Here is a 288,358-nt window from a genome sequence, read left to right as displayed (position 1 = left end):
TCCATCACTCTCCTTCTTGGTCAAATAGCCCTGGCACAGCTTGGAAGTGTGTTGGGTCGTTGTCCTGTTGAAAAACAAATGATAGTGGGATTAAGCGCAAACCAGATGTGATGGCGTATCGCTACAGAATTCTGTGGTAGCCATGCTGGTGTCACGTCCAGACCATAGAAAGCTTTTTTTTCTATGGTAGAGTAGGTCAGGGCATGACAGAGGGTTTTGTCTGTCCATGTTGGTTCTAGTTTCTTTTTTCTATGTTGGGGTTTTGTCTAGTTTAAGTATTTCTATATGTGGGTTTCTAGTTTTTGTATTTCTATGTTGTTTTTTGGGGATGATCTCCAATTAGAGGCAGCTGGTCATTGTTGTCTCTAATTGGGGATCATATTTAAGTTGTTTTTCCCACTAGGTTTTGTGGAAGATTATTTTGAGTAAGTGTATGTTGCACCTCTTCGTCACAGTTTGTTGTTTTGTTCATTAGTATGTCTTGCATAGTTTCACAGTTATAATAAAATGTGGAACGATACACACGCTGCGCTTTGGTCCCATTCTTCAGACAGCCTTGACAGAATCTCCCACCACCAAAGGATCAAGCAGCGTGGTCAGGACAAATGGACATGGGAGGAAATCCTGGACGGGAAATGACCCTGGAGGCAGGCCGGGGAGTATCACCGTCCGAAGGAGGAGATTAAAGCAGCGACGATACGAGGAACTAGCATGGCAACGACGGAAGCACGAGAGGCAGCCCCAAGAACATTTTTTGGAGGGGGCACACGGGTTGGTCGGCGAAGCCGAGGGGTGAGTCAGAGCGAAGAGGAATATTGGGAGAGACTGAGCGAGGAGTACTGTGAGATAGTGGAGGGGGGTGATGAGAGAGCTGTTGGTTTGGCGTAGTATGTACGGCATTTTTCCCGAGGAGCATGTTAGCCGTCAGATGCCACCTGAGTCAGCTCCCCGTACTCATCCCAAGAAGTGTGTTAAAGTTCCGGTACAAATGAGGCCGGCTATACGCACCAGGTCTCCAGTGCGCATTCACAGCCCAGTACATCCTGTGCCAACTCTCCGTACTCACTGTGGGGAGCGTGTGACCTGTCAGGCACCATGTTTTGCGGTGATACGCACGGTGTCTCCAATGCCAGCGCCTCGCACTTGCCGGGCTAAAGTGAGCATCCAGCCAGGACGGATTGTGCCAGCCCTACGCTCCAGACCTCCAGTGCGCCTCCACAGCCCAGTACGCCCTGTTCCTGCTCCTCGCACTGAAGTGTGTCACCAGTCTGGGGCCACTTGTCCCGGCTCCATGCATTAGGCCTTCAGTGAGTCTCTCCAGTCCGGTGTGTCCTGCTCCTGCTCCCCGTACTCGCCCTGAGGTGCGTGTTACCAATCTGGCACCACCTGTGCCAGCCCCACGCATCAGGTCTCCAGTGAGCATTCCCAGTCCGGAGCTTCCGGCGACAGTTCCCAGTCCGAAGCCTCCTGAGACGGCCTGCAGTCCGGAGCCTCCGGCGATGATCCATGGTTCGGTGACACGAAAGCGGAGGGATCAGCTAGCGGAGCGGGGGCTACGCCCCGAACCAGAGCCACCTCCTATGCTGGTGGATAAGCAAGATGAGAGGGTTCTTCATCCCGCACCAGAACCGCCACTGACATTAGACACCCATTAGTCACGTCCTGACCATAGAAAGCTTTTATTTTTCTATGGTAGAGTAGGTCAGGGCGTGAGAGAGGGTTTTGTCTATGTTGGTTCTAGTTTATTTTTTTCCCTATGTTGGGGGTTGTCGTCTAGTTTATGTATTTCTGTGGGGTTCTAGTTTTTGTATTTATGTTTTTTGGGGAGGGTGATTTCCAATTAGAGGCAGCTGGTCATCCTTGTCTCTAATTGGGGATCATGTTTAAGTTGTTGTTTTTCCCACTAGGTTTTGTGGGAGATTATTTTGAGTAAGTGTATGTTGCACCTCTTCGTCACGGTTTATTGTTTTATATGTCTTGCATAGTTTCACAGTTATAATAAAATGCGGAACAATACACACGCTGCGCTTTGGTCCCATTCTTCAGACATCCGTGACAGCTGGTTAAATGTGCCTTGAATTCTAAATAAATCACAGACAGTGTCACCAGCAAAGCACCCCCACAACATCACACCTCCATACTTCACGGTAGGAACTACACATGCAGAGATCATCCGTTCACCTACTCTGCGTCTCACAAAGACACGGCGGTTGGAACCAAAAATCTCAAATTTGAACTCATCAGACCAAAAGGACAGATTTCCAGTGGTCTAATGTCCATTGCTCATGTTTCTTGGCACAAGCAAGTCTTCTTATTGGTGTCCTTTTGTGGTTTCTTTGCAGCAATTCGTACATGAAGGCCTGATTCACGCAGTCTCCTATGAACAGTTGATGTTGAGATGTTACTGTCGCTTTTACTCTGAAGCATTTATTTGGGCTGCAATTTCTGAGGCTGGTAACTCTAATGAACTTATCCTCTGCAGCAGAGGTAACTCTGGGTCTTCCTTTCCTGCGACGGTCCTCATGAGAGACAGTTTCATCATAGCGCTTGATGATTTTTGCGACTGCACTTGAAGAAACTTTCAAAGTTCTTGAAATGTTCCCGGATTGACTGACCTTCATGTCTTAAAGTAATCATGGACTGTCATTTCACTTTGCTTATTTGAGCTGTTCTTGCCATAATATGGACTAGGTCTTTTACCAAATAGGGCTATCTTCTGTATACCACCCCTACCTTAACACAACTGACTGGCTCAAACACATTAAGTACATTAACTTTAAACAAGGCACACCTGTTAATTGAAATGCATTCCAGGTGACTACCTCATGAAGCTGGTTGAAAGAATGCCAAGAGTGTGCAAAGCTGTCATCAAGGCAAAGAGTGGCAACTTGAAGAATCTCAAATATGAAATATATTTTGATCTGTTTAACACTTACATTTACATTACATTTACATTTAAGTCATTTAGCAGACGCTCTTATCCAGAGCGACTTACAAATTGGTGCATTCACCTTATGATATCCAGTGGAACAACCACTTTACAATAGTGCATCTAAATCTTTTAAGGGGCGGGGGGGTTAGAAGGATTACTTTATCCTATCCTAGGTATTCCTTAAAGAGGTGGGGTTTCAGGTGTCTCCGGAAGGTGGTGATTGACTCCGCTGTCCTGGCGTCGTGAGGGAGCTTGTTCCACCATTGGGGTGCCAGAGCAGCGAACAGTTTTGACTGGGCTGAGCGGGAACTGTGCTTCCTCAGAGGTAGGGGGGCCAGCAGGCCAGAGGTGGATGAACGCAGTGCCCTTGTTTGGGTGTAGGGCCTGAAGGTATGGAGGTGCCGTTCCCTTCACAGCTCCGTAGGCAATCACCATGGTCTTGTAGCGGATGCGAGCTTCAACTGGAAGCCAGTGGAGAGAGCGGAGGAGCGGGGTGACGTGAGAGAACTTGGGAAGGTTGAACACCAGACGGGCTGCGGCGTTCTGGATGAGTTGTAGGGGTTTAATGGCACAGGCAGGGAGCCCAGCCACTTGTTTGGTTACTATATAATTCCATGTGTTATTTCATAGTTTTGATGTCTTCACTATTATCCTACAAAATGTAGAAAATAGTAAAAATAAAGAAAAACCCTGGAATGAGTAGGTGTGTCCAAACTTTTGACTGGTACTGTACGTAAACCATAGATTTTCATGACCGTCTTTAAATGGGTAATTTTACATGTAGGTGTACAGGGCAATCACATAGTCTGTATTTACAGAAGTGTCACTGAAATGGTATATCTCATTTTCCATTTCATAATATAATTGCTAGGAATGATTCTATAAGACATTTGAGATACTGGCATTTTATTCACTATTTAGGGTTCTATCGCGTAGGACATTGCTTGAACACATGGCCTCTTGCATGTATAGACATGAGCTCTGAAGTACATTTGTAATGTATTCATAACCAAGTATGAATTACTATAATGGTGACTATATAACTGACAGCCTTGGCCATTTCAAAAATGGATTGGGTTTATTATGAAGTGTACCATAACTGTACATGAATTCAAAAATCATGTGTTCATGTATGCATGACCAACTATACATTGACATTGAGGTCATCAATGGTGTTTAAGAAACATTATCTAACATGCAGGAAGTAGGCTTACATATTCCAGTATTCAAAAGAAAATATTACATGACATGAGACAGGGAATGTAAACACTGAACCACATTCAAAATTGTTTCTTGGTGACAGTGAGTGCACAGATGCTGTACTGCTAATACTGTAAAGGCCTACCATAATGTATGTTTCAAATAAGAAAACAATATGGCAGCTCGATTGAAAACTCTCAGGGCAATAAGCAACACTCAGACATCCCCATAGACTACGAACATAATACACCTCCTCCAAATCGATGCAGCTGCCTGACTCAGAGTCAGCTCAACAAAAGGCAGCAGAGCGTTCTGAGGGCCCCTGTGGCACCGTGCGGCGCAGCGAGCCGACAGACTAAATGGGAAAGCATCACCTCTCCGATCTGGATTCTGAGCTCTTTAACCACATTCAACATGGTTGAGTGCACAGATGCTGTATTGCTTATACTGTGAAGGTCTATCATACTGTATGTTTCAAATAGGAAAACAATGGCATTAACAGCTCATTTGAAAACCCTCAGTTGAACAGCTGTGTTGAGACAATAATGATCAAACAACAGATGGAGTTTACTCACCTACAGCTACCAGGTTGTTGATGAATGTGCAGACTATAAGAAGGTGGAGTTTCTGCCTCTGCTGTCCTGGCCTCCTCCTGAACATGGCTTGGAAGGACCTCTTGACATCAGACAGGCACAACAGGTTGGATGATGGTTCAGTGTCGGTATCATCAGCTTCACATGGCAGTCTGTCTCCATCTCCATCTTCCCCTGAGGGTGGAGGTGGGACTGAGCGTTCAGGATCCCGTAACCAAAGCAGAATATAGAGCACTGAGAGAACATGGCAGGAGCAGTATGCCACAAATGCAGAGGTCAGCCCAAACTCCTGTATCAAGAAACCAACTAACAAGAACCCCACCGTCCCTCCTACGAAGATCATCGACTCTGCCGCCGCCATACGCAGAGTACGGTTACTCCCCATCCCGGCTGTGACATCTGCTAAGTAACTAAACGAGCTAAGGAACACTGAGACGTATCCTCCAGAGAGGCCCGTTACCCCTGCGGCGGCTAGCGACCAGTACACACTAATGTCCTTCAGTAGAGACATTGCTATGAGCACACCACCACTGACCAGAGACATAAGGCAAGGCAGCAGCATGACAGCCTTGCGGCTGGAGCGGTCGGACCAGGAGCCTAGCAGCATGGCTGGAAGGATGGACAATAGGCTGGTCACACATGTGTAGATCAAGAGGATGTAGGAGGAACGACCCTCAATCAGCTCCTCCTCATCCTTGAGGTGCGCCGGGCTGCTGCAGATGTAAGAGTCTTGAAACAGCTCATAGCACACCTGGACAGAGGAACAGACACTTTAAGGTTTCCAGATCAAGATTAAGCCTAGTCCTGGAAGAGAAAGCATGCACAATAGAGAATCTATTTAAAACTTTTTTTTGTCCAGGAAAAGGCGTAATCTGGACACAGGAATTGTTCCCTAATTTATTAGGTACTCATGTTAGGAACTATTGATATAATACACTTTTTCATAATATAATTTCATAATGACTCCCAGAGCTAATGCCTAGGCTTCAGCTCAAAAGACTTACGCAGCGTTGAGGCATGTAAAATGACCTTAGTCGATCCCACAGTTCCCATTGCACAGACTCAAGAACACGTTTCATTAAAATCATACTTCTGCTTCCCTGTCTACATTCATCATTCACATTTTACTGGATAAAATCGAACCTGCAGAGCTGAACTTACTCTTGGGGAACCATTTCATCTGCTATGCATGCTATTGCAACATGGAAAGTGCTGCAGTATTAATGAGCCCAAACAGACGGATAAGATGTCAGTCTGAAATGATTAACTAAATCTGGATAATATAAACCATAAAAACAGAGAAAAGTGAAATTATGGCCCTCGCTACAAGAGGCACATTGTCTACAGAGTTTTATGTACAGTACATACAGACGTTGTTTGACTTGAACTCTGTACTGTATTATATGCATGTGCATGTTCTGCCTCACCTTTACATGGATATTGAATTGAGTTCAGCAGAGGTAGGAGAGAGAGGAGAGAGTAGACTGTACATTAATAAAAAGGCAGGGAGCTGTGATAATCAGATATTTGCATCTGTATACTATGTAAACCACAAGCATTCAGTAGCCTATATCGGTTCAGTCCTATGTCTGAGCTTTACATTTGCTTTGAGTTCCATTGTGATAAAATAAATAAACTGTACCCAAATTGTATACACTCTACTCTGAATTTCAGGATATCATATCTAATGGTAGGCCTACTATTTGAATCTGAACGCCAGGTTGATTGATTTACAGTTTTACTGTTCATGTGTCACTGGAACGGACAGGACTGTTTCACCTAATTTTGGTCGAAACATTGGTCTAGTTGAACATGTATAAGCAACAAAAATCGAGTCTAGCCTATGATACTGAAAATAGCAACCATGGTTCTGATAGTTTAATGACTAGCCTAATAAGCAAACATGTGTAAGTAAACAGGTGTGTTTGATAATGCCGCGAGCAGATCGTTGGCCCACTGTACCTTTGCGATGACCAGCTGTTGATAAGCAGGCGTCACGATAAACGTGCTGGTCATGTAGAAAAAAATAACCGGCTCCACGGTAACGAATGTTCGGACCCGTTGTCCCCATGTTGACATATCGTTGTTGAGCCGCTCTTGCATAGCAGACGAGTGCAAACACGACTGGTGTAACAGAAATACAAAAGACAAGGTAACTCTTGCTACAATTAGCCTATAGGAGGTATAACAAGTTATCGAAGTCTTACAGAGGAGTCACATGTTTGTCAGTATAACGCATCATTACCTCGTCCCTACAGTAAAACTGACTTCAGTTCCATGTTATAAAAATTAGTCACAGCAGCTCCTACTTCCGTAATAAAGTAAAAGGTTACACTCCCAAATGACACTCAATTCCCAGTATGCACTAGCTAATTTTGTCCAGGGTAGGGCTCAATTCAAAAGTAGTGCACTATGTAGGGTCTAGCCTATAGGTTGCCATTTGGGATGTATAATGTGCAAAAGGTCAAACCTTGGCCACCATGGTTTTGCAGACTAGGCAAAACAATAAGACCATGATACACCTTCCTGTTTTGCTTCAGTGGAGTTGGAAAGAACACTACAGAGAGATGACAGCGACCACCTGACGTAAAAAAAAAACATGTAGCCAATGTAACCGGTGTGAAATGACTAACTAGTTAGTGGTGCGCACTAGTAGCGATTCAATTGGTGACGTCACTCCGTCTGAGCCCTTGAAGTACTTACTTTCCTTCTGTACATATATAATAAAGAAAATGGTGCTGTCTGGTTTGCTTAATATATTACAAGGAATTTGAAATAATTTCTACTTTTACTTTTGATACTTAAGTATATTTAAAACCAAATACTTTCAGACTTTTAGTCAAGTTGTATTTTACTGGGTGACTTTCACTTTTACTTTAGTCATTTTCTTATTAAGGTAATACTTTTATTGAGGTAAGACAATTGGGTACTTTGGCGACTAACATGCTGACCAGACCGGACACGTCGCGTGCGAGCGTTGCAAAATACATTTACACATACATGTTATTCAGTCATTGCACCCACACTGCTCGCTGGTCTGCGTGGCCAGGCGCTAAAATAGAAATCGGTTCTATTTGTGACGCTCAACGTGCTGCAAGTCCAGCCTCTCTCATCTCTTCATTGGTTTTCAGAAGCATATACCCATGTGCCATCTCCTCATAGGTTTTTAGGAGCATATACCTATGTGGGTGATGCATAATCTATGAGCAGAAATCCCTAGTTTGAAAGAGACTGTTTTCTTGAAGCTGTGCCACGCCATTTTCCCTACATTTTCCCCCCACATGGGATAGCCCCCAAGCAATTTGAGTTCTAGCCAATGAGCTTCAGCCCCTCGCATTTGAGTGACAGCTAGCAAGAGGGCTGCCCAGCGTTATCCAATGAGGTTGTAGGGTGGGCCCAATGGCTCACTGGACACAGCAAAGAGAGAGAGAATTAGGCAGATACCTATGGGATCAATATAATTTATTTATTTATTTAACCTTTATTCAACTAGGAAAGTCAGTTAAGAACAAATTCTTATTTACAATGACGGCCTACGCCGGCCAAACCCAGTTGACGCTGGGCCAATTGTGCGCCGCCCTATGGGACTCCCCATCACGGCCGGATGTGATTCAGCCTGAATTATACCAAATGTATTGTGAACACACCGCATGCATTTTGTATTTGTGTATCATGATCTGTACAAATAAGTACCAATCCACAAATGTGAATCACTTTCCACAAATGTAAATCACTTTCCACAAATGTAAATCACTATCCACAAACAAACACCTTTTGATTTGTATTTGTAAATTGATATATTGCATTCGATTTTTTTTTTTGAACTGCAGATAAGCAGTTCACTTCCACGGGCCTTAAGTAAAATGACTGCCATAAAGATTTTCACATAAGAGAGATATGCGCAAACATGACAGATATGGCAAACCTGCCACTCCATATTTGGAAGCGCTTAGGTCACCTGACTTTTGGCAGGGATTTGACGACAAGAAAAATACAAAAGGTTCTCATGCGTAGAAAGCGATTTGTAATCGTAGAAAAAAGTTAGCACGCATAGAAACTATTCGTAGTCGTAGGTTTGACATATTTCTCATTTCTGACACATTGGAAACAATTAACAAAAAACAGAGCAAACTAGAATGCTATTTGGCCCTAAAGAGAGAGTAAACAGTGGCAGAATACCTGATCCAAACTTAAGGAAAGCTTTGACAATGTACAGACTCAGTGAGCATAGCCTTGCTATTGAGAAAGGCTGCCGTAGGCAGACCTGGCTCTCGAGAAGACAGGCTATGTGCACACTGCCCACAAAATGAGGTGGAAACTGAGCTGCACTTCCTAACCTCCTGCCAAATGTATGACCATATTAGCGCCACATATTTCCCTCAGATTACACAGATCCACAAAGAATGCGAAAACAAACCCAATTTTGATCAACCAAATATCTACTGGGTGAAATACCACAGTGTGCCATCACAGCAGCAAGATGTGTGACCTGTTGCCACAAGAAAAGGGCAACCAGTGAAGACCAACACCATTGTAAATATAACCCATATTTATGTTTATTTATTTTCCCTTTTGTACTTGAACTATTTACACATCATTACAACATTATAGACATATGACATTTAAAATGTCTTTTCTTTTGGAACTTTTGTGAGCATAATGTTTACTGTTCATTTTTTATTGTTTATTATCTATTTCAGTTGCTTTGGCAATGTAAACATATATTTCCCATGCCAATAAAGCCCCCTTAAATTAAAATTGAATTGAGAGAGAGAGAGAGAGAGAGAGAGAGAGAGAGCAATGACGTGCAGTGGTGTAAAAATACTTTAAAGTACTACTTAAGTCGTTTTTTGGGGTATCTGTACTTTACTTTACTATTTAGATTTTTTGCCAACTATTACTTTTACTTCACTACATTCCTAAAGAAAATAATGTACTTTTTACTCCATACATTTTCCCTGACACCCAAAAGTACTCGTTACATTTTGACAGGAAAATGGTCCTATTCACAAACTTATCAAGAGAACATCCCTGGTCATGCCTACTGCCTCTGATCTGGCGGACTCACTAAACACAAATGCTTTGTTTGTAAATTATTTCTGAACAAGAAAATGGTGCCGTCTGGTTTGCTAAATATAAGGAATTTGAAATGGTTTATACGTTTACTTTTACTTTTGATACTTAAGTATATTTTTGCAATTCCATTTACTTTTGATACTTAAGTATATTTAAAACCAAATACTTTTAGACTTTTGCTCAAGTAGTATTTTACTCAAGTAGTATTTACTTTTTCCATCACTGATGACGTGGCGCATATATCTGCACATATGTGACTTATACAGAAGTACCTGAGAAACTCTTTTAAAGCATTAAAATTTTTTGTTGAAACTATGCTAAATATATTCACGTCACCCAATACCTGATTAAAACCAAAGAGGAAGAAGCGAAGTGAACCCCAAATCTGTCCATGAAAATAAGACCATGAAGTGAGGAATTTTTGTATGGAGGCCAATGAGGATTATGTCAACAAAAAATGGAATTGCTCATTTGCTGCATGAGACCTATTTGACCGAATAGAAGTTGTGATGTTTAGGTTGTTTCGAATGCACTGATATACAGTACCAGTCAAAAGTTTGGACTTATTCAAGGATTTTTCTTTATTTATACTATTTTCGACATTGTAGAATAATAGGGAATACATCAAAACTATGAAATAACACATATGGAATTATGTAGTAACCAAAAAAAGTGTTAAACAAATCAAAAAATATTTGAGATTCTTCAAAGTAGCCACCCTTTGCCTTGATGACAGCTTTGCACATTCTCTCAACCAGCTTCATGAAGTGATCACCTGGAATGCATTTAAATTAATTTGTGGAATTTCTTTCCTTCTTAATGCGTTTGAGCCAATCAGTTGTGTTGTGACAAGGTAGGGGTGGTATACAGAAGATAGCCCTATTTAGTAAAATTCCAAGTCCATATTATGGCAAGAACTGCTCAAATAAGTAAAGAGAAACGACAGTCTGTTATTGCTTTAAGACATGAAGGTCAGTCAATCCAGAAAATTTCAAGACTTTTAAAGTTTCTTCAAGTGCAGTCGCAAAAACCATCAAGCGCAATGATGAAACAAACTGGCTCTCATGAGGACCGCCACTGTAACGACTGCCATGAGAGAGAGTGGACCAAAACGCAGCGGAGTTAGTGTTCAACATATTTAATTCTTAAACGGAACACTATACAATTACAAAACAAGGAACTGACAGCCAAACAGTCCTGTCAGGTGAAACACAATGACAGAAACAATTACCCACAAAACCCCAACGGAAAAACATGCACTTATGTGTGACTCCCAATCAACAACAACGAACTTCAGCTGTGCCTGATTGGGAGCCACACACGGCCCAAAACAAAGAAATACAAAAACATAGAAAAAGAACATAGAACGCCCACCCAATGTAACACCCTGGCCTAACCAAAATAAAGAACAAAAACCCCTCTCTCTGGCCAGGGCGTTACAGCCACAGGAAAGGAAGTCCCAGAGTTAGCTCTGCTGCAGAAGATAAGTTCATTAGAGTTAACTGCACCTCAGAAATTGTAGCCCAAATAAATTCTTCACAGAGTTCAAGGCACAGTAACATCTCAACATCAACTGTTCAGAGGAGACTGCGTGAATCAGGCCTTCATGGTCGAATTGCTGCAAAAAAACACTACTAAAGGACACCAATAAGAAGAAGAGACTTACTTGTGCCAAGAAACATGAGCAATGGACATTAGACTGGTGGAAATCTGTCCTTTGGTCTGATGAGTCCAAATTTGAGATTTTTGGTTCCAACCACTGTGTCTTTGTGAGACGCAGAGTAGGTGAACGGATGATCTCCACATATGTAGTTCCCACCATGAAGCATGGAAGAGGTGTGATGGTGTTTTGGGTGTTTTGCTGGTGACACTGTCTGTGATTTATTTAGAATTCAAGGCACACTTAGCCAGCATAGCTACCACAGCATTCTGCAGCGATATGCCATCCCATCTGGTTTGCGTTTATTCATGTATTCATTTGTTTTTCAACAGGACAATGACCCAATTCACATCCAAGCTGTGTAAGGTCTATTTGACCAAGAAGGAGAGTGATGGAGACCTGGCCTCGACAATCACCCGACCTCAACCCAATTGAGATGGTTTGGGATGAGTTGGACTGCAGAGTGAAGGAAAAGCAGCCAACAAGTGCTTAGCATATGTGGGAACCCCTTGAAGACTGTTGGCATTCCAGGTGAAGCTTGTTGAGAGAATGCCAAGAGTGTACAAAGCTGTCATCAAGGCAAAGGGTGGCTACTTTGAAGAATCTCAAATTTAAAATATATTTTGATTTGTTTAACACTTTCTTGGTTACTACATGATTCCATATGTCTTATTTCATAGTTTTGATGTCTTCACTATTATTTTGCCAATTGGCCTGGACCCTTTACTGCCTACACGGAGCCCCGCCGATCCATCATGACTGGTCTGCCGACATAACCGTCCGAGGGGGTTTCAACAGGCTCTTCCGTTGCAACGTCCCCCGGAGGCCCATCTGCTAGCCTGCTAGCCCCGGCACACTAGCTGTCTGAATCACCGTGTCTCCAGCTCGCCTAGCAACTCACTGGACCCTATGATCACTCGGCTACACATGCCTCTCCCTAATGTCAATATGCCTTGTCTATTGCTGTTTTGGTTTGTGATTATTGTCTTATTTCACTGTAGGGCCTCCAGCCCTGCTCAAAATCCCTTAGCTAGCCCTTTTGTTCCACCCCCCACACATGCAGTCACCTCACCTGGCTTAAATGGTGCCTCTAGAGACAAAACCTCTCATCGTCACTCAATGCCTAGGTTTACCTCCACTGTACTCACATCCTACCATACCCTTGTCTGTACATTATGCCTTGAATATATTCTTCCGCGCCCAGAAATCTACTCCTTTTACTCTCTGTTCCGAACACACTAGACGACCAGTTCTTATAGTCTTGCAGCCGTACCCTTATCCTACTCCTCCTCTGTTCCTCTGGTGATGTAGAGGTTAACCCAGGCCCTGCAGACCCAAGCATCACTCCCATTCCCCAGGTGCTCTCATTTGTTGACTTCTGTAACCGTAAAAGCCTTGGTTTCATGCATGTTAACATTAGAAGCCTCCTTCCTAAGTTTGTTTTATTCACTGCGCCAACCCGGATGTCCTAGCTGTTTCTGAATCCTGGCTTAGGAAGGCCACCAAAAATCCTGACATTTCCATCCCTAACTATAACATTTTCCGACAAGATAGAACTGCCAAAGGGGGCGGAGTTGCAATCTACTGCAGAGAGAGCTTGCAGAGTTCTGTCATGCTATCCAGGTCTGTGCCCAAACAATTCGAGCTTCTACTTTTAAAAATCCATCTTTCCAGAAACAAGTCTATCACCGTTGCCGCTTGTTATAGACCCCCTTCAGCCCCCATCTGTGCCCTGGACACCATATGTGAATTGTTCGCCCCCCATCTATCTTCAGAGTTCGTACTGTTAGGTGACCTAAACTGGGACATGCTTAATACCCCAGCCGTCCTACAATCTAAGCTAGATGCCCTCAATCTCACACAAATTATGAAGGAACCAACCAGGTACAACACTAAATCCGTAACCATGAGCACCCTCGTCCTGACCAACTTGCCCTCTAAATACACCTCTGCTGTCTTCAACCAGGATCTCAGCGATCACTGTCTCATTGCCTGCGTGCGTAATGGGTCCGTGATCAAACGACCACCCCTCATCACTGTCAAACGCTTCCTAAAACACTTCAGCGAGCAGGCCTTTCTAATCGACCTGGCCCGGGTATCTTGGAAGGATATTGACCTCATCCCGTCAGTAGAGGATGCCTGGTTGCTCTTCAAAAGTGCTTTCCTCACCATCCTAAATAAGCATGCCCCATTCAAAAAATGTAGAACTAAGAACAGATATAGTCCTTGGTTCACCCCAGACTTGACTGCCCTTGACCAGCACAAAAACATCCTGTCGCGTTCTGCATTAGCATCGAATAGCCCCCACGATATGCAAATTTCAGGGAAGTCAGGAACCAATATACTCAGTCAGTTAGGAAAGCTAAGGCTAGCTTTTTCAAACAGAAATTTGCATCCTGTAGCACTAATTCCAAAAGGTTTTGGGACACTGGAGAATAAGAGCACCTCCTCCCAGCTGCCCACTGCACTGAGGATAGGAAACATTGTCACCACCGATAAATCTACAATAATCGATCATTTCAAAAAGCATTTTTCGACGGCTGGCCATGCTTTCCACCTGGCTACCCCTAACCCGGCCAACATCTCAGCACCCCCCAAGCCCCCCCCCCCCCCCCCCCACTTCTCCTTCACCCAAATCCAGACAGCTGATTTTCTGAAAGAGCTGCAAAACCTGGATCCCTACAAATCAGCTGGGCTAGACAATTCGGACCCTCTCTTTCTAAAATTATCTGCTGTTGAAATTGTTGCAACCCCTATTACTAGCCTATTCAACCTCTCTTCCGTATCGTCTGAGATCCCCAAAGATTGGAAAGCTACCGCGGTCATCCCCCTCTTCAATGGGGGAGACACTCTAGACCCAAACTGTTATAGACCTATATCCATCCTGCCCTGCCTTTCTAAAATCTTCGAAAGCCAAGTTAACAAACAGATCACCGACCATTTCGAATCCCACCGTGCCTTCTCCACTATGCAATCTGTTTCCAAGCTGGTCATGGGTGCACCGCCATCGATAAAACACAGTACTGTGCAGCCGTCTTCATCGACCTGGCCAAGGCTTTCGACTCTGTCAATCACCACATTCTTATCGGCAGACTCAAAAGCCTTGGCTTCTCAAATGACTGCCTTGCCTGGTTCACCAATTACTTCTTAGACAGAGTTCAGTGTGTCAAATCAGAGGGCCTGTTGTCTGGACCTCTGGCAGTCTCTATGGGGGTGCCACAGGGTACAATTCTCAGGCCGACTCTTTTCTGTGTATATATCAATGATGTCGCTCTTGCTGCTGGTGATTCTCTAATCCACCTCTACGCAGACGACACCATTCTGTATACATCTGGCCCTTCTTTGGACACTGTGCTAACAAACCTCCAAACGAGCTTCAACGCCATACAACACTCCTTCCGTGGCCTCCAACTGCTTTTAAATGCGAGTAAAACTAAGTGCATGTTCTTCAACCGATTGCTGCACGCCCCCTCCCGCCCGACTAGCGTCACTACTCTGGACGGTGCTGACTTAGAATATGTGGACAACTACAAATACCTAGGTGTCTGGTTAGACTGTAAACTCTCCTTCCAGACTAGGGGCTAGGGGGCAGTATTTTCACGGCCAGATGAAAAACGTACCCAATTTAAACAGGTTACTACTCTGGCCCAGAAAATTGAATATGCATATTATTAGTATATGAATAGATTTGAATAGAAAACACTCTGACGTTTCTAAAACTGTTTGAATGGTGTCTGTGAGTATAACAGAACTCATATGGCAGGCAGAAAACCTGAGAAAAATTTAATCAGGAAGTGGGAGAATTTAGAAACGTAGTTTTTGTTTAGAATCCCTTGGAAAACTACAGTGACATAGGATTTACGTTAGACCTCCTAACTCTTCCATTGGCTGTCAACAATCTTTATGAACAGGTTTCAACCGTCATCTGTTACCGGGCAGATCATTTTGGCTCAGTCAATCATTGGCCAGTCTGAGGAGAGGTGTCTTATGATGCGCATACATGTGACGTCATCGTTTAAAAAAAAATTTCCTCTGGGATGAATAGCTATTGCCCGGTTGTAAAATTATCGCATTGTAAAGTGTTCTGGATGGGTCAACAAAACGGACGTATTTGGACATAAATGATGGACTTTGCAGAACAAATGAACATTTATTGTGGATGTGGGTGCCCATCCGAGTGCATTCCGCCGAAGATCAGCAAAGGTAAGTAAATATTTCGAACATATTGTTAGAGATTTGTCGACGCCGTGGTTGTAGGCTAACTGTATAGCTTAGCATTGAAGGCTAAGTTCTGTACTCAGAATATTGAACAATGTGCTTTTTCCGTAACGTTATTTTGAAATCTGACAAAGTGGTTGCATAAAGGAGTAGATTATCTCTAATTCTTTAAATAATTGTTATAACATTTTTCAACATTTATGAGTTCTTCCGTAAATTAAATGTGCCTATTCACCGTTAGTTATGGGGAGAAAACATTTTCTGAACGTCACGCGCCAATGTAAAAATTGGGTTTTGGATATAAATATAAACTTGATCGAACAAAAAATGCATGTATTGTCTAACATGATGTCCTAGGAGTGTCATCTGATGAAGATTGTCAAAGGTTAGTGCTTAATTTTAGCTGTATATCTGGTTTTGTGATGGCTATCGTGCTTGGAAAATTGCTTTTTTTTTCTTTTGCTGAGGTGCTATGCTAAAATAATCTAATGTTTTTCTTTCACCGTAAAGTCTTTTTGAAATAAGACAATGTGATTGGATTAACGAGTTGAGTATCTTTAAAATGCCGTATAATACTTGAATTTTAATTTTGAGATTATTTTTGTTTTGAATATCGCGCCGTGCTATCTCACTGGTTGTTGTACAACCAATCCCGTTAGCGGGATTGTATCCTCAAGAGGTTTTAAGCATCTCCAATCCAGAATAAAATCTAGAATCGGCTTCCTATTTCACAACAAAACCTTCTTCACTCATGCTGCCAAACATACCCTCGTAAAACGGACTATACTACCCACAACTGCGAACTGTATGCTCTCGTTGGCTGGCCCTCACTACATATTCGTCGCCAAATCCACTGAACCCAGGTCATCTATAATGCTTCGCTTGGTAAAGCCCCGCCTTATCTCAGCTCACTGGACACCATAGCAACACCCACCCGTAGCGCTCCAGCAGGTATATTTCACTGGTCATCCCCGAAGCCAACACTTCCTTGGGCCGCCTTTCCTTCCAGTTCTCTGCTGCCAATGGCTGGAACGAATTGCAAAAATCACTGAAGCTGGAGTCTTATATCGCCCTCACTAAATTTAAGCATCAGCTGTCAGAGCAGCTTACCGATCACTGTACCTGTACACAGCCAATCGGTAAATAGCACACCCAACTACCTCATCCCCATATTGTTACTTATCCTCTTGCTCATTTGCAACCCAGTATCTCTACTTCCACATAATCATCTGCACATCTATCACTCCAGTGTAAATGCTAAATTGTAATTTTTTCGCCTCTATGGCCTATACATTTGTTTATGTGTAACTCTGTGTTGTTTTTGTCGCACTGCTTTGCTTTATCTTGGCCAGGTCGCAGTTGAAAATGAGAACTTGTTCTCAACTGGCCTACCTGGTTAACCTGTTATGGCTAGGGGGCAGTATTTTCACGGATGGATAAAAAACGTACCCGATTTAATCTGATTAGTACTCCTGCCCAGAAACTAGAATATGCATATAATTATTAGCTTTGGATAGAAAACACTCCAAAGTTTCTAAAACTGTTTGAATGGTGTCTGTGAGTATAACAGAACTCATTTGGCAGGCCAAAACCTGAGAAGATTCTGTACAGGAAGTACCCTGTCTGACCATTTCTTGGCCTTGTTGATTATCTCTATCTATTACAGGGGATCTCTGCTCTTACGTGACACTTTCTACGGCTCACATGGACTCTCAGAAGGCGGCAAAATGCTGAATCGTGGCTTTGCAGGCTCTGGCTGAAACAAAGTAGCGCGTTTGGATAGTGGCTGGTTACAGTACTGTGAGACTCAGGCTCGTGCCCGCGTCGACCGAAAGCTTTGTTTTCTTTCCTCTGTTTAGCTAAACGGAGATTCCCAGTCGGAATATTATCGCTTTTTTACGAGAAAAATGGCATAAAAATGGATTTTAAACAGCGGTTGACATGCTTCGAAGTACGTTAATGGAATATTTAGAAATCTTTTGTCACGAATTGCACCATGCTCGCGACCCTGATTTACCATTTCGGATAGTGTCTTGGAACGCACGAACAAAACGCCGCAATTTGGATATAACGATGGATTATTTTGGACCAAACCAACATTTGTTATTGAAGTAGCAGTCCTGGGAGTGCATTCTGACGAAGACAACAAAGGTAATGAAACTTTTGTAATAGTAAATCGGAGTTTGATCAGGGCTAAACTTGGTCGGTGTCTAAATGGCTAGCCGTGATGGCTGGGCTATCTACTGAGAATATTGCAAAATGTGCTTTCACCGAAAAGCTATTTTAAAATCGGAAAAAACGAGTGCATAGAGGAGTTCTGTATCTATAATTCTTAAAATAATTGTTATGTTTTTTGTGAACGTTTATCGTGAGTAATTTAGTAAATTCACCGGATGATTGCGGGGGGTATGCTAGTTCTGAACGTCACATGCTAATGTAAAAAAGCTGGTTTTTGATATAAATATGAACTTGATTGAACAAAACATGCATGCATTGTATAACATAATGTCCTAGGGTTGTCATCTGATGAAGATCATCAAAGGTTAGTGCTGCATTTAGCTGTGGTTTTGTTTTTTGTGACATTATATGCTAGCTTGAAAAATGGGTGTCTGATTATTTCTGGCTGGGTACTCTGCTGACATAATCTAATGTTTTGCTTTCGTTGTAAAGCCTTTTTGAAATCGGACAGTGTGGTTAGATTAACGAGAGTCTTTAAAATGCTGTAAAATAGTCATATGTTTGAAAAATTGAAGTTTTCGGATTTTAGAGGAATTTGTATTTCGCGCCACGCCCATCATTGGATATTGGAGCAGGTGTTCCGCTAGCGGAACGTCTAGATGTAAGAGGTTAAATAAAGTTTAAATTAAAAAATGAATAAAAATTATTCTACTATTTTTTTTATTTTATATATATTTTTAAATATATATATGTGTGTGTGTGTATATATATGTTTGTAATTTTATTTATTTTTTGCAGGATGGCGCCGACAGAGATGGTCGCCTCTCTTCAAGTCCTTCGGAAACTATTGCAGTATTTAAATGCTGTAATTACATTTTTTAAATGTATTATCTTTTATATTGTTAGCCCAAAAAAATCTTAAGTGTTATTTCATACAGCTGGGAAGAACTATTGGATATAAGAGCGATGCCAACTTACCAACATTACGACCAGGAATATGACTTTCCCGAAGCGGATGCTTTGTTCGGACCACCACCCAGGACAGGGGATCTAATCCCAGAAGCCGACCCAAAACAACGTCACCGCAGAAGAGGCAGACAGAGCGGCCTCCTGGTCAGGCTCCGTAGGTGTGCACACCGCCCACCGCTTCTGAGTATACTACTCGCCAATGTCCAGTCTCTTGACAACAAGGTAGACGAAATTAGAGCAAGGGTTGCCTTCCAGAGAGACATCAGAGATTGTAACATTCTCTGTTTCACGGAAACATGGCTCTCTCGGGATACGTTGTCAGAGTTGGTTCAGCTTCTTCATGCATCGCGCCGACAGAGATGAATCCCTCTCCGGGAAGAAGGGCAGGGGCTTCATGATTAACGACTCATGGTGTAATCATAACAACATACATGAACTCAAGTCCTTCTGCTCACCCAACCTAGAATTCCTCACAATCAAATGCCGGCCATATTATCTCCCAAGAGAATTCTTGTCAGTTATCGTCACAGCTGTGTATATACCCCTCAAGCAGACACCACGACGGCCCACAAGGAACATCACTGGACTCTATGTAAACTGGAAACCATATATCCTGAGGCTGCATTTTTTGTAGCTGGGGATTTTAACAAAGCAAATTTGAGAACAAGGCTACCTAAATTCTATCAGCATATCTATTGCAGCACTCGCGCAAGCAATACACTCGATCACTGCTACTCTAACTTCCGCGATGCATACCGCCTCCATTCAGAAAATTCAACCACGACTCCATCTTGCTCCGACCATCTTATAGGCAGAAACTCAAACAGGATGTACCCGTGACTAGAACCATTCAACGCTGGTCAGACCAATCGGAATCCACGCTTCAAGATTGTTTTGATCACGCGGACTGGGAAATGTTCCGGGCAGCCACAGAGAATAACATTGATCTATCCGCTGACTCAGTGAGTGAGTTTTATAGGGAAGTGCATTGGAGATATTGTACCCACTGTGACTATTAAAACCTCCCCTAACCAGAAACCATGGATGGATGACTGCATTTGCGCAAAACTGAAACCATGGAAAGAGGCCTGGGAATATGGCCGAATATAAAGTGTAGTTATTCCCTCCGCAAGGCAATAAAACAGGCAACATGTTGGTATAGGGACAAAGTGGAGTCGGAATTCAACAGCTCAGACATGAGACGTATGTGTCACACCTGTCGAAAGGATTGGACCAAGGCGCAGCGTGTTGAGTGCTCATCTTCTTTTATTATGAGAGAACACTTAAACAAAATAAACAAATGCCAAACAACAGTTCCGTAAGGACAACAACTATACGAAAAACAACCATACACAAAACCCAAAGGAAAACAGGCTGCCTAAGTATGGCTTCCAATCAGAGACAACGAAAGACACCTGCCTCTGATTGGAAACCATACTCGGCCAAACCTGGAAAACGAAACATAGAAAATGAAAACTAGAACACATTCCCCTGGAAACAAACCCCAAAACACACAAAACAACCCCCCTGCCACGCCCTGACCATTCTACTATGGCAAATGACCCTTTTCACTGGTCAGGACGTGACAGTACCCCCCCCCCCCCCGAAGGTGCAGACCCTGACTGCACCTCAAACAAACCCCCTCCCACAAAAACAACCCCAAACCTAAAGGGAGGGAAGGGAGGGTGGCCACCGTCTACAACGGTTCCTGTGCTACACCCACCCTTCGCCAATCCTCCAGCCACGGAGGTGGCTCTGGCTCCAGGCGTAGCCCCCGTTCTGCGCTGCCGACCCCCACTGGAGGCTCTGGACTGCAGACCGTTGCTGGAGGCCCCGGGCTGAGCGGCGTCGATGGAGGCCCCGGGCTGAGAGGCGTCGCTGGAAGCTCCGGGCTGAGAAGCGTCGCTGGAGGCTCCTGACTGGGGAGCGTCGCTGGAGGCTCCGGGCTGACAAGCGTCGCTGGAGGCTCCTGACTGGGGAGCGTCGCTGGAGGCTCCGGGCTGAGGAGCGTCGCTGGAGGCTCCGGGCTGAGGAGCGTTTCTGGCGGCTCCAGGCTGAGGAGCGTCACTGGAGGCCTCCTGCGTGGAGCTGGGACCGGTCTCCCCGGACTGGGGAGACTTACAGGAGACTGGGTGCGCAGAGCAGGCACGGGGCACACTGGGCCGTGGAGGCGCACCGGAGGTCTGGAGCTCAGGCCTGGCACACCCCGTCCTGGCTGAATGGCTACTGTAGCCCGGCAAATGCGAAGCACTGGCACAGGGCGAACTGGGCTGTGCTGGAGAATGAGGGCTGCCATGCGTAGAGCAGGCACAGGGTAAGCTGGGCCGAGGAGACGCACTGGAGACCAGATACGTTGTGCCGGCGCACTTCTCCCTGGCTGCCAGCCAACTCTCGCTCGGCAACGCTGAGGAGCCCGTACTGACCGCACCGGACTGTGCGTGCGTGTGGGCGATACAGTGCGCATTTCCGCATAGCTCGGTGCTTTCCTCGTCACCCGCTCCCCACTGTAAGCACGGGGAGTTGGCTCAGGACTCCACCCTGACTCTGCCCAACTCCCCGTGTGCCCCCCAAAAATGTTTGGGGGAATGCCTCTCGCACTTGCCTCTTGGTTTATACAGCACCTCAGAGTAACGCCGCTCTGCTTTCGCTGCCTCAAGTTCCTCCTTCGGTCCGCGATACTCCCCAGCCTGCCTCCAGGGTCCTTTCCCGTCTAATATCTCCTCCCACGTCCACGACTCCAAGTACTTCTCCTGTTGCTCCCTTCCACGCTGCTTGGTCCTTCGGTGGTGGGTGGTTCTGTCACACCTGTCGAAAGGATTGGACCAAGGCGCAGCGTGTTGAGTGCTCATCTTCTTTTATTATGAGAGAACACTTAAACAAAATAAACAAACGCCAAACAACAGTTCCGTAAGGACAACAACTATACGAAAAACAACCACCCACAAAACCCAAAGGAAAACAGGCTGCCTAAGTATGGCTTCCAATCAGAGACAACGAAAGACACCTGCCTCTGATTGGAAACCATACTCGGCCAAACCTGGAAAACGAAACATAGAAAATGAAAACTAGAACACATTCCCCTGGAAACAAACAAACCCCAAAACACACAAAACAACCCCCCTGCTACGCCCTGACCATTCTACTATGGCAAATGACCCTTTTCACTGGTCAGGATGCGACAGTATGTGGCAGGGTCTACAGGAAATCACGGACTACAAAAAAAAAACTGCCAAGTCATGGACACCGACGTCTTGCTTCCAGACAAACTAAAAACCTTCTTTGCCCGCTTTGAGGATAATACAGTGCCACAGTCGCAGCCCGCTAATAAGAATGTAAGAATGCTGTTCATTGACTACAGTTCAGCATTTTACACCATAGTACCCTCCAAGCTCATCATTAAGCAGGAGGCCCTAAGTCTCAACCCCACCCTGTGCAATTGGGTCCTAGACTTTCTGACGGGCCGCCCCCAGGTGGTGAAGGCAGAAAACAACATCTCCACTTGGCTGATCCTTAACACTAGGGCCCCACAAGGGTGCGTGCTCAGCCCCCTCCTGTACTCCCTGTTCATGACTGCGTGGCCATGTACACCTCCAACTCAATCATCAAGTTTTCAGACGACACAACAGTAGTGGGCTTGATTACCAACAACGACGAGACAGCCTACAGGGAGGAGGTGAGGGCACTTGGAGTGTGGTGTCAGGAAAACAACCTCTCACTCAACGTCAACAAAACAAAGGAGATGATCGTGGACTTCAGGAAACAGCAGAGGGAGAACCCCCCCTATCCACATCGAAGGGACAGTAGTGGAGGTGGAAAGTTTTAAGTTCCTGGGCGTACACATCACAGACAAACTGAAATGATCCACCCACACAGACAGTGTGGTGAAGAAGGCGTGCCTCTTCAACCTCAGGAGGCTGAAGAAATTTGTCTTGTCACCTAAGACCCTGACAAACTTTTATAGATGCACAATCGAGAGCATCCTGTCGGGCTGTAGGACCACCTGGTACGGCAACTGTGCCACCCTCAACCGCAAGGCTCTCCAGAGGGTGGTGCGGTCTGCACAACGCATCACCGGGGGCAAACTACCTGCCCTCCAGGACACCTACAACACCCGATGTCACAGGAAGGCCAAAAAGATCATCAAGGGCAACAACCACCTGAGCCACTGCCTGTTTACCCCGCTAGCATCCAGAAGGCGAGGTCAATACAGGTGCATCAAAGCTGGGACCGAGACACTGAAAAACAGCTTCTATCTCAAGGCCATCAGACTGCTAAACAGCAATCACTAACTCAGAGGCTGCTGCCTACAGAGGCTGCTGCCTCATAGACTCATATCACTGGCAACGTTAATAAATGGATCACTAGTCACTTTAAACAATGTCACTTGAGTAATGTAAGATATGTTAACATTATTAATCTCATTACTCATTACCATCTATTGCACCTTACCTATGCTGCTCGGCCACCGCTCATCCATATATTTATATGTACTTATTCTTATTCCATCCCTTTAGATTTGTGTGTATTAGGTAGTTGTTGGGGAATTGTTAGTTTACTAGTTAGATATTACTGCACTATCAGAACTAGAAGCACAAGCATTTCTCTACACTCGCAATAACATCTGCTAACCATGTGTGTGACCAATAAAATTTTATTTCATTTAGAAAATAGTAAAAATAAAGAAAAACCCTTGAATGAGTAGGTGTGTCCAAACTTTTGACTGGTACTGTAATTGGACACAAGTGGCAAGTTTTCAACTATGAAGTTTTTATCAGAGTTGTGCCTGTTTTTCACACGCGTATCTTCCCTTTCATTGGCTAGAATGGTACCACCTGATCTCGCCTTTAGGGTAGCACCATGGTGTAGCCAGAGGACAGCTATTTCCCATCCTCCTTTGGCTACATTGACTATAATAGAAAACCTAGGAGGCTCGTGCTCCTCACCCCCTTCCATAGACCAACATGGTAATTATGACTTCCTCCAACCAATAAAATATTTTGCAGTATTAACTGACATGTCAATCCAATCAAATGATCAGAGAATAAACCCACACTCTATGAAAAAAGGTTTCCAAGGGTACCCATAGGAGAACCCTTTTTGGTTCCAGGCAGAACCATTTTGGGGTCCATGTAGAACTCTCTGTGGAAAGGGTTCTACAAGAACCCAAAATGGTTTTACTTGAACCAAAATGGTTCTACCTGGAACTAACAAGGCTTCTTCAAATGGTAAACCTATGGAGACAGCCGAATAACACTTTTAGGTTCTAGATCGCACCTTTTTTTCTAAGAGTGTGGTAGCATGTGTGATTTTGAAGCGTTGCGAGTTGGTGACATTGGATAGATTTGAGATGGTGAATAGTGATACTGCTATAAGTTTAGCATTTTTAGGATATTATTTATTTAAATTTGTTTCTTCAAACTACAGAAGATAGAGAAGGCAGATTACATATTGTTTCCTTGCTTTTAGAACTTTATTTTTCTCTCACGTTAGTGCCATTTATTTAAACTTGCCCTGTTAACAAGAACAGTGCCTTCGGGCAAGGATTCAGACCCCTTGACTATTTCCTTTTTTTTTTATTTTTATGTTGTAGCCTTATTCTAAAATTGATTCAATAAAAAAAAATCCTCAGAAATCTACACACAATACCCCATAATGACAAAGCAAAAACAGGTTTTTAGAAATAAAAAACAGAAATATGACATTTACATAAGTATTCAGACCTTTTGCTATGAGTCTCGAAATTGAGCTCAAGTGCGTCCTGTTTCCATTGATCATCCTTGAGATGTTTCTACAACATGATTGGAGTCCATTTGTGGTAAATTCAATTGATTGGACATGATTTTGAAAGGCACACACCTGTCTATGTAAGGTCCCACTATTGCCAGTGCATGTCAGAGTAAAAACCAATCCATGAGGTCGAAGGAGCCCCGAGACTATGGAACTCAGTTTGGGTCTTTGCGTGTCAAAAAAGATACACGTCAAATAAGCTTGTTTACCAGTCAGGACCCGAATATGACTGCACGTCACATAATAATTGAACACGTTCATACATTTTTGACGTAGTTATTACACATTGATTATATTATCACTCGTATTTCATATGTCACAACGATTCGCCGTATGCTATGATACTGGTAAAGTTTTGTCTGGGCTAGACACACTTCCCCAAGTTCTGGACAGTGCTGGTCGTAAATAAACTAGCTAACGTTAGCTGATGGATGCCAACAATGTACTTTCCCAAAAACATAGCAAAACGACATAATCTGTTTCTGTAGTTATAGTTAGCTAACTATCTAGATAAGTGTCATCAACTAAAATATCCCTAATTTATAAGACAGTTCTTACTTGATTAATGGTGGTCGGACCCACCTATGTGAAGCTAGCCACAATAAGGACTAGCCACATTAGTGGAATTTGCGGGTTGCCTTCACAATAAAAGTCTCTCAATGAAAGTAATTCAAATAATCCACAAAAAAAGCGGAATCATGCCATAAGGGAATAGTTCATGCTAAACGAGGTTGGAATGTTCTTATATAAATTGAACAAAAGACAATTGTTAATTTGACAAAAATCTGTTGAAATCCCACTGGATGTATTAGACTGTAGAATTGCATTGGGGGCATACTTATTTCACTGTACAGCCTTATGGATTGTGGATCAATGACATGGTGTATCAGTCTACTCAGTGACACCCAGAGAACATTAGCATCGTAGCTCTTATTGCGGGACTCTGAAACCACTGTGAATTGAGCCACATGTATTGTACCAGTCAACCTGTTATGTGTATTGAACACTATTCCAGAAGAAAAACAATACAACATGGATGTTTTGGAGCCTGATAACTCTTGAGGAGGACTTCGGGAAAAAAGCAATTGGGTACTGAGTAGGCTGATACCCCATTGCATTGATCCCCAATCGTTAGGTAAGGCTGTACAGTGCAATATGAATGTCAATATGCACAATATGCTGACTGGGGAGGTGATTTCCCACCGTCATAGTCCAGCAATAAGAGCTAATATTTCTGTAAACTCTTCACTGTTCTGTTCTCTGGGTGTCACCGAGTAGATTGATACACCATTTCATAGCTCCACATTCCAACACTCCAACCATGTTTAACATGATCAAGTCTAAATATGGCATGATTTCACCAATTGTAACCTTCTGCATCACTTAAAAAAAAAAGACTTTTATTTTAAAGACAAACCGCAAATTCCACTATTGTGGCTCATCCTTATTGTGGCTGGCTTCACAGCCCATAACCCATTCCGCTCAAGCCATAGATAGTACTTACTCACATGAATTCCTAAATCATTGCTAAGAAAATTGAAAATGACTGCAGTTTGTACTGCTCATTGTTTTCAGGCTGGTTGCATTGGTCCTAGCTAGGTACCAAGCTAAAGCTAGTTAGTTACCCCAGAAGTTGCAGATAACATCTGTATCAAATATATTTACAAACATTTTTGATCCTGATCTAATCTCAAATGCTCACACGGACGTTTTCACATTCGGTCGAAGAAATAATGCCTTATTACCAACGCGGTATTGTACAGCTGTGACAGTGATCGTAATGGCGCTTGGCTTGCACGTGCAAATTCAGCACACACAACCTTCTATAATATAATTGTGTTATTTGACGTGTCAAATTAAAAGCTTATTTGACGTGTATCTTTTTGACACACAAAGACCCAAACGGCGTTCCATATGAGACAGAATTGTGTCGAGGCACAGTTCTGGGGAAGGGTACCAAAACATTTCTGCAGCATTGAAGGTCCACAAGAACAAAGTGGCCTCCATCATTTAAATTGAAGAAGTTTAGAACCACCAAGACTCTTGGTAGAACTGGCTACCTGGGCAAATTTTTTCAGCGGCAGAGACTGGGAGACTAGTCAGGATCGAGGCAAATGTGAATGGAGCAAAGTACAGAGAGATCTTTGATCAAAACCTGCTCCAGAGTGCTCAGGACCTCAGACTGTGGCGAAGGTTCAACTTCCAACAGGACAACGACCCTAAGCACACAGCCAAGACAAATTCAGGAGTGGCTTCGGGACAAGTCTCTGAATGTCCTTGAGTGGCCCGGACAGATTCCAGACTTGAACCCGATCGAACATCTCTGGAGAGACCTGAAAATCAAATCAAATTTGATTTGTCACATGTGCCGAATACAACAAGTGTAGACCTTACCGTGAAATTCTTAGTTACAAGCCCTTAACCAACAGTGCAGTTCAAGAAGAGTTAAGAAAATATTTACCAAATAAACTCAAGTAAAAAATAATAAAATGTAACACAATAACATAACAATAACGAGGCTATATACAGGGAGTACCGTCACCGAGTCAGTATGCGGGGGTACAGGTTAGAGGTAATTTGTACATGTAGGTAGGGGTGAAGTGACTATGCATAGATAATAAACAGCGAGTAGCAGCAGTGTACAAAACAAATGGGGGGGGGGGGGCAATGTTATAGTCAGATGACCATTTGATTAATTGTTCAGCAGTCTTATGGCTTGGGGGTAGAAGCTGTTAAGGAGCATTTTGGTCCTAGACTTGGCGCTCCGGTACCGCTTGCCGTGCGGTAACAGAGAAAACAGTCTATGACTTGGGTGACTGGAGTCTCTTGACAATTCTATGGGCTTTCCTCTGACACCGCCTATTTTATAGGTCCTGTATTGCAGGAAGCTTGGCCCCAGTGATGTACTGGGCAGTACGCACTACCCTCTGTAGCGCCTTACGGTCAGATGCCGAGCAGTTTCCATACCAGGCGGTGATGCAACCGGTCAGGATGCTCTCGATGGTGCAGCTGTAGAACTTTTTGAGGATGTGGGGACCCATGCCAAATCTTTTTGGAGTCGTATTTGGCCACGCAGTCATGGGTGAACAGGGAGCACAGGAGGGGACTAAGTACACACCCCTGAGGGGCCCCAGTGTTGAGGATCAGCATGGCAGACATGTTGTTGCCTATCCTTACCACCTGGGGGTGGCCCGTCAGGAAGTCCAGGATCCAGTTGCAGAGGGAGGGGTTTAGTCCCAGGGTCCTTAGCTTAGTGATGAGCTTTGTGGGCACTATGGTGTTGAACACTGAGCTGTAGTCAATGAACAGCACTCTCACATAGGTGTTCCTTTTGTCCAGGTGGGAAATGGCAGTGTGCGATTGAGATTGCATCATCTGTGGATCTGTTGGGGCGGTATGCAAACTGGAGTGAGTCTAGGGTATCCGGGAGGATGCTGTTGATGTGAGCCATGACCAGCCTTTTAAAGCACTTCATGGCTACCAACGTGAGTGCAAGGGACGGTAATCATTTAGGCAGGTTACCTTCACTTCCTTGGGCACAGGGACTATGGTGGTCTGCTTGAAACATGTAGGTATTACAGACTCAGTCAGGGAGAGGTTGAAAATGTCAGTGAAGACACTTGCCAGTTGGTCCGCACGTGCTTTGAGTACATGTCTTGGTAATCTGTCTGGCCCCGCGGCTTTGTGAATGTTGACCTGTTTAAAGGTCTGGCTCACATCGGCTACCGAGAGAGTTATCACAGAGTCATCCAGAACAGCTGGTGCTCTCGTGCATGCTTCAGTGTTACTTGCTTCGAAGCGAGCATAAAAAGCATTTAGCTCGTCTGGAAGGCTCACTTCACTGGGCAGCATGTGTCTGTGCAGCAACGTTCCCCATCCAACCTGACAGCGCTTGAGAGAATATGCAGGGAAGAATGAGATTTTTTTTTAAATGTTTTTTTTATTTTTATTCAGATGTGCCAAGCTTTTAACGCCATAGCCAAGAAGACTCAATGCTGTAATCGCTGCAAAAGGTCCTTCAACAAAGTATTGACTAAAGAATTAGCACACATTTCTGAAAATCTGTTTCAGCTTTGTCATTAATTTTAGAATAAGGCTGTAACGTAACAACATTTGGAAAAACTCAAGGGGTCTGAATATTTTCTGAATGCACTGTATGAATGGTCTATGTATGAATTCTATGCAGTCAATATACTGTCATTTCTATTTTATCATTCATAACACATTTATGGCTAAGCGCTTCATGGTCATAACTGTGCAGTTTGCCACTCTGATCTATGACACCAACATTAAGAATCTAACGTTAGCTATGTATGAATTCTATGCAGTCAATTTACTGTCATTTGTATTTTCCCATTTCATAAAGCATTTATAAATTTTCTTCACTTAAAATAAAATACAGACACAGCACACAGCACAGTATGAACATTTTATTTGACATTTTCTAGAAAACAAGAAAACAAGTGCAAAGGATGGCCTAAGAATCCTATTGATATTTTTCAGTTTGACTTCAGCAAAGATTCATAATAAAGCCTTCTAATTCAACTCCCCATTTCAGACTCATAGCAATAACTATTTTAGTGAGTAAAACGTAATGTTACTAACACAGGGTGGTTAAGCTAGCTAGCATTATTCCCTAGCTAGCTAGCAGCAAGCTAAGCCCAGGCCCTAGCACATTGTTAACACGTTTTCCAACTTGGTCATAAAATCATGAAACAATTGGTTAACAATCGTATTTTATTATTCTAAGTCTTACATTGTACTTATTCACATTACAAACCTTTTAAAACAGGACAAAATGTTGCTTTTGTATTTTGTGTTGCTTTCATTTTGGCTGCAAACAGGGAGAGAGGTGAGAGGTCAGTGTGACATCACTTCCTAGTGGTGAGAGCCCAGCGTTTTTCATTAAATACTGAACCAAAATATTAACTTGCTAAATGTTTCATTAGTTGTTTTTTTGTATGACAAATTTATAGAAGCAAGATGTCAATGGGAAGTGACAGTTCACTGACCTCTTCTCACATTCTCCTGCGCAGCCTAAATGGAAACAACATGATGTTTCTGTCCTGTTTTTATAAGGGTTGTAATATGCAAAATTTGATTAAATCACATCAGGGAATGACTTTTGAGGTCTGGGAAAAATCGAAGAAATGTAGATTTTTGAGTGTAGTTGTCATTTAATTCAGTGAGCATGCCCTTCGCTGTTGTTTGGTTAGCTGGTTTTCTGTAGTGCAGTAAGTGCACATGTGATGTGATTCGGCCATCAATGGAATGGGTGGAGTAGAAGGCCAGCAACACTCCGTATTATTTAGAGTCCCATGAAATGACACCATACAGTATATACATTCTACAGACCCTACTGAGTATTCCCTGCTGCTGCACCCAAAATAGTTCTTGCTCTAAGCCAATCTGTATTCCATATACAGTGATTTGCATTGGGGGCATTTATTTGACCTTGGAACATGTTTTAAAACCTACATTTCATGCAAATGTAACTTAAATATGAATCATTGTCCATGTTCAGACAATTATTTTTCATATTTCAGGAATGGTTATGAGCGCTTTTCTACTGTTAATGTGGGGGACTTTTATTTAAAACATTTCAAAAAGTTTGTCACCACGATGTACTTTTTTTTGTGTTGCTGACGAGACGCTAATCATGTGATGAGGTCGCAAATCAAATGCCCCACTTGTGCTGCCACTGGACAGTGAAAAACAAGTAAATTAACCTTTGTTTATTGTAATTTAAATTAGTAGTAGTTGAGCATTGAGTTAGATTACATACTGTAGCTACCTCAATCATTATTTCAAATTATTTTGGTGACTTCACAGCAATTGCTATTTAGCCGAAATGTAACTAGCTAGCAGGCTCAGCTAAATACAAGTCCCCCTAGATACAGCCACATCTCATATGTAAATGAAAGAGGAATATAATAATATGAACTGAATGGAGTTTCACATCTTCCCATTTGGAGTTTCTGGCGTAGCACAGAAATGCCCTTATCCAGATGGTGTGACAAAGGCATTTCCTAACAGACCTGCAAACTTTTTTACTTTTAAGGTTGGAACCAACATGCAGTACCTCCAGCAGGAAGAGAGACAAGCACCATTCGTCCGCCAGCTTAGGGACAAGCTACACTATTCACAGCCCTGTGTAATGTTCAATGTAATTGCATTGCTCAACTTTTTAAAACGTCATGTATTTATATTGTTAAAATTGTTAGTTATAATTGTCTAAGTGTTAATACATTTGTGTTTACATCATTAAGCCTTTATGTATGTGTTATGACTTTATAATAAGTACAGCGCCATATGATATCAGGCATTTATGTATGTGTTAGGAATTACCAAAGGTGTCTGACCTTATAGTGTATATACAGTGTCATATGATATAAGGCATTTATGTATGTGATATGAATGACCTAATGTGTCTGACTTTATAGTAAGTACAGCATCATATGATAGAAGGCATTTATGTATGTGTTATAAATGATCAAAGGGGTTTGACTTTGAATTAAGTACAGCGTCATGCGATATAGAGTCTTTATGGATGTATTATGAATGACCGAAGGTGTCTCACTTCAAACTAAGTATTACAGGACACTACATAAAGTGTCAATAAATAGGTTATTAACATTATGCTGATTTATGAAGGTTCCCTCATGATCCACAGGTTACTGTGGATAAAATGGCGCCGGAGAAGAAGGAAGACGTTTGTGTTTTTTTGTTCGTTTATTTGCGTCGTTTGTAACTTATTTTTTTACTTATTTTGTACATAATGTTGCCGCTACCGTCTCTTATGACCGAAAATAACTTCTGGACTTCAGGACTGCGATTACTCACCACAGACTGGCAGAATCCTTTTTGTCCTTTAACGAGTCTGATGAGCCCGACGCAAATGATATACTGCTTTCTCGGGAACAGGCCCAGATCCCCGTGATATGCGTGAAGGGGAGGCGGAGAAAAAGGGGCCAGAGTGCAGGCTGCCTTCTGAGAATTTGTAGGCGATCGAATAAACCCCCACTTCCTTCCATTCTGCTAGCAAACGTGCAATCTTTGGAGAATAAAATCAATGACCTACGCGGAAGATTAAACTACCAACGGGACATTCAAAACTGTAATATCTTATGCTTCATGGAGTCGTGGCTGAACGACGACACTATCAACATACAGCTGGCTGGTTATACGCTGTACAGGCAGGATAGAACAGTGGCGTCTGGTAAGACAAGGGGTGGCGGACTATGTAATTATTATTTTATTATTTTTTAACCCTTTTTCTCCCCAATTTTGTGGTATCCAATTGGTAGTTAAAGTCTTGTCTCATCGCTGCAACTCCTGTACCAACTCGGGAAAGGCAAAGGTCGAAAGCCGTGCGTCCTCCGAAACACAACACAACCAAGGCGCACAGCTTCTTGACACAATGCCCACTTAACCCGGAAACACCGTACACCTGGTGACTATGTCAGATGCACTGCACCCGGAGGAGGAGTCGCTAGTGCGCGATGGGACAAGGACATCCCTGCTGGCCAAACCCTCCCCGAACCCGGATGACGCTGGGCCAATTGTGCGCCACCCCATGGGTCTCCCGGGCGCAGCCGGCTGCGATAGAGCCTGGACTCGAACCCAGAATCTCTAGTGGCACAGCTAGCACTGCGATGCAGTGCCTTTGCGCCACTCATGAGGCCCAGACTTTGTATTTTTGTAAATAACACTGGTGCACGATGTCTAAGGAAGTCTCGAGCTATTGCTCGCCTGAGGTAAATTATCTCATGATAAGCTGTAGACCACACTATCTACCTAGAGAGTTTTCATCTGTATTTTTCATAGCTGTTTACATACCACCACAGTCAGAGGCTGGCACTAAGACAGCATTGAATGAGCTGTATTCCGCCATAAGCAAACAAGAAAAAGCTCACCCAGAGGTGGCGCTCCTAGTAGCCGGGGACTTTAATGCAGGGAAACTTAAATCCATTTTACCAAATTTCTATTATCATGTTAAATGTGCAACCAAGGGAAATAACTCTGGACCACCTTAACCCCCACACACAGAGATGCATACAAAGCTCTCCCTTGCCCTCCATTTGGCAAATCTGACCATAATTCTATCCTCATGATTCCTGCTTACAAGCACAAATTATAGCAGAAAGCATCAGTGACTAGATCAATAAAAAAAAGTGGTCAGATGAAGCAGATGCTAAGCTACAGGACTGTTTTGCTAGCACAGACTAGAATATGTTCTGGGATTCCTCCGATGGCATTGAGTACACCACATCAGTTATTGGCTTCATCAATAAGTGCATCAATGACGTTGTCCCCACAGTGACTGTACGTACATACCCCAACCAGAAGCCATGGATTACAGGCAACATCCGCACTGAACTAAAGGCTAGAGCTGCTGCTTTCAGGGAGCGGGACTCTAACTCGGAAGCTTGCAAGAAGTCCCGCTATGCCCTCCGATGAACCATCAAACAGGCAAAGCATCAATACAGAACTAAGATTGAATCGTACTACACAGGCTCTGATGCTCGTCGGATGTGGCAGGGCTTGCAAACCATTACAGACTACAAACGGAAGAACAGCCGAGAGCTGCCCAGTGACACATGCCTACCAGACGAGCTAAACTACCTATATGCTCGCTTCGAGGCAAATAACACTGAAACATGCATGAGAGCACCAGCTGTTCCGGATGACTGTGTGATCACGCTCTCTGCAGCCAATGTGAGTAAGACCTTTAAACAGGTCAACATTCGCAGGGCCAGACGGATTACCAAGACGTGTACTGCGATCATGCGCTGACCAACTGGAAAGCGTCTTCACTGACATTTTCAAACTCTTCCTGTCCGAGTCTGTAATACCAACATGTTTTAAGCAGACCACCATAGTGCCTGTGACCAAGAACACTAAGGTAACCTATGTGAGAATGCTATTGATTGACTACAGCTCAGCGTTCAAAACCATTGTGCCCTCAAAGCTCATCAATAAGCTAAGGACCCTGGGACTAAACACCTCCCTCTATAACTGGATCCTGGACTTCCTGACGGGCCGCCCCCAGGTGGTAAGGGTAGGCAACAACACATCCTCCACACTGATCCTCAACACAGGGGCCCCTCAGGGGTGCATGCTCAGTCCCCTTCTGTACTCCCTGTACACTCATGACTGCACGGCCAGGCATGACTCTAACACCATCATTAAGTTTGCCGGTGACACAACAGCGGTAAGCATGATCACCGACAACGACAAGACATCCTATAGGGAGAAGGTCAGAGACCTGGCCATGTGGTGCCAGGACAACAACCTCTCCCTCAATGTGATCAAGACAAAGGAGATGATTGTGGACTACGGGAAAAACAGGACCAAGCACACCCCCATTCTCATCGACGGGGCTGCAGTGGAGCAGGTTGAGAGCTTCAAGTTCCTTGGCGTCCACATCACCAACAAACTAACATGGTCCAAACACACCAAGACAGTCGCGAAGAGTGCACGACAAAACCTATTCCTCCTCAGGAGACTGAAAAGATTTGTTATGGGTTCTCAGATCCTCAAAAGGTTCTACAGCTAGCTGCACCATATAGAGGATCCTGACTGGTTGCATCACTGCCTGGTATAGCAACTGCTCGGCCTCCGCAAGGCACTACAGAGGGCAGTGTGTACGGCCCAGTACATCACCGGGGCCAAGCTTCCTGCCATCCAGGACCTTTATACCAGGAGGTGTCAGAGAAAGGCCCTAAAAATTGTCAAAGACTCTGGCCACCCTAGTCATAGACTGTTCTCTCTGCTATCGCACGGCAGTCTATGCAACAGCTTCTACCCGCAAGCCATAAGACTCCTGAACACCTTATCAAATGGCTACCCAGACTATTTGCATTGCCCCCCCTCTCCCTTTTACACCACTGCTACTCTCTGTTGTTATCATCTATGCGTAGTCACTATAATAACTCTACCTACATGTACATATTACCTCAAATAACCTGTGCCCCCGCACATTGACTCTGTACCGGTACCCCCTGTATAGTCTCGCTATTGTTATTTTACTGCTGCTCTTTAATTACTTGTTACTTTTATTTCTTATTCTTATCCAAAAAATGTTAAACTGCATTGTTGGTTAGTGGCTCATAAGTAAGCATTTCACTGTAAGGTCTAGACCTGTTGTATTCGGCACATGTGACTAAAGAAATTTGATTTGATTTACTGTAGAGTGTGAGAGGTATTTAAATAGGTTGATGGACCTGAAAAGTTTGCATGTGTGTGTGTCAGAACCAAGATGATTTGGAGTAGTCCAACCTGAGACTACTGCACCAGGTATTCGTCTTCCATTCCCATGCTGGAGATCAAGGCTGGATTACAACATGTTACAATGGTGCCAACATTTTGTGGCTGATCTTTCAGCGGGGGAGTGGGTGAATGTGTCAAAGACCTGACTGGGCCCAGCACTGCGCGGTATGGCTAGTTTTTATTGTGTTCGTGTTTGTGAACTGAGGAACATGTAACTTGGTTCCAGAAGAAAGACACTTTCAATTTCTTTAGGTTTCATCAAGGTAATTTTTTCTTCGTGTAATGTCGTCCCCATGCTATTGGACACACAGCACATATAAGCCTGGGATATCAATAAAAGTTGGCCTTAGTCGGAGTGACCATATAATTCTATACATGTGACATTACTGAGTAAATAATTTGTCATCATCAGTACTTAACACAGATAAAAAGTCATAATTATTGCTAAACCCTGCCCATTTCCACAATTTACCTTCTTAAAACTTGATTTTAAACCTAACCCTAACTAATGAAGACCAAGTTTGATGTGTTGGTCCACCAGACCTGATGTGCATTTGTGTATGGGAATGAGATTAGGTGTAATGTGACTAACATGAAATCACTTCAGAGCGTTTGCCATCCTTTAGCACAACATGTCACCCTTTATAAAGAACATGTTTATATCATATTCGACATAGGGGGTTATGTCACATTTGACATTGGTGATTATGTCACACAGTTGTGCCACATTTATGAACCCTTTATAAAGCATGACATCAGCGGATAAATGCTTTGTAACACATTGATGTAGTGCTTATGAAGGCATTACGAAGACTTTATGAAGCCTTTATAAGCTGATGTAATTTAAAGCGGGACCTATAAGGGTAATATTTTCATTATGTGTTGTGTGTGTGTATTATTTTACGTTTAAGTGATTTCTTTTCAAATAAATGCTTTATGAATGGGAAAATAGAAATGACAGTACATTGACTGCATAGAATTCATACATAGACCCTTCATGTGTGTGTTATAGACCAGTATGACCAACTTTATTGTGATGTGGAGGAGGGCTGTTAATAATTTACGAACGAATTATGAAATTTTTAACCTTTATTTAACTAGGCAAGTCAGTTAAGAACAAATTCTTATTTACAATGACGGCCTACCCTGGCCAAACTCGGACGATGCTGGGCCAATTGTGCGCCGCCCTATGGGACTCCCAATCACGGCCGGAGGTGATACAGCCTGTATTCGTGCCAGGGTGTCTGTAGTGAAGCCTCTTGCACTGAGATGCAGTGCCTTAGACCGCTGCGCCACTCAGGAGCCCTATACGACCCACAACTACATGATTTGATCTGTAAACTTTACCCTGAGGAATCATCCCTGTGGGGATCTTCATACACCATTAACCTCAGTGAGAAGAGCATAAGTACCGGGCTATACCTGGGATCGGGAATAAGCTAGACAGTCGAGAGTACCTGTGTTCTCTGTTCTTTTCCCATTTCTGAAGTGGACTGCGCCACTGACGAGCTGTCCTAATCAGCTCACTGCCTGGTGGGGGGAAATGGGTCTGGATACAGGCTATATATTAGCATACATTTCAAAACGTGGTTTGGCCTATTATCATATTCACTAAAACTAGTATGGCAGAAGCAAACTTTTGAGAACAGCCATAATGATGACACTACGCTGTCATTGTAATGATGCATATGTTAAGATATTTATATGAGTGCTTGCATAGCATGTCATGAATGCACTGTAGATATGCTATGGATATATTTACTAACTTTTAATAATGCGGTTGGACCTGTTATAACACGCTAATTAAATGCTTATAGATGTGTAATAAATGCATTATGGCGATGTAGTCAAGGGTCCATAATAAAGCATTTATAAGGCATTTACAAACCATTTGATCACCATTTACTAATCATTACTCCCACATTTGTAAATGTTATAGTGCTGAGCGATTACTGCTTTTTGGGGTTGGTTCAGTTTCGGTGAGATTCTTAAAAAATAATCACGTTTTTTTATTTCGGTTTCGATATTTATTTATTTTTACATGTAATGCACTATGTAGGTGAAAGCTGTAACAACACAGAATACAATAATGAATAAAAGTCCCATGATGGTAGTGACAGCCCATTAATGCTTATCCCTTATTAACCATCATTTAGTCTTGTGACTTACTTAAAATATTTCAGTTGTGTATATTACATTTGTTTTATTTGATGACTTTATTATTTCATTCCAAGTCATCATCTCATCTCTATAGAGCTGCTGCCTATGCTGTCTGACAAACTCACTATTTTGTCGTTCTTCAGAGTAAATAAGGCATACTTTTATGGATGCTGAATACCAACTATTGATCACTTAGATTATTACAGGTAGAGATACCTCACAAAGCAACAGCTGCTCTCTATATCACTCTAAATCACGACCACGTATTCTTCTGTCTCTTCTTTAGCAGGCGTATAAGAAACAGACTGGACAAGTAGATCCGCAATGGATTATGATCATTGTAGTTAATTACCACGTTTTATATGCTACACTTTGTAGAATATTGGTCTGTTGGAAACTACAACTCACACAGTTCAGGCTGGATCTGATTTATTGAGCTCACAGAAAAAAAATGAACAAAATGGAATTCAAATAATTTAACCAAAGTCGGTCAATTAGTTGTATAAAAACCTAAAAATATCTGACATTTCGGTTAATTGCTCAGCAGTAAAATGTTAGTAAGCTAGTTATTCACACATCTATATATTTCCTTAAGCATCCTTGTGCTTATTTTATTTCCAGGTACACCCTGTATAGAGCCACTTTATTGTTATTTTATTGTTATTTTTTTTAACTTTCGTTCATTTAGTAAATACTTTCTTAACTCTATTTTCTTAAAACTGCATTGTTTGTTAAGGGCTTGAAAGTAAGCATTTCACGGTATTCGGCGCATTTGATTTGATTTCTAAAGTATTTCTAAAGTATAAATAGCACTCACTCTAGATTAGGGACTGCAAAAATACTTTATTAATGATAAGTAAATGGTTTATTAACATGGGAGTAATGATTAATAAATGGTGAACACAATTTATAAATGCCTTATAATTGTTTTATATGAACCCTTAAATAAACTCTTACCCAAAGTTTCACTTGGTGTTACTCAATTTAAATGAAGGAAAATAACATTACGCAAAATTATTAACCATATCACTTTTGTAAATTATTTTTTAATTGTTAATTACCTTAGATTTGACCATCTCTGGCCTCCATTTAAAAACATCATCAATAACCTAAGATTTCTCATTGGTGTTACCATCATTGGTCTTAGTACTCTTACTTGTGGCACAATGTTTTCCTAATGGTAAAAATGATTTAAAGTCATTATTAAAGGTACAATAAGTAAGAATGTTTAATTAAAATAGCTCTAAACGGCCATAATAAAGTGTCAAGGGTCAAAGAATAAATGCTTTACGGATGGGTGGCCGTTAATCAGCGACAGTTTAGCATTTCAAAGGTTGCTAGTTTGAGTTGCGTTGGGGACAACTGTTGCATTTTAGCTAACCCTTTCCCTAACCCTTTTTCTAAACTTAACCCAATTCACCTAACCTGCTATTACCGAACATTTGTTGTTTTAGTTCTCCTAACCTTTGTTGTTAGTTCCCCTAACTTAAATTCTCGCATTATTTTTGTTGTTGTTGTTACAGCGCAACAAGCAACCGGTCTCAGAAAAATACATGCAATACTATGCGTCCTCGAAGATGTATAAGAAGTTACAACATCTAATTAATATGCTATTGTACGACCGGTTAAGACGTATGATACTATATGTCCTCAAATTCATATGATATTGCATGATTGCTATTCCATTCATATTGTATATCATAGTGGAATATGAACGAAAGGGATAATTATAGAGCAAGCAATGCAATTATCACAACATAGGTTGTAATATGGCTTTATTCCTGTTTTTGCTTCCCCAATGATGTTACCCACGCACCGCTACTGACACAAACAAACACTTTGCTACTTGCATAGCCAACATGGGGATGTGATTCTGGGATAAATGAAAAACAGATTCAAAATGTAATCCCCTCAACATTACTACAGCGATCACCTCTTCACACATCAACACTTGCTATTCATGGTTGTACGTTTCGTCACAATATTGTTTTGAATGTTCTTTTGAAAACTGATGACCTACTTAATGTTCTATTCAATGCAGGCAATTCAAAATAAGCCAAATAATTAGTGGGAAAACCTTTTTGTTTTCATTGTGATGTCGCCAGATTGACTGTAGATGTAGTATAACTTTAGCTAGCTTGCTAAAATTGAGTTGACAGCACATGATTTTAGCTAGCTAATGCTATTTTTGACTAACTTTGCCATCTCTAAAGTACATTTGACTACATCATAATGATGGCAAAGTTGTTTCCTACTAATTATTTTCCTACTTTAGCAATGTTGTAGTATTTCCAGGCCACTAAAGTGTAATTTAGACGAAACAATCAATTTCCCCGTTCAGAATGACTGTGCACCACTCAATGAAGATATGATTTGTAAACATATTTACCACAGACTCTACATAGCATATTTCCACTTAGCAATGTAGGCTAGCTAGCTTGCTACCTCGGTTAGCTTTCTACTACGAGTCAAAAAGATATAGTCTAACGCTTTGCTGGAACATAGTACGATTAACTTTAGCTAACTAGCTAGACAAAAACCTCTGTAGAGTCTAAGTGGTTTGAGCCACAAACTATTAAAAGCTAGCTGAGACACTCATGAACACGTGTAACATGGTTTGCTCAATGATGCTCACGAGCTACACAAGAGTTGTTAGAAGGAAGGCGGTTCGTCTTCATAGAAGATCATAGGAAAACCCGGGACATAGTGTCTATAATGCAATAATAAGCTCACAAAGTTGCTGTCACAAACTCCAAACTCCACACAGTTGTCACTAACTAGTTGGATATTAATTTCCCACTTCTGTATTTACAGCATTCATATCAATTCATTTTTGTCAGGTTTTTGCTTTGGCAGACCTTATTTTTTAATAATTGTTTTTGTCAATAGAACTCATGAATGCAACTGTTTATGTCAAATTCTTTTGTATTCTACCTGTAGCCCTGGTTATCCTGAAAAGTAAAACACTTAATTGTGATTTTGCTGGGGTCTCAGGACTGACAGGATTTTAAACATCAAATACACTACAAGTAAAAAAAGTGTGGCATTGCAGGAAAGTTCTCCTGTAGATGCTCGTCCTGCTGGTCGGTTGCAAACAGTCATTTGTGAAATATACAAGATCAGAGAAGAGATCAGAGAAAGCAGACTGCATGCGAGGTGGCTGCTTGGGGGTGATAGTGTTGTGTTGATGACCGTCCTCCCTCTGGAGTGGTAGATGAAATAGTGGCAAAAGATATCCAGGTCCAAGTGGCTTCTTTAGATGGTGTTGATGAACTAGTGGCAGGGCGTCTTTAGATGGTGTTGATGAACTAGTGGCAGGGTGTCTTTAGATGGTGTTGATGAACTAGTGGCAGGGTGTCTTTAGATGGTGTTGATGAACTAGTGGCAGGGTGTCTTTAGATGGTGTTGATGAACTAGTGGCAGGGTGTCTTTAGATGGTGTTGATGAACTAGTGGCAGGGTGTCTTTAGATGGTGTTGATGAACTAGTGGCAGGGTGTCTTTAGATGGTGTTGATGAACTAGTGGCAGGGCGTCTTTAGATGGTGTTGATGAACTAGTGGCAGGGTGTCTTTAGATGGTGTTGATGAACTAGTGGCAGGGTGTCTTTAGATGGTGTTGATGAACTAGTGGCAGGGTGTCTTTAGATGGTGTTGATGAACTAGTGGCAGGGTGTCTTTAGATGGTGTTGATGAACTAGTGGCAGGGTGTCTTTAGATGGTGTTGATGAACTAGTGGCAGGGTGTCTTTAGATGGTGTTGATGAACTAGTGGCAGGGTGTCTTTAGATGGTGTTGATGAACTAGTGGCAGGGTGTCTTTAGATGGTGTTGATGAACTAGTGGCAGGGTGTCTTTAGATGGTGTTGATGAACTAGTGGCAGGGCGTCTTCAGATGGTGTTGATGAACTATTGGCAGGGGACGTGCCTCCTCCCTATGGTACAAATGTGGAAAGCCTAGATGTGTGCTTATACAGTTGGTGGTAATGTGTTATGTGTGGCTTATGAATATTAAGTCCTTATATTGGCCTAGATGCCCTTCAAATAAAGTGTTCCTATGTGGAAAAGATAGCAGAGTTGCCTAGCGGTTAAGAGTGTTGGGCCAGTAACCAAAAGGTCGCTGGTTCGAATCCCTGTGCCAACTAGGTGAAAGATCTGGCAATGTGCCTTTGTGCACTTAGATCTGCCAATGTGCACTTAACCTTAATTGCTCATGTAAGTTGCTACCTTGTTAAAGTATATCTGTAACGTTCGTCTGTGGAAGAAGGAGTAGACCGCAGTGTGGTACGTGTTCATGATGTTTATTATAACTGAACACTGAAACAAAAAAATAAAGTGGAACAAAACGCAACAGCTCTGTCCGGTGAACACACCAAACAGAAAACAACTACCCACACCAACCCTGTGGGAAAAGGCTACCTAAGTATGGTTCCCAATCAGAGACAACGATAGACAGCTGTCCCTGATTGAGAACCATACCCGGCCAAAACAAAGAAATACCAAAACATAGAAAAAGGTACATAGAATGCCCACCCTAGTCACACCCTGGCCTAACCAAAATAGAGAATAAAAACCTCTCTATGACCAGGGCGTGACAGTACCCCCCCCCCAACGGTGCAAACTACGGCCGCAAAACCTGAACCTATAGGGGAGGGTCTGGGTGGGCTTTTCTCCGTGGTGGCGGCTCCGGTGAGGGACGCAGACCCCGCTCCACCTCTGGCACGGCCCACTTCGGTGGCGCCTCTGGAGCGGGGACCCTCGCTGCCGACCCCGGACTGGGCACCGACTCTGGCAGCTCCGGACTGGAGGGCGACTCTGGCAGCTCCGGACTGGCGGGTGACTCTGGCAGCTCCGGAATGGCGGGCAACTCTGGCAGCTCCGGACTGGCGGGCGACTCTGGCAGCTCCGGACTGGCGGGCGACTCTGGCAGCTCCGGGCAGGCGGGCGACTCTGGCAGCTCCGGGCAGGCGGGCGACTCTGGCAGCTCCGGACAGGCGGGCAACTCTGGCAGCTCCGGACAGGCCGGCGACTCTGGCAGCTCCGGACAGGCCGGCGACTCTGGCAGCTCCGGACAGGCCGGCGACTCTGGCAGCTCCGGACAGGCCGGCGACTCTGGCAGCTCCGGACTGGAGTCAGGCACAGGATTCACCAGGCTGGGGAAACATGCAGGAGGCCTGGCTCTGGGAGCAGGCACAGGACTCACCAGGCTGGGGAGACATGCAGGAGGCCTGGCTCTGGGAGCAGGCACAGGATAGACCGGGCTGTGGGGGAGCACTGGAGATCTGGTGCGTAGGCTTGACACCACACTTCCAGGCTGAATGCCCACTTTCGCCCAGCACGGGCAGAGCGCAAGCACAGGACAAACTGAGCCCTCCCAGCGCCCAGGAGACCCAGTACGTAGAGCCGGTGCAGGATACCCTGGGCCGAAACGGCACACTGGAGACCATACGCGCTGAGCTGGCACAATCCACCCTGGCTGGATGCCCACTCTCGCATGGCACTTGCGGGGGGCTGGCCTATAGCGCACCGGGCTATGAGCGCACACTGGAGACACCATGCGCTTCATCGCATAACACGGTGCCTGACCAGTACCACGCTGCTTCCGGTAAGCACGGGGAGTTGGCTCAGGTTTATCGCCTGACTCCGCCAATCTCCCCGTGTGCCCCCCCCAAAATTTTTTTGGGGGGGGCTGCCTCTTGGGCTTTCTTGCCAGCCGTGTGCCAGCATAACGTTCTCTCCCCTCTCCTGCTGCCCCCGCTCTCCTGGCTGCCTCCACCTGTTCCCATGGGAGGCGATCCCTTCCAGCCAGGATTTCCTCCCATGTGTAGGATCCCTTGCCATCCAGGATATCATCCCATGTCCAGGAGTCCTTCTTACCACGCTGCTTGGTCCATTTGTGGTGGGTAGTTCTGTAACGTTCGTCTGTGGAAGAAGGAGTAGACCAAAGCGCAGTGTGGTACGTGTTCATGATGTTTATTATAACTGAACACTGAAACAAAAAAATAAAGTGTAACAAAACGCAACAGCTCTGTCAGGTGAACACACCAAACAGAAAACAACTACCCACACCAACCCTGTGGGAAAAGGCTACCTAAGTATGGTTCCCAATCAGAGACAATGATAGACAGCTGTCCCTGATTGAGAACCATACCCGGCCAAAACAAAAAAATACCAAAACATAAAAAAAGGAACATAGAATGCCCACCCTAGTCACACCCTGGCCTAACCAAAATAGAGAATAAAAACCTCTCTATGACCAGGGCGTGACAATATCTCAATATATGAGATTATAAACAGAGGCCCTGACTCCCTGTTATCACAACTTCTCAGTAACACAAAGGAGGTTATGGATTAACCTGATACGACAGGGCCAAATCACCATACAACACAGCAATCTCCTCACTACACTAGCTAATGTGGGGTGTTTTAGTGTCAAATGGCCACTCAATGTCAGCTACATGAGTTCTATATGGTGCTGGTGCTGGAGGAGAGGACAACTATTCATACACTTTATGTAAAGCTCTTTCAGATCAGTGCTGGATATAAGCCTACTCTAAATGCTTGAGTGCAACTACATCCATTTTTTGAGGGAACGTTGGTCTAAGGGAGGCATGTTCTGATGGGAGGCATCATTTAATGGAATTTGTTCAGCGTGACAGCATAAATTGCTATTTAATTTATATGAATGGAAATCTGCTAAAATATCACGAGAGTCTGAGATTCAAAATAACAGAGTAATGTGATTTAGTTTAAACGTTAAAGAGAGCAAGACTTGTATTTGGGTATTTACTTGCTAATAACACACCAGAGAGTATCATTCACAACAAGAATACAATGTTACACATCTACCATGACTGGAATGTTTTCCCTCTTCAGCATCCTCAATAATCTCCTTTAACGTTACTGACGATGAGCACTTCTGAAATGAATTTAATTGTCTCTCAGGTTTCAGCAGAATAATATGCATAACCTTAACTTTTGATGTTGGCAGAGAAAAGACAAGGGAGCAGAGCGGGGGGTGGATGGATGCGGCTGACTGCTACATCTTTGAATACATTCACCTCACTGACAGGCTATATCAAGAGGTTCCCATGGGGGCCTTACCTGCTGTTTGTTTTTTCAATATTTACACAGCAGGGCTTCAAGCTGTGAATCAGGAGTGTGTCTGCGTTTATTGCATTGGACTGCCTTTCATATTAATAGTGAGTTGACAGCACTCTGATAGAAAGCCTACACATCAGACAACTCTATGCAGAGTGTAGTGCATGTGGAAAAAAAGGAACTACTATAGCTTAGGGATGAGAGTCTAACTAATGAATCTGACCTTCAGTGAAATGCTGTTTGTATTTAGTGATTTTTACAGGGGTTGATGGTGATAGAGATCTACAGATCTTATAATGAGAATGTGACCAGTGGGCCAGCCACTATTGTTAGTCTACTGCTCCTTTTCTTGGTGGTAGTGACTCATACATCTCTTCAGCCTTCAAGTGGCTCGGGGTAAACAACAAGATACAATAATAAGAAAGGAGTAGGAAGGAGGCACTTAGTTGTGTCGTATGAGGAAACTAGATTTTCATTAGAAAAGGCCTTAGCCTTCTCATGACACATGTTCTAATGTGGCCATTTTTTCTACAGACCATTGGGTCTCATCATCATTATTTGCACATAAATGCACTCTCATTATAAAGTATTTGATACTTTACATCCCTGTTTTTTTACTGTGCCACGAAACAGTATCATTAAGTAATATGCATGTGTTTACATGAAACTCTCCTCAAGCTGTCACGTAAAGAGAGTAGCTTACTGTTGGAGATCTCAAAATACAATTATGATTTGCTTTTACATCTGACTCATGGGTATGACCTAACAACAGTTTTTATTTGATTTGTTGATTTTACCCCTGGTAATGTCTGATGTTGAATAAATAAAGAAAGTGGAGCAACTCGAGAACAAACCCAAAACAGCCATTATCAATGAGAATTATATTCTATATATCAGATAACAGTATCAAGGTCTATATACTCTACTGTATGCATGTATGCTCATCTACATTTCCAAGCATTGAACTTTATATGGTTACATTTTGCTCTGTAAGTGTTTTTTTCCCTTTCCATCATGGGTGGATGAAGAGATGGAGAAGAAAAGAGAGAGATGTCTTTTGATGTCTCTGGAAAGTGATTACCTGGTGTGTGTGTCTCTCTCTAGTGTACCCCTTCTTTTTTCTTTATCTTATCACCATTCCCTGTGATCTTTCCCAGGGGATCAGAGTTAATCCTGTCTGCATAAGGCCCTCTCAATAGTCTTCACTCATCTCTCTCCTATGGCGAATTGGGGGCTGTGTGTGTGTCCGTTGATGTGTGCATGCGTGTGTGCACATGTGAGCTGTGTGCGTTTCCGAGCGTGTGTGCGCGCGTGTATGCATGTGTGGGTGCACATATGTTGGTGGGTGTTTACACTGAGTGTAAAAACATTAAAAAGACCTACTCTTTCCATCATATATAAACTGACCAGGGGAATCCAGGTGAAAGCTATGATCCCTTATTTATGTCACTTGTTAAATCCAATTCAATGAAGGGGAGGACACAGGTTAAAGAAGGATTTTTAAGCCTTGAGACAATTGAGACATGGATTGTGTATGTGTGCCATTCAGTGAGGGAATGGGAAAGACAAAAGATTGAAGTGCCTTTTAACAGGGTATGGTAGTAGGTGCCAGGCGCAGCAGTTTGTGTCAAGAACTGCAGCGCTGCTGGATTTACATGCTCAACAGTTTCCTGTGTGTATCAAGAATGGTCCACCACCCAAATGACATCCGGCCAACTTGACACAACTCAATATTAGGAAGGTATTTTTAATGTTTTGTACATTCAGTGTATATGTGCTTGAAATTACACTGTGCCAGGTACTGTAGGTCTAGTGATTTTTGGTTTACAGTAGGCTATCCTCTAGCAAATGATGTTCACAACTGCCCCACACTCAGTATGTGTGATTGCATTACTTCTAACAATTAGCATATTTGAGCTACACTTTGGCAGTGTCTTACAAGTACTTCTGAGATATAGCTAGCTAGATCACATTTCTCGACGCCTCTTCTTTTTCAGCAATTGACTTTCATAGTACTAGTGTTATAGGTTAACAGCATACCACAACCTTTTCTCTGGCTCACCCTTGAAAATACATGATGTGGAGACAGAGAGAGCGAGGGGGGGAGGGAGGGGGAGGGGGGGTAGTGTGAGAGACTTAACAGAAAGAAGAGTGAGAGACTAAACAAAATGCAATAGCTCTGTCTCTGCTGAAGTGCCCTAACTTGCAGAAGGAGCAGTAGGCTACAGGCTGCAGGCTACGAGAGAGAGATGGAGGAAACTCACACAGGCTTATCCTTTTTCTGACACTTAATGAACAATGGCACCGAAGTACAAAGCCATAATCTGGTAATGTGTTTGGTTTCTCATACAGGCTTTGTCATCTCAATAAAAAATGTTTTTCTAGGGGGGGGGGGGGCTTAAATGGGCAATCTGCTGTTGCTACATCCATTTATGGATTTATTAATGAATGATATGTACTCATTAATACTTGAACAATATAACTTATATATGCTTTATGAACTTAGTTAAACTGTCATAAACCATCAGATCCCAAAATATAACCTTGTTTTACTCCAATGTTTGTAAACAAAGTAAATGTAAACAAACACTATATAGCCTCAAAACATGGTTAAAACTATAATTTTGATATCATGGATGGTCAATCGTCCTTGAATCAATACCTTTGTGAATTTGAGAGTGGTTACATTAATCCAGCCACATCCCTCAACCTTTTACCGAAACTGCTGATTGCCCCTTTAAGTGGTAGAACAAAGTAAAACAAAAAGGTAAATGGGATATCAGAAAGGCTGTACAGTGGCAGTGCACATATACTGTTTTGCTGTTTGACGTTTCAATAGGATTAATATCATGGTCAATTATGCATTACATTATTCAGGGGCCATACAATGGACAGTCAGTAAAGCCTGAAATGGAAACATGAAGTAGTGCACTGAACAATATCATGCTATTGTGTTAATAGTCAACAGAATTTATTGTTGTAAAATGTTCAATCTAATTTCAACATCCCATAATTGTGACAGGTAATCTATCATTATGGTTGCTCTGGCAACCACTTTGTTTCTTCCAGATTATAGCCTATGATTTGTTCATTGTTTGTTCTCTACAAAAACATCTAGCTGTGATTTCAGTTTCCCTGGTGATAGCAGAAGAGAGGGAATCGTTTTGAACATCAGTTTTGCAAATGTTTGGCAAATAATCGTTAGTGAGAAAGCAAATTAAACACATCTGTTATTTTCAATAATTCATTCACCAGGTTGTACTTACCCTATACGTTTCTCCATTCCTCCAGGCCTTTTCAACTTTTTTCCCTGTTCCATTATTCTTCTCATGTACTTTCAGACAATTAAACACATACAGTATGTGTAAAAGGGAGAGATACGTATTACAAATGCCACCTCACTTATTGAATTGGGCACAAAAAAAACTGTATAGGAACTAGACATACTGTATTTGTTGGTAAACAGGGTCTTGGCCATAAGAGGTTTCACCTCATGAATATGGTGGTAATGAAGGTCTGAATGGATTGGAGTCATGATGGAGGGCTCCATCAGGCTGCGTGAATCCATGGTTGTGTCCCAAATGACACCCTGTTCCCTATATAGTCCACTACTTTAGACCAAAGCCCTATGGAGCCCTGGTCAAAGGTAATGTACTATTAAGGGAATAGGGTGCCATTCAGGGGACAACCCATGGTCTGGATGACATCCTCTTTGACAGAGCCACCATGACATGAAAGGAAGAAGTTAAGCAGAAGACTATTTTTGTTTCAATGGTAATGATAATATGCTAGATTATTATTTTTTGTGTTGTTGTTATTTTTCACTCCTTTAAAGATGCACTCTGGGATCTTAAGCAAAACAATATATAACATATAGCAATAATTGGATTCGTAACATATCACAAGAATTTCAAATTTTGCATGATATCGAATAAATTGCAAACAATGACGTGGCACACAAAAACCTGTGACCACTTCGGCTCGTGAGCACCACTTTCAAAACTACAGGCTGAAATTATCCAAACATTTGAGACTGCATCTTTAAGTGTACTTTTGCCATCGCCTTGCAATCTGTTCAATATGTTTGATAATGTGCCTTGGTAGGAAGATGTATTGTAACTTCATGTGAGAGCTAGGACTATACTTAATTAAATGTTTCCATTGACATGAAAGAACTAGTATGATATGTTATGTTTAGTATGGTTACATAAAACAGAAGGTTACTTAAAACCTCTCTAGGCTAGGCGGGACGAATTCGTCCCACCTACGTAACAGCCACTGCTATCCTGTGGCGCGATTTTCAAAACCTTAAAAATCCTATTACTTCAATTTCTCAAACATATGACTATTTTACAGCCATTTAAAGACAAGACTATCGTTAATCTAACCACACTGTCCGATTTCAAAAAGGCTTTACAACGAAAGCAAAACATTAGATTATGTCAGCAGAGTACCAAGACAGAAATAATCAGACACCCATTTTTCAAGCCAGCATATAATGTCACCAAAACCCAGAAGACAGCTAAATGCAGCACTCACCTTTGATGATCTTCATCAGATGACAACCCTAGGACATTATGTTATACAATACATGCATGTTTTGTTCAATCAAGTTCATATTTATATCAAAAACCAGCTTTTTACATTAGCATGTGACGTTCAGAACTAGCATACCCCCGCAAACTTCCGGGGAATTCGCTAACATTTTACTAAATTACTCACGATAAACGTTCACAAAAAGCATAACAATTATTTTAAGAATTATAGATACAGACCTCCTCTATGCACTCGATATGTCCGATTTTAAAATAGCTTTTTGGTGAAAGCACATTTTGCAATATTCTAAGTACATAGCCCAGGCATCACGGGCTCGCTATTTAGACACCCGGCAAGTTTAGCACTCACCATAATCATATTTACTATTATAAAAGTTTCATTACCTTTTGTTGTCTTCGTCAGAATACACACCCAGGACTGCTACTTCAATAACAAATGTTGGTTTGGTCCAAAATAATCCATCGTTATATCCGAATAGCGGCGTTTTGTTCGTGCGTTCCAGACACTATCCGAAATAGTAAAGAAGTGTCACGCGCATGGCGCAATTCGTGACAATAAAATTCTAAGTATTCCATTACCGTACTTCGAAGCATGTCAACCGCTGTTTAAAATCAATTTTTACGACATTTTTCTCGTAGAAAAGCGATAATATTCCGACAGGGAATCTCCTTTTCGGCAAACAGAGGAAAAAATCCCAAAGGCGGGGGCGGTCGGGGTCATGCGCATAAGCCAGTGTCTCTTGATCGGCCACTTGAGAAAGGCGATAATGTGTTTCAGCCTGGGGCTGGAATGACGACATTCTGTTTTTTCCCGGGCTCTGAGCGCCTATGGACGACGTGGGAAGTGTCACGTTAGAGCAGAGATCCTTAGTAAATGATAGAGATGGAAAAGAAGTTCAACAAATGGTCAGACAGGCCACTTCCTGTAAAGGAATCTCTCAGGTTTTGACCTGCCATTTGAGTTCTGTTATACTCACAGACACCATTCAAACAGTTTTAGAAAATTTAGGGTGTTTTCTATCCATATGTAATAAGTATATGCATATTCTAGTTACTGGGTAGGAGTGGTAACCAGATTAAATCGGGTATGTTTTTTATCCAGCCGTGTCAATGCTGCCCCCTAGCCCTAACAGGTTTTAAGGCAAAAATTAAAAGAGGGTTTAGCAACCTAAAGGTTGAGTGTTTGAATTTCAGCTTTTTAGCTAATTAGTAACTCCTAACCCTAAACCTAACCTTAACCCTAACGTTAACCCCTAACCCCTAGCCTAACTAACATTAGCCACCTAGCTAACGTTAGCGTTAGCCACCTAGCTAACGTTAGCCACAACTAATTGGAATTCGTAACATATCATACATATTGCAAATTTGTAACATATCATATGAAATGGATGAGGGACATCCACAAATGTATGCATACCATACCAAACGTAACATATCATACTAAATGTATGTGTCCTAGATTTTAATTTACTATGTTACGTCTAGCCCAGGTTGGATTGTGCTACACTCTACTGTGACCTTTTGATCCAGAGTAAGCAAGCACACTTTCCCCTTTCAAACAGTCACCTCCTCTGGTGCAGGTTGAATCACCAGCAGGACTTTTCCTGGCTGTTTGCTGCACTTCTGGGGCTGAGTGTGTTGGTGCAGAGGGCCCAGGGAGAGAGGAGAGCCGTATCTAGCCTACCAAGCCGTCAATGGCCCCTGGGCAGCAGCTGACAGCTACTCCCTTAGGATGCTGGTGGAACCAGTAACCCCAACTCCACTCCCGTCCATTTCATCATCCACTACACTACACCACAGGATTCCTGATCAATCAATTGAGTACAGTATAGCGCTGCAGCCTTTTCCCTTGGTCATGGCCACTGTCACGCACACATTTTGACATCAAAGGCACAATAATAACACAGTATTGTCTGGTCTTCATGATAGAATGAAAAAAATTCTAACTATATTTTGCTAGAAAAAATACCTTGTGAAATTAAAGTCTCTGTTCTCTTCTTTCTTTTGCAGGCACACGCAGGCACCCACACAGACCAGGAAACAAGGAGGCCATGTACAAATATAGGATCTTAATTTGATCACCCGGTTGCTGGAGAACCTTCCTGCAAGGACATTTTTATCTTGTAGTGTATTTGAGGTTAAAAAAGGCTTCTGAAGTTTGGAATTTACACTTTGAAATTTCATTCTTGATTTTCCCAACCCCTACAAAAATGTCAATTAATTATAATACACATAATAATTCACATTTGCTATTGCTGCAGAGTTATTTTCCAGCTGTAGCAAACTGGCTCAAATTAAGATCCTACATCTGTATGTGAATCTGTGTGTATGATCCAGAGTGACAGGATCCTCATGCCACATGCACAACGTTGGGCAAACTGTGTTCATTTTCCTTGGTCATCAGTATTATTAAGGAACGCCCTTTCTCCTAGTTCCAAAGGGGTACTTGTCAATCACACACTTGTACCCTAAAGGGTGATAATGAGCGGGGTTGTTGGATGGATAATTAGTTTTGGTGATAAACTAGATTTTATGTAATGAGAATCTGGAATGCGCCACTGGGTCTCCGAACCTTGACAGTATGCAGTAGAGCTGGGACGATAAACCTACAATGATCCACACCGACCATGCCGATCACTTATCGCAGGCATTTTGCTGATGTCATTCATTAGATAAGTAGCCTATAGGGGAGATCAGGGTTAGTTTTCTCATGGGTTGGTTGTCACAGTGCTTATTACTCAAAATCCAAGTGTAATAATTTCTAAATGAAAATGTGTGTCTATATTAGAGGTCATCCATGTGATGATCAATTCAGGTCAGGATCACAAAAAAATTGAGGTGAGAGGAGTATTAGATTTTTTCATGGGTGAAAGTAAATATTCGTATGCTTGTTATTTATTTAATAAATAGTTATATGATGGGAGTATCCATACACAATTACTTTTATTGTCACGGCTATCGGTGTAGCAGGAAGGGTCAGAGTCAAGGGCAGGAGACGGAGGTCCAAAAACACAGATGTTTATTAACACCGTATGGGGAAAAAAGGCAGTCGTTATACTGCGTGCGCCTAAACACCCGACAGGAGCACAGCTCCAAAACAATAACGTGAACTGGGCGCAACCCGGCAATGATAAATCGACAGCTCCACGAAAATGCTGAACAAACAAGCAGCATGAATACAAAGAGCCCTTCGTACAGACACAGAACAATCCCGCACGAATACCTGAACAAAAAAGACAAACTAAATACCCCCACACTAATTACAAACAAGGAACAGATGCAGAACTAGACAGACAAAACCAAACAACACAGAAACATCGATCGGTGGCAGCTAGTAGGCCAGCGACGACGACCGCCGAGCGCCGCCTGACCGGGGAGAGGCGCCACCTTCTGTGGATACTGTGACATTTATTGGAATGAGGAAAGAGATTTATTTCAACCCTATTTGTGAGTTCCAAGGTCAAGCCATGTGGTAACTACAGTACAGTACTAGCATCTTTATTAGCATTGGGTGGTGGTTGAATGGTTGTCACATTGATGTTGTGGATGCTTGTCACAATCTGACAACCATACCCGTTGTAACAATGTCCCCAGTAAGCTAAATGACATTGAAAGACACCTAGAATACTTATTTTCCAGAAAATAAGTATTCTAGGTGTCTTTTCAACGTCATTTAGCTTCCTGGAATCAGGAATCAAGGTAAGACCCAGATGCAGACATGTCGAGTTGTCAATGGTTTAATATTCCAACAGGGGCAGGCAATACACAGGTCAAGGCAGGCAGGGGTCAGTAAACCAGAGGTGGAGCAACAGTACCGGATGGCAGGCAGGCTCAGGGTCAGGGTAGGCAGAGGTCAACAATCCAGAGGTAGAGCAATGGTACCGGTTGGAAGGCAGGCTCAGGGTCAGGGACAGGCAGGGTGGTCAGGCAGGCGGGCTCACAGTCAGGACAGGCAAGGTTCAAAACCAGGAGGGCGAGAAAAAGAGAGACTGGGAAAAGCAGGAGCTGATAACAAAATCGCTGGTTGACTTGACAAACAGGACGAACTGGCAACGGACAAACAGGGAACACAGGTATAAATACACAGGGGATAATGGGGAAGATGGGCACCTGGAGGGGGGTGGAGACAATCACAAGGACAGGTAAAACAGATTAGGGTGGGAAACCTGGGTATGTTTCACAAGTTTGGACAACACAGTACAGCACAGCACAGTGCAGTAGAGTTTAATTCAGCAGAGTACAGTATAGAGCAATGCAGTACAGTACAGTTGAGTTTAAATCAGTAGAGTACAGTACATTAGAGTACAGTACAGTTGAGTGCGACAACCAACCCCGGTCGCCCCTACTATAGAAATGTGAAGTTTGAAATGAAATACGTTTGTTAATGTGGCTGATTGTTAATGGGACAATCGATGGTTACAACCATCAGACTAGTTGTAGTAGTTTAAAGGATCATATAAAAAAAAAACTGTGGTGCACATGAATGTTTTAAACGTATTGCTCTATTTATTGTTAACAAATTTAAGCAATTTATCGCAACATGGATTTATGTCCATATTGCCCAGCTCTAGCATGCAGTGTACCTGTGTAATGAATCCTGGCTAAGGCTATGCTATGGGTATGCTATGGGTTATACTATGGCTATGCTATGCTGGGCTGCTGCTGGGCCTGGGAACATGTTTGACCTTGCAGCACATTAGGCTGCTGTGCTGATCTAATGAATGCATGCAAGTTCAGACATCATCATCCACCTTACAGTGTCTTTATATCATTATAGTGGGCATATTAAGATGGATTTCACCTCTGCATGTTAAATAAGTATAATAATACGTCTTAATAATATTCACTTAGCAAAGGTTAATATACTGGAGCTCTAAAAGGTGGATGCGCCACACTGAACTCCAAGGCCCTGTCATAACATAGCCATTGATAATCATTATCAAACTCCATTGTTATTAAGTTCATCTTGATAAAACATCCATCGGGTTCCCTTGAGCCTAGGGGCCACTGTATACCTTCCACTCCATGACACGACAGAGATTATTTGTTAGCCCCTGTGTTTTATGACCTACTCCACGAAATGCTCATCTAAGGGTGTGTCCCAAATGGCACCCTATTCCCTATATAAGTGCATTACATTTGGACAAAAGTAGTGCACTAAATAGGGAATAGGATGCCACAATGGTACGCAGCCCAAATAAAAAAATCTCTCGCTGGTTGTTTCTTTGTTAATCCCTTCATCACATTGTGCTTCCAGCCAGACCAGTGATAATGTCTCCATCTCTGTGGTTCATAATTAATGAAAACCATGGTAATGAATTAATGAAATCTCTATGGCTGCTCATCTGGTGAGCCAAGACCAATATAATACTATGAGTGGGCATTAAGGCCTGAGAAATACAATGACTGCAGTGGGCTCAACTTGTGGCTGGCTAATTGATATGTGAGGACAATCATTTGACGAGAGCTAGCTTTCTAATGGTAGCAATAAAAGTGTTAAAAGCTTCTGCAATCTGAAAGGCTCACTTTGTGGAGCTGATGCTGATTTTATTTTATACCGCAACTCAGCAGGGTTCAGCGTAAATTGTAAAGAAATTAAATGTATAAAATGTTGCGGAATACAAACTCCATTCAAATGACATTAAATACCACAACAAACTGTCATTAGCTAATAAGGAAAAACGTAAGGGCGGATATTTCAGGCATCTTCTCATGCTCTTTTGTTAGATCAGCAGACTCACAGTGATTGAGCTAAATAAAATCCTATTAACATCAAAGTGACAGGAAACAAACAGTACATTACCTCTTTCTCTCCTGCTGGTTCACATGCACACTCGCACACATACACACACACACCTTATGTATGTACACACAAAAACAGCTCAAAGTACAGTACACGTAGGCCGGCCTACAGAACTGTAGCATGTAAAAGCTGTGATAATTTCCTATATAAGGGCATACCAGGTCATCTGATTAGCTAAATCTCACCCTTTTACATTCTTCAGAGCTGAAGCAGGTAGAGACATCTACAAGCTTTAAAACATTTGTGCTTTAAAGGCTAGACAGTGCGATCGCCCAGGCGAAGGTAGAAAATTACCCCCTTTAAAGGAAACACATTTCCAACACAACATGTTAAAAAAAAAGCTGGGATAATGACGAGAAATTGAGATCTGAATCATAGTTTTGTAGGGAGAAGGCTTGAATTGAATTTCCTTACAAAGGGTTTGAGTTTTTAAAAGAAGCCCATGTATGTGTCTATAATGGAGCAGCAGATTGCACCAGAGGTTTCACTAAATGAATTATCTTCCTACACAATGGCTGCCTTTGCTCTTGCTTTTATGAAATGGTCTCTTGTGTATGTGTCCCTCCATTCTGTGTCAGGTTCATCACAAACTGTGCCACAACCTGCCCAGGGCTCAGATACCAGCTATTACCATGTATTTCAACGAATGACTTTGGCTGGGTTTGTGTGTGTGTATGTGTGTGCTGGAGTGCGTGCATGTGTTTTTGTGCCAGACCTGTCTCAAACCAGGGGTGTGCATAACTGATACTAATTATATGGTTCATTCATAACTATCCATACTTACAATCAAGGTATGAATAGCTGTATAAATTACCGCATTGTGTTCTGTGTATGATTAATAAGCTGGCATTTGGAGAAAGAAAACCTCAATGAAGTCCATTAGTAGAACATATCAACTTTTCAAAACTTCAGACGCTGGCATTGGACCAACTGTACGATTATTGATCATAGTGTTCGAAAGTTGTGTCCCTGAGGTTTTCTTTCCTGGATGGAACTGTACGAGGGCCCCAGACAACACCTCACATTCAGGCTGTCACACTGAGCAAGAGGAGCTGAAAGAGACACTGAAACACCCTCCTCCAGTGCACAATGGGTTGTGGCAACTCTCTCTCTCTCTCTCTCTCTCTCTCTCTCTCTCTCTCTCTCTCTCTCTCTCTCTCTCTCGTATGGGGATTAGCGTACTGGCTGGGGCTATGGTGCAGTATGTGCGTTTCTTAATATGGAAAAAAGCTATAATTTCCCCAAACACATTAAAGAGCCCAGACTTCCAGGACTCTCCTCTCCCCTCCCCTGCCTCCCCCCTCCTGCCTCTCAGTTCTCACAGGCGGGTTCTACTGCAAAGGCTGCTGGCGCCGTGCTCACTGGCATTCCCAGCATTCTTTCGTCATGTGCTCATGAAAAAGAGAGAAAGGGGGAGACAGGGAATAGACAGAGAAAAATTGCAACGAGTTAACCCTTGCATACTTACAGTGCTTAGTGAATAGTGGATAATGGATTTGGTAAGAATAAAAACTACAGTTCATCGTAATAAATTAGTGTTCGGGAAAGAGGGGGGAGATATAGAGGGAACGAGACAGAGAGAAAGAGACGGAGAGAGCGGTGGGGAGGGAGGGGGGAAAAGAGGGAACGAGACAGAGAGAGATAGAGGGCTCCACTGCCTGCAAATATGCTTTGTCTTTGTGCACATCATCAGACACAGTTATCCTTCAGTTATTTAATCAATCAATACTAGTTATTAAACTCTTTTTGTGAACAATTAAAGCCCATACAATTGAAGATATTTGTCATACTTGGAATGTTTGGATGATTACTTGGAATGTCCGGTAAATAAAACAATATGTTGCTCTGCATGCTTCATGGTTGGACAATGCTTATCAAACTCTACTTCTCCCTCTGCTCTTTCAAGACAAAACAATTTGTTCATAGCTGAAGTTTAACGGAGGAATTCCTTCCAACACAGTTTGGGTAACTTCATGCAATGAGTCCTCGTGGCTTTGCCTCATGATCCATGTGCTTGTTCTTCAGCCTTGCAAAGGCGAAACCTCAGGAATGGACGTTTTGACGTCAGTCAGGCATCTCTGCATCAGCCACAGGATGGCGTCCATAACCATTAATGCTTGTCTGTCTATTGCAAGAGGTATGTCCCAAATAGCACCCTATTACCATTAGTGCACTACTTTTGACCACTATAGGGGATAGGGTGCCATTTCAGACCCAGACAAGGACGCAGACAAGGATGAATAAAACAAGTGACAAAAAAACATAATTTATGATAATGGCTGCCTTTTTTATAGTCGGAATAATATGATGTAATACCACAGGATTAGGCCGCTAGTGAAAGGGGTTTGACGTTGCATTTAATGTGAAAATGCTAATGATTCTGACAAGTCTATTTGTTGCTTTTAGACAACAAAAGGAGTGCTGTTTTAGTTTGAGTTTGTTTTAATGTTAATGTTTCAATGTTTTATTTATGAGAATGCATTTGTAAAACACATTACAAGAATAACAATGTGCCAAGGATGGCGTTTGAATTTCCACAAACCCCAAAATATTGCAATTTTAATAGAATTAGTCACACAAAGTGTTCAAGCATCCAGCTGTGACATGTTTGAATGTGGCCCCTTCAGTAGCTAGAGCTCTCAAATAAATACATGGTGCTATAGTGGTGGTGGTGTGCTCAGTGGTGCATGCTCTCTCTCTCTCTCTCTCTTTCCCTCTCTCTCTATTTCTCTTTCACCCTCTCACTACTCCCCTCTCTCTCTCCTCTCCCTCTCTCTCTATCCTCTCCATCCCTCCCCCTTTCTCTCTCTCTCCCCCTCTCCCCCTCTCCCTGTTTCCATCTCTCTGCCTCTCCCCCATCTCCCGCTCTCTCTTCCCTGTCCTTCCCTGTCTCGTCTCCGCCCCTCTCTCCCCCTTTCTCTCGTTCCCCCTCTATCTCTCCCTCTCTCTCTCCCCCACTCGCTCTCTCCATCTCTCTCTCTCTCTCTCTGTGGATGATTAATGGGGCAGCTAGCCCGGTCGGTGCCTGCAGAGGTGCTCCACTCCCCATGACTCTATGGCCCCCGTCATCACAGCTCTAGCGTGTCCAACACCAGCCAACGCCAAGCTGACATTTTACAGCTTATGTGTATCAGGAATCAAATTTCCTCATGAATCTCAACCCGCCACTTCTTATTGTGAGAACATGAATTATTCATTTTTTGTTGTTGTCGGGGGGAGGTTCTATTTTGTCTACCCCCCTTTGTTGGAAATAAAATGTATATTCTGAGGCATTTTGTTATTTAATTTAATATGCACCATTAATCTAGAGATTATTGTTTTGGGTGTAACTGGAGAACGAGCAACAGGCAAATAGTGCAGCGAGTGCCAAGGTAAACAGCATAATGTATCATACCCACGTAATGTATGTCTTATCAGAGCTTATTAGAATGTCTCTGGGATTGGAGTGCTAACTGAGCAAACAGTTCCTGGCTCAGTCCCCACAGTATACATTTTATATTGAACAATAGTCAACATTCAATGTCTCTACTACATCCTCCCATAATATATTCTGTATCACAGCTGTATCCCCATGATATTATCTCTACCCTCTCTATGGTAAGCCGTCATGTACAAATGACACAGTGGAAAACAGCTTTTTCCACCATTTAAAATGATTTAATCCGATTACTTTTGCTGTCACATAATAACATGACCTCATAATCCAATCAAATATACTGTATGACTGTACAGTGTATATATACTTTTTTCATTCCATTTTGGACATGGGAAAATTATTTGGTGTGCAAGTGCAGCCAGTGACATTTCTAATTTCTCCCCATTTTTCTGACGTTCTCCGAATATTAACAAATATTATGTTATATAGAAAAGTCAATGTTTTGTTACATTTTCATTTATTTGGCCTGCAATTTCTGAGGCTGGTAACTCTAAGGAACTTATTTTCTGTAGCAGAGGTAACTCTGGGTCTTCCTTTCCTGTGGCGGTCCTCATGAGAGACAGTTTCATCACAGTGCTTGATGGTTTTTGCGACTGCACTTGAAGAAACTTTCAAAGTTCTTGAAATGTTCTGCATTGACTGACCTTCATGTCTTAAAGTAATGATGGACTGTCATTTCTCTTTGCTTATTTGAGCTGTTCTTGCCATACTATGGACCTGGTCTTTTACCAAATAGGACTATCTTCTGTATACCACCCCTACAGTACCTTGTCACAACACAACTGATAGGCTCAAACACCTTTAGAAGGAAAGAAATTCCACAATTTAACTTATAACAAGACACACATGTTAATTGAAATGCATTCCAGGTGACTACCTCAGGGTGGCTACTTTGAAGAATCTCAAATATAAAATATATTTTGATTTGTTTAACACTTCTTTGGTTACTACATGATTCCATATGGGTTATTTCATAGTTTTGATGTCTTCACTATTATTCTACAATGTACAAAATAGTAAAAAAAAAAAAACAACCCTTGAATGAGTAGGTGTGTCCAAACTTTTGACTTGTACTGTATGTAATAAAATAACCCCATTTCAGTAAAAATTACAATTTTGAAATCCTTGAGCGGACCAAACTATTAGAGGATCCAGGGTGTCATGCACCCCAACAATCTCAGGGGGAGGGGGCAAAAAGTATGTGAGGATGGCTGGGGGGTGGTCTAGGGGGGAGCTAGGCCCCTGTCTGTAAGTTTGAGAATTTAGCATTTTATGAACACTTGAAAGAGCTTTTTGCTGCAATCTAGAGCCATAATCATTAAGCTTTATTCTATGTAAAAAAATAAGTCACTTTTTTCTGCATATCTAATACCTCTTAGATATGCTCTCTGTATCCTCCTGACTGGTGTTTATTTTTTTAAAGAAACAAAATATGCTTCTCTGGTAAAATCTGGTTAAAAGATTGAAAGCAATGTGTGTCACACCCTGATCTGTTTCACCTGTCTTTGTGTTGTCTCCACCCCCCTCCAGGTGTCACCCATTTTCCCCATTATCCCCAGTGTATTTATACCTGTGTTCTCTGTTTGTCTGTTGCCAGTTCTTTTTGTCTGTCAAGCCTACCATCATTTTTCCCCTTGCACCTGTCTTTTTCCATAGTTCCTGTTTTCTAGTTTTCCCAGTTTGACCATTTTGCCTGCCCTGACACTGAGCCTGCCTGCTGTTCTGTACCTTGTCACACCGCCATGGATTATTGACCTCTGCCTGCCCTGACCTAGAGACTGCCGTTCTGTACCTTTTGACTCTGATCTGGATTACTGACCTCTGCCTGCCCTTGACCTGTCCTTTTGAATGCCCCTGTTCTAGTAATAAACTTTTGTTACTTTGACACTCACTGTCTGCATTTGGGTCTTCCATAAAATGTAATAATGTGAGTCTTATTCAGTACATTTAGTTAACCTTGCCAGCAGGCATACCAGATAAGATATTTAGACAAGCTACTCACTATAACTTGATTGAAGCCTGAAATGGATTCTTGGTAGCTATTTACAGTGACTTCAGAAAGTATTCACACCCCTTGACTTTTTCCACATTTTAATGTGTTACAAAGTGGGATTAAAATGGATTTAATTGTAATTTTTGTGTCAACGATCGTCACAAAATACTCTGTAATGTCAAAATGGAAGAACAATTCTAACATTTGTAAAACATTTATGAAAAATGCATTCGGAAGTATTCGGAAAGTATTCAGACCCCTTTGGCTTTTGTTACGTTGCAGCCTTATTCTGAAATTGATTAAATTGTTTTTTTCCCTCATCGATCTACACACAATACCCCATAATGACGAAGAAAAAACTGTTTTTTTTTTATTTTAGCAAATGTATTAAAAATAAATAACTGAAATATCACATTTACATAAGTATTCAGACCCTTTACTAAGCACTTTGTTGAAGCACCTTTGGCAGCAATTACAGCCTCGAGTCTTCTTGGGTACGACTCTACAAGCTTGGCACACCTGTATTTGGGAGTTTCTGCCATTTTTCGCTGCAGATCCTCTCAAGCTCTGTTAGGTTGGATGGTCTCTCCAGAGATGTTTGATCAGCTTCAATACTGGGCTCTGGCTGGGCCACTCAAGGACATTCAGAGACTTGTCCTGAAGCCACTCCTGCGTTGTCTTGGCTGTGTGCTTAGGGTTGTTGTCCTGTTGGAAGGTGAACCTTCGCCCCAGTCTGAGGTCCTGAGTGCTTGGAGCATGTTTTCATTAAGGATCTCTCTGTACTTTGCTCCATTCAACTTTTCCTTGATCCTGACTAGTCTCCCATTCCCTGCCGTTGAAAAACATCCCCACAGCATGATGCTGCCACCACCATGCTTCACCCTAGGGATGATGCCAGGTTTCCTCCAGTCATGACGCTTGGCATTCAGGCCAAAGAGTTCAATCTTGGTTTTATCAGACCAGAGAATCTTATTTCTCATAGTCTGAGAGTCCTTTAGGTGCATTTTGGCAAACTCCAAGTGGGCTGTCATGTGCCTTTTACTGAGGAGTGGCTTCCGCCTGGCCACTCTACCATAAAGGCCAGATTGGTGGAGTTCTGCAGAGATGGTTGTCCTTCTGGAAGGTTCATCACCAAGGAGAGCCCATTGGGTTCTTGGTCACCTCCCTGACCAATGCCCTTCTCCCCCGATTGCTCAGTTTGGCCGGGCGGCCAGCTCTAGGAAGAGTCTTGGTGGTCCCAAACTTCTTCCTTTTAAGAATGATGGAGGCCATTGTGTTCTTGGGGACCTTCAATGCAAAGAAATGTTTTGGTACTCTTTCCCAGATCTGTGCCTCAACACAATCCTGTCTCGGAGCCCTACGGACAATTCCTTCAACTTCATAGCTTGTTTTTGCTCTGACATGCACAGTGAACTGTGGGACCTTATACAGACATGTGTGTGTACTCTACCTACAGTACATGTACATATTACCTCAATTACCTCGACTAACCGGTGCCCCCGCACATTGACTATGTACCGGTGCACCCAGTATATAGCCTCAGTTGTTATTTTACTGCTGCTGTTTAATTATTTGTTACTTTATAAAAATAAAAAACTTTTCTATCTTTTACTTAACAATTATTTTTCTTAAAACTGCATTGTTGGTTAAGGGCTTGTAAGTAAGCATTTCACTGTAAGGTGGACACCTGTTGTATTCGGCGCATATGACAAATAAAATTTGATTTGATTTGTGTGCCTTTCCAAATCATGTCCAATCAATTGAATTTACCACAGGTGGACTCCAATCAAGTTGTAGAAACATCTTAAGGATTATCAATGGAAACAGGATGCACCTGAGCTCAATTTCGAGTCACATGGCAAATGGTCTGAATACTTATGTAAATGTCATATTTCTGTTTTATTTTGAATACATTTGCAAAAATTTCAAATAACCTGTTTTCGCTTTGTCATTATGGGGTATTGTGTGTAGATTGATGAGGAAATAACTTTCTGTAAAAAAAAATGAAAAAGGGAAGGGGTCTGAATACCTTCTGAATGCACTGTATCTTAATTATATAAGTATTCAACCTCCTGAGTCAATACATTAGAATCACCTTTGACAGCTAATACAGCTGTGAGTTTTTTCAGGTAAGCTTTGGACACCTGGATTGTACAATATTTTCACATAATTTGTTTAATTCTTCAAGCTCTGTCAAGTTGGTTGTTGATCATTGCTAGACAGCCATTTCCATGTCTTGCCAAAGATTTTCAAGCTGATGTAAGTCAAAACTGTAACTAGGCCACTCAGTAACATCCAATGGCATCTTGGTAAGCAACTCCAGTGTATATTTGGCCTTTTCTTTTTAGGTTATTGTCCTGCTGAAAGGTGAATTTCTCTCCCAGTGTCTGTTGAAAAGCAGACTGAACCAGGTTTTCCTATAGGATTTGGCCTGTGCTTAGCTCTATTCCGTTTCTTTTTATCATAAAAAAACTCCCTAGTCCTTGCAGATGACAAGCATACCCATAACATGATGCAGCCACCACCATGCTTAAAAATATGAATAGTGGTACTCAGTGATGTGTTGAGTTGGTTTTGCCCCTAACATAACTCTTTATATTCAGGATATAAAGTTAATTTATTTGCCACATGTTTTGCAGTTTTACTTCAGTGCGTTATTTCAAACAGGATGCATGTATTGGAATATTTTAATTCTGTACAGGCTTCCTTCTTTTCACTCTGTCAGTTAGGTTAGTTTTTTGGAGTAACTACAATGTTGTTGATTTATCCTCAGTTTTCTCCTATCACAGCCATAGAGCTTGCCATATTTTAGTCCTCAAACCCAGAAATGAGTTAACTCTGGTTCATTGAGCCATCCCTATGTGGAAAGTTAATAATGGGGAAAGAATAGGGTTTTGGGATAAACTCCAAAAATAAGGTCTGAGGTTAAAACAGGCTTAGGAGATCTTATATGTTTTGTTCTATGAGATAATATCAGTCAGTTAACAGACCTTTATGAATTATGGAGCCTTTATGTACTTTTTGTGCTTTTTTTAAATACATACAGTACCAGTCAAAAGTTTGGACACACCTACTCATTTAAGGGTTTTTCTTCATTTCTACTATTTATTTCTACTATTTTCTACATTGTCAAATAATAGTGAAGACATCAAAACTATGAAATAACACATATGGAATCACGTAATAACCAAAAAAGTTCATTTGTGGAATTTCTTTCCTTCTTAATGCGTTTGAGCCAATCAGTTGTGTTGTGACAAGGTAGGGGTGGTATTCAAAATATAGCCCTATTTGGTAAAAGACCAAGTCCATATTATGGCAAGATAAAGCTCAAATAAGTGAAGAGAAATGACAGTGCATCATTAGTTTAAGACATGAAGGTCAGTCAATGTGAAAGTTTCTTCAAGTGCAGTCACAAAAAAACATCAAGCGCTATGATGAAACTGGCTCTCATGAGGACCGCCACAGGAAAGGAAGACCCAGAGTTACCTCTGCTGCAGAGGATAACTTCATTAGAGTTACCAGCCTCAGAAATTGCAGCCCAAATAAATGCTTCACAGAATTCAAGTAACAGACACATCTCAACATCAACTGTTCAGAGCAGACCGCGTGAATCAGGCCTTCATGGTCGAATTGCTGCAAAGAAACCCCTACTAAATGACACCAATAATAAGAAGATACTTGCTTGGGCAAAGAAACACAAGCAATGGACATTAGACCGGTGGAAATCTGTCCTTTGGTCTGATGAGTCAAAATGTGAGATTTTTGGTTCCAACCGCCGTGTCTTTGTGAGACGCAGAGTAGTTGAACGGATGATCTCCGCAAGTGTGGTTCCCACCGTGACGCATGGAGGAGGAGGTGTGATGGTGTGTGGGTGCTTTGCTGGTGACACTGTCAGTGATTTTTTTTTTTATTCAAGGCACACTTAGCCAGCATGGCTATCACAGCATTCTGCAACAATACGCCATGCCATCTGGTTTGCACTTAGTGGGATTATCATTTATTTTTCAACAGGACAATGACCCAACACACCTCCAGGCTGTGTAAAGGCTATTTGACCAAGAAGGAGAGTGATGGAGTCCTGCATCAGATGACATGGCCTCCACAATCACCTGACCTCAACCCAATTGAGATGGTTTGGGATGAGTTGGAACCAGAGTGAAGGAAAAGCAGCCAACAAGTGCTCAGCATATGTGGGAACTCCTTCAAGACTGGTGAAGCTGGTTGAGAGAATGCCAAGAGTGTTCAAAGCTGTCATCAAGGCAAAGGGTGGCTACTTTGAAGAATCTATATTTTTAGTATATTTTGATTTGTTTAACATTCTACATGATTCCATTTGTGTTATTTCATAGTGTTGATTAACTGGTAGTGTATATGCTTGAAACGTTCGCTGATGAAAATGATCTCAAAGAACAAAACATATAAGATATCCTAAGCCTGTGTTTACCACAGAACATTTTTGGGCATTTATCCAAAATCCCTACAGAAACGCCATTCATTTCCCCATAGGATTTGTCCAACGAACCATGGCGGAGTTAGTGCCTACAAAAAGAAGGCATTACTATTTCTCTCTATTGGGCTCATGGTGAAATCCCTGAGCGGTTTCCTTCCTCTCCGACAACTGAGTTAGGAAGGATGGCTGTATCTTTGTAGAGGTTGCATGTTTTGATACAACATCCACATTGTAATTGATATCTTCTCCATGCTTAAAGGGGTATTCAATGTCTGCTTTTTTTACCCATCTACCATTAAGTGTAAATCGCTCAGTGCTGCCTCCAGTACAAGATTCATACTAATACACTCAACGTGCGGAGTGGTTGGCTAACACAAAATGCTTTCTTCTTTACCACACAATGACCAAAGTGAATCTGATGATTTTGTCTTCCAACAAATCATGTTTTAATTACTTAATGTTTTTATATAATGATAATTAGAGAAGACATTCATCATTCCATCATTATCATATAAGGGAAGGAATCCTTAGCCTAATGGTTAAACAATAAACGACCACTTTCACGTGACCTTGCCATGTCAATTTAAAGTGTGGGGGAATCAACCCAATCCATCCCTAGACCTTAACAGAATAATGACTTTGAGCCTTCATAATGTGAATTGTGCCTATCAACCATGTTATTAATGAAAATGACATTGCTATACACTGATCTGGCTCCATAGCTAATTAGTATTTACTTTTTAATTTCCCACATCCCCTAAAGTTTATTACAAATACCCTATCAATTCATCTCAAAAGGCATTTATAATAGAATCAAACACACCTTTGCCTTTTCATTGATTGATGTTGAGAATAAAAAAAAACTATTGGGTAGCCTATATTTGGATAATTTGCCCTGTGCAAGCAAGATTTAGTTCTGTATTTCAAGATTAATATTTGGGTTTGGCATATCAGTTATCATTAACATTGTGTTCTAAACGTATTACTAACCTTTTATAATGTCTTATAACCTAGTTAAGTTACATATTTAGTTATTATGAATAGCTTACATTATGAATAGAGCCTACATATGAAATGACTAGGCACAGCTATTATTACATAGTTGTAATAAACATGTCATTGCCTTGCCAAAACGGACTATAGTTGATAGGCTAGTCCACTATTTAGACTAGATGTCAGTGACGACTTGTTGTGTATAGTTACAGTGCCCTAATACGCAGATATATATTCACCATCTAGTCTCTCCTGGTCCAACATCTTCTCTTCCATGCGGTCTCTCCTGGTCCAACATCTTCTCTTCCCATGCGAAGCAAGACTGATTTACAGTGTAAACTGCAGTGTTTCCGAGGCCATGCGGGGACTACATTCTACACCTGCCCTGCATCTAAACTACATTCCCAGCCCGCGTATCACTGACTCTCTCTGCGAGGGTTGTCACTAGTTACCAAAGCCACAAAGTCAAAATGTACTAGACTATATCGTAGTAATTCATAAAAACAGAAATGTGTGTTTTGGTATACATTTATGGTTAGGGTTAGGCATACAGTTAGCAGTGTGTTTTGGATCAGTGTATAAGGTTAGTGTTAGGTTTAAAGACAGATTTTTAGAAGATAAATTGTAAAAATGGGCGTGGTTTGTGGCTGTGGTAACTAGTGACGACCCTCTGAGCGCTTTGTGTGCCAACATTTGCTCTGCGTTCCATATCTGGAATGAACGATCCAATGGAGCAAAGTAATGCACGATGGGAGTGGTTCCGTTATGAGGTCACGGTGAGGGTCTGATTGAACAGGGGGCGCAGCAGCAGGCGGAGAGTTGCACTGGATGATGATAAACATGAGAGAGAGAGAGCGACACACACACACACACTGAATATGCGATAGCAAGAAACAGTTTATTTCAATTAGGCTAGTAAAGCGAATCTCGGATAGAAAGGCGACCAGAGGATTGCGCTTCTACGAGAGGGAACATATATTATAGAGCCGTTCTGTTGCAGTTACAGAATTCCCTTGCTTTCTGAGAGCGAGACGGAGTGACTCAGGCAATGAGACATAAGAACAGTGAAGAAAGTTTCAATTTCTAAAACAAAATCAAACTCACGACTACAGCGCGGAACACAGAAACCATGCACTCTATGTACAGTGTGGGGTAATTGTCGTTTCAAGCGCATTTTAACGGATCGTTTTCTTTCTGGTTTACAAGAACCAGGACAAAAGTTTATCTATCGGAACATATAACAACATACAGCATAAATCTAGACTGTTTACCGGAACTTTGAGCCTTTTAGAAGAACTGTGTAGTGTTCTTCGCATTGCATAGCTTAGCTGGTATTTTCTACCTCGCCGGACTGGTGATTTGGGGGTCCGCGGGCGGGTTGTGGATATATATTATTATTTTTTCTCCCATGGCCTCTGCCAGGATGTACTTTATAACGAGATGCATTTTAATATCCATGATTTGGAAGAGCAACCGGGCTCTTTTATGTCTGCCGTGTGATGAATCTAAATGCGAGGAGCCAAAGCATTGCTCTGGCGCCGTGGTGCTCGGTATCTGCGGCTGCTGCTCCGTCTGCGCCAAACAGAAAAACGAGAGCTGCGGCGGTGTCTACGGTCTGTACGGGACTTGTGACCGGGGGCTCCGGTGCGTGATCAGACCACCGCTGAACGGTGGATCCATCACGCAGTATGAAGTCGGAGTCTGTGAAGGTTTGTATTCTATTTACACTGTTTCACCATAACGAATAGGGCTTATGCTCTGCATAAAAGTTCAAACAAAACACATGTCCATTGTACAAAGATGTATAGTCTAGTCTACAGTGCATCATATAGAAGGCATTCAAATGAGTTGAAAATAATAGCAATGGGCAATGTTTGCTCTATTAGGCTGCTAGTTAACCTATTATACAATAGGCCTAATAATGTTAGACTGGCTAATAATAATGATGAATAGATTATTATTGTGTAGCTGTAGCCTACATACAGGAAGTTATTCTTATTTGAAAAGTGACTTTGTGGCTTTTCAAGCTGTTTTCATTTCTACAGTCAAAAGTGGAGCTACATAACTTGTAGCTGCATAAACATGTCTGTCCATGCTGCTGGTCTGGTGGGGGTTTGGAATAAGAGCCTGATTGAGCAAGCGAGCTGGTTAATGTGTTTGCAGGATGTCGGTTTTCCATTTCTTTGGGGTAATGCTAACGGGTTTCGTGCTGTTTTTGGACGCAGTGCCAGCCCCTCTTTCCGCTGAGGCTTGTTGGTTTTTCAATGGAATGTCTGCTATGCAACTCAATTTACGCGTCAGCACCGTTTATTTTACATCGCCCCGAACGAATAGGACATGCACTGTCTGCTAATACCTGGAATCACAGGTGTCGCCTATTATCAAATGCAGTACAGTATGAAGATAGGAATAAACTGATTATCCAATAGAAATCCCGATCACACTTGTAGGCAATGCCATGGCGATGTTGGCAAGCTAAACTCATGCGCAGAAAAACGTCATCGCTTATAACGTTTGTCTCGCGCCTAACTGCGCGTGTGCAGGCCGTCAAATCAAAGTAACTCCTTCGATATAAAGTAGTTTTAGACGAAAATTAAAACCTAACAGTTTGTCACTTTTACGAGGTTGGAGTAATACAATGTTCACCTACTTAAGACATTGACGCGAATGTAGGCTGTGCTTTGGATTTCGTGAAAATGTACAACTAAGGAATCATTTTTCACGTCTCTTATTGACATCTCAAACCCCAATCCCCGGCCTGGTCTGTTTGGTCTGTTTCACAAGCTTTCCCGGAAGTCTCGCGATGTTGCGCCTCGGTTTAGAAACTCTGTGCTATTATCCTTTGTGGCCATGTCGGAATTCGTGGTAAAATGCCAACGTCAGTGTTACCCAACTGACGGCCCTCGGGCCGAATTTGGCCCGTCGGTGGTTTTATTTAGACCCCAAGTTTTAAATTAAATATTTTTTGTTTGTTTCATTGTTGGACGTAAAAGACTGTAAAAACAGCAGGAAATTAGCTCCAAGTGATTTTTATTTAAGAAATCTGTGTACAAATGTAAGCAAGGTTTGAAATCATTATGGTTTATGCAAACATTATACTGCATCTGTTTAGGCTTCTTGCGGTCAATTTGCAGTCTAGATCAATAATATTTTTGTATTTTCTTCAAGCTTCAATCCCCAGTCCCTTCCACCTTTATAGGCTGCAGTCCAAACAATTAAAAGACACACCCTATCCCCTCGACCCTCAAATTAAGTGGCCACTTCTGATGACGTATCATGATGTTTGACGAGTATACACTTGCAGGGCAAGGGGCGAGGAAGGAAATAATGATTTTTAAATGGACCGCCCATGCCCGGAAATTTGTCACTCGTTCATCCTGCGATGATTGTGTTTTCAGCCACCGGTAGCTTGTGGGTGCTTTATATGCACTACAGCCAATTATGATTGCATGTCTACTTATATTAACTATATAATTATTAATATACGCCTACTGTATGATAGCTAGCAAATGAATTAGCTAACTAACGTTAGCCTGCCTAGCTGGAACTTCCTAAGGACATTTTTTTATTTCTACAATTTCCACGTCTTTTTACGAGACATGTTTGTGCCGTCATGTGCATTAGTAGCACAATTTGTAACTTATTTGCATTCGTTTTCACTTACACTTGTATGTTGACTTCTCCATTGATGTTGTTTTTAAGTTTTGGCTGACTTTTCTCAGCGGATGAACAATCATCGCGAATTGAATTTTGTGGAGTTTCAGGCCCGAAGTGAACATAATTGTACACTCGCAAATTTGACTGAAATGAGGGCTGAGGGGCTTACCTTGCTTGGCTAATCATTTGAACCGCCCTCCAAGATGGTGATGGGGATTCCCCCAAGGGCATAAGGAGGGTAAGTGGACGAGGGTGTGTCTTTTATGAGTTTAAACCAAAGTTTGAACCGAAGCCATTGAATCCATTGGAGGCTGCTGAGGGAAGGAGGGCTCATAATAATGTCTGGAATGGAGTCAATGGAGTGGTATCAACCACATCAAAGACGTGGTTTACATGTGTTTAATACCATTCCATTGTCTCCATTCCAGCCATTATTATGGGCCGTCCTCCCCTCAGCAGTCTCAACTGATAGAATCCCAGTGGAGAGGAAAACGGATTAATATAATGAATGCTTTTAAAGTCCATGTGATATCTGTTACAGTATGTCTCATTCTAAAGGCGCTGACAGACTGTGCCGTGGACGGGGTTACCCATTCATTTTCAGTGAAGCCTAGGCGGGGGCGAAATTCTATCCAGGCGGACAGGCCGAGCGGTCAGTTGTGCTCCTGCCTGTGGAAGCCGCTCAGCTGAGGCAGAGAAAATAGGATTCTGCAAAGCGAGAGCAATAACTGGGCCCAAAATCTGTCTTCTCCAGCAGGTGGTGTTTTTTTGGCAAGGAGGTTTTGTGTGGAGGTCAATGAGAGAGTGTCAAATTTGGTAAAAATCTAATTGAATGGATAATTTGCTATGTGTGACTTATTTGATCGAATAGAAGTTTCGCAATGATTAGGTTGTTACGAGTGTACTGATATAAGTAGGACACAAAACATCCCGGCAACTTTGAGAAAAAAACACTTTATATTGAAGTTGTATCTGGTCGTCACGAGTTACCATAGCCACAAAGTAATAAACCCCTCCTATTTCTACAATTTATCTCCTTAAAATATGATTTTAAACCTAACCTTAACCACACTACTGACATTATGCTTAACCTTTTTTGAAAACCAAAAAGGTAATTTTAGTTTTTATGAATTATTACGTTGTGCCTGTTGTTCACATGCGTATTTGCCCTCTCATTGGCTAGAATGGTCCCACCTGATCTTGCCTCCTCCCAACTGGCCTCTATTTTTCGAAGACATTTCTTTTCATTGTTTTCAAAGATGGCGCCAACAGACTTCGCAGCTCTGCTTTTAGTTCCTAAGCACAAGCATAAATTAGGCACATTTGTGCAGTCTTGATACAACATTTTGAACAGAAATGCAATGGTTAATTAGATCAGTCTAAAACGTTGCACACACACTGATGCCATCTAGTGGCCAAAATCTAAATTCCACCTGGGCTGGAATAATACATTATGGCCTTTCTCTTGCATTTCAAAGATGATGGTACAAAAAAATACAAAATAATGTTTTTTTGTCTTTGTATTATGTTTTACCAGATCTATTATGTTATATTCTACTACATTCCTTTCACATTTCCATAAACCTCAAAGTGTTTCCTTTCAAATGGTACCAAGAATATGCATATCCTTGCTTCAGGGCCTGAGCTACAGGCAATTAGATTTGGGTATGTCACTTTAGGGGAAAATTGAAAAAAAGGGGCTAATCCTTAAGAGGTTTTTAAGGAACTGAAGCAAGCACACTTGTATTTGTTCGTTTGGAACACAGCCCTACATCCCCACCATCACACAATTACTGTTTTTGTTTACTCAATATAAAAACTATCCATTATTAAAGACATCCTCAGGAACTTTGTCGACTAGTAAGTATTTTCTAAACCTCCCGCTTTTGTGCTGGATGTGTCATTTTGTAGTTCATACATGTGTAATCTTTAGGCAGAATTACTATCTTACCTCAACTAGCCACTAAATCCCTAGTTTGAAAGCGACTGTTTTCTGGAACCTGTGCGGCGCCATTTTCCCCTACATTTTCCCCATGTGGGCCAGCCCCCTAGCAATTCGAGTTTCAGCCCCTTGTCATTTGAGTGACAGCTAGCAAACACGCAGCAGAAATAAAAAGAGCAATGACGTGGTGCACATATCTGTACATATGTGACCTAGTACGCAATTTTCGAGGACCACTTTTGGCACGTGAGCACTACTTTCAGATCTACTGGCTAAAAAGTATGCAATAGTACCGGAGAATCCTCTTTAATCGCAATCTGGGTCAGGTGGGCATAATTTTAAAGCTTTTACTGCCAACATGACTAGCTAAGTTATAAAATATGATCTTACGGTAAGTCACTTCAGAGAAACATATAGTAATTTTGGTAAGCTAAGTATGGATTCATGAGGGCATTCAGGTGCGTGTTCCGTTGCAAATTTTCTTCACAATACGACAAAGAGGCTTTTTTTGTTCAGATCAACCCAGGGTAGGAAGCTATGTCATTCTTGTAACTGTACATCAAACATAGTGATCATAAACGTTGACACTGTAAATTACATGAGTTTTATAATATGGAAATGTAAAGTACACATTTGGACCAGGTTTGTGGTTTGCATGTATGACATCAGCGTCTCATCTTTCAGAACACATCGAGTCGTCTTGATTTATAGCATTCCCCTCTTTCAGACAACAAAGCATTTGCAAAAATAGCCCAATTAGAAGGCGGGATGAGGGCATGTTGCGCTTGGTGCTCACGCGTTGAGCGTCTGTCATTTGAATCCCATACAAAGCTGTAAAGCGGAAACCATGAGGTCTAACGTCATGGATAGCATGTAACTGTACAGCCACTACATTCCAATTTAGGTGCTTATCAGTGACCAAATCTGCCATTTTCAACCCGTATACAGGTTGTTAGTGTAAAGGGCTACTCAGACTGAATTGAACCAAATGAATCAAATGAGATTCATAGCGTACTGCTCAAAGATATGAAAGCTTTTCCAATATATGACAATATCTGCATGGAGATAGACAACCCCTGACATTATTTAGCCCTATATGCAGCCTTACTGTAGACACAAACAGAGCCTTAGAGGACGCCACAGAGAGACACACAAGGAGTCGGGTTTCAACAGGGGTGGCCATTAATGAAAACATGTTGATGAGAGTCTGAAATGTTTGGCCAGTAAGTAGTCTCTCAGGCGGGTAATGTCTAATGCAAGGCCTGTGGAACAAAAAGCAGCAAAGGTCTCCTGGAGAGTTGAACCAGATCAAAGCATGGAACGCCAGTTACACCACCACTACAGAGCATGACCTTCGCCCCACCCGCACGCACACTCCCCACCTCCAACCTTAGATGTTCCCCACAGGGCCTTTCCCCAACATATTAGAGCTATAGTCACCCCCACCTCCAAACCCTAATGTTCCCTTAGCTGTCCCCCATAGACCCTATATTCACCTGGCTCATCAGAGCCCTAGTAGTCACCATGCGCTGACTTGCCTGCTGCTGTTCACAGTGTCACAGAGGCAGAGCACACAATGGGTCATGCCTCATGACAGCTAATGTTGGCTGTAATGACTCATGATGAATGATGATGAGTGTCACAACGACGCAGGCAGAGTGCGGGCCTTTGTTGGTGTAGCAAAAGGAGCTCTGCTCCGCCATACCTCAGAGGCACTTCAGTCAGATACTGTTACCGTCGGAGAGCTTCTCCCTTTACACAAAGGGTCAGATGAAATGAATGCCTTTTAGCCCCTAAACTTATATCCAGGCAGTGCCGGGCAGGTGTTCAAATGAATCCGATCACATTTCAAAACCAACAGGTCATATCAGCCAGAGCCAGGAATTCTCACTGATCACTCTCACTTCGGACAATCACACTGGGTATAAGTGGCTTACCCCAAGCTCACCTCCATCAGATCCTCAGAACGGTGCCTGGCTAATGGGATAACGTGGAACAAAGAGCACCAGGAGACTGAAGGCTCTGGGGCTTCAGGGTCGTCCCAGTGGGGATGATGGCCCTGCTGTGGATGCTGTGTATTTTCTCTGTTCCAGTTCCCCAGTTAGTGCTGTTGGATGGTCTGGGTTTCAGGGGACATTAGCTGCACTCAGGAGCTCTCTGACACAGAAGTTACATTACCGCTCAGGCAGGCAGGCAGCTCCAAGTTTCAGGCCAAATACCGCCTCAAGGCTCTCATCCTTTACAACACACTGACTGTCTGACATCCAATCTTTCATTTCTATTTCGACATCATTTTGCTGTCTTATAGTTTGACAGCCATGTGAGAGATAAACAACTGCAGTGATAATTATTATCTGATTTTCAACAGTATCACACTACCAGACACAAGTGTTTGTAGTCAGTCGTTTACAAGGTTTTTGAAGTATGTAGATGGAATAATAATCGCTCATGCGTATGTGTGTATGTATGTATGTATGTATGTATGTATGTATGTATGTATGTATGTATGTATGTATGTATGTATGTATGTATGTATGTATGTATGTATGTATGTATGTATGTCTCAATGAATTACTTTATACATCATTCACAGAATGTTTAAAGGAACAAGAGGAGGAAGGAAGGAGAGCTTCCTATTCAATTGGGCCGATTATAGAGGAAATTGAGGTAAAAAATAGGTTCTACCTTATCCTTGATTTTAACCATATTGGAAGTAATTGATTACGTGCACTAGTTGTTTAGAGTCTGAATGGTCTGTCTCATAGGAATAGCTCCCAGGTCTACCAGGGGGCATTATGCAAATAAAAGGCTACAAATTGTGTAATGCTAACATAATATACTATTTAGAAAACACTTTTATACAAAGAAATATAATGAGTGCATAACATTTTAGTGTATGTGTCCCCAGTGGGAATCGAACCCACGACCCTGGCGTTGCTAGCACCACCTACCCCTACCCTCAGCGGGCTTACACAATAGGGTCTTCTTGAGGTGTCTGTCACTCAACACAAAGCCATCATCTGACCCCAAATGGCAAAGCTATAGCTGTGAATAACTTTGAAGTGACACTGTTCTTAAAAAGTACGCCATGAATCCCAGGCATGGACTTCCTCGCACACCATGGTGTCACAGTACACCATTGTCACATTGTTTGAGTGGCTCTTGGTGGTCATTTTATTAATGTTCATGCTCTCAAGGAGTAATAGTCAAAATTCACCAGATGACAATGAGTGCAATTATAGGAATGGTTAAGTAATGATCATAACCGAATGAGGCTGTATGGCAAAATTACTAGGTAATCTTGGTTATGAACTCATCTGAAGATTATTAATCAAAATTAGACTGCGGTCAAAACAAGATTCATTGCATCAGTGCTTTTCAAATCTAAATTAAAGTCCCTCCATTGATGCCCAACAGCGGTGTTGATCAAATGTTGATGTGAAATTAAATGTCACTGAGATAAGACCAGAGTCGTGTTACAATGCTAGAAAAACAAATACTCAATGTGTGCCGTGCAATATGGCTGGCTCTGGCTGGCTCCCTTGTTTTTCAAACGGTAATATGGCCAAATGAAATTGGATTCTTTCTACATAGAAATGTCTTGAACCTTCTGTCTTCTGTCAAGAAGAAGGTTCAAAACTTTAGAGGAACTAGGACACATCCTCTTCCTCTTGTTTTTACAGTTCACGCATGGAAAGTTTTCGCTTGGCTCGCAGAAGCAGATCTGAACGTTAGTGAAGCTGCCTGCTTGTCAGACTTATGCCAAATAATTTAGTGCGTTAAAAACAACATTACATAATTCTGAGTGACAAAAAAAACAGGAAGTCCATACAACAGAGATTCTAACAAGAGGATAGAATGTTCTTTATTTTTGGTGTGTTCTGTTGCTGTTCAGCATTCCCCTCTAGCTTATCTATACAAGCTACATGCATGCTATACAGTAGCATGAGGGCTGGGGAGGAAGAATCATAATCATATTTTTGCTTAGCTCACACCCTCGTCTAAGGTGACGTGCATAGTTTCCATTTTTACTTAGTGATGTTAGCCATTTCTGCTGCTGGATATTTACAGAATGAGATGAGCTGCAGTTCCACGGAGGTCCATTCTCAAGGGCTTCCTGTTAGACAGGCATCCACTTGGGACTTTCTGACCGTGTTTAAAGGTGCACTTCACATAAATGGTACACCATAGTGCTACCAATACCTATTAAAAAAGGGAAGACAATAACCACCATTACTGAAACTGACATTTCAGTATTTTCAGTGATAAAGATTTGTCAAACATCATTAGCACATGATAAACACTACTGTTCCCAGAGTGCACCTGGAGCATGTACTGTAACAATGACTCTCCTCATTAGTGTTGTGCTCAGAACATAGGTGTCACTTCACATTTGCAGGCATCTACTGATAGTGGAACTAAACTGCTTTTCTCTTTTCTATATGTCTCAAATGTTCTGTCTTTCAACCACTGGCAATGACATCCATCCATCTAAAAATCCATCTAAAACTCAAAGACACAATCTGTCATTTTAATAGCCTGACCCTGCTACTTTGTTTGGTAAGATGAGGGATGGGGCTGTGGAAATTAAACCACTCTCAAATACTCCACCATCTCAGATTGATAATCCTGCAGCAACAGGAAATGTGAATTATTATGTGGATTATAATTAATGGACATTTTTGTAAGGGAACGTTAAGTCTGATATTTCAAAGTGGAAATTACAAACTTCAGAAGCCTTTTTAAACCTCAAATACACTACAAGCGTTTAATTTCCTGCATTGCAGAAAAGTTCTCCTGCAACAGGGTGATCAAATTAAGATCCTACATCTGTAGGCGCAGAGGGGACGTGAACCACCCAACCTAAATCAATCCCAGATGCCTCCTTTTCTCTTACACCCTCCAGTCATTCAATTGACTGATTTATGAGTAGATTTCAATGCAATAAAATATTGTTTCCACTTTCCAATCACTATAATGTGATTTTGGGAATAACACTGTGCGATAACACTTAGAGAGAAATGAAGACATTTAATTGAATGACGCCACAGGCCATGACATGCTCACCAGCTCAAATAAGATCCCGACACTCAATGGGGAGACAACCCTTTAACACCTTTGCCCAAAGATGGATGTGACTGCCGCCAAGGCTGATTTTGTGCCCCAGTGTATTTCTGATGCTCCCACAAATAGGGCCAGTGAAGGCTGGATTCAATTTGTTGAAAACACAGATTATTGTCTGTGGTGAGTGAAGACAAGCAGAAATGTGTACCTTTTCCTCCACTGCCTCCTCCTTATCACGTTCCTCCTCTTTGTCCCTGAAGTCCCTCGAACAGACTTGGGTTCAAATACTATTAAAAATAATTTCAAATACTTTATCTGGGTTTTATTGAGATTGCCTGGCATAAATGGAACCAATAGAATAGTCACAAAATGGCAACCACCTGGCACTCCAGGCACACTAGAGCAAATGCTAAAAGTATTGGAACAATTTCAAATAGTATTTGAACCCAGGTCTGCCATCAACTGGCAGTCTGTCCTCAAGGGACAAACTGCCATATAACTTCCAAGCCTGGATAGTGGATATCGTTTAGGGCCAGAAGTAGAGATGAAAGGGTTAGGGTTGTCTGGCAGGACTAAAGAAGATATAAAAGTTAGGTTAGAAACCTAAGCGAGCGAATCACACACAAAGCCTCAGGACAGGAAGAGCACAGCAGCTTCTGTAGCTAAATCCATGAAAATTACATATTATTTTCCTAAAGGCAAAAAAACATTCTTATTTTTGCTTTAATGTTGCATCATTTTGTCTCACAAAGACAGTTATTTAATTCCCCTCTCCTACTCAACATACTGTACATTTAAAAGTGTTGCCCAGTGCAGTCAAAAATGTGATTTTCCTGTGTTTTATATATATTTCCACACAATGAGGTTGGAATAATACTGTGAAATTGTAAAAATTATGGTAATGCCCTTTTAGTGTAAGAGCTGTTTGAAAAGACCGCCTGCAATTTTAGCCTGTTAAGGTGGGATGGAGTTTTGGCCTACCTGGTGAAATCACCAGGCAGTAAATTAGTTGATAGACCAATTAGAAAGAGAGTTCTTAACCTCTTTGCTAATAAGAGCTAGTTTTCCACTTAGACCACTCTGAACCAGTCCTAACAAAACTCTTGCTTGAGAAATTGCTCATTGCTAAGAAGCTATTTTTGTTTATTTTTTACAATTAATTTGAAAACAATTACAGTAAGGTACTTACTTTTTACCCAGAAATGATTTGAAATTGAGATAAAGATGGCTGCATTGGGCCTTTAAGCGTTTGAAATGTCTTTCCTCTTGAGTAATTAATACACTGAACAAAAATATCAACACAACATGTAGTGTTGGTCCCATGTTTCATGAGCTGAAATAAAACATCCCAGAAATTAGCCATATGCACAACAAGCTTATTTCTATAAAATGTTTTGCTCAAATTTGTTTACATCCCTGTTAGTGAGCGTTTCTCCATTGCCAAAATGATCTAGCCACCTGACAGGTGTGGTATATCAAGAAGCTGATTAATGTGGCAATATGTAACTTTCACCTAGAAATGTGAGTTATAGATCTATCATTCTACTTGAAAGCAAGTCTAAGAAGCGTTAGATCTCTGTGATTCCCGTTCTTCAGTTTTGTTTTTACATGTTTTACTTTCGGTTTTGTACACCAGTTTCAAACAGCTGAAACAACAATATTTTTGGTTATGGAAAATATATTTCACAGTGGTTTAGATAGTATAGTGTAGAGAATCATTGTACTATCTTATTTTGTCACATAAACTAAAATTAGGCAAACTATTTGAGTTTTAGCAACCAGAATATGACAGAGGGATTTCTGCATAGTGCATCTTTAAACAGCATGATCATTACACATGTGCACGTTGTGCTGGGGACAATAAAATGTGCAGTTTTGTCACATAACACAATGCAACAGTTTTGAAGGAGCATGGAATTGGCATGTTGACTGCAGGAATGTCCACCAGAGCTGTTACATAAGCGGCCATAAGCCGCCTCTCTACCATAGTCCACTTCCAACATCCGGCTTCTTCACCTGTGGGATCGTCTGAGACCAGCCACCCGGAATGCTGATGAAACTGTGGGTTTGCACAACAGAAGAAACCGTCTCAGGGAAGCTCATCTGCGTGCTCGTTGTCCTCACCAGGATCTTGACCTGACTGCAGTTCGGCGTCGTAATCGACTTCAGTGGGCAAATGCTCAGCTTCGATGGCCACTGGCTCGCTGGAGCAGTGTACTCTTCACGGATGAATCCCGGTTTCAACTGTAGTGGGCCTTTGGCAGACAGCGTGAATGGTGTCCTGTGGGCAATCGGTTTGCTGATGTCAACATTGTGCACAGAGTGCCCAATGGTGGCAGTGGGGTTATGGTATGAGCAGGCATAACCTACGGACAACAAACACAATTGCATTTTATCTATTGCAATTTTAATGCACAGAGATACTGTGACGAGATCCTGAGGCCCCTTGTCGTGTCATTCAACCGTCGCCATCACCTCATGTTCCATGATAATGCACGGCCCCAAAAATGTCCCAGTTCTTAAATGGCCTATATACTTACCAGACATGTCACCCATTGAGCATGTTTGGGATGCTCTGGATCGACGTGTCGACAGTGTGTTCCCGTTCCTGCCAATATCCAGAAACTTCGCAGAGCCATTGAAGAGGAGTGGGACAACATTCCACAGGCCACAATCAACAGCCTTATTAACTCTATGCGAAGGAAATGTGTCGCGCCGCATGAGGCAAGTGGTAGTCACACCAGATACTGACTGATTTTCAGATGATTTTTTTTAAGGTATCTGTGACCAACATATGCATATCTGTATTCCCAGTCATGTGAAATCCATAGATTAGGGCCTAATGAATGTATTTCAATTGACTGACTTCCTTATGTGAACTGTAACTCAGTACAATCTTTGAAATTGTTGCATGTTGAGTTTATATTTTTGTTCAGTGTAGGTACCTTCAATGCCAGCTAATGCTGCCTCCTCCTATATGCAGGCAGGGACCCCTGCTAAAATAACTATCAGGTGCCACCACAGGGAACCAGAGCTATCCTCATACAAAATCACAGGGACTTCAGATGCTATGGGGCTGTAACTTCAACAGTTTTCTTTTAGCATTGCTTTGGTGTTGGGTTTGGTGTTTCAGCCGACTTGTACAACTCTCATGAGGCCAAATTCTAATTTGAGATACAGAATGTGTGCAATGCTTCATAACTCAAATTTCCACATAAATCATGCACTGATGTCAATAGGTTTCCAAGAATGTTTGAGTTAGGCAATGCCCTCATGAATTATTACAGAATTTTGGAAGAGAAGTTATGATTCTACATCTTCCATTTAAAAAAGAATACAGTAGTATATATCATGATAACAGACATAAGGCAAAAGCACCAAATCCTTTCTTTGATTCTCGCCTGTGCATCCATGGCCAAATATTTTATGTACACATGCAGTGTTGTGATGAAGGAATGTACTTCCTGCTGTATTTTTAGTGCTAGATGTTTAGATAGTGATGAGTCACATGTACATTGTGTTCTCAGACCTTGAACCATATGTATTTCACAGACAACACAGAGCTCTTTTCAATAACTATAGTCAGTGGCCTTGAAGTTCTCATGCTGTACAAGCACTTGATGAAGTGGGCTTCCTATACATCACATTGTCAAGCAAGGCACAGCAAAGCCGACACATAGTTATCGACAATAATATACACATACTTTACTGTATCTGTCTGTCTACAGTCGTGGCCAAAAGTTTTGAGAATGACACAAATATTCATTTCCACAAAGTTTGCTGCTTCAGTGTCTTTAGATATTTTTGTCAGATGTTACTATGGAATACTGAAGTATAATTACAAGCATTTCATAAGTGTCAAAGGCTTTTATTGACAATTACATGAAGTTGATGCGAAGAGTCAATATTTGCAGTGTTGACCCTTCTTTTTCAAGACCTCTGCAATACGCCATGGCATGCTGTCAATTAACTTCTGGGTCACATCCTGACTGATGGCAGCCCATTCTTGCACAATCAATGCTTGGAGTTTGTCAGAATTTGTGGGTTTTTGTTTGCGTACCCGCCTTTTGAGGATTGACCACAAGTTCTCAATGGGATTAAGGTCTGAAGAGTTTCCTGGCCATGGACCCAAAATATTGATGTTTTGTTCACTTAGTTATCACCTTTGCCTTATGGCAAGGTGCTCCATCATGCTGGAAAAGGCATTGCTCGTCACCAAACTGTTCCTGGATGGTTGGGAGAAGTTGCTCTCGGAGGATGTGTTGGTACCATTCTTTATTCATGGCTGTGTCCTTAGGCAAAATTGTGAGGGAACCCACTCACTTGGCTGAGAAGTAACCCCACACATGAATGGTCTCAAGATGCTTTACTGTTGGCATGACACAGGACTGATGGTAGCGCTCACCTTGTTTTCTCCGGACAAGCTTTTTTCCAGATGCCCCAAACAATCGGAAAGGGGATTCATCAGAGAAAATGACTTTACCCCCGTCTTCAGCAGTCCAATCCCTGTACCTTTTGCAGAATATCAGTCTGTCCCTGATGTTTTTCCTGGAGAGAAGTGGCTTCTTTGCTGCCCTTCTTGACACCAGGCCATCCTCCAAAAGTCTTCGCCTCACTGTGCATGCAGATGCACTCCCACCTGCCTGCTGCCATTCCTGAGCAAGCTCTGTACTGGTGGTGCCCCGATCCCGCAGCTGAATCAACTTTAGGAGACGGTCTAGGCGCTTGCTGGACTTTCTTCGGCGCCCTGAAGCCTTCTTCACTACAATTGAACCGCTCTCCTTGAAGTTCTTGATGATCCGATAAATGGTTGATTTAGGTGCAATCTTACTGGCAGTAATATCCTTGCCTGTGAAGCCCTTTTTGTGCAAAGCAATGATGACAGCATGTGTTTCCTTGCAGGTAACCATGGTTGACAGAGGAAGAACAATGATTCTAAGCACCACCCTCCTTTTAAAGCTTCCAGTCTGTTATTCGAACTCAATCAGCATGACAGAGTGATCTCCAGCCTTGTCCTCGTCAACACTCACACCTGTGTTAACGAGAGAATCACTGACATGATGTCAGCTGGACCTTTTGTGGCAGGGCTGAAATGCAGTGGAAATGTTTTTTGGGGATTCAGTTCATTTGAATGGCAAAGAGGGACTTTGCAATTAATTGCAATTCATCTGATCACTCTTCATAACATTCTGGAGTATATGCAAATTGCCATAATACAAACTGAGGCAGCAGAGTTTCTGAAAATTAATATTTGTGTCATTCTCAAAACTTTTGGCCACGACTGTATACACACACACTCAAACATTTCCCCACACACTCTCAATGTCACTTTTATGCCCAAAGATGGACGTGAAAAACATACTGTATGCCAACACATGCCAACACTTCACAAAAGTCCAAAACACTCTAATCTATTTGGTTCCTGATGGGTGTACACACACACACACACACACACACACACACACACACACACACACACACACACACACACACACACACACACACACACACACACACACACACACACACACACACACTAATAAGAAGGGAGCTGGAGAAAAAGCACTGCCCTATCTCAAATGTACCTCATGTTTGCACTGCAAATATAACTTCATAATGTGGTGAGCTAGCTAGCTTCAAACAGTACACCTGCATGCGTCCCAAATGGCATCCTATTACCTGCAGTACCAGGCAAGAGGTTGGACACACCTACTGTCCTCATTCAAGGGTTTTTATTTATTTTGACTATTTTCTACATTGTAGAATAATAGTGAAGATGTTAAACTATGAAATACCACATCATGTTGTAACCAAAAAAGTGTTAAACAAATCAAAATATGTTTTAGATTTTAGATTCTTCAAAGTAGCCACCCTTTGCCTGGAGGTGTGTTGGGTCATTGTCCTGTTGAAAAACAAATGATAGTCCCACTAAGCGCAAACCAGATGGGATGGCATATCGCTGCAGTATGCTGTGAAACGCCATGCTGGTTAAGTGTGCCTTGAATTCTAAATAAATCACTGACAGTGTCAACAGCAAAGCACCCCAACACCATCACACCTCCTCCTCCATGCTTCACGATGGGAACCACACATGCGGAGATCATCCGTTCACCTACTGTCCGTCTCACAAAGACACGGGGGTTGGAACCAAAAATCTCAAATTTGGACCCATCAGACCAAAGGACAGATTCCATTGGTCGTGTTTCTTGGCCCAAACAAGTATTTTCTTCTTATTGGTGTCCTTTACTAGTGGTTTCTTTCCAGCAATTCGACCATGAAGGCCTGATTCACGCAGTCTCCTCTGAACAGTTGTTGTTGAGATGTGTCTTGTTACTTGAACTCTGTGAAGTATTTATTTGGGCTGCAATTTCTGAGGCTGGTAACTCTAATGAACTTATCGTCTACAGCAGAGGTAACTCTGCGTCTTCCTTTCCTGTGGCGGTCCTCATGAGAGCCAGTTTCATCATAGCCCTTGATGGTTTTTGTGACTGCGCTTGAAGAAACTTTCAAAGTTCTTGAAAATGTTCTGTATTGACTGACCTTCATGTCTTAAAGTAATGATGGACTGTCATTTGTCTTTACTTATTTGAGCTGTTCTTGCAATAATATGGACTTGGTCTTTTACCAAATAGGGCTATCTTCTGTATACCACCCCTACCTTGTCACAACACAACTGATTGGGTCAAACGCATTTAGAAGGAAAGAAATTCCACAATTAACTTTTAACAATTGCATTCCAGGTGACTACCTCATGAAGCTGGTTGAGAGAATGCCAAGAGTGTGCAAAGCTGTCATCAAGGCAAAGGGTGGCTATTTTGAAGAATCTCAAATATAATATATATTTTGATTTGTTTAACACTTTTTTGGTTACTACAAGATTCCATGTGTGTTATTTCATAAAATAGTAAAAATAAAGAAAACCCCTGGAATGAGTGGGTGTGTCCAAACTTTTGACTGGTACTGTATATAGTGCACTACTTTTGACCAGGGCCGTTATGACTCAAATGACTCAAGTCAAATGTAGTGCACTGTATACAGATGTAGGATCTTCATTTGAGCCAGTTTGCTACAGCAGGAAAATAATCCTGCAGCAGCAGGGATTGTGAATTATTATGTGGATTCTAATTAAGGGGGTTGATACATTGTTCATAAGGGAAAATAATGTCTGAAATTTCAAAGTGGAAATTACAAACTTCAGATGCCTTTTTATACCTCAAATACACTACAAGTCTTAAATGTTTTAAATTGCAGGAAAGTTCTCCTGCAACAGGGTGATGAAATTAAGATCCTACATCTGTAAGGGTAGGGTGCCATTTGCGATGTTTCCACTGTCATACACCATAATGATCAATATTTCAGCTGAGGAGTTGACAAAATACAGTAACTGACCTTTATAGTTTCTTATTTGCAGTACATTCTTGGGGTATAGTGTGAGTACTGGTAACAATGTTCAGTTATGATTGTTGGAGGCATCATGAAAACAAATCTTGAATTGAGACATTTATGAAATGTTATATTGTTTACTTGATCATGGATTATGTACAGTATAAGGTATGCTGGCAAACATAGATAATAAAACAAAAGGTTGATGTCCTTGATTTGATGTCATTTTACGTTGACATTGCCCTCAATGTACCTTTCTTCCTGATCAGACGAAAACTGGGACGACGACCAGTTGTTGGGATTTGAGCCGTGCAACGAGAACCTGATCACGGGCTGCAACATCATTGATGGGAAGTGTGAGTGTGACAGCATACGGACCTGCAACAACCCCTTTGAGTTCCCCAGCCAGGACGCATGCCAAACCGCTCTGAGGAAGATTGAAGGTATGATGCATATCAATGAATGTTTACAATGAAATATTAATGGTGGTCTTCTTGGTCCTGTATGGCTCAGTTGGTAGAGCATGGTGCTGGCAACGGCAGAGTCATGGATTCCATTCTTGCTGGGGCCACCCATCTGGAAATAGATACAATCACTATTGAACGTCGCTAAATGGCCTATATGCTATGTTAAAATGTGCCTAGAAATTAATGAAAACACTTGGTATGCCAAGGTGACGTGTCAGTGAGCCATCATCAATGCTGTTTTGCTGATGATACCTTTTCAAATGAATGGTGGAACATTATTCCCAGAGGGGAACACATCCCGACACAACACCTCATTCTCTCTCGCTTGCATGACGCTGTTCAAAAGACTGGGGAGAGTAGTGCATGCATGGTCATGTCTCAGGTATCAAGCCACACGTACACAAGGTGTTTTTCATGCGGTCTTATTTGTGCATGTCGTCTACTGTTAGCTACCACCTGGATGGACACTTTGTTAGATGTGTTAGATCGAAGTGAATGGGTACTTAGAATTCTGATCGGACTCGTACTGTACAGTTTTCATACACTCTTAGAAAAAAGGGTTCCAAAAGGGTTCTTCGGTTGTCCCCATAGGACAACCCTTTTTGGTTCCAGGTAGAACTCTTTTTGGTTCCAGGTAGAACACTTTTTGGTTCCAGGTAGAACTCTTTTTGGTTCCAGGTAGCACCCTTCTTCAAAGGGTTCTCCTGTGGGGCCAGCACCTTTTGTGTAGTGATTTTCTGGATATTATGTATAGATCCCATATGTCTCTGCCAGGCTTATAGGATTTATTATTAGCAGAAATTAGCAGAAATTAACTCAGCTAATTGTTGTGTGCTTCGTTGTTATTCATAAATACTCAGACATAAATCAAGCTAAATTATCAATTCCCAGCTTTGTTTTTGAGGGTGGTAAGCAGCCTCCAAACTGATTACATTTCTGTCACTGAGTCATTATGCAGTGAGCAAATGCCACTCTTTCTTTGTAATGTTCCCATGCTTTGTTTTTAGATTCATCTTTTTCTGTTGTTCCCCCAGCATATTTAAAATGATTTTACAGAGTACTGCACTTTGAATAACAACACGGAAATCCCTGGCGCCACACAATTTTGTCATATATTTATCTGCTCTTTTGCTGCCTCTTTTTTCCATCCTTTTCTTTTTTGAGTGAGGTGTCCTGTTTGTTTAGTCGGATGTGTTTCTGTGACAGGTTCTCTTCTGTGATATTCAAAAAAACAAACAAATAAACACAGGATTCTAATAGGCCTATCAGAATGCAAATGTAGCGGAACTAGGACTGCAGTCCCCCATGGATACCCAGGCTGTATCTTTGTGTCTGCCGGTGTGTTTACAGTTCTCTGGCAGCAGATGGCCAATTAAAGCACCAAAATATAGGCTTGTTATGGCAACCAACAGTCCTAGCAACGGGGACGATGGCCCTTGTTGTTTTGTTGTGGCAGGTGTACCTTCAGTCTACTGCTGCTGTGCTGTGGTGGCTCTCCCTTTGAAAAGCACAGGTTCCCTCTCCACCGTGAAGATCTATGGAGTATAACTTTAGTACATGGAGGAGCTGATGTTGTGATGTGTTCTGTTTTAAGGCCTGCCTGTCATATAGCCTGTCACTGTTTAGCTGTGGTGTTTTCTGTCACTGACTTTACCGTGTAACTAACTGTGGCTTTGTGTAGTTGTTGTGTCCTGTCTGGCTGGTTCAGTTTTGTTATGGCTGGTGGATGGTGTTTTTATCATTGGAGGTCTGGGTCCTGTCTATGTGTGTGTCTGCTCTCTGTGTTGGCCCAGGAGATCCATGGTGTGTGTGTAGACTGGGCTTTTTGCTGCCGTAACCACAGACTGAGAGATTACCATGAGTAAAGACTGGGATTATCATACTCAACAACATCACAGGTATTACTGATATTTCTCAGCATACCAATGAGCCTGGTTTTGTTTTTTGTGCAATGAAGGCAGACATCGTTTTTGCGTCCCAAGTGGCACCCTATTCCCTTTATAGAGCACTACTTTTGACCAGGGCTAATTGGGCTCTGGTAAAAAAAAAGTTACTATATAGGGAAGGCAGTGTCATTTGGGACGCAGTCCTTAACTCCCTGACAAATATGAGGGTGAGAAAGATGAGGCTCCTATGTCATCATGCCATTTCCTCTTTTTCTGAAAATCATACACCATATGACCAAATGTATGTGGACAGCTGCTCGTCAAACATCTTATTCCAAAATCATGGGCATAAATATGGAGTTGGTCCCCCCTTTGCTGCTATAACAGCCTCCACTCTTCTGGGAAGGCTTTCCACTAGATGTTGGAATATTGCTGCGGGGACTTGCTTCCATTCAGCCACAATAGCATTAGTGAGGTCGGGCACTGATGTTGTGTGATTAAGCCTGGCTCGCAGTCGGCGTTCCAATTCATCCCAAAGGTGGTCAATGGGGTTGAGGTCAGGGCTCTGTACAGGCAAGTCAAGTTCTTCCACACAGATCTCGACAAAACATTTCTGTAAGGACCTCCCTTTGTGCACAGGGGCATTGTTATGCTGAAACAGGAAAGGGCTTTCCCCAAACTGTTGCCACAAAGTTGGAAGCACAGAATCATCTAGAATGTCTTTGTATGCTGTAGCGTTAAGATTTCCCTTTACTGAAACTAAGGGGCCTAGCCCGAACCATGAAAAACAGCCTCAGACCATAATTCCTCCTCCACCAAACTTTACAGTTGGCATTATGCATTGGGACAGGTAGTGTTCTCCTGGCATCCACCAAACTCTGATTCGTCCATCGGACTGACATATGGTAAAGCGTGATTCATCACTCCAGAAAATATGTTTTACTCCACTCAGGCCGATGCTTGGCATTGCTCATGGTTATCTTAGGCTTGTGTGCGGCTGCTCAGCCATGGAAACCCATTTCATGAAGCTCCTGACGAGCCGTTCTTGTGCTGACATTGCTTCCAGAGGCAGTTTGTAACTCGGTAGTGAGTGTTGCAACTGAAGACAAAAGATCTTTACACGCTATGTGCTACAGCTGTCCCGTTCTGTGAGGTTGTGTGGCCTACCACTTCGCGGCTGAGCCGTTGTTGCTTTTAGACGTTTCCACCACTTTCCACAGCACTTACAGTTGACCGGTGCAGCTCTAGCAGGGCCTTGTTGGAAAGATGGTATCCTATGACGGTGCCACGTTGAAAGTCACTGTGCCCTTCAGTAAGGCCATTATACTGCCATTGTTTGTGTATGGAGATTGCATGGCTGTGTGCTCGATTTATATACCTGTCAGCAATCAATTGTGGCTGAAATAGCCGAATCCACACATTTTCAGGGGTGTCCATATACACTGCTCCAAAAAAAAAGGGAACACTTAAACAACACAATGTAACTCCAAGTCAATCACACTTCTGTGAAATCAAACTGTCCACTTAGGAAGCAACACTGATTGACAATAAATTTCACATGCTGTTGTGCAAATGGAATAGACAACAGGTGGAAATTATAGGCAATTAGCAAGACACCCCCAATAAAGGAGTGGTTCTGCAGGTGGGGACCACAGACCACTTCTCAGTTCCTATGCTTCCTGGCTGATGTTTTGGTCACATTTGAATGCTGGCGGTGCTTTCACTCTAGTGGTAGCATGAGACAGAGTCTACAACCCACACAAGTGACTCAGGTAGTGCAGCTCATCCAGGATGGCACATCAATGCGAGCTGTGGCAAGAAGGTTTGCTGTGTCTGTCAGCGTAGTGTCCAGAGCATGGAGGCGCTACCAGGAGACAGGCCAGTACATCAGGAGACGTGGAGGAGGCCGTAGGAGGGCAACAACCCAGCAGCAGGACCGCTACCTCCGCCTTTGTGCAAGGAGGAGCAGGAGAAGCACTGCCAGAGCCCTGCAAAATGACCTCCAGCAGGCCACAAATGTGCATGTGTCTGCTCTGCTCAAACGGTCAGAAACAGACTCCATGAGGGTGGTATGAGGGTGGGGGTTGTGCTTACATCCCAACACCGTGCAGGACGTTTGGCATTTGCCAGAGAACACCAAGATTGGCAAATTCACCACTGGCGCCCTGTGCTCTTCACAGATGAAAGCAGGTTCACACTGAGCACATGTGACAGACGTGACAGAGTCTGGAGACGCTGTGGAGAACGTTCGGCTGCCTGCAACATCCTCCAGCGTGACCGGTTTGGCGGTGGGTCAGTCATGGTGTGGGGTGGCATTTCTTTGGGGGGCCACACAGCCCTCCATGTGCTCGCCAGAGGTAGCCTGACTGCCATTAGGTACCGAGATGAGATCCTCAGACCCCTTGTGAGACCATATGCTGGTGCGGTTGGCCCTGGGTTCCTTCTAATGCAACACAATGCTAGACCTCATGTGGCTGGAGTATGTCAGCAGTTCCTGCAAGAGGAAGGCATTGATGCTATGGACTGGCCCGCCCGTTCCCCAGACCTGAATCCAATTGAGCACATCTGGGACATCATGTCTCGCTCCATCCACCAACGCCACATTGCACCACAGACTGTCCAGGAGTTGGCAGATGCTTTAGTCCAGGTCTGGGAGGAGATCCCTCAGGAGACCATCCGCCACCTCATCAGGAGCATGCCCAGGCGTTGTAGGGAGGTCATACAGGCACGTGGAGGCCACACACACTACTGAGCCTCATTTTGACTTGTTTTAAGGACATTACATCAAAGTTGGATCAGCCTGTAGTGTGGTTTTCCACTTTCATTTTGAGTGTGACTCCAAATCCAGACCTCCATGGGTTGATAAATTGGATTTCCATTGATTCTTTTTGTGTGATTTTGTCAGCACATTCAACTATGTAAAGAAAAAAGTATTTAATAAGATTATTTCTTTCATTCAGATCTAGGATGTGTTGTTTAAGTGTTCCCTTTATTTTTTTGAGCAGTATACTTTTGTATATAGAGTGCATTTGGAAAGTGTTCAGACCACTTGACTTTTTCCATATTTTGTTTGATTTCAGCCTTATTCTAAAATTGATTAAATAGTGTTTTTTCCCTCATCAATCTACAAACAATACCCCATAATGACACATTTTTGCAAATGTATATAAAAACCCCCGGAAATATCACATTTACAGAAGTATTCGGCCCCTTTACTCAGTACTTTGTTGAAGCACCGTTGGCAGCGAATACATCCTCGAGTCTTCTTGGGTGTTATGCTACAAGCTTGGCACACCTGTATTTGGGGAGTTTCTCCCATTCTTCTCTGCATATCCTCTCAAGCTCTGTCAGGTTGGATGGGGAGCGTTACAGCTATTTTCAGGTCTCTCCATAGATGTTAGATCGGGTTCAAGTCCGGGCTCTGGCTGGGCCACTCAAGGACATTCAGAGACTTGTCCCGAAGCCACTCCTGCGTTGTCTTGGCTGTGTGCTTAGAGATGTTGTCCTGCTGGAAGGTGAACCTTTGCCCCAGTCTGAGGTGCTAAGTGCTCTGGAGCAGGTTTTGATCAAGGATCTCTCTTTACTTTGCTTTGTTCATCTTTCCCTCGATCCTGACTAGTCTCCCAGTCCCTGCCGCTGAAAACATCCCCACAGCATGATGCTGCTACCACCATGCTTCACCGTGGGGATGGTGCCAGGTTTCTTCCAGACGTGACGCTTGGCATTCAGGCCAAATAGTTCAATCTTGGTTTCATCAGACCAGAGAATCTTGTTTCTCATGGTCTAAGAATCCTTTAGGTGCCTTTTGGCAAACTCCAAGCAGGCTGTCGTGCCTTTTACTGAGGAGTAGCTTCCGTCTGGCCACTCTACCATAAAGGCCTGATAGGTGAAGTGCTGCAAAGATGGTTGCCCTTCTGGAAGGTTGCCCTTAACCTTCAAATAATATTTTTGCAGGAATCTCCTTGCGAATGATTTTGCCGTGTGGCCAGCTCTAAGAAGAGTTTTGGAGGTTTCCAACTTCTTATATTTAAAAATGATGGAGGCCACTGTGTTCTTGGGAACATTTAATGCTGCAGAACTGCTTTATTACCCTTCGCCAGATCTGTGCCTCGACACAATCCTGTCTCGGAGCTCTACGGACAATTCCTTCGACCTCATGGCTTGGTTTTTGCTCTGGGATGCACTGTCAACTGTGGGGCCTTATATAGACAGGTGTATGCCTTTCCAAATCATGTCCAATCAATTTAGTTTACCACAGGTGGACTCCAATCAAGTTGTAGAAACATCTCAAGGATGATCAATGGAAACAGGATGGACCTGAGCTCAATTTTGAGTCTCATAGCAAAGGGCCTGAATACTTATTGGTATTGCTGTTGTTTTTTTTAAATACATTTGCAAAGAATGCTAAAAAAACATTTTTGCTTTGTCATTATGGGGTATTGTGTGTAGATTGATGAGGAGAAAAACATATATAGTCTAATTTAGATTATGGCTGTAATATAACAAAATGTGGAAAAGGAGAATAGGTCTGAATACTTTCCGAATGCACTGTATAGTGTACTATTACCATGATGCTTGAATATACAATGGCTGCGTTCTAGGCGGACTACATTACAGTTACCTGCCTGACCTCAGAAGTCCTAGGTGTTTTATCATATCAGCTAACCCTAAGATTTCGCAATCCGATGCAATGTAGTCTGCCTCGAATACGATCAAAGCCTTCCGGGTGCACACAATAGCAGCTATGTCCTTGTAAAAGATAACCAATCTGACGGATGTAAAAAAAAGTATCTCTGCACATATGTATAATATGGCAGGAATGTAAAGTATGCATGTTGTCCTGAGTTCATTGAACAGATAAATCAAAAATAATCTGTGCGGTATATCTCCACTCCTGGTGGGTTGTGATAGGTCTGATGACCTCTGAAGGTGGGTTGTGATAGGTCTGATGACCTCTGAAGGTGGGTTGTGATAGGTCTGATGACCTCTGAAGGTGGGTTGTGATAGGTCTGATGACCTCTGAAGGTGGGTTGTGATAGGTTTGATGACCTCTCAAGGTGGGTTGTGAAGGTCTGATGACCTCTCACGGTGGGTTGTGATAGGTCTGATGACCTCTGAATGTGGGTTATGATAGGTCTGATGACCTCTGAATGTGGGTTGTGATAGGTCTGATGACCTCTCACAGTGGGTTGTGATAGGTCTGATGACCTCTGAATGTGGGTTGTGATAGGTCTGATGACCTCTGAATGTGGGTTGTGATAGGTCAGATGTCCTCTGAATGTGGGTTGGGATAGGTCTGATGACCTCTCACGGTGGGTTGTGATAGGTCTGATGACCTCTGATGGTGGGTTGTGATAGGTCTGATGACCTCTGAAGGTGGGTTGTGATAGGTCTAATGACCTCTGATGGTGGGTTGTGATAGGTCTGATGACCTCTGAAGGTGGGTTGGGATTAGTTGGATCTGTATGCCCGGTCGGTGTGCTCTGATAGGTTGGACCCATACGGCCAGTGTTTTCTGATAGATTGATCTGTACAGCTGGTGTGTTCTAATAGGTTGAATGAGCTCTCATGGTGTGTTCTGATAGGCTAAATGACCTCTAATAGGGCATTCTGATTGGCCGAATGACCGCTGATGATGCATTCTGCTCTAACAGCCTTTAATAAACTCTCTAACACAGAGACAAAGGTCTCCTGAAAGGTCAACAGGAGATTGATAATGCTCTCGCTCTGTCCACGCCTGCTCCTACTACAGAAAATCAATCTTCAATAAAAGTGGAAAGGCATGTTGACCTTTCAAGCCTTTAGAGATATTTTTAGCTTAAAAAACAGTATTTCTTGGTCGCATCGTAACCTGTTAAGGAGGCTTGAGGTAGCCTCCCGAGTGGCGCAGCGATCTAAGGCATTGCATCGTGATGCTGAGGCACTAGTACAGCCTGGGGTTCGATCCCACAGTGTGTCACAGTTGGCTGGGGAGGCTTTCCTTGGCTCATCGTGCTCTAGCGACTCCTTGTGGTGGGACGGGTAAGCTGACTCAGCCATCTGTTGAACAGTGTTTCCTCCAACACCTTGGGAGTGCTGGCTTAAGGTGACTTTGCTCACTCAGTGTTTAAGGAAATGATTTAGTCCCAAGTGGCTGTTGTGTTGAGACACACCAATCAAGGTCCTAAGTTGGAGTTGCTCAAAGCCAGGCACCAGTTGCTTGACAAGTTAACGTTTAACTGATCTTTAAAGACCATTGTGGGTTTATGCTGCACAAATATCTGACCAAAATTGTGTAGTAATAGAACAAACTGACAGCTGTCACATTCTTTGTCACAGGTATTTGCGTAAAGAGACAACAGTATTTTTGCCATATTGAAGACTGCTTACAGTACATAGAACTTATATAACCATTAGACTTAGTTGTGTTGGGAATGTGAAAAAGGGGACGATCAAGAGGAGAACATTTCTCACTAACGATCGTTCAGCGTGCCTATTCTTATCTGTAACTGACAGACTGGGTACTTGCTACAGTATGTCTTTGACCAGCATCAGTGATCTCTGGCCTCTGAACGGGGCTGTTATGTGGCTGTGTCCTGATCAAGTTTAATGATGTACTCTCCTGAGGATCTGATGACAGAACTATCGTTACAGACTCTCAGCTCTCAGCAGGAACACTCTGCTGGAATGTTCTGGGAGAGGAGCAAGCAGAGCGTGTGACCCAACCTGCAGCCAGGCAGCCAGGTAGGCAGGGAGTAGCTAGATGGATAGATTGGTCCCACATCTGTTTGTGCTGTCTTGCCAACTCCTATGGCTGTGTTATTTCAGAAACCAGCACTAGAGAGGTACAGTAAGAAAAATGTGCATTTGAACTTACGAATGGGAGAAAGAGAGAGAGAAAGAGAGACAGAGAGTGAAAGAGATAAAGAAGAGAAAGAGAGAGAAAGCGAGAGAGATAGAAAGAATGAAAAGTAGGGATTTCAGTTAAGCCATATTTATTTTGGGGACAGTTAAACAGGAAGTTTTGTTCTGAATCACTCTGCTCTGCTCGTGTGAGGCAGGCGAGGCGAGGCAAGGGGAGCTTTGGTTAGTTCCTCTGACCCAGCAAGGCCAAAGCACATTAAAGGAAATGCCTCACATTCCTTGAGACTGCGGAGGAGTTGTGTGTCTCTCTCTCTTTCGCTCTCTCTCTCTCTCTCTCTCTCTCTCTCTCTTTCGCTCTCTCTCGCTTTCTCTCTCTCTCTCTCTGTTGCTCTGCTCTGGCAGGGTTACAGTACTGCTGCCTGGATATTTAGACTGGGGAGACGGCCATGCTAATTGCAGCAGACCTTGTTGTGTACAGAGAGGGAGAGACAGAGAGAGAAAAGTGTTTCTGTACAGGCAGGCAGAGCTTCCTGATTCAATGTGACTTCTCTATTTAACATGGTGCTGTTTTCATGGAGCCCACCATGGGAAAGGGGCTTTACTTTCACAACAAAATATGTAACTCTGATTCAGAGGGAGCAGTCAAAGAATGTGCATACTAAATACCAGGCAAGGGCATGGTTATGCTATGTTATCTAAACATCTGAATTATTTTGCATGCCTTATTTATCAGTGTGTGTGTGTGTCTGTGTGTCTGTGTGTGCACGTTAACTGATTATGTGGAAGGACAAAGGGAGAGTAATTCATTTCTGTGAGCGCGGGGTGTGGGCCGTTTTAGAGGTCTGTAAACAGATCCATTTCATGCATTCCTTCCTGCAGTGAGTTTTCACTGACGGGACATCTGTCTATCCAGCGCTGCCTCTATTCAGCGCGGCCTGTGACGTGTTCTGTTCCACCACCTGACCTCAGCCAAGATTTAGAGCCACTGTGTCTGGGGCTTCCTAAACTCATTCACATCAATCTGTCGGGCCAGTGGGACACTAAGTCTGGCCAGGGCTGTAACGATATAGCCACAGAGACGTGTGTTAATAGGCTGTGGCTGTGTCACATTTATAGGGCAACGACGCTAATATGGCCACCACATACTGCGAGCACTAGACAGAAGGAGAGACACACTGTCGCCTTCTCTGTCAAGACTCTCCTTAGAATGCTTGGTTGGTTTTCATGTTGTTGAAATCAGAAATAGAAGAACAGTTGTTCTGAATGATCAAAGAATCAAGTTTTTTATGTTTTCCACAGTTTTTTCCCCCAGGTTAGTCATGGCTGATAAATTTCAGAGAATATTCAGGACCGCTTGCTAACTCTACATCCAAGCATGCATTTTCCTTAATGGTGCAATATGCAGAAATTGTTCTGCCATTGCACAGTCGAACAAAACGCAGTCGACACACAGAAAGACAATCCCGCACAATAGGGAGCGGGCCAGCTGAACTAAATAGCCCTCTTAATGACTAACTCAGGGCAGGTGAGAAAACATAAAAAAAGGGAAAAACAAAAAGGGAATCGGTGGTAGCTAATAGGCCGGTGACGACGACCGCCGAGCGCCACCCGAGCAGGAGGGGGCGCCACCGTCGGTAGGAATCGTGACAGTACCCCCCTCCTGACGCGCGGCTCCTGCAGCGCGCCGACACCGGCCTCGAGGCCGACCCGGAGGACGAGGCGCAGGGCGATCCGGACGGAGGCGGTGGAACTCCTTCAACATGGATGGGTCCAAGACGTCCTCCGCCGGCACCCAGCACCTCTCCTCCGGACCGTACCCCTCCCAGTCCACGAGGTACTGCAGGCCCCCCGCCCGGCGTCTCGAGTCCAGAATGGCCCTTACGCTGTACGCCGGGGACCCCCCGATGTCCAGGGGGGGTGGAGGGACCTCCGGCACCTCATCTTCTTTTAGTGGACCAGCCGCCACTGGCCTGAGGAGAGACACATGAAACGAGGGGTTAATACGGTAATAGGAAGGGAGTTGCAACCGATAACACACCTTGTTTATCCTCCTCAGGACTTTGAAGGGCCCCACACACTGCGGCCCCAGCTTCCGGCAGGGCACGCGGAGGGACAGGTTCCGGGTCGAGAGCCAGACCCTGTCACCCGGTGCGAACACCGGCGCCTCACTGCAGTGGCGGTCAGCACTCCTCTTCTGCCTAGCACTAGCCTCCTTCAGTGAGTCCTGTACTGCTTTCCAGGTCTCCTTGGAGTGCTGAACCCAGTCCTCCACCGCAGGAGCCTCGGTCTGGCTCTGGTGCCATGGGGCCAGGACCGGCTGGTACCCTAACACACACTGGAAGGGTGACATGTTAGTAGAGGAGTGGCGAAGTGAGTTCTGGGCTAACTCTGCCCAGGGAATATACCTCGCCCACTCCCCTGGCCGGTCCCGGCAATACGACCTCAGGAACCTGCCCACCTCCTGGTTCACCCTCTCCGCCTGCCCATTGCTCTCGGGGTGATAACCGGAGGTTAAACTGACCGAGACCCCCAGCCGCTCCATAAACGCCTTCCAGACCCTGGATGTGAACTGGGAACCCCGATCAGAGACAATATCCTCCGGCACCCCGTAGTGCCGGAAGACGTGGGTAAATAGGGCCTCCGCAGTCTGCAGGGCCGTAGGGAGACCGGGCAAGGGGAGGAGACGGCAGGACTTAGAAAACCGATCCACAACCACCAGAATCGCAGTGTTCCCCTGAGAGGGGGGAAGATCTGTCAGGAAGTCGATAGACAGGTGCGACCATGGCCGTTGCGGAACGGGGAGGGGCTGTAACTTCCCTCTCGGTAAATGCCTAGGAGCCTTACTCTGGGCACACACCGAACAGGAAGAGACATATGACCTCACGTCCTTAGCCAAGGTGGGCCACCAATACTTCCCCCTTAGACTCCGCACTGTCCTCTCTACACCAGGATGACCCGCCGCAGGTAGCGTGTGCGCCCACCAAATCAACCGATCGCGAACATCAAGCGGCACATACATGCGCCCCACGGGCACCTGCGCAGGCGCAGGTTCCAACACCAGTGCCCGCTCGATGTCCGCGTCCACCTCCCACACCACTGGTGCCACCAGCCTAGACGCTGGAATGATGGGAGTTGGATCGATGGGTCGGTCATCCGTGTCATACAGACGGGACAGCGCGTCGGCTTTGGTATTAAGGGAACCCAGTCTATATGAGATGGTAAACCTAAACCGGGCGAAGAACATGACCCACCTTGCCTGACGTGGATTCAGTCTCCTCGCTGCCCGGATGTACTCCAGGTTTCGGTGGTCGGTCCAGATGAGTAAGGGGTGCTTAGCCCCCTCAAGTCAGTGTCGCCACACCCTCAAGGCTTTGACTACCGCTAGCAACTCCCTGTCCCCCACATCGTAGTTACGCTCCGCCGAACTGAGCTTCCTTGAGAAGAAAGCGCAGGGGCGGAGTTTCGGTGGCGCACCCGAGCGCTGTGATAGCACGGCACCCACCCCAGCCTCGGATGCGTCCACCTCTACTACGAACGCTAAAGGCGGGTCCGGGTGCGCCAACACGGGCGCGTCGGTGAACAGTGTCTTCAACTTCTTGAAGGCTCCGTCCGCCTCCGTCGACCATCTCAAACGCGCCGGCCCCCCCTTCAGCAGTGAGGTAATGGGAGCCGCTACCTAGCCAAACCCTCGGATAAACCTCCGGTAGTAGTTGGCAAAGCCCAAGAACCGCTGCACTTCCTTCACCGTGGTTGGAGTCGGCCAATTACGCACGGCCTTAACGCGGTCACACTCCATCACCACCCCCGTGGTGGAAATGCGATAACCCAGAAAGGAGACGGCTCGTTTGAAAAACTCACACTTCTCAGCCTTAACGTATAGGTCATGCTCCAGCAGTCTACCAAGCACCTTGCGCACCAGGGATACATGCGCGGAGCGGGTGGCGGAATATATCAGAATGTCATCGATATAGACAATCACGCCCTGCCCGTGCAGGTCCCTGAGAATCTCGTCAACAAAGGATTGAAAGACGTCTGGAGAATTTTTCAAGCCATACGGCATGACGAGGTACTCATAATGGCCTGATGTGGTACTAAAGGCGGTTTTCCACTCATCTCCCTTCTTGATACGCACCAGGTTATACGCGCTCCTGAGATCCAATATTGTGAAGAACTGTGCTCCGTGAAATGATTCCACCGCCGTAGCGATAAGAGGTAGTGGGTAACTAAACCCCACCGTGATCGCATTTAGACCTCTATAATCAATGCACGGACGCAGACCTCCCTCCTTTTTCTTCACAAAAAAGAAACGCGAGGAAGCGGGTGAGATGGAGGGCCGAATGTACCCCTGTCCCAAGGATTCCGTGACGTATGTCTCCATAGCCGCCGTCTCCTCTTGTGACAAGGGGTACACGTGACTCCTGGGAAGCGCAGCGTTAACCTGGAGATCTATCGCACAATCCCCTTGTCGATGAGGTGGTAATTTAGTCGCTCTCTTTTTACAAAAAGCGATCGCCAAATCGGCGTATTCAGGGGGAATGCGCATGGTGGACACCTGGTCTGGACTCTCCACCGACGTGGCACCTATGGAAACTCCTAGACACCTCCCTGAACACTCCTCCGACCACCCCTGGAGAACCCCCTGTTTCCACGAAATGAGGGGATTGTGACCAGCCAGCCAGGGGACCCCCAGCACCACCGGAAACGCAGGTGAATCAATAAGAAAAAAGTGAATGCTTTCCTTATGATTCCCCAGCATTACCATGTCCAGCGGCACCGTAGACTCCCTGACTAGCCCTGACCCTAATGGTCGGCTATCTAAGGAGTGCACGGGGAAGGGGGAATCTATCGGCACCCGTGGAATGCCCAGCTTAATGGCAAGTCCACGGTCCATAAAGTTCCCAGCTGCGCCTGAATCGACTAGCACCCTATGCTGGGAAGAGGGAAAAAATTTTGAAAATGAAACAGGCAAAAACACATGACCAACAGGGGGTTCTGGGCGAATCTGGTGCTGACTCACCTGAGGTGACCGAGAAGTGTTCTGCCTGCCTTCTCGACTCCCAGACTGGCTCCTCCAGCACCGGTCGGCCGTGTGTCCTCTCCGACCACAGCTGGTGCAGGAGGAGCCACCTCCTCCGGTGCCCCTTGGCACGGCCCCCCCTACCTCCATAGGGGTAGGGGCGGGGGTGCACGGGGGTGGAATGGGCAGGACCCTCTCCGAACGCCCGCGGGCAGCCAGCAAATTGTCCAACCGTATGGACATATCAATGAGTTCGTCCAGGGATAGATTGGTGTCCCTACAGGCCAGCTCCCTGCGGATGTCCGCCCGGAGACTACACCGGTAGTGGTCTATGAGGGCCCTGTCATTCCACCCCGCTCCAGCAGCCAAGGTCCTAAACTCCAGCGCGAAGTCTTGAGCGCTCCTCGTCTCCTGCCTGAGGTGGAACAGCCGTTCACCCGCCGCTCTACCTTCGGGGGGGTGGTCGAAAACAGCCCGAAAGCGGCGGGTGAACTCTGGGTAGTGGTCCCTCGCCGAGTCTGGAGCGTTCCAGACCGCATTAGCCCACTCCAGAGCTCGGCCCGTCAGGCAGGAAACGAGGGCACTCACGCTCTCCTCTCCTGTAGGAGCAGGTCTGACGGTGGCCAGGTACAACTCTAACTGGAGAAGAAACCCCTTGCACCCAGCCGCCGTCCCATCGTACTCCCTCGGGAGTGCCAGGCGAAGCGCACCAGAGCCAGACGTCGTAGGAGGAGGAGATGGTTGTATCGGGGGGGGGGGGGGGGGGGGGGGTGTAGGTGGAGAGAGGATACCACTCCTCTCCCATCGGTCCATCCTCTCCATCATCTGGTCCATGGCGGATCCGATGCGATGCAGGACCGATGTATTATGAAGGACACGTTCCTCCATCGAGGGTAGTGGAGTGCCCGCTGCTCCCGCTGATTCCATGCTCTTTGTGGTGCAGGATTCTGTAACGGCTTGTCTGTTGTGTGGCGGAAAGAAGCGCAGGAAGCAGCGAACACTGTGTGGTAATTTTAATAAACCACAAGCACAAAATAAAAGGTTTCCCAACAACAGGGAAAATACAATCGACAAGCACAGTCGAACAAAACGCAGTCGACACACAGAAAGACAATCCCGCACAATAGGGAGCGGGCCAGCTGAACTAAATAGCCCTCTTAATGACTAACTCAGGGCAGGTGAGAAAACATAAAAAAAGGGAAAAACAAAAAGGGAATCGGTGGTAGCTAATAGGCCGGTGACGACGACCGCCGAGCGCCACCCGAGCAGGAGGGGGCGCCACCGTCGGTAGGAATCGTGACAGCCATTTCCTGACTTGTAATAGTTTAATATTATATTTTTAGCTGTTTGAAGCAGGTGTACAAAACCGAAAGTAAAACACACAAAAACTAAACTTAAGAACAGGAAGCATAGAAATAGCTCACAAAGAACAGATCTACCACTTCTTAAATTTACTTTCAATGAGAATGACAGATCTATAACTCACAATTCTATGCGAATTTGGTCAAGTCACCCAAAAGGTTGAATATTGCAGCTTTAATTGTATACTATAATAGAAAAAATAGATACCGCTCACCACGCTGTCACTCTCAACCAGCAACCACATGTAAACCAAACTAGCAATACCACGTAAAAATGGTCAGATGAAGCAGATGCTAAACTACAGGACTGTTTTGCTATCACAGACTGGAACATGTTCCGGGATTCTTCCGATGACATTGAGGAATACACCACATCAGTCACTGGCTTTATAAATAAGTGCATTGAGGACATCGTCCCCACAGTGACTGTACGTACATACCCCAACCAGAAGCCATGGATTACAGGCAACATTCGCACTGAGCTAAAGGGTAGAGCTGCCGCTTTCAAGGTGCGGGACTGTAACCCGGAAGCTTACAAGAAATCCCTCTATGCCCTGCGACGAACCATCAAACAGGCAAAGCGTCAATACAGGGCTAAGATTGAATCATACTACACCGGCTCCGACGCTCGTCGGATGTGGCAGGGCTTGCAAACTATTACAGACTACAAAGGGAAGCACAGCCGCGAGCTGCCCAGTGACACGAGCCTACCACACGAGCTAAATCACTTCTATGCTCGCTTCGAGGCAAGCAACACTGAGGCATGCATGAGAGCATCAGCTGTTCCAGACGACTGTGTGATCACGCTCTCCGTAGCCGACGTGAGTAAGTAAAAGGACACAAAGGACACAGTGAGTAAGACCTTTAAACAGGTCAACATTCTCAAGGCTGCGGGGCCAGATGGATTACCAGGGCGTGTGCTTCTGGCATGTGCTGACCAACTGCCTAAATGACTACAGACCCGTAGCACTCACGTCCGTAGCCATGAAGTGCTTTGAAAGGCTGGTAATGGCTCACATCAACACCATTATCCCAGAAACCCTAGACCCACTCCAATTTCCATACTGCCCAAACAGATCCACAGATGATGCAGTCTCTATTGCACTCCACACTGCCCTTTCCCACCTGGACAAAAGGAACACCTATGTGAGAATGCTATTCATTGACTGCAGCTCAGCGTTCAACACCATAGTACCCTCAAAGCTCATCACTAAGCTAAGGAACCTGGGACTAAACACCTCCCTCTGCAACTGGATCCTGGACTTCCTGACGGGCCGCCCCCAGGTGGTGAGGGTAGGTAGCAACACATCTGCCACGCTGATCCTCAACACTGGAGCTCCCCAGGGGTGCGTGCTCAGTCCCCTCCTGTACTCCCTGTTCACCAACGACTGCATGGCCAGGCACGACTCCAACACCATCATTAAGTTTGCTGACGACACAACAGTGTTAGGCCTGATCACCGACAACGACGAGACAGCCTATAGGGAGGAGGTCAGAGACCTGGCCGGGTGGTGCCAGAATAACAACCTATCCCTCAACGTAACCAAGACTAAGGAGATGTTTGTGGACTACAGGAAAAGGAGCACCGAGCACGTCCCCATTCTCATCGACGAGGCTGTAGTGGAGGAGGTTGAGAGCTTCAAATTCCTTGGTGTCCACATCAACAACAAATTAGAATGGTCCAAACACACCAAGACAGTCGTGAAGAGGGCACGACAAAGCCTATTCCCCCTCAGGAAACTAAAAAGATTTGGCATGGATCCTGAGATCCTCAAAAGGTTCTACAGCTGCAACATCGAGAGCATCCTGACCGGTTGCATCACTGCCTGGTACGGCAGTTGCTCGGCCTCCGACCGCAAGGCACTTCAGAGGGTAGTGCGTACGTCCCAGTACATCACTGGGGCAAAGCTGCCTGTCATCCAGGACCTCTACACCAGGCGGTGTCAGAGGAAGGCCCTGAAAAATGTCAAAGACCCCAGCCACCCCAGTCATAGACTGTTCTCTCTACTACCGCATGGCAAGCAGTACCGGAGTGCCAACTCTAGGACAAAAAAGTCTTCTCAACAGTTTTTACCCCCAAGCCATAAGACTCCTGAACAGGTAACCAAATGGTTACCCGGACTATTTGCATTGTGTGCCCCCCCCCCCCCCCGCAACGCTCTGTTTATCTTATATGCATAGTCGCTTTAACTATACATTCATGTACATGTCCCACCACCCGCCAACCTCTCTTTATACGCTACTGCTACTCTCTGTTCATCATATATGGATAGTCACTTTAATCATACCCACATGTACATACTACCTCAATAAGCCTGACTAACAGGTGTCTGTATATAGCCTTGCTACTCTTATTTTCAAATGTCTTTTTACTGTTGTTTTATTTCTTTACTTACCTATACACACACACACACATACCTTTTTTTCTTGCACTATTGGTTAGAGCCTGTAAGTAAGCATTTCACTGTAAGGTATTCGGCGCACTGTTGTATTCGGCGCACGTGACAAATAAACTTTGATTTGATTTGACGTGTGGGGACTCTCGTCCTATGTAGTCTCTACCACCTTGAAGTGACCCAGCCAGGAATCCAGTGTAAACCCAGTGATCTACATACAGTATGACACACTGGGGACCAGAAAGGGCCATTGTGTCCTTTGTGTTGGGGACAAAGGGAAATCAAATCAAATTATCTAAAGTCGCCAATAGCGGTTGTAGTGGTGGTGGGGGTGGGGGTGGGGCCTCTGTTCGATAATTAGCAGCCCCACACACAAACACCATGGGTCCCCCGCGGACATCACTCTGCAGGCCGGCCTCATGGTATTGACAGGTCCTCTCCGGTGGAAGTTTTGAGGCCACAGCAGCGGGCACATGCAGGAACCATCAGATTAGCAGAGCTAAGGGAGCATGGGGCTCTAACCTTTTTCCCCATTCAAAGTCCCACAAGCACTATTGTGTGTTTCCCCAAGTCCCCAAGCACTACTCTCTTTAGAGCAAACGGCTCCTCTTGGAAAAATGTAGGGTGATTGGGTGGTGACCGTAAGTGTGGCTTAACATTATGAAGAATGTTCCCTGACATTTTCCTCCATTCTCTCAGAGGTGTTTGGGGATAGTATCATGACGAGCCAGTGGCTGTCCTCTGTGAACCGTCTGAGACACCGACCAATGAGCCAATGAACCGTGTCCTGTCTTATACATCAATGAGTTTATATCTAACCACTCCAGTGGATCAGGCAGTACTGTAGAAAAAATAATATGGCTCCTGGGACTCCAGGTAAACAGTGGCACTTGTTACTGAGTGAACTATCCGGGATAAATAAATGAAAATGAAAATGAATAAAAGATCAAACCTCTTTAAATATTCTAAGAAACATGTTTATTCTGGCAAGACATAAAAGTATTTTTTCCCCTTCACCTTCAATTGGGTTTTAAAAGCTTGACATTTAGGCGGATAATTGCCCTCTGCCAGAGATAGCAGTACATCATCTCCTGTCGTTAAACCAACATCACTGGGCTGTTTGTGATAAGCTTGTCTTCCGCCTCACCTGTAGTTCTGTTCTGGACATATAAGATAGCTACTGTGGCGGTGGCAGACTTGAACAGACTAACAGACCCTGAGTTGTTTTCTTATTGAATTCCCTGGGTATGTTTGTTTGGTCACCTGAGGTATGACATTATGTTCTCTTTGTGTTGCATTGGATTCCAGCAGAGCAGAGCCTACTGTTTATATGGGGTGAGGTGGTGCTGGTGCATGGTGGAGCCGTGTGTGTGCTTGTACGTGTGTGTGTGTGGTGCAGCCAGCCAGGCTGGGCTGATAAAGATGCATCAGACACAGCTTCTTTCATGCGTGCCTCTCATTTGTCCCACTGGTCCTAACGATAACAAAACCCCTTTCACAGAAAAATTTGCTGTTGCTCCTTTCTAATGTGAGTGGCCGTGCATAGTCTGATCTTGTGTTTTGATTTTTGTAAATAGTTTGTGGGAGCCTTATTTCCTGCTCGCTCGCTACCTGATTATTATTGTTTATTTATTTGTTGAAAAAAAGCGTCAGAGGTGTTGCAATCTGGAGAAACAGCTCTAGTTTATTACCTTGCCCCTGAGGATGACAGCATGGGCTGTCAGCAGAGTTTTTTGCTGCTCTGGCTTTGCAGTTGAATTACGCTCCATTCAGTTGTTCCAGCAAAACTCTTTGTATGCAAATATGTGCTTTCCCCGGGTCAGAAATGGCTTGGCCCATCAAATTCACAGTGACCTACGGTCGAGTGCAAATGCAACCATAGAAGGGAAAGGGCATTGCAAATAGTCACCATTTGTCACCCCATTCATCAGGTACCATATACATGAGCGCGCACTTAACAGACTCAGGAAATTACTGAGGTGAAATACATGTGGGTGACTGTGTTATGGCAGTATCAGAGGGGACTAGGCCATCAGCATCTGCCAAGTACAGTCACATACAGCCCTGGAATTGAAATGAATGTCAAACCAGAGGAGACACTTCATTTTACAGCAGGAGGTAATATTGGATCTATTTCCAGACTGAGGTCCCTGGCATTCATCTGAATGGCTGTGTTTATCCCATTCAGTGTTGCCAGAGTCAGTTATTTTTGAAGTGAATGTTATCAGCTAGATTCATTGTTTACCAGTCATGTCCAACACTATTGAGTGTTTCTTTCTGATTTAAACGACCCCCTCAAAAGCAATGGTGTGACAGCTGGACTGCAAAATAACTGTGAAGTGCTCGTAATATGTGATCTCTGTCAGCTCACAACAGGTCTGGAGAGGTCACTTGTCCCTGTTTACTGAGTAAATACTGCTGTGTGTGTATGTTTGAGTGTGTGCTGCTATGCTAGCCCTGTGTACACTGAGGGTTCAAAACATTAGGAACACCTTCATAATATTGAGTTGCACCCCCTTTTGCCCTCAGAACAGCCTCAGTTTGTCAGCCGTGGATTCTACAAGTTGTCGAAAGCGTTCTACAGGGATGCTGGCCCATGTTGACTCCAATGCTTTCCAGTTGTGTCACGCTGGCTGGATGTCCATTGGGTGGTGGACCATTCTTGATACACAAGGGAAACTGTTGAGCTTGATAAACCCAGCAGCAGTACAGTTCTTGACACACACAAATCAGTGCACCTGGCGCCTACTACCATACCCCGTTCAAAGGCACTTAAATCTTTTGTCCCATTCACCCTCTGAATGGCACACATACACAATCCATGTCTCAATTGTCTCAAGGCTTAAAAATCCTTCTCTAACCTGTCTCCTCCCCATGATCTACACTGATTGAAGTGGATTTAACAATTGACATCAATAAGGGATCATAGCTTTCACCTGGATTTACCTGGTCAGTCTATGTCATGGAAAGAACATGTTTTGTACACTCAGTGTATATTTGTAAGAGTGTGACGTGCTACTTTCCCTGTCACCGGAGGCTGTTGAGGGGATAACGGCTCCTAATAATGTCCGGAACGGAGCAAGTGGAATTGCATCAAACACCTGGAAACCATGTGTTTGATGTATTTGATACCATTCCAGCTATTCCGCTCCAGTCAACAGTCAATACTGCGAGCCTGTTCCACCCAATTAAGGTGCCACCAACCTCCTGTGATCCCTGTATATATGTCTGTTTCTGTTTGTAAGTGTGTGCTGTGAGGCACTGTGTGTAACGTCTGTGATTTTCCCTATGTATATGTCTGTTTCTGTTTGTAAGTGTGTGCTGTGAGGCCCTGTGTGTAACGTCTGTGATTTTCCCTCTCTCTTCATGAATGCATGTTAAAAGAGGCACTGGAAGTATGCATGTTTGAGAGACAACATTTTTGTTAGAAAGCCAATTTATGTTGAAGGGGGCCTTGATTTGAACCTTAACTGAAAGTGTTGAGCAACGGTTGGAGAGAATGGGAAACAAGCTCAACAAGAGCGTATTGTTTTCAGGCTGCCGACAGCTTCAGAAGGGTCATGTGCTGTTTTGACTGGACACTTGTTTCTTTCTACGAAACCAAATGTTTTTGTGATTATGTCTGTCTATTTCTGAATGTGCTCATGCTAGAAAACAGGAAGGAAGACACTAGGCCTCTTATGCAGCCACAGAAAGGGAAACGTGTTTCAAGTTGAGTCGACAGTGCTTTTTTAACAGCATAGTATTCCACCATACAGTTTACTATGGCTGTGTATGAGCTTCAAGGATAAGGAAAATCTATTGGAAATCAACTTAAACTCTCAATTTGGAAATGTGAGAAATGTAAGCCTATCTGTTAAGGTACTTTAGGTACAATTATGGTACTTCTATGCGGTATAGTTTGAGATTATATTTTAAAATACAAATAAAAAAGAATCCCAAGCACCTTTTTCCTCAAGCTCTCAACTCTGATAAACGTACTATTGATGGTTTTAAACCTGACAGGTACAGTAGGGTATTAAATTATTGATTACGTTGTTCCACATAGATGTGAGCTACACAAAATCAAAGGAAAATCAATTTTTCAAACAAATGAAAGGTCCATAAAGATTTAATCAAAGCTTCAATATACCTCCTCTACCTGCTCTGTCTGCCTGTGCCTCCCTCAGTCATTCTCTCTCTCTCTTGCTCTTTCCCTCCCTCGTAATAATTGCTCAAAAAAGCCATCAAAGTCTTTGTTCATGAATTTCCCATAAGAAATGATGACCATTTACAGGCCTAATGGTTCCATGTGTTATCTCAAGTCAAGGATTGCTTTGGATTTCAGGACATGTTTAGACTTTGCCTGGAATGTAAAAGGCAGACAGCTTCTCTTATCGTCCCTTTTCTCTCTTTGTTAGAAATATGCGTTCATTTATTCCAACGCACACACACACGCACGCACACACGGACACACGCGCACACACACACACATTGCGCCTTTGAGAACTCTCACAGAGGGATGCTTTCTCCTGCTGGAAATAGCTGATCTCAGTATGGGGGTGTGATGGTGTGCCTCAGTGTGATAAAGGGCTGCTTACAGGGGTGGGTGGTGCTGGGGTAGGTGAGATACTGACTGGTACCAGAAGCCTATCCCATCCCATCCCATTATCACCACAAGGCTGGGCGCTCAATTCATTCTATTGCCCATAGAATTGTGCAGGGGTGTAATTGACTGCCGTATTGAATTCCAGATCCACTTCCTGACTTGAGGGAAATAAGCCATTGTTTGTTCCCCTCCCAAAGTCCCTGTGATGATGCTCAGCTTGGCTTTCTGCTACCCATCATGCCTGGAGGGGACATCACCAGTCCATGGGCTGGGTGACTCCCATACATCAGTGTCGGGAGCTGTGATGTTTTCAAGCAGAGCTGGCTGTGGCTGTTATCAGCAGAGGTCAACAGTATTGATTCTTCAACATTGGCGGACAGATACTAATGCACCAAAGCACATCATAACACCACTAACAAAAAACACACGGAGACATACAGGTCATCAAAGGCATGAAGCACACCAGTTAATGAACTCAAAACTCTTGAACTAAGGGAACATTCGTTAAAAAAGCAATCATCATCAACATATTGAAAGAGTGTTGGCAACAGAGAGGAACAAAATGATGCAACTTGAGGACATGTGGCGGAGAGTAGTGCATCCTGTCAGGCTGTCACTGGAGATAGCGGTGAGAACAGGTGCGTCTGGGAAGGAGTGACGTCGTTGATGTTTATGTGCGTCTTTTGTATGTTTATGTTTTGTATTTTGTATTAAAAATATATATATATCTTAAAACCCATGTCAACCTGTGTCAAATGAAGTGAAAGCACTTGTGGATAATTGAACATCTATGTTCCATTTCAAAGACAGTTCACTGTGAAGCCAGGGGGGGTTGCTGTACTCTACTGTACGTGCTGCTTCACAACTTCAACACATCTATGAAAAATTGACAAGATAAAATAGACTTCATCTTGACTTTGTCTTCCATTGGTCTCCACAGGGTATAGAAAATAACCACCACTTATACTGAGATAAGACACAATAAATAATGTGCTTTGACTAAAGAGTCTTAATGCAGCTCTTTTGAAGGCGTTTTTTTTCTCGCTTTTTATTAAGATGAATTCAAGCTCTGGAGATGAGATCAGTAGGGTATTTTTTTCTTTTTTTAATTTAATTTGAGCATTCTTGTCTTAATATCTCTTCACCATCACCCCCAGTTGTTGTTAGACAATGTACATGTGATGCTACGTCTCCTGATAATAACAGTCTGGACTAGCAACATGCCAGACAGGGCATTGCACTCCAGTTGTTAGATGGCCAATGAGATTACATTTCTCTACAAATACTTTCTACAGTTTAAACTCGACAAGGTTGGACATTGTCACCACTGCAGTTCCAAGAAGTTGCAACAAACATATTGTTGTCGTAGTATAGTAAAGTTAGTGCATGCCCATGATAAGAGTAAAATATATTTTTTAGAATAGGCTACAAGGATAATAGGTTACCAGGCCTCCTTAAAAAAAAGCTTTAACGTCAGGGATAACAACATGACATAGATGAACTTGTCTGAGCTGTGCTTATCTTCTTGTCAGCTCTCTCTCTCCCTGCCATGGCAGCTCTCATTGATCTATGTGTGTCGAAAGCCACTGGTTTGATGTGGCAGAGCGGAGCGGCAGAGAGGCGGTGGGACGCTGCGTGCTGCTAGCTCCCTCCATCTCTCCCTCCCTAACCTCCCTCTGTCGCATATCCAATCGTCTCCCACCAGCCCACGCTTCACACAGATCAGGCTCAGGATTTTGCTCTCAATGCAAAAAAAGAAGGGATAGAGAGAAAGAGAAATTCCCAGTCTCCACTCTTGGCCGGGTGTCCTTCATTTGGATAAGCTGACTTTGGTGGGTGCCGCAGCTTGGATGAATGGAGCATGTCAGACTGAGGCTGTACTATGGTGGGGCACAGATCACAGGTTTAAAGGCCCGAATTAGGCTAGGAGACTGTATTGTCTGATTACACCTACAGTAACACCAAGGAGTGAGTGATGTGCGATCCCAGGCTGGGTAGATATAACATTTACAGTCATATCAAGGCGTGAGAGATGTCATGGGATCCAGGCCATAGGGGAATAAGGGTTCTGGAGGTTCAGAGATAGAAAAGAAGATCCTGTGGTAGAACTTTAACTTCTTATTTAACTCAAGAAACAGTGTAATTGTTTTCATTGTACGGATTCCTTTTACAGTTCCCTTTTTCTTGAAATGACTACAGGGTAAATACATTACACAAAAAAAGTAAGCTTTTTCCAACATCTTTTTGAGTGTAGACCCATCACATCCTTTTGCTTATCTGAATTTACAAGTTTTACCCACCAACCAAACCTCTGGGAGAGCACGATGGTCCCATTTTGATTAGGGAAAGGGGACACCTAGTCAGTTGCAAAACTGAATGCATTCAACCGAAATGTGTCTTCCGCATTTAACCCAAACCCCTCTGAATCAGAGAGTTGCGAGGGGCTGCCTTATTCGGCGTCTACTTTGCCCGGTGAGCAGTTTTTGGGGGTAAACGGCTTTGCTCAAGGGCAGAATGGCAGATTTTTTTTTCGAACCAGTAACCTTTCAGTTACTGGTCCAATACTCTTATCCACTAGGCTACCTTCCACACTAAAATAGAATGTTCATGCACTTGAAAAGTAAGTAGTGCTCTTTCTTAGAATATACAGTTGAAGTTGGAAGTTGACATACACTTAGGTTGGAGTCATTAAAACTCGTTATTCAACCACTCCACAAATCTACTTTGTGCATGACACAAGTAATTTTTCAAACAATTGTTTACAGACAGATTATTTCACTTATAATTGACTGTATCACAATTCCAGTGGGTCAGAAGTTTACATACACTAAGTTGACTGTGCCTGTAAACAGCTTGGAAAATTCCAGAAAAAAACGTCATGGCTTTTCAGAAGCTTCTGATAGGCTAATTGACATCATTTGAGTCAATTAGAGGTGTACCTGTGGATGTATTTCAAGGCCTACCTTCAAACTCAGTGCCTCTTTGCTTGACATCATGGGAAAATCAAAAGAAATCAGCCAAGACCAAGAAAATTGTAGACCTCCACAAGTCTGGTTCATCCTTGGGAGCAATTTCCAAACGCCTGAAGGTACCACGTTCATCTGTACAAACAATAGTACGTAAGTATAAACACCATGGGACCACGCAGCTGTCTTACCACTCAGGAAGGAGACGCATTCTGTCTCCTACAGATGAACGTACTTTGGTGCGAAAAGTGCAAATCGATCCCTGAACAACAGCAAAGGACCTTGTGAAGATGCTGGAGGAAATAGGTACAAAAGTATCTATATCCACAGTAAAACGAGTCCTATATCGACATAACCTGAAAGGCCGCTCAGCAAGGAAGAAGCAATTGCTCCAAAACCGCCATAAAAAAGCCAGACTACAGTTTGCAACTGCACATGGGGACAAAGATCATACTTTTTGGAGAAATGTCCTCTAGTCTGATGAAACAAAAATAGAACTGTTTGGCCATAATGACCATTGTTATGTTTGGAGGAAAAAGGGGGAGGCTTGCAAGTCAAAGAACACCATCCCAACCGTGAAGCATGGGGGTGGCAGCATCATGTTGTGGAGGTGCTTTGCTGCAGGAGGGACTGGTGCACTTCACAAAATAAATGACATCATGAGGATGGAAAATTATGTGAAGCAGCATCTCAAGACATCAGTCAGGAAGTTAAAGCTTGGTCGCAAATGGGTCTTCCAAATGGTCAATGAGCCTAAGCATACTTCCAAAGTTGTGGCAAAATGGCTTAAGGACAACAAAGTCAAGGTATTGGAGTGGCCATCACAAAGCCCTGACCTCAATCCTATAGAAAAATGTGGGCAGAACTGAAAAAGCGTGTGCGAGCAAGGAGGCCATTCAAACCTGACTCAGTTACACCAGCTCTGTCAGGAGGAATGGGCCAACATTCACCCAACTTATTGTGGGAAGCTTGTGGAAGGCTACCCGAAACGTTTGACCCAAGTTAAACAATTTAAAGGCAATGCTACCATATACTAATTGAGTGTATGTAAACTTCTGACCCCTGGGAATGTGATGAAAGAAATAAAAGCTGAAATAAATCATTCTCTCTCTTCAACTGTACTGTACCATACTGAAATCCCCCTAAATTACATTAGTAGGCATTTTCCATTGCTGTTCATGTGTTTTTTCACATGAAGCATCAGTGTATCAGGAAGTTGTGGGTTACTTAAGCATGGGTTACTCCGCCACAGGTCCGAGGGGGTGTGGTATATGGCCAATATACCACGACTAAGAGCTGTTCTTAGCACGAGTGCCTGGATACAGATACATATCTTAGCCGTGGTATATTGGCCATATACCACAAACTCCCGAGGTGCCTTATTGCTATTACAAACTGATTACCAATGTAATTAGAGCAGGAAGAATAAATGTTTTGTCATACCCGTGGTATACGGTCTGATATAGCACGGTTGTCACCCAATCAGCATTCAAGACTCTTACCACCAGGTTTATAATAACTGTTGGATCCCTCAGTGTTTCCACCAAGTTGGGTGGGTGGTTAGGTATCAAGGCACAAGGTGAGACCCAAATGCAGACACAGGAGGCAGATGGTTGGAGTCTTACAATGTTTATTCATCCAAAGGGATAGGCAAGAGAATGGTCGTTGACAGGCACAAATGTCAAAACCAGATCAGAGTCTAGGAGGTACAGAGTGGCAGACAGGCTCATGGTCAAGGAAGGCAGAATGGTCAGGCAGGCGGGTACAAAGTCCAGAAACAGGCAAGGATCAAAACCGGGAGGACTAGAAAAAGGAAAATGCAAGAAGCAGGAGAACGGGAAAAACGATGGTTGACTTGGAAACATACAAGACAAACTGGCATAGAAAGACAAGAAACACAGGGATAAATACACTCGGGAAAATAAGTGACACCTGGAGGGGGTGGAGACAATAACAGGAACAGGTGAAACAGATCAGGGCGTGACAGCTCGGTACCTCAGCCCTATGGGACGAGGTCATTGGGAGGGTTTCCATTTCTGTCCCTGTATTCCGAGTCGTCATCACACGGCGTAGGGTTTTTATGTACAGCCCTTGGCGTCAACCAAACCCCCCTTTACCTCAGCAGCATCAGAGCCATGGGACACTGGGACTGGGACATTACCATAACCATGATACAAAATGCCAAATTGAAATATGAAATATAAATTCCACTAGGGGACTATTTGTAGGATTGCTATCATATAAAAATAACATTACAGTATCAACTCTCCATTTTGACACAAGAAAATTCATTAAACTGTGTTTTGTACCAGCAAAGCGTACACATTGTTCTTGCTTTTTAAACCATATTTTGAATCAGTAAGGCAACGCAGTATTCAAATGCATAAAGGTGGAATGTGACCATGGCCAGAGGCAGGCTGACAGAATTCCCATGGTGGAAGGCTCTTTCGTCATGTGTGACCAATTTGCACTTGACGACAAGGAGTTTGTGACAAGAGAGAGCTGAAAGCTGTGGCCAGTTTTAATGGCGAACATTACAGTGGTCAACATTACAGAGTAGAACAGAACACTTTCCAGTGTGTGTGTGTGTGTGTGTGTGTGTGTGTGTGTGTGTGTGTGTGTGTGTGTGTGTGTGTGTGTGTGTGTGTGTGTGTGTGTGTGTGTGTGTGTGTGAGAGAGAGAGAGAGATGCAGTTGGTTGGATTTTATTTTATTTGTTGTTTTAATCATGACAGGTAAGGTTAATGTTCAGCAGTCATTTAAAGGATTAAAACGGACAGTTTGGCGCTTATATTCAATGTACAGAACAGTGCAGAAGGTGTAATCCCAAGCCCCCAGATGAGTGATCTCTCCCAGCTCAAATTGGGTGTTGGCCTGAAATTCCTCTAACACAGAGACATCTATTGAAATACTTACTACACAGTATGACCTTTCATTCTGTAGATAGAAATATATAAAGAAAGGAGAAGTCCAGTTAATAACAGTAACCGTCTAACCACCTTATCTAGCCTGGCATCAAGTGCACAGCCAATTTGTTGAGGTTGTCTTCCAGCACATTGACACACAGATGTTTGATGTCGTTAAATATGAATTACTTTTGTCAAAACTATTAAATAACATGCACAGTGCATGCACAATTTTAGAGTTAACGTAAATTCTCTGGTGAGGGAAATTATTGAACACATTTAAACTTTGTTTACGCGTAGTATAACGTAGAAGTTTAACGTTAGTTAGCATTCCCATAGACTTAACATGGCCAGTTAGCTATTTAGCTACAGTTGAAGTCTGAAGTTTACATACACCTTAGCTAAATACATTTAAACTCAGTTTTTCACAATTCCTGACATTTAATCCTAGTAAAAATTCCCTGTCTTCGGTCAGTTAAGATCACCACTTTATTTTAAGAATGTGAAATGTCAGAATAATAGTAGAGAGAATTATTTATTTCAGCTTTTATTTCCTTCGTCACATTCCCAGCCAGTCAGAAATGTACATACACTCAATTAGTATTTGGTAGCATTGCCTTTAAATTGTTTAACTTGGGTCAAACGTTTCGGGTAGCCTTCCACAAGCTTCCCACAATAAGTTGGGTGAATTTTGGCCCATTCCTCCTAACAGAGCTGGTGTAACTGAGTCAGGTTTGTAGGCCTCACTACTCGCACACGCTTTTTCAGTTCTGCCCACAAATCTTCTATAGGATTGAGGTCAGGGCTTTGTGATGGCCACTCCAATACCTTGACTTTGTTGTCCTTAAGCCATTTTGTCACAACTTTGGAAGTATGCTTGGGGTCATTGTCCATTTGGAAGACCCATTTGCGACCAAGCTTTAACTTCCTGACTGATGTCTTGAGATGTTGCTTCAATATATCCACATAATTGTCCGTCCTCATGATGCCATCTATTTTGTGAAGTGCACCAGACATTTCTCCAAAAAGTACGATCTTTGTCCCCATGTGCATTTGCAAACCGTAGTCTGGGTTTTTTATGGCGGTTTTGGAGCAGTGGCTTCTTCCTTGCTGAGCAGCCTTTCAGGTTATGTCGATATAGGACTCGTTTTACTGTGGATATAGATACTTTTGTACCTGTTTCTTCCAGCATCTTCACAAGGTCCTTTGCTGTTGTTCTGGGATTGATTTGCACGTTTCGCACCAAAGTATGTTAATCTCTAGGAGACAGAACGCGTCTCCTTCCTGATCGGTATGACGGCTGCGTGGTCCGATGGTGTTTATACTTGTGTACTATTGTTTGTACAGATGAACGTGGTACCTTCAGGCGTTTGGAAATTGCTCCCAAGGATGAACCAGATTTGTGGAGGTCTACAATTTTTTTCTGAGGTCTTGGCTGATTTCTTTTGATTTTCCCATGATGTCAAGCAAAGAGGCACTGAGTTTGAAGGTAGGCCTTGAAATACATCCACAGGTACACCTCCAATTGACTCAAATTATGTCAATTAGCCTATCAGAAGCTTATAAAGCCATGACATCATTTTCTGGAATTTTCCAAACTGTTTAAAGGCACAGTCAACATAGTGTATGTAATCTTCTGACGCACTGGAATTGTGATACAGTGAATTATAAGTGAAATAATCTGTCTGTAAACAATTGTTGGGAAAATTACTTGTGTCAGGTACAAAGTAGATGTCCTAACCGACTTGCCAAAACTATAGTTTGTTAACAAGAAATTTGTGGAGTGGTTGAAAAACTCCAACCTAAGTGTACGTAAACTTCCGACTTCAACTGTATGTGGCACAACAGATTGCAAATATCCAAATGTTATCTACATAAAAACATCTTGGCATTGTTTCTGTCCTTTGTCAATTGTATTCTTTGTCTAACAACAATTTATTTTCAAGTATTGCTCTTTGATTGAAAAGGGAAACAGCCTGTGTGGATAACGACCATTAGATACAGTGTAACTATGCTAGCCAACTAACCATCCATTTTAAGTCTATGGTAATGCTAACAGTACTGAAATCGGCGTCAAACAGAGAGTTAACAATTCTTTCCAATTCTGTGTATTTTATTTAATAGTTTTGAAAAATGTAATTCATATTTAACGACATCTCTTTCCTGGGTTTGCTTGTGTGTCAATGTGCAGGAAGGTGAAAGATAAATTATTTTGAAATGGCTCTGGTCAAGTGGGTGGATTCTACATAAAGTGGATATACTCATTTAATCTCTCAGTATTGTGAGTCTCATGTTTGTGTATCATGACAACACTAACTTACAGTAGCACTTTTACTCTGTAGATAGAACTGTACAGAGAAAAATAGCCCAGTTAACAATAATAGTACTTTTAGAGTACAGATCTCCTTGCTCTAGCTCTGGCACTGCGGCAGGCAGGCACAGGTCAAAGAGATACGTCTAAATGTCCACCTCTCTGTCGATAGCTCCACTGTAAATATGATTTAGGAACTTAGACAAGCCTTAAACCAAGTTAAATTAAGGTTCAATTAAAATCGAACATGACAGAAAGAATCGTATAAACAAAGAAAGGGAGAAGTAGAGAGAGGGGGGAGATAAGGAGTGAAAAAGAAGGAGGGAGATGGAGGGAGAGCGAGAGAACCAGGAGAGCAACAAATTGTAAGCTGGCAGCTGATCTATCTCTACTGGGTTTTATTGATATGATTAATTCACAAGGTAAGATGTTTTTATTTATTTATTATATGTTTTTTTATGGCATCTAGCGAGGGCTCACAGCAAGGCAGGCGTACATACAAGCTTCCCTGGGAGAGCAGTGAGGGACCAGAGCAGTTATGTTGAGAAATTATTCTGAAGGGGATTTGTTTCCATGCCGCTCTGCGTGCTGAGTCGCACTCCTGGCTGACAAGCCCCAATGAAAAGGGATTGATAAATGGATGAACGTGGCAGCCATTCCAGTTTTACATAGATCAACATTTTAATAAAGCCGGCACTTAAAGTTTGGGTTTGTTCTGCTGTAAATGGACTGCAATAGCAATAGATATATTTCAACATTGTGAGTGATGAATGTTTAGGTTGCTCTTCTGAAGATGGGAATTTGCTGGCATGTGAATGAACCCAGCGAGGAATGTTTAAGTGTGCTCTGAAAGCACACACTCCTCTTTTCTCCTTTTTGCTGATTTAATGTCAGTAGTAGAGGAAATGCAATTACATTTCTTACCATGCTATGACAAGACAAAGAGTTCACTGTGAACATTGAGCGCATTTCCTAGTAAAAACCATAGAAAGAACCTTCTTTCAGCCTTTCAATAGAATAATACATTTTAAACACACAGCAGCACAGAGCATAACCTAAATGGAGCTAGATATTGACTCAGATTCAACAACTGTCCAAACGGGTGTCCATGTCTACAGTACAAGAACATGTAAATGCATTTAATGGTGTAATTGGATCACTGTATTGTGGATGTTCCTGTAAGCATATTACATGTTTCTAAAGGGCATAGCCCTGCATGTTAAAGCTGTTGACAGAAGAGACAGCCATCACAGCCCAGAATCATTATCTAATGACCTGTCTGCGCCCTGCATCTGTCTCACACACACAAACATGTGTGCGCGAACACACACACACACACACACACACACCACACGCGCACACACACACACACACACACACACACACACACACACACACACACACACACACACACACACACACACACACACACACCCCGCGTAGCCTAGTGGTTAGACCGTAGGACTAGTAACCGAAAGGTTGCAAGTTTGAATCCCCAAGCTGACAAGGTACAAATCTGTCGTTCTGCCCCTGAACAAGGCAGTTAACCTGCTGTTTCTAGGCCGTCGTTTAAAATAAGAATTTGTTCTTAACTGACTTGCCTAGTTAAATAAAACACATACCTGATGACCTGTCTCAGCTGTCAGAAATTTTCTTGCACAGCTCCACTCTAATCTATTTCCTGTACATTTCTTTACTTTGTGAACCCTTTAACAACACCTTCCAACTGAAAAGCAGTGGCCTGCAGCTTGTGCCATGTCGTTTATTAATAACTCTTCTGAACACATGTTGGGAAATCATTTGTGGAGGCGTTCTACATGACCGGCCCAGCGCTACGGGAGGAATGCAGGAAGTTTGGCACGGCAGCAGGTAGTAGGAGGGATGTCGAGGGCGACAAGGACGAGCTAGGAACTGAGGCGAGGAAGACAGAGAACGAAAGGGAGATAGAGAGAGAAAGAGAGAGGAGAAGGAAGAGAGAGAGATCAAGGACAGATGTGATGATGACAGTCGGACAGTTCTATTATTATGTACGTTTTTACATTATGACGTCGGTCACGGTGACATTTTTTTAATGTGTTAAAGCCAAGGGTATTATAGAGAATAAGGGAAGGGGGTGGGGGGAGGATTGAGCTGGCATTCAGATGGAGAAAGCAAAAGGGAGATAGAAGTCTCGATGCTAAATGTCATGTGACTGTCAGCGTGCCCACCTGTATGTACTGCAGTCACAGCCTGCCAACCTAATCTGCCTGGACGCTCCTCATAATTGCACTGCTGCTAAAGTCGGCACAATAAAACCCTTATCAGCTTTTAATGATCTGAAGCCAAGATGTCTGTCAGGAACTTGCTCTTGCTCCTGCTCTCTCTCTCTCTTTCTGTGTTGCTGGTTTTTGTCACTTCTATAATTAGTTACAATGATGCACGTGTCAGATGTGTCCCTGGTATGACAGCACTGAGATGGCTTTGTTTGAATATTTTTCCCATTCCTCTGTGGTGGTAGCTGTCTTGTAATGCAATCAAAATCAGTCACAGAAATCTCCCACTAGACTCTGATGTCCTGGACTCGTCTTTATGACAACTTCAGAGAAGATTGCTTTGTGGCAATTTGAAGAAAGCTAGCTTCACTACATAGCCAATTAATGTGATTTTCAGGATTTATATGTTATATTCATATCTCAACTATTCTAGTGGGATTGCAGCAATACGCAACTGGTGGAGATTAGGTTCTTATTATTGAGACTTCTACAACTTCTCCCATCCCAGCAAAGCAACATTGAAGACTCATTTAGAAGAAGAGCTGGATAATGTAATTTGCCCATAACAAGTCATATCCCCATATAATGTAATTTCATTTTCCCATTTTCTTATTTGGTTGTAGTCTGGCGTCTCCTCCCCTGTCACCCACCTTCTGTTCTTATATACCACTCACTTCACATTAACAGCCACAGTTCAAAGGAAATCTATGCTGTTATGTAACCCATGATTCAGCCAGGTTGCAGTAAGACCCTAAACGCTGCTAACTGACAGGAAGAAGATGGGATAGGCTAGGGCTCCGTGTGATTGGTCAAGACCTAGGGATACTGGTCGTGGTTGATCTAGGGGGGTTCCGTAATCCCCTGCTCCCTGGGGAGAGTACCATTTGACTCACAGGCATCACTCTGAAACAATTTGTGGTGTAGACCTACCTCCTTTACACAGGATGTGTGTGAAAGAGAGAGTGAGAGAGAGAGAGAGGCAGAAAGAGAGTGAGAAAGACAGAGAGAGAGAGAGAGAGAGATAAAGGCAGAAAGAGCGAGAGAGGAGAGAGGCCAGAGTTTCCCATGCTTCATCCCCATGGAGAGCACCGCACAAACAGGCTCCCAATTATTGTCCTTTCACTGTGAGCGTCTTAATCCTAATCCAGCTAATGACCCCTGGGGCCTCTGGCCTCCTCTGGCCTCATCTGGCCTCTGTCACTAGCACTGGTGGAAAAGAACACTGTCAAACCAAAGGTATATACTTTACCTCCGGATTTCAAGATTCCAAGTTGTTTTTTTTATCGCATATGAGAACGATTGAAAAATAATTGTACAGTACAGAACAGTACAGTATGAGCAATCCCAATCAAGTCCAATCATCTGTAATAATACAATAAAAAGTAACTGGTTTAAGTTAGTGTGAAGGTGCCAAGCTTTCATGAAATAGCATAGTAATGCAAGTGTTGTTGTGCCTGGTTACCTGTAAAAAGAGTTTGCATTGTGAAACCTTGTGTTTGTGTGTAATTGTATTCGTCATGTATAGGATTTGGAAGTCAGAGCAGTAGACTTTACAAACTGACTTAAAATGGCTGCTGCTGTGGTGTTTTATCACAGTCCAGCTTTCCTTCCTGCTTTCTCTGGGACAGCTAAGCCCCCATGGAATTTCGTTTTGTTACTCTTTTTTCACATTTTGAGGAAATAACAAAGATTGAGGCATGCAGGGACTGTGAGAGCTAAAACTTCCAAGGAGCTAGCTAATGAAATTAAACTGTAAATTGTTCTCTTATTTCATTTGAATAGCAGGTAACCATTATTGACATTGTGCAGGTTTAGCTTTGAGGAATAAATGGCCTTTTTGTGTGAACTGTTGGGTACCATATACAGTATGTCATCAGGCCTGTTTTTATGTTACATACATTTTGGTCCTTAGATTAATACACACACATTATATGCATTTCAATAGAAACCTACAGATGTTTTGTCTCTCAGAAAGCTGACTTCACAAAAGTCCAAAACACTCTAATAATTTTGGTTCCTGATGGGTGTATACACACACACACACACACACACACACACACACACACACACACACACACACACACACACACACACACACACACACACACACACACACACACACACACACACACACACACACACACACACACACACACACACACACACACACGGGAAGCAGGTAGCCTGGCGGCTAGGAGCGTTAGGTTGCTGGATCGAATCCCCGAGCTGATAAGGTAAAAATCTGTTGTTCTGCCCCTGAACAAGGATCTCGATTAAGGCAGCCCCCGCACCTCTCTGATTCAGAGGGGTTGGGTTAAATGCGGAAGACACATTTCAGTTGAAGGCATTAAGTTGTACAACTGACTAGGTACTCCCCTTTACACACACACACACACACACCCCCTTGAAAGCCATTTAAAACGAGTATGGTTTATGGGAATGACAGGACTGCGTTCCGAGGTGTAACACGGTCTCCTTCTAGCATGGCTTTAGTACGGAGAGAGCTGATGTCTGGTATTAACGGACAACTACTCTGTTCCTGCTTCAGCGTTTGTTTGGGTACATCGAAGACACATCTGACTATTGATCAGCCTGAAGATAGATCAAACATTGTCATCTCAATTCCTCGCGAAGCGTAGCCCTCTTGGATCAGTGCAACTATTGGAGATTACAATATATAGTCAAAAACATGGTAGTCTTCTTGTCTCTGCCCTGTGCCCCATTAGGCACGAAGACGATAAGTAAGTGAGTAGTCCTTTTCCTAATTGAAACCAAGTGTTGAGTGGTAACAACCAATCCACCCATTAGCCATGTTGGAAGTGATTCCATTAGCCTGTGTAATGATTGAATGGTTATATTCAAAGGTTATATTACTGTGGTAGCTGTTAATGATTTTCAAACTGACTGTGGGGAAAGGGTGCGAGAGAGAATGAGAGAGAGAGAGAGAGAGAGAGAAATAGAGAAAAACAGCAGGGAACATATTGCAAAGCCTTATGGATCTTTCTTTCTTCCTCAGCCGTGTGGAACATCCCTCTGCTCTCACTACCACAGTCCTTTGATTCATTAGCACACATTGTTATATGAGAGAAAAAGAGAAGGTGCACTGTGCAGAATGTTAAGGAAGTAACGTTTCGTAGCTTCATATTCAGCTGTTCAACTCCACAACTAAAGATAAGTATGTTTGTGTTGGTGCAACCCAGCGGATGGGATGTGAACGGTCTGCAGATTGAAGTCAGAGCGAAGAGTGGAGATGGGGGGGGGGGGGATGGAGGAGATGAGGGGATGGAGGAGATGAGGGGATGAGGGATAAGGGGATGGAGGGATGAGGGGATTGAGGGATGAGGGATGGATGGATGAGGGGATTGAGGCATGAGGGGATGAGGCTGCATTACATTATTCATGCCAACTTGTGTGACTCTGGTGGAGCGAGGGACAGATTGATCCTCTGCCTTTGCTGGCTATGAGCCAGGAAGCTGCTGATCACACTCTTTCTTTATCCTCCATCCTCATCCCCCACTCTCTCGCCCTCTTTCACTCTGTCCATCCCTCCCTCCATCCCTCTCGCTCGCTGGCGTGCCAAGCCGACAGCAGCCCAGCTATCACTAGGGTGTCAGTTATCTTGAGAAGGACAAGAGCAGAGCCAGGCCCTCACCTGACATACACACACACACACACACACACACACACACACACACACACACTACCTGAGGTTGACGCAGAGAAGCAGAGGCACGATGTAGACCTGAAGGCCAAACACACAGTAAATACTCATCCAGGTGTGAACGTGTCAGAAAGCAAGTGTGAAGCTAGCTAAACTCCATGATTTATCATGGAGCATTAGGCCAGTAACCAAAAGGTTGCTGGATTGAATCCCCGAGCTGACAAGGTAAAAAATCTGTCGTTCTGCCCCTGAACAAGGATGTTGATTAAGGCAGCCCTCCACACCGCTCTGATTCAGAGGGGTTGGGTTAAATGCGGAAGACACATTTCAGCGTTCAGTTGTACAAGTGATGGGATTTCAGCACCCAAAGAATAGCACGTGTCCTGTGTAATTCCGTGCTATTTATTTTGGAGAAAAGCTCCAGTCCGCTCACACTAGTCGCCGCTCAACTCCATCGTAAATCGCGGAGTTGAGTTTGGTCGGCTAGTGTGAAGAAAGAGAGAGCAAGGGAGAGAGAGAGGGAAAGCCAACCTGTATACTAATACCAGGACACAAGCCTTTTTTAAAGTGCCTCAATTTCACTTTGTGTTGATTCCAGTTTAGTGCGTTGGCTCAACTTTCTTACTTCAGAGTCAGGGTTTCCACCCACGGTGCTGATAGTTACATAAATTACATTTAGATTATGGGAATTAAGATTAACAAAACATGCAAATCGAGGATGCAACCGCGTGTGTCCTTCTTACTGAATTCTGATGTGCACTTCGAAAATGCTAAAATAACTGTCCAAATGTACTTTTCTTCAGCCAACAAGACAGGTAAGAAATAACAAAATCACTAGCCTATGTTGATCTACTATCCCCCATAGTAGAAAAATTGACCTATTCTATTGTTCAGCTTGCCGAGAAAGAAATGGCCTATTCCATACAGACTCTGGGACAGTTGTAGCACGATAGATCCCAAATGCATACAACCAGTAAGCCTAGGCTACATAAAGAAAAGTTAAAAAGCAACGAGTCGGATGCAACAGATCAGAACGTTTAGCGTAAAATGTTGATCAACTATTATTTCTTCACATTATAAGTGCGGCAATGCACACCAGGCAGCAGGCTAGGCACCCATTTCCGTTCCATAATGCAATTAGCTGGAAAACACCATTGTCAGAAGGGCACCACGGTTTCATGTGACAGAGATGAAAATATCTGTTAGAAATGTAAAAAGAGAGGAGCTCTAATAGGCTACTTCGAAGCAAGGTAAGTCATGCCTCATAATATGTATTAAAATGTTCGGGTTTCAAACAATTAAGTATATTTTTTCCAAGTGTATAGCCTACTGCCTCCAGCTCATTGCAAAGTGGTGTGTGACGCGCTGATGAAGCCTGCCTTCCATTGCTGTTTGAGATGCTGTAGAAGCAGTTCTTGCGCTGTCTTGACATATTTTAAGCTCAAAGGCTCTGTATCTGTATGCTTTACGAGTGTTAAGATATATAACGAATATACTATAGCCAATTTAATTCCACTAAATTAGGCAAATTAACCTATAGACCGATAAGCATGACCAGTCAAATGTATTTCCATCGACTGGTATTTCCATCGATGAATAGGCTATGGGATTTTTTTCTTCTTCTCCCGGACAATTGGCCGGTGGCTGTTTTATTTACTGGCTTTTCAAAAAATGTATAGGCCAAAAGCCGGCTATTACCGACTAAGAAAACCCTGTTCAGAGTATAAATAATTTCAGATTGGTTGATGAATATGGTGACCAGTTAGATCTGTTTGAGGGCCCATGCACTGTGCAGTAGATGTTTGGTTCAGTCTAAACTTTTCAGTCTTTGTCCAGTATTCCGATCAATAATCCAATATGGAGGCCGTTCACAAAACTACTTTGAGTTTACTCTCAAGCATGTTGGCTCAATTCTTCGATGTCTCTGTAGCCCTCTGTAAATGTTGTTGTTTTTGTCGTTGTCAAAGCAAAGTTTTAAATGCAAAATCAGTCCTGGTCTGGACGATGAATTGCCCGCAGCAGATGGTCTAAGGCCTTTATGACACAGAATTTGGAAGAATTCTCTCAACGTCCTTTACGAGTCTTCATAACGATGGCCAAAACATTCATTCTCCGAGCGTCACACAGATAATAGACAGTGTGTGAGCAGACAGATATGTTTTGTGAAGCTACAGTGGGCTTAGAAATGCTTTACATTTCCTTCAGAAGACTATTATGTCTTTATCCCCACAGAAGGGATTCCACTGTTAAAATGCTTATTGGTTGTGTTGGGACTTGAGCAAGACGTCTCCATCAACTTGGTTACTGTTGTCAGATTACTGTAGTCCTCTAAAGCTGCCTTACAAGAGCTATACATAGCAGTACATTAAGAGCCCCACAAAGTCACCAGCAAAACGTTCTGTAGATGTAGATATATTCCCTGCAAAGCCTTCCCAGCGGGCAAAGCTGGATTAAAGGACGTCATCACAACTAGTATTGATCATTGGACTATGCTTACCATCATCAATCCGAAACAGTTAGGCAGAATGATGCGTGTTGACGCATGGTGTTATCTGGCTTCCCAAATAATATGTTAGCTAGACTATCTATCCCCATGATACTTTTAAGATATATATCCTATGAGCAAAGCAACTAACACTTTGATGCAGGCACCATGCTGAGGGACCAAAGGGTTCTCTCTATGTGTATGAGTCATGTTGACTGTGCATCAGACTGTGTTTGCCTCTGGTTGGAGTCAGATGAAATGCAGCACCAATTACAGCGCTAATTTGTGGGGTTGAATCTGGATTATCATTGAGATCACGATTTGGAGTTGAACTCAAATTGAATGCAAGGTCAGAAATGTAGTGGAATTGGGACTCGGGATCTCTGCTTAGGCTCCTAGTTCATCCTTTTTCAAGACGTCTTCGTAAAAGACAGTTCGCATGTCCATTGCACACTCCATAGCCTGTGAAAGTTATTTCAAAGGGACAAAAACAATATAAAAACAACAAGGTGAGGTCAGGAACAGGTGGATCGCTCTTTCTCCCCTGGAAGCTGTTTGTTTGTCTCTCTCTCTCTCTCTCCCCTTCTCTCTCCCTCTCTCTCTCTCTCTCTCTCTCTCTCTCTCTCTCTCTCTCTCTCTCTCTCCCCTTCTCTCTCTCTCTCTCTCTCTCTCTCTCTCTCTCTCTCTCTTCATGCATCAGGGAGCTTGTGCTGTGAGAGGTGTGATGACTGACTGATTGATTGACTGACTGGCAACTAACTGTTGCTCAGAACCATTCATGTTGATGATCATGATTATAGGAGTGATGATGCGAATGAAGACACATCATCAGTCTAATGATGATAGCGATGAATTGTACCTCTTCAAGCCTTTTGATGATATTTATTCCACAACTGGTTGTGAAGCCACTAATTATAATTTTTTTGTCAGTGTTTATAGCATAGGGTATTGCTCAATAAATTTTCATCGGTATAGTATACCTTCATGTCAGTAACAGTATCCGATAAAATACATGTGGATGTCTAGTGGGTTAGCAGGTTAGAGGCTTACAACCTATAGTGTAATCATTTCCTTCAGGTTTTTAATTTGGCTATGCAAATGAGGATATCAAGGAGCACAAATTGCATTGCTACTGGGAATTTACTACCAACCCCACTCACAAACATATTTCATAATCTCTGAAGTAGTTTGTATTTTATGAAGCATGGATTTGTGTGTCTCACTTGGAGGAGTATGACAGTGTTCCTCCAGTTGAACCTGGTTGAGAAAGACACAGATGTTTTGTACTCCAGAGAGAAAGTGTGACAAAATGTAGTAACATTGGTTGCTAGAGAAACCATAGAGGGGGATAAAACTGGTTGCCGTAGTGATAAGAGGTCAAAATTGAACCACAACCATGACGCTACCTTAGAGGACATGACACACAAGCACGTTGCTAAGTGTGGCATGGGAGTAGCAGCACAGCAATGTGCGTGTGCGCTTGCGTCATGCCTCTTGTGAGCCATACTGTATTTTAATGTCACAGCAGATGTTGATTTCTGTAGAATGGCGTGCCAGCTGTTCGCCATACGTTATCTGAAACAAAAGAGAGTGTGGGGATGGTGACTGTGAAAGGTAGAACGAGGGAAAAGACAGAGGGGTGGAGAGAGGTAGATGGAGGGAAAAGGAAGGAAAGAGAGAGGGGTAAGAGAGAGGTAAGGCTAGAGAGAGGAAAGGTAGAACCAGAGGGAAAGAGAGGTAGAGCAAGAGGTAGATAAAAACAGAGATAGGTAGAATGAGAGAAAGAGAGTGTATTTTTGTGCGGTGTTGTGTGTGACTGACTAGATTAAGGAGAGTCATTAATGAGTGGATGGAAAGGCATCTCATATTCATCTCATTCCTGTCCATGGATACCCTTCGCTGCCCCCGCTTCCAGCAGCCCAGCCATCCAGCAGCCATCCACACCCCAGCTCCATGGATGGATGAAGAACCAAATGAAAAGGGACGTGTACAGTAGAGCAAATATTACAGCATAGATTTCCTTCTAACACAAGACCATTGCATAATTTTTGGTATTTTACAACCATTACTCTTTGCTCTGTAATATTTTGTCCACTGGACCCCATCTTTCTCTTGGTCTAAATGTAATGTGTATGTATGGATATTTGGTAGCCTGCTACAAGATCTGTGTGTGCTGTATAGTCAACTTCTATAGTCGCATAACAGCCAATATACAGCACAAACAGATCTGGGACCTGGCTAGATATTTGGGATGCCTACAGAATGATAGAAACTCTAAGACTTCCTGTGAGAGGTGAACCAGATACCTGCTTGGACAGAAAAGATGAATAAACAATTTGGCTCGGTTACCATTAAGGGATTCGACCAGCCGACTAATTTGGCAGTTAAAATGCTAGCTTCAACTGAACACAGAACCTAACGGCTTGTTTTTATGTCCTCCTATTTTCTCCTGCAAAAAGCTTCAAGGAGTTTGTGGTGTCGCATATTTTGCATTCCGTATTTTAGACGTTTGTTTTTATTGAAGCTGTCTGACTTTTTTCTTTGACTCGATAAGGTATGATGATTTCTCACCCTTTCTTACTGGCTCTGTGGGGAATATCAAATAATTGCTTCAATTTATAATCCTTAAGCATTGCATTGGAGTCTCTCTTTACAGAGCAGAGCCTTGTGTATGGTTTTGACTTACAGATTGGACAATTATCCGCTCAGTCGGGTGTTGATATAATTAGTGGGTTGTATATTAAAAATAACCTTACTTGAATTTGCTTTACTTGGTGTTCATTATACTGTGTAATGTGTGTGTGTGTGTGTGTGTGTGTGTATCATCAAAAAGCCCAATCAGTTTAATTGTAACCGTTTTATTAGACTGTATACTAGATGTAGTGGCAGCACTCTATTTCTTTCTTCTAATAGGCAGATTTATTTGTCATCAAGATCTAAAAGAAGGCATGGTGTGGCCAATCAGTTTGATTGTACACACTTAATAATGGGTTTCATGTGCCTCTCCAGATGCTTGACAACACACACACACACACTCAGTCAAACACAAAGACACACACACACACACACACACCACTCCGATGTGATCAAACCCCACCAGATGCCATTGACAAAACACAAATCAGAGGGAGGAGGAGAAGGAAGGGATTTAAATCACGACTACATTACAGACAGACACTGTTTCACTCTCGCTGGGCAAGAGACTACTACCACTAGGAACTATCAAGCCTCTCATTTAAGTTCCTCTGGCTCATGATTTTTGGGAAAGTGTGTGGTGTACAGGTTTCTTTTTTTCTTTCCTGTTTTCTTGAATAAACTTGTCTTCTGTACACAAAGCAGATCAATATAAAATCTCTCAGCACATTACCCCAGCTCCATCCATGGAGATCAGTGGAGGCTGCTGAGGGGAGGACTGCTCATAATAATGGCTGGAACAGAGTTAATGGAATGGCATTACCATTCCTTTTATTCCGGTCCAGCCATTACCACGAGCTCATCCTCCCCAATTAAGGTGGCACCAACCTCCTGTGATGACATTACACGCTAACACACCTGACTCCAATAATCACCTAATCATGATCTTCAGTTTAGAATGACATTTGATTAATCAGCTGTGTTTGCTAGGGATGGAGAAAAAGTGTGACACCAATCAGGCCCTTGAGGACTGGAGTTGCCCACCCCTGCACTAGATGTAAGATTGAGGACCATTGCTATTTGGAACCCAAAAAATATTTATTGTAAAGTTTTAGCCAATGCGTCCTACACGGGTAGCTACATACCTGAAGGGAGTAATATGAAAATAGTTTTTACAATGATACACTGAGGAAGAAACAGGAACGTCATGGAGCTATGAATCAGAACAGTAAAGCAGTGGTCATCAACCTTTTCCGAGTCACAGTCAAAATGCAAGCCAAGATCTACCGCTCAGATAATAAAAATGTAAAAAATACTTAAAAATGTAAGCTTTTGCTAAATTAACCAATTAAAACAGTTCTGTAGCAATGAGATTTGTGCAGTAAGCTAAAGGCGCAGACATTATCACTGCCTATTGGCTATGCTTGGATTTCCCTGTCAAGTTGTTCTACTCAGACCATTTAGAAATTATATTTAAAAGAAATTGGTATATGATGGTTCCTGGTTCCTCTCTTCATAGGTTTTGGCCTTTCTAGGGAGTTTTTCCTAGCCACCGTGCTTCTACACCTGCATTGCTTGCTGTTTGGGGTTTTAGGCTGGGTTTCTGTACAGCACTTTGAGATATCAGCTGATGTAAGAAGGGCTATATAAATAAATTTGATTTGATCACACTGGTAATAGATAATTTGTTGTTTTACTTGTGAGGCACAGCTGAGTGAGCATAATAATTTGCTTTTTTTATTACTACTGGACTGATGGCCTGCATCTGATGGTCAGTCTGAGGGAGGGTGAGGTTGCCTCTCATCCGACTCACCTTCCCTCCGCTGAGGAGAGAGGACACAGACCAGCTGATGGCGAATCTCAAGTGCACTAAATTAATTCTGCCTCGTGCACCAATTCATGAGCTTACTCCTATGACCAGAGAAAGTTAAATATTTCTCGATATTAAAAAAGATAAGCCGCTAATAATAACAACCCAAGCTTATCGGAAACACTTTGCTGTAGTCATTAATTGCAGCTGCAGTACTGGTTGTAGCATGAGCACGCACATTTTATGGCTTATAAAAGTGTTAACAGTGCTGAATAACTTAAACATGAACAGCAGCTCTTTGCTGTATTTGTTGAGTCTCACCCTCTAGTAATGGCTTTAAAAATGTGGAATTCTCACTGTATCAACTTTGCTGTATGTTTTTTTTTTTTTTTTTTTTACTGTCTATGGCTTGAGGAAACTGTGCAGACACAGTGATCTGAGCTATCTGATTGGCCAGCGGTAGCGAGAGACAGTTCAAGTCACGCCTTTTGCTTTTAAGGAAATATCCATCCCGTTGAAATGGAAATCCACATTTGGGTCAGGAAATGCATTTTCCGAGCTTACAAAATCAACAAAGGAGAGAATGCAGCTACAAAATGTTCTCTGCTTTTTGCAGGTGAAAGCATTTACAGTACTCTGACGTTGACATGCGCTGCTACACTGAACATAGAGAGGGGAGAAATTGGTTGTCAAATTGGCAACATTTAATTGGCTACGTATGTTAACATGTTGAGTAAGTCTCTACAGCACACACACACTGCTGACAGCCTATTACACTACCGACATCCACTGTGTCCTACTATAGCTCGATACTTGTTTCCATTTACATAAAGCATGCTATATTTTCATGTAGACATACTCATATGGAGTCAATGAATCAAATGTAAGTCAATTGTTACCATCTATTTCCTTGCCAAGCATCATTATCTTGGATCTTTCCCAGCTAGCAGGCAAAACTGGTTGAAATTACGTCATTACAACGTTACAGTTTTGTCCGCTGGATTGTTGCTGTGTTCAGAAGAGTTCAACATTCACAGATGCTCTTAACCAGAGTGTCTAACAGACCTAAAAGTGGCATAGGGTCAGAGTGAAAGGAGTAGGAGGATGTTGTTACCGTGCCAACATCCATTTTTCAATTTCTTTGAAAGATTGTTGTTTACTTTCAAAGTTGTTGTCTACTTCCCATAAGTTCCATGGGTAAACCATTCCATTTGATATCCATTTCGCGCGTACTTTTTTTTTATTACATTCAGCAGAATTATGTTTCCACAGTCCTTTTAGTGAGCGGTCCATTGTGAACGCTGAGATGTGAAATGCGGCTGCATAATCACAGCAACACAGTTCTTAAATATGAACAGCTTTCTAATAGACAAAAAGGTGTCATGTTCTTATATCCTCCGCAGCTCCTCTTTTGTAGTTCCTTTCATTATGTTCCCAAACACTCTCCTCCATCTAATAGAGCCTAATTATCCTCCTCTCAGAGTATCACTGCTCTCTTTTAGGGTCCTCTTTCTCTCTTTTTCTCTCTTTCTCTGTCCGACATCACACAGAATCAGTAACTTCCAGTAGAAAGACAGAATACATGCATTTAATACAGCGGATGTGTTTTTTAAGTGCCAATGTCAAGTTAGTACAAAGGCGGATTCTAGAATACTTTTTCCACTATTTTCTATACAGCTCTGAGCTCGGCTAAAACTTTTAATTAAAGAGACCAGAATCATTATCTCGTTAGATTAAACCATTTTCTATTTCTGATTTTTCCTTCTTTGTTGCTTTGCATGAGATCCTGATATGATGTGAAAAAGAGATACAAAAAACAGAAAGCTATCCTTGTCTGTCAGTGTTGGGGAGTAGTGAACTACATGTAGTTTAACTAGTAATTTAACTACATTTTGCAGTAGCTTGGTGGTCGTTGAACTAAATTCAAATCTAGGTATTGTTTTCAGTAGTTAATTGCTTTTTTGACATGTAGCGGTGTAGCTAATTACTGGAACTACACACTACTCTTTTTTTATTTTTTAAATGTAATAAAATATGTGTAAAGTAGTTAATCATTTACTTTCTTTTTCGGCATCAGACCTGTCTAATTCTCACTTGAAACATAGTTTTTGTGTTTAATAAGAAAAATTACACATTCTATTAACATATGGTCCAAAGTGATCTATTCTTGCAATTTGTAGTCTATGGCATTTCAGATTTACATATGATCATTTTTCACAAACTAGTTTAGATGTAGTGAACTACTTTTTCAAAGTAATTTTATTGAAGTAAACTATATTTTTCTTAAGGGTAGTTTTAATGTAGCTTAACTTCTTCCAGTGTGAAGTAATTGGTAGCTTGGTAAACAGTATTTTCAGAGTAGCTTCCCCTTCACTGTCGTCTAACTTGTCTTCAGTGGTGTTTTTGCTAGTCTGCAGTCATTATAGAATTCTAGATTGGCCTTACCAGACAGGCCCTTTGCTGAGGTAGCTGGAGCCTAACTTCACAGTGTGCTAGTTCAACTTTACCCATCACAGAAAATCATTATACTTCAAAAGCTTTTGTCCAACCCTATGGTGAAACGCTTTCTTCTTCAAGTCCAACAAAAACAACAAGAACAACACTTAAAAGTCAGTCGTAACTCAAGTAGGCCGGCTTCACTCAGAAAGATCTAACCTTCTAGAGGTACCTCTAGAGCTTCAGCCCAGCCTTGTACCTTGCTGCCATGCCATGCCAGACTTGGAGGCTGTTATAAAGTGGATTAGCTTTTAATTTTGCAGTGTTTGACGTGTGCGTGTGTGTGCGTGAGTGTGTTCAACTGTCGGCCAGTTGGCCTCCTGTGTCTGTGTTTTATCCTGAAAGAGAGGGGGTTAGCACTTCACACTTCTCTCAGTTCCTGTTTGTGTGCTCTACTCATCATTCCATCAGTTGACATTTACACTTCATTCACATTCACATCAATGCTCAATGCTTGTTTTACCTGCCCCTCTGGTGCACTTTATACTTCCTTAATCTCACTCTCTGTTTCTGTAAAGGTCAGAGTCGTACTGATTATGTGTATAAAATCTTGGACTTTGACCTGAATGGTCAGTAGTCAATTTGATTGACTGCCCAGTTGGCACCTTTTAGTTCCTTGAGTGTTCTTTCTTAAAGGTTAGCAATAACATTCCCGATTCCTCTAACGCCTTGCCCAGTTTTCTTGGTGTCCCCACCCTCTACATGGTCAGTAATAACCAGATGCATTCGGTTTTCAGTGGAAATGGAACGAGACCCTGTGACACGACTTCCGCTTTCGGACGTTAACAAGTCGATACTCCATCTTAACTCCTCCTCCATATTTACTGGATTGGTTGAACACTGCAGAAGAGAACCTCCCCCAACATTTTTTTTCTCATCAGGACCAGAGAGAAAGAAATGCCATTCAGGCTTTTCTTTTGCACCTGCTATGTTATTGTGTTGGAAGTGTGATCCTTTGAGAAACATTCCGTGAGAAAAACAGTCATGTTTTAAAGTTTCAGTTTGAAATTCCTTGAAATGTTTTTAACCCATTACACTGAAAATAATAGCCAGATTATTTTATCTATAACTGTACAAATATTGGTTTAAAGCTACAATAAACAATCTGATCTCTTCTTTTGCAGAGGAGCGGCCTGACTGTTCCAAGGCGCGGTGTGAGGTGCAGTTCTCGCCCCGCTGCCCTGAGGACTCGGTGCTAATCGAAGGCTACGCACCCCCTGGAGAGTGCTGTCCCCTACCTAGCCGCTGTGTCTGCAGCCCTGCAGGGTGCTTGAGGAAGGTGTGCCAGCCTGGATATCTCAACATCCTGGTGTCCAAGGGCTCTGGGAAGCCTGGAGAATGCTGCGATCTATACGAGTGCAAACCAGGTGGCTACCAATAACAATTCCTAGCAACTATTTGTGACATGGCAATCATTTTTTCATATTCTGATACTTAGCTCATTGTCGTAATAATAATATTGCATTTGTAGAATTTCCCAAACTCAATGGCCAAATTGTAGGCTACATATGAATATGTTTACACTCATGAATGGCAGCTGTATCTGTATGCCAGCGGTTTATCACCTCTGAGCTGTGGTGTGGCGCAACGTAGGCCGTAGCCAACAGAAGGAATGGTTGCTCAAATCAAATTCTATTGGTCACATACACATGGTTAGCAGATGTTATTGCGAGTGTAACGAAATGCTTGTGCTTCTAGTTCCAACAGTGCAGAAATATCTAACAAGTAAACTAACAATTCCACAACTACCTAATACACACAAATCTAAGTAAAGGAATGGAATAAGAATATAAACATATAAATATATGGATGAGCAATGACCGAGTGGCATAGGCAAGATGTAATAGAGGGGGTGTCCATCTAGGATAGGAATGTGCCGGTGACCTCCCTGTTCACGTCGGTTTTCTTAACACACACTACACACACTCCTCTACAAGGGTTTTTACAAGTCAGGGTAGTTGCCACAAACACACGCAAGGAGGAACATAGCTTCATAGCAAACACAGAAAGAGGAATATTATTTATATAAAACCACATACTTGATAGTTTACAGTTGTTTTCTTGATTTGCTCTCAATCCAATTTGAGCCCTAATGCTACCTCTATAATGATTGTCTTTGTGTTGTACCCTAACCTAGTGTTTAGTGTGGACTGCAGCACAGTGGAGTGCCCTCGTGTCCAGCAGGTTCAGTGTCCACCTGACAGCTATGAAACCCAGGTGCGTCTCACCGCAGACGGCTGCTGCACCCTTCCCACCAGGTGAGCCTCAACCTCCCTCTGAATGCAACAATCATCACACTCTCTTTGGCAGTCCTAAAAAGTAGTCAAGGACAGTCAGGTGTGAGGGTGTGTCCATCTGATGTGTACTAACTCCCCCTCTCTCCATCCCATCTCTAGGTGTGAGTGTTTGCCCGGCCTGTGTAGTTTCCCGCAATGCACCGCCGGGAGCTTCCCCGAGGTGGTCTTCCACGGCAACGGTACCCCCGGGCAATGCTGTGATGTGTACGAGTGCATCAACGGTGAGTTTGCTCGCTTACTCCGCTTGGCTCTGGCCTGAACCACACAGCTCCCATCTCACTGTTCCTGAGCTGTTATTAAGGAATGAGTGATACAGGATGGATGGCAAAGCCTTGTTTTCCTGCTTTCTGCTCCGGTAATTTTTTTAATAATATTTTACCGTGCCAGGCCAGCTAACGGGGGAGGTTAGGAGATATCACTAAGATGACATGAAAATATTTACAGTGAGCTCCAAAAGTTTTGGGACATTTTTGTTTGTTTTGGCTCTGTACTCCAGCACTTTGATACAATGACTATGTGGCTCAGTTGGTAGAGCATGGTGTTTGCAATGCCAGCATGGTGTGTGCAACGCCAGGGTTGTGGGTTTGATTCCCACGGGGGGCCAGTACAAAAAACAAAAAAAATGCATGAAATGTATGTATTCACTACTGTAAGTTGCTCTGGATAAGAGTGTCTGCTAAAATGACTAAAATGTTAAAGTGCAGATTGTCAGCTTTGATATGAGGGTATTTTCATCCATATTGTGTGAACTGCTTAGAAATGACAGCAGTTTCCCCCCCCCCCCCCCATTTTAAGGACCAAAAATATTGGGACAAATTCAAATAAAGAAGTAAAAAGTACCTGGTCCCATATTCATAGCACGCAAGCTTGTGACTCAGCGTTTGCTGTTTGTTTTGGTTGTTTCAGATTATTTTGTGCCCACTAGAAATGAATGGTAAATCATGTATTGTGTCATTTTGGAGTAACTTTTATTGTAAATAAGAATAGAATACGTTTCTAAACACTTCTACATTAACGTGGATGCTACCATGATTATGGATAATCCTGAATGAATCGTGAATAATGATGTGTGAGAAAGTTATAGATGCACAAATATCACCCCCCACACCCACAAAAAAATGCTAACCTCCCCTGTTATTGTAATGGTGAGAGGTTAGCATGTCTTGGTGGTATGATATAAAATGCTAACCTCCCCTGTTATTGTAATGGTGAGAGGTTAGCATGTCTTGGTGGTATGATATAAAATGCTAACCTCCCCTGTTATTGTAATGGTGAGAGATTAGCATGTCTTGGTGGTATGATATTTGTGCACACACACACACACACACACACCTGTAGTATAGTATTCTAAAGTATAATACAGTTTACTACGTAATTCTATAGTAAGTACTACAGTATTCTATAGTACATAGTAGTGTTTTTTCATGTGGGATTGTAAGCAGAAGCAGACAATTACCCCACCCTCAATGTGCTCCGTTTCATCAACCCAGCAGCTTTTTTGCCTTCGATTCTGCAGGTTGAAAAAGAGTGCAAATTAGCGAGGAGTAAGAGAGAGGTGGTTGAATGGGCAGATGATACTTTTCAAATGAAAGCAAATTCTCAATGATTTATGGGGCCCGCATTATGGGTGGCAGTGAACTTTAAAGGGTGAGTCAGCCTTTAAAGAATCATTTAAAGACCTTGCTTTTTTAAAAGGGAAATCTCTAGTATCTTCAAAAAACGAATACATTTGAAAAGATGGCTCCTTGGCTCTGACAGGAGGTCTGTTGCAAATGACGCGTGAAAAGCGAATCTACTGTAGCAAGGAGGAGATTTTTCCGTTGGTTGACGTTGGGGCGACAGGGGAGAGGGTGTGACAGGCAGCACTGCACTTCCCATCCCCTCTTAGCCCTACTAGCTAGAACAAGCATCTGTTGGTGATGTGCAGCCAGGGGTCTGTGTCATCCCTACATCCTGCTTTGTTTATTTGGTGATTTCAGAACAAAGAGCAGTGCATTCAGAGATCTGTCCTGGGAACAGCAAAACACAAAACAGAAATATAACCTGATTGAACATCTGGTTCTATGGTGACTTTATCTGCCTGGATGAAGGGAATAGTAGGGAAGGAGAGAGGGAAGCAGGAAATTAGGGAGGGGTGAGATTAATGAATATTCTGTGGCTGAAGGGGGAAAGGAAACGGGGAGTGAAGATGAACTCATCCCTAAAGGGTGGAAACTGATCTGGGGATCAATAGAACAACAGCTGTTGAGCACACGTCACCCCCACAACACACACACACACACACACACACACACACACATATCTATCTATCTATCTATCTATCTATCTATCTATCTATCTATATATATATATATATATATATATATATATATATATAAACATATATATATATATAAACATACACACACACTGCAACACTGCATCTCTGCTGTAATCCTACCTGACCTCTTCAAGGCTTGCTGTGATTCCCATGAATTAACAAACACACAAAGACAACATGATAAACCCCGAGGGTGATGCTTAAGACATACACAACCACAGCTTAGTAGGAGGGCTATAGATACTACTTACACAGATGTCATTTTTGATAGGCACTTGTGGCTGGCTGCTCAATATGGCTGACACATACACCATTTTTGAGTGTGTGTTTGTGTGTGGTGTGTGTGTGCCTTTGGAACATACTGTTCTCAATCAATGACTACTGACAGAGTTTTTCAGTGTGTTTTGCTACAGGGGAACTGAAACGCTCAACAGCTGTATTGTTGTGTTCATTGGACAATCTATACTTCACAGACAAGTATTGACCCAGACTCCTTGATTTAGCTGTTAAACCAGATTCCACCATTGCTTTTCTTTCCGATGTGTGCCCATTCTTTCAATGAAAGGCAGTTGAATGGACATAAAATATTTCCAAAGTCAGCAAGCAGAACTATCAAAGGACTAAAGGATGTCATGTCTTTCTTGGAAACCCTGTTCAGGGAACACAAACAGAACAAGGCCAGGACATAAGAAGGAAGGTTTGACTGGATGAACTGTGGAAGCCATCTGCAAACAGTGGTGTCTGCAGGCTTCTGTTGTCCCACTCTGACAGCAAATGTTAGCAGCAGCAGACGAGACATGAGACAGCTGAGGCACTCCACAGAGCATGTTTGGGATGGAGTGGCCTTGGAGCCTGCTGCTCAGACACACACACGCACACACAGTTAGGGACCAGGTAGCCTCTGCCTCAGACTGTAATCTCACCCTCCTGCATTGGAGATATGCATTTCATCAGGCTGTGTGTGTGTGTGTACAGTGAGGGAAAAAATTATTTGATCCCCTGCTGATTTTGTACGTTTGCCCACTGACAAAGAAATGATCAGTCTTTAATTGTAATGGTAGGTTTCTTTGAACATCGAGAGACAGAATAACAACAAAAGAATCCAGAAAAACGCACGTCAAAAATGTTATAAATTGATTTGCATTTTAATGAGGGAAATAATTATTTGACCCCCTCTCAATCAGAAAGATTTCTGTCTCCCAGGTGTCTTTTATACAGGTAACGAGCTGAGATTAGGGGCACACAAGACCATCGCCAAGCAGCTTGGTGAGAAGGTGACAACAGTTGGTGCGATTATTCGCAAATGGAAGAAACACAAAAGAACTGTCAATCTCCCTAGGCATGGGGCTCCATGCAAGATCTCACCTCGTGGAGTTGCAATGATCATGAGAGTGGTGAGGAATCAGCCCAGAACTACACGGGAAGATCTTGTCAATGATCTCAAGGCAGCTGGGACCATAGTCACCAAGAAAACAATTGGTAACACACTACGCTGTGAAGGACTGAAATCCTGCAGCGTCCGCGAGGTCCCCCTGCTCAAGAAAGCACATATACATGCCTGTCTGAAGTTTGCCAATGAACATCTGAATGATTCAGAGGACAACTGGGTGAAAGTGTTGTGGTCAGATGAGACCAAAATGGAGCTCTTTGGCATCAACTCAACTCGCCGTGTTTGGAGGAGGAGGAATGCTGCCTATGACCCCAAGAACACCATCCCCACCGTCAAACATGGAGGTGGAAACATTATGCTTTGGGGGTGTTTTTCTGCTAAGGGGACAGGACAATTTCACCGCATCAAAGAGACGATGGATGGGGTCATGTACCGTCACATCTTGGGTGAGAACCTCCTTCCCTCAGCCAGGGCATTGAAAATGGGTCGTGGATGGGTATTCCAGCATGACAATGACCCAAAACACACGGCCAAGGCAACAAAGGAGTGGCTCAAGAAGAAGCACATTAAGGTCCTGGAGTGGCCTAGCCAGTCTCCAGACCTTAATCCCATAGAAAATCTGTGGAGGGAGCTGAAGGTTCGAGTTGCCAAACATCAGCCTCTAAACCTTAATGACTTGGAGAAGATCTGCAAAGAGGAGTGGGACAAAATCCCTCCTGTGATGTGTGCAAACCTGGTGGCCAACAACAAGAAACGTCTGACCTCTGTGATTGCCAACAAGGGTTTTGCCACCAAGTACTAAGTCATGTTTTGCAGAGGGGTCAAATACTTATTTCCCTCATTAAAATGCAAATCATTTTATAACATTTTTGACATGCGTTTTTCTGGATTTTTTGTTGTTGTTATTCTGTCTCTCACTGTTCAAATAAACCTACCATTAAAATGATAGACGGATCATTTCTTTGTCAGTGGGCAAACGTACAAAATCAGCAGGGGATCAAATACCTTTTTTCCCTCACTGTATGTACACGTGTGTGTGTACAAGTGTGCGTGTGTTCTATGCATGTGTGACCGGGATCTCTCCTCTAGCCAGATAATCGAGGTTCCTGTCAATAGCTCAATCGAATACAGTCTTAACTGAATTGATGAGTTAAGACTGTATTCTTACCCCCCCTCCCACCTCCAACTTCAGCAAGTGAGAGAACAAGGGGTAAGTTGACAAATAAGCACGTCCCAAGATTTATGCTCATTGGTGAAGAGAAAGGTGATTATTGCACGAATGTGCCCATAGGTTATTCAGCAAGTGTGGTGAAGCTCCATTATTGTGTCTTGCTGTTACAAGTAGGCTATAAGGTAGTAGGTGAATGACATTCTGCTTGTGCCTAATGTTAAAAGAGGAGGAGAGACATGACGACATGCTGATGATAACATTTGGAAACACTAACATAATATGATATGTTCCAACTATGCCCATAGAAGAGGAAGCAATGTGAATTATATTGTGCTTACTGAATGAAGTTAAAGTGAGCTAGCCATTCAGACCAGCCTTACTGGTTGAACCATCGTAGATTTTTGTCAAGTTTGTGGGCTGTCTCTGCTCCTGTCATGGAGGCAACTTAGAGAGGTATATAGCTCTTACACACACAATTCATCTGCTTTCTAGTCGATGTGTCAGCTCTTATGTATGTCCCTTTGATACTCTGTGATGTTGTCCGTGCTGGAGATGCTCAGAGGAAATGGAAAGTGAAGCCTTTTGTCTTGTTGGTGACAAAGGAGCTGGAAAAGCTGGCAATCTCTTCTGGCAGTTAGGGCAGATAGACTTTACGATAGCATTTCTATTGAATGTGTGTGGCTTTTGGATCGAGTGTGTAACTGTGGGCCCCCTCCCCCCCCCGTGTTGAGGGTCAGCGTGGCAGAGGTGATGTTGCCTACCCTCACCACCTGGGGTCGACCCGTCCTCAGAGATGACATACTGTAAGTGCCTATTCATGCCCTGCAACGAATGGAGACAGAAGCAGGCGGATGTTATTCCCAGTCAAGCTGTTGCTATCTAACAGCATTTAGACAGCCATTACTTTTCTGCAGACTGATCCGACTACATTGACATTGTTCAATTTTCCCATCAGTCTTTGCATAAACATATATCATATGTGTAACGCATGCACACAGACTGACAGACTATATGATTACTTATTTATCTGTCTCTATGAATCAGACATGATTCTCTCTGATGAAAGCAGAACACACCCTATTGACTTTCAGACCATTCACGCTTAGGCCGATTCAGGTTTATTCAGACTGCCCATTTTAGGGCTGAGAGAGAAGAGAAAAGGGCAGGCTGGTGGTTGAAACAAGACCAGTGGTTTCCATAGTGAGGCAGGTGATTGACAGTTTATGTAATCTGTTCAACACATGGTCTGAGAGAGAGAGACGGGAAACCACCTTAAACGTCTTGATCTCACGTTGTCGGTTTTTCATAGGCTCCTTTTCCCTTTTTGAGTAATAACTTTGCTATGTCAGCCCCGGGCTCAGCCTTCCAAAAGCAGTGCGTGTACCCAACCTTAAGAAATTAGCCCAGGGATAATCCCTGGCTGTGTATAGGGCCGGGTTGCTCAGGGATGACGTGGAGTAGGCCAGACAGAACAATGTGCTCTAATTTACAGCCATGGCCAGATTAACACACATCAAGTTATGAAGGAGCCTCGGAATGTTCAACAGAGGCAGCCGGCAGTCCGCTATTTTGAGAGATTACTACTTACCGGTACCTTAAACCCCACTCTGGCTTGATCAGCGACTAATGTTATGTCAGTTCACAGACAGCGGTTAGAGTAAACAACACATTCCTGGACCGCTCAGTCAGAGGAGAACCTGGTGCTGTTATTGGCTTTAGAACAGGAAGTTGTCTAAAGGTAATCCACTCAGAAACACTGACTCTGTTCCAATATCCATACTAGTCTCAGACCTGGATTCAAATGCTATTTAGGGTATTTCAGTTACTTTCAAAGACATTTGGAAGTAAGTATTTTGATATTTTTTACTTGAAAAGACAGGTAGTTCAATATTGGAATGTATTTGGAAATACACTTGGAAAGTATTTAAAAATACTCAAATACACTGACTCAAATACACTCCAATGCATTTAACCCAGGTATTTGAAAATAGTATTTGAAATAAGTATTTGAATAAACTTTCAAATAGTAGGGAATAGGAAATTATTTGAAAATACAATACTTCCAATAGTTGGTTCGGGCCACATTATTTGAAAGTACTCAAATTAACAGAAAATAAGTATTTAAAGCTGCAATATGTAACTTTTTGGATGACCCTTCCTAATTCACATAAAGATTTGTGTTATAGATATGTCATTCTTATTGAAAGCAAGTCTAAGAAGCGGTATATCTGCTATTTCTATGCTTCCCATTCTCAAGTTTTGTTTTGTACACCAGCTTCAAACAACTGAATATACAATCTTTTTGGTTATGAAATCTATATTTCACAGCAGGTTTAGGCGGTACAATGATTCTCTACACTAAACTTGCTTGTTTTGTCACATAAATTGAAGTTAGGCAAACTATTAGAATTACAGTAGCAACCAGGGAATGGTGGGGCGATTTCTGCATAGTGCATCTTTAAATAACAAATACTCAAATACAAATTTATTTGAACCCAGGTCTGACAAGTCTAGGCTAGCATACCACTTAGAGTGAAGCAAAATATTGGGCATGCATTCTACATGCACTGAACAGAAATATATGCACAACATGTAAAGTGTTGGTCCCATGTTTCATGAGCTGAAATAAAACATTCCAGAAATGTTCCATATGCACAAAAAGCTTACTTTTCGCAAATTTTGTGCACTAATTAGTTTACATCCCTGTTAGTGAGAATGTCTCCTTTGCCAAGATAATCCTGACAGGTGTGGCATATCAAGAACTGATTCAACTACATGCTCATTACACAGGTGCACCTTGTACTGGGGACAATAAAAGGACACTCTAAAATGTGCAGTTTTGCCACACAACACAATGCCACAGAAGTTTTGAGGGAGCTTGCAATTGGCATGCTGACTGCAGGAATGTCCACCCGAGCTGTTGCCAGAGAATTGAATGTTAATTTTTCTAGCATAAGCCTCCTCCAACGTCGTTTTAGATCATTTGGCAGTACGTCCAACCTGCCTCACAACTGCAGACCACGTGTAACCACACCAGCCTAGGACCTCCACATTTGGCTTCTTGACCTGCGGGATCATCTGAGACCAGCCACCAGCTGATGAAACTGTGGGTTTGTACAACCAAATAATCTCTGCACAAACTGTCAGAAACTGTCTCAGGGAAGCTCATCTGCATGTTCATCATCCTAACCAGGGTCTTAACCTGACTGCAGTTCGGTGTCGTAACAGACTTCAGTGGCAAATGCTCACCTTCGATTGCCACTAGCACCCTGGATAATTGTGCTCTTCACGGATTAATCCTGGTTTCAACTGTACCAGGCAGATGGTAGACAGCGTGTATGTCGTCATGTGGGCGAGTGTTTTGCTGATGTCAACATTGTGAACAGAGTGCCCATGGTGGCGGTGGGGTCATGGTATTGGCAAGCATAAGCTGCATGAGGCAAATGGTGTTCACCAGATACTGACTGGTTTTCTGATCCACACCCCTACCTTTTTTTAAAGGTATCTGTGACCAACAGATGCATTTCTGTATTCCCAGTCATGTGAAATCCATAGATTAGGGCCTAATGAATTTATTTCAATTGACTGATTTCCTTATTTGAACTGTAACTCAGTCAAATCTTTGAAATTGTTGCATGTTGCATTTATATTTTTGTTCAGTGTAGTATGCCAGTATTGTGCTGAGGGCTCCAGAGTGACGCAGCGGTCTAAGGCACTGCATCTCAGTGCAAGAGGCGTCACTACAGTCCCTGGTTCGAATCCAGGCTGTATCACATCTGGCTGTGATTTGGAGTCCCATTGGACTTGCCCAGCGTTGTCCGGGTTTGGCTGGGGTAGGCTGTCATTGTAAAGAAGAATTTGTTCTTAATTGACTTGCCTAGTTAAAAAAAGGTTAAAAAAAAATGAAAATAGACATTGGAACACAGTGACTGAATAGGCACAACAACTTAACCTGTAAAGTATTTGGAGGAGAACAACAATTGACCCGGCCTGGGAGCCATTGTGAGATCAGATGTTGTTTACATTTCATTGCATCGCTGTAAGCAGTAAGCACAATCACATTATTCTAAACTCTGAAGCTGTTTGTGTAATGCAGCCTTGATTTGCAAGTGTTGTTGCCTGCCTGTCTGGTGGGGCCTTCGGTGGGTTATTCTGTTCATCCACAGAGCTGAGACTTGTGCTGAGGGAGAGGAGGGAGGCACACCTGTCGAGTGCTGCACGTTATCACATTATTTAGTCTCTTTCTCAGCAGCACAGCCAAAACATGAGGGTGCGGCGGCATGGGGGAATGAAGGGATCTGGCTAGCGAGCACGGAGGGAGGGGGGAGGAGGTTGGTATGGTCCAGACATAGAGGAGCGTGGGTAGGGGAATGGCAGGGGAGGGGAAAGGAGGAGAGAACTGGACAAGAACAGAGAATAATAGACAGACAGACAGACAGACAGACAGACAGACAGACAGACAGACAGACAGACAGACAGACAGACAGACAGACAGACAGACAGACAGACAGACAGACAGACAGACAGACAGACAGACAGACAGACAGACGGGCTTGGAGAGGAGTGCATCAGGAGTGCATGGTTCTCACTACTTCCTGATAACTAAGAGATAGGACATTACATGGGAGGTTTAGTACAGAGGAACAGGTGGAGACCTCTGTTTTCTATAAACATGATGTTGATAATAACCCTGGAGAACATTGTCTGCTGCATACAACCTACTGTGTGTTTATCAAACCTCAATTCATGTAACTGACTGTTGTTTTCTACCATGGGAAAGTACACGCATAGAAGTGGAATGACTAGTAAAATCTATAATAGATTATATATCTATGCACACAAGTACCATAGGATTGGACTGCTATTAATACAATTTTCATTTATATATATCAAATGAAGGCCGTTGGCGGGCGAAACCTTTTCATTTTAAACTTAAAAGACCACTTCAATCAGCTTGTAATTATGTGCAGACACATATTTTTACAGATATCAGATTTTTTTTTTCAGTTCTAAAAGTTAGCTATAGTAGTCACAGTGGTCCTGGGATGAAGTATACCATTGAAGAAGTTTAGATGGTACAGTATATTATTTAAATCCTCCACTCCTCTCATACGCCAGCAGGTTATGAGTGTTTTATTCTTGCTTTTGCCCTTCTTCTCCCCAGGAGCTCACAGCTTATGTGCTAGGAGGCTCTGTAGGTGTGTATGTGTGTGTGTGCCTCAGGAGTACTAGCTCCCACCTTGTTCTCTCTCCTCACACACTCACACGCTCTCCTTACAAAGAGCTGCAGACTAAACCAAAATTGGTTCACTGAATACAGGCTTTCTGTAGGAGTTTGGGGTTAAATTATATAGGTGTGAAGTTTGTAGTTGTTCATGCATGCATGCTTACCGTTGCATGGAACTGTAGCTTATTGTGAATTTTGTTAGCAGTCAAAGACACTCACACTGTGTACGAGTAGGAGTTGGTTAACTAAGTGGTTTGAGTATTGCTCTTAACAGTGTGGGGAAATGTGTAGCCTAACACCTAGTATTTGTTTTATCTGTGACTAGGGCTGTGGCAGTCCTGACATTTTGTCAGCCGGTAACTTTCATGCAAATAACTGCTGGTCCCACGGCAATTGACTGTTAATTAACACAAACATGTTTAGCATTTCCGGCTTCCACGCATAGCCTACAAGCCACTGATGCAGACCTTTTGCAAGATCTACATTTAAAAAGTGTAATAAATCCATGTAATATATAGCCTTATATAAATCCATTATTAATTTTAGGCAGGTCTGAAGAAACATTATGATATGAAGAAATGTAGCCTATTTCAGAAGAACAGAATGGCATGTTCAGAGTCATCCTTATATTAGACCCTGATCTGGCTATGCCATATGGCTGTGGGCTACACTAGTTTTTTTAGCAGATAAGATTTGCTTATAATTCCTGTGGCATTATTTTATAGTATTTTATTTAAAAAATGCATGCACTGTTTCTTGCCTTACAGTCTAAAAAGAAAAGGTTCCTGGAGGAAAAGGTTCCTTAGATTGCAACACCGGTGGAACCCCTAAAGGTGCCTCCAGGAACTTTTTCCCTGGGGAACCTTTTAACCCCATAAGGTCGATGTCCGCGCCTGTGGAAATCAAATTAGCATAATACAAAAATCCCCATAAAATCTGTCAGTTTTAGAGACATGTTTTTTTGCATTGGATGTGTCTCAATCGACCTTATCTGCCTTCAGTATGTCGCACTTCCGAATCTGTGATACACACTAATATGACCCATTTGTGCAGAGGTGAACATGTACACATCAGTTGTTTTGCTCAAGGGTGCCTACAGGCCTCATAAGAGTCGTCGAAAGGTCCCCTGGTGCCAGTTGAAAAAATGAATAGAAGTACAGTGCATTCGGGAAGAATTCAGACCCCTTGAAGTTTTTGAGAAAAATGGACGCTAAAGCCTTACTCTAAAAAAAAAAAATCCTCATCATTCTACACAATACCTCATAATGACAAAGCAAAAGCAGGTTTTAAGACATTTTTGCAAATATCGCATTTTCATAAGTATTCAGACCATTTACTCAGTACTTTGTTGAAGCACCTTTGGCAGTTTTTACAGCCTCGAGTCTTCTTGGGTATGACGCCACAAACTTTGCACACTTGTATTTTTGGAGTTTGTCCCATTCTTCTCTGCAGATCCTCTCAAGCTCTGTCAGGTTGGATGGAGAACATCGCTGTACTATTTTCAGGTCTCTCCAGAGATGTTCGATTGGGTTCAAGTCTGGGCTCTGGCTGGGCCACTCAAGGACATTCAGAGAGCCGCTCTTGCGTTGTCTTGGCTGTGTGCTGAGAGGTATTGTCCTGTTGGAAGGTGAACCTTCGCGCCAGTCTGAGGTCCTGAGTGCTCTGGAGCAGGTTTTCATTAAGGATCTCTCTGTACCTTGCTCCGTTCATCTTTCCCACGATCCTGACTAGTCTCTAAGTCCCTGCCGCTGAAAAACATCCCCACAGCATGATGCTGCTACTACCATGCTTCACTGTAGGGATGGTGCCAGGTTTCCTCCAGACGTGACGCTTGGCATTCAGGCTAAAGAGTTAAATCTTGGTTTCATCAGACCAGTGAATCTTGTTGCTCATGGTGTGAGTCCTTTAGGTGTCTTTTGCCAAACTCCAAGCAGGCTTTCATGTGCCTTTTACTGGGGAGTGGCTTCTGTCTGACCACTCTACCATAAAGGCCTGATTGTTGGAGTGCTGCAGAGATGGTTGTCCTTCTGGAAGGTTCTCCCATCTCCACAGAGCTCTGTCAGAGTGACCATTGGGTTCTTGGTCATCTCCCTGACCAAGGCCCTTCTCCCCCGATTGCTCAGTTTGGCCGGGTGGCCAGCTCTAGGAATAGGTATGGTGGTTCCAAACTTCTTTCATTTAAGTATGATGGAGGCCACTTTGTTCTTGGGGACCTTCAATGCTACAGAAATGTTTTGGTACCCTTCCCCAGATCTGTGCCTTGACACAATCCTGTCTTGGAGCTCTACGGACAATTCCTTCAACCTCATGGCTTGGTTTTTGTTCTGACATGAACTGCCAACTGTGGGACCTTATATAGACAGGTGTGTGCCTTTCCAAATCATGTCCAATTATTTGAATTTACAACAGGTAGACTCCAATCAAGTTGTAGAAACATCTCATGGATGATCAATGAAAACAGGATGCACCTGAGCTCAATTTTGAGTCTCGTAGCAAAGGGTCCAAATAATTATTCAAATAAGGTATTACTGTTTTTTATTTTAATTCATTTGCTAAAATGTAAAAAAAAAAAATAAATCATTTTGTCATTGTGTCACGTCCTGACCAGCAGAGGGAGCAATTGTATTAGTTTTGGTCAGGACGTGGCAGGGTTTTTGTGTGTGTTAAGTGTTGTGTTGGTGATTGGACTCCCAATTGAAGGCAGGTGTGTTGAGTTGCCTTTGATTGGGAGTCCTATATAGTAGTGTGTGTTTTTATTTGGGGTTGTGGGTAGTTGTTCTTGCATTGCGTTTTGTGTGCCTGCAAGCCTGTTCCTGTCGTGTGTATTGTTTTTTGTCCGGTGGATGCTTTACTCTTTTTTTGAATTAAAATATGAGTACCCACATTCCCGCTGCGCCTTGGTCTTCTCTCCAGTACGACAACTGTTACAGAACTACCCACCACAAAAGGACCAAGCAGCGGAAGAGGAAGGAGCATCGGGTGGATGAATGGACATGGGAGGACATCTGGATGGCAAGGGATCCTACACCTGGGAAGAGATCCTGGCCGGAAGGGGTCGCCTCCCATGGGAACAGGTGGAGGCACTGAGAAGAGCGGAGGCAGCAGGAAAAGGGAGCGAACGTTATGCTGGAACACGTCTGGCAAGAAAGCCGGAGAGGCACCCCCAATAATTTTTTTTGGGGGGGCACACGGGTAGTTTGGCCAGGCCAAGGAAGAGCCGTAAGCCAGCTACCCGTGATTACAGGGAGGTGCGTATGAGGTGGAGGGCGCCATGTTTCGCTGAGGTACGCACCATCTCGTCTATACGGACGCACAGCCCAGTTCGCCCTGTACCAGCGCCCCGCATGTGCCAGGGTGAGGTGAGCATCGAGCCGGAAGGGGGGATGCCAACCCTGCGCTCAAGACCGCCAGTGCGCCTCTACGGTCCGGTGTTTCCCACTATATGCACTAGCATGGAGGTGCGTGTCTCCAGGCTGGCACGTCCAGTACCAGCCCCACGCATCAGGCGTCTAATGCATCAGCCCAGCCGCCGCCAGTCAGGAGTCGCCAGAGCTGCCCGCCAGTCAGGAGTCGCCAGAGCCGCCCGCCAGTCAGGAGTCGCCAGAGCCGCCCGCCAGTCAGGAGTCGCCAGAGCCGCCCGCCAGTCAGGAGTCGCCAGAGCCGCCCGCCAGTCAGGAGTCGCCAGAGCCGCCCGCCAGTCAGGAGTCGCCAGAGCCGCCCGCCAGTCAGGAGTCGCCAGAGCCGCCCGCCAGTCAGGAGTCGCCAGATCCGCCCGCCAGTCAGGAGTCGCCAGAGCCGCCCGCCAGTCAGGAGTCGCCAGAGCCGCCCGCCAGTCAGGAGTCGCCAGAGCCGCCCGCCAGTCAGGAGTCGCCAGAGCCGCCCGCCAGTCAGGAGTCGCCAGAGCCGCCCGCCAGTCAGGAGTCGCCAGAGCGGCCCGTCTGCCCGGAGACGCCAGAGCGGCCCGACTGCCTCCTGTCCTCCGGCCCAGCCCGAGTGGCCCGCCTGTCCTCCGGCCCAGCCCGAGTGGCCCGCCTGTCCTCCGGCCCAGCCCGAGTGGCCCGCCTGTCCTCCGGCCCAGCCCGAGTGGCCCGCCTGTCCTCCGGCCCAGCCCGAGTGGCCCGCCTGTCCTCCGGCCCAGCCCGAGTGGCCCGCCTGTCCTCCGGCCCAGCCCGAGTGGCCCGCCTGTCCTCCGGCCCAGCCCGAGTGGCCCGCCTGTCCTCCGGCCCAGCCCGAGTGGCCCGCCTGTCCTCCGGCCCAGCCCGAGTGGCCCGCATGTCCTCCGGCCCAGCCAGAGTGGTCCGTCTGCCCGGCGCAGCTATCGGCGCCACCGAAGTGGGCGACGCCGAAGGTGGAGCGAGGTCCACGTCCTGCACCTGAGCCACCTCCAGGATAGGTGGGTTGGGGAGGGAGGGTGTAGCACAGTGCCGTCGTTGACGGCAGCCACCCTCCCTTCCCTCCCTTGTTTAGGGGTTATTGTTGATTGGTTTTGTTGGGGTATTGGGGATTTTTTTGTGTTTTCTTTTTTAAGGTGCATTCCGGGGTCTGCACCTTGGGGGGGGGGGGGGGGGGGGGGGGTACTGTCACGTCCTGACCAGCAGAGGGAGCAATTGTATTAGTTTTGGTCAGGACGTGGCAGGGTTTTTGTGTGTGTTAAGTGTTGTGTTGGTGATTGGACTCCCAATTGAAGGCAGGTGTGTTGAGTTGCCTTTGATTGGGAGTCCTATATAGTAGTGTGTGTTTTGTTTTGGGGTTGTGGGTAGTTGTTCTTGCATTGCGTTTTGTGTGCCTGCAAGACTGTTCCTGTCGTGTGTATTGTTTTTTGTCCGGTGGATGCTTTACTCTTTTTTTTAATTAAAATATCAGTATCCACATTCCCGCTGCGCCTTGGTCCATTCCTAACGACAAGTGTTACATTATGAGGTATTGTGTATAGATTGATGAGGGAAAAAACTATTTAGAATAAGGCTGTACGATAACAAAATCTGTAAAAAGTCAAGGGGTCTGAATACTTTCCGAATATACTGTATATGGAGACTGTTTATTGCCAAAAAGTAGGGGTTAAATACAGTTGAAGTCGGAAGTTTACATACACTTAGGTTGGAGTCATTAAAACTTGTTTTTCAACTACTCCACACATTTCTTGTTTACTTGTTGGCAAGTCGATTAGGACATCTACTGTGTGAGTGACACAAGTCATTTTTCCAACAATTGTTTACAGACAGATTATTTCATTTATAATTCACTGTATCACAATTCCAGTGGGTCAGAAGTTTACATACACTAAGTTGACTGTGCCTTTAAACAGCTTGGAAAATTCAAGAAAATGATGTCATGGCTTTTCTGAAGCTTCTGATAGGCTAATTGACATCATTTGAGTCAATTGGAGGTGTACCTGTGGATCTATTTCAAGGCCTACCTTCAAACTCAGTGTCTCTTTGCTTGACGTCATGGGAAAATCAAAAGAAATCAGCCATGACCTCAGAAAAAAAATGGTAGACCTCCACAAGTCTGGTTCATCCTTGGGAGCAATTTCCAAACACCTGAAGGTACCACATTCATCTGTACAAACAATAGTACACAAGTATAAACACCATCGGACCACACAGCATACTTTGGTGTGAAAAGTGCAAATCAATCCCAGAACAACAGCAAAGGACCTTGCGAAGATGCTGGAGGAAAGAGGTACAAAGATATCTATATCCACAGTAAAACGAGTCCTATATCGACATAACCTGAAAGGCCGCTCAGCAAGGAAGAAGCCACTGCTCCACAACCGACATAAAAAAAGCCAGACTACGGTTTGCAACTGCACATGGGGACAAATATCATACTTTTTGGAGAATTGTCCTCTGGTCTGATGAAACAAAAATAGGACTGTTTGGCCATAATAATTTGTAAGTCGCTCTGGATAAGAGCGTCTGCTAAATGACTTAAATGTAAATGTAAATAATGACCATTGTTATGTTTGGAGGAAAAAGGGGGAGGCTTGCAAGCCGAAGAACACCATCCAACCGTGAAGCACGGGGGTGGCAGCATCATGTTGTGGGGGTGCTTTTCTGCAGGAGGGTCTGGTACACTTCACAAAATCCATTGCATCATGAGGCAGGAAAATGATGTGGTTATATTGAAGCAACATCTCAAGACATCAGTCAGGAAGTTAAATCTTGGTGACAAATGGGTCTTCCAAATGGACAATTACCCCAAGCATACTTCCAAGTTGTGGCAAAATGGCTTAAGGACAACAAAGTCAAGGTATTGGAGTGGCCATCACAAAGCCCTGACCTCAATCCTATAGAAAATTTGTGGGCAGAACTGAAAATTGTGTATGCGAGCAAGGAGGCCTACAAACCTGACTCAGTTACACCAGCTCTGTCAGGAGGAATGGGCCAAAATATTTATTATATTTACATTATTTTTGGGGGACTATCTATTGTTCTATGTAGTGAATATGTTATTCGATGTGTTTGTATGGTCTAATAGCAGTAAGGGCCCCCCCCCCAAAAAAAAAGAATTCAGCTAATTATTTTATTTATTTTTTGGGGCTACTTCATGGGGTCGTAAAATTCCAAATCAAATTGTGAAATGATCCTTGGTATGACCTTCTTAAAACAATTCCATATAGCTTAGTAGAACCCCCTCCCCCGGTTTGCACAGGGCATGGACTCTTATGGGTTAAAAAAGTTCCTCAAAGATCCTTCTTGGGTTTTTTACGGTGCTGCTACTCTCTGTTTATCATATATGCATAGTCACTATAACTATACATTCATGTACATACTACCTCAATTGGGCCGACCAACCAGTGCTCCCCCACATTGGCTAACCGGGCTATCTGCATTGTGTCCCACCCACCACCCGCCAACCCCTCTTTTACGCTACTGCTACTCTCTGTTCATCATATATGCATAGTCACTTTAACCATATCTACATGTACATACTACCTCAATCAGCCTGACTAACCGGTGTCTGTATGTAGCCTCGCTACTTTTATAGCCTCGCTACTGTATACAGCCTGTCTTTTTACTGTTGTTTTTATTTCTTTACTTACCTATTGTTCACCTAATACCTTTTTTGCACTATTGGTTAGAGCCTGTAAGTAAGCATTTCACTGTAAGGTCTACACCTGTTGTATTCGGTGCACGTGACAAATAAACTTTGATTTGATTTGACTTGATTTAAGGTTCCTGTAGGAACATTTTATGTCCCATGTATTCTATTATGAATAATAGCAATACTACTACTACTACTACTACTACTACTACTACTACTACTACTACTGTACTAATTCTTCTACCAATAATAATAATAACAATATACTATTAACAATAATAATAATACACATAATATTGAGTGGCAAACTTGTAAAGTCACAAATTAATTTGATTGACTTTGAAATTCACAGAAATCCAAATATACAATCAATAAATAGTCAACCGTTGACGAACCTTCATATTTGATGTGTATCGACAACAAGATAGGAACCTATACTAAAAATACTATAATAATTATTGTCATTAACTATACCAATCAAAAGACCCCAGACACTATCAAAGCATTAGCACATCGATAAACATCTTTCTAAGTGGTTTCTAATTTGAGCAATTTGGCTGTTACATCTGACCCCTGCGTTACTTTGTGCTCTGGTCTCCCCTATCCCGCTCTACAGCAAAAAGTTTGCCATTCAACATTTGCTGGTAGTTTACCCCACTCATCAATTCCCAGAACACATTTGTGAATGAACAGCATAGTGCTTTTCACTGATGCTGCATACTCAATATAAAAATGAAATGGACCCCCATGGCCACTCCCATTCCATGGAGTTGTCCGAGTAGATCCTCTCCATCCAGGAAGAGTTGGATGTGGCTCTCATCCGCAAAGGGATTCCCCTCTATTCTTATGGTAGGTGATAGGAACTTTACACAGTGTAATAAGTAAAAAATATGATTTATTTTGTTTAACGGGAAATACATACCCTGTCTGTGAGGAGGTAGGGGAGGAACAAAATGTCTGCAGTGAACTTGAGACCTTAAATAGGAGGGTGTGTAATATAAAGGCTGGATTAGAATAAGTGGAATATGAACGGCTGCATTACGTAAAGGGTACATCAGAAATGTCATGATGGATTATTGGGACCGAGGTCAGAGGAGCAGACAGTCAATTACATAACTAGAGATGGTATTGTTATGCTACTGGTAATGTGATGGAATAAACAAATGTGAGAAGAAATAATCCAGCACATTGTGGTCTGGGTAGGCACAATGGTGTAAAAAGCTTATTAGTGTGTGAATAAACGTAAGTAGGAACATTTAAGAATTCTTACATATCCCTTCTCTGTTTGGTCTCTCAACGAGGAGTACTTGTGAATGAGCCCTGTGCACACATCCATGTATTGCCATGTAGTAAGTACCTAAAGCATAAGAGAAACATACAAGATTACATTTAGACTAACACATTACATTACATTGATTGATGCCGTTGACTATCATCAATTATAAACTGGATTGTTCGCGCCCTGAATGCTGATTGGCTGATAGCCACGGTATGTCAGACCTTGTACCACAGGTATGACAAAACATTTATTTGTACTGCTCTAACTACGTTGGTAAATAGTTCATAATAGCAATAAGGCACCTCGGGGGTTTGTGATGTATCGCCAATATACCACGGTTAAGGGCTGTGTCCAGGCACGTCATGCGTCGTGCATAAGAACAGCTCTCAGCCGTGGTATATTAGCCATATACCACACCCCCTGAAGCCTTATTGCTTTAGTAAAAGTTGAGCTGCAGTGATTATGACAAGACAGTATGGAGAGGGAGGACAGAGACAAGAGGAACAGAACACACAGTAATCACACTGTAAATACATTCATTTACCATTCAGTTAGTACTGGAAAAGACAAAGAAATAACACAGAACACACTATACCTACAATGCAAATACATCCAAATACTTTATAGAGGCTAAGTAGATCCATAGCTTTAAACATGGTCTTGCTTTGGTCTGAAATGCAGACAGAACAGGCCGCCCCAATACACCAGTCTGAAAGACATCAATTAGACACAAACGCAACATAAACAACATGAGTATTCAATATCAAATGTATCAAACTAATCTGATGTGTTTTATTTATTTATTCCTCTTTTTGTCAAGTTTAACATAACCTACATTGGATCATCTTTCTCTCTACTCTCTCTGCAATATGTAACTTTTTGGGTGACCTGACCAAATTGACATAGAAATGAACATTATAGATCTGTCATTCTCATTGAAAGCAAGTTATTTCTATGCTTCCCGGTCTTCTGTTTAGTTTTTCCGTCTTTTACTTTCAGTTTTGTATACCAACTTCAAACAGCTGAAAATACAACATTTTGGGTTATGGAGAAAAACAATTCTGAGTACTTTAGACGATACAATGTTTTATCATATAAACTGAAATTAGGCGAACTATTCAACATTTTTGCAACCAATAAATGACGGAGGGATTTCTGCATATTGCACCATTAAGGAAAATGCATGCTTGGATGTAGAGTTAGCAAGCGGTCCTGAATATTCTCGGAAACTGATGTCAGCCATGACTAATACGAAATTTGGACTGCGGTCATGACTCGTGACTGTTGGTGTGGCGGTAATACGGTCACCGTAACAGCCTTATCCGTGACTGACCTCAGCGCCTATTAGACTGACTGATGGATCGAACAGTAATCCAGTTGACATAGCATATGTTACGCTGTGTGTGTGTGTGTGTGTGTGTGTGTGTGTGTGTGTGTGTGTGTGTGTGTGTGTGTGTGTGTGTGTGTGTGTGTGTGTGTGTGTGTGTGTGTGTGTGTGTGTGTGTGTGTGTGTGTGTTGCGTGTTGGATCACTCTTCATTGCCCTGAGGGCATGCAGCAGTGAAAATGAAGCTGCGGAACGGACTAGTGCACTGTTTGATTATTGTCACCATGACAACTAGTGTCTTTCAATATTTCTATTTGACAGACAGCCATTTGTAGCTTTTGGAAATGTTACGTTTATAAACATCCTGGGAATGCTAAGTCAGAAAATGTCTGCAGCACACCCCTATGAGAATATGGAAAGAGAGTTTAGGGTAAAGGTGGATGAAGGTGTAAATGTGTAGTATGTGACGTGGCATACATGATTCAGCTAGTTCAGCCATTTAACAATCTGAAGTGTTTACTTCCTGAATGTAGGGGAGAATGGGGTATGTTGAGAGACATTTTTTACAGTCATCATCACCACATCAAGGGAAATATAGTATTATTTCTAACAAAGATATCTACATACTGTAGGGTGTTGTGTATTCTGGAAATAATCAGAATTCAGGTAAACATAACAGTTTTGAAAACATAGCTTGTCCGAAAAAAGTGGTCTCTTGGCACAACTTAACACAACCTGAGTATGGGGTAAGTTGAGCATAGAGAGAGGGTAAGTTGAGTCGCCTTGGGGTAGGTGGGTGATGGTGTCCTGTGACAGTGGGTTATGGTGCTGGTAGGTCAAAATGTAATTCATGGAATGGGGTTGTGGTATATTGTATATCTTAAATATATGCCTACATTCAGATATAGATGTCTCTGTTCAATATCACTTACCCTTTCATTTTATGACCAGTTGTCTGGGACAGGGATGTTGTTTCCATGTGTCAAGTTCTCTGCATTTGAGGCTACAAGCCCATGAAACTGGTCCGCAAAATTCTTGATATGTTTAGCAAGCTCAGACTCCAATTCATCAGATAAGACCTTGTGTGACTCTGCTACTCTATCATAGCCTCTCTTTCGCACAGGTACATGTTTGTTATATGTTTTGTCATTGTACCTCTTCAGTGTCATTCCATCTGTTTTTTCATCCCTTGCTGCTGCTCAAATTGCCTTTTTCCATTCTATCACTTCCTTGGCTGCTCTCTATATTTTGAGTTCATATGCATGACACATTGCAAAAATTCTATGCATATTATGCATAAAACTGACAAAATGTAATCCTTATTTGTTTGGGATATGGTGGCCATTGGCTCAACTTACCCCAAGGCAAACATTTTGACTATATGAGCCCACACAGCTACAAGGATGCGCTTTCATGCTTGGCTTATGACCTCATATTATATTTTATAGAGACCCCAACTGATGTATAAAACAATCTTAAAGCAATCTACTTTAGTTTAGATACAAGCGTCATGAAACCTATAACAAAATAAAATAATTCAACTTTTCTTTTTACTAACTTACCACTTTTTCCACGCTGCCAAACCGTGTTGGTTTCCTGCCTTTGCTTTATAGATTTTTTTTGTAGGATTTTACCTGAACCCGTAAGAGACAGTGGACTTAGTATCATCCATCACCATGATAAAACTAAATTGTCCTCCAGGTAATGAGATATAAAGCCTTGTTAAAAGTTACCAATAAGAGGATATTTTTCTCTACTTTGAGAGCAGGACTTTCTTTGAGCATGTCCGAGGGGAACACATTGGCAATAAGAGTGTTTTTGAGCATGTCCAATGGGAATGAACACTTTGGCCATAGAAGAAAGTATCGATGTTTCATAGCCCTGGCTGTCTGTAATATGCTGCCTGCCAAACTCTAACTTTTCAGTCACATAATGGTGAGTTCCATCTGAGGGATCCAGGATTCAAAGGCCTGATCCTGCTTTAGTGTTTACCGTTTGAACGGTTGTTTGGCTTGGTTTTATAGAGGTGGATTGTGGATCAACAGAGCTATGGCAGAAATACTATGGGGATATAAACTCAGCAAAAAAAGAAACGTCCTCTCACTGTCATCTATGTTTATTTTCAGCAAATGTAACGTGTAAATATTTGTATGAACATAACAAGATTCAACAACTGAGACATAAATTGAACAAGTTCCACAGACATGTGACTAACAGAAATGGAATAATGTATTCCTGAACAAAGGGGGGTCAAAATCAAAAGTAACAGTCAGTATCTGATGTGGCCACCAGCTGCATTAAGTACTGCAGTGCATCTCCTCCTCATGGACTGTACCATATTTGCCAGTTATTGCTGTGAGATGTTACCCCACTCTTCCACCAAGGCACCTGCAAGATCCTGGACATTTCTGGGGGGAATGGCCCTAGCACTCACCCTCCGATCCAACAGGTCCAAGACGTGCTCAGTGGGATTGAGATCCGGGCTCTTTGCTGGCCATGGCAGAACACTGACGTTCCTGTCTTGCAGAAAATCACACACAGAACGAGCAGTATGGCTGGTGGCATTGTCATGCTGGAGGGTCATGTCAGGATGAGCGTGCAGGAAGGGTACCACATGAGGGAGGAGGATGTCTTCCCTGTAACGCACAGCGTTGAGATTGCCTGCAATGACAACAAGCTCAGTCTGATGATTCTGTGACACCCCACCCCAGACCATGACGGACCCTCCACCTCCAAATCGATCCCGCTCCAGAGTACAGGCCTCGGTGTAACGCTCATTCCTTCTACGATAAACGTGAATCCGACCATCACCTCGGGTGAGACAAAACCGCGACTCGTCAGTGAAGAGCACTTTTTGCCAGTCCTGTCTGGTCCAGTAACAGTGGGTTTGTGCCCATAGGCAACGTTGTTGCCGGTGATGTCTGGTGAGGACTTGCCTTACAACAGGCCTACAAGCCCTCAGTCCAGCCTCTTTCAGCCTATTGCAGACAGTCTGAGCACTGATGGAGGGATTGTGCGTTCCTGGTGTAACTCGGGCAGTTGTTGTTGCCATCCTGTACCTGTCCCGCAGGTGTGATGTTCTGATGTAACAATCCTGTGCAGGTGTTGTTACACGTGGTCTGCCACTGCGAGGACAATCAGCTGTCCGTCCTGTCTCCCTGTCGCACTGTCTTCGGCGCCTCACAGTACAGACATTGCAATTTATTGCCCTGGCCACATCTGCAGTCCTCATGCCTCCTTGTAGCATGCCTAAGGCACATTCACGCAGATGAGCAGGGACCCTGGGCATCTTTCTTTTGGCGTTTTTCAGAGTCAGTAGAAAGGCCTCTTTAGTGTCCTAAGTTTTCATAACTGTGACCTTAATTGCCTACCATCTGTAAGCTGTTAGTGTCTTAACGACCGTTCCACAGGTGCATGTTCATTAATTGTTTATGGTTCATTGAACAAGCATGGGAAACAGTGTTTAAACCCTTTACAATGAAGATCTGTGAAGTTATTTGGATTTTTATGAATTATCCTGAAAAAGGGAAGTTTCTTTTTTTGCTGAGTTGAGAATATTTATATGGCTGTAGCTTGCTGGATCTAGCTAAATGCTTAATATATTCAACCACGTCTACGGGGTGAAAATGCAGTCAATAACAGGGATTTGTTTATGATTAAAAACCAACACATTTCTGTCAAACGTTCACCGTCAGTGCGCTGTATCCTTGCAGCAGGCATATATCCAGGCAGGAAGCTGTCCATTAGACAGACAGACACACGCACGCCTCCTCGCTTGCATACCCGCACACTAGAGCCACTAGAACTGATGACATCATTTTCGGCAGGCCAGACAGGCGACCCTGATGTGTGTTCCAAATGGAAATATGAAATATGAAAATGCTTTTGGATGCAGTTAGCCCCTTAAGAATTCCCTTCTGTGAAGGCTCATAAAAATGAAATCACCACGAGACAGACACCTTGGATGGCATTTTTGGATTGATATTGCCAGAAAAATACGGTTTTACTGTTTTAGTCTGGCAGCTAAATGGTCGTTCCATTCAACCAAAAACCAAAAAGCCCAAATGGCTCCAAAATCTGGAAACCCATTCATTACATGTCGGAAAACTATTCCCACCAAACAATGCAGAAACATACTGGTATTATGATTATCACATTTCTGGTTTTAATGTCACATGCACAAGTACAGTGAAATGCCTTTGTTGCCAGCTCTGAACCCAACAATGCCGTAATAAATAACAATGTAATACTAAAAATATCCCAGTCATGGATGCAGTTCAAATGCCAAATGATAAGTCTATTGAGAGAGGAAGGTCCCAAAACACTCAGCAACAATCAAAATCCACAACTTGCAAAATGATTGTCTTTGTCTGCAAACCTCATCCTGCTTATGTGTGGAGAGAAGGAGATAAGCTCTATGGAGAATCAGACTATGGCTTCAGCTTGGTTTCTGCCCAATCAAACTGCATACACAGTCAGTCAGTCTCCAAGAACCATTCATTCTCATGGTTAAAATAACCATGTGGAGAATAATCATGCGCTTCAAATGCATCATCACTGCAGCAACGGACCAATGACACGGTGAATCACAGCTGTGAACAGGAAGGAACTCTCTCTAACACTAACCTCTGATTGGTTTAGCCATTACTGCAGTGGACCAATAACACGCTGAAGCACAGCTGTGAACAGGATGGTCACAGTGTTTTAAATCAAGATGTATATTGAGAAATTGTAGTCCCAGGGGACCTGCTCTGGCCCTGTCCAATCACACACCTATCGTATGGATGTGTTGTTTCCTATTTGGCAGAAAACCCCCCAACAAGAACAACATCAGAATCTCCTGTGTCCTTGGTGCCACCTAGCCACCTAACACAGTACAGTGTTTTGCTGTGCTAGCCTATAGTGTTGCTGGCCTGTGGTATTCATGTGCCAGCGGTTAACTGTTTCATTTATAAAGGGAATAATACCCAAGAGTCAGGCACTCAGTGAACATCTGGGAAGGAAGTTGTGCGATGCCGGCATTGCCATCCGTCATGTTCCTCTTAATTAGCCAGGACCGGCCCACAGCTCTCCTACGGCTCTTCCAGTCAGCTCTGTTCCACTACAGCCTGCAGCCCTGGAGCCCCCAGCACTGATACAGAACAGTCATGACCTACTCTGTCTTACAGAACCCACTACTGTAACTAGAGCACAGATCATATACTGTACTGTGGATGGAATAGACTATGATACAATGGGTTCAGATAGTATTTATTGTCTTCCAAGTACTTTGACCTGTTTTGTCCCAAAAGTGCACACCACGCAAATCTCCATCACCTGCACTCCAGGTTGGCTCATCAAATGCTCAATGTATTTGAAAGAAAACACGAATACTACAAATACAGGTATGAATCACAAACAGAACCTTGGAACACTACTCCTGAAATACATTCATTGTATGTATTGTACGCCTTGTACAGGGATTTCCTTGCATGACACCTACACACTGATGCCATCACAATCGACAGTAAACCATTAGGAATGTATATCTGTTAAACCCTCCTCCTATTTATTCAATTCGACGCCAGATACACACACACACACGCCGCCCAGTGCTTTATACACACCATACAGTAGCAGTCAATACGAGGAGGGAGGTGCTCACACACACACACGGAACAGCAGCTGAGAATATATGAACAGAAGTGGGCCTGATTAGAAAATTGTTGAGTGAATTCACAGCCCTCACTAGTGTGACAACCATGCGTGCAGTATCGCCCCCTCACGTTGTTATTCATTGAACCACAACTAATTGACAAAATTAGTAGCAGAAAATGAAAGACCCCACATGCCATATTGGCAGGCACTGTAATTGTAAACATGTAGAAACCAATTTTCCTGTCCCATTGATTCCTGGGAATTAACTGTTCTCTGATACAGCTGCACTAGATTAAAATGCTTCTGGGTTTTTAAATCTTTTTGGACCAGAAAAGCGTTAAACGGTCCAAAGCCTTGGACTTTTAATAGCTGAAGAGGACGGGGAAATTACCAGTTGCTCGCGGAGAGAACAGACTCCTCCTGAGAGGGATTAGAGATAAGAGAGTTGTGTCGTGTTGGAGTGCGATCAAATGAGTTGACAGTTATGAATTGTTAAGAACTTTGTGTTTGGTGTGTGCATGTGTGTGTCTTGCGGTCTTGCGTCGAATGTCTTCTTATAGGGTTGACGTGTACCTACAGTTCCCTACATCTGAAGGTACTATAGTTAATGATCTGTCGCTCATGCATGGCCTTATTTGACACACACTTTCCACTGTAGGCATTATATCACGCGCTGGGCTAAAAGGTGAATTTTGCACTTTGTGTTGCCATGGAGACCAGGAGAGACCAATTCCATAGCCATCTGAAACTCTGCTGAATCTTTACAACAGCTTTTCTCTCAGACAAATACAGTACATCATCACCATGCTAGCTGTCTGATGGGAGTTTTTACCACTTTTGTCATCGTTATAAAGTGTTTTCCTCTTTTGTTCCTACTTTTAAAAAATGTTTGTTCTTAGCTGTCGCTCAGTCAGTGGGCGTACTAAATGATCCTGAAAGGAAGTGTTTCCTAGACAATGTGCCTCTGCTTTTGCTTGCTCTTTGAGGTCAAGGCGGATTATTGTAAAACTACTTAGTGACAACTGCTGATGTAAAAAAGGATATTTGATTGATTAATTTGTCTCATCATAAATTCTCTCTCCTCTCCAGAGACCAAACCAGCGTGCAGCTTCAACGGGTCGGAGTACCATGACGGAGACATGTTCCGAATGGACGCCTGCCGCTTTTGTCGATGTCAGGGAGGGGTGTCGGTGTGCTTCACCGCCCAGTGTGGCATCTTGCACTGTGAACGCTACTACGTCCCTGAGGGGGAGTGCTGCCCTGTCTGTGAAGGTATGACTTCCTCACCAAATGACTTGGCCCCTGACTAATCCCTGCCTGATTCCGTTCCTAAACAGTGACTATTATGGGATTTGTCATTAATGGTGATCTGGTTCTGTATTTAAAAATCTCAGTGTAGGAGTGCTGAACTAGAATCAGGTCGCCAATGTCTATATCATCCTATTCATCATGATCTGAAAGGCAAAACTGATCCTATATCCGCACTCCTACTCTGACACGACTCTTTGTGAATAGAGAGGGAGTCTGTGTCCTGAACTTTCCCTTTAAAGGGAATCACCAAACCAAACCTCATCCTTGCATGACTCACTATTGTATGTATTCGGATGGTGATCAAGCCGATGACCAAGGTTACCTAGGTTTCTAACGTGCAGAGACGTGGCAACAGAAAGGACAGTCTGCTGAGACCAAAGCATTTCATATCATCTCAAATGAGTGCCTTTGGTAAAGGGCGAGTGCAGAGCATCAATAAACATCAGGAGAGAGATGAGCCGAGGCGAACGCCAAACGCCTACACCGCCGTGACAATATGCAGCTGCACGCAATCAAAGGCAGAATGATGAGAGGGCTTAAACAGTCACTCAGTCAGTTGTCCTCCCTTATGCTCATCACTCAGCCCCTCTTTGACTGACTGTGTTTGGTTCAGACACACACACACACACACAGAACACACACACACACACACACACACACACACACACACACACACACACACACACACACAAAGCACGCGCACACACACACACACACACACACACACACACACACACACACACACACACACACACACAAAGCACGCGCGCACACACACAAAGCACGCACACACACACACACACAAAGCACGCACGCACGCACACACACAGAGTACGCACGCGCACACACACACACACACACACACACACACACACACACACACAGAGCACGCATGCACACACACACAGAGCACGCACGCACACACACACACACACACACACACACACACACACACACACACACACACACACACACACACACACACACACAGAGCACGCACACACACAGAGTGCACATTCACACACTCATACACACAGCTGTGAAAACACACTGACAGACATGTAAGAAAGCTCCATCTCAAGCTGAAGATAGTTTGGCTTTAGCTCTGTATTTAAGAATACATGAATGAATATAAAACATATATTCATGATGGTATCACATGTTTTGCAGTGTGACCTTGGAATCCATCAGACAATGCAGTACATTTTCAGAGCACCACATAAAAGATTTTCAAATTGCTGCTTTTTTCAGGGTTGGTGAGAGAAGATGTGAATGCTTTCAAAAGCCATTCTCAAGTTCGCACAACTTTCATCTCGACCTTAATCTCTAAACTATAACCTTTTTGGTCTTTTATCTTTATCAATATGTTCATCTCTTTTCCAGACCCCATCTACCCAGTGCTGAACTTTGCCGGTTGCTACGTGAGCGGGGAAATCCTCGCACACGGAGACCACTGGCGTGAGGACGACTGTACGTTCTGCCAGTGTGTGAGCGGCAACGCCCGGTGTGTGGCCGCCGCCTGCGGGCACAGCTGCCTCAACCCTGTGACTGTACCAGGAGAGTGCTGCCCAGTGTGTGAGGGTAAGTGTGTGTGTGTGTGTGTGTGTGTGTGTGTGTGCGTGCGTGCGTGCGTGCGTGGGTGTGTGAGGATAAGGAGCGCCACACACACCTCCAGCAGACGTGCCCTCTCACCTCACCCTGTCTGTCTCTGTTTGTGTCCGTATCATTGCCACTGTCTGGTTGCATCTCCATCTGTTGTTGTCTATTTCTATCTCTTGCTAGCTGTGTCGGTTTCAATCTCTGTTTCTCTGTCTTACGTTCTCTCTGTCTCTATATCTTGCCTCTTTCTCTCAGATAAAGTCTCTCCCTTTGTCTGCTTCTCTGTCTCTGTCTCTCTCTCTCTCTCTCTTTCTCTGCCGTTGTGTACAGTTGTGCTTCATGTTTCTTTGTACCCATCTATGGACCTGTGTATTTGTTTGACCGTATGTTTGATGTACTTGGCAGTGCAGTGTGTCTCTGTGGACAGATAGGGTCTGTGCTGATTCCAATGTTAACGTGTTTGTTTAGTCCCTGGTAAAATCCCAACATCCGAGTCAGTAGTCAGACAGTAGCAGTTGAACCGTACAGTAGTCTATGAGCAGCTCCAAATCAGCCCGGCTAGGGAAATCTGCCTCTGAGGCTGAGCAGAATCACATCCTTTCAGTTAGCAGGCGTGTGGCTCGGCTTCACTACCGCCGGTGTCGCGCAGCAGCAATCTGCATACAAACAGTGACAACACGTACACACGCGCGCACACACACACACACATCCACAATCCTCAAACCTTCCTGGTGTTATTTTTCCCTAACATTATGCACTGCTCAGAATACCAGATGACTGTCTCCTCTATCCTCCAATGTGTTTTTCATATTGGTTTGGAAAGACCAGCTTGGTCCACACTGGGGACTAGGGCTGCATCTTGTTGCTCGTTTGTCTGGTTAGTGGAAGCAGTGAGCTTAGCGGCTTACGGAATCATAATCTTTTATTAGGCAAGTCTGTAGTATGGATTTTTGCAAAGCTATCTGGGGATGTTGCTGTGTGTGTATCTGTGAGGCTCTCTCTGGCTTACTATCACTGATGAGATTACATCTAGGGTACAAGGGACTAGTCCAGTCTAGTATGCTGCTGGTTTCTATATTACACACACACACACACACACACACACACACACACACCACACACACACACACACACAGAGCAGATATTGGATCGATGGTACTGTAGGTGAAGATCACGGTTGATTATAATCTCTTTTACCTTGGTAGCTCGGTACCATGGTTGTGGTACAATATATTCCCTTATCTTATGGATACCAGGAACACTATCTATGGACTTAGCACTGCGTCAAATGGCCTGTTACCAAGCTCGTATAGGCGCTAATCATAACCAGTCAAACCTTGGTAGGTGGAAGTGCCGATGAAACAAAGCTTCACGAGTGAGTAATTGCCAAAATCAGTGATGCAAGATACTGTATGGATACTTACTTACAGCTTAGCATCGTTAGCTGCAAAACAATGAGTTGTAAGACCCTTTTTAGCGTTAGCATGCGCTACTGTAGCCTAGCATGCTTGACCTAGCAGACATTGATATATCTGGGGTAATGAATAGTGTTTGTATTTAAAGGAGTCAGTGGATGGATGATCCAACAGGGACAGCCAGGGGACTTGGTAAATTATCCTCATATCACTTCAAATTCATATTTGCCCTCATGGGTTCTTCTCCCTCCAATTAAACAGTACACTATCGGACTATCAAATCATTTTAAAACACAATCAATGAATAACAAGTCAACAACATTATACATTACAAGCTCGACCCAGTGGATTAGTGGTGAGTTTTGTTTTCTAATCAGGATGCAAAGATCTCAAATTAGGTAGCTAGTTCCACTGGCCTGGGGTCATTTTCACCCCTGAGTCTTCTCTAATGAGGACCTGGGGTGGGTAGGAACGGGAGGGAGGGAGGGAGGGAGGGAGGGAGGGAGGGAGGGAGGGAGGGAGGGAGGGAGGGAGGGAGGGAGGGAGGGAGGGAGAGAAAGGGAACAGGGGAGGTTAGATGGATGGATGGATTGATGGATGGAGGGAGGGAGGGAGGGAGGGAGGGAGGGAGGGAGGGAGGGAGGGAGGGAGGGAGGGAGGGAGGGAGGGAGGGAGGGAGGGAGGGAGGGAGGGAGGGAGGGAGAGGGGGGAGGAAGAGAGAGAGGGAACAGGGGAGGTTAGATGGATGGATGGATTGATGGATGGAGGGAGGGAGGGAGAGAGGGAGGGAGGGAGGAAGAGAGAGAGGGAACATGGGAGGTAGGGGGAGGTTAGATGGATGGATTGATGGAGGATGAGGGCGAGAAGACGGATGCATCCTGACTGAGCACAGGAAGGACAGCGAGAGTAGAGGGCAGTGGGCCATGCCATGTCTCAATGCCTGCAGGCCCCTTTACCTCTGCCCCATGGTGGGCAGAACCGCTCACCCCCACCTCCACCCCCTCCCATTAATCTTTTATGCAGCCTATCTGCCTCTGAAGTAATTATGCGTGTTTGAGTGACCGAGCCTCAAACCTAGGGAGAGAGAGAGCCAGGTAGGGTGTGGAGGTAGGGTGCAACCCTCAGTCCTCCCACGCTAACCCAACGGCCACGCGCCTGGCCATGCACCCTGAATGGTGATATGAATAAAAACAGATCATGTGTATTTATTTTATAGACCGTATAACTGGAGCATCAGTATTAAGTAAAATAGGTACAATAAGCACAACATTGTTCACTCACTGCTATTCTACACAGTGGGATATTTGTGTTGCTGATTGTGATTTTGTGTGTGTCCTGTCCTCCTCGTCGGGGTTTTTTGAGCAATACGTTTCCAGGGTTTTTCAGATCAAAGCAGAGATAGATATAGATATTATTCCCTTCTTTGATATGCTCGTGCTCTCAAACATTTACAGCAATTACATTTACTGATAGGGAATTGAATCTCTATGGAGCATCATGTTTTAAGTCACTAGACTAGGCTTGGCTTTGATTGACTTCAATTTCAACAGTGGTTGGGGAGAGACTGGAACAGATTGGAACGGATTGCAACATGTGATTTCTCCCCAACACCTATTCATAATTGTATTCCATTCATGGATGGGATGAGTTTTTGTATGATACTGTAAGATGGGTTTTACAATGTCACTATTGGAGATATTGACCATTGTGTCTTGGTGGGGGATGAGAGATAGTCTGAGAGAGAGATAAGACAGTGAGCAGCACAGTTTAATGCATGCCCTCACATCATTATCCGTTTAATGATCTTGCTCTGCCTCCTTAAAAAAGACTCCCGACATTGGTGATGTGTAGCTGGCTACCCTTTATAGAGAACCCCCGCAGCTCACTGGTTAGGTCCTCAGCCTGATTTCCCTGCCATGTAGAATCATCTGAGGAACAATCAATGGGATTGTCTCGTCTACTGTATTTGCAACGCCAAATATTACTCTACACAATTACAATGATTGTTTTGATTGATTTACACCAAGATAGTCACCGACTTGCAGTGTGGCAGTTGCAGTAGTACAATACGTTGGCTGTTGGAGCCCGTCAGCTTTCTACCTGAGGGGAGGTCAGTCAGTGTGAGCTGTGTTGTCATTGCCATGTATTGCGTGTGTACTGGGTCTGGTCCTCTGTGTGTACTGGGTCTGGTCCTCTGTGTGTACTGGGTCTGGTCCTCTGTGTGTACTGGGTCTGGTCCTCTGTATGTACTGGGTCTGGTCCTCTGTATGTACTGGGTCTGGTCCTCTGTACTGGGTCTGGTCCTCTGTGTGCACTGGGTCTGGTCCTCTGTACTGGGTCTGGGCCTCTGTGTGTACTGGGTCTGGTCCTCTGTGTGCACTGGGTCTGGTCCTCTGTGTGTACTGGGTCTGGTCTTCTGTACTGGGTCTGGTCCTCTGTGTGTACTGGGTCTGGTCCTCTGTGTGTACTGGGTCTGGTCCTCTGTGTGTACTGGGTCTGGTCCTCTGTATGTACTGGGTCTGGTCCTCTGTATGTACTGGGTCTGGTCCTCTGTGTGTACTGGGTCTGGTCCTCTGTGTGTACTGGGTCTGGTCCTCTGTGTGTACTGGGTCTGGTCCTCTGTGTGTACTGGGTCTGGTCCTCTGTATGTACTGGGTCTGGTCCTCTGTATGTACTGGGTCTGGTCCTCTGTGTGTACTGGGTCTGGTCCTCTGTGTGTACTGGGTCTGGTCCTCTGTGTGTACTGGGTCTGGTCCTCTGTGTGTACTGGGTCTGGTCCTCTGTGTGTACTGGGTCTGGTCCTCTGTATGTACTGGGTCTGGTCCTCTGTACTGGGTCTGGTCCTCTGTGTGTACTGGGTCTGGTCCTCTGTGTGTACTGGGTCTGGTCCTCTGTATGTACTGGGTCTGGTCCTCTGTACTGGGTCTGGTCCTCTGTGTGTACTGGGTCTGGTCCTCTGTGTGTACTGGGTCTGGTCCTCTGTGTGTACTGGGTCTGGTCCTCTGTGTGTACTGGGTCTGGTCCTCAGTGTGTACTGGGTCTGGTCCTCTGTGTGTACTAGGTCTGGTCCTCTGTGTGTACTGGGCCTCTGGTAACACCAGGTAAACAGAAGCCAGGTCTTGCCACTGTCACCCCTGCCCTTGTCCCTCCCAGGCAGTCCACACACGCACACAAACACACACACACCCCTGCCCTTGTCCCAGCGGCCCCAGGGCACACGGCCCTCTGCTCCCGGCAGCTTAATTTAGCTCCCCCACAGCCAGGCCAGTGCTTTATGCATTTTTATTTCCTAATTATTATTTGTTAGGAGAGCTGGTTTCCTCAAGGTGACACCCCCTCTCTGTCAGGGTGGTTATTGTGCCAGACACACAGTGTGTAATTAAGCAAATCAAGGCTGTCACATTGGAATGAAGCCCTCTGGAGTCCTCTGCCATGCTTAACGTTTAATGCTACATAACTCACCGACACCGGGGATAGAGAGTGGGGGTGGGGGTGCTTGCTTTGTGGTCGTATGTGTGTTTTGTCACTGTTTTTGTGTGGTCTATTTGGCAATACATTCATTTTATGCCTTGAATTGCCATGCACCTGCTACTGTACCTACCAGGCAGGTTTTCAGCCTTCCCACCAGTTGTTTGTTAACAGGGATACCTTGCTTTAGCCCTAAGTCGTAGCAAGTTAATGAAATCAGAGCGAGAGAGCTCATTCTTAATTCATAATAACTATAAGTCCTGAAATGAAAACATGGAGGCGTTCATCAGACAAATAACCTTGAGGGGAAAGCAGATGGGAAAAGAGCATTGTGTCATTTTGTTACTTTTATCTGATGGGACTTAATTAAATTCGCACCTCCAGAATAATTGGCACTACGCTGTTTTCAGACAGACCTTCTCTCCCTGCCTACCTGGCCATTTTGTGTTAACCAGGAATTAATTCATCACAAAGTGACCCCAACTTTTCAGCAACACATTTGCTTGCCTTTGTTTAATTAAATGTCCTCATAGGCTTCTATTCATTTTGTTTTGAAATTGTTTCCAGTAGATTTAGCATTGTCTATGCATTATTAGCATTGTCAGAATGTTTTCTTTCTACTGCTATGTTTATCTTGTGCATCATTACATTCATTGTCTCTTGTGACAGACTAGACTGGCCAGCGTACACGTGATTTGCATTCACGAACATATAGTCTACTTCAGAGAGAAGCCACAGTTACTCACTGGTGTCTCCTCTGACCTTGACTGTCCTGTCCTCCCCCTAAATCCTCCTGGCCACCTCCTTTTCCTTCTGTCCTCCTCCCCACCTCCACCTGTCATCCTTCCCACCTCCTCCTCCTTTCTACCTCCTCTTCCTCCTCCTGTCCTTCTCTTGTCCTACTCCCCATCTTCCTTCTCCTGTCTTACTTCCCATCTCCTCCTATCTTCCTCCCTCCCCTGTCCTCCTCTTCCTCCCCACTCCTTCTTTGACTTCCTGGTCTGGTCTCCTCTTCAACCCTGGTACAACCCTCCTCATATTTATCATCACAGAACAGCACTGGTCCTGGCCCCTCCTCAGCAGAGAGGAGCCACATACAGCAGATAGCAGCCAGCCAGGCAGCCAGGGTGACAGGCATCAGGGAGGAATTTTTCAAAGCTGTCATAACTAAACCGTGTGCTGGTGTCCATGACTGTGAAATATGGCCAGCCAACGCCCCCCGATATGATTAAGTGCTGTATAATCTTTTAATGGATTCAAACAAACTGAACTGAAATGCAGACACCTCAATGTGAAGCGATATGCATTAGATGGAGGAGTGGAGGAGTCAGGTCACAGAGGGCAGTTGGTCGTGCCTTTGTACAGGATATTATTGTAGCTGTCAGGTTTTTTCAACTATTGTTCTCTGATATTTACCCACTTTAATGGAAGGTAGGTGTGGGTTTGTGGAGAAATTGCTTTTGACTCTGATGGCTCCTATTAGTCATAATGCCAGAACAAAGCTGTGTGTGTGTGTGTGTGCGTGTGTGCGTGTGCGCGTGTGCGTGTGCGTGTGTGTGTGTGTGTGTGTGTGTGTGTGTGTGTGTGTGTGTGTGTGTGTGTGTGTGTGTGCATGCGTTGTAAGTGTGTGTTGAGTGATGTTACTCAGTCGACTTACCTTCAAAGTGGTGTGTGTGATTTTTGTTGGTTCCTTCAGAGCCCACCTACATCACGATGGCGCCCCCTACCTGTCAGTCATTAGAGAACTGCTCCCTGTCAGAGAAGGACTGCTTATACGGCTTCCGACAGAACCTGAACAGCTGTCGCACCTGCCACTGCAAGACACGTGAGTACTGGGCCATATTCATTAGGGTACACAGCGGAATACGTTTTAAAACGTTTTCCAATGTAAAACGAAAATGTGCGTTTCTTATTGCACAAATCCAGGGTGTGGTGACCTTGTTTCAGTCCATTTTCTTCCGTTTGGTTCACGACGTGATTTGGTCTGACGTCTCGGTCAGTAAAGCTGTTTTGCAATATGTCTATTATTTCCTCTCACCGGATTGGTTTATACAGAGGACAGAACTCGCCCTGGGCCAATGACATTGAGACATTGTTCTCTGGTGTTCTCTCTCCTGCGTGACTGTTTCTATGACTGTACCTGTCTAAGGCCTTAAAAGGAGATGGATTAAAGGAACACTGAGGGCAGACTCAGACATCTTGAAAGGGCTTTTAAAAACAAAGATGTTTAATGTTTTCTATCCCTGCCTGTCAGAAAATAGCATTATCATAAGTCATGACTTCTGAGTTTCAAAAACAATTCCTCATTTTGAGTATCTCTCAATGAAGACATATTGATATGTAAATAATTTAATGCACCTCTAAGCCATTGCCACAGATCATAAAAGAATAAGTGGACTTTTAGAACTATTAAATGACTGTTAAGTTTTGGCTATAAACTGATGTCTGATGTGTTTCTGTCTGTGTCTTCCCTACAGGAGAAGAGCTGTGCAGTGCCCTGACCTCTGACTGTACCCTGAAGTGTCCATTCGGCCTGCAGACAGATGCCCACGGCTGTGACGTATGTCAGTGTCGCCCCAGGCCCAAGAAGTGTAAGGCTGTAGTTTGTGACAAGGCCTGCCCCTTCGGATTCATGTAAGACAGCACTTCCTTCCTTCCTTCCTTCCTTCCTTCCTTCCTTCCTTCCTTCCTTCCTTCCTTCCTTCCTTCCTTCCTTCCTTCCTTCCTTCCTTCCTTCCTTCCTTCCTTCCTTCCTTCCTTCCTTCCTTCTTTCTTTCTTTCTTTCTTTCTTTCTTTCTTTCTTTCTTTCTTTCTTTCTTTCTTTCTTTCTTTCTTTCTTTCCTTCCTTCCTTCCTTCCTTCCTTCCTTCCTTCCTTCCTTCCTTCCTTCCTTCCTTCCTTCCTTCCTTCCTTCCTTCCTTCCTTCCTTCCTTCCTTCCTTCCTTCCTTCCCTACTCCCTACCTACCTCCTCCCTCTCTCTACCTCCGTCCTTCTTCCTCTCCCGCTGTCTTTACCGACACTCTACCCACTCAGACACACTTAATAACAAACATGCTGATTCCCCACTCTCACACAATTATCATATAGTTTTCATTCCAGCGCCCCACGCTTTGAAATATGAAGCGGTTCAAAATCGGCGTCGTTTCAGAGTAAATGATGCCTACTTCTGCCAATCACTTTCAGCCGTTATAAAGCAGTAGATCTTCACAGAGCTAGACAGACTGACAGATGGTCAATAATTGTAATTGAAATCGCGGCTCCTTCACACTTATGTCACAAATTACCCTGGTTACATGCTTTGCCTGTTATGGTTAAGTGAGTTGTACTCCTAAACGGACAAAATTATATCTTTTTCCTTCTCCACAACTCATTTTGGCTAAACAGGCATTGCGTGTGGAGTTGACAGCTTCACCCAGGTTACTGATTGGGTTTTCTGTGTTGCTGTTGCACACCGTAAAATATAGCCTCTGATAGTGAAACTGAAGGGCTAATCTTCTAACAGGATGTTCTTTTAGCTTCTCCAAATGCATCTGGCCCCTAGTACCGTGCATGTAGGCTCACCGGACCCAATACACGGATTTCCATTTACACAGAGGTACATCAGTAATAAATCATTTATTACAGCTTTCACTAAGGAATCTTGTCTGCAGGTTAAGAAGGTATGCACGCACACACACACACACACACGCTCATACCTCCTATGCTTGCTGTGCATAAAAACTCACGTGTAGAGCTATAAAACAAAAGCTTTCATATACAGCACTGTATAAAAATGGACAATTACAGCACATGCCCAACAGCCATACCACCTTCTGATTGAATTAGTTTGAAAATAACAAAAATATTATAATGTGACTCAATCTCAGCCTCCATTTGATGAGCTTGTTAATAGATAATTCCCCCCCCCCCCACATCAGCTCAACTGATTTATTACATTACCATAGTTAGAGAAGCAGATTATGTGTGTCAGCGGTTCAGAATGGTTCTGGATATATGTCGAACTCACTACCGGAGCCCGAAGGCTCCTTCGCTCCCAGCCAAGTTAAAAGGTACAATCTGCAATAGTTACTGATGTTAAATGCTTATTTTAATGAATTATATATTGACTCTTGAAGAATGTAACTTATAAATGCCTCACAAGCTCATAGTACAACTGTCTTACCCCATCAGAAGCCAAAATATAAAGTTGTTTCACGGAATAGATTTATAGCGGGGCTGCTGTTTTGCTGATACACTAATTACAGTTTGTGGCTTTAAAAGGACAATCTGCATCTATTTCTGGACAAAAAAAGAATGATACATACCCATTGATTCTTGAAGAATATAACTTCATGAGCTTAGTTCAACTGTCATACCCCATCAAAACCCAAAATATAAGATTTCTTTACTCCAATGTTACTAAACAAAGTAAATTGTATGACCGGATGGCACTTTGTTTCAAATGCAGATTGCTCGTTTAAAGAAAACTGCTTCTCCCCTAGTCCCTTGTAGTAATAGTAGTACACCTTCTCTTTCATAACAGATTTTCTAGTGTGCAGCTAGCAGCTTTTCTATAAGGCCCTGGGGAGGCCGGTCCACCTGCACTATAATCCATCTGCCCTGTATCTTAACTGTGGTGTGGACCAACCAGCCAGCTGGCCTGCTAGGAATTATTATGACAGAATAGTTATGGATATGACAGAGAGTAAAACGCTTAGGTGGCAGGCAGTGTCCTGTCCACACATTTACCTTCCTATCATAAACTAAACTCTCCCTCAACAATGGTCTGTCACATACAGTAAAGGTGTTACTCGACTGGTCTGTGCCTGCATTGAGCCAATCATTGCTCTCTCTCTGTCTCTCATCTCCCTTCCTCTCGTCCTCTCTCTCCCCTTCTCGCTCCCTTCCTTTCTCTCATTCCTTTCTCATGAATGAGTGTGCACGGCGTGAATGCTTGCATCTAAGATTCTAATTTTAGATATCTATTTATGCGCCGTCAAAGTTATAGCTTACACCCTATGTTCGAGCAGCAAAGTGTTTAGTTTGAATAATTCAACGGGCCGCCATCTCCTCTCCGTACAGACTCTATTGATATTCCCCACAGCTGAAATGGCCCTTGATAGCTCCTTATCACCAAACCAAATGTGGATTGTACATGGCTGTTCCTCCTCAATCTTATTATTCATGAGATAAGAGAGTGGGCAGGAGAGGGAGGAGGGGGAGGATGGAAGGAGGAGAGGGAGGGAGGGATGAAGAGGGGGAGGATGGAGGGATAGAGGAGGATGGATGGGATAGGGGGGATTTGGAATGTGAATTTCTATTTAGGAAAGGTGCCCTGCTCTGTCTGGTCAGAGCAGCGAGCCACAGAGCGAAACGTTTGTTTGATACGTCCCCATGGTCAGTCATTTGTGCCATCTGTTGACACGCGTGTAAACACACACACACACACACACACACACACACTCTTATCTCTGTCCTTGTTTTAACTGATGACATTGGTGCTGCTTGTCATTGGCACCTAGCTGGAACGTGCACACTGCCTGTCTCTGATAGGCAAATGTTTGTGTGACTGTTTGCTATGTGTTTACCCCTCTATGCAATGACAAAAACCATGTCAAACTAATGAAACCGATACCACGGCAAACAAACTTTTGCTGTTGTAAATTAAAGCATGGCATACAAACAAACACAATGGCAAACTAAAAGTTGACGGGCGTCATCTGTAATCAGTGCTGTTGTTTTATTGAGGTGAGAGATGAAACCATCATAGCTTAATATTCTCACTTTCACTATAGACTACTGTAGCGTGCACAGTCTTATTTTAGCACCATTTTCTGTCATTCATGTTTTTTCTGTCAATTTAATGGCAAAGTATTTTGGCTATTTATTCAACTGCTATTGATGTGTGATTACCATTTTACAGTGTGATTTGGTATATTGTTTTTCCATAGGCTGAAATACAAGCACTGTTGTAAGCTGCTGCTAAAAATAAATGTAAAAAACGATGAGGGTTTGCCAGTTAGTTTGGTTTTGGCACCAAACATTTTGTTTGCGGCTCAAATCAAATATTACAAAAATGTAATACAAAATAGAAATAGTGACACAAGGGATAAATACACAGAGAATAACGAATAACAATAACAAGTAAAAATAACATGGCTAGATACAGGCAGTACCAGTACCGAGTCGATGCACAGGGGTACGAGTGAGTGTGTGGCGTCAGTATGCATGTGTGCGCATGCTATGTGTGTTTGAGGTGTGAGTGTATGACGTGTGTGTGTTGGGATGTCAGTGTAAGTATGTAGGGTCAATGCAGGTAGTCCGGGTAGCCATTTGATGAGCTATTTAGCAGTCTTGTTTAGTAGTATTATGACTTGGGGGTAGAAACTGTTCAGGGTTCTGTTGGTTCCAGACTTGGTGTACTGGTGCCGCTTGCCATGCGATAGCTGAGAGAACAGTCTTTGACTAGGGTGGCTGGAGTCTTTGCAGATTTTTTGGGCCTTACTCTGACACCGCCTGGAGTAGAGGTCTTGGATGGCAGGGAGCTCGGCCCCAGTGATGTACTGGGCCATTCTCACCGACCTCTGTAGCGCCTTGCTGTCGGGTGCCTTGCAGTTGCCGTACCAAGCGGCGATGCAGCCAGTCAAGATGCTCTCAATGGTGCAGCTGTATAACTTTTTTCAGCCTCCTGAGGGCGAAGAGGCGCTGATGTGCCCTCTTCACAGCTGTGTGAGCGGGTGTGTGTGTGGACCGTATTAATTCGTTAGTGATGTGGACACCGAGGAACTTGAAGATCTCGACCCGCTCCACTACAGCCTCATCGATGTGGATGGGGGCATGCTTGCCCCTCTGTTTCCTGTAGTCCACTACCAGCTCCTTTGCCTTGCTGGCATTTAGGGAGAGGTTGTTGCCCTGGTCTCTGACCTCCTCCCTATAGGCTGTCTCATCGTCGTCGTTGATCAGTCCTACTACCACTGTTGTGTCGTCAGCAAACTTGATGATGGTGTTGGAGTCGTGCGTGGACATGCAGTCCTGGAAAACAGGGAGTACAGGAGGGGACACCCTTGAGGGGGTAGAAACTGTTCAGGGTCCTGTTGATGGTCAGCATGATGGATGTGTTGTTGCCAACTCTCACGGCCTGGGGGCGGCCCGTCAGGAAGTCCAGGATCAGGTTGCAGAGGGAGGTGTTTAGTCCCAGGCTCCTAAGCTTGGTAATGAGCTTGGAGGGGAAAATGGTGTTGAATACTGAGCTGCATTTGTTGATGAAAAGTATAATTACAAAGTGATCACTAATGATCATTAACAACAAAGTTAAGCTAAAGAAATGTAAATGCTTACTTGATTTGTTCTCGTAGGCTGATTGTAGAGGGGTCCTTCATGTTTCCTGGTCAGAGATTGTGACAGGCAAACGGAAGGGTGTTCAAGAGCTCAACTGTGTTGTGGTTCATGCAAACATGTTGATTTTCCCGGGGGAGGAGTGAAGTGTGAAATGGTACAATGTGTTCCATGATAAAATGCATTATGGGTACAATGTATTCTTAAACCTTTCATATCCTGTTTTGGCCGGACAGACGGGAAAGTCGGGCTATACTGTAGGCCTACTTGCCCGCAGCTCATGCAAATTGCTCAGGCATTATTGAGGCTTGGGTTAGGTCAGTGCAGTGACTTATGTTGCTCTTCTTCCTATTGTTGCTCTTTGTACGTATGTTAAGCACTTTTGGAGCCTATTTATTGTCAACGTTGCCTATAAAAGCCCAAACCAATGTATTTTCTGACTCCTCACTGCAACACCCACCGTGACGGCCATTTTGGCAACCCTCACGGCTGTGATCTATAACCAGTGATGCTTCGCGTAGCCACGCTAGCTTCGTCCAGAGTGGCTCGTCATGTGGTTGCTAGCAAGCCAACAGCATGCTAGGTAGTGCTAGGTATCAACAGCCAATCTAGCAGGGGCTAGAAGCTATAGTGAGCTTCGATCGGTGTATTGCGCCGCGATATCGCTGAGTATTTGCATAAAGTTCAGCTTTCGCCCTGTTCACGCTCCCACGCCATTTTCGCATCGGCCAACGTTCCCCCAGAAACTTCGCTTTTCTTCCAATGAAAATGAATGGCCTTTGTTGTTTTATCACCTGACATCATCCCTAGTGGACATGGGCCGTCACACTCAGCAAAGGTGGATTTTATAGGCTCTCCAATTCAGATACTGTAGCATATACTATGTAAATTAGTACCTATATTATCCAACCTTGTGAATAAGTGTTAACCTCTCTCTCTCCTCTACCCCCATCAGAAAGAACAAGCATGGTTGTGATATCTGCCGCTGTAAGAAGTGTCCAGAGTTACCTTGTGACAAACCCTGTCCAATGGGCTTCCAGCAGGACGAGTTGGGCTGCCTGAAGTGCCAGTGCAGAGGTGAGTGCCATCTATTGATAACCTTTGATACTTTTGCGTACATAATTTCGATGCTGCTAATAAAATAAAAAAGTTCTCCAAACTCTCTCCTCTCTTTCCCCTGTCAGACTTGGAGAACCACTACCAGTACCTAAACTTTCTAACTATTCTGCTGTCAGTGTTTTCTTGTTTCACATATTACACCCATAGAGAGTTGTGTGGAGTAGCCTCTTGCTGCCAGACTGGCCATCTGGTTATTATTGTTCTCATCATAGTCAGCTACCTTCACCATCAGAAAGAACCAAACTTCTGTTGTGATGGATGTTGAGGGTATAGAATATGACTAAGGATGTGTCATGAAAGGTACCCTATTCCCTTTATAGTGTACTACTTTTGATGGGCTCTGGTAAAAAGTAGTACACTATATAGGGAATAGGGTGCCATTTGAGATATATTGTTACATCTTGGGTGTGACCAGATGGCAGGCTGGGGTCATCTCCTCCACACAGATCTATTATTGATACTTCTCTTGTGTTTTGCTGTGATTTGCACTAAATAATGAACTCCCTGTCAAATATTAATGAATGAGGGTTCGAAACATAGCTCTTTTAATGAGAAAAACGTTTTGAATCTGTCTTTCTTTTGAATTGGTAAAATTGGGCATCCGTCCCTGTATGGCTCAGAATCTCAGACAGGATTTTAATCAAGGTGTTTTTATTCTCTCCCTGACAATGATTTGTTCCTGGTTGGCCCCTGATCCTGTAAGCCAGTCAGTGATTGGTCCGCCTAACACTGTACACTCTTAGAAAAAAGGGAATCATAAAAGGTTCTTCAAAGGGGTTTTCTATGGGGACAGGTTCTAGATAGCACCTTTTTTCTAAGAATGTACTTTATAGTGTAAGGGTTAGGGTTATGCTGGTAGTTGTATCTCTAAAACTTGTCCTCTTCCAGACCAGGGCTCCTCGTCAGTCGCCCCGTCAGTGAAAAAGGGCTCATGTCTGTCCATGGATGGAAGACGGCACGAGAATGGGGAGAACTGGCACGATGGCTGCCGGGACTGTTACTGCCACAGTGGCAGGGAGATGTGTACCCTCATCTCGTGCCCGGTGCCAGCCTGCGACAGCCCTGCCATACGGGCTGGACAGTGCTGCCCATCCTGCCCAGGTAAGGAGCCTAAAACAAAATAATGAAGTAAGGAAAAACAACTGTGCACTTGTAGTAGTCTATTCTTAGAAAGGATAGTTGGTGTGTTTACTTGAAATCATCTTGAAGCTGAAATTCTTCTGAAAAGATATTGCCGATTTTCCCATCTTCTTCATTGTTTCATAGTAGATACTGTTGATAATACAGTACATACTAATGAAAAAGCTGTTTCCAATATGTTTCACCTTTGACCCTGTGCTCACTCTTCTGTTCTCCTCCCTCAGATGAGCCCAGCTCCCACAAGCCAGACCTGGGGGACTCGTCAGTGTGTCTGGCCCCGGGGGGAGAGTACTTTGTGGAGGGGGAGACGTGGAACATCGACGCCTGCACCCAGTGCACCTGTCACAGTGGGCGTGTCCTGTGTGAGACAGAGGTGTGCCCGCCCTTGCTCTGCCAGAGCCCAATCAGAACCCAAGACTCCTGCTGCCCCCACTGCCCAGGTGAGTTTGAGTAGCCGTTGGTTATTCAAGTTGGCTTTGAAACACTATGGGTCTTTGAGTCTCTATATACAGTATCTGAGTCTGTGTGGCAACTATAACATTATTTAAAATAGAGAACGGCAGCCTTATCATTATGCTTAAACACAGCCTAAACCCTAAGCCGTATATATATATATATATATAAGGTAGAGACGAATGTGAAGGGGGATAGTGTCTCAAGATTGTCTTAACTGAGGTCCTAAAGTAAATTATAGCTGCACAGACCTGGCATTGAGAGAGATGCTATTGTAATGTTTACTATTTTCCTTGTCTCTATTTCCAACACAACAATACGGCTGCACAACGATAGTATGCCTGGCATAACAAACTAGAGAGGGGTGGCCTGATGTGTGTGTGTGTGTGTGTGTGTGTGTGTGTGTGTGTGTGTGTGTGTGTGTGTGTGTGTGTGTGTGTGTGTGTGTGTGTGTGTGTGTGTGTGTGTGTGTGTGTGTGTGTGTGTGTGTGTGTGTGTGTGAGAGAGAGAGAGAGAGAATATGTGCATAATGCATAAGTTATGGAGCTCGAGACATGACTAGTGCATAAGAAAATGGAGACATAGCAAACCAAACATGAAACAGACAGGGGTGCTTTGGGCCTCTGTCAGAGTAAAACAGTGTAACAGCACAGAGATGCCTGGAAGGCCACCAACTCAACTCTCACATGGATATTTTTGTTCGTTTCCATCGCTTAAAGATGTACTATGCAGAAATCGCTCCGAATTTTCTGGTTGCTAAAATTGTAATAGTTCACCTAATTTCAGTTTGTGACAAAACAGGCAAGTTTAGTGTAGAGAATCATTGTACCATCTAAACCGCTGGGAAATATATTTTCCTTAACCACAAATATTGTAGTATAGAAATAGTGCACATAGAACAGATCTACCGCTTCTTAGACTTGCTTTCATTGAGAATGACAGATCTATAACTCACATTTCTATGTGAATTTGGTCGGGTCGCCCAAAAAGTTACATATTGCATCTTCAAGCTGTTTGTTTGAGATGTTTTAGCTGAATATACCAAAGACGCAAAGATGAACATTCTACCATTTGAATGTCATCAATATTTTATGCCCTGGAATCCAACCCATGTATTCTTGTCAGGTGAACCAGTTCTTAGGTGCTCTGTTGGCTTCCAAGAGCTACAGTCACATCTAAAGAACACATCTTTGAAAGCATACCTGACTGAGTGCAGTCAGTTGACCCTGACTGTGTGTTTGTCCCTCTCTCCTCTATAGACGAGCCCATCACTCCCCAGTCTCCCAGTAATGACAGCATGCCCAGCTACTGCAGGAACGAGGAGGGAGACATCTTCCTGGCAGCAGAGTCCTGGAAGCCCAACACCTGCTCCAGCTGTGTGTGTCTGGACGGACAGATCAGCTGCTTCTCAGAGTCCTGCCCACCCGTTGGCTGTAATAGGCCCGTGCTACGCAAAGGACAGTGCTGCCCCTATTGCCTCGGTATGCTGCACACACACATGCAGGGACACACACACACACACAGATAATTGGACCTACCTGGGTTAGGCGTTAAGGTTAGGTTAAGGGTTAGGTTAAGGGTTAGGTTAGGGTTAGGTTAAGGTTAGGGTTAGGTTAAGGTTAGGGTTAGGGAATAAATAGGATTTTAAATGGGAACAAATTGTTTGGTCCCCACAAGGATGGTAAAACAAACGTGTGTGGTGGCGTGCATGTGTGTGTATGTGTGTCTGCATGTGTGTATGTGTTTGCGTGTTTACTGAATGAGTATCTTCCATATGTTTACCTGTCCCCAAGGTTGATCCTATTTGATCTTCTCCCGTGTCTCCTGACAGATGCCACACCGCGAGCCGTGTGCCACTTCAATGGGAAGACATATGCAGACGAGGAGCGCTGGGACATAGACAGCTGTACACACTGCTACTGCCTTCAGGGACAGACCCTCTGCTCTACTGTCAGCTGCCCCGCCCTGCCATGCCACCAACCCACCATAGTGGAGGGCAGCTGCTGCCCCATGTGTTCAGGTGTGTGTGTGTGCGTTTGCGTGTGTGTGTGTATTTGTTGCCGTTCACTCTCATTGCCTCTAATGAATTCCTTCCCCCTCAAACATACAGTACACATACGCGTACGCACGCACACACACACACACACACATTCACACTCCCTTGCAAAATTTGAATTGTCTGGTCATCAATATTACCTAAGCAATAAGGCACGAGGGGGTGTGGTATGTTGGCCATATACCACAAACCCCCAAGGTGCCTTATTGCTATTATAAACCGGTTACCAACATAATTAGAGCAGTAAAAATAAATGTTTTGTCTTACCTGTGGTATACGGTCTGATATACCACGGCTTTCAGACAATCAGCATTCAGGGCTCGAACCACACAGTTTATAATGCTATTAATAACATAGCATTGTTGAATACTCATTTCTGATTGGCTTGAAAGGCATTCTAGAGAATGCATTATTTCCCTACAACACACGGTATATCAGCACAGTAGAATTCAATGGCTATAGTTCATTCTTACATGTTCTATATTTGAGCTGCTTTTGAAAGCAAAAGTCGAAGTGAAAACATTATTGGCATTGTTGAATAATAGCAAGCTAGGACTGAAGATTTGGTTAGCTAAACGAGCAAGTCTGTTTGTTTGGTTACCAGTGGCGGTTTTAGACCATTTCAACTGGAGGGGCCAAGCTGGGGCCAGTTGTACTGTTAGAGGGGCCAGTTACATTAGACGTTATTGTTGTCATATCGTTTTCTTCACCGCATTGCAGGCATTAGCAGGCAAAAGACTATGTTCATAATCATTAGTGTTCCGCGTTGCCACTGTCTAATAACGGATGTAAAAAAAGAACGATAGCAAAAATGTATGTAAAAATTATTTCATACTCCACATTTAGGGGGGCCACAAGGGGGTCCAAAATTGTTGTCACAGGGGCACTGCCCCCCCCCCCCCAGAACCGCCCCTGTTGGTTACCAAGGCATCCACTGTAGCTATCTAGTAAACTTGCTAGCTACTTCAGTGGATGTTGAACACATTTCTACCTGCAAATGAAAACATTTCTAGCAGTAAATGTGTTAAATTATAGCCATGGTATAAAAGGGATAATCAACTAGGGGCTCTATGCTTTCTCTGGAAAATAATACAACTCTGTGGAAGGTTAGATCCACTCTGCTAGAAGGCATAGCACCTAGTTGATTTTCCCTTATGTATACTGCCTGCACTACTTTGAAAGAAGGACTATAAAAGAGTGCAGATGTCCTCCCATTGATGTTGCTATGTATTCACACCATGTCCCTCAAATATTTATTTGGTTGACTGTTAAGTAATGAGTTGAGTAATTGAGGAGGACAACCACAGCAAACACACCTTCATTGATATTAATAGTTGAATGGAGGGATTAGGGTTTTACTGGGCTGTGTGGTGAATTAACATGCATTCCTATGGCTAGATAATAGCATTGATCATAGCTCCCTCTCTGTTCTCTATGTCACTGCTCGGCCCTGGATCGATGAGATGCAGCAGTAGTGTAATTATGAAACTCACAGCAGAGCTCTGAGGAGAACGCCACTGCCTGTAATTCACACCAGCTGAGTTCAAATACTATTAGAAATCATTTCAAGTGATTTATCTACTCTTGATTGAGCTTGGCTGGCTTAATGGAACCAATAGAGTAGTGCCGAAAGTGAACGTCCCACCCACCTGGCACTCTAGGCAGACTAGAGTAAAGCACGAAGTATTTGAAAGAAAACAAACCCTAGGTCTGCTCCACTGCCCCTGTAACGGCAGCTGTGGTTGTGGACCCTAACACTAGCTGGTTGAACAGTTGGAGAAAAGGCAGACGAAGATGAGACAGTGTAATTGAATCCCTAGATGTGATTGGGTGGAGATGAAATGCATAACATTCCCTCTTTTCTCAGAGTCAGGCTCAATTAATAAAAGGCCAAAGGTCCCTCACTCACCGCAGCTCACTCACCACTCACTGTTATTTCAATACCTCTTCTCATTATTATTCCTCACTCTCTCTCTCTCTCTCTCTGTCTCTCTCTCTCTCTTTCTCGTCTTTACCTAACCACGTGTTTCCATATTATGCTACCTCATAGAGATGTACGCACCAGCCCCCACCAACGTGCCCATCGAGAAGACAGACCAGCATGGAGACAGGAACCAGCCTGCCTGGCCCACACGCAGTGAGAACGACATCATGCCCCAGTTCAGAGGTCAGTGTTCAAATCAAACACTTCCTGGTCTGTCATGCTGCTAAAAAAGCTCCCCTACTCCCCAACTCACAAACCAAACAATTGATTCCCATTCAAAATTGTATTTTCCCTAACCCTTAACTTTAACCTAACGCCTAACCCTAAACCTAACCCGTAATCCTAAATCTAACACTAATTGTAACCCTAACTCTAAACCTAACCCCTAAGCCTAAAATAGCCATTTTCCTTGTGGGGACCGGCGAAATGTCCCCACTTGTCCGAATATGAGGATTTTTGTTCCACACATGGATAGTAAAACCACACACACACACACACACACACACACACACACACACACACCACACACACACACACACACACACATACTTGACACATCCCCATCATTAGCAGGTCAATCAATCAAATCGTACATCAGCTGATATCTCAAAGTGCTGTACAGAAACCCAGCCTAAAACCCCAAACAGCAAGCAAAGCATGTGAAAGAAGCACGGTGGCTAGGAAAAACTCCCTAGGAAAAACTCCCTAGAAAGGCCAAAAACCTAGGAAGAAACCTAGAGAGGAACCAGGCTATGAGGGGTGGCCAGTCCTCTTCTGGCTGTGCAGGGTGGATATTATAACAGAACATGGTCAAGATGTTAAAATGTTAAAATGTTCATAAATGACCAGCATGGTCAAATAATAATAATCATAGTAGTTGTTGAGGGTGCAACAACCACGTCCGGTGAACAGGTCAGGGTTCCATAGCCGCAGGCAGAACAGTTGAAACTGGAGCAGCAGCACGGCCAGGTGGACTGGGGACAGCAAGGAGTCATCATACCAGGTAGTCCTGAGGCATGGTCCTAGGGCTCAGGTCCTCCGAGAGAAAGACAGAAAGAGAGAAAGAGAGAATTAGAGAGAGCATATTTAAATTCACACAGGACACCGGATAAGACAAGAGAAATACTCCAGATGTAACAGACTGACCCTAGCCCCCCGACACATAAACTACTGCAGCATAAATACTGGAGGCTGAGACAGGAGGGATCAGAAGACACTGTGGCCCCATCCGATGATACCGCCGGACAGGGCCAAACAGGCAGGATATAACCCCACCCACTTTGCCAAAGCACAGCCCCCACACCACTAGAGGGATGTCTCCAACCACCAACTTACCGTCCTAAGACAAGGCCGAGTATAGCCCACAACGATCTCCGCCATGGCACAACCCAAGGGGGGGCGCCAACCCAGACAGGAAGACCACGTCAGTGACTCAACCCACTCATGGACGGCATGGAAGAACACCAGTAAGCCAGTGACTCAGCCCCTGTAAAAGGGTTAGAGGCAGAGAATCCCAGTGGAAAGAGGGGAACCGGCATGGCAGAGACAGCAAGGGCGGTTCGTTGCTCCAGCCTTTCCGTTCACCTTCACACTCCTGGGCCAGACTATACTTAATCATAGGACCTACTGAAGAGATAAGTCTTCAGTAAAGACTTAAAGGTTGAGACTGAGTCTGCGTCTCTCACATTGGTAGGCAGACCATTCCATAAAAATTGAGCTCTATAGGAGAAAGCCCTACCTCCAGCCGTTAGCTTAGAAATTCTAGGGACAATTAGGAGGCCTGCGTGTTGTGACCGTAGCGTACGTGCAGGTATGTACGGCAGGACCAAATCGGAAAGATAGGTAGGAGCAAGCCCATGTAATGCTTTGTAGGTTAGCAGTAAAACCTTGAAATCAGCCCTTGCCTTAACAGGAAGCCAGTGTAGGGAGGCTAGCACTGGAGTAATATGATCACATTTTTTGGTTCTAGTCAGGATTCTAGCAGCCGTATTTAGCACTAACTGAAGTTTATTTAGTGCTTTATCCGGGTAGCCGGAAAGTAGAGCATTGCAGTAGTCCAGCCTAGAAGTAACAAAAGCATGGATTAATTTTTCTGCGTCATTTTTGGACAGAAAGTTTCTGATTTTTGCAATGTTACGTAGATGGAAAAAAGCTGTCCTTGAAACAGTCTTGATATGTTCTTGAAAAGAGAGATCAGGGTCCAGAGTAACGCCGAGGTCCTTCACAGTTTTATTTGAGACGACTGTACAACCATCCAGATTAATTGTCAGATTCAACAGAAGATCTCTTTGTTTCTTGGGACCTAGAACAAGCATCTCTGTTTTGTCCGAGTTTAAAAGTAGAACTTTTGCAGCCATCCACTTCTTTATGTCTGAAACACAGGCTTCTAGCGAGGGCAATTTTGGGGCTTCACCATGTTTCATTGAAATGTACAGCTGTGTGTCGTCCGCATAGCAGTGAAATTTAACATTATGTTTTCGAATGACATCCCCAAGAGGTAAAATATATAGTGAAAACAATAGTGGTCCTAAAACGGAACCTTGAGGAACACCGAAATTTACAGTTGATTTGTCAGAGGACAAACCATTCACAGAGACAAACTGATATCTTTCCGACAGATAAGATCTAAACCAGGCCAGAACTTGTCCATGTAGACCAATTTGGGTTTCCAATCTCTCCAAAAGAATGTGGTGATCGATGGTATCAAAAGCGGCACTAAGATCTAGGAGCACGAGGACAGATGCAGAGCCTCGGTCTGACGTCATTAAAAGGTCATTTACCACCTTCACAAGTGCAGTCTCAGTGCTATGATGGGGTCTAAAACCAGACTGAAGCGTTTCGTATACATTGTTTGTCTTCAGGAAGGCAGTGAGTTGCTGTGCAACAGCTTTTTCTAAAATGTTTGAGAGGAATGGAAGATTCGATATAGGCCGATTATTTTTTTTATAATTTCTGGATCAAGATTCGGCTTTTTCAAGAGAGGCTTTATTACTGCCACTTTTAGTGAGCTTGGTACACATCCGGTGGATAGAGAGCCGTTTATTATGTTCAACATAGGAGGGCCAAGCACAGGAAGCAGCTCTTTCAGTAGTTTAGTTGGAATAGGGTCCAGTATGCAGCTTGAGGGTTTGGAGGCCATGATTATTTTCATCATTGTGTCAAGAGATATAGTACTAAAACACTTTAGTATCTCCCTAGATCCTAGGTCCTAGCAGAGTTGTGTAGACTCAGGACAATGGAGCTTTGGAGGAATACCCAGATTTAAAGAGGAGTCTGTAATTTGCTTTCTAATGATCATGATCTTTTCCTCAAAGAAGTTCATAAATTTATTACTGCTGAAGTGAAAGCCATCCTCCATTTGCGAAGGCTGCTTTTTAGTTAGCTTTGCGACAGTATCAAAAAGAAATTTCGGATTGTTCTTATTTTCCTCAATTAAGTTGGAAAAATAGGATGATCGAGCAGCAGTGAGGGCTCTTCGATACTGCACGGTACTGTCTTTCCAAGCTAGTCGGAAGATTTCCAGTTTGGTGTGGCGCCCTTTCCGTTCCAATTTTCTGGAAGCTTGCTTCAGAGCTCGTGTATTTTCTGTATACCAGGGAGCTAGTTTCTTATGACAGATGTTTTTAGTTTTTAGGGGTGCAACTGCATCTAGGGTATTGCGCAAGGTTAAATTGAGTTCCTCGGTTAGGTGGTTAACTGATTTTTGTCCTCTGACGTCCTTGGGTAGGCAGAGGCAGTCTGGAAGGGCATCAAGGAATCTTTGGGTTGTCTGAGAATTTATAACACGACTTTTAATGCTCCTTGGTTGGGGTCTGAGCAGATTATTTGTTGCAATTGCAAACGTAATAAAATGGTGGTCCGATAGTCCAGGATTATGAGGAAAAACATTAACTTCTTGGGGCTATGTGGGACGCTAGCGTGCCACCCGTGGTGCACCCTATCAACAGCAGGTGCATTTCAAGAGCGGCAAATTTGAAACCAAATAAATGTCAAAATTCAAATTTTTCAAACATACAACTATCTTACACCCTTTGAAAGATAAACATCTCCTTAATCTAACCACATTGTCCGATTTCAAAAAGGTTTTACGGCGAAAGCATAAAGTTAGATTATGTTAGGAGAGTACATTGACAATAGCTGTGTGTAATGTTTTGTCAATTCAAAGACAGGGTCACCAAAACCATAAAACCAGCTAAAATGATGCACTAACCTTTTACAATCTCCATCAGATGACACTCCTAGGACATTATGTTAGACAATGCATGCATTTTTAGTTCTATCAAGTTCATATTTATATCCAAAAATAGCGTTTTACTATGGCATTGATGTTGAGGAAATCGTTTCCCTCCAATAACCGGCAGTCAAGTCAGCACCACAAATTAAATAATTAAAATTAGAAAACATTGGTAAAATATTATATTGTCATTTAAAGAATTATAGATTTACATCTCTTGAACGCAATCAACTTGCCAGATTTAAAAATAACCTTACTGGGAAATCACACTTTGCAATAATCTGAGCACTGCGCCCAGAAAAATATGCTTTGCTATACAGACAAACGGCCATGTTGGAGAGATCTAAAATCGAAAATACTATGTAAATAATCCATTACCTTTGATTCTCTTCATCAGATGTCACTTCCCGGAATCCCAGGTCCATAACGAATGTAGTTTTGTTCAAAAAAGCTCATCATTTATATCCAAAAAGATCCGTGTTGTTAGCACATGATCTAAGCCAGCCGGACTTCTCGTCATGAACGAGGGGAAAAAATATATTTACGTTCGTTCAAACATGTCAAACGTTGTATAGCATAAATCATTAGGGCCTTTTTTAACCAGAACATGAATAATATTCAAGGTGGACGAATGCATGCTCTTTTAAAACGTTTTGGAACGAGGGTACCCAACATGACCTCGCGCGCCAGAGTCTAATCGGCCATCACCGTTCCAAGGCTCTTGTTCGGTCAGATCTCATAGTAGAAGATTCAAAACACTTTGTAAAGGCTGGTGACATCTAGTGGAAGCAATAGGAAGTGCCAAAACATTATTCAGCCCCTGTGTGTTTCAATGGCATAGGCTTAAAGGTAATTCAACACATCAGGTATCCACTTCCTGTCAGAAAATGTCTCAGGGTTTTGCCTGCCAAATGAGTTCTGTTATACTCACAGACACCATTCAAACAGTTTTAGAAACTTTAGGGTGTTTTCTATCCATATATAATAAGTATATGCATATTCTAGTTACTGGGTAGGATTAGTAACCAGATTAAATCGGGTACGTTTTTTTATCCAGCCGTGAAAATACTGCCCCCTAGCCCCAACAGGTTAAGATCCACAACATTTATTCCATGGGACAAAACTAGGTCCAGAGTATGACTGTGGCAGTGAGTAGGTCCAGAGACATGTTGGACAAAACCCACTGAGTCAGGTGCAGTGGGGGAGAGGAATCTGGAGTGTCTGTCTCGTTGGTGCTGCTATAGCTGCTAAATATTTTTGCAGACGTCCATATGTAACTCTTCATCCAGGAGCAGAGCCTGCTCTTTCCTTTTAACTGCAACCTTGGGACTGATTCAATCCCCCATAACTCTGCTGTGCCAAAACATGTCTAGTGTTGTTGGAGTGTTGCTGGGAGGATACCACATTATTGTTTAGTTTCTAGCACACTTACGTTATGAATTTGATACACATACCACGTGAGGTTACTACAGCAGTTTTTTAAGACATAAAAAAGTATTTTCTGAAATCCTACACTGCACCTACCAACGGTATGAGGATTATATATTAACATGCCAACATCCCATGATAAAGAAAGGTTTGAGTCTCATAATGTTTGTGTGTTCCCTTTGTCACAGGGGACTTTGGTAGTCTCCAAATGCCCTATCTGGATGGGAAGACCCCAGTTCCCAGTGAGGACACCAAACTGCACTCTGTGGCATGGGTGGCACTGCCCATCGTCATGATGCTGTTCACCATCACAGCTCTGCTCTACGTCAACCAGAAGAAGCAGTGGATCCCCGTGCTCTGCTATCGCACCCCCACTAAGGTAGGGGGAGACATTACCCACATTTACAGTGCATTTGGAAAGGATTTTCAATTTTGTTTTACCTTACAGCCTTATTCTAAAATTGATTAAATATAAATGTATTTTTCCCCTCATCAATCTACACATAATACCCCATAATGACAAAGCAAAAACAGGTTTTTAGACATTTCAGAAAATTATTAAAAAATGTAAAATGTAAATATCATAAGTCATAAATCTGGGCCCCTACAAATCAGCTGGGCTAGACAATCTGGACCCTCTCTTTCTAAAATGATCCGCCGCAATTGTTGCAACTAGCCTGTTCAACCTCTCTTTCGTATTGTCTGAGATCCCTAAAGATTGGAAAGCTGCCGCGGTCATCCCCCTCTTCAAAGGGAGTGACACTCTAGACCCAAACTGTTACAGACGTATATATATCCTACCCTGCCTTTCTAAAGTCTTCAAAAGCCAAGTGAACAAACAGATCACCGACCATTTCGAATCCCACCGTACCTTCTCCGCTATGCAATCTGGTTTCCGAGCTGGTCATGGGTGCACCTCAGCCACACTCAAGGTCCTGTGCAGCCGTATTCATCGACCTGGCCAAGGCTTTCGACTCTGTCAATCACCGCATTCTTATCGGCAGACTCAACAGCCTTGGTTTCTCAAATGACTGCCTCGCCTGGTTCACCAACTACTTCTCAGATAGTTCAGTGTGTCAAATCGGAGGGCCTGTTGTCCGGACCTCTGGCATTCTCTATGGGGGTGCCACAGGGTTCAATTCTCGGGGCAACTCTTTTCTCTGTATACATAAATGATGTCGCTCTTGCTGCTGGTGATTCTCTCATCCTCCTCTACGCAGTAGACACCATTCTGTATACTTCTGGCCCTTCTTTGGACACTGTGTTGACAAACCTCCAGACGAGCTTCAATGCCGTACAACACTCCTTCGTAGCCACCAACTACTCTTAAATGCAAGTAAAACTAAATGCATGCTCTTCAACCGTTCGCTGCCCGCATCCGCCCACCCGTCTAGCATCACTACTCGGGACGGTTCTGACTTAGAATATGTGGACAACTACAAATACCTAGGTGTCTGGTTAGACTGTAAATGATCCTTCCAGACTCACATTAAGCATCTCCAATCCAAAATTAAATCTAGACTCGGCTTCCTATTTCGCAACAAAGCATCCTTCACTCATGCTGCCAAACATACCCTCGTAAAACTCACTGTCCTACCGAACCTTGACTTTGGTGATGTCATTTACAAAATAGCCTCCAACAATCTACTCAGCAAATTGGATGTAGTCTATCACAGTGCCATCCGTTTTGTCACCAAAGCCCCATATACTACCCACCACTGCGACCTGTATGCTCTTGTTGGCTGGCCTTCGCTTCATATTCGTCGCCAATTCCACTGTCTCCAGGTCATCTATAAGTCTTTGCTAGGTAAAGCCCCGCCTTATCTCAGCTCACTGGTCACCATAGCAGCACCTACCCATAGCACGCGCTCCAGCAGGTATATTTCACTGGTCACCCCCAAAGCCAACTCATCGTTTGGCCGCCTTTCCTTCCAGTTCTCTGCTGCCAATGACTGGAACGAATTGCAAAAATCTGACTTATATCTCCCTCACTAACTTTAAACATCAGCTGTCAGAGCAGCTTACAGATCTTTGCACCTGTACATAGCCCATCTGTAAATAGCCCACCCAACTACCTCATCCCCATATTGTTTTTGTTTTTTTTCGCTCCTTTGCACCCCAGTATCTCTACTTGCATATTCATCTTCTGGACATCTATCACTCCAGTGTTTAATTGCTAAATTGTAATTATTTCGCCACTACGGCCTATTTATTGCCTTCCCTAATCGTACTACATTTGCACACACTGTATATATATTTTCTATTGTGTTATTGACTGTACATTTGTTTATCCCATGTGTAACCCTGTGTTGTTTGTGTCGCACTGCTTGCTCTATCTTGGCCAGGTTGCAGTTGTCAATGAGAACTTGTTCTCAACTGGCCTACTGTACCTGGTTAAATAAAGGTGAAATAAAGAAATTTAAAAAGTATTCAGACCCTTCATTCAGTACTTTGTTGAAGCACCTTTGGCATCGATTACAGCCTTGTGTCTTATTGGATATGACGCTACAATCTTGGCACACCTGTATTTGGAGAGTTTCTCCCATTCTTTTCTGTAGATCCTCTCAAGCTTTTTCAGGTTGGAATTGGGTGTGTCGCTGCACAGCTATTTTCATGTATCTCCAGAGATGTTCGATTGGGTTCAAGTCCAGGCTCTGGCTGGGCCACTCGAGGACATTCAGAGACTTGTACCGAAGCCACTTCTGCGTTGTCTTGGCTGTGTGCTTAGGGTTGTTGTCCTGTTGGAAGGTGAACCTTCACCCCAGTCTGAGGTCCTGAGTGCTCTGGAGCAGGTTTTCATCAAGGATCTCTCCGTTCATCTTTCCCTCGATCCTGACTAGTCTCTGAGTTCCTGCCGCTGAAAAACATCCCAACAGCATGATGCTGCCACTACCATGCTTCACTGTAGGGATGGTGCCAGGTTTCCTCCAGATGTGACGCTTGGCATTCAGGCTAAAGAGTTCAATCTTGGTTTCATCAGACCAGTGAATCTTGTTTCTCATGGTCTGAGTGTCCTTTAGTTGCCTTTTGGAAAACTCCAAGTGGGCTGTCATGTGCGTTTTACTGAGGAGTGGCTTCCGTCTGGCCACTCTACCATAAAGGCCTGATTGTTGGAGTGCTGCAGAGATAGTTGTCCTTCTGGAAAGTTCTCCCATCTCCAACGGGGGAACTCTGGGGCTCGGGTTCTTGGTCACCTCACTGAACAAGGCCCTTCTCCCCCGATTGCTCAGTTTGACCGGGCAGCCAGCTCTAGGAAGAGTGTTGGTGGTTCCAAACTTCTTCCATTTAAGAATTATGTTCTGTGTTCTTGGGAACCTTCAATGCTGTAGAAACATTTTGGTACCCTTTCCCAGATCTGTGCCTCAACACAATCCTGTCTCTTAGCTCTATGGACAATTCCTTCGACCTCATGGCTTGGTTTTTGCTCTGACATGCACTGTCAACTGTGGGACCTTATATAAACAGGTGTGTGGCTTTCCAAATCATGTCCAATCAATTTAATTTACCACTGGTGGACTCCAATCAATGTTAAAAAACATCTCAAGGATGATCAATGGAAACACGATGCACCTGAGCACAATTTTGAGTCTCATAGCAAAGGGTCTGAATACTTATGTAAATAAGGTATTTCTGTTTTTTATTTTGAATACATTTGCAAACATTTCTAAAAACCTGTTTTCGCTTTGTCATTATGGGGTATTGTGTGTAGATTTGATGAGGATTTGTTTTATTTAATCCATTTCAGAATAAGGCTGTAACATAACAAAATGTTTAAAAAAAAGTCAAGGGGTCTGAATACTTTCCGAATGCACTGTATGCCTGGTTGGTTTCTGTCCTGCTTTACTGCAGCCTGTGGGTTGTTGTTGTAGTATAGTTGATATTCCTGTGGTAATATCATATCAGCAGCTTATGGAGAAGCATACGTGATCAATGTCTTTACTTTTGAATATAGAACTAATTGAATGTAAAAAAAAAATATGACTATTACATAGAATGATTACCTTGTCTAGCTATATAGTAATGACATAGTAAATACTCTATGTATACAGCCTGAGCAGAGCCTTAATGAGAAATATAACATAGTATGAATATTCAAATAAAATCCATATCTAAGGCTCTGAGCCTAACTAGATTGTTATCTGTGGAGGTAACTAAATGCGTGTGTGTCCTCTATAGCCCACCTGCCTCAACAACCAGCTGGTGTATGTGGACTGCCAGAAAGGTACCAAGGTGCAGGTGGACAGTTCGCAGAGCATGCTCCGGATCGCCGACCCTGACTCTAGGTACAGCGGTTACTACAGCATGCAGAAACAAAACAACTTCAACAACCTGCAGGCCGACAACTTCTACCAGACTCAGTGAGACAGACTGGCCTCGCCTCGCGTCCTGTACTCAGCAGTCAGAAGCAGCCAAAAGCAGAGAGAGAGAGAATGAGAGAGCACCTTACCTACAGTACCGTCACAACAACTATGACTTACCACAGACAGACAAATGTCACCAAACCTATAAAATGACAAAATCACTAGCAAACTAGCAACGATCACTCCAACAAAAAAAAAAAGAACAGACAGACAATTGACAATGTCCTCAAGATTAATAACAAACCAAACAAAATAGAATAGAATTAGGATTATGATGACACAATGGGAGAACCAGAATCTAGACTTTCCCTAGATTATTATTATAAAAAAGATTGTGTGTGTGTGTGTGTGTGTGTGTGTGTGTGTGTGTGTGTGTGTGTGTGTGTGTGTGTGTGTGTGTGTGTGTGTGTGTGTGTGTGTGTGTGTGTGTGTGTGTGTGTGTGTGTGTGTGTGTGTGTGTGTGTGTAAAGTTAGATATGAATCTTTGGGATTAGGACAAACTGGGTATTTTTCAAGCTATGGTATTTTCCTGCATTCCTGCTTCCTTGAAAAAGGCCTTTGAAGAGATAAACCGAATAATCCAAGCTATTGTTTTCTGTTGAACACTGAACTTTTAGAACCAAAGCTCCTCTGACTGTCTGTCAAATAAAAATCACACCCTGTGAGAGAGAGGCTAGAGGAACGCTGTGGCCTGTCTGAGCTGAGCTAAGCCATGGCAGGACGGACTGACGACTGCCGGACTTCATGTGGCGCTCAGACGAAAGAGAGTGAACGAAGGAAAAAAAGAGAGGTCAGACACCGTAGACCCCATCACAGACAGAACTCAACTGAGCACCTCTCTCAGGTCTGTTCAAGCTGGACTATTCCTCCCTTCTTTCCTTCCTCTTTTCCTTCCCCCCCCTTTGAAAACGTCAAAATTGGCTTGTTGTCTTTTCTTTTCCTGTTGAACGTCACCTGTTGGAAAGGAAGTGGACAGAAAGAAGAAGCGTCACTCGCTCCATCACCAGGCTGTTGTTCTCCCTGGTCAGTTGTCTGGATTTCTAATATCTGTTTATTTTTCTTAATGTTCTTATTTTCCCCGTCATTTTCAAATCTCCATCATAATTTGGCTAAATGTATTTAACATCAAAGGGCAAGTTGACTCTAACTTTCACTCACTCCAAACAATGGTGTCTTTTATTTGGATAAAGAATAAAGGGGTCCAGGTTGATATAGGCAGGATGAAGCGAGTGTATTTCTTGAGGAGCATATGCTTTACAAGTGCTGCTTTGTTTCTGTAAGCCTTTTCCACTGAGTTACACATACATACAGTGAGGGAAAAAGTATTTGATCCCCTGCTGATTTTGTACGTTTGCTCACTGACAAAGAAATGATCAGTCTATAATTTTAATGGTAGGTTTATTTGAACAGTGAGAGACAGAATAACAACAACAAAAAATGTATGTTATAAATTGATTTGCATTTTAATGAGGGAAAAAAGTATTTGTCCCCTCTCAATCAGAAAGATTTCTGGCTCCCAGGTGTCTTTTATACAGGTAACGAGCTGAGATTAGGAGCACACTCTTAAAGGGAGTGCTCCTAATCTCAGCGTGGTACCTGTATAAAAGACACCTGTCCACAGAAGCAATCAATCATTCAGATTCCAAACTCTCCACCATGGCCAAGACCAAAGAGCTCTCCAAGGATGTTAGGGACAAGATTGTAGACCTACACAAGGCTGGAATGGGCTACAAGACCATCGCCAAGCAGCTTGGTGAGAAGGTGAGAACAGTTGGTGCGATTATTCGCAAATGGAAGAAACACAAAAGAACTGTCAATCTCCCTCGGCCTGGGGCTCCATGCAAGATCTCACCTCGTGGAGTTGCAATGACCATGAGAACGGTGAGGAATCAGCCCAGAACTACACGGGAGGATCTTGTCAATGATCTCAAGGCAGCTGGGACCATAGTCACCAAGAAAACAATTGGTAACACACTACGCCGTGAAGGACTGAAATCCTGCAGCGCCCACAAGGTCCCCCTGCTCAAGAAAGCACATATACATGCCCGTCTGAAGTTTGCCAATGAACATCTGAATGATCCAGAGGACAACTGGGTGAAAGTGTTGTGGTCAGATGAGACCAAAATTGAGCTCTTTGGCATCAACTCAACTCGCCGTGTTTGGAGGAGGAGGAATGGTGCCTATGACCCCAAGAACACCATCCCCACCGTCAAACATGGAGGTGGAAACATTATGCTTTGGGGGTGTTTTTCTGCTAAGGGGACAGGACAACTTCACCGCATCAAAGGGACGATGGACGGGGCCATGTAGCGTCAAATCTTGGGTGAGAACCTGCTTCCCTCAGCCAGGGCATTGAAAATGGGTCGTGGATGGGTATTCCAGCATGACAATGACCCAAAACACACGGCCAAGGCAACAAAGGAGTGGCTCAAGAAGAAGTACATTAAGGTCCTGGAGTGGCCTAGCCAGTCTCCAGACCTTAATCCCATAGAAAATCTGTAGAGGGAGCTGAAGGTTCGAGTTGCCAAATGTCAGCCTCGAAACCTTAATGACTTGGAGAAGATCTGCAAAGAGGAGTGGGACAAAATCCCTCCTGAGATGTGTGCAAACCTGGTGGCCAACTACAAGAAATGTCTGACCTCTGTGATTGCCAACAAGGGTTTTGCCACCAAGTACTAAGTCATGTATTGCAGAGGGGTCAAATACTTATTTCCCTCATTAAAATGCAAATCAATTTATAACATTTTTGACATGCGTTTTTCTGGATTTTTTGTTGTTATTCTGTCTCTCACTGTTCAAATAATCCCACCATTAAAATTATAGACTGATCAGATACTCTTTAGCTCCTTTAGGAAACACTGAGAATACAAGGAAACATAGTATCAACGAATATGTTCAAATGTCTTTTCTCTTGGGGTCTCTGAAGACGAGCTACGGTAAAGTAGCTCTTTGATATTTTTCTCCTCCTTTTGTTTTGTTTTACTGGCTGTGAGACTAACAGTCTCCTCTTCTGGAGGCTGTTGCATCACCTCATTTTACCCAAGCACCTTTGTTATTTTATTCTTTGCAAAAAATTGGTTTCAAACATTATAGGAACACTTATGTACATATTACTGCAAAAGATGAAAATATTGTGTGACTATATATGTATGTGTGTATGTATGTTGTGTATGCATGTATGTACGTGTCAACACACATTCATACATACAAGGTTTGTTTTCTTCACATGTACATTTCTCCATTCATTTCCTATTGAATGTATTTATGATTGAGAAAAGAGATGTGATGTAATAATGGCACACTTGATGAGAACTAGCATTCCATTTGCCTTGCTTGTTTGAAAAAAGTCAAAAAGAGGAGTGATAGAACATCAATCTTTTTTTCTCATTTATTTGATGTCAATTTTATTTTATTTGTCAAAAAACCCATTGTATGTCCATGAGGGCTTTGTTTGATTGGTCTGTAAGTTCCCTATCTATTTGTATCAATCTGCTTCCCTGAATGAAGCAATGTCCAAAATGCCAACCATATAATGACAAGTGAGTTCTGGGCTGAGCAGTACCAGGCTCTCTCAATCTTTTATTCTTCTCTTTCATTTGCTTCTGATGTCAAAACTACTGGAAAGTGGGTGGACATAAGCTCTGGGAGAGAGGGTGGGATGGAGGGATGGAGGAAGGGAGGGGTAGTAGTCGACTTGTGATAGTTTGTCTTGGGTGTATCTTAATCTGTCTGACAAAAATGTACGTAGAATCATACATCTTGGCACTTTTATATAGAAAATAACCTCTTGGTGTTTTTGTTTTTTTACAAACTTTTCATCGAAAGAGGTGCCCTTAGTTTTTTTCTGAGCCCTGTGAGATCCAGTGTTACAAATTAGGTTCCAGTTGCTTCTGAATATTTGATCTGCAAAACCACAACTTAAAACTCTGCATAATAGTGTGTTTAATGTAGAACTGTAAAAACAAGAATCTAGTAATAATCCTACAGAGCCAAATCACAGTTACTGTATGGAGGCACTGCATTTCTGTTCATAGGTAAGTATTTCTGACAGGGGTGCAACTTTCACATGTCCCCCCCACATTCTGAAATATATTTTTTGTCCCTCCCCAATTTTATCATTGGAATGTGATACAAAATGAAGCAACTGTGTGCTTTAGGACCATGCGGATACCTCCGAGCGTTCGGGTAGGCTGTGTGTTTATCCGACTGGATAAAAAAATACAAAATAAATAATGTCCCCCCCCACTTCTAAAACCAAAGTTACGCCCCTGATTTCTGATAAGAGCGAGAGGGAGAAATAATTTAACTTTCAAAACAGGAATTGCAACTGAAGCTTGCTCTTGTTCTAAGTTTTCTCCAAACATAGGACAAACATACTCAAATATACTGTATAACCAACAGGTACTGTATGTTTGATTGGTTTGATTCTCCAACCTATTATGCAGCTCTATCATCTGGACAAACCACGTTATTCAAACCCCACTTAAATCCACATAAGTTGAGATCGTTGAAGTGATGAATAATTGTGATTGATTTGATTAAGCTCCGTAAGTTCTGTTGTACACACACATCACCTTGACTGGCTGAGTTCTTATATGACTTGGCTGTAGGTTGCAGGACATGGCTCTACAACTCGTGGTTGCGTAAAGTGCTACTACAAGATAAGCATCTTATTCACAATGGGTCTTACAGGGTGAAATCTTGATATTTTTCAGTGCATCCTCCAAGTATTGTTGTAAATACTTGAGCATCACTTGCCAAATCAAAAATAAACACAAAAAAAAACATGGTTGGAAAGAAAGAGAGAAAAAAAATACAATTTAATTTATTGTGTTAAATGACCGAAATAATTTATTAATGAGTAAGGTAATTGAACATGAACATAATAGGAGATGAAATGATAATGCAGCTGAAATTGTGAAACTGTTTTGGTGTTGTGTTGGTCTCAAAGAGCGTTTAAATAAGGTTGTACTTTAGGCAGGTGGAGAAATTGGAGGATCACAAGCTTCCTCATCTTTAATCAGGGTTTTTGGACAGATCCCAGATCTGCTTGTGCTGTCTTGCCAACGTCTATGGTCATTGTCATGCACTTTGACTGTCACGCGGTGTGATAACGACCATATGAGTTGGCTAGCTAGACAACACGATCAGATCTGGGATCAGGCTAGATCTGCCTTGTCCAAGCACAAAAGCCTGACGACCTGATGAGCCTGTTTCTCTGTTCCAATAAAGATAGCCCTTTGAGATGGGAGTGATATCTCTTTGTCCCCATTCTTTCCCTTTACTCCTTTCATTTACACAACTACCAATCCCCTTTATAGGCTGTATATTACTGTTGTTTCATGCTTATGTAAAAAATAACATGTTGATATTGATAATGATGATGTTGCAAAACAAGATTCATAAAGAGGATAGATTAAGATTTGATTCTGAATTTCCGGTAGCACAGCAGATTCTTTTGCAAGTTCTTGTATTGTTTTTGTTTGTTTCTTTGCAGCACAATAAATCATTTGAAAACAGACGTGTGGCTGTTCAGTACAATCATTATTAGTATTAATAGTCCTGGTGTTGTCATTCTTGCCTCTTAGGGAATTTGACCTCAACCTGTCCATCTCCTCTCTACCCACAGCGATTTCTGCTTCAGTGATTTCTGCCTCAAGCAGAAAATGTCGAAAAGATGCGCCTTTCTCTTATTTTCTCCTTGAGGCAGAAATCTCTGTGGGTTCAGATGAAGACTAGAGGATAGATTCAATGAAATACATGTTTTCAAGGGGTACAAAAGCATGATTCCAAATGCAGCACTTTGAAAAGACACCTATAGGTCAACCCATTTAGCGAGCACTGACTCAGTAAATGGGATGAATGCTATGGCACCAAAACCTTTTATCAGACCCAGCCAGCCAGCTGAGGCAGATAAATAATGTGTGACCCACTTCCAGTTGTCTGCTAAGTGATACAGTACCTGGCCCAGTATGGCTCAGTAACTAAGAGGAGTGCAAGGTTGAGGTTTCAACTCCCTCAGGGAAAAGTCAACTGTAGCTATAATAACCTTGGTACTCTGTAGACTTTCCTCTTCATAGGAATTGTTTCTTAGCTGCTACAACTAAAAATAACACTGAGTGAATAAATTAAATTCCATCTCTAATTTTTAACAGTAAGTGGTAATGTAACTTCTCAGTAATGGACCAAAGTCAATGTCAGTATGTCTGGAGGTGGGTGAATAAGGGACTGGACAGCAGGGTTCAGTTACTGTCACGTTATCTGGTACTGTGCAGCACATGTGCAAATGACCAACACAAGCCACTAGGAGGAGGCAGAGAGCTTTTAGAAAACCACAATGTCACGTCAAATTTAGCTGATAGCCACTTTCCAGTTCCTTCATCTTCTGCACTACATTCACATAATACATGTCTGCAGTTATCCCTATAGGATTAGTTTGACTTATATCATTCATGATCTTTTTTACTAAACATATGTTCACGTATGCCATATTTGACTGATTATGCTGTTGATAGTAAGACTAATTCATAACCTCAGTCCCATCCATTCAGTGATGATGATGTGGTATAGGTAGATTAACAGATGTTGCCACGTGGAGTATAGCAGCCAGTCATTACAGAATGTTTTTTTTGTTGATGCATAATTGTATTATTATTATTTTACTTGAATGTTTGGATAATCCACTACAAAAAACAACTACAATCTTCTCTGTAAATATGCCCAATATTTTCAGTGAATATTTACTGTGTGCGCACATCTCTGCGTGTGCCTGTGTGTGTGTATGTATGTATGTATGTCTGTCTGTCTGTCTGTCTGTCTGTCTGTCTGTCTGTCTGTCTGTCTGTCTGTCTGTCTGTCTAAGGGAGAAAGAGGGAGAGTGCAGAGGGGGCGGGGTGTCTGTGACAGAGCATGGCAGCGCTACCTTTTTTACTATTTTCATTTTTCTAATTGACCAGGCATGCCAGAAATGTCCATCAGCTAATCCTCTTACTTTGTCCCTAATGCTGACTCTGTCACAGAAGCCCCTATGTCAGGGATTATAAACCAGATTCAGCCGTGGGACACATTTTTCTTGGGCGGATGGTTGGTGGGGTCGTGACATCATTACAAATCATTTGTAGACAGTAAATTGACCACAAGAAGCCAAAACAGATATAATGATTGACTAAAACATAATAATTTCAAACCTTGCTAGATTTATATGTGATCTCGTGTCTCTGTTGTGCGTGGGAATACTTGGAAAAAGATTTCTTCAATAAAAATCCCTTGGAGTTGATTTCCTGGTGTTTTTACACTCTTTTATGTCCAACAACCAAAATTCTGCACAAAATTGGGCCACCAGTTGGGGAAACCTGCCCTATGTTAATGTGACAAGCAGCTCAGTCTGGCTGTGAGTATTCTGTGTGTGTGTGTGTGTGTGTGTGTGTGTGTGAGTGTGCGTGCGGTGCGTGTCTGCCAGCAATGCTCTCCCTCCAGTATGCACTGGACAAGTGTTGTTCTGTCTGATGATAATACTGTATCTGTGAACTAACTTCTATGACCTTTGCGGAGAGAGATTATTGGAAATTGCGTTTCGTGATTTTCAGTGGCTGTGGTTAAGGATCAGTCCAAGCGGTCAATGGATTGCCCTTCCCAGCCTCGTGAGTTCAAGAGAAGTTTCTTTGAAATCACGTTAAGCAGTTTTACAATGCTAGTCATGGTTTATCGGGAAGTGCTAGCTGTCGTCATTAAAAACCACCACACACACACAGTACCATACACATACATACACACACATACACACACATACAGTACCATACACACACATACAGTACCATACACACACATACACACACATACAGTACCATACACACACATACACACACATACAGTACCATACACACACATACACACACATACACACACATACAGTACCATACACACACATACACACACATACAGTACCATACACACACATACACACACATACAGTACCATACACACACATACACACACATACAGTACCATATACACACACATACAGTACCGTACACACACACATACACACACATACACACACATACAGTACCATACACACACATACACACACATACAGTACCATACACACACATACAGTACCATACACACACATACGCACACATACAGTACCATACACACAGATACATACACACACACACACATACACACACACATACAGTACCATACACACACATACACACACACATACAGTACCATACACACACATACACACACATACAGTACCATACACACACATATACACACACATACACACACATACAGTACCATACACACACATATACACACACATACACACACATACAGTACCATACACACACATATACACACACATACACACACATACAGTACCATACACACACATACACACACATACAGTACCATACACACACATACACACACAAAATGTTAATTCATCTCCAGAGCATCATACAGTGTTGATTCTGGTGAAACCCTCAGCAAAAGCTCTGACTCGTGCCTCCTTCCCCAAAATCCTCATCAGCTGACATACCACGCTGTTACTCACGCAGAAGTTACCCACTCCCCTCGCCCACTCTCATACACTCTCACATACATGGAGAACTCACGCTATTCACATGAGCTGCTGCCATCCCTTGGGTCCACGTGAGGGAAGAAAGGCATTCCACGGTGCACTGGGACAAGGTGGAAAACACTCCTGTCTAGCTTCCACTGTTTTGCTTCATAAGAGGCTTATAAAGATGCTAACAATATATAACTTTTTTGAAGGAATGGAAATTTGCATTGAATCTCAAAACTGCATTGAATGCCATCAGATATTTTTGACAGGGGTTTTGTAATTAGTCCCTTGTTGTCTTCATAATAACATTTGAACCCTAATAATTGATGAACCCGTCATGTGACCATGGCTGTGACATATGATGATGACGCAGAATTAAGGTTGGGAGTCAGTCAGTACCCAAGGGTATTCAGTCTGCCACTGACCCTCAGTCAGCTTGAAAACCACCAGCCACTGTGCTGCTAGCTACCGTCTAAAGAATAATACATCCCCTCCAACCACAAGACTCCATGCTGCGTCCTATATGGACCCTATGGGCCCTGGTCAAAAGTTGTTAGTTTAGGGGATAGGTTGCCATTTGGGACACAGTCTATGACCCTCTGACTTCTGAACATCAATAATGCAGTATAACTGCCATTGCCATGTGCTAACACCTGAAGATGTGGTCTCTGTAAGACCTCCTTCTCTACCGCTTGGTGTCATGTCATGTTGTATCCCTGACTGTCCCCTCCATATGACACTGACCTTGGCTCATTGACACATCGTATGACACATATAACTAGGCATGATGAAGGGGACCAGGGAGGGCATAGATAACCTGCTGTACTTACCTTTAGACCGCAGCCATTCAGAGGTGGCAAATCCTAATTAGAAATGCTTCTCAACACATTCTACATGCATGGCAGTGTGACCAGCAGCGTAGACATTGGTTACCTGAAGTCCCCTTTAAAGCCACAATCCTGCATTCGTAGAATCCTTCTTCAGCAAGAAACCATCAAGCTGAGGGACGGGGATTGGAGAAAATGTACTCACTCTCAAATTCATAGATGGAACTATGGTTACAAGGACTGACAGTGAGGTCATCGTGATCACTTTAATTGAAATGACCAATGAGCCACAGTAAATATTGCAGATCGCACATTTAATGATGGACCCTGGAAAGCATTGGACTGCCTGACTTACTGGTCACTTAGGCATGGAGGTGACACAGAGAGTATTGAATACTGTATGATATGTGATCAGGATGCCTGTCAAGCCTAAAAGGTCGGATTCAGTCTAACCTGCTGTAGAAATGTTTAGGCAGTGTTTCTATTTACACAACTATACAGTAACTGCCCACTTCTATGTCTGATTATGTAGTGCCTTGTCTTATTTTAAAAACAGAAATGTATTTTTGACAATGGGAAAACATTTATAGATGATCATGTTTGATATAAATACTACAATAAACCAAATCTGAAGTTTAATCAAACCATTTCAGTGTGGTTGTGTGGTTTGTAGCTAATCACGGAATCTTTCAGATAACCAACAGTGGTAAATGTGTTTGATAGAGAGTATACTGCATCATGTCATTCTCCCTATCTTGTGGCAATGTCCTTCTAAGGTTGTATCCTGACCTTTTCTCAACTCTTATTTTTCCAGACATCTTGTCGTCAGATAAGAGGAATATATTAAACACATTCTCCTCGCCTCATAGATAGCCAAATGAGCTGGACAGGACAAAAGAGGTGGATGGTTATATTTGTTGCTCCCACTGCATTGCTCCCTTCAGGGTAATCGAAACCAAGGGAATCTACTTTCAAACAAAAGTATACACTTCACACACATGGTTTACAAAAAAAGAAGACACTTGTACCATGTCAGATATACAGTTGAAATGTATTCCATTTTGAGTTTGCGTCCCAATATTACACTTACTATATAAGTAAGCAAGAGGACAACTGAGCAAGAGGACAAGTACATTACAGTGTCTAGTTTGAGAAACAAACGCCTCACAAGTCCTCAACTGGCAGCTTCATTAAATAGTTTCCGCAAAACACCAGTCTCAACATCAACAGTGAAGAGGCAACTTCGGGATGCTGGCCTTCTAGGCAGAGTTGCAAAGAAAAAACCATATCTCAGACTGGCCAATAAAAATAAAATATTAAGATGGGCAAAAGAACACAGACACTGGACAGAGGAACTCTGCCTAGAAGACCTGCATCCCGGAGTCGCCTCTTCACTGTTGACGTTGAGACTGCTGTTTTGCGGGTACTATGTAATGAAGCTGCCAGTTGAGGACTTGTGAGGAGTCTGTTTCTTAAACTAGACACTCTAATGTACTTGTCCTCTTGCTCAGTTGTGCACCGGGGCCTCCCACTCTTCTTTCTATTCTGGTTAGAGCCAGTTTGCGCTGTTATGTGAAGGGAGTAGTACACAACATTGTATGAGATCTTCAGTTTCTTGGCAATTTGTCACATGGAATAGCCTTCATTTCTCAGAACAAAAATAGACTGACGAGTTTCATAGGAAAGTTCTTTGTTTCTGGCCATTTTCAGCCTGTAATCAAACCCACAAACACTGATGCGCCAGATACTCAACTAGTCTAAAGAAAGTTTTATTGCTTCTTTAATCAGAACAAGAGTTTTCAGCTTTGCTAACATAATTGCAAAAGGGTTTTCTAATGATCAATTATCCTTTTAAAATGATAAACTTGGATTAGCTAACACAACGTGCCATTGGAAACCAGGAATGTTGGTTGCTGATAATGGGCCTCTGTAAGCCTATGTAGATATTCCATAAAAAATCTGCCGTTTCCAGTTACAATAGTCATTTACAACATTAACAATATCTACACTGTATTTCTGATCAATTTGATGTTATTTTAATGGACAAAAAATGTGCTTTCCTTTAAAAAAACAAGGACATTTCTAAGTGACCCCAAACTTTTGAATGGTAGTGTATATATGATGTTTCCACAACCTGTAAACCAGTTAATGACCTAAAAATAATGTTACTCTGCTGGGGTAGGAGGACCTGAATGAACCACAGGGTTTGGAGGGTTATGCAGACATTCACACAACACACTGACTGATTCTATCTGTTTTATAATAGCAGTACCAGTGGTGGCATTTTATTCAGTTGAAAGAATCAGTGGTGAATACAATCAGGAGACCAGTCATCCGAGTCCAGGTCAGGCATGGGCCAGACAAAGCCCTTGCTCTCTGACATCACATGACGTGCTACCCAGAGAGAGAGAGAGAGAGACAGAGAGAGACTCGTTTCATACATACATTTGCTCAGACCCACATGTTCCCCATCGTATCCACACCCATCCTGCCTGTCTCACAATAACATTTTCTCTCATTTCTCATCCTTTGGATGTTTCCAGTGCTTGTAATACTTTATACCATATGGCTTCAAATGGTACTATTTTGTTTCACTCTGTATCCCACATTTTTTCAATATTTCGATAATAATGCATTTGATTCATCCACTGTGTTAACAATATTGATCTCCTTTCCCCCTTGTACCTTCAGAATGTTGACTTTGGCATTGAGTTTTCAATATTAGTCAGGTATATCAAGAGATCATTTGCCAAATAAGTTTAGTTTATATTCATGTTTACCAATACTGATATCTGTTATGTTTGGGTCCTGTCTAATTATTTCTGTGAGCGGTTCAATTGCCAGCACAAACAGGAGAGGGGAGCAAGGATATCCCTGTCTTGTGAACCTTTCTAAAGCAATTTTATCAGATAATGTATTATGTGTGTATATTTTTGCATAAGGATATTTATATCATATTTTTATGAAATGTATTATTTTAGCTGGAAAGTTGAAGGCTTCCAAAGTTTTGAATAGAAAAAGACATTCAAGACAGTTGAAAGCCTTTTCAGCATCAACAGCCATTATTGATAAATCTACTCGTTTTTTGCATATTGTATTATTCTGAACTATGTTCTTGTATTTGTTTGTAAGTGTCTATTTTTAATAAACCCGGTTTAATTAATTTGTATCAAGTCTGGTAAGACGTTTGCCATTCTGTTGTGTATGAGTTTTTGTTATTATTTTATTGTCACAATTTATTAAACTTAATATAACTTAATATTTGTTTGATACATGGAAAGCGGAAGCACTGAATTGAGTGACGTGTGTTGTCATTTGAGTAACTACCTTTTCCAAGAATATCGAATAAAATTTTCTCCATGCGATTTGGGTGATTTCTATTTTAAGTGACTATACTTTGTCTGCTGATAGTTGCTTCAGGGTTATTGAGTCTAGGAAGGCTGTAGGATCAGTCCAGCTGTTATTTAATTCTGATTTATATAGATTTTCATAGAAGCTTTTATAATTGGTGTGTATTCGTTTTGTGAGGGCTCTGAGGTGTTTTCCAGGTTTATTTGCCCTTAAATAGTATGCTTTATTTGAGTTTAACCTGCAGATGCTGGCTATCTTTAAAAGTAAAAGACAATATTCCTGGTTAAATTCAGAAAATATATGGGCTTTTTCTAAGATAGTGATTTATTTTTATTTAATTTAAACTCAGATGTAACTTTCGCCGAGTATGAGATTATAATTCCCCTAATGTATGCCTTCAAAGCATTCCAAATTATGTCGCGGTTGGCTTTTCTCTGTCCTTCTATGTCCACATTTGTAAAGGTAAAGGTATTTATTTTTTGGTTTACGTATTTAATCAATTTTGGTTGTTGAAGATTCACTCTGTTCATTCTCCTATTCTGTCACTAAATTTAGTTTCTGTAGGTGTAATTAAGCATGATACAGAATAACTATTTTAGAACCCAGCGTATTGTTGAGTGCGTTTTGGGAAATAAAACTTTTGTCAATTCTTAAATAGCTTTTCTTACTTTGAGAAAAAAGAGCAGTAGTATTTTGTATTTGGGAATAGTAATCTCCAGGTGCACTGCAAAATATTTCTAGAGATAACTTTTTCAGCCTCTCTGGAAAATTCATGAATTTGCCTTTTTTATTGCTGTCTGTCTAACTTGCCGAATGTGTGATTTAGGTCTCCTGCTATAATAATAGTTCCTGTCTATGGTTAATCCAATATAGCTTGAATTGTATCTAAAACATCAGATTTGCCCCTGGGGTATATACAATTAAATCAATGTGTATGTTTCACCATGTAAGGTACAATTCAAAATTTGACAACTTCCTTCTTGGTCTGTGTGCTTGGATATAGGGGGAAAGGGTGTATTCTTATTTATCAGGATGCCTACACCTCTGCTGTTACTACAGTAGGTGGCAGCATAGGCCTCTCCAACCCAGCTCCTCTTCAAATATTCAGTTCCTCCTTTTTTGAAGTGTAACTTGCAGGAAAACAGAAATCTGCTAACAATCTCTTTAAATGTTCAAGAACCTTATGCTTTTTTGCAGTCATGAAGTTTGTGCAAATTCCATGTAATAAGTTGGATTTTGTTAGCCTTTACTTTCATAGAATCAAAGTTAAATTTGTCTATTCCGTCTTTCATTGAATAACCAGATAAAACATTTTTAGCAGACATGTCATATGTGGGTGTTGGACATTCCATGGATATGGATGTCCTCATATGAATACATAGATTACATATATAGAACGTGTGAACATGTAGGCTGAGCAAACATTTAACAGAGAACACACAAACAACATAATGCAAGTTCTTCTTTGTAATTTGAGGCGCTATGCCTTCTTAGGGCTTTTAAGCTCCAACACCTCTCCTAATGTACCAAAGGTCTGTGGGTTATGTCATTGTAAATATATTGGAGAAGGACTGAAACTTAAATACTGTGGTCAGTTTGTAATACATTGTGAATGAAATTGTAGTGGCTGGTGGGGCTCTACCTGGGGAGAGTGGGTCCACCGAAAGACCGAAGTGAGATGAGTGGAGCCACCACACACACTTCAGGGAAGTGTCTGATACCCTCCCAGCTTGTCCCAACCTCCTCTCTTTTCCCACACTCCCCTCTTCTTAGACTCATTTACGCCCATCCATACATTGACTTGTTCGTCGATATGCATTGATTCACATACAACAAATACCTTATGCATCCACACACCCATTGTCTCCCGCCCTCCTATCCATATTCACCCTCCCTCACATATCCATTCATATACACACACATCCCCACACCCACACATACACACTCTCACACACATACCCGTCCGTAGAATCATTATTGACATATGCTATATTTCCCCCTTTGAATTGTCTTATCAGTGTCCATGTAGCCCATTGGCATCGGCTACTTCTATGGTTACTTCATAGAAAATAACAGTTACTTGGGGAAAGTAGAATATAGATTGTATTGGGGGAGGGGGAAATAATATTGTCACAACTTAGATAAGGTATCTCCATATGTAGCCACACAGTGCATTCATTGCTTTTTCCCACTCTGTCCTCTTCTCAGAGCAGGGGACTCCCCTCTGTCCGCGGAGGTTTACATTATGCATAATGTTTGTAGGCCTTCGACTGGAAAGGTTTCTTGCAGCTTGATTAAGGCTTCATCGGCACTTGTGAATTCAATCCTTTTGTCACGCTTGTCGTTAGAAATGGTGGACCAAAACGCAGCAGGTATGTGTATACTCATCTTCTTTATTTAACGGAAAAGAAGGAAAAAACCAAACAAACACGTATACAAAAAATAAACAAAACGATGACCGACAAAATGACAGCCTTGAAGGCAACACAGCAATCCAAAGACAATCTCCCAAAATTAGACAAACAAACACACCCAACTAATATAGGACTTCCAATCAAAGGCAACACCACACAGCTGCCTTCAATTGGAAGTCCACCCCAATTAACCAAACATAGACATACAACTAACTAGATAACACATAGAAATACATAAACACAGACCATAAACCAAAAACCCGGAAATACTAAATCAAACACCCTATTTTCCAAAACACCACCCCGAACCACATAAAACAAATACCCTCTGCCACGTCCTGACCAAACTACAATACCAATTAACCTTATACTGGCCAGGACGTGACACCTTTGCGTTCCCTTCCAGACCCACAACACTGCCTGGAAGCGGAGTTGAGATTTGATCCCATTTTCATCCAGTGAACGTCTGATTCCTTATGTTTCTTTCTCAGCTTAGCAGACAGGTCCTGGATGAATCAAATGGCCTGGCCTTGAATTTTGATCTCCTTTCCCCCTTCTACCTTCAGAATGTTGACTGTGGCCTAATCGTTCCATAATTTGAAGATTACTATGCGTGGGTAGTTAGCGTTCTCCTGTTTCACTCCGATCCTACGGCATCGTTCCAGATCCTCTGGTGATACACCCACATCAAGTTCCTCTGATGTCAGCTTGACCACTATCTGGAAAGGTCTTCTTTATCCCCGACTTCTGGCAAGGACAATATTCTCATGTTGTTATGTCTCATTCTGTGTTCTTGCTGGTCTAATTCCTCTTCTGAAGTTTTGAATGTTGTCGTCTTGTTCATTCATGCACATGCCTTGCTTGTGCATGTCTGACACGATAGCCTCTACTGCCTTTTCGAGCTAATCTACTTTTTTTTAACAGATTGTAGCAGTTTGCTGGTTTCAGTGTACATTGAGAGTATTTTAGCTATATTTTCCTGGATAGCGTTTAACTGTTTATTACACTCTTTTGCATCTCCAAGTTGCCCTTTGTCCTTTCCTTTGTATGGGCCATGGTCTTTTGGATTTGTGTCGCTGCACTGTTTTAAAAACGGATTGGTTCTAATCACTCACACTCTCCCAGTTGCTTGGGGATATGTTGACATGTTGAAGTTTAGAGGCTTGATTTAAACTTTGTTGTCTGGTTTCTGCATCCGACCACAGTTCTGTGGGTACAAAACGGAGCTACTCACTCCCCATGTGTCCTATCGGTATGCACATGTGCCTCTCAGTGGTGACCACAATCAGGAGGCCAGTCATCCGAGTCTGGGCCAGACAAAGCCCTAGCTCTCTGACATCATGTGATGTGCTACCCAGAGAGAGAGAGAGAGCGAGAGCGAGAGCGAGAGAGAGAGAGAGAGAGAGAGAGAGAGAGAGAGAGAGAGAGAGAGAGAGAGAGAGAGAGAGAGAGAGAGAGAAACACACTTACTCCTTTGTGTTTCTATAGTCTGGCAGTAGCAACACTGGCTGGCAGTGTTGAACTGACCCACCCTACTGCGCCAGTCTGTGTGGCTCAGTTGGTATAAGAGTAACACCAAGGTTGTGGGTATAATTCCTGTGGGGATCTCTTACATATACTTAAAATGACTTGCTCATTGTATTTGATGTGCCTGCTAAGTGGAATATCGGCCTATATTACCATTTTAGAGCACTCATATGCCTCATTAGCAGCCCACTCCTTCACAGAACATGGAACACAGAACATAAATTACTTAGAAAAGATGCATAGTAGAATGCTTGCTGGGGTGCTTGGGGAGTTAAGACATATCCTGAAATAATGTAAATATCTTTGTAATATCTTTAAAACAAGGCTAGCCTTGGATGTAGGTGAGATGTATTTAGGTAAGGCATCTGGCATGATAGTACACTTGATAAGCAAGAGTTAATGCCACCGTGTTTACATTTAGACCAGAGTTTTGTTATTATTGTGTAGCCTACTTTATTGTATTTATTATGTAGCCTACAGTGTATCAAGTATTTTATTTAGTACTCATTGTTAGGGTTTCTTCTGTCGATGGTTATTGATAATGTCTATGGTTATTGATATTTGTTACAGGATTCTGTAAATGTTTATTGTGGACCACAAATAATGTAAAGTGTAAATAATTTCTGTAATCACATTACAGAAATTACTGTATTATGATACAGTAAACCACTGAAGCTGGAGACATATCTCCCTCACTAACTTCAAGCATCAGCTGTCAGAGCAGCTTACCGATCACTGTACCTGTACACAGCCCATCTGTAAATAGCCCACCCAACTACCTCATCCCCATATTGTTATTCATTCTTTTGCTATTTTGCACACCAGTATCTCTACTTGCACATCATCATCTGCACATCTATCACTCCAGTGTTAATGCTAAATTGTAATTATTTCGCCACTATGGCCTATTTATTGCCTTACCTCCCTAACCTTACCACATTTGCACACACTGTACATAGATTTTTCTATTGTGTTATTGACTGTATGTTTGTTTATCCCATGTGTAACTCTGTGTTGTTGTTTTTGTCGCACTGCTTTGCTTTATCTTGACCAGGTCGCAGTTGTAAATGAGAACTTGTTCTCAACTAGCTTACATGGTTAAATAAAGGTGAAATATTTTGTTTTAAACAATGTTTTTCAAATATTTGCAATTGTCACAAAAAAAGGAAAAAGTTGCTTAACCCATGTTACTATAGCCCAAAATAATGTGACTCAATTACGATATAACACTAGGAAACACAAAAGTGATTCATTGAACATGAACTAATGTTGGCCTACTAATTTGCATGTCGGCTTACTAATTTGTCAGCCTACTAATTTACGCGCCTCTCTCTGTTCCGTAGCAGGTAGGATGGATGGATAGAGTAGACTAGTAGATAAGGTGCATTCGGAAACTACTTTTGTTACATTACAGACAAATTCTAAAATGTATTAAATTGTTTTTTTCCCCCTCATCAATCTACACACAATAACTCATAATGACAAAGCAAAAAATGTTTTTTTGAATTTTTGGCCAATTAAAAAAAAACTTAAATATCACATTTACAAAAGTATTCAGACCCTTTCCTCAGTACTCTGTTGAAGCACCTTTGGCAGTGATTACAGCTTTCCAGATGTATGACACTACAAGCTTGGCACACCTGTATTTGGGGAGTTTCTCCCATTCTTTTCTGCAGATCCTCTCAAGCTCTGTCAGGTTGGATGGGGCCTGTCACTGCACAGCTATTTTCAGGTCTCTCCAGAGATGTTGGATTGGGTTCAAGTCCAGGCTCTGGCTGGGCCACTCAAAGATATTCAGAGACTTGTCCAGAAGTCACTCCTGCGTTGCCTTGGCTGTGTGCTTAGGGTCGTTGCCCTATTGGAAGGTGAACCTTCACCCCAGTCTGAGGTCCTGAGCGCTATGGAGCAGATTTTCATCAGGGATCTCTCTGTACTTTGCTCCGTTCCTCTTTCCCTCGATCCTGACTAGTCTCCCAGTCCCTGCCTCTGACAAAACATCCCCACAGCATGATGCTGCCACCACCATGCTTCACCGTAGGGATGGTGCCAGGTTTCCTCCAGACGTTACGCTTGGCATTCAGGTCAAGAGTTCAATTTTGGTTTCATCAGACCAGAGAATCTTGTTTCTCATGGTCTGAAAGTCCTTTAGTTGCCTTTTGGCAAACTCCAAGCTGGCTGTCATGTGCCTTTTACTGAGGAGTGGCTTCCATCTGGCCACTCTACCATAAAGGCCTGATTGGTGAAGTGCTGCAGAGATGGTTGTCCTTCTGGAAGCTCTGTCAGAGTGATCATCAGGTTCTTGGTCACCTCCCTGACCAAGGCCCTTCTCCCCCGATTGCTCAGTTTGGCCGGGCGGCCAGCTCTAGGAAGAGTCTTGGTGGTTTCAAACTTCTTCCATTTTAGAATGATGGAGGCCACTGTGTTCTTGAGGACCTTCAATGCTGCAGAAATGTTTTGGTACCCTTCCCCAGATCTGTGCCTTGACACAATCCTGTCTCGGAGCTCTACAGACAATTCCTTTGACCTCAAGGCTTGGTTTTTGCTCTTAAATGCACTGTCAACTGTGGAACATTATATAAACAGCTGTGTGCCTTTCCAAATCATGTCCAATCAATTGAATTTACCACAGGTGGACTCCAATCAAGTTGTAGAAACATCTCAAGGATGATCGATGGAAACAGGATGCACCTGAGCTCAATTTGGAGTCTCATAGCAAAGGGTCTGAATACTTATGTAAATAAGGTATTATTGTTATTTTTTTATAATACATTTACAAAAATCTGTTTTCGCTTTGTCATGGAGTATATTGTGTGTAGATTCATGATTTTTAAAAAAAAATCAATTTTAGAATAAGGCTGTAACTTAACAAAATGAGGAAAAGGGGAAGGGGTCTGAATACTTTCCGAATGCACTGTACAGGCAGCCAGCCAGCATGGTGGTACCATGGGGGAGAGAGGTCGTTCGCTGCCGTGTGTCACGTGTCAAGCATCACTCACATGTAGAAGTTGCAGCTGCATGTGGGGGAGTGCGCTCTGATGAAAGTGTGAGATTAGCTAATATTTTAGCAGAAAATGTTTTCGCCCCCGAGTATTTTTGAGAGAGGGAGACAATATCAAGCAAATGGAACAATATCGGAGAATGACCTATTTTCAACGCCACTAAATCTACCTTATGTTGTAGGGTACACACGGGACACATAAAGGTGCTGTCGGTGGCTTTTGAAGATGCTTTAGGCTGCTTGACAAATAGTGGTATTTTGATAATAAACATATTGTCTTTAGCCTCCTTAGGCCTATATCCTATAATAACGGAACATTTGCAGATTGTGTAGCCTAATTTGTTTTGATTAAACTACAACAGCATTTTCGCCAGGACACAATTCTCACAAGCGGCTTTCATAGACATATGCGAGCTGTTCGCTCTGCTGCCTCTGTCGAGGATCTGCCCTTCCGTCATTTGAAACAGGGACGGCATCCTGAACCTTCGTTGTGTGAAACGATACTCGGGCGATTCCTGCTGTCCGAACAATCTGCGGCACCGCGCTGAGTGGGTCACTATCTGCAGGGAGAGGGAGGAGGACGAGCACGTTGCCCGCTGTCCCCGCATACTGTACAGTCATGGAGCCGTTACCTGAGCAGAACTGCACCATGTCGAAAAAGAGCGTCATAGCTAAAATCTTCAAAGTTCGCAAGAGGAGACAGATGCTTTTCGTTCAAGTCTGTTTTATCTGCAGTATTCTATCTTTGACGTGGTGCATGTCCGCCCTGCTCACAAAAACAGGTGAGTAGGCTACGAGAAGAGACTGAGAGCCGAGGCATCCCAGGGTTGCCCGGGGAGGAACGCGTTTATAATTACGGGATTATGTGGAACTAAAAATGAATTCAATGTTGTGATTGTGCACATTTGGCATGCACAGCGTTGGTGTACAACACATATCTCGTAACTAATAAATCTATGACACTGCTTTTTAAAATGATGTATGTGAAGGTCTGCTTGCCTGCCTCTGATCAATCCACTAGAAACTCGGCATAGTGGGACGCTGTAATAATACACATGGTTCGGGATGGAGATTTGTATTTGTGGTGTGCGTGTTTTCTTACATTCCCAAAAAAAGAAAAAAGATGTAGGCGGAACGAGATTACAGCGCTCAGGATTTCAACTGGCCAGGCAAGCAGGCAGCACACATGTCTATTCTGTTTGTAGAATTTGTTTACTCCACCTGCATCTGGAAAACTCAGATATAGGCAGCCAAATAGGGGACGTATAGGCTATAGCCTATATATGGCCTGACTGACTCACGTGGATAGGTAATCGCAGCGTATGTATGTGTGTGTGTGTGTGTGTTTCGTATGTTCGTGCATTAAGTTTACGGCAATGTGCCGCAGTATCGGCCTATGCAAAACGTAGGCAATATGTTCTAGAATATAATGTGAGTCACAGGTCATTGTCAATCACTCATGATTAACACCAAATATCCACTTCTTTAAGACGCCCAAAACATGTTTGTTTTCGTTTTCTATTGATTTTTTTTGGACATGTTGCTGTCTCTGTCGCGGTGGCCAGGGGGAGTTATTGGGGGGCGCTGGAGGTAGAAAGTGTTCTGCGCCCGCTGCGTGGGTTTGTGGACAACCACGTCGGTTTCAACCAGTACAGCCAGAAAATGACCTCGCTGTGTTAATTGAACTGTGCTACATCTCTCTCTGAAGACTGAAGAGACAGAGAACAACAGCATACGTCAATATCACAAAACCTGTTCTTTTTTTGTACGTTTATCCTTTTGGTGCCATAAATTATGTGTAAGAGCTGAACAAAAATGACCCATTAAACCTAAATCTATACATTTATGCGCCAGGACACAAAATATATGAACTATGACCAGTCCTTGAATTATTGTTTCAGGAGAGGTCACTCAGCTGTCAAAGTGTTACTCTGTTGATACTCTGTTGATCTTGATTCCTGAGGAAGTTACATCAATGTTACAAAATTAAGTAAACAATTGAAAACAATTGAAAGATGGGGGAGAGGGGAACGGTCAGGACTGGGATTTGAATCAGCAATTTATTACAGGACAAGTCAAATAAATCGTTTTCTACCACCAATATGGGGGAATCACTTGTAAACTGGCAACTAGCAACTGCAACTCCAGACTGCACAAAAAGTATGAGGGCATGTATTTCTGAAACTGTTCATATTTGATGCTGGCTTGCCTTTGATATGAATTATCCCTCATGTCTCCAGACCAGATTAGTTCACAACTGGTATGTGAAGCTTTAACGAACCACACACATACAGTGGACTTCTGAGTCCTGAAATATGTTAATCTACGTAACTTTCTCTACACACACATACAGTGGACTTCTGACTCCTGAAATATGTTAATCTCTGTAACTTTCTCTAGACACACACATGTCCATGCACGCAAGCACACACACACACACACACACACACACACACACACACACACACACACACACACACACACACACACACACACACACACACAATAAGTCCCAGGGCTGTTTTGTAAATTCTCCCCTAGGCCACCATTTCAGTTTACCCACTTGCCTTAGGGCTCAGCTCTCTGTATCATTAGACAGGTTTATATCATGCCATTAAAGATACATATGTAGTCTGTTGTCCCTGTTTGAACATACCGCTTTTTTTTCAATCGCTTTGGTGCTATTTTCACAAGTATCTGGTGAATTTTCAAAACTCTTAGTACAAAACTCCAAACTGGTAACACTTGTAATGCAGCAAGGCTGATATTCAAAACCTTTTGTTGTGCATTCGTGTTGTTTGGAGACATCTTTCACCACACAATCATTGATCAAAAATATAAGTTTACAGTGAAATACCATGAGAACATAGATTTCTTAACACAATGATATTTTAACAACCAGTTAATCCAATAGCAATGCAAGATACATGTTTCAAAATTGTCTTTTGAATGTAATATGTTACAGTAGTGTAAATTACAGCACATTACACTGTTTTCACATTAGGCAATACCCTTCCAATTCTCAGCAACATTTACAGAAAATGTAATTTCCATCATTTCTAACCCATGTGTGATCAAAGGTGTAATCATTGAAGTCATCTTTCACAATCATTGATGCAAAAAAATATATATATCAACCAGATATCATTACAACATAGATGTACTGTAATCAAATGAAACACATTCAATTAATTAAAGAAAAATTATGTTTAGCGGGCACTAGTTTGCATCAAGCCTGTCTTGAACATTTGACCATTGGTTCTCATTGACATCGCAGTAAATATCCTCATTGTTCATACACCTAGGGAAAAACCTTTTGGAATGGTGAATTCAAACCTGACATACAGTAGGTCTGGATTGATGTCATTACATGCCTCATTCATGGCCTGAAGGAAGATGGCATGCTCATGGCGATGGCAATACACCTTCTACCTGTATTGTAATCATGTATTGTATTCTACAGTATTGTATTGTCGTGGTCCTCTGTGGCTCAGTTAGTAAGAGCATGGCACAAGCAACACCAGAGTTGTGGGTTTGTTTCCCACTGGGGTTACCTACCAAGATGTATAGACACACTGTTGTCATTTTGGATAAAAGTGTCTGCTACGTAAATGGCATGTATTACAGTACTGTATTGGCTAATGTCATTTTAGTAAAGCAGTGTGAACCTCCTCCATCAAAAAGGATCATCATTTTGGATACATGATTACTGTGTAGGGGACGCATTTGTTACACATAGTACATATATGATCACATTTTTTCAAACATACTGTGAAGTAAAATCTAAATAGTTATCATCATAATAGTACATTACAGTATATGTCATACTTTATATGTTTATACTTTACAAACGTACATTTTCATGAATTAGGGCATAGTTCTCAAAATCTGTTATGGACAAACCAGTTTCAAATCTACAGGTTTACCAAACGGTTAAGTGATTATCGAATAACAGCAGTCGGATTACGTAATAGTAAAATGTATTTTAACAAATGAGAAGACAATCATATCAAAAGTAATGTGAGTATTGGATTGTGAAAAGCAATTACTTTATATGAACATGTATTGCAATGTGAAACATGTCTTTTTAGATGAAACGCTAAGTGCGGTGAAAAAGTGAATTGTGTGTTGTACTTAGTCAATTGAAAATGTGCTTAGAGTTTTGAAACAACTGCCTTGTGAAAATTCACCATATACTTGTGAAAATTGCACCAAAGCTATTGAAAAAAAACTCTGACATGGCATTATCAATTTGAACATCATCTGTTTGGATAAAACACGTCGCAGAGTTCCCTAATTGTATTAGAATAACAAGGAGCTTAAGGGATTATAACAAACATGATATCATACGTAAAAGGATGTAAAATACGTCACCACAGATGAGCAACCGTTAGGGCTGGAGATAGCACTGTCTTGTCTGTTATAATCAGGCTTGTTTTACTTACAAATGAGTCCCATTATATTCAGTCACATCCGTCTATTTACATGTTGATAGGTTTGATAAGCCACAATAAAATAAATATAGACTGCCACCCTTATAGCATTGGTTAGTCCTAACTACATTCCAGGCTTTTGACTTCCTGGTCAGACCTAGATTCATTTCCAAGGATTCTCCCAGTGGAGAGTGGCTGCACCTGAGACGGTCGCTGTCCACTCTCATGTGGTGCTGAACTTCCAAATTTCGATTCTATCACTGTCTTGCTTCAATGGTGCTGAATATCCGACCGTTGCTTTTTCAGCTTGTTGGTTTAATCAACATTGGACCTTTTATTCCTGTGACAGAGTCACCGTATGCAAAGCCAAATGGCAGCTATATCCAATAGGGCTCTGGTCAAAAGTAGCGCACTATCGGCCCTGGTCAAAAGTAGTTCGCTATATAAGGATTCGAGATGCAAAGCCCAGTGTTTCAACGCATGTTCACTGCCTGTTTCTTTCCTGATGTACTGTTTTATCCAAGCAATATACATTTTGATGTGGAGTGAATGCCGGAGTGATGTCTATACAGTCACAGCAACAGCCCTAGGAGTGGTCCCTCTTGCTATTGAGACGATACACAAATATTTCCCTGGATAAACGTGCATGTACATTTTGTAAAGATGGTTCCGTTGAAACTGAAGCTCATGCAGTGCTTTACTGTCGGTTATACAACTAAATTAGGGATGATCTTTTTTGTCAGCTGTCCAACCAAAATCAAAATGTTAATGGTCTGATGAAAATAACAAATGATGTGAATTCTATCAGGTAACAATAATGTAAATGCCTGCGCCAAAGCCTGCCATCTAATCCTCCCACTGAGACGTTTCTTTTTAACTGTCTAATTGTCCTTTTATCCACTGTACTTTTTTAACGTTTTTGTTTATATATACATGTGTATAGATGATGTAATGTGTTATACACTGAGTATACAAAACATTAAGACATAGACAGACCAGGTGAATTGAGGTGAAAGCTATGATCCCTTATTGATGTCAGTTGTTAAATCCACTTCAATCAGTGTAGATCATGGGGAGGAGACAGGTTAGAGAAGGATTTTTAAGCCTTGAGACAATTGAAACATGGATTGTGTATGTGTGCCATTCAGAGAGTAAATGGGCAAGACTACAGATGTAAGTGTCCCTGTGGAACGCTTTTGACACCTTGTGGAGTCCATGCCATGATGGGGGGGACTACTCCGTGTTTGACCGTGATTGTTTTTAGTGCCTTAAAACTCCATTTGAGTGGTCCACAATGTGGTTGAAAGAAAATCTGTATTTTGTATTATTGTATCATTGTGGAGTGACACTTAAATAAATGTTCCTAACTCTTTTCTAACTCGAACATAGGACATGGTCTGGTCCTGGAGCAGGGGCTGGCTGACACAACAAACCGTCTGGGACGCAGGCTGATGGCCGTGGACGGAGACAATGACACACTGGATAAGAACTGCACAGAGCCAGGTAGGTAGTGAATCCTAAACATGTACCCTAAACCTGTACCCTAACCCTACCTTAAACCTACACATAGCTAGGTACTGTAGGTAGTGTACCCTATAACCGGTACCTTAAACCTGTAACCTAACCCTCCACCCTAAACCTGCACTGAGCCAGGTAGGGTTGTAGTGTACCCTAATTAGGCCTAGAGACATGTTGTACCCATTATACAGTACCTGCACAGAGCTATGTGCAGCATTTTTCCCTGAACCTGTCCAGCCAGCACAGCCAGCCAGCTCCTGCAGCTTGGGAAGACTTAATAGGAAAGCTCTTCACAGTGTGTTATACAATGGCACAGCCTACATGCTTCCTACAGCCTACACATGCTCTGAGTCAGTCAGAGACAGAACAGCTGGGGTGAGATGGGAAGGGATTGGTTGCCGTAGATGTTTCACTATATCTACTAGTTCTCTAGTTGTTATATTTGTTTTTTATAAGAGCAGCAGTTTTTCCTACTGTAATTTCTGCAGATGAGATTTGCAAATGAGGGCAACCTTGGTGTCCAGGTGGGTGGGTGCAGCCTCCAGCTGGATGACGAATGAGATGAGTTGGTGTTGGAGGCACAGGAACGAACTGTAAAGGTCCACTATGTGGGCGAGAGAGAGAGAGAATGACAGAGAAAGAGAGCAGAGAACTGAAACCTGACAGCATGCAAACCCAAAATTATGAGCATAACAAATAATAATATCATGGCAGCACTGACTGTGGCATCATGAAATCTTTCCTATTTTCAATGAAGAGTATTCTACTGATGGTTTCTTTGGGGGGGTATTGATTTATCATAGTTTTTTGTTGTTGACACACTTATGTGTTGATATTGATTCTATACACAACCTTCAGCATCAGTACAGCCACCAGAATGGTGCTGATAGTCAGCTTCCTGATAGGACCTTGGATGTGCTGTTTATTAATAGAAGCGGATGTGCTATTTTTACACCACGATACAGTATCGACGGACCGACTGCTTCTCACAATAGCAGGGACAAACACAAACCTTAGAGGACCCCGAAACCCACAGACACACAGTACAATGTATTTCTCTGTTTATTTGAAAGGCTGATGTTCAAATGGGATAACATGCTTCTTAATCCTTCCAGTCATCATTAACCGAAAAAGCAAGTTGTATTTTAGCTGCTCAAATCTGTTCACACTGCCTAGCCTGTTGACATAGCAGGGCACACATTATTTTAATCATAATTTTTTTTTTTACCCCTTTTTTGTGGTATCCAATTGGTAGTAGTTACAGTCTTGCCTCATCGCTGCAACTCTCGTACGAACTCAGGAGAGGCGAAGGTCGAGAGCCATGCGTCCTCCGAAACACAACCCAACCTAGCCGCACTGCTTCTTGACACAACGCACATCCAACCCGGAAGCCAGCCGAACCAATGTGTCAGAGGAAACACCGTACACCTGTCAACCTGGTCAGCGTGCACTGCGCCCGGCCCGCCACAGGAGTCACTAGTGCGCGATGAGACAAGGATATCCCTGCCGGGCCAAACCCTCCCGGGTTGCGGCCAGCTGCGACAGAGCCTGGTCTCGAACCCAGAGCCTCTGGTGGCACAGCAAGCACTGCAATGCAGTGCCTTAGACCACTGCACCACCCGGGAGGCCCCAAGAATGAATTCTTATTTACAATGACGGCCTAGGAACAGTGGGTTAACTGCCTTGTTCGGGGGCAGAATGACAGATTTTTACCTGCTCGAGGATTTGATCTAGCAACCTTTTGGATACTTGCCCAACGCTCTAACCACTAGGCTACCTGCCGCCCATATGGTTATGCAGCAGATGAATTGCAAACATCAAGGCAGAGCACCTAACCCCTGACTGCTGAATGAACTCACTGTGCTGACTGAACTCACTGGAAATAGTGGATGGATTCAGAATAGAGTAAAACACATCTGGACAGTTCAGTTGATGAAGCAGATACATTCAGAATGCCTCATACTGCAGTAGTTTGCACTGTCACAGTGTGCCCTCTCTCCTAGCTTTCCCTCTTATGTCCATAGTTTTCCCCCCTCCCATAGTTCAACCTTGCCTCACTCACAGTTGGCCCCAACTCCTCTCGACTTTAGTGCTGACAAGCAGAGTCTTTGTGAGAGTGACGAACGCACACGCGCACGCTCACACGCAACACACACGCAGCTGTCAGACAGTCTGGATCAGCAGTGAACTGTATGGCCTTGTCAGGACCCAGCAAAGGGCTTCTCCACTGATAGCTCTCCGCAAATCTGAGTGTGTGTGACACATGGACTGGTGTGTATGTCTATGGTATGTGCCAGTGTGGTGGTGAGATCTGTAGTGTACCGTACAGTACGAGGGCAGGGAGGGAAAGAGAGAGGAGAAAGAAAACAAAAAGGGAGAGAGGGAGAGTGAGAGAGAAAGAAAGAGGGAGATAGTGAGTGTGGAAGGAAGAAAGATGAAGGGAGAGACAGATAGAGAGAGGGGGAGAAAGAGAGAGGGAGCTGAAGGCAGCGACTGAGCTGAAGGTCAACTAGAGGTCATTGTAGCTATCACAGTGCTAGTTTGGAGACGGTTAGAAGTGTGTGAAATCCCTCTTGGGTTTTTGAGTGGTTTTGACTGATATGGTCTCCGTCCAATACGTTATTCTTCTACTACTGTAGTCTACTGTACATACTGTGATGACTCAAGTAGATATGAAAGATATGAAAAATGTCTTCTTCAACCATGTATTTTGTTAATGTAATTCAAATGCCACACTTAGGAAATATTTAATTACAATAAGTAGGTGGTCATAATGTGCAGTATGAATCTTGAGGGAACTGCTAAACATTAATTGTCCTAATTTCGAATCAACATCAAAGCATTCCCTTGCTACAGTAAGAAGGAGGGGAAGCATCACAGACTATCATATAGTGTAAACCCAAATAAGATAAAGAATTCTCTTCGGTCATCGGTTATCGTCAGGTTATCGTCATGGCCGTGTATTTTCCCCCTCAAGCCGACGGCTCTCAAGGAACTACACTGGACTTTGTGCAAACTAGAAACAGCATATCCTGATGGCGCATTTATTGTAGCTTGGGACTTTAACGTTTTCACACGTACCAACACATGGGTGTGATCATTCTACAGTTCTACAGTGGTCCCTGTAGCGAACGATCAAACCCATTCTACAGTGGTCCCTGTAGCGCACGATCAAACCCATTTTACAGTGGTCCCTGTAGCGTACAATCAAACCCATTCTACAGTGGTCCCTGTAGCATTTGAGCTGGCCACACTGATTTTTTCAGAAATATTTTGTACAAACACAGTCTTTACAAAGTTATGTTCAGAATTTGAGCAGTTTATTTTTGGATGCAATGTTCAGACATTCACAGAAGTAGCTACAGCATAACACAATCATCCAAACCTGAAAATGTAGGCTACATTTGTCCTAGCGCACAAGCGGTCATAGTTTTATAACTCTCGGCTGACATTAACTACAATATGAATTAGCTAATAGCAATTACTATTTATAATTAATCACATCACTGGTGAGCTCACCGTTGATCTTTATAATTGAGTAAAAGACTTTCTAGAAATGGAAAGTAATCCGACGATGGGTAGTTTCTGCGAGCTGCCATGTTTGTTTTTTCAAAGAAACCAAAGAAAGTAAGAGGAGACAAGATGAGTTTGGTCTGTTTATAGTAGAGGTCAACCGATTAAATTGCACTCCACGAGGAGACTGCGTGGCAGGCTGACTACCTGTTATGCAAATGTGCAGCAAGAAGCCAAGGTAAGGTGCTAGCTAGCATTAAACTTATCTTATAAAAAACTCTTAACATAATCACTAGTTAACTACAAATGGTTGATGATATTACTAGTTTATCTAGCTTGTCCTGTGTTGCATATAATCGATGCGGTGCCTGTTAATTTATCATTGAATCACAGCCTACTTCGCCAAACGGGTGATTTAACAAGTGCATTCGCGAAAAAAGCACTGTCGTTGCACCAATGTGTACATAACCATAAACATCAATGCCTTTCTTAAAATCAATACACAAGTATATATTTTTAAACCTGTGTCACTTCCTGACCAGTATAAGGGGTCATTTGTTATTGTAGTTTGGTCAGGACGTGGCAGGGGGTGTTTGTTTAGAGTGTTTCGGGGTTTGTTGGGCTATGTTCATATTTAAGAGGGGTGTTTGTTTAGAGTGTTTCGGGGTTTGTTGGGCTATGTTCTTTGTTAGTCTATTTCTATGTTAGTTCTAGTATGTCTGTTTCTATGTGATGTTTATTGGGTGGACCTTCAATTGAAAGCAGCTGCTCCTCGTTGCTTCTAATTGAAGGTCCTATTTAAGAGGGGTGTTTTCTCTATGGGATTTTGTGGGTAGTTGTTCCTTGTTTAGTGTTTGTTGCACCTGACAGGACTGTTTCATTTTGTTCTTTTTTGTATACGTATTTAGTTGTTTCTCCTTCTTCAAAATAAAAAGAAGATGAGTATACATATTCCCGCTGCGTTTTGGTCCAATCCATACGACAACTGTGACAACCTGCATATTTAGTTAATATTGCTTGCTAACATGAATTTGTTTTAACTAGGGAAATTGTGTCACTTCTCTTGCGTTCTGTGCAAGCAGAGTCAGGGTATATGCAGTAGTTTGAGCCTCCTGGCTCGTTGCAAACTGTGTGAAGACCATTTCTTCCTAACAAAGACCGTAATTAATTTGCCAGAATTGTACATAATTATGACATAACATTGAAGGTTGTGCAATGTAACAGCAATATTTATATTTACGGATGCCACCTGTTAGGTAAAATACGGAACGGTTCCGTATTTCACTGAAAGAATAAACGTTTTGTTTTCGAAATGATAGTTTCCGGATTTGACCATATTAATGACCTAAGGCTCGTATTTCTGTGTGTTATTACAGTGGGGGAAAAAAGTATTTGATCCCCTGCTGATTTTGTACGTTTGCCCACTTACAAAGAAATGATCAGTCTATAAATTTAATGGTAGGTTTATTTGAACAGTGAGAGACAGAATAACAACAACAAAATCCAGAAAAATGCATGTAAAAAATGTTATAAAATGATTTGCATTTTAATGAGGGAAATAAGTATTTGACCCCTCTACAAAACATGACTTAGTACTTGGTGGCAAAACCCTTGTTGGCAATCACAGAGGTCAGACATTTCTTGTAGTTGGCCACCAGGTTTGCACACATCTCAGGAGGGATTTTGTCCCACTCCTCTGTGCAGATCTTCTGCCAAGTCATTAAGGTTTCGAGGCTGACGTTTGGCAACTCGAACCTTCAGCTCCCTCCACAAATTTTCTATGGGATTAAGGTCTGGAGACTGGCTAGGCCACTCCAGGACCTTAATGTGCTTCTTCTTGAGCCACTCCTTTGTTGCCTTGGCCGTGTGTTTTGGGTCATTGTCATGCTGGAATACCCATCCACGACCCATTTTCAATGCCCTGGCTGAGGGAAGGATGTTCTCACCCAAGATTTGACGTTACATTGCCCCGTCCATCGTCCCTTTGATGCGGTGAAGTTGTCCTGTCCCCTTAGCAGAAAAACACCCCCAAAGCATAATGTTTCCACCTCCATGTTTGACGGTGGAGATGGTGTTCTTGGGGTCATAGGCAGCATTCCTCCTCCTCCAAACATGGCGAGTTGAGTTGATGCCAAAGAGCTCCATTTTGGTCTCATCTGACCACAACACTTTCACCAGTTGTCCTCTGAATCATTCAGATGTTCATTGGCAAACTTCAGACGGGCATGTATATGTGCTTTCTTGGGCAGGGGGACCTTGCGGGCGCTGCAGGATTTCAGTCCTTCACGGCGTAGTTTGTTACCAATTGTTTTCTTGGTGACTATGGTCCCAGCTGCCTTGAGATCATTGACAAGATCCTCCCGTGTAGTTCTGGGCTGATTCCTCACCGTTCTCATGATCATTGCAACCCCATGAGGTGAGATCTTGCATGGAGCCCCAGGCCCAGGGATATTGACAGTTCTTTTGTGTTTCTTTCATTTGCGAATAATTGCACCAAATGTTGTCACCTTCGGACCAAGCTGCTTGGCGATGGTCTTGTAGCCCATTCCAGCCTTGTGTAGGTCTACATTCTTGTCCCTGACATCCTTGGAGAGCTCTTTGGTCTTGGCCATGGTGGAGAGTTTGGAATCTGATTGATTGATTGCTTCTGTGGACAGGTGTCTTTTTTACAGGTAACAAGCTGCGGTTAGGAGCACTCCCTTTAAGAGTGTGCTCCTAATCTCAGCTCGTTACCTGTATAAAAGACACCTGGGAGCCAGAAATCTTTCTGATTGAGAGGGGTTCAAATACTTATTTCCCTCATTAAAATGCAAATCATTTTATAACATTTTTGACATGCGTTTTTCTGGATATTTTTGTTGTTATTCTGTCTCTCACTGTTCAAATAAACCTACCATTAAAATTATAGACTGATCCTTTCTTTATCAGTGGGCAAACGTACAAAATCAGCAGGGGATCAAATACTTTTTCCCCCACTGTATATTATAATTAAGTCTATGATTTGATAGAGCAGTCTGACTGAGTGGTGGTAGGCAGCAGCAGGCTCATAAGCATTCATTCAAACAGCACTTTCCTGCTTTTGCCAGCAGCTCTTCGCTGTGCTTCAAGCATTTCGCTGTTTATGACTTCAAGCCTATCAACTCCCGAGATTAGGCTGGCAATACTAAAGTACCTATTAGAACATCCAATAGTCAAAGGTATATGAAATACAAATGGTATAGAGAGAAATAGTCCTATAATAACTACAACCTAAACTTCTTACCTGGGAATATTGAAGACTCATGTTAAAAGGAACCACCAGCTTTCATATGTTCTGAGCAAGGAACTTAAACATTAGCTTTTTTACATGGCATATATTGCACTTTTACTTTCTTCTCCAACACTTTGTTTTTGCATTATTTAAACCAAATTGAACATGTTTCATTATTTATTTGAGACTAAAATAAGTGTTCATTCAGTATTGTTGTAATTGTCATTATTACAAATATATATGTAAAAATCACCCGATTAATCGGTATCGGCTTTTTTTGGTCCTCCAATAATCGGTATCGGCGATGAAAAATCATAATCGGTCGACCTCTAGTTTATAGCATGCATGTTGAAGGGGGTGTGTCGTCTACAAATTGTTTACATCATGCCATTCACTTCCGGAAGTTCTCGAAAAATGAGTGAACCCTTACTCACCTAATTTTGATATAACATCTTTGGTTCGACAGACGATTACGTGAAACCCGGTATGCATTGTATGTCAGCAAACATGGCTCCACACATAGCTGGAATTAGCTTAGCTCATCATAATCAGTACCAAAAAAATGTATTTTACACACATAATATGTGCCCATTGAAATCTATGCAAGAATCGGAATGCATGTTTTGTCACCAGTACTTAAAAACATGTGAATAAAGCAGTAAATATATCAATAATTACTACACAAAACATTTTCGGATAGTGATTTATTGATACAAGTGGCGCGTGCCGGCAGTCAATTATGTAACCTCTCTCTCCCACTCTGAGCCATTCAGTGTTGTTGTTTATGTATGTAGCTAGTGAGATAAGCTGTGGCATTAGCAATGTCTTTCAAAAGGAGACAACTCACAAATGCGGAAATTCAGAGATTTTTCTTTTTTACATTCAGACAATGAGTCTGAGTATGAAAGTCAGGAATCGGATTCTGACAGTGACAGTGACAGTGAGGAGCTGCCCCCCAACCTTGAATCTGAGGACCCCTTGTCCACTGGCAAAGTTCCAGGTCCCTTTGAAGATGCTGGTGGTGAAGGAGGCAGGCTGACAGTGGAAGGCCGTAATTTCCGGACTATAAGCCGCAACTTTTTTCCCACGCTTTGAACCTCGCGGCTTAAACAATGGCTAATGTATGGATTTTTCCCGCTTTCGATTTTTTTTTCTCCAAAAAAACACATTCTGTGACGTGCTCAGTTTTTTGGTGGCATGAAAGCTTTCATTAGACAAATGAAATTGCCGAACGGGTTGTCAAACAACTTTTTTGTTTACTGTTTAGATTAAATCGAGCGCTCTCAAACTTCCCAACATTCTGATTACGGTAGTCATTTTGTCACCCTCATCATGGCAAAGACACGGAGAAATACATATGATGCAGCTTTCAAGTTGAAGGCGATTGATCTGGTTGTTGGAAAAGGAAATAGAGCTGCTGCACGGGAGCTGGGTCTTAATGAGTCGATGATAAGACGTTGGAAACAGCAGCGTGAGGAATTGACTCAGTGCAAAAAGACAACTAAAGCTTACTGCTAATTATTTTTTTTTTGTTACAAGCCGTGTTTCGTTAAAGCCTATTTATTTTTGTTACAAGCCATGTTTTGTTAAAGCCTGCGTAAAGTTAATTTGTTTCAATGTACCGGTAGGCACCTGCGGCTTATAGACATGTGCGGCTTATTTATGTTCAAAATCATTATTATTTTTTAATTCAGTGGGTGCGGCTTATATTCAGGTGCGCTCAATAGTCTGGAAATTACGATAACCATGTCGGCCACAGGGAAGGTGGACCACCTGATGGGAGAGAGAAAAATATAACCAGACTGTGTGCTTGACTATAACCTCAAAATGGGGGCAGTAGATAAGTCGGACATGATAAACAACTTTGTAGAATGTGGTATAAGAAGATATTTTTCCATCTGATCGACACTGCTGCCCTATGGCCACATAGTTCACCGCCAACTAACAGGTGAGATGATTACTTGACAAGGTATTTTTGTGATTGGATATACGGTTCACATACAGCTCCATTATGCAATTGTAGTGACAATATCTCACCCACATACCCACTGGCACATCATCCTCTCCCTTCCATCATCCTCCCCAATCCCTCATAAGTCAAGTAATTACCAAAAGTACAGAGAAAACCTCATGAGAGAGCTGCTGGAGGAGCACCACATCCACTGTAAAGTCTGCCTGTCTGACACCAGGAGAAGGAAGCAGAGGAAGTTGACAAAATAGATGTGTTTAGCTTGTGATACACCTCTATGTATTTCGTCATGCTTTGGGGAGTATCATATGCTCAAGAACTATTATTATTTACAATGACGGCCTACATGGAAGGCAGGCCAATTGTGTGCCGCCCTATGGGACTCCCAATCACGGCCGGTTGTGATACAGCCTGGATTGGAACCAAGGTGTCTGTAGTGACGCCTCTAGTACTGAGATGCATTGCCTTAGACCGCTGTGCCACTTGGGTTGTCTAAAGGCCAGGGTAGCTTCAAAAGACAACACAAGCTAATACTTCTCTGACGCGATTAGCATTGTTTTACAGAGCTACATTGCTCCAGACCACTGCAAGGTGGAGTTAGAGCACTCATTATGCATTTGGGTCCCAAGGTTTTTATATGACCAATCATATCGAGTGGTTCCAATGACGAATTTGACTTGGGCCACCCGTCCCTGGTGACTTCAGCAAAGCTGGCTGACAAAACATTACGGGGAAGCAAATGTATGTGGTTATAATGTCATAACGAGTCAAGCAAAAAATGTACAATTGAGAGGAATATGTTAGTTAATGTAGAGACAAACGATTGTGCATATTTTTTGGTCATAAAGTTAATTTACGAAAATCGCTATTTAGTTTTTTTTTTTTTTCAGCCATATCCCATACCAGGTGGTTCAAACTCATTCATTATAGCAAGCAGGGAGCAGGTTTCGAACCCTCAACATTCTTGCCCAAAGTCCATCATGCTATTGAATGTGCCCAAATGTATTAATTGGGGTTGGGGCCAATTGTGGCTAAAAACACTTTATCAATTGGAATCTTGAACGTGTAAAGGGGAAAAGTATTATTATTCGTTTTTCACAAGCAGAGCAGGATGGGCTATTAGCTGAACAATAGACTATTCAACCTTTACTAAAGAATTGTCTAATAGCCGCGCTAGGTATGAACCCCCCCTCCCCTTCCCAACTTAATTTGGCATTGGGGAAAACACGAGATGAACTGCAACAAAAAATACCCGCTAATGCTAAAGAACATTCTGTAATGTTCACAACCACATATACTTTGAACTCGCGAAAAGTGGGAGATGCGGTCAAGAAACACTGGCATGTTTTATTTACGCGATAAATTGGTCCATGGCAACTGCCAGCCACAAAAGAAAATCAGCCAGGCTCGTTTACGCTCTCTTCCAAATGGTAGCTTTAAATGCAGAGGTTGCGCACAGTGCAACAGTATGATGTGTTTGAATATTTCTGCCACCCACATAAAGGAAAACGGTTCCAAATAAATTACATTATTACGTGCTCCACTACCCATGTTATCTACATTATTAAATGTCCACGTGGGCTGTGCTATGTAGATAAAACCTCTCATTATCTCAAACAGAGAATCAATGAACATAAAAGTTCAATTAGGAGAAAGGACAGGGATTATCCAGTCGCAGTACATTTTAATGATCTAAAACATGACACTTCTACCTTTAGATTTTGTGGAATAGAGAAAGTTAAGATATCAGACAGGGGAGGTGATATTAATAATACTCTTGAGTAAAAGACAATGTTTTGGGATTTTCACCCTCCAGATATTATTTCCTAAAGGACTTAATGATGAAATGCCTATGTATGTTATGTTGTAAATTTGAACATGAATTATGCTCCTATTTCAGATTACTCTGACGTTTTTGTTACACTGTACCCAATGATTTATGAAAACTTGCTTGGTAGGTCGATGTTCTCATTGTGGTTTTACAGACGTGTTTAATATGTTTTATGTACACACTTTATTTGAATATTTATGAAATGCATATTGTTATATTTGGTAGCACTTATTTGTTTTCCTTCGCCTCCAACCCTTTTCGATGCGTGGAACGGATGTGGGTGTGGCTAGGTCTACATAAGGGTTAGCAAAACTCCCAAAAGCTCTGACGAAGGCCGTGAGGCCGATACGTAAAAGCTTATTAAAGATCAGTAATACGATCAAGAGCAGTGTGCGGATTCCTTCTTCTTTTTTCTCATCTTATCCAGGTGTTGCCATGCACCTGCAAAAAAGATAGCTCAGATGTGCGAGTATCACGGATCCCTCCGGAACTTTCATCAAGCACACCTGTCCCCTATTCCCACTGATTAGTATTTGTATATATGTGCCCTTTGGTTTCCATGGTCTTGTCGATTATTGTTACAGTGTCAGTTGGTGCGTGTGAGTACCTGCGCTGTGTGTTTTGGGCTTTCGTGCCCTTGTGGATTGCACAGATGATTACGGGTCTCGTCCCATGTGATAATCATTCAAGGTACTCCTCGCTCTTTTGTTTGGGTTTCAACCCTGTGTTTTTGTTACGTGTTTGTTTGGTCTTTGGCCCCGTGCCTTTACACGGCACGCCGTAATTTGGGCTGAATAAAAAAAAACGATTACGCATTCCTGCGCCTGTCTCCCGAATCTCTTCATACCAAAGTGACAGCGAGTGCCTTTTGAATTTTGAATTTGACTTTACAAACAACAAGAGGGCTTAATTGGAGTCTATTTCTTCGAAGCCTCGACCTATATAAAATAACTTAACTGGCTGAGGTAGGCTATAAGGCTTAACAACCTAATAGAAGTAGGATTTTTTTTATTAGCCCTACTTAAAGTTGCAACTAGTCAAAAATGTAGCATCCTACATAAAATAATAATTTAAAGAAAAAAAGTCTGCACATTCGAACTAAAACAATGTAACTAAAAAGAAAGCGCACATTTGTAATTCCCAAAATCTAAAAGTAATTGGAAAGGTAGATACAAATTATGTGTGACATTGTGGTTACAATAAAGAATGTAGCCCGTCATGCAAATTATTCCTATTAGCAGGACAATAGACTTTTTATAGCCCGGCTAATGTTGTGAAAATCCCTCAACTTGCAATGTATTCGATGCTTAAGCACTCTAAAGTGTTACATTTCTAACTCAAAACAGTATTTCTTCATCAACATCTTTATGCTTTCCTTAATCTTCTTGATCTTATTCCTTTTTTTCTGTAGCAATTTTGAGCAAATTGCTCAAGGGCCAAGGTTGGGCCTGCAGGACGCAAAGTTCTTTGTTTGTCAGACAAATCATTGGCTCGAAATTACAGAACAGTACAAAACAAGCGAACACACATGGTTAATGTTCTGAGAATTAATTTTTTAATATATATATATATATATATACCTGACATTTCCATATATATATATATATATATATATATATATATATCCATGCCAGCCACACCTGTGAGCTGTGACAGGCAGAGTCAACATATGTGGCGGGTTTGTCAGGTTTTCGGTTCACCCTGACATTTCCATTCCTCTTCTGACAACAGAACTTGACCAACTGCTCACCAGGCACAGCAAGGGCCACCCAGACCGTTATGCTGTTCTGCTATTCCAAGGATGTGTAACCGAAGAGAGATACCACGAGTGGGCACAGAATACATAGCCTTCCTGCTGTGGCCGTCTATTTCAGCACCATTAAGCGCTGCTCTGAGACAAGCATGGAGAAACAAAATGTTCATATATTCCTTGATATTCTTAAGATATGTGTTGACTGAATATAAGCAAGTGATGTCTGCTAAATAATCAAGTTAGGTTTCTCCAGAAATAAATAATTCTAAATGACTGGCTTTATTGAAAATGTCTCACCCCATGTTCAAGAATTGCCTTTTTCTCACTCACTCTAGGTTAAATGAAAATAAAATCTCCAAAATATCGTTACTTTTTAAACAAATCGATTATTATTATTAATTAATTTAGAATTATATAAAAGCCCCTTAGATATTCTCAGATATTCTCACAGATCCTAATGGAAAATGACCCTTAGATATTAATATAGAGGCCTCCAATCCTCTAATTCTTTAATTATTGGCGGAGAGTCGCATCATTGAAAAAATATTTTTAGATATACTGTTAAAAATGGTGTAGGTCTTATTTAAAGCGCATATTGAAGTTAGAAGCAAAAGCCTACAACTATTTTAGCACCCTTTCACGCTGCTCTGAGACAAGCACGGCACAGGGATTCTTTAGCTAAATAGCCCAGTACTCTACTGCCAGACATCACGTTGTACACCACCATATTTTCCGTTCCATCCTAACAGTAACCCAGAGGGTTTTTTGTTTTTCATGGAATAGAAACGCCATAATATTAATCAAATTAATCAAGCAAGTACCAGTCAAAAGTTTGGACACACCTACTCATTCCAGGATGTTTGTATATTTTTACTATTTTCTACATTGTAGGATAATAGTGAAGACATCACAATTATGAAATGCCACATGGAATCAGTTAAGAACAAATTCCTATTTACAAGGAGCAGACATGGCCTGCTCTCCCTTATGTAAGGAATTAGGCTGTCACAGAATTCTAGGACCAGTGGAGATGCGGAATCAGGCGCAGGAGACAGAGGGCCGGAGCAACAGTGTTTTAATGCCACGGGAAAAAACACAATAGCCGAAAGGCACAGGGCGCTCAAGAAAGTCCGCCAGGGAAAACACATTCCCAAAATAAACACGAGAAAAAAGCGCACGGGGCGCAGCCCGGCAATAAATCTGACACAGGCCAACGAAACAGGCCACACACACAACTGTCCTGAGTGGACAATAAACAATCCCGCACGAGAACCCATACTGAAAATACACACTAAATAACCCCCCACTAATGACAGACACGAAACAGGTGCGGGATAGACAGACAAAACCAAAAGACACATAAACATAGATCGGTGGCAGCTAATAGGCCGGCGACGACGACCGCCGAGCGCCGCCCGACCGAGGAGGGGCGCCACCTTCGTTGGATACTGTGACATAGGCACTTTCCCATGTTTACAACCGTATGTATTGTAGACTGCACAGTAGCCTAATAAACAAATAAACACATTTCGTTAAGAAAATCATGATATAAAATACTAAAATTAATTAAGCCAAATTTCTTAAAATCAATCCCATATACTATGTTATTACAAAAAAGGTTTTAAATTCTCTGGTAATGCCAATACTGAATACTATCAAATGCTTCTCAAAGATGCCCTCTGGTGGTCAAACTAGCAATAACTTGCAGTAACAGAAAAAATGGCTGAGAATTAAATGGCGTGCCACAGAATGCTGCGGCAGCACGCAAGGTGTGTCGCAATATGACACAACTTTTAAAGGAGGAACCACTGTAATTGAAGAATGTAGCTAGCTACATAAGCACAATTGAATATAACACCATAAGGGTTATGAAATGAGTAACTTTACTTCACGTGTCCGCGGTTATAAGGAATAAAGACAAATATATTATGCTCCATACATACAGTGAGCTACAGTACAAACGACATAACACGACATACTAACGTAATAAGGCACTTACTTTGATAGAAACGCACACATTTCCAAAGTTATTATTAGTAATGAAAACAACAATGACTGCGAAGCGGGCGCAAGACGTTCGCGCAAAACTGAAAGCGCAAACCACTGCAGTTAACTACGGCGAGGTGATTGGGAACATGGACGAGTACAAACAGTCCAGCTATGCCTTCCGTATGGCAATCAAACAGGCAAAACGTCAGTAGAAAGACAAAGTGGAGTCCCAATTCAAAGGTTCAGACATGAAGCGTACACTACCGTTCAAAAGTTTGGGGTCGTTTCCTTATTTTTGAAAGAAAAGCAAATTTTTTGGTCCATTAAAATAACATCAAGTTGATCAGAAATGCAGCGTAGACATTGTTAATGTTGTAAATGACCTCACAAGTCCTCAACTGGCAGCTTCATTAAATAGTACCTGCAAAACACCAGTCTCAACGTCAACAGTGAAGAGGCGACTCCGGGATTCTGGCCTTCTAGGCAGAGTTCCTCTGTCCATTGTCTGTGTTCGTTTTGCCCATCTTAATCTTTTATTACGCCAGTTGAGGTCTTGTGAGGCGTCTGTTTCTCAAACTAGACACTCTAATGTACTTGTCCTCTTGCTCAGTTGTGCACCAGGGCCTCCCACTCCTCTTTCAATTCTGGTTAGAGCCAGAGCCTCTCCCTCAACAAAATAAAAAATTGGACTTCAGGAAACAGCAGAGGGAGCACGCCCCTATCCACATCTACGGGACCAAAGTGGAGAAGGTGGAAAGCTTCAAGTTCCTCGGCATACACATCACTGACAATCTGAAAATGGTCCACCCACACAGACAGTGTGGTGAAGAAGGCGCAACAGTGCTTCTTCAACCTCAGGAGGCTGAAGAAATTCCGCATTGCCCCTAAGACCCTCACAAACTTTTACAGATGCACTAATGAGAGCATCCTGTCGGGCTGTATCACCACCTGGTATGGTAACTGCACCACCCGCAACCGCAGGGCTCTCCAACGCATCACCGGGGGCACACTGCCTGCCCTCCAGGACACCTACAGCACCGATGTCACAGTAAGGCCTAAAAGATTACCAAAGACATCAACCACCCGAGCCACGGTCTGTTCACCCCGCTATCATGCAGAAAGCGAGGTCAGTACAAGTGCACCAAAGCTGGGACCAAGAGACTGCAAAACAGCTTCTATCTCAAGGCCATCAGACTGTTAAACAGCCATCACTAGCCGGCTACCACTCGGTGACTCAAACCTGCACCTTAGAGGCTGCTGCCCTATATACATAGACATGGAATCACTGGCCACTTTATTAATGGAACACTAGTCACTTTAATAATGTTTACATACTGCTTTACTCATCTCATATGTACAGTGCCTTCGGAAAGTATTCAGATCCCTTGACGTTACAGCCTTATTCTAAAATGGATTAAATGTTGTTTTTTTTATTATACAATAATGACAAAGTGAAAACAGGTTTTCCAAATTTACATAAGTATTCAGACCCTTTGCTATGAGACTCGAAATTGAGCTCAGATGCATTCTATTGATCATCCTTGAGATATTTCTACAACTTGATTGGAGTCCACCTGTGGTAAATTCAATTGTTTGGACATGATTTGGAAAGGCACACACCTGTCTATATAAGGTCCCACAGTTGACAGTGCATGTCAGAGCAAAAACCAAGTCATGAGGTCGAAGGAATTATCCGTAGACCTCTGAGACAGGATTGTGTCGAGGCACAGATCTGGGGAAGGGTACCAAAAAATGTCTGTTTCATTGAAGGTCCCCAAGAACACAGTGGCCTCCATCATTCTTAAATGGAAGACGTTTGGAACCACCAAGACACTTCCTAGAGATGGCCGACCGGCCAAACTAAGCAATCGGGGGAGAAGGGCCTTGGTCAGGGAGGTGACTAAGAAACCAATGGTTTCTCTAGATGGGAGAACCTTCCAGAAGGACAACCATCTCATCAGCACTCCACCAATCAGGCCTTTATGGTAGAGTGACCAGAGGGAAGCCACTGCTCAGTAAAAGGCACATGACAGCACGCTTGGAGTTTGTCATAAGACACATAAAGATTCTCAGACCATGAGAAACAAGATTCTCTGGGAGACTAGTTAGGATCGAGGCAAAGATGGACGGAGAAAAGTACAGAGCGATAGCAGCAGCATACAACTTACCTAAACGTTTGGAAATTCTAAGTTAACTTTCTCATCTGTAGCCTTAAAATGCATATCAAGTGCAATTGCACTGTTTAGCTCACATCTGAAGGCTGGGTGGCATTTAGGACGTAATGCGGATCGCAAAAATATCCTAATGATTTATGATCACACTTCCTCAATTCAAATATTATGGCGACACTATAGGAAATATGGTTTGGTATGGTTTAGAAACTTTGGACGCTATCACCTGGACATGTTGAAATACTGTATCTTCACACATAGAATAGAAAACTTCAGCCTTTTGTCATAACTGTCAATTTATTGGGAAAAAGGAGAGAATTACAGGGGGCAGTTTGAAAAAAACTAAACCCCTCCGAATCGTCCTCTGGAATAATGGACATTCTGGAGTAATAATTACATAACCAACGTTCTATAATAATACTAGTCCCGTGCAAATAGGTCTTTGGTCACGTATATGCGATGCATACACGTGTCATTTAAAGAGAGCAAGGGTTGAGGGAATAGTGAATGTTTTTCCTAAACAAATGAGTTATTTCGGTAACAGAACTTTTCAGGCAGAAATTATGTTTGATGTTCTGTGGTGTCGATGCAGCAGGGACGAGAGAGAGCCAACTAGTGCTAGTCACAGTCACTCGCTGTCTTTCTTTTTTTAACATAGAGCAGCAAGTCTGAGCCCGGCCTAGAACAATCAAATCAATTATGGTAGACTCCCTCTAGTCATTTGTGTGTCCTAATTATTTAGTCAAACCGTGTGCTTAAAGCATCAGACAAGCTCAGTGAATATAGTTGATTTGATTAAAACACGTGTGTCAATATATGGAAAAATTTGCTTTTCAAAATTTGGACCAATCGATTGGTGGAAAGAACAGAAGACTCTTGGTCGACCAAGATTTTTTGTAGTTGGGGACAGCTCTAATCACAGACAGATTTTGATGGTGATTTTTGTATTATGCTAATTAGATTCAAGCGGGTGGCAATTTAAGATCTTATAACTTTAAAGCATATTTTATTTGTAAATTGTTAACCATTATTTTAACAGGGTGTCATATTGAGCACAAGTCTCTTTTTCAAATGAGCTCTGCACAATACAAACACACACACAAAACACAATAAAATACTAAATTACAAAACATGATCATAAAAACAAACACAATCTTCACTTAGGGAATTTATAACAGTGGGCAATCCTCTAACGGGCAACAGGCATTTAAGCCTGACCCTCCCCTGCAACAAATTCTACATCTGTGGAGCATAAAAATCTAAAGCAGCTCTCCCTGAATCATAAGCCACCCTTGGAACGTCTAGCACTATCCAATCTTGTGCTCTTGTACTGTATTCTATTGTTTTTACCTTGACGAGTGGCGTCAGATCAAATTGTATTTGTCACATGCGCCGAATACAACAGGTGTAGACCTTACAGTGAAATGCTTACTTACAAGCCCTTAACCAACAATGCAGCTTTAAGAAAAATAAGTGGTAAGTAAAACATTGAAAATAAAAGTAACAAATAATTAAATAGCAGCAGTAAAATAACAATAGCGAGGCTATGCACAGGGGGTACCGGTACAGAGTCAATGTGCAGGGGCACCGGTTAGTCAAGGTAATTGAGGTAATATGTACATGTAGGTAGAGTTAAAGTGACTATACATATACACTGCTAAAAAAAATAAAGGGAACACTTAAACAACACAATGTAACTCCAAGTCAATCACACTTCTGTGAAATCAAACTGTCCACATAGGAAGCAACACTGATTGACAATAAATTTCACTTGCTGTTGTGCAAATGGAATAGACAACAGGTGGAAATGATAGGCAATTAGCAAGACACCCCCAATAAAGGAGTGGTTCTGCAGGTGGGGACCACAGACCACTTCTCAGTTCCTATGCTTCCTGGCTGATGTTTTGGTCACTTTTGAATGCTGGCGGTGCTTTCACTCTAGTGGTAGCATGAGACGGAGTCTACAACCCACACAAGTGGCTCAGGTAGTGCAGCTCATCCAGGATGGCACATCAATGTGAGCTGTGGCAAGAAGGTTTGCTGTGTCTGTCAGCGTAGTGTCCAGAGCATGGAGGCGCTACCAGGAGACAGGCCAGTACATCAGGAGACGTGGAGGAGGCCGTAGGAGGGCAACAACCCAGCAGCAGGACCGCTACCTCCGCCTTTGTGCAAGGAGGAACAGGAGAAGCACTGCCAGAGCCCTGCAAAATGACCTCCAGCAGGCCACAAATGTGCATGTGTCTGCTCAAACGGTCAGAAACAGACTCCATGAGGGTGGTATGAGGGCCCGACATCCACAGGTGGGGGTTGTGCTTACAGCCCAACACCGTGCAGGACGTTGGCATTTGCCAGAGAACACCAAGATTGGCAAATTCGCCACTGGCGCCCTGTGCTCTTCACAGATGAAAGCAGGTTCACACTGAGCACGTGACAGAGTCTGGAGACGCCGTGGAGAACGTTCTGCTGCCTGCAACATCCTCCAGCATGACCGATTTGGCGGTGGGTCAGTCATGGTGTGGGGTGGCATTTCTTTGTGCTCGCCAGAGGTAACCTGACTGCCATTAGGTACCGAGATGAGATCCTCAGACCACTTGTGAGACCATATGCTGGTGCGGTTGGCCCTGGGTTCCTCCTAATGCAACACAATGCTAGACCCATGTGGCTGGAGTATGTCAGCAGTTCCTGCAAGAGGAAGGCATTGATGCTATGGACTGGCCCGCCCGTTCCCCAGACCTGAATCCAATTGAGCACATCTGGGACATCATGTCTCGCTCCATCCACCAACGCCACATTGCACCAAAGACTGTCCAGGAGTTGGCGGATGCTTTAGTCCAGGTCTGGGAGGAGATCCCTCAGGAGACCATCCGCCACCTCATCAGGAGCATGCCCAGGCGTTGTAGGGAGGTCATACAGGCACGTGGAGGCCACACACACTACTGAGCCTCATTTTGACTTGTTTTAAGGACATTACATCAAAGTTGGATCAGCCTGTAGTGTGGTTTTCCACTTTAATTTTGAGTGTGACTCCAAATCCAGACCTCCATGGGTTGATAAATTGGATTTCCATTGATTATTTTTGTGTGATTTTGTTGTCAGCACATTCAACTATGTAAAGAAAAAAGTATTTAATAAGATTATTTCTTTTATTCAGATCTAGGATGTGTTGTTTAAGTGTTCCCTTTATTTTTTTGAGCAGTATATATTAAATACATCTGAAGTTTCTGCAAGAGTGCTTTGTGAATAAACAAAAGGGAATACTACACTCTTCTTACGTACGGAGAGGCCAAACTCACCTTTTGATACAACATACAATGGTGAGTTCAAAAATGATCCAGAGGTTTAAGTGTGGAAGCTGCTGCGTGCATGTAGATTATATCCCCATAATCTAAAAAATACCTAAAAGTAGCCTGGACAACTTATTTTCTATTGTCAAAAGATATGCTCCATTTCTGTATTTCCCATTTTGATCTTCAATTTCTTAACCAGCTCAGTAACGTGTGTTTTAAATGCCAATTTTTCATCTAGCCAGATACCAAGATATTTCTAAGAGGCAACTCGTTCAATTTGTGTTCTGTTCAGGCTAGCAATTTCAAAGCCATTTAAGTCTAAGTTATGGGACCTAGAAAATAGCATGTATTTTGTTTTGTTTGCATTTAGCACTAACTTAAGATCCAAGAGGGACTTCAGTCGTACTTAGAAATCAGACTGCAAATGTGAAAAGGCTTGGTTTACAGGTGGTGCAACAGAGTACAATACTGTATCATCCGCATACAAATTTTCTGTATATTACAATTTCACAGTATTGCAATGTTATTTAAATACAGCGTAAACAATAGTGGCTCCAGAATCTAACCCTGGGGTACCCCCTCTGTCACAATGTAACAAAGATGCAGGAAGCAGGTGCAGATTGTGAGTTTAATAATAATGAACATGGAGAGTTACAAAACAAGAGAAGCGTCTGGACATGAAAACAGCCAATACTGCCTGAAGAGTGATGCTAGGGGTTGCTAGATAAAGGTGAAGAAATCAGGGTAGTGATGAAGTCCAAGTGTGCCTCATGATGAGGCACATGTTTGCGAAACGAGGGTTGCCAGGTGTGCGTCGTGAATGGTTGCTAGGACCGGTGGTTAGTAAACCGGCGACGCTAAGTGCCTTAGCGGGAGTTGAGGTGACAGTAACCCCTCCCCCCGACTCTCGGCTCCAGCTGCGGGGCTCAGCTTCCAGCAGGGCAGATGGAGCGAGAGGTTCCTGGTGGAAAGCCAGATGTGGTCACCAGGATGGAACACGGGAGCCTCACTGCGGTGGCGGTCCGCCTGATCCTTTGATAGCGGGTGGTGCACAGGAGCCTCATGTGGGTGGCGTTCCACACCTCGGAACCACTCATCAACTGCAGGGGCCTCAGTCTGGCTCAGAGTCCACGGAGCCAGGGCCGGCTGATATCCCAGGATGCACTGGACGGGAATCAGCCCGGTGGATAGAGTGACAAAGTGAGTTCTGGGCGTATTCACTGAGGGAAGGAACCGGGCCTACTCCCCCTGCCGGTCCTGGCAGTGACTCTTCTGGAACCTCCTCAGCTCCTGGTTGGTCCTCTCCACCTGCCTGATAGACTGAGGCCGGTACCCGGATGTGAGGCTGACCGTGGCCCCCAGCTTCTCCATAAAGGCTTTCCAGACCCATGACAGGAATTGGGGACCACGGTCGTAAACGATGTCCTCCGGAAGGCCATAGTGCTGGAAGACCTGCTGGAATAGTGCCTCAGCGACCTGGAGAGCGGTAGGTAGACCAGAGAGAGGGATAAAATGGCAAGATTTTGAGAATCTGTCAACAACCAGAGTGGTGGTAAAACCATCAGAAAGGGGAGATTCGTTACAAAGTCTATGGACAGACGTGACCAAGGCCGCTGAGGCACAGGAAGGGGAAGTAGTTTACCTGCTGGAGCGTGCAGGGGAGATTTGAATTGAGTATATACACCGAACATGAGTTGACATAGTGGGCGACGTCCTGCGCTAGGTGGGCCACTGGTATTTATCGGAGAGGGATTGGATGGTGCGGGAGATACCTGGATGTCCAGCAGCAAGGGATGTGTGTGCCCAGGTCAACAGCCGATCTCTTACCCTCATGGGGATGTAGACACGCTCTGGAGGGCAGGTGGCAGGAGCGGGTTCCCTCTCCAGAGCCTGGCTGATGTCCACATCTATATCCTAAAACACAGGGCCAATGATACGGGAGGACCACTTGATGGGCTAGAGGAAACTCACAGGACCCTCCACTGACGTGGAACCACAGGGTTTGGTAAAGCAGGTTCTCCGGCATCCTGTTCCCCAGGCAGGGATTCTCATCTTTGACCATGAAATGATGGGGTTATGGAGTTAGAGCCACAGGAGGCCGAGGATGACTTTGTGTATGGGTGGGGTGTTGAAGAAGAGAAGGCTTTCTTGGTGCTTGGGTCCCACGGTGAGGGGTGCTGTGACGTGAGATCCCAATGGTCGCATATCCAGAGTTTGGACAGGAAAAAGAGAGTGGCTATGAAGTTATGTTCAGGTAGGAGGCGAGGGCCTGGTCGATGAAGTTCCCAGTAGCACTGGAGTCCACTAGAGCTGTAGAGGCAACAGATGAGGGACAGCCAGCCAGTGAAATTGGCACTAGAAAGGGTTTGGCGGAAAGTGATTATGGAATACTCACGCCTACCCTGGGAGACGGAAGTTCACGGAGCCGCTCCTCTGCTCTAGTGGACCCCGGGTTAGGACGCATCGTGCACCGCTGAAGCTGGTCTCCCTCCTGGCCGCAATAGGGACAAAGCCCCGGCTGTCTCCGGAGACGGCGCTCAGCCACGGAGAGGTGCGTGGCTTCACCTCCATGGGTTCAGGCTCTGCCTCAGGACAGCCAAAGGAGGGAGGCGAGTGGCGAGGTGGACACCGGCTCTCCCGGATAAGGTTATCCAGATGGATGGCCATCGAGATGAGAGCGTCCAAGAATAGGTTGTCATCTCGACACGCCAACTTCGTCTAGACCTCCTTGCGCAGTCCACTGCGGAATAGAGTGCGGAGCGCCGGCTCATTCCATCCGCTGGAGGCTGCCACAGTCCGAAAGGTGAGGGCGTACACCGCAGCGGTCTGGTCACCCTGCTGGAGTTGAAAAAGTCACTCACCCCTCTCTCTGTCCTCTGGAGGATGGTAGAAGCCGCTCTAAACAGAGCCATAAACCTCTCATTGTGGAGCCCAACACATCCGCTCCTCTCTCCCAGATGGCCGTAGCCCACTCCAACGCCCGTCCGGTCAGCAGGAAAATGACTGTGGCAACCTTGAACCTCTCGGTGGGGGGGGGGTGATAGGTGAAATAGAGGGAGCACTGGAGTAGGAAGCCACAGCATTTCAATGGTGTCCTGTCATACTTCTCCGGAAGGGAAAGTCGGGCAACGCTGACCTGGGCGGACGGCTGGGGGACTGGCTCACTGTGACGACCCATGGTAGGAGGCCCTCTGTTAGCTGATTGTGGTGTTTTTGGAGTAGATGACCCTGTTCCTCGATGGTGTAATCATCTGCTGCTTCCATAATTTCTGAGGCAGTATTCTGTAACTAAGACGCAGGGAGTCAGGAAGCAGGTGTTGATGGTGAGTTTAATAATAACAAACATGGTGCGTTACAACACGAGAAGCGTCTGGAGATGAAAACAGAAGCAATACTGCCTGAAGAGTGATGCTAGGGAGTGCTAGATAAAGGGGAAGTAATCATGGTAGTGATGGGGAGCGGGAGTAGACGTGACATACAATAGCCTGAGTTCTATTATTGCGATAGTTCTGAAACCACATACAGGCGTCAGTGACCAGGCCTTTTGAGGACAACTTACTCAATAAAATAGAATGATCAACTCTGTCAAAAGCCATTGACAAGTCTACAAACAAGGCAGCACGATTTATTTTGTCATCAAAAGCAATGACAATTTTATTTAGAAATAATGTTGTTACAGTAATATTACTGTGCCCTGGTCTAAACCCCGAATACGTTCAAAATACAAGTCTCAGATAAAAAGGAACAAAGTTGTACATTTACCAAAGATGAAAGTGTCCCACCCTTATGGAATGGCAGCACATAGGCAGCCTTCCATACTGTACTTTTGGAATATTGAGCCAGTGATGACGGGCGCTGCGCATTTAAGCAGACCCAGATCCAGTTTTCCGGCCCCTGTGGACTTCTTAATGTCTATAGCTACAGTAGCAGGGCATCAAGGACTTCTTAATGTCTATAGCTACAGTAGCAGGGCATCAAGGACTTCTTAATGTCTATAGCTACAGTAGCAGGGCATCAAGGACTTCTTAATGTCTATAGCTACAGTAGCAGGGCATCAAGGACTTCTTTTTCTGTAAATTGCAGAAAAGAAAATCCTCAACTACCATTTTCCAAATCATTATGCAAATTTTCCCTATGCTCATTAATCCCAATCTCATAGAGAGTAGGCATATTCATTATTTCAAAGATATAGCCAGCTGAAATAAAATGGCAATTAAATGCACCAATGATAGACTCTGGCCTCATTACGGACAACAATGCTAAGTCAGTTTGTTGGGGCAGAGAAGGGGAGGTCCTACCAATCAGAGATTTGACAGTTTTCCAAAACATAGCTGGATGTTTTCCAAAACATAGACAATCAGACAGAGTGTTTACATAGTACTCAGCCATGGCCTTTCTAATCAGTATTGCCTAAAAGACTGCCAATCCGGGCCTAAGTCTGTTTTTCTGGCCTTGGCCCAAGCAACATCGCTCGTCTGTATAACTTCAGATAAATCAGGAGTGAACCAAGCGTTAGATCTATTTTGAACTCTTTTTTTTTTTTGAAGAGGGGCATGTGATAGTATTGAAGACATTTGCAAAATAGCTGAAATCTAATTTGGTTTCTGGAATAGCTGAGATATGTTCATGGTCACTCAAATGAAGATCATTCCTCCTAGTGATGACACAGGGATTAGATTTATGCAAGTTCACATCTCTAATACAGAAAATTGGGCAATGGTCACTAATATCCAGAGAGAAAACCACTGGCAGCATATTTCTCTGGTGTATTAATCAGAATGATATCAATTAGGGTTGATTTCACTGGATCTTTTGGATTTGGCCGTGTGGGCTTGGATATCAACTGGGTCAAATTTAGCTCAGTACAAATATCTTTCAGCCTGTCTGACACTGGTGTCATCCAATTCAGATTCAAATCGGCCATTATTAATAGTTCAGATTTAGCATACTTAGATAGCAAGTCAGACACCTTATCAAGAGCACATGGGGAAGGTGACACCCCCACCTCTGTCAACTCTATCAGATCTATAAACATTATACCCAGTCAGAGGCACATCAGTATCGTCACAGTCTTATTTAGCAAAGTTTCAGATATTACTAGAATGTTAACATAGGTTTGTGAAAACATAATTAAAAAAAACTACATTTTCTAAATTAAAATTCTGGCATTAACATGAATCAGTCCAATGCCGCAGCTGATGGATTTCAGATCAGACCGAGTCTCTAATACAAGCATACTATGCTCAGTTGGTAACCCCTTACTTATACCATAGGGATGGCCTGAATTGATATAGATACAAGATTGTCTACAACTGTACCATTGGGCCAGTGCCTCGAGCGAGGAAGTGGGTTAAAACAAGAGTCAATGAGGGTTACTTGTTGCAGGGCTGCAGTATGATGATAATGCTGATAATGTATGGTTGGGATTACCTGAGCGGGACTTGGGGTGTTGATAAGTCGATGTCTCAGCTAGGGCTGGGCGATATGACGATATGTATCGTGTGACGATAGAAAAACGTCTATCGTTTCATATTATGCTCTATCGTTTATTTCGTTGTGTCGCAAATCACACTCTTTACGGCAATATTTTTTGTCAATTGGACGACGCTTTGCGTTTTGCATCACAAACAAACATGGAGTAGAGTGAACGTGACACAGAGCACGGAGACACGGAGCACGTACCTAAAAGAGGGGCTACTTCGGTTGCATGGATGGGGTTTCGGTATGAAAAGTCTGACACGGACCAGAAAACCGTCCTCTGCAAAATATGCCGTAGGCGGGTATCCCGACAACAGGCTCAAACACCACTAACCTCTTTTACCACCTACACAGTAATCATGTGAAACAGTACGGAGAGAATCTACGGATGAGACCCAAAAAAGTACAGTCGAGTGCTCAAAACAAACCCGACTCAGACGTTGCAAGAGGCTTTTGCCCGCGGCACACCATATGGTAAAGAATCACGAAGATGGAAGGAGATAACAGCTGCCGTTACGACTTACATCTGCAAAGACATGGCCCCACTTTACACGGTCGAGAAACGGGGGTTTTGTGAGTTGTTACTAACACTCGACCCAAGGTACCAAATGCAAATTGAAATGTGACACGTACTAATGCCAAAATAAAATACAAAACAGTTAAGCCCTGAAAAATATATATATTTTAGGCCTATATTTATTTTGTTTGCCACTATAGTTGAAGTGTTTTCTATTTACCTTTTTAGATTTATATATTAATATTTTATTACATGCTTAAACATTTGCACCAAGGTTCGAAATAAAAGGAGAAATAATCAAATATGAATAAGTACCTTTTATTTGTTTTGTATAATTCAAAATGTAATAAGAAATAGACTTTTACATGTGGTCATTTTATATAAACTATTAATTGAATTTACAGAAATTGTGCTATATTGTGATATGTATCGTTATCGGGATATGAAATGACCTATATCGGGATATGAGATTTGTCATATCGCCCAGCCCTAGTCTCAGCGCAGCCTTGAAATATGAGGACAGGGTCCAGGCACCAACATTATTTGGATGGACCCCATCCTCTCTGTACAGCATCTTCTGTTTCCAGAAGGTGTCAAAGTTATCCACAAAAGTTACTCCAACAGAGCTACAGTAGACTCGTATCCAGTCGTGTAGTGCCAGCAACCTACTGAATCTTTCGCTGCCACAACTCGGTGATGGCACTGGGCATGAATACAGTATATGAGACCGACCGGCTTGATTCGGTCTTATGTTGCAAAATTCTAAATTGTGTTTTTTACATTGAATAAAAGTAGAGACTCAGAGCTAGAAAATTGTATATTATACACTACAGTTGAGGAACAATGGGAAAGTAATTCTGCTTTGAAAGTTGATAAACTTGTAACCTCACTTTTGAGAAAATGGCCCTTCAATGCTCTTCTTTGTCTGCACCCATTCAGCATCGTTCACACCCTTTTAAGCTTTAGCCCCACCCATCTCTTTAAGGATTCACATGTGAGGCTATGTACTAAACAACCAAAGAATTCAAGACTAAAGGCTGATTTTATACTACGAATTGAATCTGGAGTGCCAGAGTGTGCGTAAATTCAAAGTGTTTCGCTCTCGGAGAGTTCAGAGAGCACACTAGATGCTCTGGCCGAATAGTAGGGTTGAGCCGAGCGTTCTGACCTAACAGCAGTCAAGCACCCAAGCCAACTGGCTAACGTTACCTAGCCTGCTAGCTACTTCCAGACACAAATGAGAGAACAGCTCAATCTGACCATTTTACTTGGCCTAGCAGAGCTGGTTAGGCTGTTTTTATGTTATTCAGAGCGTTGGTGACTGCAACTATGCTGCTAGCAACAATTTAGTTAAAAAATGTGCCAACATTTACTGACACCGGCCATATTCAACGGATGTTGAGTGTTTGTAGATTCGTCAGTTATTCTGCACTCTGGCACACTCAGGCGAGGGTGCTCTGAAATCGGAGTAGATAGCCAGAGTGAATTTACCAACTACGTCTGTCAACAGTGACATCATAAACATTCTACATTCTACATTCTATTGAAATAGTTGTTTAGACATGTAATGTTAGCTAGCTAACCAATGAACCATAATCCCAATTCATAATGTTACTACCCTGAATGTATCTGTAGGTAGCTAACTGAACTGGTTCAATGTTAGCTAGCTAACATTACGCTATAACAAGCAATGCAAATGGCTCTGAGATACGAATAATATTACTACACAGATCATACATGTAATGTTAGCTAGCTAGTTAACAGTACACTTTAACTTGAAATGAAAACGACTTTCTGACAAAATTAGAAACGTGTAATATCTGAAAATGTAGCTAGCTAGACTCTCTTACTCGTATACATGGATGGACGCTTCTCCTTCTCTGTCACAGATGCCATGGTTGCCCTTAGTTTGAAGATGTAATCCGGAGATAGGTGTTTTATAGAACAGCCTTCTGTGTGTTCTCTTCGACTCTGTCTGCATATTTTCAACCAAACGCCAGAATTTTGTCCATCTCCTTAGCTATGAAACTCTAATTCCACTGATTTCAAAACCCGGTCCTCCAGAAAGTTGAAAGCAACACTTATGCAGTTCTACTACGTGATATCTTTCAAAAAAGCTGCGTTAGAAAGGATTACCTATGCATACTGACCAGCTCATATTATAGACAGAAGCGAGCTACATGGCAGACCAATCCGAACTCATCTCTCGGCATGTCCAGCCCACACATTATCTCAGCCAATCATGGCTAGCTGGAAGATTCCTGTATTTTCCCATGCCTAAACCAACTAGGCTTGTAATTTAACAATTTTATTCGTATTTACAGATGGATGGCATACAAGTTTGTTATTAAGGCACATGAAAGTTCACCAAAAATATTTTTTGATAAAAAAAATTGTTTAAGTTCAAACGGTGCTCCTGTGAAGTAGTGACGCACAACATACGCCTAGTTTCCTGAAACGAGTCACCTATGGCTCTGGGTTTTTACCATGGCCAGTTTTTTGTTGTTTTGATTAGAGTGGCTTAAGATGACCCAGGGACTGCACATGAAATGTCAAATAAACCTCATAAAGTACAGTAGCTGTGCCATAATGTACCTACCGGCTGTTCTTGGTGTGTGAGTTCAAAGGTGAATGTAATGGACTCTGACTCCGTTAGAAATAACACTGGTAATTAATTATCACTGTAATGTCACTTCTGGAGTGGTGTTGAGAAATGCACAGTGGTACTGTGCGAAGCTGGTCTGTCTGGAGCAAAAGGCCAAAAGGAGACGTTGCATGGTTGTTGGTTAAAATGTTAAATGTGCTGTGTGTCTGCGATTAGTCTCATTCCCACCACCCCACTCTACACCCGATATCCACTCAATCTGTCTTGCCTTCATTTCCTTTCAATAAACATAAACAATATGAAAGGAGGGTGGAGAGCCAAACAAAGTACTAGTGTTCTTAGACTGTCAACAATGTATACTATCTCCATGTCACGGTCGTCGTATGAATGAGACCAAAGCGCAGCGTGTGTATCGTTCCACATCTTTATTTAACTGTGAAACTATGCAAGACATACAATAAACTAATAAACAAAAACAAACTGTGACGAAGAGGTGCAACATACACTAACTCAAAATAATCTCCCACAAACACTAGTGGGAAAAACAACAACTTAAATATGATCCCCATTTAGAGACAATGATGACCCGCTGCCTCTAATTGGGAATCATACGTAAACCCCAACCTACAAAAAATAAACTAGAACCAACATAGAAATAAATAAACTAGACCAAACCCCACAGTCACACCCTGAGCTACTCTACCATAGAAAAATACAAGCTCTCTATTGTCAGGACGTGAAAATACCCCCCCCCCCCCCCCCCAAAGGTGTGGACTCCGGCCGCAAAACCTGAAACCAAAAGGGAGGGTTAGGGGGAGTGTCTAATGTTGGTGGCGGCTTTGGTGCATCCCGCATCGGAGGCGGTTCTGGTGCGGGACGAAGAACCCTCTCATCCTGCGAACCCGCCATCATAGGAGGCGGCTCTGGTGCAGGACGAAGAACCCTCTAATCCTGTGAACCCGCCAGCATCAGTGGAGGCTCCGGACCGGGGACCGTCGCTGGAGGCCCCGGACCGTGAGCCCTCGCTGGAGGCTCCGGACCGTGAGCCCTCACAGGAGGCTAAGGACTGTGAGCCCTCCCAGGAGGCTAAGGACTGTGAAACGTCGCCGGAGGCTCCGGACTGGGGACCGTCGCCGGAAGCTCCGGACTGGGGACCGTCGCCGGAAGCTCCGGACTGGGGACCGTCGCCGGACTGGGCAGGCACACTGGAGGCCTAGTACGTGCAGCCGGGACAGGTGGCACCAGACTGGTGACACGCACTTCAGGGCGAGTGTGAGGAGCAGGCACAGGACGTACTAGACTGGGGAGGCACCCTGGAGGCCTGATGCGTGGGACCGGTACAGGTGGCACCAGACTAGTGACACGTACCTCAGGGAGAGTGCGAGGTGGAGGCACAGGACATACCTGACTGGGAACACGCGCTTCAGGGAGAGTGCGGGGAGCAGGCACAGGATGTACTGGGCTGTGGAGGCGCACTGGAGACCTGGTGCGTAGAACCGGTGCAGGATATACTGGACCATGAAGGCGCACTGGAGGTCTGGAGCATAGAGCTGGCACAACCGACCCTGGCTGAATGCTCACTTTAGCCCGGCAAGTGTGGGGTGCTGGCACAGGACGCATTGGGCTGTGAAGGCGGTCTGGCGACACAGTGCGTAGAGCTAGTGCAGGATATCCTGGACCGAGGAGATGCACCGGAGACCAGGAGCACTGAGCCGGGCACAACCCGTCCTGGCTGAATGCTCACTTTAGCCCGGAAAATGCGGTGGGCCGGCAACGAGCGCACCGGGCTGTGAATGCACACTGGAGATACAGTGTGCATCACCGCATAACATGGTCACACGCTCCCCACGGTAACCACGGGGAGTTGGCTCAGGTCTCATCCCTGACTCCACTAATCTCCCCGTGTGCCCCCCTCCCAATTTTTTTTGGAGCTGCCTCTCGGGCTTCCGTTGTTGCCATGCTAGTTCCTCGTAGCGTCGCCGTTCTGCTCTCGCTGCTTCTATCTCCTCCTTCGGACGGCGATACTCCCCAGCCTGCCTCCAGGGTCCTTTCCCATCTAGGATTTCCTCCCAGGTCCATTCCTCCTGACCACGCTGCTTGGTCCTTTGGTGGTGGGAGATTCTGTCACCGTCGTCGTATGAATGAGACCAAAGCACAGCGTGTTTATCGTTCCACATCTTTATTTAACTGTGGAACTATGCAAGACATACAATAAACTAATAAACAAAAACAACAAACTGTGACGAAGCGGTGCAACATACACTAACTCAAAATAATCTCCCACAAACACAAGTGGGAAAAACAACAACTTAAATATGATCCCCAATTAGAGACAACGATGACCCGCTGCCTCTATTTGGGAATCATAGCAAACCCCAACATAGAAAACAGAACCTAGAACACAACATAGAAAATTAAACTAGACAAAAACCCCAACATTGAAAAAAGAAACTAGAACCAACATAGAAATAAATAAACTATACCAAACCGCCAGTCACGCCCTGACCTACTCTACCATAGAAAAATACAAGCTCTCTATGGTCAGGACGTGACACTCCACATTAGTCTTCAAGACACAAAGCCATATCCGAGGTACAATGCAAGCAATTATGAGCTTTGAGTTAATTATGAGCTTCTCATCTGAGATAATTAGATGTATTTTCATTAATGATTTACTATGCCATTAAAAAGATACAAAGCAGTTATATAATTACGATGCATTCTCAATACAAAAACAGCATCATCCTTTTCAGTAAAGCACCAACATCACTTTCATCCTTCAGCTTGAATTTCAACCATCATTACGCACCAGGAGTCATATTTAGAGAAATTTACATTTTTGGAAATGATAAATGTAATGTATTTCAACAGGCTTTGATATTCCAAACAAGCGTTTATCTTGGTCTTCAAAATGAAAGTATGTAGCAAAATATGGTTCTGTCATTAGTATTGTTTAGTTCAGAGAGACACTGTAGCTCATAGAGCAATCATAACAATCCACTTTCCTTTCTTCTCCTCTTTGTGTTTGTAGTGTTCAGACAGAGTAGAATATTCCTCTGAAATACCTCTAGCTTCCTTAAGGAAGAGAGCACTCTGGATTTAGTCATTGTTACTGTGATTTAGAGGGAGAGCTAGGAAGGGGGGATGGAGTGAGTGAAAGCGAAAGAAAGAAAGAAAGAAAGAAAGAAAGAAGAGAAAGAAAGAAAGAAAGAAAGAAAGAAAGAAAGAAAGAAAGAAAGAAAGAAAGAAAGAAAGAAAGAAAGAGGATGGATGGAGGGGAGGGAGGGAGGATGAGAAAATCAAGACACATTGTTGTTAGTAGTAGTTTCTTGCATAAGCATTGCAGTCAGGTGCCCTAGCAGAGTCAGCCAGGGAGTTATTTTTAGGATGTTGAGCTTATCTAGCTGAGATGAGGGAGTGCTACCTGAGAACACAACAAAACCAACAAACATGACAGTAGGGGGACAAGGAGGAAATGGTTGTAAGCCATTTGGTTGTTGTCCTAAATCTACCACTGTACTCTACCTACTAGGCCTATACACTAGACCTATGCACAAAGTAGTAGCAGTCCTTTAGGGAGCAATAGTAATGGAGTATTTTTGTAGGCACTAACCGAGCCTAACTCCACCATGGCTTGTTGGCCAAAGCCTATAGGGAAATTAATGGGGGTTGTGGAGGGGTATGTGGTAAACACAGGCTTAGGAGACCTGACACATTTTGTTCTATGAGATCATCTTAATTAACATCACTTTTTGTGAATTTTGAAGCATTTATGTAATCAAAATAAGTAAAAAGCTAACGATGTTCTGACATGTAGAAAATAAAACTGCACCTCAGGTCACATGCCTTTGACATAACCAAAGCTACGGGATATTGACAGCCAGAGACTGGTTTAGTTGATCTACCAGTAAGTTATAACGTTGGCTTCCCCAAGTTGGTTAGTTGTAAAGGGGATGGAGAGGAGGGAGATGCCATGCTAGCTAGCTAGCTAGCTAGCTAGCTTGCAAACCTATCTAACATAGCTTACCTTATCAGACGGACCTAAAGACTCCATGGACAACATAGTTTGGGAACCGATAAAACAAGCACCTTCCCGCTAAAGAGATATAGTTGTAGCCTGGAGCAAAACAATATACCATCCCTCGAGCTGGTAAGCAGAAAGCTAACTAACTTGTTTAGCTAAAAACCCTAACCTTACCCCTTATCCTAACCCTAAACCTTACACTAGCCCTAACCTAAACCCTTACCCTAACTCTAAACCTAACCCTAATGTAACCTTAGCAAGCAGTTGTTTATCAACAGATAGTTTGTTGATTATATAACCATCTGTAGAGCATCTACAGATGGACTATCCAGACTATCCAAATAAAGTGTGACCATAAAATGCAAGCTTGCTAGCTATAACGTTAGCTAGCTAACGTCATTAACTAATAGAAAATCCTATTAGAATAGACTATAACTTAATTACAAAAACCTACAATTGGAATATAACAAACAACCTGAACAATAAAGATAAATGTCAACAATACAATAGCAAATAGACTAAAATAGGTACAGCAACGAGTAAAATGTAAATACAAAGATATTTGCATGTGTGTGTGCATGCCTGCCTGTGTGCATGTGTGCCAGCCATGGCTGTCGCTCACTGGGTGTCGCTCATTGACTCATGATTTCACAGTCAGTGCTGCCATCATATTGTCATGTGATATGCTCATCATTTTTGGTTTGCATGCTGAATTAGGACAGTAATTACGCTTACTTGCTGTCAGGCTTCAGTCCTCTCTCACTCTGCCTAGTTATTTGTTAGAGAAATGAGAGGGACATTTAGCTTCAGTCAACTTTACCCACAGTGTCATTTCCATGACTCTGCTGGAGGCTAGTGACAGCGGTTTGCTTAAATGAAAAAAATGATTATGTCCAGGGCTAGTGGGGGAAGTTGATTCAGTACACTCCTTATGGACAGAGATGATGTCTGATTATTCATCTTCCAAACACACACATAGCACTCAGAGACACACACGTACAGTAATCTCCAAAATGATTGGCACCCATAAAGATGAGTAATAAAAAAAATCTCAATAGGTGGCAAAATTATTGGCAAACTCAAAACAAAGTTAAATCTGCACTACAATTCGACTTTTCCTCTCAGCTTAAGGAACTGTATTGTGGCTTTCCATGGCTTCATGTTTCACTGGGGTATAAAAATGAGGCAAACATGTAAAATCCATTGTCATTCATGGGAAAGGTAAAGAACACACAAACGAAAAGAGATAAATGTATTTTGACCTTCATAAATCAGCCAATGGGTACAAAAACATAGAGTAGCTACAGTAGCTGTAAATATATATACCACTTACCACTATTAGGGCAATAATATTTTTGGTACTAAACAGTCTCCTTATATACTTCCATTCATTTTTTCAACTGGTACCAGGGAACCTTCCGACTGGTCTTGTGACCAGGGTCTCCTAGAGCAAAACAAAAGGGTGTTAAACAAATCAAAATATATTTTAGATTTTAGATTCTTCAAAGTCAATCAATCCAAGATGGCAGCATGTCAAGTCGTTTGTCTGTGACTAGTACATTTTAACCTACTAATAACCTATTTATTTATGGTTGAGTCATTTCCTTGTTGTGTAGTGCAAACTATTTTGTTTTTGCTGGTGTAAAGATCACGGGTCTCCCTCAACTCGGCACTTCATAACTTGAAGTTTATCAAAGTAACCCTATCTCTGGCTGGCCTGAGTTCCTTCTTTGTCCGCGGAGTGTCTCATCCAAGCTGCTCCTTTTTGCTCTTCGCCTGGCTGTCAGTGGCAGCTCAACAATCCCCAACCCTTTCTCTCAATTGACCTCAACACCCAATCTACTCACACGCGCAAACACTCACATACAGACTCATACATACACACTGTCCCTCTCTCCCCTTACCTTGGCCTCTATTTCTTACATTTCTCAGGGAAATTGACAATTTTCATGGTATTGCTTTGTGCATTGACTTTACTGAACTCTGGAGAAAACGAACATTGTCGCTGGGTGAGTACATCTGACAATGTGCTCTCCCGTCCATTAGACATTTTGTCTGCAGGAACTCGCTCTTTTTCACTTGGTCCACTCGTCCAAGTGCCGATGCATTTGTGGCATGATGTGAACAGTATGAATTTGTGTCACTACCAAAGTCTAATGGTTTTAAATGACTGTTTTATATTGTCTGGGCAACTCACTTGTAGAATTCGCTTGCAGTAGGTCTCTTAAAAAAGAGAAGCCGTGCAAGGTTATTAAACAGAGGTGCCTAGTTATTCTTCTTTTGTTGATATCAGGTAACGTGCAACCTAACCCTGGCCCTGATATGCATTGTCTACAAACCCCCTCTGATTTTAAATCTAGATCTGGTTTTGGTATTTTTCATTTAAATGTACGCAGCCTGTTGTCAAAAATGGATGGGGTTAGGATTTGGGCTAAATCAACTGATGCTGATGTAATTGTGTTTTCTGAAACCTGGCTCAGCAAGTCTGTTCTTGATAAGGATATTTGTATAAATGGTTACAATGTGTATCGCACTGATCAAGTTAAGAAAGGTGGGGGTGTGGCTATATATGTAAAAACTAAATTCCCTGTAAGTGTGGCAAAGTCTGAAACTATTTGTAAACAGTTGGAATTTCTTGCTTTGAGTATTGAGGTTTCAAAGGGTCTCTCTATAACTGTGATTGGCTGTTATAGACCCCCCTCTGCTCTCTGTATCTGTGATTGGCTGTTATAGACCCCCCCTCTGCTCTCGGTGATGCATTTTCTTCTCCGACGCACCTTATGTCTAAACTTCTTTACAGTGAAATGATCTTGATTGGTGATCTCAAATGGTGTTGGTTAAAGCCGGTGTCTGATGGTTTAAAAATATTTTGTAATTCTATGAATCTTACCCAGTTGATTAACTCACCCACTCGCCCAAATCTCAAATGGCCAGATAAATCTACCCTGATTGATTTGATATTGACAAATGTTCCACATAAATATTCTGTGGTTGGTGTTTTTTGTAATGATTTAAGTGACCATTGTGCTGTTGTTGCTGTTAGAAATACTAAGGTTCCTAAGACAAACCCACGTTTTATTCGTAAGAGACATTTGAAGTGTTTTAATGAGCAGGCTTTCCTTCATGATTTGTTTTATTTTGTCAGGAGCAAGATTGATCTTATCCCTGATGTGGAAACTGCCTGGAAATTCTTTCATTATGTTTTTTTCCAAATAGTAAACAAACATGCCCCATTCCGCAGGTTCAGGGTTAAAGGGAGGGATAATCCATGCTTTTCTTCTGAGCTGTCTTGTATTATTCACCACCGTAATCTAGCCTGGGCTAAAGCAAGGAAATCATGTTCTGATGCTGATTGGCTTCTTTTTAGGCAGTTACGAAACAAGTGTTCTATTTAATGCAAAAACAAAGTGTTGGAGAAGAAAGTAAAAGTGCAATATGTGCCATGTAAAAAAGCTAACGTTTAAGTTCCTTGCTCAGAACATGAAAGCTGGTGGTTCCTTTTAACATGAGTCTTCAATATTCCCAGGTAAGAAGTTTTAGGTTGTAGTTATTATAGGAATTATAGGACTATTTCTCTCTATAACATTTGTATTTCATATACCTTTGACTATTGGATGTTCTTATAGGCACTTCAGCATTGCCAGTGTAACAGTATAGCTTCCGTCCCTCTCCTCGCCTCTACCTGGGCTCGAACCAGGAACACATCGACAACAGCCACCCTTGAAGCATCGTTACCCATCGCTCCACAAAAGCCGCGGCCCTTGCTGAGCAAGGGGAAAAGCTACTCCAAGTCTCAGAGCGAGTGACGTCACCAATTGAAACGCTATTAGCGCGCACCCCGCTAACTAGCTAGCCATTTCACATCGGTTACACCAGCCTAATCTTGGGAGTTGATAGGCTTGAAGTCATAAACAGCTCAATGCTTGAAGCACAGCGAAGAGCTGCTGGCAAACGCACGAAAGTGCTGTTTGAATAAATGCTTACGAGCCTGCTGCTGCCTACCATCGCTCAGTCAGACTGCTCTATCAAATATAAAATCATAGACTTAATTATAACATAATAACACACAGAACTGCGAGCCTTCGGTCATTAATATGGTCGAATCCGGAAACTATCATTTCGAAAACAAAACGTTTATTCTTTCAGTGAAATACGGAACCGTTCTGTATTTTATCTAACGGGTGGCATCCATAAGTCTAAATATTCCTGTTACATTGTACAACCTTCAATGTTATTTCATAATTATGTGCAATTCTGGAAAATTAATTACGGTCTTTGTTAGGAATAAATGGACTTCACACAGTTCGCAACGGGCCAGGCGGCCCAAACTGCTGCATATACCCTGACTGCTTGCACGGAACACAAGAGAAGTGACACAATTTCCCTAGTTATAAGAAATTCATGTTAGCAGGCAATATGAACTAAATATGCTGGTTTAAAATATATATACTTGTGTATTGATTTTAAAGAAAGGCATTGATGTTTATGGTTAGGTACACATTGGTGCAACGACAGTGCTAAATCATCACCCGTTTGGCGAAGTAGGCTGTGATCCGATGAGAAATTAACAGGCACCACATCGATTATATGCAGCGCAGGACACGCTAGTGTCATGACGTTGGCCTGTGGGTAAGGTTTATGACCCCCCCCCCCATAAATACCTTTCTCCCTTCCCCTCTCTGACCCTACTGAAGGACTGCTGTCCTGAAGGACTGCTGTCCTGTTAAATATAGAGAGTCTGGGAACATCAAACAAATGGGGAAAGGAACCATATTTTGGTAATAAAACCAGTTGGAAATATGCTTTGGAACGTAATGAGTATGGATGTCAGTTCGGTTGTCATCTGAGACATTATGACTGATGACAGGACGACATAAACTGTACCTGGGAAAGTATACACCCTCTAGTTATCAGAGTCACATGGAATTGTTATGCAATTGAAATGTTTGATATTGAAATTGTTTGTTAGGAGATTAAATGTAATTTTAGCTTCCAAATGAGAGAATTGGGTTTTCATAAGGAAAGTGCCCTGCTTGATCAGTGGCCCACCCCTGTGAAGAGACAGGGGTTATAAACGATGAAACACCTCCTTCCCCCTCTCCACTATATAAGCCTTTGATGAAAAGATAACGTTGTTCCAGTACGTGAGGTCTGCAGCCTCTACGTTAGAAGGACTCACGGGTCAAGTACAGAACTAAGCCAACCTCGGCGTGAGCTTTGGTGGCGAATGGTATGAACTTTGAGCTTATTCACTACAGAAGTGATACTTCCTAGCCGTTGACTTAGCAGCGGCCGCTGTAGACGTGGGCTAGGAAAGGACGGACGACGGATCCAGTCTAACAGACGGACGAAGATACCACCACGTATCCAATTTACCACCAGAGACATTCTTCCGAGGACAGGAAGATCTGTTGGCCAACACGGCCAGCATCTACGACCAGCCTACCGAAGCGCAGCTCAGAGTAAATATTTATTGCATTTTCCTTTTCCAAATGGGCGGTAATTTAGTAATGCATAAGATAATGTATTTACGATAGCATAGCTGCTGTTTCTTCGTTCCTAAGTCTTCCCGCTCTTTCATTCAAGCCCAACCCCCTTTCCTTTGTGTAGCCAGCCATGATACAGGTTCCGTCCACCGGGACGTTTTCTGTATGACATCGTCTGTATTCTGTGTATTTGTAATTCTGTGTGCTTAGTTTATTTAGTAAATAAATAATTAAACCCAATTTTGTATTGCTGATTCAACTTGTTAGCCAGGGTTCGTGAAGATAGCCAAGAATTTACAACTTTCATTATGAGACTGAAAATAAGATAAGGGTTAATATTGACTGCTACCGATGTAAAATATTACTAAGTATTTTAAGAGTTTATTCGGAAGATAACGGCTCTATAAACGTTCTTCCGTGGTGCCCCGACTTTCTAGTTAATTACATTTACATGATTAGCTTAATCAGGTAATATTAATTACAGAGAAAGGATTTTATAGGTTAGCATGTCATATCACTTAATCCGGCATAGCCAAAGACACGACACTAGATAAACTAGTAATATCATCAACCATGTGTAGTTAACTAGTGATTATGTTTAGATTGATTGTTTTTTATAAGATGTTTAATGCTAGCTAGCAACTTACCTTGGCTTCTTGCTGCCCTCACGTAACAGGTAGTCTTCCTGCCACACAGGCTCCTCGTGGAGTGCAGTGTAAGGCAGGTGGTTAGAGAGTTGGACTAGTAACCGGAAGGTTGCAAAAACGAATCCCCGAGCTGACAAGGTAAAAATCTGTCATTCTGCCCCTGAACAAGACAGTTAACCCACAGTTCCGTCATTGAAAATGTGAATTTGTTCTTAACTGACTTGCCTAGTTAAATAAAGGTTAAATAAAATAAAAATATATATTTTTTTTTAAGTAGCCAGCCTTTGCCTTTATGACAACTTTGCGCACTCTTGGCATTCTCTCAACCAGCTTCACCTGGAATGCTTTTCCAACAATCTTGAAGGAGTTCCCAAATATGCTGAGCACTTGTTGTCTGCTTTTCCTTCACTCTGCGGTCCAACTCATCCCAAACCATCTCAATTGGGTTGAGGTCATGTGATTGTGGAGACCAGGTCATCTGATGCAGCACTCCATCACTCTCCTTCTTGGTCAAATAGCCCTTACACAGCCTGGAGGTGTGTTGGGTCATTGTCCTGTTGAAAAACAAATGATAGCCCCACTAAGCTCAAACCAGATGGGATGGCAAATTGCTGCAGAATGCTATGGTAGCCATCCTGGTTAAGTGTGCCTTGAATGTCACCAGCAAAGCACCTTTACCCCATCACACCTCCTTCATGCTTCATGGTGGGAACCACACATGCGGAGATCATCCGTTCACCTACTCTGCATCTCACAAAGAAACAGCAGTTGTAACCAAAAATCTCACATCAGACCAAAGGACAGATTTCCACTGGTCCACCGCTCGTGTTTCTTGGCCCAAGCAAGTCTCTTCTTCTTATTGGTGTCCTTTTTAGTAGTGGTTTCTTTGCAGTAATTCGACCATGAAGGCCTGATTCACGCAGTCTCATCTGAACAGTTGATGTTGAGAAGTGTCTGTTACTTGAACTCTGTGAAGCATTTATTTGGGCTGCAATCTGAGGTGCAGTTAACTCTAATGAACTTATCCTTTGCAGCAGAGGTAACTCTGGGTCTTCCTTTCCTGTGGCGGTCCTCATGAGAGCCAGTTCCGTCATAGCGCTTCATGTTTTTTTTGTGACTGCACTTGAAGAAACTTTGTAAGTTCTTGAAATTTTCCGGATTGACTGACCGCAATGTCTTAAAGTAATGATGGACTGCCGTTTCTCTTTGCTTATTTGAGCTGTTCTTGCCATAATATGGACTTGGACTTTTACCAAATAGGGCTATCTTCTGTATACTACCCCTAACTTGTGTCACGTCCTGACCAGCAGAGGGAGCAATTGTATTAGTTTTGGTCAGGACGTGGCAGGTTTTTTGTGGGTTAAGTGTTGTGATGGTGATTAGGACTCCCAATTTAAGGCAGGTGTGTTGAGTTGCCTTTGATTGGGAGTCCTATATAGGAGTGTGTGTTTTTCTTTGGGGTTGTGGGTAGTTGTTCTTGCATTGCGTTTTGTGTGCCTGCAAGACTGTTCCTGTCGTGAGTATCAGTTATTGTTGTTTCCCTGTGGATGCTTTACTTTTGTTTATTAAAAAACTATGAGTATCCACATTCCCGCTGCGCCTTGGTCCATTTCTGAAGACAGCTGTTACAGAACTACCCACCAAACCAGGACCAAGCGGCGAAGGAGGAAGGAGCAGCAGGAGTACAGCGTGATGGACCAATGGACTTGGGAACAAATCCTGGACGGAGAGGGACCATGGACTCAGGCTGGGGATTATCGCCTCCCGCAGTGGGAGATTGAAGCGGCGAGAGCGGAGAGGCGCTATTACGAGGAGAGAGAGCGCAACGAGCGCGAGAGGCAGACCCAATAATTTTTTTGGGGGGGGCACACGGGACAGTTGGTGGAGCTGAGGTCGGAACCAGAGCCAGTCGGGATGACATTGGAGGTGAGCGAGGGGTATGAGGCAGAGACTGTGACGGGGTTAATGGGGAAATTAAGAGAGAGAGAGAGATGAGAGAGCTGCTAGTGTGGTGCATAAAGTACGGCATTCACCCTAATGAGCGTGTCGTGGGAATGATGTCACCTGAGGCAGCTCTCCATACTCGTCCTGAGGTGCGTGCTGGTTGTCTGGTAAAGACTGTGCCTGCGCCCAGAAACAGGCCTCCTGCATGTCTTCCCAGCCCTGCACGTCCTGTGCCTACGCCCAGAACCAGGCCTCCTGCATGTCTTCTCATCCTGGTCAAACCCGTGCCTTCTCCACAGACCAGTCCTCCAGTGGGTCTCCCTATCCTGGTCAAGCCCGTGCCTCCTCCACGGACCAGTCCTCCAGTGGGTCTCCCTATCCTGGTTAAGCCCGTGCCTCCTCCACGGACCAGTTCTCCAGTGGTTCTCTCCACCCTGGTCTCTCCTGTGCCACCTCCTCAAACCAGGCCTCCAGCGGGTCTTCCCAGACTGGTGAGTCCAGGGCCTGCGCCCAGAGCCAGGCCTCCTTTATGTCTCCCCAGCCTGGTGAATCCTGAGCCGGATCTGCCAGAGTGGCCCGCCGTGCCGGATCTGCCAGAGTGGCCCGCCGTGCCGGATCTGCCAGAGTGGCCCGCCGTGCCGGATCTGCCATAGTGGCCCGCCGTGCTGGATCTGCCAGAGTTGCCCGCCGGTCCTCCGGCCCAGCCCGAGTGGCCCGCCGGTCCTCCGGCCCAGCCCGAGTGGCCCGCCTGTCCTGTGGCCCGCCTGTCCTCCGGCCCAGCCCGAGTGGCCCGCCTGTCTTCATCTGCCAGGGTGGCCCGCCTGCCCTCCGGCCCAGCCCGAGGGGCCTACCTGCCCTCCGGCCCAGCTCGAGGGGCCCGCCTGCCCTCCGGGCCAGCCCGAGGGGCCCGCCTGCCCTCCGGGCCAGCCCGAGGGGCCCGCCTGCCCTCCGGGCCAGCCCGAGGGGCCCGCCTGCCCTCCGGGCCAGCCCGAGTGGCCCGCCTGTCCTCCGGTCCAGCCAGAGTGGTCCGTCTGCCAGGGTCAGCCCGAGTGGCCCGTCTGCCCGGCGCAGCTATCGGCGCCACCGAAGTGGGCGACGCCGAAGGTGGAGCGAGGTCTACGTCCCGCACCTGAGCCACCTCCAGGATAGGTGGGTTGGGGAGGGAGGGTGTAGCACAGGGCCGTCGTTGACGGCAGCCACCCTCCCTTCCCTCCCTTATTGTTTATGGGTTTTGTTGGGGTATTGGGGATTTTTTATTTTTATTTTTTGTAAGGTGCATTCCGGGGTCTGTACCTTGAGGGGGGGGTACTGTCACGTCCTGACCAGCAGAGGGAGCAATTGTATTAGTTTTGGTCAGGACGTGGCAGGTTTTTTGTGGGTTAAGTGTTGTGTTGGTGATTAGGACTCCCAATTGAAGGCAGGTGTGTTGAGTTGCCTTTGATTGGGAGTCCTATATAGGAGTGTGTGTTTTTCTTTGGGGTTGTGGGTAGTTGTTCTTGCATTGCGTTTTGTGTGCCTGCAAGACTGTTCCTGTCGTGAGTATCAGTTATTGTTGTTTCCCTGTGGATGCTTTACTTTTGTTTATTAAAAAACTATGAGTATCCACATTCCCGCTGCGCCTTGGTCCATTTCTGAAGACAGCTGTTACAACTTGTCACAAAATAATTGATTGGCTCAAACACATAAAGAAGGGAAGAAATTCCGCAAATCAACTTTTAAGGCACACCTGTTAATTGAAATGCATTTCAGTTGACTACCTCATGAAGCTGGTTGAGAGAATGACAAGAATGTGCAAAAAATGTTGTCACCTTCTCACCAAGCTGCTTGGCGATGGTCTTGTAGCCCATTCCAGCCTTGTATAGGTCTACAATCTTGTCCCTGACATCCCTGGAGAGCTCTTTGGTCTTGGCCATGGTGGAGAGTTTGGAATCTGATTGATTGCTTCTGTGGACAGGTGTATTTTTTACAGGTAACAAGCTGTGGTTAGGAGCACTCCCTTTAACAGTGTGCTCCTAATCTCAGCTCGTTACCTGTATAAAAGACACCTGGGAGCCAGAAATCTTTCTGATTGAGAGGGGGTCAAATACTTATTTCCCTCATTAAAATGCAAATCATTTTATAACATTTTTGACATGCGTTTTTATGGATTTTTTGTTGTTATTCTGTCTCTCACTGTTCAAATAAACCTACTATTAAAATGAAAAACTGATCATTTCTTTGTAAGTGGGCAAACGTACAAAATCAGCAGGGGATCAAATACTTTTTTCCCCCACTGTACATAACTGTGCCCTAACCTAACTTCTTGATTGCATGTTTGTCTTTTTACATTTGTTGTTGTAAGACACTAACTAGCTGAATGTGCTGGCTGGCTGTTGTCTACTACATAGAGAGTAATGGTGTTGTTTTCAATTATTGATCACTGCTGGTTGGGTTTCTTTTAATGGAGCACCTGTCAGATGGAGGCAGGAGCATCCTGGAGGATCCGGGTAAGGGGAGTGCTAAAGAGAGGCAGAAGCGCCTCTAGCCTTTTGGGGCTTTAAGCAAGATTTGGTTTGGGGGCCCCCGCACCTCACAGACAAAATATGTTAGTGCGCCCCTTCTTGCCAGTGGTGTGAAGAGAAAAATGTGCAGTTTTAAAGCTAATTTCCTACCATTCTACACATTTTGCCATGACTTATGTCATGTTCATATGATATCTGAATAAGAGTGACTAACAAAATCAATGGGGTCACCCTGGAGGTCAGGGCCAGTGACGTGCAGTGAGGTCAGTGGCTGGGTAAGCACTGGCTATTATCGAAGCCAGATTTACTCACAAATAAACCTTGATGAAGCCTAAGTTCACCATACAAGAGATAGCTTCAGCAACGAGAGTGACATAGGCTATTAACTGAAATTGAAAACGATTTTTCATGAAATGTAAATACCAATGTAGCCAAGATACACAAGCGATAGCCTACAATGGTGGCATATTTCATATCATCCGACAAAATTACACACTACTCAACTCAGCTCAGCTTGGACCGATGTAGCATCCACAGTAACAACCAATAGGTGGCACTAGAAGACCAATATGGGCACATTTCATCCAAATAGTTTGAAAAGAAAACTCCATAGTCTTTCATAATGGATTTAGAATTCTTCCAATGCACCGCACGTGGCACACGCAAACACACACATAATAATATTATTATGTGACATATTATTTCGCACACATACAGTATATGATAAAAAAGCTTCTAACAAACTGTTGATATCAACAATTGAAATGACTGAAAAACGCAGTTCATAACGTACATTTTTTTTAAATTGTAGCTTGATAAATCAAATGCATCAAAGGGATGTTGTCTATTCTCATGTTCATTCAACGGAAGTCTAACCTGCAAATTGCAAAGGAAAATGCATTTAGGCCTACCTTAGTCCATTCGTCTGTCCTTCAGGGTGAACTGCTCAGTGACAGCATTGTTGAAGTCACAGAACCCCAAGTCCTTATTTTCGTTCTGCATGCACACAGCAGGCCAATGGACGTGTGGGAGATGCATCCCCAAGGCATCCTTCGGATCCATTTTCACACTGACACAGAAAGTCACACACACAGAAACAGTAGCTGGTAGCATAGTTGTCCCACTGTCACGTCCTGGCCAGTATATAAGGTTAATTGTTTTGTAGTTTGGTCAGGGCGTGGCAGGGGGTATTTGTTTTATGTGGTTCGGGGTGGTGTGTTTGTGTAAAGGGTGTTTGATTTAGTATTTCCGGGTTTTGGTTTATGTTTAGTTAATTCTATGGTTAGTCTAGGTTGTGTGTTTCTATGTTTGGTTGATTGGGGTTGGGACTCTCAGTTGAAGGCAGGTGTTGTCTATCTGCCTTTGATTGAGAGTCCCATATATTAGGGTGTGTTTGTATGTGTGATTTGTGGGTGATTGTTCTGTGTTTTGCCTTGTGCCTTACCAGACTGTTTGTGTTGATCGTTCGTGTTTTGTTATTTTGTACGTTCATTTTGAAGATAATTAAAAATCAAGATGAGCATTCACGTACCTGCTGCGTTTTGGTCCTCCATTTCTACCGACAACAACTGTGACAGAATCACCCACCACCAAAGGACCAAGCAGCAGAGGAAGGAGCAGACGGAGTTCGAGTTGGACTGGCGGGAGAAGTGGACTTGGGAGGAAGTTCTGGACGGGGCCGGACCCTGGCATCAGGCTGGGGATTATCGACGCCCGCAGTGGGAAATTGAGGCAGCCAAGGCAGAGAGGCGGTGGTACGAGGCCAAGTACGCGCTGAAGGAGAAGCACGAGAGGCACCCCCAAGAAAATGTTTTGGGGGGGGGCACACGGGTAGTTTGGCTAGGCGTAAGAAGAGCCGGAAGCCAGCTACTCGTGGTTATATGGAGGAGCGTATGGGGTGGAGAGCGCTATGTTTCGCTGAGGAGCGCACTATCTCACCCATACGCACGCACAGTCCGGTGCGCGTTATTCCAGCCCCTCGCAGGTGCCGTGCTAGAGCGGGCATCCAGCCTGGTAGGAGGATGCCTGCGCAGCGCATCTGGTCGCCGGTACGCCTCCGAGGACCAGGCTACCCAACTCCCGCTCTACGCACGGCTACCATCAGGCCCCTGCACAGCCCAGTCTGCCCTGTACGAGCACCCCGCTCGTACAGGGCTACTAGTTCCATCCAGCCAAGGCGGGTTGTGCAGGAGGTAAGATCTAGACCGGCTGTGCGCCTCCATAGCCCTGGGTTTCCAGCTCCTGTCTCTCGTGCGGACCCGGAAGTGCGTCAACCCAGTCCGACTCGTCCTGTTCCCGCTCCCCGCACTAGCCTGGAGGTGCGTGTACATAATCTGGTAAGCCCAGTACCAGCACCACGCACCAGGCTACAAGTGCGTCAACCCAGCCTCGCCAGTCAACAGTCTTCATCAGATCTGCCCGCCAGTCAACAGTCATCGTCAGAGCTGCCCGCCAGTCAACAGTCATCGTCAGAGCTGCCCGCCAGTCAACAGTCATCGTCAGAGCTGCCCGCCAGTCAACAGTCATTGTCAGAGCTGCCCGCCAGTCAACAGTCATCGTCAGAGCTGCCCGCCAGTCAACAGTCATCGTCAGAGCTGCCCGCCAGTCAACAGTCATCGTCAGAGCTGCCCGCCAGTCAACAGTCGTCAGAGCTGCCCGCCAGTCAACAGTCGCCAGAGAGGTCAGACTGCGCTGAACTGCCGGAGTGGTCAGACTGCGCTGAACTGCCGGAGTGGCCAGACTGCGCTGAACTGCCGGAGTGGCCAGACTGCGCTGAGCTGCCGGAGTGGCCAGACTGCGCTGAACTGCCGGAGTGGCCAGACTGCCCTGAACTGCCGGAGTGGCCAGACTGCGCTGAACTGCCGGAGTGGCCAGACTGCGCTGAACTGCCGGAGTGGCCAGACTGCGCTGAACTGCCGGAGTGGCCAGACTGCGCTGAACTGCCGGAGTGGCCAGACTGCCCTGAACTGCCGGAGTGGCCAGACTGCCCTGAACTGCCGGAGTGGCCAGACTGCCCTGAACTGCCGGAGTGGCCAGACTGCCCTGAACTGCCGGAGTGGCCAGACTGCCCTGAACTGCCGGAGTGGCCAGACTGCCCTGAACTGCCGGAGTGGCCAGACTGCCCTGAACTGCCGGAGTGGCCAGACTGCCCTGAACTGCCGGAGTGGCCCGAGTGGCCAGACTGCCCAGACTGTCCCGAATTGCCAGACTGCCCAGACTGTCCCGAATTGCCAGACTGCCCAGACTCTCCCGAATTGCCAGACTGCCCAGACTCTCCCGAATTGCCAGACTGCCCAGACTGCCCCCCGGCGATGCCAGACTGGCCCGACTGCCCCTCGGCGATGCCAGAGTGGCACGACAGCCTGGAACGGCCGGAACCAGAGCCACCTCCAGAAATAGGTGGGTTGGGGAGGGGGGGTGTAGCACAGTGCCGTCGTTGACGGCAGCCACCCTCCCTTCCCTCCCTTTAGAAAAGGGGACTTTTTGTTGGTGTTGCTTGGGGTTATTTTTTGTTAAGGTGCTTCTGGGGTAGCACCTTTAAGGGGGGGGTACTGTCACGTCCTGGCCAGTATATAAGGTTAATTGTTTTGTAGTTTGGTCAGGGCGTGGCAGGGGGTATTTGTTTTATGTGGTTCGGGGTGGTGTGTTTGTGTAAAGGGTGTTTGATTTAGTATTTCCGGGTTTTGGTTTATGTTTAGTTAATTCTATGGTTAGTCTAGGTTGTGTGTTTCTATGTTTGGTTGATTGGGGTTGGGACTCTCAGTTGAAGGCAGGTGTTGTCTATCTGCCTTTGATTGAGAGTCCCATATATTAGGGTGTGTTTGTATGTGTGATTTGTGGGTGATTGTTCTGTGTTTTGCCTTGTGCCTTACCAGACTGTTTTTGTTGATCGTTCGTGTTTTGTTATTTTGTACGTTCATTTTGAAGATAATTAAAAATCAAGATGAGCATTCACGTACCTGCTGCGTTTTGGTCCTCCATTTCTACCGACAACAACTGTGACACCCACACAGCACACAGGTAGGTACCTCCATAATTAGGGGAGTGGTTTTCAAACTTTTTCAGCGGGGAGGTGACTACCTCATGAAGCTGGTTGAGAGAATGACAAGAGTGTGCAAAGCTGTCATCAAGGCAAAGGGTGGCTACTTTGAAGAATCTAAAGTATAAAATATATTTTGATATGTTTAACACTTTTTTGGTGACTACATGATTCCATGTGTTATTTCATAGTTTTGATGTCTTCACTATTATTCTACAATGTAGAAAATAGTAAGAATAAAGAAAAACCCTTGAATGAGTAGGTGTGTTTGACACATTGCATAAGGATGGGAGACAGGCGCAGGAATATGTAATAGGTTTTTTAAATTCTCTACCCAAAACAAAAGAGCGAGGTGTAACCTGTAAATAATTCATGGGACAGGTCCCGTAATAACAAGTTCACAAAAATACACGTAGTAACAAAAACCGAATAAAACAGAGCGCAGGGACTCACAAGACCAACGGACATAGGACAAGGACAATGGGGAACAGAGGGCACATATATACACATACTAATCAGGGGGAATGGGAATCAGGTGTGCGTAATGAGATAAGACAGTCCGGGTTTGGTGGTGATGATCCAGTTCAGTGACACCTAGAAAGCCGGTGATGTAGACCTCCAGAACTGGTGAACAGAATGAGCAGCAGTACAAACTTTTGACTGCTACTGTATGTTTAGGTTAAAAAACCAAGGCAGATCTTAAAGCATTAGGCTATTATACAAATGCTTCATTTACTAACTACTCTCAATACATTTATCAACCTGAATCTGTTTATTTATACGCTGTAGTTGATATGGGAAATCCAAACGGCTAAACTCTCTCTAGCTTATATAACAATTCTGAACACACTCTATCAAAAAGCAGACTCCAAATAGCATAGGTTGTCAGGTTGAATCACAGTGAGGCTAGCAGACAGTGCTAGTGGTGTGACAGTAAAATGCTGTGTGAGCGCTCTGTGGACTGGAGCAGCGGGCTGCTGATGACGCTACGCTGTACGATAGCTAGCTTCTAGCTCACAGAGATGCTCTCCCCTCCCCTCTCCTTCCCTTCCTCTCTTCTCTTCTCTTCTCTCTCCTTTCCCGGGAGGTGACCTTGAGGCCTGTCCTCTGTTATGGTGGGGGAGAGTGGGGGAAGGTATTGGCTGCCGAGGGCCTGCTGGAAATGTGATCAAGGCTACAGTGTCCCCACCATTTGATATATGCCTCTGGGAGGGAGGCTGCTACTACTGCCACTATGGCTGCAATGGAATCTGATGCTAGAGTATACTACTGTACTGTTGATAATAATGTACATTAGTCAAGAATGAACAATTAATATACTGTAATACATATACTGTAGTGTATTTTCAGTCAGTACAGTATAATATTTTGAATTGCAGCATTTGCTTTGAAGTGTTATCTATGACTTGATAATTACAGATATATTCATTTGCTACTATTTTGAACAACCTAGATTATTTTGAGGACGAGGTCTATCCATTAGCTGTGTATTTGTACATTGTGTGTGTGGTTTGATTGGAGTCCCTTCTGTATCCCTGTTGGGCATCTTGTGTCTAGTGGGCTTCTGTCCAACCCACCAGAGAGAGATGCCAGTTATGGATGATGTGGAGAGGGAGAGAGCGAGAAATAGAGAGAGATGCCAGGTATGGATGATGTGGAGAGAGAGAGATGCCAGGTATGGATGATGTGGAGAGGGAGAGAGATAAAGAGAGAGAGAGAGAGATACAAACTTGTTTGCACTAATACGCACACTTGTCTTATCCTACAAGCACTGACTTTGCTGATAACTTCATCATTAAGGAAAATGTAGTTACTATGTCTTTGAGAGAGAGAGAGAGAGAGAGCGAGAGAGAGAGAGAGAGAATGGTGACAAAGGTAATGATGTCATTGGTTGGAGAGGTTACAGAGAGACACATGGACCTCGCTGGGTCTCTGTGTCTCAGGAGACTGGGGGCCGAAGAGGCCACTGATCCGATCAAGGAACAGATGGGCCGTTTGGGCAACAGAGCCTAACCTAGCACCGCTCCTGAGGGAGATCACCCTGTGGTGTAGCATGGCTCTCACCCACACAGCTCTAGAGGCAGGAGTCAGACTCACCCACACAGATCTACAGGCAGAAGTCAGACTCACCCACACAGATCTACAGGCAGAAGTCAGACTCACCCACACAGATTTACAGGCAGGAGTCAGACTCACCCACACAGATCTACAGGCAGAAGTCAGACTCACCAACACAGCTCTAGAGGCAGGAGTCAGACTCACCTACACAGCTCTTGAGGCAGGAGTCAGACTCGCCCGCACAGAAGTCAGACTCACCCACACAGATTTACAGGCAGAAGTCAGACTCACCCACACAGCTCTAGAGGCAGGAGTCAGACTCACCCACACAGATCTACAGGCAGGAGTCAGACTCACCCACACAGCTCTAGAGGTAGGAGTCAGACTCACCATCACAGCTCTTGAGGCAGAAGTCAGACTCGCCCACACAGCTCTACAGGCAGGAGTCAGACTCACCCACACAGCTCTAGAGGCAGGAGTCAGACTCACCCACACAGCTCTTGAGGCAGGAGTCCGACTCGCCCACACAGATTTACAGGCAGAAGTCAGACTCACCAACACAGATTTACAGGCAGGAGTCAGACTCACCCACACAGCTCTAGAGGCAGGAGTCAGACTCACCCACACAGCTCGAGAGGCAGGAGTCAGACTCACCCATCACAGCTCTAGAGGCAGGAGTCAGACTCACCATCACAGCTCTTGAGGCAGAAGTCAGACTCGCCCACACAGCTCTACAGGCAGGAGTCAGACTCACCCACACAGCTCTAGAGGCAGGAGTCAGACTCCCCCACACAGATCTACAGGCAGGAGTCAGACTCACCCACACAGATTTACAGGCAGAAGTCAGACTCACCCACACAGCTCTAGAGGCAGGAGTTAGACTCACCCACACAGCTCTAGAGGCAGAAGTCAGACTCACCCACACAGCTCTAGAGGAAGGAGTCAGACTCACCCACACAGCTCTAGAGGCAGGAGTCAGACTCACCCACACAGCTCTAGAGGCAGGAGTCAGACTCACCCACACAGCTCTAGAGGCAGGAGTCAGACTCACCCACACAGCTCTAGAGGCAGGAGTCAGACTCACGCACACAGCTCTAGAGGCAGGAGTCAGACTCACCCACACAGCTGTAAAGGCAGGAGTCAGACTCACCCACACAGCTCGAGAGGCAGGAGTCAGACTCACTCACACAGCTCGAGAGGCAGAAGCCAGACTCACCCAGCTAGCTGTAGAGGCAGGAGTCAGACTCACCCAGCTAGCTTTAGAGTCAGGAGTCAGGCTCACCCAGCTAGCTGTAGAGGCAGGACTGAGACTCACCCACACAGCTCTAGAGGCAGGAGTCAGACTCACCCACACAGATCTACAGGCAGGAGTCAGACTCACCCACACAGATTTACAGGCAGAAGTCAGACTCACCAACACAGCTCTAGAGGCAGGAGTTAGACTCACCCACACAGCTCTAGAGGCAGAAGTCAGACTCACCCACACAGCTCTAGAGGCAGGAGGCAGACTCACCCACACAGCTCTAGAGGCAGGAGTCAGACTCACCCACACAGCTCTAGAGGCAGAAGTCAGACTCACCCACACAGCTCTAGAGGCAGGAGTCAGACTCACCCACACAGCTCTAGAGGCAGGAGGCAGACTCACCAACACAGCTCTAGAGGCAGGAGTCAGACTCACCCACACAGCTGTAGAGGCAGGAGTCAGGCTCACCCAGCTAGCTTTAGAGTCAGGAGTCAGGCTCACCCAGCTAGCTGTAGAGGCAGGACTGAGACTCACCCACACAGCTCTAGAGGCAGGAGTCAGACTCACCCACACAGATCTACAGGCAGGAGTCAGACTCACCCAGCTAGCTTTAGAGTCAGGAGTCAGACTCACCCAGCTAGCTTTAGGGGCAGGAGTCAGACTCACCCAGCTAGCTGTAGAGGCAGGGGTAGAGGCAGGAGTCAGACTCACCCACACAGCTCTAGAGGCAGGAGTCAGACTCACTCACCCAGCTAGCTGTAGAGGCAGGAGTCAGACTCACCCAGCTATCTGTAGAGGCAGGAGTCAGACTCACCCAGCTAGCTTTAGAGTCAGGAGTCAGACTAACCCAGCTAGCTTTAGAGTCAGGAGTCAGGCTCACCCAGCTAGCTGTAGAGGCAGGACTGAGACTCACCCACACAGCTCTAGAGGCAGGAGTCAGACTCACCCACACAGCTCTACAGGCAGGAGTCAGACTCACCCACACAGCTCTAGAGGCAGGAGTCAGACTCACCCATACAGCTCGAGAGGCAGGAGTCAGACTCACTCACACAGCTCGAGAGGCAGGAGTCAGACTCACCCAGCTAGCTGTAGAGGCAGGAGTCAGGCTCACCCAGCTAGCTTTAGAGTCAGGAGTCAGGCTGACCCAGCTAGCTGTAGAGGCAGGACTGAGACTCACCCACACAGCTCTAGAGGCAGGAGTCAGACTCACCCACACAGCTGTAAAGGCAGGAGTCAGACTCACCCAGCTAGCTTTAGAGTCAGGAGTCAGACTCACCCAGCTAGCTGTAGAGGCAGGAGTCAGACTCACCCACACAGCTCGAGAGGCAGGAGTCAGACTCACCCACACAGCTGTAGAGGCAGGAGTCAGACTCACCCAGCTAGCTTTAGAGTCAGGAGTCAGACTAACCCAGCTAGCTTTAGGGACAGGAGTCAGACTCACCCAGCTAGCTGTAGAGGCAGGGGTCAGACTCACCCAGCTAGCTGTAGAGGCAGGAGTCAGACTCACCCAGCTAGCTGTAGAGGCAGGAGTCAGACTCACCCAGCTAGCTTTAGAGGCAGGAGTCAGACTCACCCAGCTAGCTTTAGAGGCATGGTTACTAATCACCAAGGCTTCCAGAGGTAGGACTCACATGCTATTCCAGCCTTCTCTGGGGGCAAAGCACTGAGACTCACCTAAACTCTTTGATGCAGGTTAAGACTCAAATTCACCCTGTCAAATCAAATCCAATCAAGCTTTATTGATATAGCACATTTAAGACATTGCTGCAACACAATGCATTTCACAGGAAAATAAGCATGCATAAAAAACAATACAAATAAAAACTTAAATATTTACTACACAACAAACATCAGAGGATAAAAAATGAAAGAATAACAATAAAAACTTAAATACTGAAAAGCACGCTAAGGAATAGCAGAGCTAAAAAGGTGTGTTTTAAGATCCCTTTTAAATATGTCCACAGTTTCAGCCCCCCCTTATGGTGAATGTACACTAGATGCGGGAAATTTCCGCGTGCGGCTTAGGCTGCCCATTGTGACTCGCTTGTGGGTGTGGGCGTGCTGGCAGCATATGGCAGCATGTTCAATTGTGCGTCAAGAATTCAGCATAGCAAGTTTGTATGAAGGTCTGGTTATTAAATGGGTACATAGTTCAATAGTAATATCCTCTTAAACGTTCTGGTGACAAACAAACTTTGCTGCCCTGTTTCCAATTGTCCACATGGCTGGGAGAACCTATTCAAGTAAGTAAATACATTTTGAAAATGTAAAAAAACGATGTCTTATTAGCTAACTAGCTACAGTGCAGGCTAACTCAAATGAGCTGCTATATGAGCTAGCTAGTTGGCTAGCTAGCTATCTAGCCAACTTCACATACTGTATAGATAGCTAGCTAAGTGAATTAAATATCACCATCTACCTAACTTCATATTAGCTAGCTATCTTGGTGTATTTATCACTGTAAAAAACAAACTCCAAACGCATTTGTAGGTAGCTAGCTAACAGCCATGGAGGAGGGTGATAGGATAGCAGCCCCAACTGTCAGTGAGAGAGGAGGCTATTCTGGATAGGGCAGGTACTTTTGTGTAGTTCCTGTCCCTAGAAGTGAGGATGGAGGTAATAGTAACATAATATTCAGTGCGGTGTAATCTGACTATAATGAAGTCTGTTTCTTGAGGTTTTCTGTCCTCAGATAAAGAAAGCTATGAAAGCCTGTCTACATATGAAGAGGTCCCAATGAAGAGCAGTAACCTTCACAGTCCTGGGGACTTAAAGGGGTACACATTTTAGTTTTTGCCTTGCACAGCTGATTCAAATGATCAACTCATCATCAAGCTTCAAGTGGTATTTATGTATTCATTTGTGATGCTATCCTTGATATGATCCTGCTGTTGTCACATGCTACACATGCACATGTGTGCCCATGCATCTATCAATCCAATGTTATCATGATTTGTTATCAGGGATATTATACTTTAGTAATCCACAATGACCTGGTGATGTAAAAGTCTAATAATTACATTGTCTTCCATATTCCTACAGATACCTTGTAACTGGAGATTCCTTCAAAGTGATTGCCTACAGTTAACATGTAGGGCACTGCAAGGTTGGGTGACCAGGGCCATCTGGGACTGCCTCCTGGAGGAATTCAGGTGTGTGAAGGCTACCTGTGTCCTGCATAACTTCATGAGGATGGACACGAGGACCATGAGTGGATCTGCAGCTCGCCGCCATGTGTCAGAGGAGAAGTCTGCTGCTCTGCAGGATGTTTCAAGGATGGGGTCCAACAACGCAGCAAGAGAGGCAATCCGTGTGCTGGAGATCTTCAACTCCTACTTCTTCAAAGAGGGTGCTGTTCCCTGGCAACACCAAAGACTACACTATGCACAACCAAAGGCTATTTTAAGAGCCATTCGCATTGCAAGAGTATTCTTCCATTTACTTAGCTATGTCAACTGCAGTTATTCAATTCCAAGTTTCTCTCCCTTTTATTTCTGCTTCTCAGGTAAGGGTGTGATGTCTGTAAAAAAAAAAAAAAACAGGCTATTTTAAATCACCCGTATTGAAAAAATGTAGAACAATTAGACACCACACCACACCTACACACTCATGTATCAATCTGATTGATTGATTGTGTTGTGCAGTAAGCAGGCTCAGGTGTATAACTATGGCTCCTTCCACCTTAGGCAAGAGGGCCAACGTCGGAGAATAGCAAGACACTTCATTATTTCTATAACTACGCTATATTGTTTGTCCTTGTGTGTCCGTTCATGATTCAGATTCCTGTTGAACACTGTCCCTTTAACTACCTTATTTTCTCAATAAGTCTCTCTCCTTCACTTCATCCCTCTCTCCTCTTCTCTCTAAATCCTCTAGGTTATATCAGCTGTGTCGGTGAACCCCTCCCACATCTGAACTGGCTACATAGAGGTCACAGCATGATCAGAGGTGAGAGGTCACTTGGTCAGGTCAACAGGAAGTATTATTAAAGATATGCTTTACATTGAAATAGAGATGCAGTAGTCCCAGAGTTAATGATCCAAGGTCAGTTTTGCATTTCACCTCCTGATTATTATGATGACTAACAATGTTAGAATAAAACATTAAAACACAAGGCATAAACATGCTATATCTCTCTCCCTCTGTCTCTTGTCTGCGGATATGTTTTGATGTAACAGAGGATGCCAACCCCCAGTTCCATCGTTGCCACCTCACCCGCTTTTAAGATAACCTTCAGGCCGACTAGAGACACTATTATGTAATTGTGATGAACTGAGAGAATATTTGGGTTGCACTGTGATTCATTAATCATATGCTGCCTTCCCTGCTCCTATGTTCTTACCTCTTTCCCTTTCTGTCTTTTACACCTCTCTCGCCACCTCCTCTTTCTTCCTCTGTTTTTATAATGCACAACAGATGTGCATTGAAGTACAGATTGAACTTGTATTTATAATATTACAATTATAGTATTTATAATGCTTGTATTTTATAACACTTGGATAATGAACTGCTTTCAATAAAGTGTTTCACATTCTCTACTGGATGAAATGAAGTCTCTCATTTGATGAAATACTACACCTATCCTGTGTTTATCAGATCAATGCAGATGAAGGGCATTAGATGTTGAGATGAACCAGTTTTACAGTATTTACATGATGCATGGGAAGTGTAGTGTACTGTTTTTAAAAATTATATTTCTGTATATATGAATTACAAATCAGACTTTAACTAGTTAAATCCTGTTTCTAGTCTATTAGTTACAATGTTTAACCATTGATGTCCCAGGACCAAGATTAGTAAACACTGTTGAAGTGTATAATTGTAATACATAAACTCAGCAAATAAAGAAACGTCCCTTTTTCAGGACCCTGTCTTTCAAAGATAATTCGTAAAAATCCAAATAACTTCACAGATCTTCATTGTAAAGGGTTTAAACACTGTTTCCCATGCTTGTTCAATGAACCATAAACAATTAATGAACATGCACCTGTGGAACGGTTGTTAAGACACTAACAGCTTACAGACAGTAGGCAATTAAGGTCACAGTTATGAAATCGTAGGACACTAAAGAGGCCTTTCTACTGACTCTGAAAAACACCAAAAGAAAGATGCCCAGGATCCCTGCTCATCTGCGTGAACGTGCCTTAGGCATGCTGCAAGGAGGCATGAGGACTGCAGATGTGGCCAGGGCAATAAATTGCAATGTCTGTACTGTGAGATGCCTAATACAGCGCTACAGGGAGACAGGACGGACAGCTGATCGTCCTCGCAGTGGCAGACCACGTGTAACAACACCTGCACAGGATCAGTACATCAGAACATCACACCTGCGGGACAGGTACAGGATGGCAACAACAACTGCCCGAGTTACACCAGGAACGCACAATCCCTCCATCAGTGCTCAGACTGATCACAATAGGCTGAGAGAGGCTGAACTGAGGGCTTGTAGGCCATGTAAGGTCCTCACCAGACATCACCGGCAACAACGTCGCCTATGGGCACAAACCCACCATTGCTGGACCAGACAGGATAGGCAAAAAGTGCTCTTCACTGACGTGTCGCGGTTTTGTCTCACCAGGGGTGATGGTTGGATTCGCATTTATCGTCGAAGCAATGAGCGTTACACCGAGGCCTGTACTCTGAAGCAGGATCCATTTGGAGGTGGAGGGTCCATCATGATCTGGGGCGGTGTGTCACAGCATCATCAGACTGAGCTGGTTGTCATTGCAGGCAATCTCAACGCTGTACGTTACAGGGAAGACGTCCTCCTCCCTCATGTGGTACCCTTCCTGCAGGCTCATCCTGACAATACCCTTCAGCATGACAATGCCACCAGCCATACTGCTCGTTCTGTGCGTGATTTCCTGCAAGACAGGAATGTCAGTGTTCTGCCATGGCCAACAAAATCCCATTGAGCACGTCTGGGACCTGTTGGATCGGAGGGTGAGGGCTAGAGCCATTCCCCCCAGAAATGTCAGAGAACTTGCCGGTGCCTTGGTGGAAGAGTGGGGTAACATCTCACAGCAAGAACTGGCAAATCTGGTGTAGTCCATGAGGAGGAGATGCACTGCAATACTTAATGCAGCTGGTGGCCACACCAGATACTGACTGTTACTTTTGACCCCCCCTTTGTTCAGGGACACATGATTCCATTTCTGTTAGTCACATGTCTGTGGAACATGTTTAGTTTATGTCTCAGTTGCTGAATCTTGTTATTAACATACAAATATTTACACATGTTAAGTTTGCTGAAAATAAATGCAGTTGATAGTGAGAGGACGTTTCTTTTTTTTGCTGAGTTTATGTGCAGACACAGCATCATACAAAGACTGGAATGTGATACTCCTGGTGTTCGATATGACTGAAAAATAATCTCAAAGACAGTCATACCTGAACTGTACTTTTATTTGCCAAGGTAGAGTACATGATCAGTGAATATATTAAATGTACAGGCTACAATGTGGGGATCTCAAGCATGGTAATAACTACATGTATATACGACTTGCATCCTTGGCACAAAGTTATATTATATTCTACTCAATCCATAGGCATTAATGTCATTCAAACTGTTGTGAAGTTGATATAACTGTCTATGATAGCTGAGGTTCATAGCTAGGTTCTGAACTAATATGTATACTAAACGTTTGGGTCCATACACAGATCGGCTAGATAGCTAGCTACACATCCATAGGCATACAGGTACTTTTATCCTCCACTGCACAATAAGCAAGAACATAGCTAGCTACGTTATTTCATCTATCTGCATGGCAAATATCAGCAAGGCAAGCTTACAAAATTGTACATTCAATTTGCAGTAAACGCTTTAGCTATCTAGATTCTTTACATCCACTGTTTCACAAGACGACAGCCTGGTTTGCTGGTTGTTTCAGGAGTCCCTAAAACATTAAACAACCAGAATTACAATTTCATACTCATGTCACAACACCCATAAAGCTAGTCAGCTAGCTTGCTAAATCGCAATTTTCATAAAACGGCATCATGTGCTAGTGTATCATGCCCGTAGGTTCTCTGGCAGGCTATTCTAGAGGATGGGGGCATAGTAACTAAAAGCTCTCTCTCCATGCCACTTGGTCCTAGGCTTTGGGATAGTTACAAGGCCAGTGCCAGAGGACCTGAGGGGCCTACTGGGTACGTAACTAAAAAGCATGTCTGACATGTATTGGGGTGCATAAACATGGATTGATTAAAAAACCAATAAAATAATCTTAAAATGTATTCTAAAACTCACAGGCAAGCTAGTGCAGACGCTTAAAACCGGTGTAATGTGTTCTCTCCGTCTGTTCTTAGTCAATACCCGTGCTGCAGCATTCTGTATGTTTTGCAGTTGACCAATGGCTTTCTTGGGTAGACCAGACAGGAGAGCATTACAGTAGTCAAGCCTGCTTGTAATACAAGCATTGATGAGTCTCTCTGTATCAGCCTGAGAGAGAAATGGCCGCACATTGGCAATGTTCCTCAGGTGGTAAAAAAGCTATTTTGGTCACATTCCTAATGTGTGATTCGAAGAGGCAGGACTTTCAGACTGTTCTCGCTCTTTGAGGCAGGACATTGAGTGTGATCAAAGCACAAATATCTTTGGATAACTCTATAAAGTGTCAAAATGCCTGATTCAGAACTGCTGCAGACAAAATAGCCCTCAAGAATTGTACATTAAGTTGATTGCTTGTCGTTGCTGTTTTTCAGATCCATTTTATGCCCAAGTTATTTATTCAGTATTGATTTATTGTTTCGCTATTTGTGGTGTTGTAAAACCAACCCATGACTTAGGAGATTTGTTTTGTTTTGTTTTCTTTGTTTTCTTTCAGCCATCAATGAGTTCCCAGAGGATGTCTTCACCACCTACCAGCGCACCAGAGGAGCTGTCCTGCTGCACATATTTGCGGTAGGAGATTGATGTGTGTGTGTGTGTGTGTTTAACACCATGTGGTTCAGTAAATCAGGCGTGTGTTGTTGACTGTGTATGTGTGTGTATGTGCATATATGCGTGCATGTTTCTAGCTTACATGTGTGTCCATCCGTGCACACATATCTTTCCAAAAAGATGACCCTGCTGTGATGTACTGGTCCGTAGGCACTACTAGACAGTAAGTTATCCTCAGCCCTGACGTCTTCATCCGGGGAAAAGTGGTGCGGCTCTGTGATAGACCTTTTTTTTTAATACTCTGTGTCATTGTTTGTGACTTGTTATCTTCCTATCCGGTGATGTCCTGGGCTGTGCTGTGAACAACACGGGTTGGTTTGTACCCAGCCCCAGCCCCCTCTGGGCAGAGCCTGTCATCGCTGCCTTACACAACAAAAGGCACATCAAACATGCAGCCTCAGTTGACTCTCCTTTTTCTTTGGGGGGGAAAGACAACTTTCTACTTTCTGAGGGTAGGATAGAGAATAGCAGGATGTGTGTACAGTGAGGCTGATTTAATTGCGTCTATTCTAACTCAGTGTTGTTGCGTAGTAGGGTGTTCACTGTGCACAGCACAATTTCCTCTTTAATCCTCTCTACTCTTCTCTCTCTCTCGTCTCTCTTTTTTCTTGTTCTACCTCTCTATCTCTCTCACTTTTCTACCCCCCTATCTCTCTCTCTCTCTCTCGCTCCCTCAGGCCCTCTACATGTTTCTGGCCTTGGCCATCGTCTGTGATGACTACTTTGTGATGTCATTGGAGAAGATATGTGAGGTGGGTGAATTGAGCTCCCAATAGCAATCTCCTCTAGGCCATCAACCTCCTTCCTCTCCCTACGTTATTGACGTGTTGATGTGATGTGTTTGTGTGTCGATATTTGATGCACGAGGCTTCAGTGTGAGACTTTGCTTCCTCCCTCGGTGTGTTTGTCAGAAACTGGACCTGAGTGAAGATGTGGCAGGAGCTACTTTCATGGCTGCTGGCAGCTCAGCACCAGAGCTGTTCGCTTCAATTATAGGTGAGATGGGCTCATACTCTCCCACACTAGCACACTTACAGTATATACTGTACAAGTGCAAACATGCTCACCTACAAGTAGGTGAAATACATTCAGTAGTATGTAGACTGTATGTTCAATGCACTATGTCGGTATATAGGTTTCCGATCAATGTTGTTAAGAGGTGATCATATTTGGAGATAACTGCCTCTCTCTTTACCACTCTCTTAATCTCTCCTTCTCTCTGTCTTTCCCTCTCTTTCTCTCTCTCTCTGTCTGTCTCACGCTCTCCTCCCTTTCTCTCTCGCTCTCTCTCCTCCCCCTCTCTCCTTCTGTCCTGAAGGTGTGTTCATCACTCATGGAGACGTGGGTGTTGGAACCATAGTGGGTTCAGCGGTGTTCAACATTCTATGCATCATCGGTGTGTGCGGAATCTTCGCTGGACAGGTGTGTGTGTGTGTGTGTGTGTGTGTGTGTGTGTGTGTGTGTGTGTGTGTGTGTGTGTGTGTGTGTGTGTGTGTGTGTGTGTGTGTGTGTGTGTGTGTGTGTGTGTGTGTGTGTGTGTGTGTGTGTGTGTGCATGCGCATGCGTGACCCCCATGTGCCTCAGTCTGTATTGTTGCACACTGCCAGAAGGGGACCATTGTGTCAATCACAAATTATTTGGGGCTATTTTATGCCCGAAATAACTCATTCAGTATTAGATGTATACAGGCCTGGGTTGTTCCACCAATTTGGTGCATTTTGAAAGTGTAACTTGGTCAAATTTGTTTGGGATTTCACCTAATTGTAACACTCTGTCATAAAGAGCACATGTTCAACTTCATTAAAAAAAAAACATGTTTTCCCATCTCAAGAGGTTAAATAACAAATTGACTATATTTATTGCCTGTCAAGTGCCAAATAAGGTAACAACAAGTTTGACAGTAACAGGGTTGACAATTTCTTCTTAAATCAGCAATGAATCCGCTTGTGATAAGTGGAATGGAAGCTTGTTGTGTACAAAAGAGATGGGCAATTGAACGCTTGCTTCACAATTATTTTATTGTTAAAACATTTCTAGCCTTTGTATCTATGGGTAACAGTGTTGATGTGTTTCACTCGACCCACTCAGTTTTCCGCCACAAAACACCAGGAAGTGGCCAAAAGGAGTAGAACCAATCTACCTGCTTTTACTGTATGATTTTGCTATTAGATGTTGAATGTTTCTTTAAAAATATATATTTTAAAAGGAATAGTTTTACCATATTGAAACAAGAGTTCCGTTCAGATGTAAATGAATCACTAATCACATCAAATCAACAGTATAACTAGGGCTTTACAATGATAGTGAAATTTGAAGAAATTTGGGGATTAAGTGGGTTAAAACCTTTTAGAAGTGACACAGGGTTGACGGAGGGACATGTCAAAATGTTGGTACTTTAGCAAGCCTTTATTCATATATATTTTTTATTTTTAAAGTAAAGATGAAAGTTTTATTGAATGATCCATGTGCTCTATATTAAAGGCCACTTCATTTAATATATCAGGCTTTTAAAATGCAATATTGGTGCACAATTTCTACTTAAAATATCAAAGGGATGCAAAAGGCACTCTTTTAGTGGAATGACCCGCCTACTGTATTACACACATTTCGTTTTCTTTCTTTTGTGTACCAGGCAGATGCCCACATTATCTTTTTGTTGTTGCCAAAAACAACAAACTGCCAGGATTATGTCATCATGTTTTTAAGCTGTGTTTTGTCTGATAACTGCTGCGCAGCAAAAAGCCTTATGGGTCTGGTTGCATTTAAAGTGCTGCCTGCAGCCTAAAAGACTCTCAACTGCTTTTGACAGGACAAGCGTGCACAATCCTGTCACTAGTTGTCACTACTTGTCATTAGTCACTAGTTACCACAGCCACAAAGTCAAAATTGGCTATATTACAAAAATGTATTTTTTTTTTTTTATTGCTTTTTGGTCTCAATTCAAAGTCCAGGTAGTAGATAATGGACCCTAACATATATTTATGTAGTTTGATGCTGTATATTAACTAATATACATGGGTTCTAACTAGGGCTGGGCGATATGGCCAAAAAAAAAAAAAAAAAAAATATGGCCTAAAAGTAATATCTACATTTTTCTCAGAGGTTTGGATGATTCACGATATATATCTTGATTTTTCTAGTTTTTCTCTTAACAAATTAAAAAAGACCAAGACATAATTCTTAATTGAATTTTCTTTGTTAAAATAAAAAATATATACAAGGCCTCAAGGCCTACAGTGAGGGAAAAAAGTATTTGATCCCCTGCTGATTTTGTACGTTTGCCCACTGACAAAGAAATGATCAATCTATAATTTTAATGGTAGGTTTATTTGAACAGTGAGAGACATAATAACAACAAAAAAATCCAGAAAAACACGTCAAAAATGTTATAAATTGATTTGCATTTTAATGAGGGAAATAAGTATTTGACCCCCTCTCAATCAGAAAGATTTCTGGTTCCCAGGTGTCTTTTATACAGGTAACGAGCTGAGATTAGGAGCACACTCTTAAAGGGAGTGCTCCTAATCTCAGTTTGTTACCTGTATAAAAGACACCTGTCCACAGAAGCAATCAATCAATCAGATTCCAAACTCTCCACCATGGCCAAGACCAAAGAGCTCTCCAAGGATGTCAGGGACAAGATTGTAGACCTACACAAGGCTGGAATGGGCTAGAAGAACATCGCCAAGCAGCTTGGTGAGAAGGTGACAACAGTTGGTGCGATTATTCGCAAATGGAAGAAACACAAAAGAACTGTCAATCTCCCTCGGCCTGGGGCTCCATGCAAGATCTCACCTCGTGGAGTTGCAATGACCATGAGAACGGTGAGGAATCAGCCCAGAACTACACGGGAGGATCTTGTCAATGATCTCAAGGCAGCTGGGACAATAGTCACCAAGAAAACAATTGGTAACACACTACGCTGTGAAGGACTGAAATCCTGCAGCGCCTGCAAGGTCCCCCTGCTCAAGAAAGCACATATACATGCCCGTCTGAAGTTTGACAATAAACATCTGAATGATTCAGAGGACAACTGGGTGAAAGTGTTGTGGTCAGATGAGACCAAAATGGAGCTCTTTGGCATCAACTCAACTCGCCGTGTTTGGAGGAGGAGGAATGCTGCCTATGACCCCAAGAACACCATCCCCACCATCAAACATTATGCTTTGGGGGTGTTTTTCTGCCAAGGGGACAGGACAACTTCACCACATCAAAGGGACGATGGACGGGGCCATGTACCGTCAAATCTTGGGTGAGAACCTCCTTCCCTCAGCCAGGGCATTGAAAATGGGTCGTGGATGGGTATTCCAGCATGACAATGACCCAAAACACACGGCCAAGGCAACAAAGGAGTGGCTCAAGAATAAGCACATTAAGGTCCTGGAGTGGCCTAGCCAGTCTCCAGACCTTAATCCCATAGAAAATCTGTGGAGGGAGCTGAAGGTTCGAGTTGCCAAACGTCAACCTCGAAACCTTAATGACTTGGAGAAGATCTGCAAAGAGGAGTGGGACAAAATCCCTCCTGAGATGTGTGCAAACCTGGTGGCCAACTACAAGAAATGTCTTGCCTCTGTGATTGCCAACAAGGGTTTTGCCACCAAGTACTAAGTCATGTTTTGCAGAGGGGTCAAATACTTATTTCCCTCGTTAAAATGCAAATCATTTTATAACATTTTTGACATGCGTATTTCTGGATTTTTTTGTTGTTATTCTGTCTCTCACTGTTCAAATAAACCTACCATTAAAATTATAGACTGATCATTTCTTTGTCAGTGGGCAAACGTACAAAATCAGCAGGGGATCAAATACTTTTTTCCCTCACTGTATTTGTGCAAAACAAATTAACAACACTGCTTGCCAGGCTGTCATCATTGTATGCAAATCAAATAAAAAAATTGAATGAAAAAATGTATCCCTAAGAAGAATTTGAACAATAATAAATCACATTATAAAATTCTGTCAAACAAAATATCTTCCTTTACTTTGTTCTTCACAAGTTTCTGGTGAGGAACACAACCCTGTGTCACGTTGGTATGAGGGATCGAGAGACAGGCGCAGGAATGCGTAATAGGGGTTTCTATTAAACCCAAATTACGGCATGCTGTGTAAAGGCATGGGGACGAAGATCAAACAAACACGTAACAAAACAGGGTAAAAAGACAACAAAAGAGAGAGGAGTACCTTGAATAAATTACACACGCGCACAATGATTAACACACGGGACGAGACCCGTAATCATCTGTGCAATCCACAATGGCACGAAAGCCAAAACACACAGCACAGGTACTCACACGCACCAACGGATAATGTAACAATAATCGAAAGCCCAATGGAAACCAAAGGGCACACTTATACAAATACTAATCAGTAGGAATAAGGGACAGGTGTGTGTAATGAAAGTTCTGGAGGGTTCCGTGACACTCTCCCTCTCTCTCGCTCTTTCTTTCTCTCTCTCCTTTCTTCTCCATCTCTGTTCCCTTTGTCTCGTTCTCTCTCTCCTCCAGGTGGTATACCTGACTAAGTTTGCAGTGTTCCGTGACTCGCTCTACTACACCCTGTCTGTGTTGGCATTGATTGCAGTGAGTAACTGATCATCTCATCCCGAGTCTACTTTACATAATGAGGCCATTCAGACTGTCTAGGCCACTGAGCTCATAGATGGTTGTGGGGAGGAGATTGTTCTGGAAGCTGCTTGTGTGTGTGTGTGTGTGTGTGTGTGTGTGTGTGTGTGTGTGTGTGTGTGTGTGTGTGTGTGTGTGTGTGTGTGTGTGGTGTGTGTGTGTGTGTGGTGTGTGTGTGTGTGTGTGTGGGTGTCTGGGGTTTTCTGTAATAATGAGAACTGGGGATATATGTATCAAGCATCTCAGTTTGGAGTGCTGATCAAGGATCAGGTCCCATATGCCCATGTAATCCTATTCATTGTGATCTAAATGGCAAAACTGATCCTACGTCAGAACTCCTACTCTGAGACACTTCATAAATACAACCTCTGTATTGTACTGTAGAATACACGGCATACCCTTTCACACTATCATACTTTACATAATGAAGCCATTTAGACTGAGAGCCCCTAGTGGCTTTTTAACCTTCATTTACTGCCTAGCCCACTGGGCTCACTGAGAGACAGAGACCCAGCGGGCCGATAGACAGAACATTCCTCTGCTCTGCTCTGAGAATAAGGGAGTACAGAGAGAGAGAGAGAGGAGAGAGAGAGAGAGAGAGAGAGAGAGAGAGAGAGAGAGAAAGAAAGAAGAAGAAGAGAGTGAGAGAGAGAGTGAGAGAGAGAGAGAGAGAGAGAGAGAGAGAGAGAGAGAGAGAGAGATGGCCTGGCGATCTCACAGAGATAGACTTTAGAAACTCTAGACAGCACTTCATACTGTGTAATTGCTTTTAATGTAAACAGTATAGGAACTGTTCTTTGTGCTACTTTCTCATAGCCATCTGTTTGTGACAGTAACTGCACCCTTGATGCATTTCAACAACACATTTTTCTAAGTTTGAGTTTCGAGTTTCTTTATAAGAAAAGTAAAGTTGATGCTCTTTCCCCTTGAAAGTATGGACGTTAGTGTAAGTATTTTTTCCCTGTTTCATTTTCTTAGGTCATTTACGATGAGAAGATAGTGTGGTGAGTAACCTAATGTGTGTTTCCTTGTGTCTCAGCAGAAGGTTTGTGTGTGTGTGGATGTGTGTGGATGTGTGTGTGTGTGTGTGTGTGTGTGTGCGTGTGCGTGTGCGTATGCGTGTACGGGTGTGTGTGTGTGTGTGTGCGTGTGTGTGTACAGGTGTGTGTGTGTGCGTGTGCGTATGCGTGTGTGTGTGTGTGTGTGTGTGCGCCTGCAGACATTCTGACTCTTCTCTGTCTGTCTCTGCAGGTGGGAGAGCTTAGTGCTAGTACTGATGTACTTTGGGTACATTCTGATCATGAAGTGAGTTCCACTGGGACCTGTTTCTTCCTGCCTCAAACACACACACACACACACACACACACACACACACACACACACACACACACACACACACACACACACACACACACACACACACACCTGAGCACACGCTACAAATAGAACAATCCACATATATAGTATATAATATAAGTCGAGTATAATGTACTGTGTATAAACTCTCAACATTCAACTGAAGATGTAAACCTTTTCTCTTTTCTCGCATCAGATTTAACACCAGCATCCAGAACTATTTCACAGGGAAGGAGGACAAGAGCTTGGCCAATGGTAACACAGTGATCAGCAGCGAGCTGGAGGATGGTAATGCTTGTTATGACAGTTACATATGGGATGATCCGTCCAAGCCGTTACTTTCTCCAGGTAAGGGTAACCAGGCAGGCTTTATGTTTTCCTCTCATCCAACCCTCTGGCACTCTGACTGGCCTTCTAGCAAAACAACTACACTACTGTATCTGCCTATCCTGGCAAACCTAGAAACTACTCTGAGCTTCTACTCCTGGCTCTTCCAATCTGGTTTAACATTGTCAACAGTCCTCTCCACTATCTCCTCCACTATCTTCATTCCTCTTTGTAAACTCTCAGCTCTGATCCTTCAAACAGTTACATACATATATTCTCTTTTACTCTATTTTAGACTTTGTGTCTTTCTCCGAGTGGCTGCTCTTCTCTCAGTGATAGAGGCTGTGATATATTTCAGAGTTCTCCTCTCCTGTCTAGTAGACTCAAGCTGAACTTGTGCTGCCATGTGGCAACCCTGTCGCTACTGTAGCAAAGCCTGTCTGTTTAGCCTTACTAAACCTACCTGCCTGCTGTGACCTGGTCTGTGAGCTGGTGACATATGTTGCTGTGCTGTGTAGTGATGTGGTTGTGCTATGCAGTTCTGTGTCTCGCCCTCTTCTGCTGTGTCAAGTGCAGTCCATTATTCCAGAGTCACAACATGTACATCAGTGGAGGCTGGTGGGAGGAGCTATAGGAGGACGGGCTCATTGTAATGGCTGGAATGGAATCAATGGAACTGAGTCAAACATGTGGTTTCCATATCTGTAATTTGTTTGATACTGTTCCATTCATTCCATTCCAGCCATTACAATGAGCCCGTCCTCCCATAGCTCCTCCCACCAGCCTCCTCTGATGTACGTGCATGTGTAAGGGTGTGTGAGTTGGTGTTGGTGCGTAGCTGTGCAGGCATTTATATGTCTGCGTGCCTGTATGATGTGTGTGTGTAGCTGTGTGTGTAGTTGTGCGTGCTTGCGTCTGTGTGAGTGTGCGTCTCTACTATACAAGTGTGTGTGTATATTGAAAGAAAATCTGTGACCTGGCTGGCAGTTGGCTCACTCCCCTGCACCTTGGGGGTGATTTGTGAGATTTTATTGTTTGTCACACACACACACACACACACACACACACACACAGACACACACACACACACACACACACACACACACACACACACACACACACACACACACACACACACACACTGAAGGTTTTAGTGTGTGTCACTCCGGTGGCTGATGATCCCATCTGACAGCCTCTTCAATGGGCCTTGAACTGGGCCCATTGGGACTCACTCTGCTGCTGTCACGCCACCACTTTAATTGTACCTCCTGACATACTGTATCCTTCGGGCTGGTATGTGAGTGTGTGTGTATGCGCGTCCGTGCATTCATGTGTTTTCGTGTGTGGGTGTGCATGAGAGAGAGGCTAGTCTGGCATGTGGGTGTATTAGGCATGTGTGCCAATGTGGGTTCCTACCTTGTGGTTGTGTAATGCTTCTTCTTCTTCTGCTGCTGCTGCTGCAGCTTCTTTTTTTTCTTCTTCTTCTGCAGCTTCTTCTTCTTTTTTTTCCTCTTCTGCTGCTGCTGCTGCGGCTTCTTCTTCTTCTTCTGGTGCTTGGTGTGTAGAGTTAGTCCAAAGTTACTTTATGCATCTGTCTATGCTGTCTCACCATCTCTGTGTCTCCAGTGAAGCCCACTAAGATGTACAGTCGTGGCTCTGTGGTGATGGTGGATGAGATGATCAACTCCAGCCCTCCTAACTACAGTTTCCCAGACGCCGGCCTGCGCATCATGATCACCAACCATTTTGGCCCCAAGACACGCCTCCGCATGGCCAGCCGCCTCATCATCAATGAGGTGGGCGGGGTCACTGGGGTCAAGGGTTAGGGGTCAGAGGGTACAGGGTCAGTCAGGTGGGTCAGGCTGAGGAGCTTTGGCACAGAACCCAAACATGTAGTTGTTACAGAAGGGGTTAAAGTTTCCCAAGGGGTTGACTTTTTACATTGGATAGAAGCCGGGCCAATTGGAGAGGAGCTCAGTTAAAGTGATTTACTTAGAAGTGTAGAACGTTTGGCCAATCAGAGATTAGAGAGAAACTACAGTGTAAGACGATATGCTTTTGTGGAAAGGCCTACTAGAGAGAAGTACAGTTTAGAACAATTTACTGTTGTAGAAAGCTAGGAGAGAAGTACAGTTTTGATAGGTGGCCTGCATGCTTTAATCATACTTGGCACATCATATAATCACTGTATGTGTCTCTATTGGTCAAAATATCCTAGGGGATATTCATCAAACTTTACAAGTTCATAAAGTCATTGCTCAGAGATAGCCCATTAAATAGCATGTGGGCCACTAAATCAGGTATGTGATGTTGCTACTACCGCTGAGTGTGCGTGCGTGTGTGTGTGTGTGTGTGTGCGTGCGTGCGTGCGTGCGTGCGTGCGTGTGTGTGTGTTTGCGTGCATGCGTGAGCAGCAACAGAGGCTGGTGCAGGCGTCTAACGGTGTGGACAACGAAACTATGGTGATCACTGATGGTAAACCTGAGACCTTGGAGAACGGCACCGTACCAGAGGACAAGACTGCTGAGGAAGAGGAGGGAGAAGCCCTGAATTCACCCTTCATCATCCCTGGTGGGTGGGTGTATGCGTGCCTGCATGCATGTATGGGTGTAATAACTTCCATTACATTGGCTGGTACACCAATAAACTACTTTCACACCCTACTACTGAACCCTCACCCCCTTGGTTGTAAGTCGCTCTGGATAAGAGCGTCTGCTAAATGACTTCAATGTAAATGTAAAATGTAAATGTAAGGAACATGAGCTGCTATTTCTGGTTCCCTCCACCAGGGGGCTGCATGGAGAAGGTGAAGTGGCTGATCTCCTGGCCCATCCTGCTGCTACTCTACTTCACTGTGCCAAACTGTGCCAAGCCTCGCTGGGAACGCTTCTTCATGCTCTCCTTCTTCCTCTCCACCGTGTGGATTGCCGTCTTCTCCTACTTCATGGTCTGGATGGTGAGACACGTTGGAGATTCTTTAGAGCTTACGTGTCTCTGTCGTTTTGTGGGAGACGCAAAGAAACGTTTGATTGTTTTCATGAGTTGAAAAGTCCCAACTTTATAGAAATGGTCAGTGACGAGACTCCACGATAACCAATCGGGTAGGGAAGCTCTCTCCTCTAGTCGTTAGCAAGCTTTGATACTGTGCTGGATATACTACGAACCATGCTACCATGCGTTTTGCATGCTATTTGGAAGATTTCTGTCTAATCTGTTACATGTGTGACTGTGTGTGCAGGTCACCATAATTGGCTACACTCTGGGCATCCCTGATGTGATTATGGGCATCACCTTCCTGGCAGCTGGCACCAGTGTCCCCGACTGTATCGCCAGCCTTATTGTTGCTCGTCAGGGTACAGCACCACTCTCCCCCCTCTCTCACTCTCTCTCTCTCTCTCTCTCTCTCTCTCTCTCGCTCTCTCTCTCTCTCTCTCTCTCTCTCTCTCTCATCTTCACATTTTTGAGCACAGTACCAGTGTACAGTATACTTTATGGTCTCTACAGGATTTTCCATATCTTAATATCTTAATCTTGATCTCTCTCTAGGTCTTGGGGATATGGCGGTTTCCAACACCATTGGTAGTAATGTCTTTGATATCTTGGTGGGACTGGGGCTCCCCTGGGCGATACAGACTATGGCTGTGGACTATGGCTCTGAGGTAAAGGAAGCACATCCAGGAACTGTTTGCCCTCATGCCTCTTGATCTCGATCTAGACCTCAGATTATTTATCTCACTCCCACTCTATCTCTCCCTCTCTTTCCCCCCTCTCCATCTCTCTCTCTCTCTCTCTCTCTCTCTCTCTCTCTCTCTCCGCTCTCTCTATAGGTGATGATCAACAGCAGAGGGCTGCTCTACTCTGTGGTGCTGCTTCTTGGCTCTGTGTTTCTGACAGTGAGTTAAATGAGATATTTCTCCATTTTGAACTTTGCACTCTCTCTCCCACTCTCTCTGTGTGTGTGTGTGTGTGTGTGTGTGTGTGTGTGTGTGTGTGTCTCTCTCTGTCCCTTCCTCTCCCTCTCCCATGATCTCTGTCTCTTACACTGTTTCCTCTCTCCCTCTGTGCCCTGCAGGTTCTGGGGATCCATGTGAATCATTGGAAGTTGGACCTGAAGCTGGGTGTGTACGTGCTGGTGATGTACGTCATATTCCTGTGTTTCTCCATCATGATCGAGTACAACGTCTTCACCTTCGTCAATCTGCCCATGTGTCTGGAGCAGCTGTAGGACGGCCACTGGACCAGAACAGAAGTCCCTGCTGAGTTATAGACTCACACAGCCCTCTGGATCTAAACTTAATCACTAACTAACACAATCATTTCTATAATTTTACATTCCCACATACACTTCTTTTACACACCCCTTTCCCATTCCAGACGTAATTGTCTGCTCTTACTATACCCTTTTTACATTCCTTCACTATCTATCCACATTGTACAGTTCCCTAGATCTTTACATTCATCCAAAATATCCTCTGTCTCCCAAACAACACCACCTACACATGCTTTTGTGCTGTCAATTAGAGGAGGAGATACCAACAGAACCGTATGGATTCTCCTTACTAACTCAGAGGAACGGGTGGCTACTCTGTCTTTCCCTGCAGAGCGCAACTCTCCATCAGAAGGAAAGAAACACAGCTCACCTCTAAACAGAACCCACCTGGTTGAAACTCTCCTAGTCTCCACAATATAACCCTGGACCACCATGACACTACCTTCCTCCTCTGTTTGTACCTCATCCGGTCTGGGAGTTTTTTTTTGGTCAGGCATCTCACCGGCATCCAACCCTACTAAAGAAAAGGACCTGAGCTGCCCTCTCCGTATATTTATGAATTCTTCATTTATTGCCATGTTGATTTATTCTATTATCGTCTTTCTTTGGAAGGAAAACGAACATGCATTTCATGAACATATTGCACTTTAGATGTTTCGTGTGAAAATAATTAGAGTATATATATGGCATATAATATATTATATTTTTACGGTTCAACATTCTAGTTCCTCCTTTGTGTGGTGCAGCAGTAAGGAGAGAAAGGGAGAAGGCAGCATCCTCTCTCTCTCTCTCTCTCTCTCTCTGGCAGGGAGAGGAGAGTCCAGGGGAGAACCTGTGCTTCTTCTGTTTCTGGACACTCTCCAACTGCAAGAAACTGCTGACCAAGACAAGACTGATACGCCGTGTTCCGTATTTGAGTGTGAGTGGAAGTAGGTGAGAGATTGCAAGAAAGGGAGGGGAGTGTCTATTAGTATTCAGCTCCACTGTGGAGAGGAGAAAACCTCTTGGGAGACTGTGTCCCCCTTGGTACTTGGTGGATGATGATTTTACAGATAGCTCGAGTGTACAGTGAACAGGACTTGGGCCCTTTGGCTGAGGAAAAGCATGGATTTATTTTGGCATACTGTTGGAGGTTCCAGAGCCAGGCTCGTCCACCTGAGTCATGTAGATTTGTTTCAACAAAAAAAAAAAAATGTGTATTTGATATCTTCAGCTCCTAACAAGGTCAATGCTTGTACTCTGTTCAGTTCCCTCTACTCTCTGTGCACCAGTCTGTCTGTCTCAGAGGGCTGAAGAGCTGCTGCTGCCCCCCAGTGGTCTAAACAGAGTGGATCCCTATGCCACTGGCTGTGGTTGCTATGGGAGTGAGTATTATTGTGACACAAACCAGGAAGGATACGACCACGACCGGGATCATGGATGGGGATCTGTGCTGCACAATGGCACACTTATTTATGTTGTGTGTGTGTGTGTGTGTATGTAAATATGACCCGTCATGCACAAGCTGAGGTCCTCTCGTTGTGATCCCAGTGCTTCTTTTCTTCTGCCAGTCGGGCAAGGTGGGATGCAGTTCCTGCGTAGATGTTTTAAACTGCTTCCTTCTCTCCCCCTTAGCCTGCCCCAAATCATCCTTCTCCTCCTCCTTCGCCTCCTCCTGGCTCTCTCTTTCTCTGTGATTATGTCTTCTCTAAATGCATGATGGGACGCGAGGCAGTGTTTATTTATTGCTCCCCCAGAGCAGAAGCTTAGCGGGATGGGATAGGATCATCACCATGTTCGTCCATCCGTCGACCTCCAAATATTGGCAGCTACGAGTCGATTCGCCCTCTGCCCATTTGACTGACTTCTTGACCTCGTTATGGGTCGTGTTCATCAGGGCACACAAAGGAAAACATTTTGAAACTAAAAGGAACATTTCTTATAGGACAAGTGTTTAGTAGTTGCTCCCTGTTTCAGTCAGTTTTCTTCTGTTTGGTGCCTAATGAACACGACCCAGTTCAGAGGTCGCTGTGGGAACAGAGGGTGGGGACTGTATCAGTGTCAGTCGTGAGTGTGTAGGGTGTTGGTGGTGTATCAGTGTTGAAAAGTGTTGTCACTGTTTTCTGTGTTGAAAAGCAGACATTGGATGCAGTGTGTGGTATATATAATATAAACACATGTATGCAATCTCAATAAAAAGAGGACCAGGTAAGGATGATACAGCATATTATGCATTACAAATTGTTTTATTGAAGATGCTGAAGGCATTGATACTATACAAGTACAAGCAAACACTTATGCACACACAAACACACATGCACTTGTCAAATGTTTACTCCATACTCACACATGCTTACGCACGCACGCACACACACACACACACTCTCTGGTAGTTGCTGGTGCAATGACAAATGAACTCAACTCTGTTGTGTTATGTAATAAATAATAAAATATGCTATTTAGCAGATGCTTTTATCCAAAGCGACTTACATTCATGCATGCATACACTTTACATATGGGTGGTCCCGGGAATCGGACCCACTATCCTGGCGTTGCAAGCGTCATGCTGGGATGGGAGCTCTACACCTGTATTTGTCTGGTGCAACTCTTCTGAACTCCAGGGACATTTTGAAAAGTAGTCTTGAAGAAAGTGGCCATATCTTACACTTTTAAATCTCACTTCATTTATTCGATTCCTAAAACGTTATTCTATTCATGTCATGGCAATATCATTTTTTGCCATGCGTTTTAGTTGTTATTACCTATTAACTAAGGGATGTGTATTGTGTAATTTTAACAATACATTTTGAAATGAATGGAATAGTAGATATCTTTAGGTTTAAACATGTATTATCACTAGGTGGGGATGAGGCTCTCCTGTAGGGTTATATCCATGTTGTCAGTGAACACTGCACTATACTGATATGTATTATAGCTCTGTATACATACACAGTGTCATATCTCACTAGATACCCACTGCTGTTGTTTACCTTTGTCAAAGAGAACTTGAGTGGAAGTTACCATAAACTGCACTGCATAGCGTGCATGAACACAACACACACACACACACACACTTCACTTGTTCATTGCACTCACACACACACACTCTTTGTTTCTGTTGTTACATACACAATTATGTACAACCTCTTGAGTAAATGTGACCTGGTTCACTGTGAGCGAAGGGTCATAAGGTCATTCATCCAAATTGATAAAGACCTTTTGGTATAGAGTTATTAAGAAAACAACTTCAATTTAAGACATTGGTGTGTAACTTGAATGTATTTGTCTTGCTATAAGTGGATGTATCCAACCAATGCATTTTACTGTAAAGCAATAATCATCAACATATTTTAAAATAATTCTGTATATTGTTATATGAATCATGATTATCTAAAGAATCATATGGTGGACACATTAAATAATACTGTTCATAAATGCCTATGGTTCTCTCTAAATTAATTTTATTGATCCCGTAATGCATACTTATTTTATGGTTGATGGCTTGAATAAGTTGTATTGTTATGGAATTGACTCCACTGTGAGATCAAAGATGGTTTAGAAAATCTGTGGTGAGATTTCTGATCCAGTATTGTCTATATTCTCACAAAAAGAAACCCCAAATATAAAAACAACCAAGGTAAGTGACAATGATTCATACGCAGACTAGATGACTGACGGGGCACTGTTTTGAAGCCACTGCACCTCCATCTTTGCACTCCCCAACCATTGTAAATAATAAATAAATGAATGTCTACATTTGTTTTTGCCACGTTTATTCTATAACAGACAACTTTATGCATCATTTTCAATGATATTATGCAAGCTAAATATGCACAAAAAAAAA

The 288,358-nt window shown here is 43.4% G+C and overlaps 3 protein-coding genes across 6 annotated transcripts in view; 2 read left to right on the top strand and 1 right to left on the bottom strand.

Moving 5' to 3' along the window:
* Positions 1–7,259, bottom strand: part of zgc:174356 (proton-coupled folate transporter) — a 56,096-nt gene extending 48,837 nt beyond the window's left edge. The window contains exons 1-3 of one of the 3 annotated variants that reach the window (XM_014193391.3): positions 6,971–7,252; positions 6,688–6,849; positions 4,708–5,476 (exon numbers count right to left, since the gene is read on the bottom strand). In XM_014193391.3, coding sequence (XP_014048866.1) covers positions 4,708–5,476; positions 6,688–6,828 — 910 coding nt within the window. In that variant the 5' untranslated portion in view covers positions 6,829–6,849; positions 6,971–7,252. Of the gene's footprint in view, positions 1–4,707; positions 5,477–6,687 lie in introns of all 3 variants that reach the window. The other 2 variants (XM_045717243.2, XM_045717223.2) reach the window with 2 other exon arrangements.
* Positions 7,260–66,126: 58,867 nt separating this feature from the next.
* Positions 66,127–194,592, top strand: LOC106601300 (cysteine-rich motor neuron 1 protein). Of its 2 annotated transcripts, XM_014193406.3 has the most exons (18): positions 66,127–67,080; positions 83,687–83,860; positions 130,620–130,862; positions 131,633–131,753; positions 131,892–132,013; positions 158,279–158,461; positions 159,884–160,081; positions 166,679–166,807; positions 167,460–167,616; positions 173,252–173,373; positions 174,304–174,516; positions 174,780–174,995; positions 176,268–176,489; positions 176,840–177,028; positions 179,115–179,231; positions 184,899–185,089; positions 188,887–188,993; positions 189,689–194,592. In XM_014193406.3, the coding sequence occupies exons 1-18, from the start codon at positions 66,780–66,782 to the stop codon at positions 189,768–189,770; spliced, it is 3,087 nt and encodes a 1,028-aa protein (XP_014048881.1). In that variant the 5' UTR covers positions 66,127–66,779; the 3' UTR covers positions 189,771–194,592. The 2 variants fall into 2 exon arrangements, with proteins under 2 accessions (XP_014048881.1, XP_014048884.1); XM_014193409.3 differs by having other exon boundaries at positions 188,887–194,592.
* A 14,177-nt stretch (positions 194,593–208,769) lies between these two features.
* On the top strand, positions 208,770–287,949 carry LOC106601308 (solute carrier family 24 member 4a). The gene is made up of 17 exons (XM_014193426.3): positions 208,770–209,545; positions 214,586–214,699; positions 272,846–272,922; positions 273,639–273,713; positions 273,873–273,957; positions 274,280–274,383; positions 278,466–278,540; positions 279,561–279,586; positions 279,834–279,887; positions 280,135–280,226; positions 281,892–282,061; positions 282,680–282,836; positions 283,055–283,221; positions 283,504–283,618; positions 283,812–283,924; positions 284,093–284,158; positions 284,338–287,949. The coding sequence occupies exons 1-17, from the start codon at positions 209,383–209,385 to the stop codon at positions 284,488–284,490; spliced, it is 1,806 nt and encodes a 601-aa protein (XP_014048901.1). The 5' UTR covers positions 208,770–209,382; the 3' UTR covers positions 284,491–287,949.
* The last annotated feature ends 409 nt before the right edge of the window (positions 287,950–288,358 follow it).

The sequence above is a fragment of the Salmo salar genome, chromosome 01 (genome assembly GCF_965601325.2).
Source record: "Salmo salar chromosome 01, fSalSal1, whole genome shotgun sequence".
Classification (NCBI taxonomy): Eukaryota; Metazoa; Chordata; class Actinopteri; order Salmoniformes; family Salmonidae; genus Salmo; species Salmo salar.
This window is presented reverse-complemented; position numbering and strand designations above follow the sequence as displayed.

Coding starts and splice junctions, on each gene's coding strand:
- LOC106601308 (XM_014193426.3), top strand. CDS start 209,383: ATGGAGCCGTTACCTGAGCAGAACTGCACCATGTCGAAAAAGAGCGTC. Junction 283,222..283,503: donor CCTACTTCATGGTCTGGATG/GTGAGACACGTT, acceptor CTGTGTGTGCAG/GTCACCATAATTGGCTACAC. Junction 283,925..284,092: donor CTGTGGACTATGGCTCTGAG/GTAAAGGAAGCA, acceptor CTCTCTCTATAG/GTGATGATCAACAGCAGAGG.
- LOC106601300 (XM_014193406.3), top strand. CDS start 66,780: ATGGCCTCTGCCAGGATGTACTTTATAACGAGATGCATTTTAATATCC. Junction 67,081..83,686: donor TGAAGTCGGAGTCTGTGAAG/GTTTGTATTCTA, acceptor CTTCCTGATCAG/ACGAAAACTGGGACGACGAC. Junction 173,374..174,303: donor CCTGAAGTGCCAGTGCAGAG/GTGAGTGCCATC, acceptor GTCCTCTTCCAG/ACCAGGGCTCCTCGTCAGTC.